The sequence below is a fragment of the Gymnogyps californianus genome, chromosome 2 (assembly GCF_018139145.2).
Source record: "Gymnogyps californianus isolate 813 chromosome 2, ASM1813914v2, whole genome shotgun sequence".
In the NCBI taxonomy this organism is placed as follows: Eukaryota; Metazoa; Chordata; class Aves; order Accipitriformes; family Cathartidae; genus Gymnogyps; species Gymnogyps californianus.
In genome coordinates this window covers 66,713,551-66,964,297 of record NC_059472.1, presented here as the reverse complement: position 1 = coordinate 66,964,297, position 250,747 = coordinate 66,713,551, and the positions used below count along the sequence as shown (strand labels likewise).

The following is a 250,747-nucleotide window of genomic DNA, read 5'->3' as shown; positions in this document are numbered from 1 at the left end:
GTCAGTAGTTGCCTTCTTTCAATTGTAGCTGATGGTGAAAACACCAGTCATTCTCCAGTTGGTGCAGTGGCAGGTATAGAGTTCTTCCAGAAATACACAAAACATTTTTTTCACCATTACTGGGGCAATTTCATGTGACATTAGATGGATGAACTGCTTGGCCAAAGTCTATGAGGGATAAGATACGATGCAATAAATACTGCTCCAGGTTAAGAAAGTTTGTTTATCGCACAGCCTGTGCTTAGGTAAAGCCTTCTTGCCACCTTCAAAGACCTTGTTAGGTTAGGCTAGTCTACAAGGTCATTTTTTGCAATAGTCTGCCAGTTTTTAAGATTTCATCTACCCTGGTGGGTTTTCTACTCCAGTGGGAAGCTGAAATGGTGTGAAGATGCCAAAAGAATTGCTGCAGTTTCTTGTGAGACCTTACATTAAAGGATATTTTCTTTATATTGTAATACTTTTGTGTTCTGAGTCCTTCCTGTCCATAATATGAATCTATGACTCATAGTTCATGTTTCAAAACAGTGTCACATGCTAGACTTCCCTTCTCTTGCCTTCATGAGCAAAATTACAAGGAGGAGAAAGACTTGGACAGCATAATTCAACTGAAAACTGCAAGTTAAGAGTTCATTCAATTTCCCAAAAGGACCACTTTGTTTTAAAACCCATTCTCGTTCAGTTGATGAATATGTGACAGCAAATAGGAATAAATTAAAAGAGCTCAGTATTCACACAACTGAAAACCAGGAAATAAATAGCAAGCAACATGAGCTAGAATTTACGAAGTGTAAAATGCTGGTTAAGAAAGATAAAGGCCCAAAGGAAAATTCACAAGTTGCAGCGCTAAAGAGAAAAGATAGTGCGCTTTTTAGAAGAATATTAGGAACAAAAGAAGTCTAAAAACTGTGTAGAGTGCTTATCAGATGAAGATGGCTATATGTGAGAACTGCATAAAAGGTAAGAGTGTTCAACAGATTTATTTCTAGTCTCTGAAAAGAAGGAGAATCATGCACTTGCATCAAATAAGAATAAACCATGCACTCTTCAGGCTTTCTACAGGAACTTTCTACAGAATTAGGACAAGGGGTTACCATAGCAACATCATATGAAGCACTGCCTCAGCAACTGAACACCAACGTCCTAGACATGCGTACAGCCAAGCGGTGCTTCTGCTACTACCACTAATGCCAATAGTGGCATGCAGGTAAAATGAGTTTGAGAATGAATGTACAGGAATAAAGACCAAGTCAGAAGGCTCATGGCTAATGGTCCTAAAAATATGGCTGAAAACAGCACTTGAAGTTGTTGAGCTGCACAGAACCATAGACCAAGAAAACATTTATTTTAAAAATTGGAGAAGAGCACATATTCATGGTCTTGCCTGGACTGTGCCCTCTTCTGATTGCCTGTGAGCTCTGCTGTCCACTGCTGGGACAGAACGGCCCGTCTCCACTGCTGCAGGAGGCTGGGGGCTTCTTCCCCTACCAGCCCACCAGCCTCATGGGTAAATGAGAAACGGGAAGAAGTTGGGGGGACGGCATTCAGCTGCTCAGAGTAATTGTGCTCTTTTCTTTCTCTTTCTCTCTGTAACACTTGAAAGTCCTCACATGCTCTCCCCCTGTTTGAGGGAGGATGAAGACAAACCCAAAGCAGCAACCTTCCACCCTTCCAGCAGCAGGAGAGGGGGCTTACAAGCTTGAGGAGCTTCAGGAGGAGGAGAGCTCTGGAACTGAAAGGAACAGAATTGCTGGGAAAGGGCAGATGTGGGCCATGATCATTGACTTTCTTATGTCAGATGCTTTTAATCACTGCTGACATTAAGTCGTAATGAATCTCTGAACACTGGGCAAATGCAAAGGACTGAAAGACAGCTGCTATATGACAATCTTCAGAGAAGACAAACATAATGATCCAGCTAACCACTGGATGGCGAGACTGACATCCATCCCAAGCAAAATACCAGAAGAGCTGATAAGAAAGACGAATGACATCACTTAGCAGAATTCTATGGAATATCATGCTTTTTGGAGTGAAAGTAGTGCACTGAAAAGTTATCACCTCTAGCTGATAAAGGAATTCACTTGTATTAGTAAATCATTTAACTTAGCAGCACAACATTCTGATTTTAAAAAGCCACAATGAAGTATTATAGTGCACAGTTTCCGTAAGTAAAGAATATGTCAACTGACGGATCCAAAAAAAAAAAAAAAGAGTAATCTTAGAGAAATCACTGCTAAATACAATGTTTTTTATAAAGATCTTACATGCATCAAGGTTCAATACAAAGCCATTGGTGATAATATTTGCAAAGTTATAAAAATTTAGAAGAGTGGTAAATAATGCTGAAGACATAGTGAAATAGAGCAATCTGGAGTGCCCAGTAGGCTGCTTCTGTTTATCCACAATGCATTTTAATACAGCCAAATGCAAACACTCGCATCTCAGAATAGGGAATGCAAGTCATTCATTGCTACCGAATGGGACTACATCTGAAATGCCAGTGATTCTTGAAAGGAATTAGGGATCAAAGTGAAAAATGAATACAATCTATACCCTGAGCTCCCAGGGAGAAGCTGCTGCAAAGGCAGCTAATGCAGTTGCTGACCTAAGTGAAGTGATTTTACCTCTGTTTACAGATATGATGAGGCTGATGCTGGAACAGTGTGTACAGTTCCCATGTAAGTGTTTTTCAAATAATGTTAGAAATTGGAAAGGGTGAGGAAAGAAGCGAAAAAAAATACTTGCAGGCTGAAGAAACTGCCTTGCATAGAAAAAAGAATTAGGTGACTTGAGTAAAGTGAGGTACTTTCATGGGGAAGATATGGGCGCTGAATTATTTTAATCTGAAACATAGCAAGCACTTAGAAAGTGAAGCTGAAGCCAGATACATCCAAATAAGAAATAAGGCATTAATCTGTAACATCGTGAGCATTTAAACACTGGGGCAAGCTACAAAGGATTTAATGGATCCTGTTGAAGTGACTGTTAGATGTCTTTCTGTAATGTATACTTTACCCTAACAGAAGTTATGGTTAAATTAAATACAAGCAGTTGGGCTGAATGCGGGCATATTCAGAAAAAAAAATGTGGTAGCTTTGGTAGCTATAGGAGGTCAAATTACATTATCCAATGATCTCTCCTTTCATTAAATTTTATGAATCATTTCCTGCCCGAATGTGATCACATACCATGCATTCGATGTCTGAACTACATAAAAGGGCTGTGCAGACCACAGCTTCGAAGCGGCGCAGGTTTCGAAGAGGCAGCCTGGGAATAAGGAAGTGGTGTTCTCATCCCTGCTGCACCGCAGAACAGCGGCGCAGCTTCACGGGCAAAGCAAGAAGGGGATGGTGCTGGAGTACAGCTTGGGGTTTCGCAGGATTACGTGTTGCTTCTACCTTGGGAGGCAGCGGCTCTGGAAAAAGACTTCCACTCGCAGTAGCTAACCAACAGAATAGAAATCTACCTGCCTGCTGTCGCTAAATTAATTGTGATTAGCACGTTCCTGCCAAATGCTTTGCTTCTGATGAACGGTCATGTTTTAGGAGAAAATATGACAACTGCTTTGGGCATACTCTCTTTGCAAATAGCATGCAATACTGTGTCCAGAAGCAGCCACACTTCACAAGAAACTGAAGCAAAGAGTCACAAAAGTTATTAAAGGCTGAGAAAATGAGCCCCGCAGTCAGAGTCCAGGAGCACAAACTGTTTGGGTTATCATGAAGAACGGCAACGGAGAACTTCCTCACAATAAGTAACTAAATTATGTAAGAAACAAACATTTCGTGACAGAGATCAAGCTAATTCTAGCGAGATCCAATTTGCAGAATTTGAGGCTAATTAAATTCAAACTACAAATAAATGAGGATAACTATTAAAATAATTTACCCAGGACTATAGAGGACTCTCCATCACTGAGCATTTTTTTAATCAAGATCTTTTTTCTTAAGAAAACTGTTAGACCTGTGTGGTGAAGAATCTGTTTAAGGATGTCTGATGGTCCATGTTATACATAAGATCGAAACAAGATCATGGTGGCTCTTTCTGGCCCTAAAATTTACTTTTCTGCCTCAGTCTTCTCTGCAGTGAAAAAGGAAGAAGGTTGTGCTGGTTTTGGCTGGGATAGAGTTAATTGTCTTCATAGTAGCTAGTATGAGGCTATGTTTTAGATTTGTGCTGAAAACAGTGTTGATAATACAGGGATGTTTTTCGTTACTGCTGAGCAGTGCTTACACAGAGTCAAGGCCTTTTCTGCTTCTCACACCACCCCACCAGCGAGCAGGCTGGGGGTGCACAAGAAGTTGGGAGGGGGCACAGCCGGGACAGCTGACCCCAACTGACCAAAGGGATATTCCATACCATAGGGAGTCAGGCTCAGCATATAAAGCTGGGGGAAGAAGAAGGAAGGGGGGGAAGTTCGGAAAGGTGGCGTTTTGTCTTCCCAAGTAACCATTACGCGTGATGGAGCCCTGCTTTCCTGGAGATGGCTGAGCACCGGCCTGCCAATGGGAAGTGGTGAATGAATTCCTTGTTTTGCTTTGCTTGCGTGTGCGGCTTTTGCTTTCCCTATTAAACTGTCTTTATCTCAACCCACAAGTTTTCTCACTTTTACCCTTCTGATTCTCTTCCCCATCCCACCAGAAGGGAGTAAGCAAGCAGCTATGAGGTGCTTAGTTGCCGGCTGGGGTTAAACCACAACAAAGGCATTCACAAACCTGAAGAGTTGTTAGAAATGTTAATTGACTAATGAAAAGGTATAGCTTGACTTACAAAGGGGTGTTCTGCAAGTACCAGTGATCATAGCTGGGCTTACAACACAGCTAAGGTTGTCCGACATGGCATATATAAAATCTCTCTTTAATTCCTTTAAAGAAAATATGTACAAATTTGGCTATGTTTGGAGCTTCTGAAAAAAAATCCAGTTCGCGTGTGCTCAGCAGACTTCTTGTAGTCTGACAGTTATCTATAGTTTCTGCCTGAGCTGAGCGCACGTCATCCCCTTCATTCCTCCTACAGGCATCTGCACTACACATATGCATCCCCATGCGCTTTACATGCCTCCCTTCGAAGCAGCAAAGGCAGAGCCAGACTTTCCCTCTTGCTGTTCCTCCCCGTGCTGGTGTGCTCTCCCTGCTCCAGCCGCTGCAGCCCAGAAACAAGGAACTCCAAATATAAGGCACGGGAATGAGGAGTCGGCCGTGGAAAGGACTGGGAGGCAGACTGAGACAAGGCAGGGAGGGGACAGAAGCAGACTGCTTGTAGTCTTGAGTCTCAGCATCCCTCTGTCACCAGGCAGCACCCCTAAGACCTGCAGACAGATGCTGTGCCTCATAACACTCCAGAAAGGGACCACTGGGGAGCACTACTTTTGAATTATCATTAGGACTTCAAAGTAACCATCCAAAATTTGAGATTTTTGCCAGACATTAGGTGGCCTGCACCTCCCTAATGAAGTCTCCCGCCCAGGTCTGCAGGCTCCTTTGCCATCGCTGCCTGCATTACGGGAAGAAGTCTGAGGAGGCAGAGCCAGACCCCTGCCCCGCTCAGAGAGCTTAGGGAAGGAATCAGGGCTGTGCAGGGGCTGTAGGAATGAGGGCTGCATGATGCGAGGCACGCAACTACAGCCAGTGACGTCAGAGGCATCAACCCTTTTTTTTCTGGGAGCCTTGGTCCGATTTCTAAAAGTGATGAGCATTCAGTGCCACAGCTGAAGGCACCCAGAACTGCGCTCTGAATGAACGTACACCAAAGGCTGCGTCTTCTGAAAAATCACCTCCTGAGTGCCTGGCATTGAGTAAATGAGAATACATCTTTCAGATTTCTCTACTAATAAGACCATATGTCTCAGCAGTATAATAAAGATTAATTCAGCAGTAGTTTTGATGTACTTAGATATTAGAGTCACAATTATCACAGAACAGTCTGTGACAAAATTAATAGCACTGTGTTTGCACGGGATTTGAACAGTGCGTAGTACGTAGCTGGGACCACAAGGTCAACAAGGATAATAAAAACAAAATATGCAATTTCTATTTTTAGTATGAGATTAAGTTCAATGCTTGTCCACATAGGTGAGGAATTCACATCTCATCTTTAACTCCCAGGTTTCCTAATTTGCAAGTGCTTGACTTCGAAATATGGCAGCCCTTTGCTACACAGGGTGGGTATGCAGCTACACTCTTCAGGAATCTTTAGCAGAACAATGATTTCAATCACTATTCTTCCCTCACAAACAAGTTCATTTGGGGACTAAATTATCTCATCAGCCCTCCTTTCTTTATTTGTTTATATAAGAAAGCCTGAAATTAAGTTCAAGGAGACTTTTTTTGAGCTTTGAGGATGTAAATAACTAACTTTTTAAAAAAGCTTAGATGCAGGGGGTTTTTTTAAGTGATGTTTTAAAAATTAAGCTGTTTTTAGAACTTCGAACGTGTACACTGTGTCACTTCAGGAAGGATACGGACCATAGCACATATAAAAACACACAAAAAAATCAGATTGGGCATATGTCTGGTACAACACTTTATAGTTAGTGGAGTGGCATCTCTTTCTACCAGGGTTGTCCTCCATTGTCTTTGCCACAGACCATCTGAGGAGAATATGGGGTTGCCACAGCAGCTGCACTACCCTTTCCATAGTGAGGTGTGAGCAGTGACGAAAAGTTTTGCTACAGCTGGAGCATTTAAGCTATTGTCTGAACCATATGGATTATTCGATGATTAACAAGACACTCAATCTCACATTGCAATCTTGCCCTCAGTAGGGATATTAGTGTAGCATGTTTCACCTTTAAACTCTCAGGAACATAATATCTTTGAGATCTCTGTCCCTCTGTTATGTTTGCTGGAACCTGACTAACAGGTCAAAAGAAGTAACTTCTGGAGACTGAAAAGCAGACACTGTGAAAGCATAAGCATCACTTCCATAGCAAATTTGCCTAAAACCAGTAAGATAGGTCAATGAAATATTTCTGCCATGAATGTGTAGCGTAGCAAGGCCTTAGTTCGGCTATCTTCAACCTATAGCTAGTTCAGGTTCTGGGAGCAGCTTTATGGTGGCAACACAGAGCTCAGTACAAGCTAACAACTCAAGTATATTTATCAAGTGTATATATAACTTTTCAGATAGGTTCTGCCCAGATTTAGCTGTGTGCTGTCATGATAAGGCTGCTAAAGCTAGTTAGTTCATCAGGTTTGTCTAGTTCATTAGCTTGTCTACACTACTCCGCAATTGTAAGTGAGGGATAAATGCCCTTAGATAAAAAGGAGAACAGTATCACTTTGAATGGGTTGTGTCCCTTTTTTCACAAGACACATGTGACCCTGCATTGGCTACATTTTGGGTTGTTTAATGCTCATGCCCTGCTCCCCTGTTCCACCATAAGGTGGTACATGTTCCAGCACCCATACACCACCATGATGGAGTGAACTAGACAAGTCACTTTGAGTCGCAGAACTAGCCACAGGTTGCAAACGCAACTATGAACTACAAAGCTATGCTGGTCCTCCAAACCCTCTTGTAAGTTCACCAGCATTCCTGGTGTTACTCTCCCAACCACCTATGTTTTAATACCCTGCTTGTCATTTCATCAGACTTTGACTGTCTGGGGTTTGGAGTTCTCTTTGAAATACTAGAAGAATGATCTTTGATAAGACTATTTATCATCCTGCATCCACCAGGCCAAACTAGAAGTGTGGTGCAATTTTGGAGCAAATGCTAACAGCATGATGAGAAACCCTGAGTTATACAAAGGGAGGTTACAGATAGATTAGAAGATTGAACAGATGAGACAGAAAGAGAGAAACACTAGGAGCCATTTTTAGGAGTTTTCTACTGTAAAGCCAAAATGGAACTAATTTAAATGGAATTTTTATCAGGAAAGGATTGCTTATCAAAATCAGGGAGACTCTCCACAGTAGCTAGTAAGCTGGTGATCCCCTCCTGCGAGTGGGCCAAGATCCAATTCCAAGTCTTTCGAAAAAGCCTGCCATACACCAGAACTGTACTCTCATTTCCCTGATTCCTCTCTTCTTTTCTACAAAAGGCTTCTTAAAAGGTTTTAGTTGCACTCCAGTGCAGAATAGGAGTCAAAATATGTGACAGGTCATATATTTTGTATATCTATTTTTTCATATATATATCATATATATTTCATATATATATAATATGTTTGTATATTTCTGTATCACTAGAGACAGTGTGGAAAGAGAAAGAAGTGGCTGTCTCTGGCTCAGAGACACAGCCTGTCCTCAGAGGAGCCTCTGTGACACCAGGAGAACGCAGCACAGCATTTTCCCCCAAGAAAGGAAGCAAAAGAGGGCTGGATCTAAGGTCAACAAAACGAGGACTGACATCTTTATTATTATAAAAGTTATTATGAAATGTGTGTGTGTAGGAGTAGGAGATCAGGGAGAAAAATTACTTATAAACCTAGATGTAACATCAGCTTGTTGGGGAGATGCAATCCCATTCTTCTCCTGGCTTTGCTCTTCTGTGTTGCTCCTCCTCAGTCATTCAGTGGAAGAAAAGGAGAAGCAGAGGATGAAATGCCAAGAGCCCTGTAACAGAGGTTCAGCAGAGCTTAGATAGCTGAATATCCACAGAAAAAAAAGCCAAAAACTTTCAGGGAAAAAAGAAGGTGTTTTTCTCAAAGCTTGAGATGGAAAATGGGAATGCAGAGAAAAATTGAAATGAAACATGAAATATTTTCTCCTCGAACTCAGGAAGTTACGTTAGCTTGATGATTAAATTGACATTGCTATTATTGTTATTGCTGCAATTCAGTCTTTTAAAAAGTTTTTGCTACTGCTGTAAGAAACACTGCAGCATTTGAAAGAAGCAGGCCACAGTTTAGAAACGCACATCGAGAGCCAGGCTGGCATGCAAGTTGTCAAGATTTTGCTCTGTTCTTGTAAGTCTTCAGTTTAATGAAGTACATGAAAATCAGAATGAAAACTCAAAAGTTCCTGTTCTTTCAGATACAGAATCTGAAGACAAAAGTAAAAATAAAACCTGATGTAGCTATTATTTTTGAGATTATAAAAGTAGCTAAACAAGTTATACTGGTTGAAAGGCTGGCTAGTTTTGTCTGCTATGCTGACAAGGCACTACTCCAGCACCTTGGTTTGGATATGTACTCAAATTTACTGCAGGTCCTTAAATATAGATGTATAAGTATACAATTTCCTCTCCAGGAACATGAATTTCTCCTTTGTAAGCAGTATAACATCTATTCCCATTCTGTTTCTGAGATCTATGGACATATCTACCTTTTTTCATTCGTTATTTGACAATTTTTGGCACTTCCTTTTGTAAATACTTTTACTGTTTTAGAGACACATTTCCAGAGGAAAAAATATGTTTAAACACATTTGCAAGTTGTCTGCAGTACAACTTTGTCTTCTAATACTATTTATATCTGTTACTAGCCTAAAGTAATCAATATATACAAATTTATTTTCATTAATAACCCCAGCAGTAGTATTTTCTATGTGCTTACTAAATTTTTCATCATATATTTTTAGATTTTTTAAAAAGAATTAAATTTAATTTTCATAAACAAGTAATGACTGCAAGTATTTCACTTTATATAATTAGAGCAAGAGGTGGGGGAAAATTTGACCTCCTGCCTTCAAAACTCCCAGAATTTTTTTTAGTCTCTAATATAAAAAAGCAAATGTTTTATTGATATATCCTACCACAATACAATTTGTCATAAAGCATTTGCCACCATCCAAAACCACCTGACACTAATAAAGGAGCTAGTTTAACATTTACTGATTCTTGTCCACTCCTGAAAAGCAATAAACAGGAATTTTTTATGGAGTGAAAATCTTAGGGAATCTCCCCAATTGCAGGGTAGGGGAGAGCTCTTTTATCTGCTTTTATAGCACGCCTTCCCTCCCCAGTCCCTGAACACCCATGTATCCCAAGACAGAAAGATTTTGTTAATCATTACATCTTTGCAAATGGGGCTGAAAGGACCCTCAAGAGATCATACAGAACATCCTTCCCTGCTTCATACAGAAGCAGCTGTACCAAAACCATTCAGAGGTTTCAGATCAGAGAAATGGCTTGTAAGCATGAAAGCCTTGTCTGTTTTTTCTAGCTAAATCAATTGATATAATAAAAAAGCGCCACATCTTTCTAGTCTTTTACATGCTTAGGCCATCGTAGCTGTAACAACACAGCTGTTAAACCACTCCCAAAAGCTGCTTATACTGAAGAAGTATAGTTTCTATGAGCACCCCAGAGATTTTATTCCAGCATTTAACTATCACTAAAATCACAAATTTTTTCCTAAGCATCTTAACCTAAATTTTCCTTACTGCAACGTAAGATTGTAATTTCTTGCCCTAGCTGACATGAGCTTAAACAACAGTTTAAGTTCAACTAACTTTGCAGCTAACCCTATATTTCTAAAGATTTTTAACTTTTTTCCCTTTACTCTTCCCATCTCTAGACTAAACAATTATTTTAATCTTTTCTTGTAAGTGATGTTTTCTAGGTATCTGATCATTCCTGTTGCTCTCCTCCGGACTCTTAATTTGGTCTGCATTTTTTCTCAAGTACCCTGCTCCCAAATAAGCACAATACTCCAGCTAAAGACCTATCTGGGATGAGTAGGACGAAAAGATTATTCCTATATCTTAGAAAAAACACTCCTATTTTTACACTCCCATTTTTACACACCATTTTCACAACAGTGCAATGCTACTGACTCATGTTTAGTTTGTGATCCGCCAAATTTCCACATCCTTTTCTCCTTAGCTCGTGTTGCCTAGCCAGCCATTCCCCGTGCTGTATTTGAGTACGTGATTTATTGCTGACTGAAGATAAACCTTTGCACAAAACCTTGCAGACTCGCATCCTGCTTGCTTTTCTGGAGGTTGTGACTGTCAAAAATCTCTCTGAATTTGACTCTCGTCTTCCAGAGTGCCTGAAACCTGTTTCAGCTTGCTGACATCTGCAGGCTGAATGCCCACATGCTTTGACCGGTCATTCGAGCCATTCATGAAACAGGGAACCGCTCTGACAGACCCCTTTGGGTCCCAACCTGAACGAAAGTCTTCTCAATATACCCCTCCAAAATCTCTAGTACCTGTATTCTTCGCCCACAGAACAACCTCAGCAAATTTTGCTTCTCTAGAAATGGCCTGAAACAAGAAGAAAACGCCGTGTTTGTGTAAGGAGTCCTCATTTGAGGACAAGGAGAGGAAGACTCGAACTGACAAGTACACTAGGAGTTCTCAGACATCAGAAAAACACATGTTGGAGAAGCAAATCCCTGTGAAAGACAATGAGGCCAAGAAGAGCCCGCCTTCCAGACAATGCTGCCGTGACTGCGAGGTGAGAGCATAATATTTGGAGTTTCAGCAAAGGAAAAAGTCCGAGAGGCTACTCAGCATCATGATTCCCAGGGATCAGTATACTACCAAATGTAGCAAATAGCTCCCGGGAAAGTGAGACAATGACCCCCAAACTGCCACGTATTCAACTTCACTCTGTCTCAGCTCCAGTGTTACAGAAGAGGGAGAAATCCACTAATGGTGGATTTTTACAGTCCCAACGAGTGACAAAATTTTATTTTATGTTAGCACATGTTTTCAGCAAGCTAAACCTACTGAAATGACCACCATTTAGCATCAATACAAATAAAGTTTAAGAGTAAGGAATAAATATTTAATATATTTAATGCATGCACGGATATTGCTGTGGAATACAGAGCAATAGCTCCGGTGCACCAGTCACAGGACAGGTCGAATACATGATTGCAAACAACATGTTTTGCAGCCCCAGCTTAATAGACAGCATCATGCAAATTATTTATTCGCTGTCTGCAGATGCAGCCTTGATTCAAAACCGTAGACAGTATGGTCCAACCCAAAGCAATCTCATCATGCAACAAGTACCTGAGTACAGACTAAATGTTTCGCTCATGGACGCTCATATTAAAGGTGTTCCACTGACAGGCTGCTAAGCACTGCTGTCTTGCACAATTTTATACCACCATCCTGCACTTGCCCTGCTGCTGCATACCAGAAGGCACCTATTAGAGGGAAAGGATAAGATCCAGAATAAGGTTTCAAAAACAAAGGTAAAAGAGATACACTGGGTTTCTTGCGATTGTAGCTGCACGCCTGCGTACCTGAGGATTGCACTTGAGTGAACAGATCCTACCTTGTCTACGCCGAAATGGTTGTATCACACACTGGCACTAGGGACCTCGGGGGTTCCTAAGTATTTGGGGTGCATTTAGTTGGCATTATGTTGGCTTCATTTTGTCCACCCCACCTGTGCAATCCTGTAAGTCCATCCATTCAAATTCTGCAGTCACCTATGTTATATTTGTTATGTTGACAACAGCACAACACAGCCACAACTGCTATAGAAACCTCAAAGATCACGACTCTGAAGGTAAGTTGAACTAAATCCAAAATTACTGTCAACAGCTCTGTGGGAGCTCTGGACCGACAGAGACATACTCCTAAAGCATTTCCATCTCAGGATGTTCAGCTGGTCCCTAACTCTGAGTCAAATTCCTTGCAAAGCACCTTGAAATTTTCATTCTTCATGCAGACCCAGGAGTCTGCATTAGGGTCACCTTCCTCTTAAAAAAAAGCATCCACTTGGTACACTTAAGGCTGCATATTTGCTCTTGTGTCCATCTTCTTTGCTTTCACCTCAAAATGTTTGTAGAGATCCTGGTCTGTGTTTCCTAGTAGCGATTTGCATAGAGGGCCAACAATGAAACTGTTTCTCCCAAAGCAGCAGCTCTTGCTTCTGCTAGCCAAGTACAGCCGGATTTATTTATATATCTATTAGCATATACCTCTGACATATAACTGACCTTCTCATACCAGCGGGTAGCTGACAGGAAATGAATTTCTGGGGCGAAGACAATTTTTGCTTTTCACATCTTGTTGCAGCGGTGCCCCATTCTGAGCATCGGTGAGTGCTGCCCTGCTGCAAAGTCCTCCTGTCCTGCTTGCCATGGCCGTGTGGTGACAGCGACCACCACCAGCAAGCTGCCACAAACACAGCAGTTAGGCAGTAATTGCGTGGGAACATTCACGTTGACAAACGTCCCATTGCTTACCTCATGGCTGAACCAATGACGTCTTCACTCTGCCTGCACCAGGGAAGCAGGCAGGCTCTGCCTCCTGTCCAGGTAACCCCGTTCAAGTGGGAGCAGCCAGACTTGAGCAAAATCGCACTTGTGCCGTTCAGGCAGATTGTGTTAGCAGTTGATGAATTGTGGTTATCTGAGCTATAGCTTACTCCTCATGGGTAAGCCAACTCAAATTGAAAACATCACCACTCTTCAGCAACGAGTTTGTGTGTGTGGACATGAGTCAAATTAGAAGCAATGTCTGAGTTAGCACTCCAGTTATTCCATAGTGAAGACAAGCCCATGTTATCCAAATTCACCCCCTTGCCGGGACTCAACTTTATTGGTTATTTAAATATTACCGTAAAAAAAACCCTGGCTGACACTTCCTACCCAAACTTGGCAATTCCTTAAATTTTCCTCCAAAATCTGCTTTGTCCTAGCTGTCTCTGGGCACAAAGAGACACTCCCACATCCTTTACATTCCAGTTGGGGCTAATTGAACTCACATGTCAGCATGAGTCAGCAGTAATTACCAGGAATATTAAGGAAAGATCTGGCACCAGACCTTGGTTATTCAACAGCAGAGCCCCCACATTTAGTGGGGTCTCGAGTTGAATCGAACCCCTTAAAAACATGACAGCAAAAGCTGTACCAAGTTCTCAGTCTAGTTCAACTACGTATAGGTAGTTCCTGATACTGAAAGTGTCTTTACTATCTTTTCAGCTACACCTACAGAAAGGCAAATCTAATGGAAAAATCATTTCTGACTACTAAGTCCTCCATGGTAGAGTTTAAATCTGTTTATACGCTGAAACCGATGAATCAATATTACACCGGCTGGCTGGTTTTCGTAAGCATCCGCACTGCAAACAGGGCCTAGCAATGCATTTCCTTCTTACGATTCCTGGGCAGAAATCTGAATCGATGGGAAGTTGAGGTAATAACATACCTCCCCTTCCCATGCCTCATTTGGAATAAAAATCCTGAAACCACAACAACCCAGCTTTTCCATATATGAGAGTTTGTTCCCTGCTAGTCTTTGCCGAAATGGTCCCCCTCAGTACACCTTCACCCTATGGACTGTGGAGCCTTGTGCTTCCAGAGCTGAAGACTGGAAGCGTTTACACGCTAGCCCAACACAGCCCCTAGAAACCCAGTCCTCTCCTCGAGACCGGGGAACACCTGAATACACTTTTATGGTCAACTACGGAAAAAAACAGGTTGTCACAAACATATATACCGACGCAGAGACATGGCGGATGCGGCAGTGAAAAGTGAGGACTGTCTCAGCCTGTGCTCAGGCAGAAGGTGCCAGCAGAGGCAATGGCGTTAAAGTTACTATCAAAACCTTAACTGGTAACTGTTTCTGGATCTTAATATCTACAGTATTAGGTACTTTGTTTTTCAAGGAAACAATTTCTTGCTCTTGGTTGCAAATTAACCGAATGTCTTGCCAGTGAATTTGATCTTGTCAGTCATTAAGTCTCTCGCTTAAATGCAATGATTTAGTCTTAGCCCTGGATAATAACACTCTCTACGGTTCATAAAGGAGAACTGTTTTATTTTATCTACTGCAAACATATGTGCATCAACATTCGTCTCAACAGACTACTTCTGAGCCCAACCAGATCATTCAGTTTTATTCAAATCCAGTCCCGGTTGTCTTTCTGAAACCTCCAACTACCAAACAACGTCAAGCTTATTCTTGGGTTTTTCTGGTGGTTTTTGTTTCTTTTTTTTTTTTTTCTTTTGGTCTTAATATCTCCTAGAAACTCACTAAATGACGCACAAACATTGTTTGTGCCCGTCTTCAGAAAAAAAAAAAGGTTTTTACGTGATATAACTTGGTTTTATGCTATTTGCATTATTCTTTGATAAAGACATAAAACTACAGCTTCACCCGAAGACGTACAAAATTCTTGTTTACTAAAGAAAGTAACTCAAAGTCAGAAAAAGCACCAGAGCCCGTACACACGCTTCGCCCTTCCCTCACTGATTTTTCCCCCTTTGGTATGTCAAACTGAAACACAACAAGAATTTTTAGCTCTGAAGTTATAAACCTCTGAAAACGAAGATTTTCAGGGGAGGTACTGACTGACCCCAAAGCATACCCACCCTGTTCGATGCCAAGCGAGCGCACTTGGGGCTCGCAAGAGGCGACGTGAAACTTTATTTCACTTGCTTTTCCCCTGAAAGGTCTCTCGAGGCATCAGTGGAAGGGGATGGGTGAGGCCAGATGTGGCCAAGGTGCCACGGCAGAGCCCTCCGCCGCCCCGGTTTCAGCCCTCGGGACAGCGGGGCAGCACCCCGGGCATCACCCGCCCGGGGGCCAGCGGGCACCCGGCACCTCCCGGGGCTTTCGCGTGGGAGCTGCGGACCATCGCCGGCGCCCGGGTGGAAGCAGCGGGGCGCGTCCTGCGCGGCTGCGGTCCCACCGCCGCCGAAACGGCCGGGGAAGCACCGACACCCGGGGGGGGGGGGGGGTGGTTTGAGGGGCGAGGTGGCCGGAGCCGACGGCCCCCCGGTCCCCCCGCAAAGCCCGGGCTGAAGCCTCGCCTGCCCACCGCGAGCTCTCGGGATGCAACGACTTACCCCACGGTCCCCGCCACGACCCGGGGGTGCAAAGTTTCTCCGGGCGAGCAGCAGCCCCCGGCCGCGGCGCAGAGCGGCGGTGCCGGGGCGGAGGTGCGGGAGCGGGCGGCGGGATCGGGACGGAGGGCGCCGGGGGTGGGGAGGATGCTCGGCCGCCGCTTCCCTCGTGATTCAGGTGGCGGGCTGGCGGCCGAGTGACAGGGCGAGCCGCCGGCTCCCCGCTCGCACGCGATCCCCGGCCCGCCGCCGCCGCCGCCGTCACCCCCCGCCGGCGGCAGAGGGCGCTGCGGCGGCGCGGCGGCACCGGCGGCCGGGGGCGGGCGGCGGCCGCCGCGGCGGGGACGGGGCCACCGGGAGCCGCCGGAGGGGGCCGCAGCGTTAAGCGCGCGTCCCAGCCGGTGCTGCCCGCCGATCCGCGGCGGGATGGGGGGGACCGAGACGTGTCGTCCCCCCCCCCCCCCCCCGGTGCGGTGCACCTGCCCGCGTCGCCGCCGAGCCGGGGTCTCCCGAAAAGTTGAGAAGGAAAAAGTACCGTGCGGGTCCTTCCCCGCCTCCGGGATGTCTGGAGCAGCCTCAACCCCCCCGGCATCGGTGCCTCCGGAGGGGGCTTCCCTCTGCCCTCCACCTGCCCCTCCGCCCGCCCCGGTCTCTGCCCGGTGCGGGTTTCCTTGCACTTGTCGCCTTGCGTGGTACATCTCCCTCTGTGTATCAGTACCTTCAGTTCAGCACCGTATTTACCAGCTTCACCAGGAAGCTGAGTAACAGCTGGGATTTTTTTTTAACTAGCAGGTTTTTTTTCCCTAGAACATTTTGCCGACAGATTTCTGGTTTGTACTGGAAGTGGCAGGGGATCCCAGTCAAGCAGCAAGGCCTTTTGCAAGTGGTGTTAGATGCTGGTGTTTGATAAGTACCTAAAGCGGCTCTTGCACTGGAGGCTTAAGGACAGGACAGACAAAACCAGAGCAGGCTGATGCGGAAAGTCCAAGGTAACAAGTGAAAAACAATCATCTCCCTGGTGGGATGGCAGTCCTTAGCGAGGAGATCCAAACGTCGAACACCCAGCAGACTCCTGGGACTGGTTGCTGTGAGGAGGAACTGTCTACTGCTGCTCAGCCCTGGACTGCCAAGTGTCCCCTGGGATGCAGATGCTGTGGCAGGTACCGCCCTTCAAACAGCAGCGCCCTGCACTGCCTGCCTTTGCCCCAGACACAGTGCTGCAGCTTCTCAGGCCCCAGCTGGCTGAGCTCTATATCCACGAGCAATCCTTCTGGGAAAGCCAAATTATCAAGATACAGGTGGCAGGAATAATGTATAGGAAAGCAAAGAACTCCACTTTTGCTAATCATAGTATCATAGAATCATAGAATCATAGAATAGTTTGGGTTGGAAGGGACCTTTAAAGGTCAGCTAGTCCAACCCCCCTGCAATGACCAGAGACATCTTCAACCAGATCAGGTTGCTCAGAGCCCCGTCCAACCTGACCTTGAATGTTTCCAGGCATGGGGCATCTACCACCTCTCTGGGCAACCTGTTCCAGTGTTTCACCACCCTCATCGTAAAAAATTTCTTCCTTATATCTAGTCAGAATGATCTAATAGATGTTTCATCCATACGAAGATTTACTCTCAGGCTGCTTGTGGTACAGACTGAATGAAAATGCACTGCCTGGCCATGAATTTACTGGGGAAGGAGTGGAGAGGAACAGGAGTGTTAGAGAGTACCTGAGCCTTCCCTTCTCCTCTCTCGCCATGGACAGCAGTGAGAAGGGTGGCACCAGCTCCATGGTAGGTCTCTGTGGTTGCACTTGTGTGGCTTCCCAGCTTCCCCAGCAGTTCAGAGCTGTATCTCTCTGCAGTGCCCCATCGCCTGACCTCACGATCACCGTTAAGTCTTTGGCTTGACTGCTCTTGTCTTGCTTTTAGCAGGGAGACCTCACTTTGACAAATGTACCCGCATAATAAGCTTCCATCCCTTTTTTGCCCATGTTCTTCAAGATGAGGGGAAGCCCGGACCCCAGCCCTCCTGTCCTGCGCATGAAGATGGAAGAGCCCAGCTCAGAGGAACACTATTGTTCCAGCAAAATAGAACCAGTCAGTGTTGTTGATTGCTTTGTTACATCTTCCCAGACAGAGCCTTGGCTATAAAAATAGATGCAATAATCCACATGGACAGTTGCAATTGTAAACGGCATTCAAAAAGCAAAAACGGAATTCATAGTTTGACACAGACGTATCACCAATCCGTCAGGATGTGACACATTGGCAACGTGTCTGTGCCAAACTATGAATGCCGTTATTTACTTTTCTTCTGAATGCTATTTATGATTGTAACCTTCACAGTAAATTAGTGTATCTATTTTATATCAGACATTTTCTGAGAGGCTTTGGTATTGTCTGCACTTATTATATTCACAGAATTGATGTAAGTTAGACCAATTTGGGCCACAATAAATCTTTGGAGACTACAGACTGTGCTTATGTTAGGAGGATTTGCCAGCATAACCCTACCAGCAAAATCCTATCTGGCAGAGGCAAGGCCTATGTTTGGAAAGAGAAATCAAAGGCCATCAACACTGAATAGCTCTCCACTAGATGGAACAATGCTGCTTCTGCTGCCAGGCCATTGACAGGGAGTGATTTACCCAGAAGAGAATTGGGGAGGGGAGAGGTGGAGTGCAGAAAGTGCTGGATAATGGTGAGACAGTCATGGGACAACTATTGTTCATCACTTCTCCTGGTGAACTCAATGCCACAGAGGAGAGCCGGGCAGCTAGGAGGTGTCTTGGTGTGTGAAGACACATCTGAGCTCATTGACCAGGCATGAACCGGCTCTCATTTAGAAGCGGTGTCACCACATGGTGTTCAGGTCACTCTACCAAATCTCTTAGCGAGTTCGTTTGACTGGGAACAGGGCCGAGCTAGCATATGTCCAGCTTGGAATTTGGACCCTTTTGCACCTGTCTGCATCGATACGTCTGAAGATGATGGTTCAGATGTTTTATGGGAGCTTATTCCATGTACAGCTGAATGACCAGCCTGAAGAGAGAATATTTGTGCCGTGTTCTCTTCACTCCCCGGCTTTTAAATTTTGTTAAAAGTAATTACATTTGCCAGGCAAGAATTGTTTTTCATAATCTCATGCTGCTGACTGTTTATACTTACACCAGCTATGTGCAGATCTCTTTTATATATGTTAGGCTTACTGAACAACTGCCAGATAGTTCTGCTTTCCTTCTTGAATTTTAATTGCTTACTTGCCCAGCATCTATTTTTAAAATGGAACTGTAAATAGAACAGTAAGTTCCATCACTCACCGTAGAGGCAGGAGGTCAGCGCCCTCCTTACTCCTCCTCCGCTCCCTCCTGCAGGGAATGTGGAGGAATCGGGACCTGAGCTGTCAAAGCATTTAACCATAGGCATAAGTACTTAAGTTCAGGAATGCATCTAGATGCTTTGCAGGACTGGAAGTAGAGCTCAGTATTTTGCAGGGCTGAGACCAAGGTTATCAGGACATACTGATTTTATATTAGCAGTGTGATCATCTATAGACTCACGTGCACAAATGCACACACGTACGTAGAGACACAGAAACAGCGGTAGTTGCAGTGCACGTAGAGTAAGAGGCTAGAGACCCACGCAGTCTCAACTGTGTTGTGTGACAAGGAAAGCAGGTTCTGGATAGTGCTACTAGGTGGCTTATAGACATTTCATCCACTTAGTAAATCTGTGCCTGCATGGGGTTTCAAAGCAGAAACTTTGAAATACCAGTCTACTTTCTCCTCAAACTCCCTCTACTTGGTGGAAAATGCGTGTTCATTCAAAGAGCTCGTTTGAACACTGAACCTAGACTGTCATCCACACCTTCATTTTCAAGACTACATGCCATCAATTTCTGACATAACCCCACTTCACTTCTGGAAAATAATTATAGACTTTAGTCTTCATCTGTCTTCTTATGGTCATCAGTATTTCAAGCACCTACACACTCAGAACATCCATTTTATCTCTAGTATTATAGCTTCTTGAACGTAACTGGCTTCTCAACTGTATCCTTTTGCTCATTTGCAACCATATCCTGGGCTGCATCAAAAGAAGTGTGACCAGCAGGTTGAGGGAGATGATTCTCCCCCTCTGCTCTCGTGAGACCCCACCTGGAGTACTGCGTTCAACTCTGGGGTCCCCAGCATAAGAAGGATATGGACCTCTTGGAGTGAGTCCAGAGGAGGGCCACAAAGATGATCAGAGGGCTGGAGCACCTCTCCTACGAACACAGGCTGAGAGAGTTGGGGTTGTTCAGCCTGGAGAAGAGAAGGCTCCGGGGAGACCTTATAGCAGCCTTCCAGTACCTAAAGGGGGCCTACAAGAAAGCTGGAGAGGGACTTTTGACAAGGGTATGTAGTGATAGGACAAGGGGTAATGGCTTTAAACTGAAAGAGGGTAGATTTAGATTAGATATAAGGAAGAAATTCTGGTGAGACACTGGAACAGGTTGCCCAGAGAAGTTGTGGATGCCCCCTCCCTGCAAGTGTTTAAGGCCAGGCTGGATGGGACTTTGAGCAACCTGGTCTAGTGGAAGGTGTCCCTGCCCATGGCAGGGGGTTTGGAACTAGATGATCTTTAGGGTCCCTTCCAACCCAAACCATTCTATGATTCTACGATTTTTTAATATTTCCCATTATTTTTAGACTACCAGGAAGGGAGGTGATCGTGTGCAGGAAACTAGCAGGGAGCTGGAAGCCAATATAATTTTCTTCTTGGTGCTTTAAATGACACATGCTACTTGAAAAAAGAGACAGACATTCTTAATATTCTCATAAACACAAGCATTTCCTCATGAAGCAACACTGGTTACTTCTTATTCCTTCCATACTGCTTTTATAAACTCTTAAAGTACAAAGTGATTGAAATATATTACGTCTCCAGAGTGCCAGAGCTAGCAATTTCAAATTACCTTCTTTTCTTTAAATAGAGTTTCTCAGAACTATCATATCCTGTTTAACGGAAAAAAAAAAAAAGAAGGTGTGTAAGACGTTTGGATAACATTCTTGTTAAACTGCAAGCTGTCCTCACTCTGGATTTAGCCCCTGATTTAATCAACTGTCCATAATAAATGCAGAAGTCAAATCACAGCTCAAAGAGCATCTTGATGACCACTTGTTTTTGGTTTGTTTTTTTTTTTTTAATTTTCCAAGATGTGCTTAACTCGTATTGGGTAGCTCTCTAAACGTGCATACTTCTAAGGGTTGTCTCTATTAACCTCATCTAACTGTGTTACACGGCAACAAAAATTGTCACCATCATCTGAGCTACTTCTGCTTCCATTTTCCTCTTCCTGCTCCTCAGAGGGCTGCAGGTTGGTAAGGCTGTGGTGCTGATGTTTCATTGAAGGCTTCTGAATGCTGCAGAGAGGGAAAGAGGAACTTCGGCTGCTGCGCTGCTGCTGCTGCCTGCATGCAGGGGCTGCTGCTTGCTTGCTTGCTCGCTCAGCAAGAAGCTGGTCTGGGAGCCATGGGGGAGAGAAGGCTGAAACTGCTCGCCGCTGCCTGGAGTAGCGGTAGGTCCAAGATCTCAGATAACAGCACCCTAAAAGTGACAGTGACGTCAGTATTGAAACTCGGTTACTTTTGTCTTCACTTCCCCGCCAAGGGGAAGGTTGACTTCAGCAGGGGTGGGACCTGGTGTCTAGCCCAGACACTGTAGGTGGGTGCCTGGGGAACAGAACCACCTTTACAAGCCACTGGAGAAAGGGAGATGAAAAAGAAAAATGAAGTGTTTTAAAATAAATGCAGAGAGCTCAAAAGAAGGATGAGTGCTTATAACAAGATACTTCTTGCATCCTTCTGTGGCACTTTTTGCATGCTTCTGTGTGCTCCAATTCTGTTTCTAGCAATTCCCCCGACCTTTCTTACCTAGAAGTCCATATGAACCTGTGAACTGCAGCAAAATGCAAGGAGAAATGTTTAGCGCACTCATATAGAGACTGTAGAAAGAAGAAAGGATGTTTAGAAATCTAAATTCTAACTGTATTTTCCCAATGGGAGTAAGCAGAAAGAAAATTATAAGAAAATATTTATAGCAGCACATTAAGAGATACCAAAATATTATTTGTCATATTATTCATTTATTGTGAGAAGGCATACAGACAGCTAAACGGACTTGATTTCCTTAAGTATTAAAAGAGGGTGCTAAAGCAACAGGGAAACGGCAGAACGGAGCCCCTACAGGTCATTATTGCCTATAAAAATCAATAAATAACTGCATCATGTCAGTGAATTTTTAAGTCAGTTCATTCCATATGGTCCATCTTTCCTCAGACAAGTCAGTTGCTAAAAACAAGCAATAAATCATCCCCATTCTTTTATTTTAATACTGTAAAGAATATTTGTTTTTCTAACCAAATTGATTTAAGACTTAGCATGGCCACAAAACATTCTAAACAGATGTCTAACTTGAAAGACACTAGTATACTTTCTTACCCTGTAGTTATGGAAATTTGGGGTGCATGCAACCTGAAACCTAGACTTTTAAGCCCGAAGGAAAATGCATTTAGATAACATATGTTATTATAAATATGTATTTGTAATAAGTGACTTCAGTGAATAGAAAACATGCTCGCTACACAGCTCTGTAACTGAATTAAAAGCTGTGCAAACAAAAGTTGTTATGATACTTAGGATTTATGTGCAGAGGAAATATCACTGTATTAATATGTGGATTTCTGTTTGCAGCTATAGATGGCTCAGAGAAGGGAAAGTTTTTATTGACACATATATGAAGAATCTGATGTGTAGCACAGCCCATGAGCTTTTATAATTGTTTGCACATAGCACTTTCTCTGGGAAGTATTACAAATGCTTCATCCTGAGAGATGCAGCAACAGAGGAGCACCAAACGCTTCTTTCTTCGACCTTGGGCTCAGAGTTATGACAGTATGGCAACCATATTCTTTTTCAGAAAATTGCCTGCTGCCTCCCTCTGACTGGTGCATTGACTGGTAAAGCAGGCATTGCACATTCATCAAACTATTCTGGAGCTTTTCCAGTAGAGGATTAGGACTGGTAAAGAGGCTAAGCTCAAATCAAAGGGGCAAAACCAACCACAGTGAAAAGGGGCATCGGCCCGGTCTTTTTCTAAGTCCTGTATAAGATAGAGGGTATTTCTTCTATCAGGAAAAAGCTCACGGATCTGATATGAAGCTACACCAGTCCATCTTGCCCCTGCACACAACTCACTTGGACAGTACAGGCATCAGGAGCATGTGTGGCCAGCTAGCACCGATCCCACAGTGCCCCATCACTGACTTTCTGCCTCTGCTCACCCTTCTCCCTCTCTACAGCCCCCAATTAGAGACTACGCAAGAAGGGCAAACGAGGCTGTTTCCTAAAGGAGCCTCCGGCATATGAAGCAGAGTGATATGGGAATGGGTGCCAGGCTGTGATATGGATGAGCAAAAAGGTGGTGCCGGGCAGGGACATCCTTAGCTCAGTTCCCAGTCTCGCTGTGGAGAGCTCCTTGAGATACTTGGAGCGGCCTTAAGCTGCCCCCTCCCAAAGAGCAGCAGCCCATAAGCTGAGCATAGGGCTCAGTGGACTTCTGCTGTGGAGGACAAAGATGTAGAGCAATTGTTTTTTCACACTCTAGACGTCCTTATGAGTTTTAAACTCGCAGACCAGCACTTGCCAATTGTGGATGCTTGTGTATGTGCATGTAGTGAGGAATGGGAGAGTAGATCTGGGCACATTTTTGTATTTTCATTGAATTTAAAATGTTGACTACTGTAAACTGTAATTTGATGTCCAGCTTGAGTACCTGGACCTACCAGGTTCCTTGTGGAGGGTTTTGAGGGAGAGAAGGATTGCATATGGTTAATGGTACAGAGAACGAGAGCTCTGCACAACTCAACAGCTTCTTGCCTGTCCCACCATAAAGTATTCATCTTGGTGAGGGGGGACAGTGCTGTCTCTTGTGTTCCCCCAGGAAATAGTTTGGCTGTAGGTATTTCATGGACATGACTTTGTACTTAAAGTACAAAGTATAAGTGTTACCAAGTGTGCAAATATTATGCACTGTGCTAACAGTAAAAGTTCAAATTAAGGAAAAGGGAGAATTTGAGATGATATCTTGACACAATGAAGTCAAAGTTACTGGAGTAGACTGCCTTCAGGGTTGTTGCAAGAAGACAGCAACCCAACTTTTAGATCTAAAAGCACTTTGCTCCCTCAGGAAGGGAAGAATTGAGACAGGTGAGTCTTGTCAGCACATTACCTGGTAGTGGTTTAATCACTTACGTGCTGATAGAAATCAGGTTTGGGAACCCTGTAGCTTAGAAGATAGGAAGCAGGCAGAAATTTTGACAGAGCCTGTCCTTATGGAGTTTGGTTGTTCACCTTTGCAAGGTGTCATGGCACCTCTGTATCAACGGGCATTTTTAACAGCTACATCCCATTCAGCCACCTCAAGTCCCTCTTCTGCTAGGTCATCTGGCAAGTTTAGTATTTTCACCTCCCTCTGCTGTCATCCTTGGCCTTTCATTCTCTGTCTCCTCCTTTGCCTTTTCCTTACCTTAGAGACACCTTTAAGAAATCCTGCAGTTTGCCCCAGAGGCCTCCCTTTCCCACAGACAAGCCAGAAGTTTGGTCTTCCTTTAACTCAGCAGGTCAGTACGTTTCAGGAACAGGCACAAAGTTGTGTCTGTCAGTACGAGGCTCCATGGAGAAGACACAGCTGAAGTGTTGCTTCATTGTGCCTTTGCCGTCTTCTTCACTGTGATTTATAGAAGATTTGAGATAGTGCTTGATAACTTTACTATCAAAAAATGCTCTGCCAAGATACATACTGAAAATTCACAATCTTTTTCTGAAGTTATTATTTCCTTTGTGATCAAAATCCAGTATGTACGCTGTAGGAGACAAATCCTCAGCTATGCAGTGCTCTCCTCTTGAATGTTTCTGTGATAGGGTTCATGGTGTGCTGGGATGGCCTATGAAACCCAGGTACGCAGCACCACCCAAGAAGCAATGGCCAGGTTAGAAAGCTAACACAGAGGAGATGCAGTGCTACAGGAATTCATTTGATTGACTCCAGGGAATGAAGGGGGAATAAGGTGGGTTTTTCCTTTAGATATTAAATACTTCCAGATTTTTGTGGATAACTATAAAACACATTTAATACATTTAATTAAAGAATTACCTTAATTCCTTCGTAGACACATTAGATATTCGAGCCAAATTTTGGCATCTTTTGTAAAGACAGGATAAGTAGCATTAGCAGGTCTCATGTTGAATATCCTGGAATTGTTGTATCAAAACCAATGAAGCTTTAGAGTTTTGATGTGACGGGTCAGCTGAACTGGATGGCACTAGACCTTTACACTTGTTTCTCCAGCTCTGGCCAACCTGGCCTTGTCCCTTACTTTCCCAGACACTCACAGCTTGAGCTGGGGTGGATTGCAATCCTTTCTCTAAGCTCACAAGAGCCAGAATTTTTACCCCCCAAAAATGAAGGAGACACAAACAAGAAGAAAACCAAACTAAGATGACGTATGTAGCAGGCTGGGCAAGGGCTCGCATTCAGTCATTTTCACCAGTGTGCTTGCTAATCCTGATATTCCAGTAAAAAAACAGAGTCCCTGGAGTGAAAGAAGGAACATCTAGTCTTTCCCTTAGGGAATCCTAAGGGAATTTTTCTGCCTCTTTGGAGCTTTGAAATCAGCATACCAACCTCAGGCACAGAGTGGTTTTTACCATCTTCTCTGAAGTGTTGCTGACAGAGCAAGTGTTCTCAGGGGAAGAAGGCTGGCTGGTAGTGGAGTGAGAGGATGGGGTGCCATCTCCATTTCTGCAAAGTCTTGTCAGGCTTCAGCTGTCTGGTGCACTCTTTCAGGAGAAGTCATCAATCTTGTTTCCTTGGCACTTGTCGTCTGTCATCAACCTCTCTTCTGTTGGCCATGCCTAAATGTGTGGGTCTGAATGAGTGTATCATGCCAACAATCCTGTCCAATTTCAGAGCTGGGAGACATGATGGGAGCTTTGCCAAGAGTGCTGTTTGCCTCAAGTGCTGTTGTTGGCCACTTTCAAATCCTTGATCTTTATTCCATGCTGTAATGTCACATCTGCAGCCCCACACAAGCATTACAGTGGCAATACCACCAAGGGTATCAGCTTCTGCCTCGATACAAGACTGTCTGCATCATCACTTTACCCCAGGGGCAGGCAGTCAGTTGGAGTATGATGACCAGGACTAGCTGAAAAACGTCAGATGTATTTGCCAGGGTGTGCCTGTTGAGTCCTAGACTGTGCAAGTGCAGCAAGACAAAAACTTGGCTGTATGAGAACATTAAGGTGGAACAGTAGCATCTGCTCACTTTGGCCCCAGGAGCAGTATCATCCTTCACATTTCTCCCCCCACCCCTCCCATTCTTCCCATGGAGCACAGCAGCAACAGGCACTGCCATGCCTGAAGCAAGAGGCATCTGAGGAACAGCAGACCTTTACAAACTGGCTAGCCAGAACTTGACTACACTACTGTGATTGCCCCTATGGATGGAGCAGGTTTGCATATTGCTCTGAGGCGAGAGATCACCTTGGGCAGCAGTTGAACTCCCGTCCTGGATACTTAGACAGGGGCACAATCAGACAAGAGGCTGTAGCTGGCTCCCTCTGTCTTTCATAGGAGTTGGAGAACTACATCAGAACTATTGCCAGAGTCACTGCGCTGTGCGAAGCTCATCTACCATTCACCAAGACTCTGCTAGTTAAAGTTTTCTTGCACTCTTTCCTCAGGAGTTCTCTTTAGATCTCCTCTATGCGTCACTTTTTGCAAATGGAGAGTCTTTGCTCACTTTTGAGTACCCAGATGTGCAGATAAATTTTCCTGGTTTGGGGGTGAGGAGATCAAGGCATCTTTCTTAAGCGTTTTGGCATGCATGCCTGGAAATTGAATCCAGTCCCTTTTACAGTCAATCATTGCCTGGCAAAAAGGTTTATATAAAGGGTTGGTTGGTGATGCAGAACTTAATACTGCGGTCACAGATTTATACCAATGGTGAGAAGTACGCAATAATGCTATTTTTGCAAACTAGATTGTTAGTTTTGAACTTTCAGAACTTTTGCTTACGTTGTTCTTTGCCTGCACTCTTGAGAGGCTCATCCTGTAGGTTTAAGGACAGAAAGCCACATGCAGACTCTGGTTTTGTTTTAGGCTTCTAGCGAAAGAAGCTAGTATTAGGAGAAGATCACGCTAAGTGGTTACAATATTGTCACAGTGACTTGTGCTTTTCACGTATTCTAAGCAACTGAACCAAGAGAAATAGATTTCTGACTAATAGGTAAAATGATACGGTGCATCCCATTTCCCTCTTCCTCTCCTACTCCAGCATGATCTGCTAATGTTATTCATATCCTTGTGACTTCTGAGGACAGATATAGTTAGTAAGGGACAGTGAACAATGTTGGCTTTAATCTTTGTTCTAGTCTTTGTCTTATAAGGCTATTCTGTGCAACTCTTGGGGGAAATATGCTCCCAGAAAATTCAGTATCAGTCATGTGAGCAATCTCATTTGAGATTCCTATTTTTTGACCGACACTCAGAATGACAAATGGATTTCCACAGTTCACCAATAAAGTGTGGTACCAGAGTGACCTTTCATCCCCAAAAGCTCAGAAGTGCTGATAACACAGAGGGAATATATATATAAATATTGGAGAGAACTCCAATCTGCTAAGCAACTTCTTACCTGCTATTGAAAGGAGAAAGTGGCACCTCTTGTACCCATCTACCAGTTGTTCCCTAACAGGTACTCCAGCTAGGAAAAGGAGATACGCCTCATCTCCTTTTCCTCCAGTATTAATTGACCAGGGGAAGGAAACCAGCCATGCCCTCCTTCCTTTGCAGTGCTTTTTCTGGGAAATCATGATCTGTGGTGGGGAGACGGATGTAGCAGGCACATAGCTATCAAAGCCTCAAAGACAGAAGTAGGAATAATCTACAGATCTGAAAAGAGCAATTCATGATTGTGTCATTTCATGTGTCGCGCTTCTTTTGTTCAGCTGTGAATGTCAGTGAAGAGACAGCTTCATTTCACTCTTGAACCTCCACTGCTGCAGATGGAAGTGTGCAACCGCATTCTAAAGTCCTGGTCCATAACATGCATCACTTGCTTCTGCCTGCAGATGGTTCGTACTGTCCTTACAATTCATCATCTTTCTTCTTTCCTGGGTGGTCAGGGAAGAGAAGGATTAAAGCAGTGAAAGCTTGGAGAAGAGTAAGGGAGAATGGGTTGGGAAGAAAGTGACCAAAGATGTTTAGAAGACAAGTGATCAGAGCCATTTTCTTTAAGGCCATCCTTTATCACTGTATCATCTGTGCATGAGCCCATCCACTCTATACAGGTGAGGTGCAGGGTCTAATGAGATTATCCCCTCTAGGTCAAATCCCTGCACTGAGACATTACCACTTGTATGTAGACCACAGGCAGATGACAGACTGATGTTGAACTGAAGAATAAAGAGTTCCCAGTGAGATTCCAGAAATTCCTTTGGTATCCTCTTCAAGTACTTCAATATCCTATTAAAAACTTTCCCATTATTATTTTCGGCAAAGCAAGTCCATTTATTCTTGTCCTTTTCCCAGCGGAGGCTAGTAATAAGTAATCACCATTCCATTCTAACATGTGGGATTTCATAAGTTTCTTCTAGAATAGAGAGGGAAACAGAAAAAAGCCAGTCTCCTCCTGTCTTTTGCCAGACATCATTAGTTCTAAAACTGATGACTCTTGTTGCCCTACTTGGGTTCAGTTTTGGGGGTCTTTTTTACTTGAAGTATTGTGTTTAAAACTAGGCACTGCTTCAGTTCGCTAGTAGCCTCTTATCCGAAACCAGCACTCTCACATGCAAGATGGGCTGGATGATGTTTGTCTAGCATGGCTCAGTTCTTCTGTGGAAAGGTAGATAAAACAGGAGCAACAAAGCAGTTTAATTATGTTTCCCTGGAGGAAATGTGGGCTGGGGAACATGAAGATTCCAAAAATCTAATCAATACAGAAATTAATTGCTCAGATTTATCTTTAATAAAGGGTTATAAAGTTATCCAGTGGATAGTTTGCAGACTTCCAAAACATCCGTTTCTGCTACACTCAAATCTTAGGAGAGAAGGCAAAGTACATGTTTGTCCCAAACCAGAACTCAACTCGGCATGTCATCTCTCTCCTTTCAAATGTTACAGGAGTTTTTCAGAATAACCTAACCATGATTTTTCAATGAAAAGACTCTTCAGGATAAGATATAGCACCCTCTTTTGAATTAGACAGCCCCAATCTGCTCACTGCTCTGTGTTAATTCTTGTTCATTCATTATATTAGGGGCTAGTACACCAAAGAGTGACAAGATTAATTAAAACAGCCTGGCAAAGCTGTCTAGGGTACGGGAGCTGCACTAGAATATCCTGAGCCATATTTCAATGAAGAGCTCTGCAGACTGTGTCAGTGGCAGCCGTCATGGTCAGGAAATTTTCTTGCCTTAGCAGTGCCAGCCTTGTGCAATAGCACTCCCCATAGCTTTAAGGATGACAAGTCTCAGTGGGAAGAAAAAATGAAGCAATGGTGATTTCTGGTGGTGTTCTGCAGCAATTTGGAAGCTTTCCACCTTCAAGACTTCATTTCCCAGTATGGAGGAAGACTGTGGCTGGAACTGGCGCTTCTCACTGCTGCCACTGGTAATCTTACCTTCACTAATGACATTTGAGAGGGGGGAAGCAGGAGAGAGATACAGTCACTGTGCATTGCAAAAGGTGGACCTGTAACACTTGTACTATTTTCTTATCCTCTGTTTTCAAAATGTAGCTACACCATGAGATCTGTCTCTTGAGCAGATTGCAGACACACTTTAATCGGCTATTGAAACCTGCAGACTTCTACCAGCATTTCTAAGTGTGTCTCGCTCCCCAGCTGACCTCTTAACTTCTTCAGGTGTTCTGGTGTTTTTCCTCTACAGCATCAGCCACCTTTCCTAACCTCTTCAGAAATGCTTGTGCCACGTAGAAACTGAAGTCTTGTGTAGCAAAGAGCTCTTTCCCCTTCCAGTAGCTGACTTCTTTCTTGTGATCACCTCTGGAGTAAGGACAGATGGCTCCGATCTTTGCCTAGGAAAAGGAGTGTACTGTTCCTCTGCCAGTCCCAGCGCAGGTCTCCTCCCACTGCAGTGAGACAAAAACATGAGGAATCATCTCAAGCAGTCCCTCTCGCATGCCAGCTGGAATGCTGTCGTTTCTCAGTAAAGGCTGGGGCTTTGAGTACTCTCTTCACATGCCTCTTATCCACTAGTCCTACCCTGACAGACAGTGTGGGAAGAATGTAAGTGGTGTCATTCCAGAAGTCATCCCCCACTGTCCTCATAGCCAAAGGAGAGGGTCTGAGGCACGACTGTGGTGTTGTTCATCTCTACTGGGTCTCCTTAGTCCCAGGCTTCAGGCTTGTCTCATGGGGGCAGAGAGTTTTCCTGCTATGCAGGAAGGACAAGGCATCTGCCACAAGCCATTTGCCAGTAGAACTTTTATGCACCAAAGATTCCCTCGTTTACAGGTTTTTTGGACAGCCCAAACGTAACCCATGTTTTCAGACTGTTAAAATATTCAGTGATAGTTATCAGCAGCACTGAAATTCCCAAGCATGTTTCTTTAGAAAAAATACAGGTGATAGCAAAGGTATTTTTCTGCTTGTTTTGTTCTTTCCACTACTTTCTTTTACTAGCAATTGCAGGGAGTTTATTTTGTCAAAATGATTATACCCTTAGAACAGCAAAACTTTTATCTGCTTTAAGAAGGTGAAAGCCCAAATAATTTGGACATTTTGTGTTTACAGATGTGACTTTCCAAGTGGAATAACTACACCTGGCACCTGATTTATTGATTACACATTGTGATTTGATGCATTAATTTCTTAATATGCTGACTTCGAGTGGCTTACAAGTTTCACTGTTGTGTTCATTTTCTGAATCAGTTCTTTATTCCTTTCCAGTATAGCATTTGAGTTAAAGACAAACATTTTTAAAGCACAAATGGATCACCATTGACATCACACCGTTCATTGATTTTGATCGTATCTAATGCCCATTCATATATGCTCTGTGGACTCAGTGCTGAAGTTAGCTTCTCTAGCTTTTCAATTCAGTGTTTCTTTGGTTATATTTAGATAATACAGGTATCTTATACGGCAAGAGAATGAAGACATGTATGAAAAAGGGGGAATCTTATCAATGTATATGAACACCTGAAAGGAGGGTGCAAAGAACAGTCAGGCTCTTTTCAGCGGTGTCCAGTAACAGGACAAATGGCAATGGGCACAACTTGAAACACAGGAGGTTCCCTCTGAACATCAGGAAACACTTTTTTACTGTAAGGGTGACTGAGCATTGGCACAGGTTTCCCAGAGAGGTTGTGGAGTCTCCATCCTTGGAGATATTCAGAAGCCGTCTGGAAATGGTCCTGGGCAACCAGGTCTAGGTGAGCCTGCTTAGAGCAGGGGGGTTGGCCCAGATGACATCCAGAGGTCATCTTCCCACCTCAACCCTTCTGTGATCTGTGGTGATCTATGATTCTGTGAAAAAGACACAATAAAATTTATTTAAAAATCAGAATATTCACTCTGTCTGTGTAAGTCAAATTTTCTGTCACCACAATAAATTATTTGCAGAATCATAGTTTAAAAGTGTCTTTTTATTTCAGTTAAGTATAGCTTGGTATCACCTTGTTTTGCTAAGGAACAATTAGGTACTAATTAACTTCCTGTCAAAATACAGAATTTCTACCCATTTTCTACCCATGCTGTCTGGATCTTCCTCAGTCACCCAGAACTGCACTGCACGAGAAGGGGCAAACCAATTCTTTGATGAGTCAGCCTGTTTATTTTTCTGTCCAAGTTCAAAGTCAATGAAGCCTGGCTTTCTTAGTACTCAGAAGGAATGGAGATGAAGAGACAGAGGTATGTAGGGTATTCCTGTGACAAGTGCGTCAGCCTTTCCCTTAGTACATTTCTCCTGTGTTTTTTGTGGTATCCAATATGATACACACCATTCTCATTGCAGAGTGCATTCATTTCATCTGATGCCTGATGTCTGTCTCGTTTATTAGTTGCACTGTTGACACGCTCCATAACCCTAAAAGCAAGGAATTTATCATGAAAACATAGGTATTATCAACAGCACAACAGTAATTCTGTGTACACTGGTCAAAGAGTTAAATATCCCCAGCGGTCTTCTTTGCAATAGCTTTGCTGATGTATCAAAAAGGGTGGAAAAGAGAGTGGAGGCTCGCAGTATTCCAGAGATGAGTCTTTCACAATCCTTCCTCCAGGAATCACCCCAAGTCCCCCATACAAAGGAGGAGCCCTTTAGCTATGGCCGTAGATTTGATATTTATGTGCATCTGACAAACCTCTCAGGTGCAGAAAGTGCTATCAGGCCTCTGGGACAGACATCTTCTGCAAAAACGGTGTCAAGGAAGAAAGTCTGGAGACGGTTATTTCAGAACTGTACATCGGGGATGCCAGCGGAGCAGTGAAGCTACAGTGATATCTGGTGGAAGGGAGGAGAACTGGGACAATCCTGTGAGGTGTATTGTTTATGTAGGGTTTGAACATCCTGACCCCAATTTTCTTGGTGGAATGGGAAGTGCCCTCATGCTTCCCGCTTAGACAACTGGTACGTTCTTTGGGTGAGGGTACCGATGCATGGCAAGAGAAGGAAGGCAGAGGAGAGCTGGTTTGGACCTGCCTCTAGTGGTCTTGGCTGTAACATTTCTAGGACAGAGCTGATCTATCATTAGCGTTGGTGCTTTAATAAAGCACGGAGCTCAGACTCACAGATCCTGCAGGACCTCTGACTGTTTGCATGGACTATGTTTCCCACAACTGTGGGTCTCAGGAAGGTTTGTCAGCTTGGGCACGATGTCAGACTCAAACCACCTCTGGGTACTTATGAGGGCCTGCACATTGACAAGTAAGCTTCCTGGACAGCGAGCGACTTGGGAGCAGGAGGGAGATACCTAAGCGTCCTGGTGTCAGCACGGGTCCAGTGGGACTGGCACTGATCCAGAGCTAATGGGCTCCGGCTGAATGGACCTGACTCTGCCACTGGGCATCTGCACCCTATATACTCGTCACTGTGTTTCAGCGGTAGAGCATTTTTCAGAAGCTACTAACGTGTGAGACAAAAGCTGACACAGGCTCTCTCGGCATCTCTTACCTTCCTTATCTCCTCTACCAATTACTGCATTGCCCATAGTTCCCTTATCCTGCTATCACAGTAACCCCAAAGCAGTTCACGTCCAGGAGCTTCTGCACGCTGTCTGCCTGGTTAAGCAGTGAGCTAATAAGCCTTCCTGGATTTCAGAGTGCTAGGTATTGGCATAAGATGCTCAGAGACCATTGGGACTTTGCCAAAGGTAACGAGCCCAGATAGACTCAAGCTTATAGATGCTCATCAGATTACTTAATGTAGCCCAGAAACAGCTTGGCTGTTCTGGTGACAAAGGTAGTGCAAAATTGGTGGAAAGCAGTAACTTTACTGGCTAGGAGGAGTGCTCCAGACTTACCCAGACAGGCAGTGGTCTTTAGTTACTTGTTTACATTCTGTTTCTTCAGTAATACAATAAATATCAAGTAACTCTTCTGGAACTTGAGATAGGGATCTGTCGCATTTTTCAGTCTTGGCACAAATACTCTTTATTAAAAACAAAAATTGGGGGAGGAAGGGGAGTTGAAACCAGAAAACTTATCATAGATGGTTCCTCTGTTAGAGTGAAGGAAACTGATAATATCTGTAGATTTGACTTCACTGTAGTTTGCGCAAGTGCCTGGATAGCAGTAGTCCACAGGTTCCTCTTTTCTGCCCATTGCAGTCTTCTGATTTTCCCCAAAGTGACTAGAAGCAGAGAACAGTTTATTATTCATTTAGTTTACCCTACTATACAATACATGGCTTATTATTTACTCTTTGAATAGTCTCACTCATGTTTAGAAAATTCCTTGGTATTTTCGTATATTACAAACATACTGGCAAATGCAAAAAAATATTTCTGTGTTCAGCTTATGTCCTCTGCGGGTTTGGCCATGCCATTTCTAATGAGATCCTGGTGGCTGGAAAGCGCAGAAGGGGCTCACTCGCGGCAGCCACCTGCGAGGAGGGGGGTGAGCCCCTCTCAGGCCTCCTCCCTCCAGCAGAAAGGCCGTGTGGGCAGCTGACCGGAGTGGGGTGCATCTCAGTTGATGCCTGTTTGCGGCTTTTGGATTACAGCTATCCCATTAAAATAAAGGTCTGGTGGCAGTGGGGCTATATTTGTATTTAGTGATAGAGGGCCAAGAGAAGTGTGCCTGCGAGGCTTTGATGCTTGAGATGAAGAAGCCCTGGGCAGGCAAGATGGGAGAGAGAGAGCAAAAAGTTAAAAGAAAATAGGGACGTCTTTCTTTTGCTTATAGGGACTAGATGTGGATCCTGTTCACCATTCATTTATCTCCTAAGAAAACAGACTCGTGGTACCCTTGGATCTGTAATGTCCCAAAAGAGTCGTAGAGGCTGGGGAGGCAGAAGGAGGAGTGGGCTGCCAGGACTGCAGTGGCTGGGGCAGGCAGCAGAGTGGTGACTTGCAGGCAGCTGGCGGTAGGCAGCAACGGTGGCTGCTCTACCGGCCAGTGCTGAGGCCGTTGGCTGGAGCGGGAACACTGCTGGAGCCTAAATACTAACCCCCAGCACACCAGGACACATCCAGGCCAGAATGATAAGCTGGGAGCGGGGTGCAGCTACTAGCTGGGGCAGTGTGGCTATCTTACCAACTGCGCGGTGCTGAGAGTCAGGATTGGGTCAGGATGATTGCCAGCAGTGGATGGCTATTTCTATTTTTAGTTAAGCAGGTTTTCCAAGTTTATATGTTGTTGTATTTTTTCTCTTCCCTGGCCTCTCTCCTTGGGTCAGAAAATGTGTATGTCTAGAGCCCTTTTGTTTAGCTCTCAGCTTGGGAGTGGGAAAAAGTTACTCATGGCTGAGCTCTTGGGGTATAATTTAATTTCCTGGGTCTCTGAACAGTGATTTAAACTGGTGCCATTTAGATTTGTAGCAAGAGCACCTAGAAGCTGAATTGGCAGAAACAATATGAGAAGGTACAGGTATGCTTTCTTTGAAAACCAGAAACAAATGTGAATGCTACGAAGAACAGGGAACTTCAGTTATTTTGTGTGTACTTTAGTGTTATCTGTGCTGATCAGCCTCCCCAGTCTTTGGTTGTCTTTGTTTTCATTTTCGCATGAACACAATGATGGTGCTTTTAGATTGAGGTATTTCAGGCACTATGTCTTACGCAACTTGCTCTTAAACAGCTGAGACATGGGTGCCTATCTGTCTATGACAAGGATTAGTTTATTGCTTATTTAATAGAGATCTTGAAAACTTGTTTATAACTGTTTACATACAATTTTTTCAACAATTCGGATTGCCTAAGGCTACGGCATGTTCCCCACGCTTATGTGCAGTGTGTAACCCCCCTGTGGCCTCAGGCAAATGGAGTGGTTAAAAGATTTATGCACTGTGTGGATAAACAAAATCTGGGAGAATTTCCCTGAGGCTTTGCCTGGATTGGCAAAATGGTGTGATTTTAAAACATGATAGTTAGTACCTGGCATTTCTCATATATGCTGGCTTGATGAGGAAAAACCTGTATGAGAGAACCAGGGTTTTTAAAGAAACGCCTCTTAGGTATAGCATATGTTCACAGCTTGCCCTGTCTAACTAACTTTTTGTAAGACAGCAACTACTATCACTGAAATACAATCCTTTTTCCTAGTGTAGACATAACCTGAGAAAACAAATACCTTGAAGACTTTCAAGAATTTCCCTGACTGGGCAATGCAATGAACACGCCAGACTGAGATGGAGATTTGGGGAATTTCTCTTTCTGGTGGAGGAAGCAAAGAGAAGGCTGCCAAAACCTCCTGCGGGTCCGGATCCTGCCCTGACCCTTCTGGAGGATTTCCTGGAGACCAGTATCAATGGGACAACTTCCACAGGCTGAAAAATGTGAGGATTTCACCCGCAATGTGCTTCTCTTGTTCTGGTTTTGTGTTAAACCCACAAAAGTCTAGAATTAAGGGTGGGGGGAGTAGCCAAAGGATTTGGGAAGCCTCTCTTGCTCTCACTTGGCTTTTAAGCAAAGTACAATGGGCTATATATAGGCTGTATGTAATGCTGATTTCTCTAGGAAAGTGATTGATTTTCTTTCAGTACAAACCAGTCCCTCACTGGCTTAGGCCGAAACGAAATAAAGATGTTGGCTTGGCTTCCAACACCGGCAAGGAAATTAATTTTAAAACAGCACCGTCCATTACACCAGGCCAGCATTCGTCTGGGCCTCAGCCCGCCACGGAAACTCACAGGCGCCGGCCATTTTCCTCACACCTCCGGCGCAGGCCCCCAGCCCCTGCAAGGGGAGGTGGGCATCGGGGTGTGGGCGGGAGGCACCGCCGACCCCAGCCCACCATCCCGCCCCTGCTTTGAAGCCGCCCTCCGGGGCGAGCTCGGTGAGCTCCGCCGGCTGCCGGGAGTGGGCCGGGGGGGGGCTTCCCCAGCTCCCGGCGGCAGATCTGGGAGGCGGGCGCAACAAGCCGCTCGCACGGAGCAGGTTTCCCGCTCGGGAGCTGCAGCCGCCCGGCGCTTCCCGAGAGACCGGCGGGCCCGGGGACCCTCCCGCTCCTCGGGGAGGAGCCGCCTTCCTCCTGGGAAAGCGGCTGCTGCCCGAGGAGTGTCCCGACGCCGGGCTGCCCCCGGCGGCCCCGGCCCGCGGCCCGCGGCTGCCGCCCGCTGGCGGGAGCGGGCACGGCCCGGGGCGGGGGGGCGGCCCGGGATGTCCAGCCGCCCTCCACGTCCCCCCGGGCCCGGGTTTCGCCCTCTGCCGCCCGCTGCCTCTGAATCAAGTCCGTCACTGAGTTATCGCACCCCCTAGAAAGGCACTTGGTCTCAGTGGGATGGCGTCGAAACGAGAAGCAGCCCTAGTTACCTGTGGTGGTTTTTCTCCCGGCGGTTGACCGCCCATCACTGTTCGTACTTCTAAGTCTCAGGCTTACTCTGCTAGAGCACTTTTTTCCTCGATTAAAAAGCCCTTCAGCAATCTTTTTTATTCCTAGGGGGAATTCTTATGTACTCAGGTCATGCTACTTTACCAAATTCTTATTTATAAAAAGACTGCTCCCATTAAGATGGCTGGTATAAGAAATCCTCTCTCACCCATCACTTTATGGCGCACATCAGCACCCTCACCTATCCAGTTTTAACATCAGTATAGCGTAGGCATGAGGTCCAACAATATTTTGTTGTTGCATTCCCCAGGGCTACGTGGGGAGGTATCACTTCCATCTCTTACCACCACCCCTCCTTTACATTTCCCTTTAATCCTCTTTGCGGGCACACGCCCTCAGGAGCCCAGGTCTGGTGCCTGCCCCAGTGATCCAGAAACATCACTCGCTCGAGGTGCCTGCTTTTCCCTTTAGGCCTCTGCGCGTCAGTTCCAAAGATGGAGTTTTGTGTTTGCATTGAGATGCTTTTGTGAACTGGACCATCTCACAGAATAAGCCAGGCTGTATCATATCTCTGCCTTGCCCTATCACCACTCTTTTGGCAAACTTGGTGCTAACTGTAAATACGAGCGGTGACTTGCACATTTCCTACAAGATTATTCCTGCTACCAATGCCTGTGGAACACCTCTAGAGAAAGCTTTGACCAACAACTGCTTTTCAAGTGTTTTTATGCCTGTCAGTTAAGCAGTTTTTAGGTCATTTAATTTGGACCGTTTCTTTTTCATAAATAATGTTAGACTGAAGCAAAGAGTTTATCAATGTCCACGTGTTTTTTATCAGTGCAGTTAACACTTGTATCACAATTCTGACTTTGTCTAAAAACACAACCAGGTTTATTTGATAAGGTGGGGTTTTTTTTCCTGTAGAAGGGATGCTAGTTACATTCAGATTTCCCTACATGACCCTTTCCTCAGCTAGCAACCATCAGTGCTCCTCCAGGTTTCTGAATTTTCCCAGTCTTCTGAGATAAGTATCAGTTGAGCAGTAATGGTCAGCCATCATTTCTGGGACTCTTGGTACAAGTTTCCTGTACATTTTAATGAAAACCCCAACCCTCCAAACCTGGACTTTCCCTCTAGCAGAAATCGGACATTCTCTTTCTGTAGAAAGAACTGTGAGGTTCTTTGTCATCCTCCTATGACAAATCAACCATCACCCATAAACCAATATCTCGCTGCTTTCTAAATACACAAGAGACTATTCATTTTAACATTTGCCTTTTCTGTATCGATAACAGTTTACCATTGATATATAGTAATGGGACTATATACTTTAAATTTTTAAGTGGTTTTGTTCCCTGTCTTGTACACCTCAAAAACTCTTTTCTTGTGTTTAGGTCTGCTGGTCAAGACTTCTTTTCCTACTGCGTTTAGCTTTTTTTATCACTATTGAACATCATTAGCTTCTTGTCTATATTTATTACTATCTATTTTCATTTCCTTCTGTTTGATCAATAATGTCCTTCCTGCCAACAGGTACCTTTATTTCCCCTTTGAAGCAGACTGCGCTTGTGTTGTTCTCTTCACTTCACCGCCAAGAGCATGAAGTGTGGACACCGTCCCAACCCAGCTGGTTTAGAAACTAAAAGGATATGGTGGCAGCATGGTGGTGACTGCCACTACGGGGAGCCAGTCAGGTTTATAATCATTTGTCATATGAGATCCTTCAATTCATGGCTTTACCTTTTTCAAGGAGCACTCAAATTAGCTGCGAAAAAAATCCAGATTATGGTATAACATGCTGAATCTTGCAGATTAAATTACAAGGAAAAACTGCTGAGTTTGATGGTGTAATCAGCCACAAACCTGGCTACTTCTGTTCAGGAATCAACAGTGGTAAGGTAAAAGTTGTAGACAGAAGCCTTCAGGTGCACAAACCTGTCTTCCGCTGTCCTGTGGTCACATTCTGGAAGTCTTCGGGAAGATGAAAAGATTTGAGGAGCATCCTGCTGGCCAAAAGCAATCATCTAGCACGAAGGCTTTTTTAACTCAGTGGAACTATTCTTTCCTATTGAAAATGAATTAGTGAAGAAAAGGAGCAACCTTATTTTTAAGTGAAGAGTGGCTGCTTGAAAAGCATAAAAGTGAACTTGCGTCCCTACTTTTATATGTAATTATACTACACTTTCTTTTTTCTTTTGGATTTCATGAAAATATTTGTTGTCTTCTGAGCACATGCACTGGAAGAGATTCGCTGATATTTTTCAGTATCAATTAAAAAACAGCCTTGTGTTGATGTAAAAGAAACCAACTGAATGAGCTATTCTAACCCTTATCTGATTTGAATCAGTCTTAAGACCTATGAGTTTCTAACTCAAGGTTCTACATAGAGAGATAGGGCAGCAAGTTAAAATAGCAGGAACTGGCTTCAGAGCAAATAAAGGAAGGTATTTCTTCACTCTGCATATATTTCAGCTGTGGAACACATGGTTACTGATAGCTTACATAGGTTCAGAAAGATCTTGGACAGACAAGAAAAATCCATTGAAGGTCATTATATGCAAAGATTCCACTACGGTCTCATGGAGTATCTGCCTTGTTGAGCAGTGCATGCTATGGAAGTATCGTACACTTGCTTTTATTTTTACTTTTTGCTGGGCAGATGCTATTAGCCTCCTTTGTAGGCAGGATACTGGATTAGATGGAGCTGTGGCCTGATGCAGAATGGTCTTATGTACATGGATCCAACTGCCCCTAAGGTCTTGTCCCAGTTCCTCTTGACATCGTAATACTCGCCACAAAGTTCTACGTGTGGCATAGACGAGACACCATTGGGAAATTGTCCCATACCAGCATGGCTTTCAATACATTTGGTCTGCGCAGAAAATCCTAGAGAAGCAGGGAGAAAGCTCAGGTTGTCCTTATCCACTCATTGCTCTCCCTCTCCTCTGCTTGCTTCTAAACACTCGGCCTTGTGGGTTTTCACACCCCACTGTGCATCTTGCTGCTTGTGAGTGGGACGGACTTTCACTTTCTTGAATGTGTCAACCCATGGTTTAGTTTCCTGGATTTCTTTGTAGGCTTTGAACCGATATCGTTAAGATGCTCTTAACAGGAACCCAATTATTTTTATTGCCCATCAGTGCCCAACAGAGGCTGCCCAGAAGCAAACTGCTAGTGCTTAACTGAGGTTCAAACCTGATCTACTCAATAGACCTACAGGATGAACATTTCAGAGGAACCTATGACTGTATCGGCATTTAATCAAACAAAATCTAAATTTCTGTGGAGAATATGTACAACGGGCCTCACAAATAGCACTTTCTCCCACAGAATTTGACAGTGCAACTGAGAAAGTTTCTCTGTTCCATGCAGTTGAATGGAGTTTAGTTTGAAAGACAGAAATAGCACAGTCGTGTGTAAATTAAATGACGTTATTTCAAAACAACTCTGAAAGAACGGAGACTAAAAATCTCGTCTAATTAATGCGTAACAATAGTTGATGATTTATTGACTCTTCTGTGAATATACAGTTTCTATTAACAATATTTAGATACATTTTCTCAGAAATTCGTAATTATTTATGTTTAGCAATTTATGATTAAACATTTTACAAGAAACAAGGCACTAAAATGTACAGTTAGTCATCCTTATTACATACGCTGTGAGTTTCAGACATACAGTAGATTCCCCCTCACTTAGACAATTATTGAATCTTTTTGTCCAATGGTACTTGTTGCATTTCATACATCCCCAGCCGTTAGAAAGTATACATTTTACGGCCTTACTTTTGTCTCCTTTTACTCACTGTTTCTCTAGGAAAAACAAAGAATTTTCTATGAAAATTAGCTACACAATAAAGATAATGAAAACCCCATTCCTCACATTTCTAAGGACTCGGACGTACTGTGAGCTCCTTAGAGACTCAAACTATAATGTGGGCATTATTTATCAATTAAAAACAAAAGTAACAAAAAAATTTTGTTTAAAGGTGCTATTCCAGAAGCTACTTCCATGCAGGACAGAACCAGCTTTGGTGGTGTCTGAGGCACTAAAATACTAAACCAACACTTTACAACAGGTGAGATGACTGAGGCTGACACCATGCTAGGAAAATCAGATTAGCCTAATGGCTACCATTTGGCTAAAAAGGGGATCTTAAATAATGTATAGTTTTTAGTGCAATTTAAAAAGCAAAACCCAGAAACTGTTGCTAATAAAAGGCAAAGACCACAAGAGATACCATCTAATACTCCATTAAAATATTTAGTATCAGAAGGAGTGTATACATTTTCAAGTATCTTATGACAAACAGCCCAGTACTTAAGTGCTAGTTCTGTTTTAGATGCTCATTGACTATAAGCACAAACACGGCACAACGTAATTTTATATATTGTTAAAATACAACAGAATCTAATGTCACATAATAAATACAACACGGTGTAAAGAAAGAGTGGTTTCCTAATTGTTTGACCACTTATACAAAAATGACAGAGAGGAGCGCCCAGACTCAACTTTCTCCTTGAGATTCTCAAGCTTTTGTGCTGGCAATATTTTAGAGGTCTGATTTTCAGTGCCTCTGCATTTAGACTGCAGTGGTCCTGAGCCCCCTGAACACACACGGAAAGATTACCACTTTCAGAGGTTTTCAGAGGATCCTTGCAGTCTCCTTGACCAAAGGAATTCAGGTGCAATTCCAGTGCTGGTGGAATATACATGCAAAATAGGGGAAGATTCTGCAGCATAAGAAAAAGTGATGGTGGAGAGAGAACCTCACAGAACAATCTCGAATAATATCCTGGGTCATTGCCAAATGAAAGTGAAAGTTAATTTTTCCCCTTGGAAAGAGAAGACTTCTAAAAACCTGGCCAATAAGACTTCTCAAAACATGGCCAACATGATGTACCATCACAAGATGGTAGTACTAGCAGAGATGGCAATAACACATTTGGAAACAAATTATCTCTTAAAGCGTTTTCGCTTCTTGGGTATTGTAAATATATTTCCATTAAACTGAATGAATTTTTGGAAAAGAGAGGGTCTTACTCACTTAGCAATATGAGTCACTCAAAAATCACAAGAAGAAGAAATGTTAAAGAAAACCATTATGTGATTGCTTTTGATAAGCAAAATCTATATTTTCTTTCCCTCATAGTCGCATAGGTTGGAAATTCCAGAAGATGCCCAGGGAAAGTGGGGCTGCAGTGCTCCCTGGAAATGGGTGGGATCTGAAAGTGTAACCCAACATGCTCTGTTGAAAATCCCATCCATGGTTTCTAGACCCCATTTTGCCCAGAAGTCCTGACTTGCCATGACCTCTGCTGAAGACAGTGGGTCAGCACCTCTGAAAAACAGGCCCTGTAACTACACCAGTGCTGCTGGATGCTAGTTGGTGGTAAAACAGCTTGTACATCGTGTGACTGGAAGTTCAGAAACACAACCACAAAAAGAAAGGTATGATTAGGGCTATGCCTTCTAGTTCTCTGGGAAGTAGAACAGAGTGGAATATCTGTGTATTTGTATTTACGGATTACCAGAACTTTTTTCTGGTACTGATCCAAACTGTCAGGACATCTCCATCTTGAGAAGCTGAAGATCAGATCTCTCATTATTTAACCTTAGACTCTTCAGAAAAAAAAAGGTGGAAAGTATAAATAAACACAAAAGCCCACATATAGCTGAAAATACAAAATATTAGAAAAAGATTTTATATATTGTTCATTTGGTTGAATTTATGCATATATCTAACTGGGGATGGATTAAAATAGTTGGCTTTACTTTTTAATTAAGAATGTGACCTAATTTGATGGAAGTAGCAAAGATTTTACAAGGAAGAAAGGTGAGAGCATGCCTGTGTGATATATTAACCATAGCAGTTAACCAAATCCTAACAGAAAACAATCTGTCGGACTGAAGCTGTGTTAATTTATTGTTCTTGGTAGTTAAACACTGACGGGACATAATTTTAGCCTGTCCCATGATTTGGAAGATGATAATATATAACAATTTAAAAAATCAATTGCTTACCACCCAAAGTCATTTTTACAGATCACCAGAGTAACCCACTGCTGTTACTATGTCGGTACTTGCGTTTTAAGTTGTGACAGCATGTGGGCTTGAGTTTGCTGTGCCGTGGGGCTTGAGCCACTCATGTCCATGCTGTGTGTAAGAGAAGGGCTTAAGTTTAAGCCAGTCTTTTCCCATGCCTGATTTTCCCAGCCTGGCTCCCCGACAGTGCACTCGTGCTGGATTTACAGAAGCAGCATTGGTAGCTGTGGCATTTGGACCAGAATGAGAGCAGAAATCTACACTTATCTATCAAGCCCGCAGCAACCTGTAGAGAAATGTATTGGCTTCAGCGGGACTGTGGAAGTATAAACTGGAAGCAAGCAATTAATTTATCAGTCTACAAGAGGAGTAAAAGCAAGATTTACCCCAGAATACAGTGTTGTAATTGGCTGAGACAAAGTACCATTGCGATCATTTATTGATCATACCTCTAAATTCGCCACCTTATCAGTGTGACAGGACACCTCGGTGACGCAGTTAGCAACGATGGTTGTTCCTGCTGGCCAAAGCCCCTCATTTTTTATTCAAATTCATCCACCATGCCTGATCTGGTAATTGGAAAAGATGCAGGGAGTCAGTGCCAGACAGCTTGAGAACGTGAGCCCCTCGCCATGGTCTGACTGGCACCACCGCATGGCTAAGTGCATCCAAGTAGGAGTATTGCATCCAAGAGGTACAGGACAAAATCAGTATGGGAAGTCTTCTTCAAATGCTATCAGCCACCAACGGAGTGCAACATAAAGCCCAGTCTAGCCTCAGAGCCCTCATGCGAGCCAGTAATTGAAAGCAAAACAAGTGCATTTTGGAAACTAATGTTGCTTTATTTGGCAAGGACTTCTCATTACACCTCATTTTAGACGAAAAGTTGGAGGTAAGGCAATATTTGGATTGGACATTATTGGTTCTTAAGCAGAGGTTGAATCTCTCTATTAGGTCAGCACTGATAACTCCCAGCCTGCCAAAATTTCTGCCCTGGTTTAAATACCAAATCCATCCAATCACCTCCCTAATCTGTACTTTTCACAGTCTCAGTATGTGAGAGCATTTACAAGATCTTTTTCAGATAAATGGAATTTATCATGTGTATGTCAGTTCGGACTTCGTACAGTTCATAGGCTTGGTATTCAAAAGTTATAAAGCCACGTGGCTCATTCGGTTGAAGGACGGTTCTGTGGGAACACATATGTGTCTAACAGAACAAAACAATTTTTAGCAAAGCTTCAGTGAGAGTAACAGGTCAAAATTTCAAAACTCCACAATCAAACAGAAGCAGGAGGTTTTTTCCCCGCATTATACTGTGATACAGAATGCATGGGAGGAATTTATATGGGTGATTCAGCTCGTACATTTGTGGCTTAATACATAATTTCAGGGCATAATTCTAAGAAAAGGGAAGGGATTTGTACATGACCAAATAATGGACAGAGCTTGAGCAGCTTATATGTCACCTTGTTAGTGCCATATAAATAATAAATTACTACTAAATTGGTGTATAATGCTGGTTTCAGATTCAGGGCTGTCCAAGAACAGCCGCTCATATCTGAGAAGAAATATCTGAAGACTTGTAGCATACAATCAATCTCAACTTGTGCTGAATACAAAACTACTTCTACTCTCTTGCCAAACAAATTTGATTAATGAGGTGCTCTAACATTTGGTCAGAAACTGAAGCACACAACTATTCTGCAGCTGGACTGAATAACAAAAGGAAAACAAACGATCTCAATCAACATTTAAAAAAAACCCACATAAATTAAATAAGGATGATCTAAAAGTCTATCTTGCTTTATTTCTGTTACATTAGAGAGTTATTTCCCTAAATATATATATGTAGTGTAGCTTTTTATCTAGCCAGCTCTTCATCAGGAAGGCAACAGATTGTTTCTAGCTATTTTGACTGCTTAATTCTTTTTTTTTCTTTTTTTTTTCCTTTTGTTTTTGCCCTGTGGCTGTTTTGACAGGAAATCTAGACTAGAATGAATTAGAAGATTTGGCAAAAATACTTCTTGATTCTTACTGTTAAAGAGGTTGACCATCCAGTGAGATGCATCCACATGCCCTCATGAATATAACAGTTTTATAACCCACAGCCACGCGGTGGACAACCTTTTCCTTTTCCTTGCTGTATAGCCTATGCCATTTGGCAGACTACGTGCTGGACAAATTTCACGTGCCTTTCCGCAGTGCATAGCATGCGTGTCTGGATAACGCAGTCTCAGAAAATTGTCCAACTTCCATTTAGTAAAGAGTGAGGTCTAATAACTCTGGCGGGATTCCTACTTGACGCGGTTACTTTTCTTATTGTCAGGCACTTGGAGCTGTGAACGGTATGCTAGAGGTGTCCAGAGTCTCAAAGGAAAGAGTAATCAGGGAAGGTGAAGACCATGTGGTGGAATTGTTCAACATACGTGACAGTGTTACCTCTTGGGAGAGCTAAGAGGTGTCTTCACTTCTGACTCGCTCTGAAAACCATACCAGCCCTTTTTTTTTTTTGCCTTTGCAAGTTCTGATTTGTTCAGTGTTATTAACATGACTGATGATGTTGTGGGATGCCTAATCCCTTCACCACCGGAATAGTAAAATGTTCAGAGTACTTTTCTATTTTATTGCTCTTGTTTTAGGCCCAGAAATCTGTCCACATTTCTATGTGCACCTTCTTTACATATAAGAGAATCAAGCTGTTTTATGTAATTCCATGACCAAAAAAAACCCAAAAGTTTTAAAAAAAATTAAAAGATATCTAAGAAGCAAAGTCCCTTGTAAATCAGCAGCACAGAAGTTAATCTGCGATACCAGAAACAGACATCACTGCTTGGTTTCACTGTAGAAATATATTACCCTATTCTTATAGATGGCAACAAATTGTTTTCTTTCTTTTTATCAAATGTACAGAGCTGTCCTCTGTAATGTTTTTAAAATTATATTAACAGTCGCTGCATATTACCCTATCATCTTGTTCCTTGGTTTATTTTATTAGCCTAAATATTAATTTTAGTACACATTGGTACTTAATCTGCACAGGAATGTTTTTGAATATCTAACTAGAGACAACATTCAGGAAGAATGATGATGTGTGAGTTTACAGTCAGCTGCTTTGAGAAGAAACAGAAAAATAATGCAAAGACAGGCAATTATCTTATGAAAACAACTAAGATACATCGGTCTTATAAAAATAGCTTTGAACAAGCTAGCTCAAAATATGAAATCACAGGACTACTTGTGAGGGACTTTACTTGCCTGGAAAAAAATACAATTAAATGTTATTTTAAGATTTACATGTAATTCCCCTACCCCCAAAGTAACAATATATAAATGTGTAGCAATTTATCATTTCAATGTCATCTTGAGAAAAATACCTGAAAATATGATACTGCACGGATGTGGGGTTGTACAGACTGTGACCATAGAGATTCAGAACGAAACTGGAAGCATTATAATGCAAGTGGAGAAGAAGGAAGAGGACACATTGTAAAAGCCACTGTAACTGTAACCAGGGAAAAAAAAAAGAAAATCTGCAAAAGATGGTTGAAAAACACCTATGTAATCATACAAATCCTTGGGAGACTGCTAAAATTTGGTATAGGAAACACACAAAGATAAATGATGATTAAACAAAATTCAGGACAACATCCTCAGCTGCACTAGATGTGGCATAACTCAGAAAAGGGTAGCCCTGAGCCACCCTTCCTTTCTCTGGTCACAGGGCTGCAACGGGACTATTTCAACCCTGCGGTGTGAGCGCTGAGCTCAGCCACACCAGCTGCACCTGCGCTGTAAGGACCGCTTCTCTGAGCAATGGCTGGCCAGGAGGGCTGTGTCTTTCAGCCCCGGCTAAACACATCTCTGCGGTGTAGGAAGGAGCATCACAGAGAGGATTTGTGGCAAGCAGCAAAGACCCCTTCCTCCTGTGATAGAGCAGCCTGGGCGTTGAAAGCAGTAGTATAACAGATTGCAGGATGGGTTATTTCTTTGTCAAGGTAAGAGCCTTGATTGGAGGAAGTATCTGTGAAAATCTTCCACTGAGACTCTTCCACTGCCTACAAAGAAGGAACTTTGTTATCAGGAAACCCCAAACCTAACCTCTGCAGAACCCCAAGGATTTATGAAGAATCAGTACCACTTCCACAGCTTCAGCGCCCTGCATTAGCTCTGGTCCTGATGAATGACTTTGTAGTCACAGACTGTCCTCCCAGAATTACATGGAGCTGGAATGGAGAAAGTGTTCTTCTCTATACAGACCTTTCTCTATACTAACCGCTCTTCCAAATCCTCTAACATGTTTCGCAGCCTGTGCACAGAATCCAGAAAGTATGGGCAGCTGTGTAGAAAAGGCTAACTAACCGTGCTTTCTGTGGAAGGGTAAGATGACGACTGAGGAGCATCCATTTCATGCTCAAATGTGGTGATATAGGCAATCTGGGCAAGAGAAAGGAAAGAGCAAAACACATAGCTTGTGTTGGGGAGCATAAAGGATTCACCACACCTTGCCTAGAAGGTCAGAGTTTCTCTTCATAAGGATATAGAGGCTGAGAACAATGGCCACTCCATGTCTGGTATACATTTTTTCTTACGGAGTTAAGCAGGGATCATTTTGCCTAGTGTATCTTTTAAGTTCATTCTTGCCAACAACTTGTGTAACAAATGCAGAGAAGAGCAACAGGCATATTCTTCTTCTTAAAATACTGCTGTATTTTATCTATGGAAAAACCTTGGGAAAATGCCTATATAGCTTGGCCAAATGGTTAACAGGAAAACAGAATTATGTGAAAGTATTTGAATGGTGTAAACTAGAAAAAAGGGAGAGGACCAAATGGACATGTTGTCTGAGATGGCTATATTACATATAAGAAAAGTCAAACAAAAGAAAGGATAAATCCTAATACCAGAGGAAGTAATTGCAAAAAAATCAAATGGTAAAAGCCACATTTCTCAAGTCATTTAAACTCCACCACATCAATCACTTTTTATAAAGCCTTTAGATGGAGAAGCCAAAGCCTGGCAAGAAGACACATTACTTCATCTTGTTGATCTTTTACATTTTTCTGTGTCTATCACCCAGCCTTACAGCAACCAACAGTCAACCACAGATGGGAAAGCAAAAGCTTGTGTCACCAGTAAGCCATCTATTACCTGTACCACAAAAGCATCTTGTATCGTTTGTGTTAGGTGTGACATTCCCATTCTTCCTCTACTCATGTACTGATCATTCTTTCTTTCATGTCTTCATCTTGGCTCTTTCTAATTTTTCTCCTGTGATCTTCTTTCTTTTAAAGAGAAGCTGTATTAAAAGGGTCTATTGTTCAGCCTAAGGACTGTAACTTTTGGTCTCAGAATAAGAATATATATCAAAATGCAAGGCATTGCCCACTTAGTACAGTCTGAAAACATGCATATTTTAAACAATTTTTTTAATATAAAAATAAAACAATCTTTCATGAGCAATGGTATAACTTTCAGGAGTCAAAACTACTCTTATCTCACATTTCATGAGATTCTCCCTGGACTATTTCATACTTTCTCACAGGGCTATCTAGACCTGGATTGTCTCTCTGTTCTTGCTCTCGTCACAGTGCTGAAATTGTCTCCATTTGTCACCTTTTGACACCTTAACATACATGGTTTCAATTTCATAGTTTCAAAGTACTTTCACTTAGAAGCAGTGTGGAAGGAATCCCATCATTGGTTAAGACAAATGTCTTTCCTATTCTTTTTTCTGGATGGCACCTGAACAATTGTCATAACCACTCAGATAACTGACTCATCTTCCAGACCACAGAATGCAACCTCAGAACAAAAACGTCCTCACTCCTGTTTACTTCTTTCTTTTGCCTCTACTGTTATTATACCTTCCAATAGTGTTTCCATTCAGCAGAAAAAAAAAAGTGTCCATAACGATACCCTTCTTTGGAAGACCTGTGCTTCCTTCATACAGCCAATTTATAAGAAAACTGAGTTTGCTGTCAGAAAGATCTGTCTTCAGATTTCAAAAATGGCCTATTTTTTTGATCTTGCAGCAGCTCTGCAAGTTTTTTTTTCTCTGTCATATAAAATAAGTTGTAATACGTCACTCCCATTGCGATTGCTGGTGTTAGCACGTTGAAGGGAGCAACGCATGTACCACAGCGTTAACCACAGTGAATACTGTGGTTGATAATGGCAGTGCTTGCAAAGATGAATCACCAGCAGGGAAAGCAGTTCAAGAAAAAGAAACACCCCCCCAACAAAACCAAAAGAAACTCACTCCACCAGAATGAACATCCAGGGAAGAGATGGGAGTGTAACTGGGAATGTATGTTTTGTAACATACTCTAATTCAAATATGTTGCTCACTGTATGGACTTGCCCTCATGAATCATGATCTGAAAATACTTTATTGAATAATAGGATACTCAGGTTTTTCAATGAAAATTTATGTTTTTGTTCCTTTTTCTCACTGCTTCAAAGGACGGTTGTACACCTTCCTGTAAAACAGCTTTTCACACATCAGAGGTTGTTATGAATCTTCGCAGAGTTCTGTATTTCACGTTCTCTTAACCCTTGCCCCACTAGACTAAATGATTGCTTGGGGAAGGATTATCTTTATTTGTGCTTTCCTACCATCTACTATTCTGGACCCCCAAACTCTGCGGGGACCTTCATGTGAATGCTTTCATACAAATCATGTCCATCACCCCTCACTGACAGCAAAAGCAAGAAACACACCACCGTAACACACAGGACAGAACACAACAGAACACTGCTCCAAGACAGGAATGATTCCCTTGAACTGCTTCCCACCGTCCGTGAAGGAAAATAGGGTGAGTCTTAGTCTTTTCTTCTAGCTAGGGAGAGGTTGAAATACTCAAGCTAGATGCTATGCCATCAAGTATTGCACAGGGAGATAGAGGGAGACTTTGCCAATGGACTGGCTGGCTCACTACATTTTAAGAGCTTTATGAATTGTTAAAAAGCTCTTCCCCTCAGAATGACTCCAGGCGAACAGCACACAGTGCTGGCAGCAGCATGCGACCCTCCTATTTTGGTATTCTACTTGAATACAAGATGAGCCTGAAAAGAAAGGACAAGCACAATGGCTTTTGAGGAAGAAGTCACCTTCTTTCCAACTTCTTAAGGGTCAAGGCTCAAATAACTGTAGGGCCAGTCCACAACCATTCTCTCAATGAGCCAGCCAGCTGGAAAATATTACTGTTCTTCATAAGCAAAGGGCTCAGTTACTACAGTGGTCCTTTTGCTACTTCCTTCATTTTCACATCTTCTATGAAGAATAACTTATGAACTACATTAACTAGAGACAAGTTTTTTTCCTAAGCCCCAGCATAACAATCCAACCAATACCTGTCAATCACCTTTTGTCTCAACAGCAGAGAGCAACTCCAACCCTTGCCTGCATTCGGGAAATGGTAGATAGGAGGAGATAGAAACCAAAATAAACACTATAACCTGATGTTTAAAGCTGTTAAGTTTTCTCAAGACCCAATGTACGAATACCCGGAGTACCTTAAATTTCAAAAGGATGTTAGGGTATTCTGAGAGGGGAAAATATGTTCACATTTTAGAACACTGTGCATGTCTGAGAGTTAAACAAATCAGAACTACCTACAAATGAACAATACAGTTTTCCCCTTTGTGGACTCTACCACTGTTTCCCTAAACATTAAGAGTCAAAGTGTGTTCACTATCAGCGAGGCACCTATCCTGTCACTGTATATTCACATTAAAAAACCCTCTTTCCAGTGCGCATTACTTATAAATGTGCTCAATCAGACTGACTCTCTGCCCCTCGTGTTCTAAGGTGAATTAGGAAAGGGTCTGTTAAAGGATGACACAGGCCATTCTTTTGTGATGGTCTGCAGTTTTCTCTCCCAATACATTTTCTTTTTATTTAGCACTTCCATTTTTATCCTGTGTTCTTCTTCAGCCATCTCACACTCTCTTTCTATTTGCTGTATTTTTGCCACATGAACTTCATTCATTTGGATTAACTGCAGTTGCAAAATTGACATTTGCTGATGATGTTCTTCCTCATGCATCTTTTTCAGAGCACTTTCCTGAGATGCTTTACTTCTGTAGTTCTTATCTGCTGCTATTCTGACATCAGAACACGAAGGCTCAGGTTGGGAGGTACCTTCACATACTGGGAAATGTACCAGCTCTTTCTCTTCATCACAAAGTTCTCTATTTGAGACAACAAATGACTCTGCAAAACATAAGAGGAAAAAGTATTATAGTATTCCCTTCTCCCTCAAGAAACATGAACTTGTGATAATGTAGTTATTGGTGTATGCATCTAAATCTGGTGCTTCTGTACCATAGTACAGGAGCCACTACATAATGCAGTTCTGTTACAGAATACTAAGGGCATAATGGTCTGAACTGAACCACTTTGGGCTCTGTTGATAGACCTCCATGGCTATAATGGGAGCTCAGAATACTGAAGTGAATGTAGACATTTATAAGTGGACACCTAAATTTAGGTGGCTGAGCCTGGAGCTGAACCTTAATGCAGCTGTTTAAGCCAAATCCATATGTGACTTGCAATATTTTTATGAAAGATCCGAGTGTCGGGTGAAGAGCTGTATCAACATGAATATCAAGAGACTGAGGGAATACTAGGAAGAATACTACTTATTCCTTCCTTATCACTACTGTACATGTCGTAAATGCAGTGGTGTATATTTTTCGGAAAAAATTACATTATTCTAACTTTGAGAAGGTTCTACCAATTCTTCTGAAATAAAAGAAACTAAGGGTCTCAAAATACATTCCTTTACAAATCCTGATGACTGATTATGGTAAATACAATTATGAAAGAGACATAGTAAGAATGTTATCTAACAATGTCGTTACTGTTGTCTTTTCAGCAAGGACAGTCTTCTGTGTGCGATCCTAACATAATAAAGTTTGCAAGAAACCACTGTAGCCACCCTCCCTTCTGGTTTTGGATTATTCCTTCCATGTATGCTTGCCAAACAAAGAAGAATGTAGTGCTGAACTTTTTCAGAAAGGCCATTGTCCAATGTGGACTGCAGTGTGAAATATGGCTCTATGTACTCTTTTTAGCTGTTGAAAACAGAGGAGGAAAGACCTACAGGGAACTCTTGCAGCAGACAATTGTGTATCAATTGCGGCTAGTGGCTTTTTTTTTTTTTTTTAATGCTCAGACAACCTTTTCCCAGTAAAACAATAATTTATAAAGGATCAAAATATCCTTGGGACTGTTCTCTGGAAAGCCAGCATGATAGCTACTGTGATGCCTGCCACAAAGCAGCAGATATGTCAAAAACTGATGAAAAAAAATTGAGTAAAACCTCAGTTTAACTCCTGGGGGCCTAGGGCAATACACAGAGTCTTGTAATATCACAGCTCTGAAATTACTTTTCTATAACCAGCAGTCACGGCTAAGTGGAGAGATTTAGACTGCTGAAAGAGAATCACTGGCAAAATCACATACAAAACAATACTACTTGCATCATTACAGTAACATTTATACCTTGACTAGAAGCATCAGGCTGATATTCAGAATCTTCTTCTGGTGGGCTCTGCAAAAAGTACATTTGCTCAGGCATTATGCTGGCAATCTTCTCTTTCCCTATGATGTGAGTATTTATAAGTGGACTAATACTTCTTTTTACCTTCTCCCGCCTTTCATGTGCCATTATCTTTTTTGTCCGTGCCTTGATATTTTCCCAGCATTTCTTTAACTGTTTGAAGTCTCGCAGTGATACACTGGGCTGTGAATTATACTCATGAGCTAGTGCTTGCCAGGTACGTTGTTTCAGAGCAATAGTTCTTGCATCACTTTTTTTACATTCAAGCACATATTTGTATTTTTCAACTAATGCAAGCAGCACACTCTTCTCCACTTCTGAGAAGTATTTAGCAGGCTTTATTATTTCGTTTTGCATTTTCTACTGTGTCTCCAAGAAGCCAAAAATCCTATGAAAACAATGTTGAAAGCAAAAAAACAAACACAAATTAGAACTGGTTACAGTATCAGGAAACTGTGTTTCAGCAAATAACTCCTAAGCATAGCTTCTGATTCTAACACACTTCATTTTCTAGAACAGTTTGTGAGTAATTCTAGAGTATATAATGAAACATTCAGGTAAGATATAGTATAATTATATGCTGTTTTCTATTGCCACTCTAGTGGCTACACAGTTACAGAAGTATACCATAACGAGGAGAAGCTTCTTGTCTTTGTTACAATTTGTTTTGATACAAAATACTCAGTATTCAATCTGGGTTTCCTTTAGTACACAAAAGACCTTGTTCTGCCCTTGCTGACTGTTCATAACTAATTTCTCCCCTCTCTCTACAATATTTCAAAGTTGTATGAGAAATGATAGTAAGAAGTTCTCTTTTTAAAGACTTCCGTCAGTTTGGTTCTCCCCCATGCTCAGCCCTCCTTGACTGACATCCAATAGGTGGCAGGATCCTGACCAGTATTACAATACGGAGAAGAGGCAAGGGTTGCAAGAAGACATGAATTAATTACGAAAACTAACCGCTCTGAAGGTACAGGTCCTTCGCCCTTTACTGCTGACTCTGCGTGTGTAGCACTCTTCCTTACACTTGCACTGCTGGTCACGCTCAAGAGCGAACGACCAGGCTAAAAAGAGTTTTGGCCTCACTTAATACGGCCACTGCCATATACTTATACCATGTTAACGACTGCCTCTCTTCTCAAGTATAGGACTTCTGTAGTCAATAGGAAAAAGGTAGCTGATACCAGCGAATTCTTAGCCATAAAAAAATGAATAAAGCAGTGTTTCCTTGAATTATTAACACACGACTGTGCTGCAAAATGTAGAGTTTTTTTTTATCTTTCCACACTTCTTTCCCCATTCCCTCCCACTACAACTGTGTAGCCCCAATTACTTTTACATTTTGGGCAGAAACTTCTGGATAATTAAGTAGAAAAAGGAGGAGGAATGCTGTCTTAGCTCATGTTTCTTCTGGTTTTAATCATAAAACTCAGAAATGGAACATATGTAATAAGATAATTGGTTCATATTCCTAACAGTCTAGGACTCTCCTAAAATGAATTTTCTAGTATTTTGCCCATTGTTTCCACTACTTCCCTCATAACATTACTTGAAGATGCAATAGATATCACCATCAGAGTTCCTATATTTTCAATATTTTTTTCCTTAACTCGACTGCACTAGCATTCTCTTCATACCATCCTTGTAATTCCTTTCCTCCAAATGTCTTAATACTTACAGTTATTCTTGCCTCTTTCAGTGAAGGTAACTACTTATATTTACAAAGAAAGCTAACAGCCAAGCTAATACCAAAATGAGAACACAACTCCGACATAAGAACAGGAGCTTTCTCACGTAGCCCATAAAATGTGACAAAACCCAGCAAAACAAAGAAGAGGAGTCAAAGAATAGAGGAGGCAGTGGAACAAAGCCTAGAATAGCAAAACTGAAACAAAGTGAATAGAAATAAGTAACAGTCTGAGTTTAAGTTAAGTATGTTAAGTCAGCAGCAGTAGCTAAGTTGTACCCCTACTGAAAAAGAGGCAACAAACACTCAGTTTGTACTTTCTGTCACTGCTCGACTGGGTAATCACCGGGCACGTACTGACTGGACAGCCAGCACCTATGTGGTTCCTGGCTAGTCACAGTTCTGCTGTCTCTTACCAAATGCTGGTGTCAGGAGGACGTGGGAGAGCTGGAGTTTTTGCAGCAGACAGGATTTAGGGAACAAAGGGAAAGATCCATAGGAAACCAGACTTTATTAGTTCGCAGAACAGCTTGTTTATTTTGCAAGAAAGAAAAAGGTGGAAGAAGGAGGAGAGCTGAGTGGCTGAGCTTAAGGAAGACAGTTCCCTGATCCAGCATTTCCTCCATCACACTATATCAAGTTATTTATTACTCTCTGTGAAAACTTAGTCACCCCACATGTTGGTGACAGGAATTCTTAAACACCTATAATCCCTAAGTGTATGTAAACAAACTTGAAAGTATCACATACCAATCATTACAATGTCTAGGTTTAATACACAGAAGAGAACATCTGCTTCAGAAGTTCCTTAAATAAAAAATAAATTTAAAAAAAGTGCAAAAAGTCATGTAATGGACATCCTAGCAAAGAGATACTGAAAACTGGCAACTTTGCTCCATGAAACAGCTCTCAAAACATGTAAAATTAAAGGCACCTATAAAGAAACGGACTCTATGTACTAATCTATTTTACTTACGTACTTATTGTACCATTCCAAACCATTGAGCTGCTTTGGACAGCTGCTGAAATGAAATTCTTGGGACTAAATATTGATGCTTCAACCTGTCTTAGCCTCAGTTTCCCCAAGGAACAGGATGAAAAGCCGTCCCACCAGCAAGTCATAAGGTCCAATAGCTTATGACCCTGAAAAACCAGGATCAGAGACTCCGTGTGATCAGAAATGGCTGATTCTGCCTTCTGCTGATGCATGTAAATCTTATTTCTAGCTTTGAAAAGGTGTGAGAATCTCAGACCAAAAATCATGACATGTTTGTGTGTAGAAAATCCCTTTAATTAGAAAAACAATGGATTTTCAAGAACTTTGGAGACTAAGTTCAAAAAGTTGAACAATGATACCAGGACTTCTGGATTCCATGTGCTAAATATTTAGCTACACAGACTGGCAGAGATCAACTGATATCAGTAAATATTTAAAACATTTCCAAATATGACTTCATATAGATTAACAACTTATGTACTAGGATAAGAGCTCATCTTTCATGGATGAAGCCACAGCAAACCCTTAAGTATCACTTTCATACCACACTATCATTTACTACTATTATTTTTACTGTGGTAGCATCTGAGATCCCCAGTCATAAGCTCAAATACTGTGTATTTAAGAACAGAAGAATACAATATATTTATTAGTCTTCCCTTCCCCTATACACATTCCTAACTACTTTTTCCTACACATACATACTGTACTTGTGTCCCTTCCGTGAAAAAGCCAGGATTATGATCTAGGATGCATAAAAGAACTCTACAACTGGTGAAAGCAGTTTAATGCACTTGCTACACAGAAGAAAAGAGTTCTTGAAGATTCTTTTCAAGCTCTTACATGTTTAGCCTGCTTGCTTCAGTATATTAAAGCTCATTTTCAATTAGGTGAACAGAAAGCACTCTGAGATGTCAGAGAACTTAGAATACTGAGAAGTTGCAGCAAAACACCACCATATATTTATATTCATCGCTTTTTCTTTATGCATATTAATCACCTTCTGGCAGTCCACTGGCTCGTCTGCGGAATATGAGAAAGGACTCTCACAGGCCCAAACAATTTCCATTTCGAGGCTAAAAGATCCTTCCAGGACATATGTCCAGGATATAATTTAGCATGTGGGAATCTGTGCTGAAATGGAAGTAGGTTACTGTGTATAACTCATACAAAAACAGGATTGATTTGGGAATGTGTAGGCACGAGGACAGTTACACAGTAAGTTCTAAGAAACAAAGAATGGAAGGTTTCTTCCACTCTTACAGGTACCCAGGCTCCAAGACATGCAGTAAGGAAATAATACTTTATCCTAAAGATGGGGAGGGAGCCTTTATCAGGGAGTGTAGTGATAGGACAAAGGATTTAAACTGAAAGAGGGTAGATTTAGATTGGATATTAGAAAGAAATTCTTTACTGTGAGGGTGGTGAGACACTGGAACAGGTTGCGCAGAGAAGCTGTGGATGCCCCATCCTTGGAAGTGTTCAAGGCCAGGTTGGATGGGGCTTTGAGCAACCTGGCCTAGTGGAAGGTGTGCCTGCCCATGGCAGGGGGGTTGGAACTAGGTGATCTTTAAGGTCCCTTCCAACCCAAACCATTCTACGATTCTAAATATCTTCTCCTGGCATGGCTCAATTCACAACTTGCCTTAAAACGAATCGATGTCCTAAGTACTTGTCCTCTCATACAAACCTTTATCACTTTAAAATAACAAAAATATCTCTCAGGTCCTCATTTTTACTTTGAAATGTTGTGTGGCATTCTTCTTTTAAAGACTATAAGGGATGTGCTGTGATCTTCTGGAAGAATATCTTAAAAAAAAATTACACAAGTGAAGAAGTGCACATATATTCATAAATATGTATTCTTTTGCTTGTACACACCTAAACATACACCCCAAACTCCAACCAGCTGCAAAGAAGCCCATTTAAAAAAAAAAAAAAAAAAAATCACTTCAGGTTGGCATGTGTGAGCATTTTCAGTCCCTGAAATATTTTTTTAGGCATAACAAAATACAAAGAGAAAGTTATGGTGGAAGACTTAACCCAAAAGTTAAGGTTACACTAACCAAATCCAAAGAAAATAATTTGCTAGGGAACTGTGGTCACTTATGGTGTGAAAATGGGATTCATTTACCAATGCCAACAGGATTACTACCAGAAATAGTTAAGGATTGAAAAAAAGAAAATTTATTTATCCAACTTAAATTGCAGATGAAGCTTTAAGCATAGTCAGTAATTAACAGCATTGGAAATCAATCATAATTCTGTCCTTTTCATCCAGTGTTTGAGGGTGAAAGAAAGGCATGGAAATGCAATGACCCAAACTAGTCACAACAACAGGTTTATATTTCATTTGAATGACAGAACCAGCAGTAAACAGTGTCCTTCTTCCTCAAATGTTAGGTTTTCCTCACTGAGCTTCCATCAGTGTTCCAGGCCTGACCCTGTCTGCCTTGAGACTTGAAATCACTAGGTAATTAGGTGCATATTACAAATATGAATGAGATCTATATGGAAATTGTGTTACATATAATCAGATAAAAAACCCCAATCCTCTTTGGGTGCTTCCTCCCCCCCCCCGCTTTAATACAAATTAATAGTTATCATGGATCATCCAGCAAATGAACAAAATAATCTATTAGTAAAAATTCACAGTACTTTGCCTAAATTTCTCCCGGCAAATTTTATATACGTATACACGCAAATGTATTTTTTAAAAATAGATATATAATATTACATTGTATATACACATACAGAGATATATTTTAAGCGGGTCATCCCGCTACCTATGGAGGACATCCAAAGCAGTTCGTGCAAAGAAAGGTAATGGACGCAGGTTGTTATTTCGAACGATCGTCTGAAATTCATCAAAAATAGGCATAAACAGGAATCCTACCAGACTCTCCTGCACCCGAACTTCTCAAACATTAACTCGAGCTTGTTTTTATTTCCTCGCTAGCTCCTCTTCTGCTTGAACGAGAAAGGAGAGCAGGTCCCGGCTCGACAAAGAAGACCGCTCCACCCAGGGCGGGCATGCAGGCTGCGGCTGAGGCGCGGATTCAGGGACATCTACCGCGGCAGGAAGAACGGCAAACGGTCACGCTGTCACTCAGCGCCCGCGGAGACCGCGCTCTGCGGTGCCGGCGGGGACAACCCCACCCTGCAGCCCCCTGGTTTCTCCCTTCACGTAACAAAGCGCCGCCGAGAGCCGCCGCCGCCGCTGCCGGCTCCCCTCCCCTCTCCTCCTCCCCTCCGCGCTGGGCGGCCGGGCCTGCCTCCCTCACCTCCTCGCCGGCAGGTCGCCGGCACTCCTTCAGCTCCCCGCAAACCCCGCGCTGGATTTCCGCCTCTCCAGAGGAAAGGCAGGGCGGCACCGGCCTCTGCCACGGGAGGGCCGGGCGGCGGAGCCCGCCGTGCCGCGGGGAGGAACGGTCCCGGGGGACCCTGAGCCTTCAGGTGCGGCGGCGCTGCGGGGGTGGGGTGGGGAGGGAGGTGTTCTGGGGAGCGACGTGCAAACACCCAACGGCCGCCAGGATGGGGGTGGGCAGCCTCGCCTGCACCTGACGCGGGCCCGCGGGCGGAGTTCCCGGGCCGCACGTCGCTAGCGCGGCACCCCGCGTCCCCCTCCCGCGCCCCCGGTGCGGAGCGGGGTGGGGATCCCTGGCCCCGCTACTCCGCCCGTCCCGGTGCAGCGGCGGAAGACGCCAGCTCGGGCTTTACCTCCGACAGCGCTCGGCGGTGCGACGCGCGTGTGCGCCAGCGCCCCTAGCGGCGGCGGGGGGGGGAGGGGAGTGCCGCGCCGTTCCCCCGCCACGAGCTGTCCCCTCCCGCCGGCGCGGAGCGCCTGGTCCTCCTTACCGTACCGTCCCCTGGGCCGGCGGGGCTCCCGTGCCCCTTCCCCGCCTAGCGTGACGCAGTTCCTGCCCGCCCGGTGCGCTCCGGGCCCCGCCGGCGGCGGCGGTTGGGAGCGTAACGGCGGGCGGGCGCGCGCGTTGGCTCTCCCTCAGCCCCCTCCTCTCCGCGGTTGCCTGAGGAGGAGCGGGGAGCCGCGGCGGTTCGTGCGGCGGAGAGTCACCCCGCAAGTGGGTCGGTGGGAAGGAGCCGGTGCGGCAGCGGGGAGCGTCGGTGGCCGCTGGTGCCGGCTCCTCCGGGTGCTGCCCGCTCCCAGGCTGGGGTAAGTTGGGTGCAGCGGCAGCCCGGCGGTTTCCCCGGCTCCTTGCGGGAGCAGGTGTCCGTCCCCTCCCCGGCGGAGCTGGAAGTGTTGGCAAGGCCACTTTCCCGCGGCGTGCTGGGTCAGCTCCGCGGGCGGCCCAGGGGCTGGCTCGCTTTCTCGGCGCCTCTGTTCGCATGGGGTTTGTAGCTTCGGGCCCCCTCTCCGCCGCCGCGGTCCGGAGTGGCAGCGTGCTTTGCTTCACAAAACCCCGTCGTGTTCTTGTTACAAAGGCATACTTTGGGCTCTGCATGCCTGGGTGTTGCCGCTGTGTGTCATCTGTCCCAGCCCATGCGCGCATTTCAGTCCCAGGAAAGAAGGGGGGAGCTTGAAATAGTTTGGATTAGTTTTGTTTCGGGGTGTGTGTAATCTTCTGGTGGCTTTGTGTTTCCTGAGGGGAAACTCTTGGAGAAGAATTGTTTCTTTCCACGCTGTACTTTTGCTCTCAAGTTAAAAATATGATCATTAGCCTGGAGATTTAAAGGTTGAATGTAACTGAAGGTGAGGCACAAATTAAAACTGGAATATGCATGATCCTTAAATAGGTGAAACAAGAATATGTATGATTTTGTGAAGCTAAAACAATAGTTTGCAATCTTTTTGCAATTTGCCTAGAGTTTCCTTATCATCTAAAGATCAAATATGGACCCTGAAGCTGAGATAAAGAAGCAAGTAAACCCTTTCTACTGCAATGTAAGTATTCCGTACTGAAAATTGTAACTAATACAAAATAATTTTGGTAGAACAAAGTTGGACTAAACCAAGTGTGAACTTTTTTTTCCCCCCCCTCTTGAGCAAAATTGATAAATAGCACTGGAGATTAACTTATTTTGCTGTCTTTGTCATGTTTGACTTGGATGTGTGTCAGGAACCAACTTATTAAAATGAATAATTTTAATAATATGTTTCCAAATAAAGGCATTCTTTTAAAGTGGAAGATTAAACTGCAGCTCCTCTTCAGAAAAAAAAAAAAATCCTAATTTATCTGGTTCTCAGGTTTATTGCTGTTGTTTTTAAGCATCTTAGTTTTTTTAGAGGAGGAGAAACTATTTGGACTGCCTTTGTTCACTTACATGAATTTAAACCTACTCTGGTCCTGTTCTGCACCCGCCCAGGCATAAACCAGCTGTGACTGGAAAACTTCATATGCATGTGAGTGAGGCAGGCCCCAAACTGATCAGAGCAAGCGTGTCAGTCTGGATGCAGCACTGAGGAGAACTGGCTCATCTTCGACAGCTGTACTGGCTTGTTACAATTATGCCCTGCCTCTGGTTCAGACTTGGTTAATAGTGTATGAGGAAGATCTTGGATCCGTCTTTACTTATCCGCACAAAAATATGCTATGAGATAGCTGCAGGGTTCTGGAGACATCTGAAATTTTTATGTGATGTGGAGATTCCTTTTCATTCCACTGTATTTTGGTGGTCTTGGAGCCTCATAAAGAAAAGTTCTAGAAGCTGCTTTAGTTTGTCTTTGGAGGAATAGTACTTTTGAGGAACTTACCTATACTGACATTTCGATAGCAGATTTGTTTTGTTTTGATATCAGTGCTGCTTTTCTCTGTTGGTTTGTGTGCAATGCTAGAAATACTTATTTTCTTTAACCTAGATTTGCAAAATCTGGTGTGCTTCTGCATTAAACTTGCAGACTCACTTCCTTGGATTCAAACACAAGACGGTAAGATCCGTTTTTGAATGCACCTTTTGTCAGATTTTACAGATTTATTTAGCAATAGAATATGGGTTTGAAATCTAATTTTTAATGTAGTGTTAAAATGTGCAATTTCAGATATTTGGCTAGTTTTGTTGCTTTACTATTTTGTTTACTGCAATAAAGTAGAACTTAGTTTTGTACATTAGTCCTATCAGAAAATGTTACAACTGTGTCTCATATTCTGGATTAGTAAAGAAAATACATGAGAATACGTGGCTGTTAATAAATGCAGAATGGAATTATTTAAATCATAGACAATCTAGAAAAAAGATGTCTTTCAAGTTTCATGTAATTATCTATTCACCTGAGATAATCTGTGGTGTTGGTGTTAATCTAACTTATTTTATAAATAATAAAATGTTTGCATTGTTATTTTTTGAATCTTAAGTGTCTGTCTTTCTTCCTTGTTGATCGATGACTTGGTAACTTAGGTTGAAGAAGCATTGAAAGCTCATGGCATTGGTAAGTGCAAGATTTTTTTACTTCCTACTCTGTTCTATACATGCACCTTTCTCCCCACCCCAACGTAGTTGTTTATGAAACAAGAAAAAGACTTTCTCAAGACTTGTGCTTTAAGACCTGTCTTGTATTCTTTAATGACATAACTATCTAATCCTACAGAAGTCAATAATATGAGCAAGAGGTATGCAAAGTTTATTAAAAAGCACTAGCTACAATACTACAAATCGCCTACATTAAAGTTTTGAGAAACCTTAAAGAATTCAAGACCTTAGAGACCTTCAGGATTTAAAATATATTTTAAAAAACTATGCTTCTTAAACCATGTAGAAATACTTTTTTCTGTATATACTTTATATTTGTTTTTTAAAAGAGCTTATTAAAAATATCTTAATTAGCTGAAGCAAAGTACTTTTAATAGGTTTAATATATCACTAAACCTTCCCCAGGTCTTTATGAACTGGTCTAGTTCCAGAAGGAATGAAGGTCTACCTATGTTCGTAATTGTTTTCCTACTTCCGTATCATGATGCACCAAAATGTATTTACAGGTTTCTACAGTGCACTACTAGAATTTGGTTTGAAATTTGTGGCCCAAGTTATACATAGTCATTGCACCTACCCAATCTGAGAATTTTTGTGTGGACTGTAAAGGAAATTTAAGCGATTAAATATTTAGCAGCTGGATGCTGCTGAAATGGATGCCCTGAAATGTATAGAGGTGAATCGGCAGACAGTCATCATGTCTTTTTATTTCTTTTTTTTTTTTTTTTTTTTTTTTAAGGATTGGTTCGCCACTAAAAAACTTGATGAGTTCTAGTGACCAGAATATGATTCGTGTTATTAGAATCTTTGTAGGTTTATCTTCATAACACTTTATTTCTTTTCTTTTACTCTTCTGGTCTTTTCATTGAGGTCATTTCAGAAGGTTGGTGGTAATGCAGCTGGTATTAAGCAACACCTAATTGGCAGGAATGAGCTGGCAGATTCATCAGTTGTCAACACAATCTAGTTTGTAACTTAAATACTCGAGAAGAGTTTTCATGAAGATTATCTCCGTAATCAAAGGATATCTGACTCTTTCTGATGCAGTAGTATAGGTTCAAGCCTTCTGACTTCCACCTTCTATTTAGGGTTTATTGTAAGCCTTATGCTCAACTTCTTAACAATATCTGATGTTTTAGTAAGAGATTACTTGCAACAGGAGAGTAACAGGGTTGAGGGGCATTTAAGACATGAAAAAATTCAAATTTTCCCTTAGCTGGTGCTGTTTCAGGTACTGCTAGTGATTTATTTATTTATTTATTTCCATGTAGTTGTCCTGGTTTCGTCTAGGACAGAGTTAATTTTCTTCTTAGTAGTTGGTATAGTGCTGTGTTTTGGATTTAGTAGGAAAATAATGTTGATAACACACTGATGTTTTTAGTGGTTGCTAAGTAGTGTTTATACTAAGTCAAGGATTTTTCAGCTTCTCATGGCCAGCCAGCAAGAAGGCTGGAGGGGCACAAGAAGCTGGGAGGGGACACAGCCAGGACAGCTGACCCAAGCTGGCCAAAGGAGTATTCCATACCACATGACATCATGCCCAGTATATAAATGGGGGAGCTGGCTGGGAGGGGTGGATCGCTGCTCAGGAACTAACTGGGCATTGGTCGGCGAGTGGTGAGCAATTGCATTGTGCATCACTTGCTTTGTATAGTCTAATTCTTTTAGTATTACTATTGTCATATTATTATTATCATTATTTTTCATTCCTTTCTGTCCTATTAAACTGCCTTTATCTCAACTCACGAGGTTTTTTCCCCGATTCTCCCCCCCCCCCCCCCACTGGGTGGGGAGGGAGTGAGCGAGTGGCTGTGTGGTGCTTAGTTGCCGGTTGGGGTTAAACCACAACAGTAGTAAAATGCTGAGCTTTCTGAATTTCTGAAATCCTATTCTTGTTTTCTTACAGTGAGCGCATTAAGCCCCTATTCAAGGAATAGCAACTTGCTTCCTTTTCGTGCTTGGCATTTCACTCCCAAACACACAGAATCTCATCTCATACAGATGTTTGTCTCTCTCCTGGTTCCTCAGTGGCAGATAAAGTTATGTGGTCATCTCTGTCTTACGTTTCCTAAGGTTCTGCAGCCCTAGCCGTATCACATGCCATATGTGGACAGAAAAAAATACTTGATTGGGGAGGAGTTAACTGCAGACCTTTTGAAAAAGACAGCAGGGTTATGGGCTGAGTCAAGTGCCCTGGCAGGCAGCATGTGGGCCGGCAGTTTAAGCACCTCAAGTTCAGTGGATTTAAACTGAATTGCTGTGATGTATTGGATTAAAGTAGCCCTGAAAATTATGAAATGAAGCTTTGTTCATTATAGAATAAAAGATATTTGCACCGTAGTGAATCAGTCAGTCTTTTTCCTTGCTGCAGGTTGTCTTCTATATAAACTAAATTACAGCCATAATTACTTACAATTTAAGCCACTGTTCAATAATTTATTATTATATATATAAATTTGTGATGTGTTTTTGAACCCATGTTGTGTGCTAACTAATGGCTTGATTGGTCTTCCTCTCTGCCTGCTTCGCTGAATTGCCTGACATTAAATGACTTTGTTATTGTTTAGTGTGTTTTTTGTCCGTTTTTTGCGAAAAAAATCTCACAGCACATTCAAAACTAAACATAACTTATTTTTCTCATGTCAACAAAAGCTCAAAGAGTTTTCTTTAAAAAAAATCCATTATCATACCAAATTGGTTTCCGTACTTACAATTTTATTTCCACTTCTGGTTTGTTTTTTATTTAGTTAAAACAGCAAGTGGCTCAGGGGAACAAGTGAAAACACCTGTAAAACTTCCTGATTATGGTAAGAATGTTTAATGCAAAAAAAAAAAAAAGTGGAAGAAATAAAATGTTTTGAGATACAGTGTTACAAGTGATGTCTAGACCTTAGCAGGTCATTGGGAATTCATTTCTGTTCATTGTATTTTCCATCTGCAGTAATATTTTGTAATAATACTTAAAACAATATTTGCAAACAAAATGCTATAAAAAGAGTGAAAATAGGATTGGGGGATGTTTCTCAATAACTGACTTAATTTGTGATGTGGGGCCATGTATAAGCAGGGATTCACTTGAATGTGAATTTCTCAGCATGTTTTCTCTAGGCCAAAGGTTAAACTCAGGAGTTCATTTCATTTTGGAGGGTTTTTATGATGTGACTTGAGACCACGAAGACTGATTGATAGATGGATGATGTGGGATTACATAAAATTGATTTAATCTTACAGTGCAAAATGAGCCAGAGAGGTTTCATGGACAGACCTTGGAAGAACAGCTTAATACGTGTAAAGATTCAGAACCTGCACTTGGTGAGAGCTTTTAATACTGTAATTGTTTGCTTGTGTGATGTTTACCTTTAAAGAGTATTGATTAATTTTTTAAAATGTAAAATTAGGTAATATGTAATAAAATCTTACTATGTTTACACTGAGTACCCAATAGTATGGTATGAAAGTGACTGATCTTAGTGACAAAATCATTGGATTTGGCCTGGAATATTTTTGATTAGGGTAGATACCACGTGTTGAGAACATTTTCTGGAAACAATCTAAGGAGATATGACAGAAATGAACTTTGACTTAAATGATCGTTACTATTCTTTGCTATTTAACTGCCCATCCTGTGGAGGGAAGGGAGAGTGGAGTGGACAGAAAAAATAGTTACAGGGGCATATATTACAATACATTCCCTTCTAAATAGTTACAAAAGAATCGTTGCTATTATTTTTTTAGATGATTTTTTTAAAAAAATTGTCAAGTCCTATGAGGTAAACATAAGGCATCTTAAAAATTCAGTTTTGTACCTTTGGTGTTGAGGAAGTCTAGACACCCAAAAGAAAAAATAACTGATGGTTTTAGAAGTCTTGATTCATGTTTGGCTTGCAGTAGTAATTGCTTCCTTTAATGCCTTTTTTGTAACTAGCACCGATTATTTGTTTGAGCAAACATCAAATTTCCTAACTTTTTTTTTATCAATACAGGACTTAATTATATAATTGAATATCGATCAAAAGACAATTTCCCTTTTCTCTATGAATGTCAACTGTGCCACTGTAAAACAGGACTGAGTAACATGTTCATGCATGTTTGTGGTTCCAAGCATAGACTGGCATACCTGGTAAGTTTTTAAGAGTAAAGGGTTTTGGTTTTTTGGGTTTTGTTTTTTTTTTTTTTAATGTAATGATTTAAGTAGAAAATTTGCTAGTTATATTATGATTAAAAAAAATAAAATAAAATTAAGGTGTTACATAAGCTTTTGTGAAAATGTGTGTGTTTGTATAGCAACCGTGCAACTGTGATAAATGGATTTAAAATTCTTCTCATCAATACAGTGTATGCCTGTCCACTGCTGACAGTGAGTTTTTAGTTTATTCTGTTTTGGTTGACCAGTAATGCCAATAATGAAATCTACAGCTAAAATTGACTAGAAGTAGGTTTTTGACTAAATTTTGTATTATCTTAAAGAACTGGATCAATGAAGAAATTGTTCCATCTTTCAGATGCTTTAGGTTAAAAGGAACATAATTATAAATGAACATGATATGTATCGGATAGAGGCTGTGACTTGGAATCAGGAACAAAAAAAAGTTTTATTCCCAGTTTTGTGGCTGGACAAGCCATGTAAGTTCTATGCTTGTTTTATGGAAATTTGCAAAGCTCTTAAGGTTCATGTCAGCCCACAAATGTTTAAATACATTATTTTTTTCAGTATGTTTAGAGAAATGAGGCTGTCCAGTCTTTGAATGTTTACTTGAATATATTTGTTTAGGATGGGCTTTAACAAAACTGAGAAAGCAATATTCTGAAAAGTATTTTGATAGTTTCCATAAAATATCTGCTCAAAGTTGGTACTATATCCCATGTATCTTAAAGTCATAGAATGTTGTTGCGTTCGTATAGTGTTTTGAGGCAGTTTTAGAGCTAATGTTGTTATCGGATGTACTGCGATGGATCTGCAGTGATGCCCTTTGTAAACATCATGCTGTTTCTGGTCATTAATTCAGATGTATATGCTGAGTTTTGATGTTCTCAGCTCTTGTATTTCTTGTTTACTTTGAACTGTTTCCTGCAATTCTGAATCTTATGCTTGTTAACTGCACCTCTGCTATATTCTTAAATACTATAAAATATAATAATTCAACAAGGATAACTTTTAAGTCATACACCTGGGTTGGATTAACCCTAGGCAGTGGGAAAGGCAGGAGACTAAATGGCTGGAATTTGCTCTGCTGAAAAGGAGCTGGGGGTCCTCATGGATAACAAGCTGAAGTAGTGTACCTTGGCATCAATCAAGGTGAACAGCAAGCTGAGCTATACTAACAAGGATATAGCCAGTAGATCAAAGGAAGTGATTATTCCTCTGTTCTTGATACTTGTTAGGCCATATCTAGAATATTGTGTCCAGTTTTGTGCTACTGCAGACAAGAAAACAATTGATGAAATTGAGCAAGTCCAGTGGAGAGCTGCCAAGATGGTCAGGGAGCTGAAGCACTTGCGCTGTGAGGAGAGGCTGAGGTAATTGGGCTTGTTCAGGCTGGAGAAGAGAAAGTGTCAGGGGGATCTAATAGCCCTCCAGTACCTCAGGGGAGGTTATTTAGAAGGCAGAATCAGGCCCTTCATGGAGGTGGTTGGCAGGAACATAAATTCAAACAGGGGAGTTTCCTACTTGACCTAAGGAAGAAGTTTTTCACTGTGAGGGCAGTCAAGCATTGGAGCAGGTTGCCCAGAGAAATGGGGGAATCTCTGTATTCAGAGGTTTTTAAGACCCAAGTGGACAGAGCTCTGTGTAACCAGTTCAGCATTCAGTGTCAACCCTGTTTTGAGCAGATTTGGCTTCAGTCCCCTAAATTATTCTGTGATTCTATACGTAATCATTTAAGTTCTGCTCTGTATATGTAAAAGTTGATTTATCTCCCATGATTATTATCTGTGCTAGATCTGGAAAGAGTTGTGTAGGATAAAGTGTGACTTCCAGATTTGCGTTTCCTTATTTTCTAGAAACAACATTATCCTGAGATAGCAGAATCTGATGAAGTTAAGGGTAAAGGCTCCGAACTGAACAGAAAAGTTAGGCAAGTTGCATTAACGATTGAGAAGAAAGAAGGAAGAAAACAAATAAAGGTACATTTCTTTAAGAATTCCAGAAGTTTTATATTTATTAAAAAAACAAAGAGAGTAATTTCTGTTATGGTGGGCAGATCTGCTTTGGCAAGATCTCTTGCTAATGCTGCTTAATGTGCATAGGCTATGTCTCATTTCAAAGTGGAGTTCACAATGTTACTGTGTTTAAGCTCGCTATGTCCTGCCCATCTGAAAAAAGATCCGTTTCTTTCTGTGTGATACTATCACAGCTAGGCTCAAGGATGGGAGCCTGTACTGATCCTACTCCTTTTTGATTAAAAAAAGGATGGGAATATTGGAAGATCAAGTCTTTCTTCTAGAACGAATGCTAGAGATTTCAGATCATCAAATTCAGTCTGTCTGCATATCCTTCATTTTTAACCTCTGCTTAAAAAGAAAAACAAAACTGACTATTGGCAGCAACTTTTTCTTTTGACTACTTAATTAAAATTTCTTCTTGACTCAAGACTGTATATTTTACTTCAGATTTATGTTCACAGATATAGCAATAATTAATTCCATCTATATTTTGTAGACTGTTTTGTTTTTCTAGGAAGTTTCACTACATCCATAGCAAATCCATCCTTGATTTAAGGAGCTTTTAATTAGAGCGTGCATAACCTGGTTTAATTTTACTGCTATATTTTCTGAAACCAGCTTTGTTTTTAGCTCTAACAAAAATTTAATTGTGGTAAATAAGTGTCCAGGTAACGGACTTACTGACTTTTTGAATATCCCTTCAGGGATTTACACGTATGTGTTTAACGCTACTCGTCATATATCCTTAAAAAAATAAATACTTAACTCTGATGAAATACCTATGGAATAATTTTATCCACAAAATAGCTAACATAAATGGGTTTTATTTTTAGGTTGTTACAGATGCTCCGATAATGAGGAGGAGATGGCAAGAATGTAAGCGTGCTCAGTGGGATATAAATTGTACATTTCTAATTTGGGTAAACTCCCTTTGATCTAAATCAGCTTGATTTATGGGCAAATTGAAAGATTTGGTCAGTAATTGTAGTGTGTGCTTATGTTCTAAGCTGAATTTTGTATGGGTTATATTGAAAATTTGATGGATGAACAAGTTCTTCCATGGGCAACATAACTGGAGAGATCTGGTTTTTATAGCTTTGTTCTCTCCCCCTCTTTCCATCCCAGTCCCCTTGGCTTCCCAGGATCCTTTACCTATGATTTCTTTTTATCTGGTAACTGCTTTAGTCTCTGCAGTGCCATCTACTCATGAGCGTTTTGGTGAACTGGGCAAAAGGAGCAGGTTGGAGCTCCATGCGTGTATTTAATTTGCAGTCCAGAAAGCCAGACGGAATTCTTGAAGCACAGCTATAGCTCTTCTCTGTGGAAGAAAACTTTGTTTTACTAGTCATTGATACTCACAAAATTGTAGGAATGTGGTATCTGTGAGACTTCTCCACTCAGTTTAATCTTTCAAAAATCATTGTAGTACAGTGTCATCCAGATGGGCAGACAGTACAATTGCATGCCACTTTAGGAAATGGCTAAAAATTGCTATGAGACTCTTATTCTCAGACCTGCATGAAAAATAAAGATTTGAATTAAAACTAATGTACTTAATTTTAATGTATATTAGTATGTAAATGGTGTCTTAAAATAGCTCAATAGAAGTAATGAGAAGATATTTCTATAATGATCTAGATTAGCAGTGTCATACTCTAAAGAGGAAAGATATCCATTTTGAATCTAGGAAGGTGTTTTGAAATAAGTTGAATCCTATTCAAATTACATTTCTTGACTGTAACCTATTGGTTAATGTGTCTAATTTTGCATATGACTGTGGCATTCTACTATCTTTTAATATTTACATCTTTTAAGAAATTTATGTATGTAATTATAACCAGGGTATAAAATACTTTAACCTTTGTTATTAATTTTTAGTTCATATTTAATGTGCTGTCACATAATAATGCTTATAAAATTATTCTTAATGTTTGTAGCTAATAGTGCACAGAAACAGAGCTAGTTGAAATTGAAGTGCAGTTTTAGAACCCTCCTCTATCAAGATAATGCCTGTTGTGCTACATTTCAAGCATGTTTGTTTAGATCCTAATGCAGATGACAGCCCTTCAAAAGCTAAAGTTCAGCATGTGGATATGTCACTTAGTAATGAAGAAAAAACAGATTGTAAAACTAAGGATGGAAGAATGCCAGACCCTATTCAAGGTAAGAGAAAAATTATGGGGTTTTTATTATTTTTTTTTTTAACTTTCACCAATGCATGAATTATTTACTCTGTATGTGCCTGTTTGTAGCTTCTCTAGTTATGTTCTGCTATAGAAGGTGAATTTGCGCAGTGTGTGGATGGGTTTGGGGTCTCTACCAGAGGAAAGAATAATCCCAGTGTTTGCGAAGAAAACCATCCAGTTTTACTTAACGTTGCTGGATACTTTAGAACAGAAACAAGATAAGATTCATAATTAGAAATTTTTACTATGTGTACTTTTGGGGGAAGGGGCACAGACTCTTTTTGGGCATATAAACTGTTCTTCGGTGTCAGGGAAAAAAAATAGGAACAGCTGCATGCCAGACTTTGTTCAGAGCACAAGAAGAATAAAAAGGAAATAGATTGGATAGATTTTTTTTTTTTAACGACATCTAAAATATTTGACTAATCCTTATTTTCTTGAAAACAAAACCAGAATTAAATATAAAAATCAGTGAACACCATGTAACTGAAGAAACATCAGAAGTTGTTGCTTGGTTGTAGACTTAATGTCAAAGGTGAGATTAGTGTTCTGTCTAAATGCATTATAATTATTCTCATTCAGAGTGTTTCTGATCAGAAATACAAACTTGTGCTTCATGGCTGAACCAAATTTTTGATTTTTATGTTCAGTTTTTATTTTATTTCTTCACAAGATACCTTACACCTTCAGGTTTTATTGATGTTATCCTTAAAAAAAATTCTAAGCAAAGAATACTTTTAAATTAAAATATTGGAAAACCATTACTAATATACTGGTTTTATTGTTTTAGATGAAAAGAATGTTCAAGAGGAGCAGGAAAAAAGTCAGAAAGAACAGGCAAAACCAGATGAGAAGGTTGAACCTAATAAGGCTATTGAAAGCAGCGAAGGCAACAAGACTGAAGAAGGCAGCAAAGGCAACAACTCAGAAAAGTAAAACAAACCAAAAAAATCCACCACCCCCAAACCCCTTTAAATTTACTCAAAGGAAAATGTTGTAGATGATATCTGTCTACATTGAATTTGCATAGAGTATGCTGTGAGGAAGAAAGGCATGCTGTAATAGTAAAATGCTTGTCTTCTGAAATTGTGCTCAGCTGTAAACTTCTCTCATCAACAGAAAACCTGTTGTATGTAATGTGACCTCAGATTTTGCTCTAGATGCAACTAGTTTTTATATTTAACTGTATTATCCTTAAGGCATAATCCCCATGTATTACAAGTTCAAAAAGAATGTTCCCTCATGGTTCAAAAAACCCTCTGTTATGGGTTCATGTCAGATAATTAGGGTGGTATATGAACTGATTTTAGAAGGAAAAGGTAATTAGTAAATAGCTGTAACAATTGGGGTTCATCTTTACAAAAGATTTCATGGAGGAACAATAAGAAGTATTGTGTGAGGTTCTAAAATGGTGAAACTGTGCTTGCTGTTTGTAAACATCTTTATTAATAACAGTATTGTGAGTTTAGTTGGAACTATCAGCCTTTGTGTGAGGGGGATATCTCCAACATCAATCATCTTTGTGCAACACCAGGAACTACAGGAAAGCATTTGATAAGGGATATACATGCATCAACCCAAACATAAGACTTTTGTTCCAACAATTAGTTCTTTGGTTTTGCTCTAATGACATTCTCTTGGAATGTTTCTTAACTTTAAACCAGTACTCTCTCTCCCAGACATGGAGGGCTAACACCTTTTGCCTGTTTACTGTTACCCAGTAAAAGGAGAAATTTTCTTGTTCCTGAAATGTCTTTTTGTAGGACTTTTGCTTCTCTATGGGGCAACCATTAAGGAAAAGGATTAATTGAAACCAAATTCAAGTCCAGGTTTATGAATGTTTGTGTTCATTTGCCTGGCTTTCAAATAACTGCAGCAGTTCTTAATCTGGAGAGTGAACTAGTTTGTGAAAACATCAAAAATAGGGAACTAATAAAAGCTCAGATATCCACATCTGGAAATGCTGCTGTCTATTTTTACCTGACACTGATCCTCATTGTGCAGTCCTGTACTTAAAATTTAAAGAACAGCATCCTTTGGAAAATCACTTAATGTTGTTCTTTTAATCCAGTTGTTCACATAGATCCTGGGTAACTATGAGCAGCCAGGTGTTTCAGCAAGAGACTGATTTAGAAGTCAGTTACTAAATTAGGACTTCAGCTTGTTCCTTTACTGTTTATTTTTGTGAGACTTCTGAGAGATGTGAACTCAATATACAGTTTCTTAAAAGGAATAAGATCAGATTCTCATTGACAGCAAGCAGTCAAATGATGTTTCCACTTAAAGATTCTGCAATATCAGTCTGAGAATTTCTATTACTCCTAATTTCGTTGTAGTGAAGTTCTGCACAGTCATCTGAAGATGTAAATTATTTTGAGTTCATTGAAGGTATCATCTGCTTTTACTACACTTTTGATTCCTAAGAAGGATTTCAAGAAAGAAGAGAGCTTAGGCTTGGCAGTCATATGGTTTTTGTTAATTTAAAAAAACCAGCCACTCTCAGCCCTGATTCCTGGGCTTGCAAAGGGATGGAATGCCTCTATAGTAGTTGTAGTTGCAGAACAGCGCAAATATGTGTTAGTAACTTTTAGCCATATGAATCTTTGTATGCACAGTGTCTCCGTGGCTACATTGTAAAATACCTTTTTTTTATAGCTGAATTTTTGTAAAGGCAAGTTTGTGAAGTGCTGATAAAAATCATACGGTAATTAGGGGCCTTGTCTTTCTGCAATGCATACAAAAAGCTTACAGCTTTTACTACCAACGTCAAACTTTTTTTTAATTCTGGGTTTTAATACTTATGTACTAGCTAATCACACTAAAAAACCCTCATAAATAATTTTTACGATGATATCTGGGACCACTGGGAATTCTGCAAGGAAATAATATGTGACCTTTCAGAGTGTGTCAGAACTACTGTAGTAGTAGTGTGTCAGGAATTTAAACTGATTATCAGTTATTGACTGGCTATGCATTTTTGATAGATAAACCAACTGTATACTGTTTTATTTATTTATTCTATCTTAAGGTGTAAGACCAATAAACAATCGCAGGAAGAAAACGAGGAAGTTGAGGTGAATATTTTTCTGTTAATGGGTTGCTCCAGTTTACAAATAGTTGGGGAAATAATTACTTTAATATATGATTGGCAATCGTGTTTGCTTTTGCTTATTCAAATTAATAATATTATTGACAATAAATTAGCTACAAGTTACTAAGCAAAACTATTAAGAACAAGGTTTTTTTCCTACTTTGTCATGAAAACACATGTACACGTTTCATACAAGCACACACAATTTAATTAGAGCAAGAATCTAGAATAACCATAATTACTGTTTAATTTTAGTTATAATTACTGCACATAATAGATCTCTGGACTGTTTTTTTTAATATTAAGCAGCAAGAATTTACAGCAAATCCTGAAGAATTCACTAGTCAAGAAGAACTGTTGGGTTATTTGGTGAGTGTTAAATCTTCCCTTGCAATATAATTTTTGGGGAAAAAAAAAAATCACAGCATTACTAAGTTTAAAATGTAGCAAGTAACATGAAAGCCAAAATATAGGCAGTCTGCTAATCTAACAACATATTTTGTCAGAAGGTAGGACTCAGAATAAAATTAATATCACTGAATTTATAATATATTTACTCATCCTAAAGTTTCTAGACAGGGTTTTTGCCAAAGTACTGGTTTACTGTCAGAGGAATGACTTGCATTGAAAATTAATGCATTTTTCTCAACTATAGCTCAACTCCACCCCTGAACTACATGCTTAAGTAAAATGACCTTTTAAAATTTATTTTTTCCTTTCTTTTATAATTGGACTATCGTTTTCAAATTAGGAATTTGGAAAGATGTAATTCAATAACGGAAGGAAGCAGAATGAAGAAAAATATCTGAGATACACACAAAGGAAAAAAGCAATTTTTAAGAAATAAAATACAAGTTGTATACTTAAACAAAAAAACCTCAAAAACATAAACTAAAAACCCTTACCTATTCGCTTTGTAAAGTAAGTGGCAGAACACTTGAGTTCTGTTCAGTTGTTGAAAATATGTATTATGTACACATTCACAGCAGAAATACAATCAATAAGAGTGGAAAACTAGCAGTTGCCAATTGTTAGATGTATTAACAACATTTGTGGTCTTGCATACAAAAATGGTGATTTTATTAAAAGCATCAGTGACAAACTGTACAAAAATCTTTACTGATAGTTGCTGTGACTCAGCTAGTGCATGGTAATTTAAGCACTATTGACTATCATAAAATCATTTTTCTTCTTTTTAATAGGGAATTATTAGGTGTAAAGATTGCACCTTGCTAATAAAACTTGAATTTGTTTTGAGGCATTCTCTTGCTTAGAATGATTGTCCTCCAAGAACAAAAGAGGACTGTTGGGAATGTGATTGGAACAACGTTCTGTTTTGGAAAGTTTGAAAATTGTTTAATATTAGCATCTACAGTAATTTTTTTTAAAAGCTGCATTATGTGTTTCTGTTGTTCTTGGATTCAAAAGGTTTCTTATGTACAGGAAAGTAATTTTACAAGTATCTTTTTTGGACTTGCTGTTCATATCATGGAATAATTTTAGTTGTTCAATAATTATTCATACTGTATACTTTTTTTTAATTGTGAAACTCAGTATGCTCAGCTTTGTCATTAAAATAATTGTATTTCTTTTATTACCTGATAGCAGAGATATCCTTGCCCAAGTTTAATCTTCTTTTTCCACCTAGTTTTTGGAAAGATCTTCTTTAAATATAACTTGTGCAAACCAGGAAAATTTTTATGTTGTGTTTTGTTTCTTTTTTTTTCCCTAGCAAAATTTTGAGATACTGAATGAAGATGATGCTTCATTTATCCTAAAAGTTACACAGACTCTTACAGATGCACTGGTGGAATATCGTCAGCAGGCTGCATCAAACAAAGTAATGTGGATTTTGTTTTGGTTTTGTTCAAATCTGTAGATTCTTGTGATTATGCATTTTTATTATTACAGATAGTTTAATTAAACAAAATCGCTATGGAGACTATTGTAAGTTTTGCTCATTAAATATATGAATTTATGTAGTGATGATAGGATAAACTTATAGCGTTTCTGTTGAGGACTCAATACTTTTTGTTCAAAGCTGCTTGGTTTTTTTAATAGAAGCTAAAAATCATCTTGTCTCTTATTTCCCATGCTTTTCCTTACATCTAAGTTTTTCTGCTATTTTTGCCCCTTTTCAATTCTAACTTAATCTTTTCTCATCTCCGCTGACCTCCCTGACACTCTTGTTCTGTATTCCATTTCCATTCCCAGCCTTCACTTCATTCACCATGTAATGAAGCATTATTGACATCAGTTTTCTTTCTTACACAACTTTTGGTCCTACTCTTTGGACTGTTCCCTTTGAGGTCTCTTTCTTCCTCCATTATTAGAAACCCAGCTTTTCCCCTCTGCGCTATTACTTTTGACTGACTTGTCTTTACACAGGCATAGTATGGAGGTGTTTTGAGTACTACTTTAAGGCTGCTGCGGTTGCCACTTGCGTTCCCTATACCTCCAGTTTATATTCCGTTATACCATAATCACAGTTTCCACGCTTGGAATGACTTTTTGTTCATTCCCCCATTGTCAACAGGGATGGTAGGAACTTTTCTCTTGTTGGTGATCCATTCAACATCTTTGCCATTGGAAACATTATTCCTTATCCCTCCCAGCATTTCTTGCGGAATTGTCAGTGTTGAACAGACTTCTCATTCACAACAGCTACTTCTACTACTACAGCTACTTAAGTACTTTTTTATTTGAAGGGTGAGCTTAAGTGGAAAGTGTCAAATGAAGGTAAGTACCAGCCAACAAGCTGGAGAGAATCACAGAGGTGACACTTCAAGAAAAAAAGTTTTGTTTTGTTTTTTCTTTTGTCTTCAAAAGCCTTTCTTAATTCAGGACTTTATAATAAAGTTTATCTTTGTTCCCCATGTTCCATCTTCCCTCTGTTGCTTGCTTTCTGGCCCAAAGGCAGTACTCCATTATAAATTCCATGCCTATAGTTCTCATTAATTATTTACTGCTTTTAACTTCCTCATTAAGCTTACTTTCACCTTATTCCTGCTGGTTTTTCCATATAGGATTTTGCTGTTTTATTCATATGGAAAGAGGGCAAAATCTGACATGTTACAAAACAATCAAGTTCTAACTGAAGCAACTTCTAACCTGCTAGTTGTAGAAAAATAAAATGTTTTCCCACATTAGGGTTTTTTAGTATTCTAAACTGATCTTTCAACTGGTAATTTTTTAACTAAATCTTTTATTCTGAGTGTAAAATGCTTCCTTTTTAGACCTGACAGGTTGAGAATTAGGCTCTGTAAGTATCACTTCTTGGCCTCATACAGTGCTTTTTCAGATGTAGAGGGATACTGTGAGCAGTGTATATATACATAGAAGTTCATTACCAGCTGCATGATTTTCAAAGAAATACTTGATTTTTCAGATTTGGTAGCAGAAATACTGGTCTTTTATTTGGTTTGTGATCATTAAAAATGTAGTAGTTCATCCTTTCAAGAGGTTGTCTTGATGAAATTCTGAACACAACTTTTTTCAAACTCATAGGACCTCTTAGATACTGAATATAATGGAGAAGCTGCATTGGAATATTCCACAGAACAGTCTGACCTGACTTCAGCAGATATTAGTGACTCTGATACTGGTAATGATAGCTTTGCAATCTTGAATGTGCTTTAATCTTAACACTGAACCTTGCATAAATTTTAGTAAGCCTTTTTTTCCTGCTTCTCTAAAAGCAGAGCTTAAGAGCAGAATAAAGTTAGGGTCAAGTAGCATAAATTAATAGTTTGGGTTTTTTTTTTCTATCCTCTACAAATGTTAGAAAGGGCAGACTATTCAAAAACATTTGTTCTACTTAACTGTAGGATTTGGGGAGAAATTGAATTAGTATCGACTCTGGCTTTCCTCTGTCCAAAGGCAACTGTTTCTAAGGAGGCTTTCAAAGTTTAACGCTGGCTTCCCCCCGCCCCCCCCCAATTTCTTTCCCTTCTTGGTGGAGAAGAGGCTTAGTGCAGGTCTAGTCCAATCAAGAAGTTAGTGGAAGCAAAATTATGTTGTATAAGATGGATAATTCTGTTTAATACCTGAATATTGCAGCTACTTGGCCTCAGTACTTCTGATAAATTTTTTCGAAGACTCTTGGATTTCTTTGAGGTCATTTCCTTCTTGATATAAACAAATGGTTATTTTTCTCAAGCATAGGAAGTACAATGATATGCTTGGAGAGGCAAAATACCCAGAATACTAGTGAAGCTATTTTGTATGATTTTTTTTTTTCTGTGCAGCGTCAATTTTCTTTTTTTCGTAGGGAGTTTAGCTTTTGAAAACCTCAACTAATACAATGCTAATAACAAAAATTGCAGTGACTTACAATATATGAGACTTGGAACTTCTGGTTCCTTTTTGTTAGCATAATGGAAATAGCTTTCACCCACCCCCCGACCCTTGTTTCTCCAGGATTTTCTGTAAATGGAAAGCATTCCTGACTCTCAGTTGTATGAAAATGTAGCAAAGTCAGATGTGAACCTTACCAGCAATGCTGCTGTGCCAGACGGCAAACGCTTGTTTTGAAAAGCCCTATTTAGAGAAATAAGTAATGAAGACTCTTCGGAATCTTCTCTTACTGAAAAACAGTATTTCTCTTCTTTAAGACTATTCAAGCAGCCGATCAGCTAAGCAGTCCTTATCAGTAAATGAAGATGATGAACCCCAAAACTTTTCAACTGGCTCTTCGGAAACAGCATATGAGAACAACATTGCTACTGAATTTTTGAACAGTGTAAGAAATATGAATATTGAGGAAGTTACTGCTACTCTACACAAAATAGCAGCAGCAAATCCAGCTTTCAGAGGTAATTCATATATATGTGCATACATACACACAAACACACATATATAAAAATACACATAATTTTGTTAGCTCTGTGAAATATTAAGGAGTATATGGGTCAAAGAACTTTGAGGTATTAAGGAGGGCTGGAGAAACTTTTTTTTTTCCCCCTTTAACTTTTGCAGGATCCAGTTTAGGAATGGTAATTCAAAATGGATGCCTTCCTCTGAAGGTGTTAATAGTTGCTGAATTTCTTTTTAAATTCTTTTCTCATTTGCACATAGTAACATTTACGTGGTGAGAGATAGTGAACTAAAATCAAGCATATTGTTATTAGGAAAAAGCAGAATCTTTTGTCTGTGATATAACTGGTAAAACACTGCTCTTGTGAATACCAACAGCAAAGAAATTTTTACTTATTGATTCCTGAAGGAACTGTACTTGCACAGTAACATGGAAATAATAATGAATCAGAGACAAGTAGTCTTTCTTTTGCTTACAAGTTTCTAATAAGTTTCGGCTACTAAACCTTCCCACATCTTCAGTTAACTGCTGCCCTTTCTTCAGAAGCTTCCTGTGTACATTTCTAAGCTCCTCAGAGTGTCTTTAGGATCATCAGGGTAAAAAAAAACACTGAAGATGAGTACATTGAAGAGAAGCTTAAGATATTCTTTGCTTGAGTGCTCACTGTGGAAGAAACTGGAGAGACTGCAATCTGTGCCATAACCTCTCCTTGGGTGGGTGTGTGTGCGTGCACAGCTGTGCTGGTTTTGGCTGGGATAGAGTTAATTTTCTTCATAGTAGCTGGTATGGTGCTATGTTTTGGATTTGTGCTGAAAACATCGTTGATAATGCAGAGATGTTTTAGTTACTGCTGAGGAGTGCTTACTGTTGGAGCAGCTAAACACCACACAGCTGCTCACTCACTCCCCCCTCCCCCACTGGGATGGAGGAGAGAGAATTGGGGAAAATAAAAAGTAAAATTCGTGGGTTGAGATAAAGACAGTTTAATAGGACAGAAAAGGAAGGGAAAATAATAATAATGATAAAAGAGTTAGAATATACAAAACAAGTGATGCACAATGCAATTGCTCACCACCTGCCGACCAATGCCCAGGCAGTTCCCAAGCAGCAGCCCCTGGCCAGCCTTCCCCCTAGTTTATATACTGGGCATGACGTTATGTGGTATGGAATATTCCTTTGGCCAGTTTGGACCAGCTGTCTTGGCTGTGTCTCCTCCCAGCTTCTTGTGCCCCCTAGCCTACTTGCTGGTGGTGTGGTGTGAGAAGCTGAAAAGTCCTTGACTTAGTGTAAACACTGCTTAGCAACAACTAAAACATTAGTGTGTTATCAACATTATTCTCACACTAAATCCAAAACACAGCACTGTACCAGCTACTAGGAAAGAAATTAACTCTATCCCAGCCGAAACCAGGACAACAACTCAGCAGAGTATCTGTTTGGAATGGAAGTTCTGTAACAAATTGACAACATAAAACTATGAAAGCAGCAAACTGTTATAACTCTTCCATGAATATCACCTGGTCCTAGGGACCTCCAGAGAAAAATGGTTAAGTTACTGATGGTAGTGATTTCTCCCATAAAGCTTCCTTTGGAACCTGAACATTTGTGGGTGGCAAATGTGGTTCTCTCTTATGTATATTTCTTTTTTTTTTTTTTTTAAGGTTTTGTTGTGTGTTGAACACAGCTGCTTGTTCACTGTCTGTCCCCCCCATCATGTCATGTCATCCCCGTGCCCCCCGCCTCCCTCTAGCTGGACAGGGAAAAGAATAGGAAGAACAAAAGAGAAAACTCGTGGGTCATGATAACGACAGTTTAATAAGGGAAGGGAAGGGACACACGGACACACACAAAAGTGATGCAAAGACAATCGCTTAGCACTTCCTACAAGCAGACTGATGCCCAGCCAGTCTCTGAGCAACAGCCACCTTGGAAGCCAACCCCAGCCCCTTGCCTCCCCAGTTTTTATTGCTGAGCATGATGTATGGAATATCTTTTTGGCCAGTTTGGGTCAGTTGTTGCCACTGTGTCCCCTACCAGTCTTTTTCTCATTCCCAGCCTGATCACTGTGGGGGTGCAGAGTAGGAAAGAGAGATGGGTGCAGAGTAGGAAAGATTGCTGTGCAAGCACCCTTTGGCAACAGCCAAAACACTGGTGTGTTATCCAAAACACAGCACCATACAGGCTGCTATGAATAAAGTTAACTCCATCCCAGCCAAAACCAGTACAGGGTTCCAGGTGATCTTTGAAACTGCCAGCTTCTATTGGACAGGTGAATAGCAACTGTTTAGAAAAAACAAGGTAGGAATTAGTGGACACCTGGAAAAATATGATCTGCTTAGAGTGGTTGGTGGGGAATGAATATGGCTTTTGTGATAAGAAAACCTTCCTTACAGACTTTCTGGAGTTGTTTGAAAGGAGTCAGATAAAGGTGATCCAGTTCATATAGTCTGTTTGGAATTCCAAGAAGCTTGTGATAGGTACTCTAATCAGAGGCTTTTAAGGGAACTAACTGGGTGTGGGAAAAGAGGGAAATCCTTGCATTGTTTAAATAATAAACAGATACCAAATGGGCAGTTACTTTTTACAATGAAAAGGGGTTCCAGTGGAGAACTGTGGGCCTGTGCTTAAGACCTGTGCTGTTTAGTATCTTCACAAATGACCTGGAAAAAGGGATGAGTGTCTGGATGACAAAATTTTGTCAAATTCAAAACAGTTAAAAGTGTTGGTTGACTGACGAATTTCAAAAGCTCCTCATCAGATCAGCGAAAATACCAACTTATCAGTCAGAAGAATATGTTGAATACAAGGAATTAAGGAAAGAATGGAAATAAAGATGGGAGTCATCATTTTGCTATTGCATAAACTCATGCTTTGCCTGTATCTGGCATAGGGCATATATTTCTGTTTCCCCTTATTTCAGATAAAGGACTTTATTGCTGTAAAAGGTTTAGAGAAGGCAACAAAATATGGGAATATCTTCCATATAAGAAGCAATAGAAAGCTAGGACTCTTTCTGGCCTGGAAAAGAGATGACTGAGATACTGTAACAGAGATTTGTAAAATCATGAGTGGATGGAGATGACAGACAGGATTCTATTATTTCCTATCTCTTTTGATCCGTAAACTTGGAGTAGTGTGGGAGTCCAACTTCAAAATGCACAAAAAGAGATAGTTCTTCATGTAGCAGTAGGTGGATGATGTATGGAACTCCTAGCAAAAGGATACCATGGATACAAAAATATTACATGTGTCCTTGTCTTCACTGTCTGGGCCAGACTGGGCAAGTGTTTGGAAGAGGACTACTGAAAAGTTTGCTGTATCAGCCTTGGAAAGTTTCCAGAGCTGAAGATGATCTGAGATGGGGAGAAGATAGTATTCCCACAGCCCACAAAGCATCAGGCACACTTGCCCTGCTCTTACTCTTCCCTTAGCATTTGGTTATGGCTGCTGAATGTTTATTATTACCACTTAAGCAGTCCCTGTGTTTCTTCTACTTCTCCTCTCCCCCTCCTAAAGTCATGGGCATTAGTTTCATCAAAGCAACACGGCCTTCTTGCTTGTGTTCAGAAGAGGACACTTTGACTTACTGCTACAGTGATAAAATCAAGCGCTTCTGGTCATGCTTTCCTGATTATCAGCTGCAGGTCTTTCAAAGTTGGACACAGAGTAGAGGGGCAAGACAGACCCTTTAACTGAGCCAGTACAGCTGTTCATAGCAATATACAGTTATAGTTTCCAGGCACATTCTGATTGTTAACAGTTACGGTATTTTTCATTTAATAAGAAAAGATCCAAACTCATGTCAGCATCTAAATGTTTCAGTATAACTTGTGCTTTTAAATGCGTTTTATCATAAAACCACTTATTTTCTGTTTTGTTTGTTTGTTTGCCTTTACCTAAGGAATTGATATTCCAAATGTTATACGGATCCTGACTGAAAGTGGAACTCTGAGAAGACCAAGCAACGGCAGTGCACAGTGACATGGTAGTCAATAGAGTTAATATAGCAATGTTTACTTTCTGTAAGTTTGTTGTTTTACTTAATACGAACTCAATGTAGCTGATTTTGCTATGTTCAGGTTTTGTACAGTGATATTTTAATTAAATTAATAACTTGGTTTTGAGATTCTTGTTATTTATTTCTCCGTATAGCTGAAATTTCTATATTGTGGAAAGGTTGTAAAGCTCATGTTCTTTCTTTCCATGTTAAAACATATTTTTAAAACAGGTAACTGTTGCTTTCCACAGTATCATTAAATACTATACATTGACAGTCTGATCTTTTTTTATTGTTGGTTCTTTTACAAAGAGTTATCAGCAGAATGAACTACTGCAGTCAGCAGTACAAATTCATCCTACCACAAATACTCGGAAGTTATTCCCTGTGGCTGCTGGGCCTGACTCAAAAGCTTTTGTAATCAAAAATCCTCTCCCATATAAGGATTATGAATAGGTCTCCACATATTTTTTTAAATAAAGATTAAAAATAATAATAAAGTCAGTGCTGTCAGTCTAGTTCTGAGTTGAGAAGTGCCTGGATTATAGCCAATTTAGGGAGCCTAGATAATTGGAAGCCTTAGCAAAGTCAACAGAGGTTGGCTATGCTTGCAAATTCAGGGATATGTCCCAAGAGATCTAACCAGACTACAGTTAAGAGGCACTGATGTGGTAGCAAAAGTATCTTTTGTCTTCTCTTATCCCACCAGTATGAGAATGAAATGAAAGCTGGCTTATACTGTCCTTCAGTTTAGGCTCTTCTAACGTGAACTTTTTTCCAACTAAAGCAGTAGTGTTTTTGACTGAATGTAAAGGTCTATATATTAATGGCTACTACTTTTGTAGGATGATGAAAAATGTTTTGGATGGTTACAAATTAGTGTGCTTGGGGAAAAAAAACTTTTTTTAAAATTAAATTGTGGAATTAAAATGTGCTTCCTGCTTGTGGTGTTGGGTAGCATTCAGTGGTTCTAATTAAAGCTCTTCAGCTTTGCAGCCAAATGCTGGTATAATATAGACATGCTGGAGCCAGATGGTAAATGAACCTTTTAATGTTAACTTACATTTTTTTTTGGAGATCTGGATGGAATTGAGAATCCTCATCCTGATGGTTTCACGTCTTCATATCATGGAATGCAAGATGTCATAAAAATAAGGTAACAAAGAAAGCAGCAACAGAATTGGTTAGTTTTGTTCTATGAACAGACACAGGAATGAAAACAGTTCACTGATAATTAAAGAAATTAAAACACAAAACCGCTGCTTTAAAGAAATTGTGAAGAGTTTCTAGAATGCCTCTAAATATGTTCTTGTCAGAAGCAGAGGTGGAACCAGAGCTCTTGCAGCTCATTTATGGTTCAATAGGGACAATGTTAATGCCTGCTTAATGAAGATGAACTTGATCAGTAAAAACATCTTTTAGTTGATACGAAATTCTGAATTCTGTTCCTGTAATACAGAAAATAAAAATAAACATCTTTTTTTGTTTGTTTTCAAAATGCAGAATATTCTATTAATTAATAAAATCAGAATGTTCAGCTGTTGTAAATGGCCATCTCTGGGACAGCTTCTTTTTCCTCTTACTGTGGAATCATTCCTAGTGGAAATAAAATTAAGTTGAAGTTACTTGGATTTGAGTATTTTTTTTCCCTTGGGTGCAGGAGGAGCATGCTGAAAACAGAAAGACCTCTGAATCTATAGCACGCGGATACAAAATGGTTTGAATGGTATGCTGCAGAGTGCTGCTGTACTTCTCAAAGACAGCTGAGAAAACTGAGCTGCGCAAAAATCATAAAGTGTATGCTTCTGGAAATGTTTTCTGAGAACATAGTCTAGCATAGTCTATTCAGTTGCACAATTATTTTCCCCTTACTTTTTTTTTCTGGTGCAAATAGAGGCTGCAAAAGAATTGTATTATTTTGTCCTGGTATCTGCCTGTGTTTTGTGATGGCTTGGTGTATTCTTACACTAATGGAAAACCGTAGGTTTGTTCCAAAACAGTTTTTAAAGCTAATGTTTTACTTGTGCCAGAATTGCAAAGTAAGGAAAAAAGGTGTGCTCTTTACTAATGATGCTTAAACGATATTGCTGACTGTATTTAATATTATACATTTTGTTTCTCACAGTAACAGCAAGGCAGACATCTGGGGTAACTGGAGAACTAACAGAATTAAAACTTAAGCAATAGCAAGAAAAATTAAACCAAGAGAAAATTAATTTTTCTTTTAGCTTTACCTTAGTTTTACACATTTTACTCAGAGACCAGAGAGATTCAGGGAAGTGATTTTTAACAGAAATGCAGAACTTCTACTCCTCTTAGAAGGCAGAAAGTGGAAAGGAGAAGGGTATTCACAGGTGAACTGATAGGAAATGAGAAGTCTTGCGTGTGCGACAGAAGAGTTACTGTCTGGTGTAAATTGTGATGATCTCCGTTCTAGGCAGGTATGGAAACATCCTCCGCTGGTGTTGCTTCCTGTGTCTTCTGGGATTGTGCTCTGTCCTCCTGACTTAGGAATTCATTACCCCTTTCGAAGCAGCAAGCTTGACCTAGGTATCGGCGCACAAAATTATATAGCGTGCCTGGTGGTTTAGGTACTGTATGCGAAACCTGCAACGCTAACGCTGACTCTGCACTGCCTTCACCGAAACTGTTCTCCCTTCTAAATGTTTTCCGACTCTGTAAACACAGACCCTGGTATTTGTTATTATCAGTGCATTCTTGTTACCTCCTGTAACCCATCACCAGAACAGCGCTCAAGAGTACACCGCTTCGGGGGAAAGAAGGCGGTCTCGGCGGTGCTCTCCCGCCGCTCGAGGACCACCAGCTTACACCCGCGGAGCTAACGGCCGAAGCGCGCAGGCCGCTCCCGCCTGGGCGGGCGGCGGAGCTCGCCGCCGCTGCAGGTGGCGCCAGCGCCCCGGCCCCGGCGGAGCGGGAAGGAAGCGCGCTCCTTCCCGCGGGGGCGCTCGCTGGTTGCAGCCGCTCACGTGGGCGGCCGTTTCCGGGCAGGTTCTCGGGGGCGGAAGGGGGCTCGCGCTGCCGCGTGGTTGGTGAGTGGCCGGCGCGGCGCGCGCGGGGCTCGGCGGCGCCGTTGCCGCGCGGGAGGAGGAGGAGGCGCCCGCCCCGGCCCGGCCCTGCCGGCGGGCGCGGCCGGGGGCCGCCGGGCTCGCCCTGCCCTGCGCTAAGGGCCGCCTTTTGTGTGACCCACCCCCTTCCCGTACGCTCCTGCGCAGGGCGGCGGGAAAGCGTGAGCACAGCCGCGGGCGTGCCGGTCCCGGGAAGCCGGCGGCCTCGGCTCCCCCGGCCGCGAGCGTCGGCCGCCGCCGCCGCCCCTGCCCCACCGCTCCCGGGGGTGCGTGCTGCCGCTCGCCCGGCGGCTTCCCCTCAGCCGCTGCTCCCGCCTCGCCTGCCGCTGGTGGAACCCAGCTCTTCCCCGGCGCGGCTGTGGGGGCTCCCGGGAGCCGAACTCGCGGCCTCCCCGCCGGGAGCCCCGGCACCGGGCGGGCACTAACGCGCTTTATTTAAACGCCTCGTAGAGCGACTGGAGCGGAGCGGAGGGAAGCGGCTCTTCGGGAACAAGCCGAAAGATGTCCCGGGACGGTGAGGAAGGTTGTTTAACGGCCTAGACCTGCGGGAGGAGCCGCCGCCTCTGCTTCGGCAGCGCTTTGGCTTTGGGGTATGGCGTTTGCGGCGTGGCGCGGTCTTTGGTTATTAGGTTTTGTGGTGACTGGGGATATGCAGTCCAGCGCGGGAACCTCAGAAAGTTGATTGCGAGTAAGTATTGCCCTTTGCTGGGAGAGAACTCGCCCAGGTGGAAATCTTTGTCAGGTGAGATGAGTTAGGGCATGTACCTTGCCTTCTGGTTTCTCAGGATTTTCCTGATTGCTGGAGCTTGTAAATAGGCTGGTGGCAAGATTCCCTGAGGATACTGCCTCAGAGCTGCAAGGGAGTAAATTACAGGTGAAACAGTTGCTCCGTTTGGTTCCCCTCTGTTCTGCTAAGCCTGAGGCAAGGATGGCCGAGTGACACCTGAAGTAGTTTCTGAAAAGTGCTGCGTACAGCTTTATATTAAAGGAAGCTAGTATTGATTTGAGGTTATTTTAATGATTGGGACTGTAAAACTATATTAGTGCATAAACTGTTAGGTGCACTTAGCTCAGTCCTGTTGGAGGAGGGCCAACTGAAAATACAGTTGAAGTCAAAAGGCAAACAGTTGTTTCAGCAAGAAGTTTCATTAAAATATTTACATAACTTCATAAGCTGTGTGCAGTTTTGCTTAATGTCTTATTACGTAGACACTGTGGTGTTTTCACGGCTTTGGTTTTGTAACCATTTTCTCTCTGATTTAGCGTGGTACCTATGAATTGGAAATGGATATGTTTAGATTTCCAGTAAATTTTTTCCGAAATATGCAGTGCAAAGTAAACTGTGCTTCTTTGTTTTAGTAGGAGAAAGTATATTTTATAAGCCTCCTCCTTCAAAAGAACTTAGTTGACTTTGTTCAGGTGTGCACGGACCTGTATTGTAAGGTTTTTAATGCTAATTGGAAGCCAAACATTTCATCTTGTAGAGTGAGGCTTCCTAAATATGTCCATTAAAGCAAGCTTTGTAAGTGGAAATAGCATTCATGTCAAAAGCTTCTAGCTATTTCTGTATGTTTTGTAATCAAGCAGTGAAAACCTTGTTGTAATTCTTTCCTAAAAGATGCATATGGTAAAAATCAAAAGCTTATGAAACCATAGTTGTTATAGTTGGACACTAAAGGACCTTTTTGTTTGGCACCAAACCCCAAGGTTTTTTTAAAGCCTTTTCAGTTGATAGGTTACTTATGCTAAATTTACACTTAAGTTAAAGTGGTCTTATATATAGCTGTTTTAAGCTAGCATGGGAAAAGCAGAAATTAAGTTGTAGTCAAATATTTGTATAATCAGTTGCTTAAATTGTTTTAAAAGAGTAGAAAATGACAATTGGATTTAAAACATTCTTTAATGATTATCCTGATGATGTGTGTATGAAGTACTGTAATACAGCACAAATTTACAGTTTGAAGTCCATTGGGAAAATCAGCTGTAGAATTCTATTTTCTAGAGTGAATGATGATCATATCCACCATAAAAGAATCATTGTTTGGATATTTTATTTAGAAATTTCTGGATTTAGTCAGCTGTATTGTTTTTTTCTTTTTTTTGGTTAGTTTGGTCTTTAAAATTTGAATGTTGTGTTTGCAGCTTTTTTGTATAGTTCAGATATTAAGAATGTGCAAATCCTAGTTACCTAAAGTAGTTTGAAAGAGAGAAGAAACAAAAAGTTTATGTACCTGACAGCGTGGACTTTATACTGTGTACAGCGAGGTCTGGAAGTATTCAGATTTCCAGCTCTGTAAATTCCCTGTTATCATGAGAAAGTTGTGAGGTATTAAACCTCAACATCATAATGACTTTGTGTTTGTCTCCCCCTTCCCCCTTTTAAATTGTAAGTAATCTCTACAACCACTTCTAGGAGTCATCAGACCATGGATTCACGGTCTTAATTAGCAGAAATCTAGGTGCAATTTGTATGTGATGTTGAGTGTTGTGACATCAACTTCCAGAGTTCTGTTATGAATGAATTTAGAAGTACGGAGATCAAGGGAAGGAAGATTAAATAAAGGAACGTGTGGTGTAGTGTTTGTTGGGGTTTTTTGGTGTTTGTGGGGTTTTTTTTAATCTGGTAGAATTAAGAGTACTTTTATCAGTACAGATATGTCAAAGCCAAAAGGTCATTCAGAAACTGAAGTGTGGATTTTAATTTGTTTTGGTTACTGTATATCTATTCTAGTATGTCTGTATGACTTCTAAGTATAGCTACTCATACTACCTTATTTCTTATGCCTTATTAAATATGACTTAGATTTTCAGTCTCTTTTTACTCTATCTGTGCCCATTTAACCTCTTTTTTTTCCCCCCCCATTCTTTCTAGTTATCGTTTGTAAACGCACAGACTGGACTTCTCAGTGTGTAGTGGAAGTTTTCTTAGATTCTTGTATACTGCTGTTATTGGTGAAGGTCTGGTTAAACCCGTGATTTTACTTGTGCAGACTATATGCTATTAATGATTGAGTTGGTAAACAATGTACAAATTAAATGAAACGGTTCAGTGAGTTCCTTTGGCTTGACAAGAGTCAGCTATGTAAAAAGTTGCTTTACTGGCCGGAACTTTTTAAAACAAAACCAACAACTTAATCTGATAAAGCAGTGGAAGATGCAGATACTTAAGTGATCTTTTTCAAGAAAGTAGTTCTCAGAGCAAAGACAACCAAAGGAGCAGCAGAATGTTTTCTGGACACGAGAAGAACAGCCATACTGAATCAGTCTGCATGTCTGTTTAGCCTAGCATCTTGTCTCAGGAGCGGGCACTGGTTTATACATGGGGAAAAGCATAAAAACAGTAGCCTTCATTAGGAAGTTGCTACTCTTTGGTGGAAAAAATATTTGTTTGTAGTGTATTTAATCAACTTAAAATTCTGAATATCTTTTTGCAGAGAATCAGAATGACTAAAAAAAGGAAACATCAAGAAGATTTCCAGAAAGTGAAATTAAAAGTTGGGAAAAAAAAGCCTAAACTAGAGAATGCAACTGATACTACCTTCAAAACAAAGGCCATACAAATTCCTGAGCAGCTTAAAGAAGATGGAGTGCTTCCTACGCAAAATAGAAAACTTAACATAAAGGTATACTGTGACATTACATTCTGAAATGACGGAAAATTACTTTTCATTTATCAAGGTTTACTACTAGAGTTTAGGAAAAAATATTTATTTAAGAAAAAATTTAAAAAACCCAGCAGAGTATCAGAATACAGCCTCTTTGTCCTTGACAATAAGCTGACCCATGAATTTAATGACTCAAACTGCTGGACCAGCGTATAACCCAAGGGAAAGGTTTTCAGCAGTGCAAAAACTAAAGTTGCACACTGATTTAAGTATTTAGGATTAACATTCGGTTTTTGAAAGTCTTGGATCATAACTTAAGGACAGGGTTTTAAAAAGTAGACTTCCTGAGATGATGTTTTTAAAAAAAATCTTGTATTTCTTTGGGTGGTGGTTCTGCTTTCCTTCCTTTGCGTCGTTTTCTCTCTTGCGTCTCTCTGCTTAAACCGAAGAAAGCTGTTGAGACTGAGATTTCATAGTTCTACTTTTGCGAACAAGTGTGAGAGGACTTATTTTTGGTCATCCCTCTGTTAAGTCAGTAGGGTTGTGCATAAACTTAAGAATGAGGAGTATTTAATTACCTGAAGGACAAGTCATGGTATCTTGTTTTTCCTGTTGTTGAATTTTGATGATTTGTTCATTGTTATGCTTTGAACTAATATTATACTTGTTCTGAACATATTATGCTGTTATGAACAGCAGTACATCATAAAAATAGATTCTGTATTTTTGAGTGTTTAAGAAAAATGTGCTGGAAATAGGTGGGGAAGTTTAAAGAGCTTAAAGTAATAATGATGGCAAGTATATATATTTCTTTCCTTTTAGGATCTGCTTTCACAGATGCATCACTATAGTCCTGGGGTTAAGCATAATGCACTTCTTGGGCTCAAAGATCTCCTGTCTCAGTATCCATTTGTAATTGATGCACACCTTTCAAATATAATAAGTGAGGTGGCAGCTGTGTTTACAGACAAAGATTCTGGTGTCAGAGGAGCAGCTGTTCACCTGCTGCAATTCTTGGCTTCAAAAATAAGAGCGGAACAGATTGCTCCATTTTTTCCTTTGGTAAGTGCCCATCTCTCCAGTGCCATGACTCATATCAGTGAGGGAATTCAGGAAGATTCATTGAAAGTCTTGGACGTTTTGTTGGAAGCATACCCAGCTCTTCTCACAGACCGCAGCAGTATATTGTTGAAGAATTTTGTAGAGCTTATTTCTCACCAGCAACTGTCAAAAAGACTGAAAAGCAGAGAAAAACTTTCCTGGATGCTCTCTGTTAACCCAAATCGCAGAGTAACTTCTCAGCAGTGGAGGTTGAATGTACTTACCAGGCTCAAGAAGTTTCTCCAAGCAGTGGTAGATGGATCCAGTGAAATAGAGGATGAAGGGCTTCAAGAACAAAAGGATAGCCCTCATTCTGTGAGGAACCCAATATGTATAAGTTGGAAGGTCCATGCAAATAGTCAGCAACATATACAACTGTTTGAAAATGGTGGCTTACGACCAAAGATCAACTCATCATTTAGACTGAGGTGAGAAAATGTTAACTAATTTGGGAATTAATGTCAGCTGTATGATCACGATGTTAAACTGTGGTTTGTTGCTGTTGAAGACAACAATTTCATTTTTATTGTAGGATAGTCCCTTAGCCATGTTTTAGGGCATTTAGTGTAATGCGCAGTCTTACTGCAGTGGCTTGAAAATACGGAAATACTCGCAGATAACCGTGCTATGCATATATCATGAACTTTCACATTATCAAATAAAAGCTTTATTTTATGCTATTTATAGTAACTTTGGAAGACCAACTGTAGCGGTTTTTTTTTTTTTGGAATGTGAACTGACGACTACAGGTTGTTGCAGGATATCAAGTAGACCTGGGGGCAAGCAGGCAAATTTCTTTACATTAAACATAAGCTTGTTTCTTACACTGTGATAATGAATTTTACTGAAAAGTTGTGCTTTTACGTTCAAGAGTCTGTCCTAAGTTTATGAGTCTATTTTCTTTGAATATAGCTCCTTTTAAAAAGGACAGCATGATAAGATGTGTCTGGCTGTATGAAGTTCTGCTGAGTTTCCGATTCTAGATATTTTTAGTCAATTCACCGGTTTATATGTTCACTATGGATAAAAGATGTCTCATCTGAGACATGTTGGTGAATATGGAAGAAAGCATAGTATGCTTAGTCACAGAAAGGTTTGTGTGTTTTTCAGTAGTACTCTAGATGTGAACTGAAGTTAAGGGAGAAATAACTAACCATCTTTATTTCTCTTCCTCCTTTCTGATTCACCCACTCCTCAAACTAGAGGGGAACCTCCCACCCCACTTTGTGGACCTTTTAAACATTGGCATTGTCATGTATATGTATTAGTATAGATGTTAAATACCTGCTGGTAGGAGACCTGGAATGACGACTTGAAAAACGGAAACTGTTTAGCCATTACACAGCAATTCTAATCCATAGATATCAAGGTGGTTTGAAGAGAAACCACAATCCTTGTTTTACTGCTGGGGGAGACTGAATAAGGGGTATAAAGCAGTTATACCAAATTCATCTAGGAGGTCAGTGGCAGAAAAAGGGTTTAAAACCCACCGCCTAATCCATTGCTATGTCCATCTCATATCTTTGAATGAATTAAGTACAGAAGAAGAGGTGTTCTCTCTTAATGCCACAGGTATTGGCCTGAATTAGCAGGTGTTTTCCATCTCTGTTGTGGAGACACACAAATGACCATTCCATTCCCACTCTCCTAGGCTTCCTCTTGGTAGATTGTGGTAGGTATAGGAAATTTATATTAAGCTAAGTAAAATGTGCAGGTTATTCTCATAAAAGTGATTGTTAACATAGCATAAGAGTTCAGTCATGACCAACAGTATCTGCTGCAGGTAGAACTTTAGTTGGAAACTAGACCAGTGAAGCTCGCTTGAGACAGGGGGAAGGGTTCAGTGCTGAGCACAAAACAGTCCTATGGACTTCATCTCTGCAGTCAGAAGCATACAATTGTGGACCACCGTATATCAGAGGATTCTTGTATTGTGCCCTGAATGATACGCAGTGTGTGATATACCATGCCCTGTAATAGCTGAAGATGCATTGTATCCAAGGTCTAGGAAAATAAACTTTACATCTGGTGTCACCTGAATTGGATTCCACTTTTCTGAGGAGCTAGATTTTGGTGAAGCATCGTGATCCACTTGTGGTTATAAATACTTTCAAAAAGATGTTTGCAAGCATGAGGAGGAGCCAAAAGAATAGAAGGAAACATTGCTAGAATCCAAGGCGAGATTGGCAAAGCAAGCTGATGGCAGCAGAACAGAAGAATGGGAAGAGAAGGGGCATCTGCAGAAGGTACTAAGATGTTCTCATTTTATTGCATTTGCACATATTTTTGGTATATTCATTTTGCACAAAGGGCGAGTACAGCTTGTTTTAGTGGATATCCTTGAAATTCTAAGAGTGGAAGTTACTGTGGTGGCTTTTGTATTTGCCACTGAAATCTTTTCTAGTAATCTGAAGATGTTTAATTCTGTCTCTTCCAATCCCAACTGTGGCCTTTTACAGGCATTTCCAGGCCTCTGCTGTGGCCATTACCGCAAGGACAGAAATTACTTCTAATAAGAGGTGCAAAACATCTGTAATGCTCCTTGAGTACTTCCAAAATCTCAAATGGTGTGTGTGTGTTTGTTTAAAGAAGTCAGTGCACAAATAGTCAAGTCCTAATTATAGATAATGAGTTGACCAAACTGTAAGTAGCTAATTGTGGTGTGTATGTATTGATGGCCTCGTCACTAATACTGCAAGAAAGTTTCAACTTTGTTCTTTAAAAAGTAGGCTTCCAAACACCACTAATAGTATGCTAAATTTTTAAAGTTCCTGTATCTTTTTAATCTTGCAAGTTCATTGGGTAGGGATGGCACCTCACTGATAACCTAGTGATTACGGAAAGGGATTTTCGGAATCAGTTTGCAGTGTTAATGTTGAGTAAAAAGTGTAGATTCTGAGCTTGGAATGCTGGATGGTTCAACAATGCAAACCTTAAGACTTTATTATTTTCTGTTGTGTGCTAGGTCTTCCTACTGTGTGTGAATTAAAGATTACAGTGAATTAGGAGATTATTAGAATATATCCTCTGCCTTACGTGCTGACTGTGCTGCTTTTTGCATCACTCATTTCAGGTGTGGAAAAATGGGAAGCCTTCACAACTTAAATGTGGTGATACCAAGGTGTGTGAACTTTTCTTGGACTGGAAGTGGTGCTGAAGAGAAATGGTAGAGCTTCTGTTTCTGCTGAGAAAGGACAAAATGAAGCTGCAGAGAAAAGCAAAGAGGACTTGAGACACCAAAATGGAAGACAAAGCATAGTGAATAAATATGTATATCGTGTGACCTGTGCATCAGATAGAAATGGAGAATACAGTTCACTTGGTGTACTGAGTGTTTCTTTGCTGCAATTGGCAGTGCAAACAAAAAAGGACAGTAACCTGGCTTGGACTCTAAGCCATAAAAACTTAGTGACTTCCAATGACTTTTCCTATTTTAAGCAGCAGAAAGTTGTTTCCTTATTTTCTGTTTCTTTTACGCTTCCTTGACTTCCCTTTGCTGACTTTCTGTTGTCCTCTTACTGTCAAATGGCAGATATGTTACAGTTTTCTTTTGTTTGGTCCTGCTTTATAAAAATATTGGCATTGTAAAGAAAAACGACAGCTTAAGGTGTACACAAATATCTTGCAGCTCCCCTCAACAGTATTTCATACCGATACGAAGGTAATATTCTTTGTAGTGTTTCTGAGAGCTGCCTTACCATTAAAGAATAGTGATAACAGGTATGTGACAAAAAGGTTAACACTTTAATTGACGTCAGACTCTCCCAGTTCCAGTGAACCTGTGTTGCTAAGGATATTGCACTAATCAAATGCATACTGGACAAATTACAGTAATAATTTGTCATCATCTGTTACTGGCAATCAGATTTTATTTACCCCTTCTGTTAACCTTCAATATTTGGAGGAGTCTTGAGAGATGGGGGCTTCTTTTGCAGGGCTACATGAAAGCTATGCTAAGTATTCTTGTCCAAATGCTTTCAGCAGCTTGGTGGAGTATCCCTTTTGGCACGGATTCTTCCTTCTTTTTCCATCCCTTGTTTCAGAAAAGTACTGAAATGGGGGGTGGTGTGGTGTGTGTTATACTTTTGTAGGAATCTTCATTTGTGTGTTGCCAACTTCTCAGGTTTCATGTACTGTTCACTACTTAAAGGGGAGATTTCTTTGTGTTCCAGAAATAGATTGCTCAAATTCCAGAGCTCTGCTGTAATATCAGGTATTGTTTTCAGAGAAGTGATTAAAGACTACTACTTCAGAACTATTTCAGCCAATTACTGACATTTCAGAATGTCAGCTGAGTGTGTAGTCCTGTTATGGCATAACATTTACAGGACAACCTAACTTCTTCAGTGAGGATATGGTCTTGGTATCAACTGGCTTGTCCAGTGACACTTTAGAATTCATTGTGGTTGTAACTGGAAGATGGGATTTGTCTACTCTGTCTTTAGATGACTGAGAGTTAAATGTCTAAGTTGGAACCATTCACCCTAAACTCTATAGTCTGAAAGAAACTGGTGTCTTTACTGCAGTGTCTGCAGCATAGAAGGGACATAGAGCGGAAAAAAAAAAAAGGGACAAATAAGCCAAATTACATGGACTGCATACATTGGTTGCTGCAGTTTATGCTAAGCTTTGTTAAATTTTAAGATGTCTGATATTTGTAGTAGGTACTAAAGATAAAACTTAACATTTTTTTTCTTATGACCAGTTATGTTTCCGCTTGTCTATTTTATTTTGTGCTGGAGATCTAAATTCTCTCTCCCATCTTGCCTTCATTGAAAAAGAGCCTGCATTTGTCTCACACTTTCTTTTTATTCCTTTGCAGATGTCTTCTCCCTGCTCCTTTTACAGTTTTTTAATAGCTGGGTTTGTTTTGGTTTAGTAATTTTCTTGAGATACCGATTTCAACCAGAGAGAAATGACAGAATAAAATTTTCTGTTATGTGCATATTATAGATGATTGCAACAGCATGAGAAATGTGGCTTCATAGAAGGATATAACTAATTGGATAATTTGGAAATGACAGGATGACCAAGAAAAACTGCTTTACCTCTTTAATCCAATATGAAATTAAAATATTAGTAAACAGAACTTCTCTGCCTGTCTGTGGAAAGAAAGCAAATAGTTTTTCAGATCCTATTTTGGGTGTGTATGTAAAGAAAAATCACTTGGAGAACATCACTGAAATAGAAAGGAGTTTAACAGGAGGTTCAGCGTACCAATGTTCTGTATGTTAGGAAGTTAGAATTATGATGGGAATTCCCTGCTGTGAGTTAGAAAACAAAATCATCATGGAAAGCAATGTCAGGAATGATCAGTTGAAATTATTGTTGCTTTTTTCTTTTTCTTTTTTTAAGAGCTCTTGTTATTGGGAAACCCCTTCAGAAGCTTTTGTATTGCTTAAAATTAGCAGGAGTTATTCAGAGGTTTCTTTCTTTTAAGAGCCTTCTTTTTAAAATGGATACAAATTGCCTGAATTTATCCAGGAGCAGGATTTGGTCATTTATGCTGATAATTCCTTTTGAAACACAAACGAAGTGTGTTATAAGGGAGGAAAAAAAAAGTCCTTGGTTTTCTTGCTTTCTGGGACATGTTCTTTTGATTTAAACTCTGTCTTCATTTTTTGTTAATTTTTGTTTAACTTCATTATCAGATCATTTTAATAATTTTCCAGCTAGTTGCTCTCCAGAGCATTATAGTTAAACATCAGGTGGGAACCAAAGTTACATTTTTGCAGAATGGTTTTTTTTTTCCCTATTAATATGAACAACCATTATGTTTATTATAGCTGGAGATGGTTATTAACTGTAATAAACCTCATGCATTTGACAATACTTTGTAGTCAGTTTCATTTTGTTTCAAGGAGCTTAAAACTTAAAGCTTTTTTATTTTGTTGTGCCGAGTACAGTGAATTCTTATCTGTTGGTTGAAGGTGATATGATAATGCAAATCGTATTTCTCCACTTTATAGACTTTACATATAACAAAGGGGAAAGAAATACTGAAATCTAAGAAGTTGTTACAGAAGCACGCAAACTTGCAGGCAGACTCGGGAGCAGGTTTGTTGTAGATGGTTTGAACTCCCTTTTTTTCCTTACTGAAATATCTGGCAGGAAAGCAAGCAAACATTTAATGTATTAAAAAAGTAATTTTTCCTGTTATTCAGAAAGCAGGAGAGTGGTATTGATCTAATCTGTTTTTAAAAGTGTGATCTTCATGTTTTTTCTTTTTTTTTTTTTTTTTTTTTTTTGCTTTTGTTGTTTAGGTCTCTGGCAGGTGTAATGGACAGTGCAGAAAAAGGCCTGTCCTCGGCTGAAAACTTAAAAGGTTTTATTGAGATAATAATTCCATTACTGATTGAATGCTGGATTGAAGCATCTCCTGCACAATCAGCTCCCATTCTTGGAAACCTTTTGGAATCAGAATCTCAGCATCTTATGCAGCAAGTGCTTAGTATAATACATTTATTGTGGAAACTCACAAAGCGACATGATGAAACATACAAAATGGTAAGGGAGAAGTGATCTGTGGCATAATAATGACAGTTCGTTTTGTTTTGATTGGAAACTAGTGATTTGGTGATTGGAAGTGGTGGAAATATTTTTATTAGAAAAAGCCTAGGTTTAGAGTAGAATTTGAGTTTGAATTTTGTCAAGTCTCTTACTCTAGAAGAGAATCTGTTGAACTGAGCATGAGTTCACCAATAGTCTCCAGGAATCCTTCTTGACAGACTGCAGCAGAAAAGCTTTTGAAACTGAAAGTGGTATTGGAGAAGAGCATTTTGTCTCCCAGATAACCTCTAGAGTATAAATTTGAACAAAGTGTAGAATGGAGTTGTTTGTTCCTTGTTTTTATATGTTGAAAAATTTTACGGGGGTGGGAGGGTGGAAATGAACAAACCCTAACCCATTGGAACGGTAGGGGATAACAGTGGTCTGAGATCCTGTAATTGCTCGGTGCAACCTACGTTGTGTAATGATTGGTAGTATCACAAGACATCGAATCAAAACCTCAATAAGAATTTTGGAAAATATCCTTGAAGTTTTTTTTACCGTAATTATTTTGTCTGTCTTACTTGATAAATGGATTGCTATTTTTTTGTAACTTTTGCTGCTCTTCCAAAGATTTTGTGAACTGGAAAAAGAACACTCTTTCCATTGTGGCTGTTGAGAGTAGTTGGAAGGAATGTCTTGACAGCTCTTTGTTTTACCTGTGTACAGGACTGTAGGTCCATTTGCTAAACAAAAATCTACGCATAGAATAATTATTGGAAAACATTTGTGGAATCATTCCATTAGACCAGAGTTACCCAGCATACACAGCCTGAGGGATAGATTCAGTGTGTCTGAACAAAACACGCTGTTCCCCTTTTTCCTCTTCGTCTTTTCTAGAGGGCCTTTTGGAAGCAGGCTGAAAGCAGGCAGTTGATCAGGTAAATACCTGTGGCAGCCTACTGCACCTAGCCTTTTCCTTTAGGGTACTGCAGGGCTGCTACCCTTAGCCATAGGGTGCCTGCATTTTGGTCACATGAAAGGAGTGCTCCCGTGTCAAGATGTGAGCTGTTTTAGGTACATGCAGTTGCATTATGACCTTAGGATGTTTTGGAAAAAAAATCTGGTGTCCATACAACTTTTTTTTTTTTTTTTTTTGAGCATATTGTGTTTTAGATAAGATAAACAGTTTATTTTGTCTTTTCCTTTATAGTCACCTTTATATATAAAACGCATTCAAATGGCTCAGTTTGAAAATGGAAGCTTTGCTTATTTAATAGCCCTTGGGCTTACGGGCTAAAGTGGTTATTACAGACGCTTTGGAAAACCACTCTGAATATGCTTAGTGGAAACCTATTAATCTTTGAAAGTTTAATGGTCATTCTCTGTTCTTAGTACTTCAATATGAAAAAGATTATTCTGCCTGACCAATTTGATAGCAACGCAGACTTTTTTTGTGATGAGTTCTGCTGGACACTTTGTGGAATGGTGACTGTGAGTGTCTGCTAACCCACAAAGTAAAATTATTTTTAAATATTGAAAAAAAATCCTTTTTTGGTAAGGATGGCCTTTCTACTGGAAAACATTTTATCAGTGGGTTTGAACTGCAAGTACACAAATGATGGGGAAAGATTAAGGCAGTGTCGGAATGTGTCTTAATGGAAAACTCAGGACAGTCACTGCAAGTAAATCAGAGTTCACTCTGATTTTAAGTACCCTGATAAATTGATATAAAAGCACTTTCAATTCACATCTGTAACTCACTGGGTTTAGTATTGCATATATCCACATTAATATGTGCTAAGAAAATATACTGGTCCAGTTTGGATTAAATGTTATTGCTCAAACTTGACATATAATAATTTTACTCGTTTTGTGGACCTTCAGGTTCATACACAGTACTTCACTTTTACATCTGAACATAAGTATATATGAAGACTTGCAAACAGAAGCTAAAGTTCTTGTTTTTCATTGATTCCAGTAATGGATTTTGGAAGATGATTGCATTGATGTATTTCAGTTACTACCATGTTTTCTGTCTATCATCTACTCTCCTTAACAGGAACTATGGCTTCGAATGAATTACCTTGTTGATTTCAAGCACCACTTCATGCGTCATTTTCCTTATTCTTTACAAGAAACAGTAAAGCACAAAAAGAAAGATTCGTGCAAAGGGTAAGAATAAAATCAATATCATGTTACAGTTTTTAATTTCATAAGTGAGACAATGTGAGTCATGCTTTATCCACTATTAAGTTTTTAATGTTGGAAAAGAAAATTTTTTATTGCATATTCCTTGAAGATCTGTAGAGAAGTTTTTGTAGGAAGATAGCATTGCTTTGAATTGAGAAGTTTTGGTTGTTCTTTTTAAAAGTATTGTATAGGAAGTCATCTCAGTAGCCTCCAGTAGAAATTAAAATGCTGTCTTAGAGAAATGAAAGTATTTTATTGAACACTGGATCTGGCATTTGCATATTGCTAAACGGTGATCTGTGTTAGTCTGACTAGTTTCATATTTCTGCATGTTTTCTTCAGTTGAGTGCTGAATTACATCAAAACATAGTTAAAAAATTTTTTTCACCCACATCTACTCTTCTGTAGATGTATTACAGGGCTGGATAAATCCAGCTAGGAGGGGAGATGGGACACATTGTGCCTATCCTGTGTGGCAAAGCAGTACTGGAGCAGGAGAAGCCAAACACACGTTTCTTCAATACTGAGCTGGCAGAGTGGGTGCACCAATTTTGTTCTGGTACAGGCCAGTAGCAGGTTGTCTCCCCTCTCAGCTTCCAGATGTGAGACGATATTCATGCAAAGTCTGTTCTGGAGTCACTCTGCGCCATCGCAGTCCATGTAGAACACTGGTGTATGTACAAGGGGCATCCGCTGGTGTGTATCTTTGTTTCAAATACTTGCAAACTGTGCCACTGCAGATTGAGCTGTAGTAGTAGAACAACCTCTTTTTATACTAAGGGTCTACCATGGTGCAGGTATACTTGAGGCTGAAATCCTGTTTGTTATTTTGACTTGCATTTTCTCTTCCTGGAAGGGCACATAGATCAGAAGTACAGCATTGCTCTTTGTTAAATGCTTTCATTTCAGCTAACTCTTACCCATTAAGTTCATAAAGCCAAAAGGTGTTCTGCTTTTCCAGGTTTTGACCTGAAACCCTTCCTTGAAACTGAAAATCTCAGAATTAGTAGTTAGGCAATGCAACCATCTTTCTTATCTTAGATTACATCCTGACTAACCATACTTCTGTTGATCCTTCTGCACTCTGCTGCTAAGTTTTGCCCCATTCTTGCACTTTAAAATAAATATTTTGTTGGATACATGCAGGAAAAATAATCTGTGAAAATCTTTTTTGTGTTTTTATTTTGACTGTTACTTCAAGACTTCTGGAAACTTAGCTTCATGCCATGAAGATAAAAATAGTTGCTTTTGTTTTCCTGGCTTACCAATATACTGGGTTAAAGGCCTGCATTTGGAAACCTTGCATGGCATTTTGAGGCTTCTTTCCTTCTCCAGTTTGCAAAATGTTGCAGAAATTGACCACAGTATTACCGATAGCACTTAATATCTACATATTCTGAACACGAAAATGTTATTAGCATTTATGCCATGTGTAAGTGATGTCCACAGGTTAAGATTTATTTCCTCATATTATAATGGTTGGCTCTGAAATGAAGGTTGACTACACTTACATTAGTGCAGGCCAAAGTGCTTTTTGTTATTTCGTTTTCACAGCTCTACTTTGTGTTCTTAATGTAGGCATTCATATTGTGCAGCTTTCTGTAGATAAATGCTGTGATTTTTTTTTTTTCTTGTATACTATGAGTGACCAATCCAGCAGGTAGAGAAGTTCTAGCATTGTATGTCAAGCTGCAATACCCTTGATTCCTTTCTTAATATCCCCTAATTTTGTCTTTCAAACTGCTGTAGGGCAACAGGGTGGTCCTGCAGAATATTGTGATGGTGAAAAATGTGTTTCTGATTCCACATGACTTTGGAAAAAAGTACATAAATGGATGCGTCTGTGCTGTTCTTGGTGCTTTTTATCATTGTGTAATAATGACAAAATCCATGTGATTCCTCACAGAAGAAGAAATACAGAAGAGACTGAAACTAAGGATTAATTTTTTTAGCCCTCCTTTACTGGTTTCAGTCACCTAAAAGTGCTGCTAGACCAGAGTAAAAATGTCAAACAGGAGAAACCAGTCATAGAGGTACAATTTAGAGCTTTGGTTGTTGCTGCCACTATAAATATGACAAACAGACATTTTGGTGGCAGAAAAAAAATTTCAAGTACCCAAATGTCAAATATGAAGACTTTTAAAATGCGTATTGGCTTTAAAACTTTAACGCCTAGAAATTTTTTTCTATATAGTATAATTTCTGCCAAAGTAATGTATATTAAAAGGCACAAAATATTTTTTAAAATCTCTCTCTTTTCTTTTCTTCCCCCTCCGCATCCCCCCAGCAACAAGTATTGTATGACGTCCTCAAACAGTGTAGACCATCTTCTACTGAACTTAACCTTGTGTGACATAATGGTTTCACTAGCAAGCACTTCAACACTTCAGGTGGATTCTGGTTGGCTGGACATGATAAGGAAATTTGTGACAGATACTCTTCAGGATGGCAGCAAGCTGAATAGCAAGCAGGTGAACAGATTGCTTGGTGTGACTTGGAGACTAATGCAAATACAGCAAAACAAAGGTAAGAAATTAGTAGTTTCTGAAAAGCAAAATCATGCACTGACAAAGAGCTTGAGTTATTTTAGCATTTTCAGGTCACTTCATCTTATCCTCAGTTGTTACATCATAATATATTTTGTCTGTAGATAAACTGAATTTCATGGTCATATCCCTGCATGTAGCATTGAAAACTGCCTTATTTTTAGGAATACTGTTAGATTCATACTGCTGATATGCAAAGTATTAATATATTTGTGTATCTGTTTTCTCTTTTTACTTAAGATATTCTTATAAATAGGAAGATGAGTTTTCTTCATTCAAAAAAATAATTACTGGGATGTAGGTGTGCATGATACTTTAATATTCCAATCCTTATTTAAAATCATTAACGTAGCTGGTAGACTCCCTTGAGTACTGTCAGATGACCATTCTAGTTCTGTGATGACATGAAAGGCCCAGATAATTCTGATGGAAGCTGCTGTAGAATATTTTCCAGGGTGTTTGATTTGAATCCTTTTCCAAGAGAAAATAACATTTCCAGTTGTGACTTGCAGGACCAGTACAGTATTTTGGCTTGGATTTATTTTTGCTTTTCAAGTACTACTTGGTTGTGTTCCAGATGAGACCTTGGTTGACATGTCTGTTAAGTGATCAACGTAGGACTTCTTTAAGAAAGGAATTTTTCAGTAAATCTAAAGGTGCAGGTGTCTGTTGTGTCTTACCAGTCTGGTAGAAGTGAATTCCACAGCCAAGTAGAGATTATAGAAAATGCTTTGCCCTTAGCAGCAGGTTTCATTGTTAGTGTTGTAAGATGAAAAGATGTCAAATGTCCCTCAAATATATTTTGGCAGTTAGTTTTACCTCCTTCCAAATCCATTTTAATTGGGAATCTGTCTATTCCTATGTCCCTGATGACAAAGATAATAACTAATCATTCCTATCTGCACTCCCAGTTTAGCTTCCTGTTGAAGGCAAATCATAGTCTAAAGTCAGAGATGTGCCTGTCTCACCAGCTGAGCTAAAGCAGAAGAATTGCTACTCAGGAAAGTAGTTTCCAAACTATTGTTAGACTGTTAAATCAGATATTTCACACTTTTCCTTGTAATGAAACATTGATTTTTCCTTTGTCTACCAAAGTTTTACCAGAGAGTGGATAATGGCTGGTGTTTTTCTAACCAAAGTGGCCATTTCAGTGCAATAATTTTCCTCAGGAACGCATAAAATAAGCTTAAAAAAAGTTTAAATGAAATTGCAGAAGATTAATATGTATGAATCTTGCCTGCTGATCCTGTAAAGGTTCAGGAATTTTACTGCAAGTAGGAAATGGTTTACCTCACAAATCTGTATCTGTTTGTATGGACAATTTGTCTCATCCCTTCAAGATAGTCCTTGGCAGTACTAAAAGCCTGAGTAGATGTCAGATCATAATTCATTTACTAGCTGTAGAGGAAACACAGCCTCGACATGCTGGAGAAGTGGGCTGATGGTTCAGCAAGGAGAAGTGCAAATTCCTGCACCTAGGGAGGAACAAGCCCATGCACCTGTACATACTGGGGGCTGACCAGCTGGAAAGCAGATCAGCAGGAAAGGACCTGGACGTCCTGGTGGACACCAAGTTGAACGTGAGCCAGCAGTGAGCCCTTGTGGCAAAGAAGGCCAATGGTGTCCTGGGCTGCATTAGGAGGAGTGTTGACAGCAGGCTGAAGCAGGTGATCCTTCCCCTCTATTCTGCACTGGTGGGGCCACGCCTGGAGTACTGTGTCCAGTTTTGGGCTCCCCAATACGAGAGGCATGGACATACTGGAGAGAGTCCAGTGAAGGGCCATGAAGATGATGAATGCACTGGAGCATCTCTCCTATGAAGAAAGGTTGAGAGAGCTGGGACTGTTCGGCCTGGAGAAGAGAAGGCTTGGGGCATCTCATCAATGTATGTAAATACCTGAAGGGAGGGTGCAAAGAAGAGGGAGCCAGGTTCTTGTCAGTGGTGCCCAGTGACAGGACAAGAGGCAATGGGCACAAACTGAAACACAGGAGATGCTGTCTGAACATTAGGAACACCATTTTCACAGTTAGGGTGACCAAGCACTGGCACAGGTTGCCCAGAGGGTGGTGGAGTCTCCATCCTTGGAGATACTCAGAAGCTGTCTGGACATGGTCCTGGACAGCCACATCTAGCTGATCCTGCTTGAGCAGGGGTGTTGGACTAGGTGACCTCCAGAGGTCCCTTCCCACCTCAACCATTGTGTGATTCTGTGGAAGAAGAAAAGCTTCCTTCCTTGATTTGGGTTTTTTTTTTGATGGTGCTCTAGAAATTCTGAACTGTATTGTGTCAGATGATACTGCAAAAGATGGTACATACCAAAAATATAACTGATTTGTTTAAAACATATCTGACATTGAGATTAAGGGCCTGGAAGGGTATGTCGTCTTTAGAAGACAATGCAAAAGAAAAAATGAACCATTACAATCAAAATTTTTTAGAACACAATGGAAATCAAGAAAGGGGAAATTTAGGTAGAAAAAACAAAGAGCTAATGAATGAGAGATTAAATAAAACCATAGTCGACCTCCTGCGCGTTATGCCACATAAGCATGGTGGCATCTTTGCAGTTGCATTTTTCAGAGTTGCCTCTTTTGAGTAGCTGTTTATGCTGGGGTGAAGTGCACATATCCACCTTTTTCTGTGGATGTCTAGAAGAGCTTCGAGCTGTGATGTCTGAACATTTCTCTCCGTTATTTAAGATCAAACTCTGGGTCTGCTCTCTGTAATTAGGAGGTCTGCTCCTTTCTTGCATATCTCAAGTATGACTTTAGCAGCAGCTTGCCTGCTAGTTGTATTTTTGATAAATTTTCTTTGAATAACGAAGAGAGCACATTCAGTCACTTCAGGAGGAGGCTTGCCGTGTGCCAGTTAAAACTGAAATATGTTAAAAATCATGAGGACTTTGGCTGCATTTTGGAAGTCTGTATAATGTGGACCTTTAAGTACTACTTTTTAAGAATACATTTTTAAATTGCTTCTGTTTTTAAACTTGTCCTGTTCATATGAAGCAATTCAAATAGTAGGACCTGCTTTACTAAACATGCCATAGAGAGTTATTGGAAGGTGGCTGAACGTTCTACACACTTAGAATATTTATTTCTTATTATATTTGTTCAGTTAACCGTTCATTAATTAGCTAAAAACTACATAAAGGTATAATTGTTATTCCATTAAGAATAAGCCAGTGTTGCTTTAAGAAACGCTGTCCAATATGAATCTTCACCTCAAGAGTATGTGAATTGAATAAGTTGATGCTCCTCATGCAATGAAAAGAACTTAATAATTTATCTTAATTAAAATCCATTCTAATATTTGATGTATTTTTCTGTTGACAAATATGTTAGATTTCAACTTCTAAATGGCTCCCTGCATTATGCTTGAGTATGACCATGCCATTTCAGGTGCTTTTTATAGCATGTCTTTTAGTGAGAATCTCTATATGATAACTTAAATACGTTCCCTGGTAAGAGTTTTGCTGATGAAGACCAGCCCCTGACTGGATCCGGAATCATTTTTAGCATGGAGCATTCTTGTCTCCGTGGACAGAAGTAGGTCTGTTCAGTGTGGCACACAAAATTGTATTTGTTTTTGAATACATAACTTACTAAGACTGCTCTGTACACCTGGATGGAAAGACAAAGGTTTCCCAGTCTTGGTTTATGAAGATAACGAAGTGATTGCTGCTACTTAAGTATGTCTTGACAGCAATGAATTGATTGGGATCCCAAGCTCTTCTGAGACAAATTGAGTCAGGTCTTACACCATTCATCTCTCTCTTAAGTTTTCAGATGCTTCCCCATTCTTTCCAGCCTTGTCTTCTCTGAATTCAGATATTTTTCCATGCTTTGTTAATTTTTACATCCAGTGGTTTAATCTGGTTTCCAAAGAAAATGTTTGGTCTGTTTCTCAGTCTACTTTAATAACTTCTGCCCGGCTGGCTTTAGCCAACTTTGTCATAAGGATAGAACTTTGATACATTGTTTTAAATCTGGTGATAATGCATAGCTGATGACAGCTTCAGAGAAGGAAAGGTTGCAGTGGAGTTTAGCAGTTCTCTTTGCAGTGGCTTGCCAGTGGCCTCTTGAGGTCTGTATTTTCTGGTTAATTAGCAAATGTGATTTGGAGCCAGCTGGTTCAAAGACATGGAGAGCTGATAAGGCTGGTGTGTGTGGCAGGCAGAAAGGGATGGTATAGAGAGAACCGAAGGCACTGTGACAGTGAGTTTTGGGGGAGCATAGGTGAGGAGTAAAGGAGAAGATTGGTGTGAGGTTACTGCACTAGGGGAAAAGGATGTGGAAGATAGTTCTGGAAAGCAGGAATTTACTGGTTCTCAGCTACCTCGCAACCTGTGTACTCCCTTGTCTTCAGGAAGTTCTGAATTTTTCACTTGCATGTTGTCTCTGTTCTTTTGTGTGGCTCTTTCACAAGCTACACAAGAAGATGTGTTTCCATGGTTTAGAAATCTATCCAGTAGTTGTTTTAAAACATTTTGGTACTTCCCTATGGAGTTAAACGTAGATAGTTGCAGATACAGATTATAGCTCTTCTATGTATGTGTGTATGTATAAGATCAGAAGATTAAGAAGCACTACTTAAGATTTTTGTATATTTTCTTTCTAGTGGCAACAGAACCCTTGATAAAAGCAGTATATACACTATACCAGCAAAGGAATCTCCTCTTTCCAGTTCGTACATTACTTTTGAAATTTTTCAGCAGAGTTTACCAAAAAGAAGATTTGAGGACTCAAAGAATCAGGTAAAAAACCGTTGCATATTCTTTTTCATTTCAACAAAGTATGTTTATTTCAGAAGTTAGAATACTGAATTTCTATGTAGATGTTATAAAACTTCATTCTGAATCTGTTTTGGCACTGTCACTGAAATTTGAAAGTTTAGCGTCTCTGTGAGATTGAGATGTGTATTAGCTTAGTTGTCTTTTTTTCTTAACGTAAGTTCTAGATAGATGTTAAGGATTTAAAATTTAACTTGAAGTACACTGCTGCAAGCTCATTGTTACTGGCTGTGTGGTAGTCAGTAGATGTGTCAAGATTGTGCAGCTGTAGCCATGGAGCATTTCCATTACTTCAGCTCGAGGTCATGGACTTGTGGCTTAGTGCCTTTGGAGGTTTTGGTAGTGCCTGTCTAGCCTTTTGTACTTATTTTCTTTAAGAAAAGTATTTTTCTGTTGTTTTGGGTGCATGGTTCTAAAGAGACTAGGTTTAAGAAAATGTTCTTGTCCTTTTGGGTTCCCAGTTTCATGCATCTATTAGCTATCTGACTTGCTTCAAGTAAGAGGAGATTATTCTCTATATTGCTGTTACTACACTTTTTCATCATACGATTTGTCCAAATTGTCTCCAAGTCTTAACTTTTCCAGAACATATTTTTCAGCCAAGTCATCTGGTTCCAGCTACGTAAAATCCTTTAACACAGATCAGGCTGCATCAGTCCTACCTCATTTGAGAACTGCAAAGGGACATAAGATCATACCTATGATACCTGTTTCTGCTACTAGGTAAAAATCAAACGTCAGGGCCCCTAGAAGTACTGACATCCACTAGCAGAGTCAAGCTTTGGGGAAATTGTTCTCTTCTGCAACTCCTTTGCTTTGTTAAATCTTACGTTGTGGTAATGCCTGAGTACATGTAATTAGATCTACAGCCAGAAATATCTAACACCACCCTATGAGCATTATAAAAAGTGTGGGGAATTTGACAGGCAGGAAGAAGGCTTGGGAATATCCCATTTTCCTCCTCTTTTCACCCAGAGTGGAAAAGGTCTTTTTCATACTGACTAATTTCCCCGAGGTTGCATAACCACTGTTTTCTGTACTTACCTGGAAGTCTTGAGCATCTCATCCAGTTTCATGTGATCATCTAACTATCTAGAAAGCTTTAACTTTCTATCTTTAGACATCACAAATAGCAGTAGTTTTCCTGCTGTTCCTCTTAGTCTTCTACATGGAATTGTGACACTTTTAGTAACAGAAGAATGAAATCTCAAAAATTCTTTGCAAAAAGGATAATTGCACTTATGTCTGACAAGACATTTTCAGACAACGTAATGTTTGTGTACTATACTGATCCATTTCTTTCCTTTAGAAACAAGTGGGTTTTTTTCTTCAGGATGTGGACTACGCAGTAGATCCTGGGTAACGTTCATGTTGTTCTATTCAGTTTGACGTCATAGCTCCTTCAGCCCTCCTGTGACTGCTCTCCGCATTTTTTTTTTTATTTTCTCAGAAGCTTGTCAGGAGCAGTCTAAGAAGAGCAGAATTCATGTTGGAACATTTTCCAAAGGCGTTTAAGTGAAGCTGTTTATTTTTCAGGTGTATCTGATTCAAAGGCTAGGTAGGAGCTTTTAGCCTATTGTTGCTCTGTGAAAGAAAACTTGATTGATTTATTACAAGATTCAGAATTAATATTTTGGTCTTGATGTTAGTTATCTTCACACCTAATCACTACACACATATATGTAGTCATTGTGTGTATATATGCATATACTGTGTGTGTATACACACGCACATATGCGCATATATACTGGCAGAGACTTAAAAGGCTATTTAGCCTCACAGCCTGCCTTCAACACTGACCTATGTGAGATGCTATAGGAAGAAGGCAAGAATTACTTTTCCATAGTACTCTCAGCTTCCAACCATTTGAAGCCTGTACTTCCTCACTGTGCAGAGCTTCTGTGTGTTTAGTATCGTTCAGTAGCTGTCTTTTCCATGAGCGTTTCTTGGACTGGTCTATATCAAGAGCAACTGCAGCATCCTCTGGCAAAGAGTAACAAAGCTCAGCTGTCTGAAGACCAACTTTCTTCTGTTTGTTTTGATCCTGGCTCCTTCTAGCTTCATTTGATACCAGCACCCACTTCTTCTGTGGGAAGAGAAAGCAAACGTTTTATTCCCATCCACCATTTGCACGTCAAGTGATTTGAGACCTCTGTTGAGCCTACCTCCAACTCACTTCAGTTGTCTCTTTTCCAGGCTTTTCCTACTGTTAAAACACAATCTCTCTATGCAAGGCCCTTCCCTCTTATGTCATGGATACTTAGTTTCCTTAAAAAGTTTTTGGTGAGGGATTTTGTCAGGTCTTTTGAAAATGAAATAATTTTTATCATCATTATGCTATTCCTGTTGACACCTTCAAAGACCTACTTTGAACTTCTTGATTTACACTCGGCAGCTTCTTTCATGTAATCATCACTATAGTAGTAAGCTGACGTAATGCTTTTGGTTTATAAATGATACTTGATTTGATAAACCAGGGTGTCATAGAAATTGTAGCCCATGAAAGACAGGATTGGTCTATAAGATTGTTTCAGTTTGAGCTAGAAAGGATAAATAAAACCAGATCTATAATGGAGGTTGTCAGGTTTTAAAGCTCAGCACCGAAGATGTTTAAAGGAAAGGAAAAAACTTAGTGAAGTTTTCTGAAGTATGAACAGGCCAATTGATTGGAATGGGGAAGGAGGTCTGGAGAATCAAGTCATAAATACAAATGAAAATTTGTCTTAGGCTAGGGAAGAGCTTGTCCAAGTTTTTTTTGCTGTTTCCTGACCAGCTTTTAGGGGATGTTTATGGTAAACAGCACTTACAGAGAATAGGAAAAAAGGAATTGATAAGCAAACTGGTTTCATTCCTATTTTTCTGACAAGCAGGTTAGAAATATCAATTCCTAAATGTCAAGCTGAATTATTTTTTTCATAGGATGTGAAAATAGCAACAGCTTCTTAACCATCACACTGTAGGGTAAGGAAAGAAATGGGTCTGAAATTAGGGTGAATTCAGGTTGTCCTTCCATATAAATAATACCTTGTCACATTTTTCACTAAAGATTATTATAATTCGTGTCAAACAAGGGATGGTCAGGATCCTCAGATATGGAAACAACAGCGCTGTAAACAAAAGTGAGTTTAATGCTGCCAAATGAATGCAAAAGAGGAGGATTAGGTAAATTTTATTCCAGACGCTTGAGAGAACTGGTGTGTGAAAATTCAGGTAGTAAGAACTTTGACTATTACCTTTTAAAGGCATGTAATGCAGTCTGGATTTGGTATAAAAGACGGCATCTCACTTAAAGAATAGCAGTGTGTACAGTGGGATACAGTACATAGGTGACAACAGTGGGAGTGGTAAAACTGGAGAGAGTGCTTATACAGTTCCTCAGAGCTCTTCTGAAGCTAAACTTCATGTTACTGTTAACGACTGGCACACAAAGCACGAGCGTGCCAATAGAAACTTTCTGGTGACATGTAGTTCAGAAGCATTACCTGAACAGAGGAAATGAGAAATAAACCAGAAGAATTGGATTACCTGAGGGAATGGTAGAAGAGGGAAGAGGTGTATTTGTACAAAACAAAAATTGGTGCACTTAGCAACTAACAGGATTTTTTTAATGTAAAATTCAACCAGGCAGTTGCAAACAATAATCCTGTGGTTGATCTTTCTCCTTCTATATGCTGCCTGTGTACTAAGATTGGGGGGTGGGGGGGAAGCAAGTGTAATTTTTAAAGATACTAAGCTGTAGCACAAGATACATGGAAGTATTGTAATCTTTGAACAAGATCATTTTGATACCTCATTCAGTTGACTTTATTTGTAGTTACTTATGCCCAAGAAAGCCCAAATTGTAAGAGCTGCAGGGGTCAACCTAAGCTGTGGATTCCTTCCTCACACGTTTGAATTGGCCAAAACATCTCAGTTGTTTTGAGCTTGAGGCTCTGGGTGTAGAGTCAATAGAAAGCTAGACATTCCAGCAGAACAAGTAAGATCTTAAGTAAAAAGCCTCTTTAAATTTAGCAAGGGAAGAGTCAGATCAGCTGAATGTAGTGAAACCCATGGGCCAGACAGATACGCAGGGATATTCCTGAGGTTGCTGAGAAAGTTGTCTGGCGAAAGTGAGGCCATTGTTTGTCATCCATGAAAAAGCATGGTGACTGCGGGAGGTTCTGTATGAGTGGAAGACTGCTATTAACCCATCTTGAAGAGAATCTGGGGAGTTTCAGGGTGATGAGCCTCGGCTCGGTCCCTGGAAAGATCATGCAGCCCTTTGCTTGGAATTAATGTGTGAACATGTAAAGGACAAGCAGGTAATCAGGAACAAGCTAGCACGTATATAAGAGCAAATCATGCTTTACCAACATGATAGCATTCTCTGACAAATGACGCATGGCTGCATGAACAAGGGGAGAGTGACACAACACGCTTTGTTAATAAGGTTGTTTGGTGCTGTGTTCCACCAGTTCTAGTTTTTCATTCTGCTTTAAGAGGTATCTGAATCGACAAGCAAGACATCAGCAAAGGTAGAATTGAATTTGAAAGTCTAGTGTGAAGAGTAGTAGCTCAGTTGGGGGGTTCAGTGGTATTGAGGGTGTAGTAGTCTCATGGCTTTTTAGCCTGACTCATAACTCATTAAACACAAACTGATAAAACTAACGATAAATGGAAATTTTGCTTTGCCAGCATACGGTCAGTTCATACAAATACTTTCTGAAAGAGTTGAAAATATGCAGTGCAAAACCTATGCATCGAATAAATACTTCTGATGTAACTGTAGCACACCAATGTGCTCAGGTCTTCTGGTGAAATGTTCTCGGCAAATCACAGTATTGCAGTTTATTGTAATGTAATTGTACCTGACATTAAAGCAACTTAGTCAAGACTGGAAGGAGTAAGTTTGTGTGGGTTTTGTGTGGGTCCCCCCCTCCCCCCAACTAATTTTCCTTCTTTCTTTAGAAGTCGAAGTAAAGTTTTATCTCGTTGGCTGGCTGGCTTACCTCAGCAACTTGCTCTGCTTGGCTTGAGAAACCCTGAGCTTTCAAATCAGCTGATTGATATCATTCATTCTGCTGCTTCTCGTTCGAACAAGGAATTATTACAAAGTTTACAAGCCACTGCTGCTCGAATATATGGTAAGACTTTTACAGTACAGCATAATGAATTTTGTCCGTCACTTGGCAGGAAAGTTGCAACGCACAGAAAATTTCCTAGGTGAACGTGAAGTCTATGTGTGTGGGGCAGGGGTGGAGATCAGTTCAGTCCCTTATAATAAAGGTTAAAATGAACTATGTGTGTCATACTAAAGGCTAGTAAAAAGATTAAAATCTTTAGTTCAAGTTAGCAGGACTTTAATCTGATAGAGTAGAAGCTTCAGTTTTTGTGAAATCTGCTGCTGGTAGTATTGCTTCTCCCCAGTTTTTGTTTTCTCCCTTCGGTGTTCGTTACATTGTCCTCCCTTCCGCAAGTGCTGTAGGCTCTTAACTAAATACGAGTAGTTAGGAAAGAGCGGGGTGCCTTGCAGGATTGTTGCAGCGTCTTGCATGAGATGCTTATGCTGTGGCATTGTTACGAAGTGCAACTGTGTGCGTGTGTGTGTGTGTGTGTGTATTTAAAAGTAATTGGACGCCCGCGTTTTGATTCCCTGTCTGTGTGCCGGTAGATCCGCTAGATGGCACCCTGGTCCTGCTGCCGGCGGAGGCCCAGCGGCGGCTGGTGCAGCTGGTGTACTTCCTGCCCTGCCTGCCCGCCAGCCTGCTCGCCTGCCTCAGCCGCTGCTGCATTATGGGCAGGATGTCCTCCGAGCTGGCGGCTACGCTCATCGGGATACTCCACATGAGGTACAACGGTGAAACGTGCATTTCAGTTTGCTGTAAACAAACAAAAAGCCACTAAAAAAAAAAAAACCAGACAAAAAAAACCCCAAAACCCACAAAAACCCCAGGTGTGAACATTTATTCATTAAGCATGAACTTTGTTACTGGTTTGCACCAAAAAAAAAAAAAAAACAATGTAGCGCACAAGAATTGGCATCATGGAGAAAGTTAATACTTCCCTCAAACTTTACTCCTAGCCTTTCACTTCGGCTCTGTCTTTAGACTGACTGATTTTCTCCAAAGCTTGATAACAAAATCATGTCAGTTACTGTAAGGCTACACGGTACTGAGCACCTTCTATCCAGAATGTCATCACCAGTGGTCTTTGTTCTGCCACTGATTGCAGCTTTTCCTTGTAAATACTCTGACCTGACACTGTTTGTAGTGAGAAATAACAAACCGGTGTGTATTCTCATGTTCTTCTTTCTTTCAGATTTTTAAAGCTCGCTTTTCCTATAATTACCACACTTAAATAGCCAAATCATAGTTGCTAGGGAAGTGTCTTGTTAGAAATTATTCACGCTCTTGTTATTTTTGTCCTGGCTTGAAAGAGGGTAAGTTTGTCTGTGAAGTCAGGGAGAGAGTCTACTGTTCCACTGAACTGAGTGGAAGGCTTGCTGGGATTTCACAAGGGTGTTTTCCTTTGCTGCTTCTGGAAAAAATATACTTGCTTTTCTCTATTGCTCAATATTGTTGAAGCTTGGATAAATAAGCAGGAATTAAGCTTATATGAATTATGCTTAATTTTTTTCTTAATACGTTTTGGAACTCCAACGTGTTTTTATTGAAATAGACACAACGCAATGTCCTGTCAAATACAGACCTGTTCATACTAGCTGTATAATATGTGAACAAGGTGACTAACGTATGAAGTGATGGCGATGAAATTTATAATATCCTATGTATAATGCATTACCACTATAAAAATGAAATTCTGTCTAGTTTTGGGAAGGCGGACCTCAAATTTTATTTTTAAAAAAGAAAAGTTCTCTGCCATATACTGGAAATTCAGTGGCAAACCATAACGGATTCAAAGACAGTCACTGTAAGAACTAAAGTCAGTAATAAGCACTCAGGTGCTTATTTTGTTGTTAGATCTTACCGGATTTTCCGTGTGGGAGATTTTTATAGTATTAGTATAACTGTTTTCTGAAGATTATCAGAAAGCTGCAGGTGGGCTGTGGGCATTTGATCCTTTTGGCAGAAGATGCAAGAGGCAGCCGGAGGGCGGTGTTCTTACCAAAAGTAGGTTACATCCTGACAACAGAGGAGGAGGAGCAACCTCTCATTTTTCAGAGGTGCAAAGAAAGTCTTTTGATTTTAATTTATGGCATTTGGAACATGTTTTAAACTAAGTTGGATTCAAAGATTGTGGATTATCTACCCAAGAAGTCAATCTGAAATAACTAGATGAGAAAAAAGCACTGATGTAGTTATATTAGTGCAGTTTCTTGTATTGATAAGCTTTAACAGTCCTTCTTTCTGGAAGATTGCAAGTTCTGATGAAACTTGGAAAAGAGAGATTACTCTTGATTGAGCGTTGTTTTTCTTTGATAAGGCTGTTCCACTTCATTGAGAGGAATCAGTGTTAAAAACAGAAACTTGATCAGTTTTCTTTAGAAACGCATCTGAAAATAACGGTAGTCCTTGGAAAGACTAAACCGAGTCTTTTTTTAGACCAAGTGAATGCAACAGCATTGAAAATACATTCTCATCTATATAGCCAACTTAAAAACTTGTACAAGTTTTAAAGAGCTTATTGCTGACACATTTTTTTAGCTGTGGCTCAGCTTCTTAATATATAGGTGAAATCTATTTTGTGAAAGACTACTTTTTTTTTTTTGCTTATCGTCGTAACTGTAGACGTTTTTATCCTAAAAACTTCATTCTAGGATGCCTTAAAGAATTAGAGAACAGAGATGATGTCAGAAATGTTAGTGGCTGCTGAGGGCAATGTCCAAAAAAAAAAAAGTTGCTTTGGCAACTGAAGCATGCAAAGATAGGGAGATAAGTAGCAATTAATACTAACTTCTCAAGAACGGAAGAGTTCTTTTTCCTTGGAAAAGAAGTTGTACAGTTAAGGAAACACTAGTAGGTTTTCTAGATATGAACCTTAGCTGGACTTTATGAGCTTCATAACCTGTTGTTGCACATAGGATACGTGAACTAATTTTCTACCTCTTATCAGAAAAGCCAAGCTGGATTACTGTGTCCAGTTTTGTGGCTTGCTTGTAGATAATGATGTAGACAAACTGGATTGAGTTTAAAGGAGAGCAGACAAAGAATGATAGTCTGTAAATTGTGATAATGGGGAATGACTGACAAATTGGCATTGTTAGGCAAATAAGGCTGGGAAGGAGTGGGAACCATGTGTGGGAAGGAGGGGGAACCAAGGCTGTTGAAAGGAATGGGAGAATACAGTTTTAGCAGGATTAGAAATACAGACCTTAAATGTCAGAAAAATGTTTTGTTTGAGCGCTAGCAAAATTTTCTAAAAGCAGAGATACATACTGGAATAGGCGGTGCAGGCAGAGGGTAAAATATACTTTACTGGAGATAGTTAAAATCAGCTTGGACAAAAGCATATCATGGATGGCAGAGATAAAGCCTTGAAGGAAGTAGAGGGACTAGGTAACTTCTGGTAATCATTTACAGCTGTTGGGATGCTCAGAGTTAAACCTGCAAGTTTTTGAAATGCATGGTACTATAACAAAAGGTATATAATTTCACAGTTTTCTGCCACAATCTGGTTCATGGGACACTTTCTGTAGTTTTAGATTATGATAGTTTTGCATAGAGAAACTGATACAAATCAGTCCATCGGGAGACGTCATTTATGACTAAAACTGATGTTGTCGGTAGATGGCACTGTTTTTCTTCCAGTACGTTCATGTTCTATTTCGTGAGGGGGGAGTTTTTATAAATTTCTTTTCTTCTATGCCACCTGCTTATCTGTCATGCTTTAAATAGATTGCATTCAGGAGCGTCAGAGGCTCATTGCTGTATTTGGTGATTGTTCTTAATTTCTTTAAAAGCCTTTATTTCCGCATTATTCTTGACTGGCAGAGCATGTATGTTTTTACATGCATCTGAGAATGCACATACATACCCATGTATATTTGCCAGGGAGAAGCTACGTTAAGGTGAATTTGATGAGAGTACATATGGATGACAGTAAGGCTGTTGCAGTTATTCGAGGAACAACCATTATAAACTCAAGGAACTCATAGCTTTTTTTTTGTGTGTGTGTAAACTATAGCAGTGGATAGTAAGTGTGTCCAGATGGCTTAAACCACAGCCCTGTGATGATGTCGGGCAGTAACATTAATTTATAATTATTGCATGTTAACTTTTAGAATTTTTTGTTGAATAGAAATTAATTTTGAAGACATTCAATAGTTTCCACTTCTTATTTTTGCAATGGTGAAATAAATAGCCAGGTGGTCTGCAGGAGCCCATTAAGTGAGCCACAGTGGGCTCTGTGTGCTGAGAATGAAGATGATGTTGACAGTATTTCCATATACAATGAGAAGGTTTCTGAGCCTGGGAGGGTGATTATCTGTACTGTTAAATTATTAGGATGGTTCCTGTCATGCTTTTCGTCTGTATTCACTAAAGCTTTACCAGTTAGCACAGGCCAAGGACTGTTCTGAAAAGAAAGCTGAAATGCAGCCACCCCGTTTTGATTGCTGGTATGAACATGGCCAGATTTACACTAATTGATCTCTGTGCCAATGAACAGATGTTGCTGCTGTTTGGGTCACTGGGACAGCTACAGCTGCTGAGTTTCAGGTGAAACTGAGGGACAGAAGGTGTTGTCTTGGCTTAATTTCCCTGCTGTTCTCCTCCAGTGCCTGCCTTGTGCCTACTGTGTGGGACCTGAGATGTTAAGTCACTTCAGTAAATCCAGGCAGGTAGGGTTCTGAGAGATGGAAGCATGCCAGGGTTTTGGGGTATAAATCTTTCTCCCCACTCCTATTCATACACAAACAGGCAAGGAAAGGTGTGGAGCAACGTGAGTGAACAATCTGTGACTTCAGACTGAGAGAAATGAGAGGTAGCAGCTTCTTGTAAGGAGATGAGTTCTCTTGAGTTGGCCTCTGATTTAAGCCTCTGATGAGCTTAAATTTACAGAGACAAATGGAAGGGTGTGGGAAGTATTTTAGAAAGTCTTTGCATCGAATCTACTGGATGGATTTTTCTGTGATCTTTAGGTGGTACTACTTAGTTTGATACATTGAGACGAACCATTCATCTTGATCCAGTGTGCCACATTTCTAAAAGAATTAACTTCAATATTTTTAATTCATGATTTATTGGAATAACTGGTAAATAATCGAATAGTAGTTCACTGCTAATTAAAGATGAATGGTGTAAGTGTTGGGTGGGAATATGTAATGTTTGGCATGAGTGGACCTTTGGTTTGAAATTCCAGTCTTAGCTTCATCTTGACGGTGGAGTTCTGGTGATTCCTTGTGGATGTGGACAGGTAGACAATTCTCTCCAGGAAGTGAAGAAATATATTAATTGTTGATGGTCTAGTAGGGACTAAGGTCATAAACTTTAGCAGTATTATAGGTAGAGCTGGAAAGAATTTTTGGTATAATCCCTCCACACCTACTTTCTACATTTGTAGGGCAGATGGGCTACTTCAGAATGGTTTTTAGAGGACTAGTGAGGCATATGCTTATTTTTTGAGTACTTTTTGGAAGACTGCCTTTGAGGCAAATCTTTTCGTCAAATATGGAAATGTATTAAGTGTTGTAAACCCGCCTTCTTGTATATGGTAGATTGTCTTGTTTGTATGACAAAAGGAAGGTCTGCTGTTTACATACCAAAATCTGTACTGTAACAGTTGCAGAGGAACACCCTTTGTCACCATTTGTTAGGCTCAATGTTTTTGGTTGCTGCTTCTTAGTGACTGTGGTGATTGAATGGCAGATATTCTTGCTAACGCATTTCTCTTTTTTTCCTTCCCTTTTGTATAAGGTAGGATACTTAAGATGATTAATATATAATCTGAGTACTTACTGTGATGTATTCTATTCTATGAAATATGGATTAAGAAATGCAGATTATGAGACTGTGATCAAATATATAAACTAGGAAGTTACAGTGCTGACTTTACGGGAAAAGTGCTCTGTCTCCTCTTAGCATGTCTTGAGGTACAAATAAGGAAAACCTATTCAGTGTAACTACGCTGAATAAAGGCACATAAATAAATATTTATGTGCCTTATGCATAATAGTTATTATTTTTTTTAGAAGTTTTTATCCATTGGAACAGTGTGTCTGGAAATTATTTCAATGTAGTAGAGAATTGGACAGATAATATTTCACTGCCTAGATAAAAAACAATGGGAGTTAATTTATGGCATTTCTCTCTTGAAGTAGAGTGTCCATAAATGAGATCTCCAATAGCTTCAAACAGCCATTTCTTATTCTTGTGGGGCTCTTTCCCTGCTGGGGTCTTGCAAAGAGTTGTTGTTTCTTTTGCTGTAGAAGAGGAGAAGGGCGAGGACCATATAAATAAAAGCTGAGTGCTCTCTCCCAGCGAGACATAAATTGTGTGGGAGTTCCTGGTCTTCACAGGTTTGAGATAACTCTGGGGTAACTTGCATTCTGCTTGTCATAGCTGTAAATGGACTCTTTCCTTAAGAGGTTGTGCCTTTAAAACATTCTGTTGCTTTCCAGATGATAATGAGGGAGCTCATCTGGCCTCTCATCAAGCAGCCAGGCATGCTTGTTGGTTCCTGCTATCCTTGGGAATCTGGTGTTTAGAAAGAACTGGGATGGACATTTTAACGTCTGTTTGGTATAAGGTGTAAAATTCTGTGTTTCCAGATATATTACCCAGAGATGTTTTAGGGTCATAATAGAGTTTAAAGTTTTCTATAGATATTTCCTTTGTAACTAAATACTACTTTTACTTTATGTAGTCATCCTAGTTATGTGATCTACAACCTTTGACAGTATAGCTTGAGGAGGCATAGTGAGAATGCAAAATGTAGGTAACAAAGAGCTTATATGCTACTTCATTAAAGACTTATTCAATGCATTATTGTAGACAAGGAAAAGAAAAACATTATATTCCCAAAAGTACTTGCAAGCTGGAGAGGATATTGTAACCCATTATTGTGAATAACAGCACTGACAGAGCAATTGAATACAGTAATTCTCATACAAATGAAGTGTAGAAAAGATTTCAGAACAGTATATTTTTTTAAAAAAAAGGAAGACATAAATAAAATTAAAATTTTACCAAAATAATCCAAGTTCTTATTTAAAAAAAAAAAAGAAAAAACACTTTCAAGTCATTACAAATGGTACAATGGAAAGTCAACTCAATACACCTTGGAGAATAAGTCGAAAAGCATACATGTATAGGAAGGTGTAGTAACTATGAATGGGTTGCTAAGAAAAATGTAAGAATAGTAAGGTCTGTGTTCACTGTGAAGTGCTTTTTCTGGCTATATTTTCACACCACTCAATTTAATACTTTCCTCTTTCATTTTTGTTTCTAAAAAGGTAACAAAAATGCTTAAGGCACTATTGAATATAAACTAAAAAGAAGAGTGTGCTTTCAGAATGCTGGCATTTCCCTGACTGGGTGCCACTGATGATGAAGGATAAAAGATTGATCTGTTTTTCTTGCTGCAAGATCAGAAAGGATCCATAGTTCTTGAGAATCAGATCCTGGGGTGGGTTACGGTGCATTCCTTCATCCACATCCAACAAATTTCCTTTTCCTTGCTCACTGTTATGTAAAGGTCTGGGACTTGAGCGAGGGAGAAGGCTAAGCTTGTGTTTAAGGACATGGCCCTCTAAATTTGTCCCTAGGTGGTTGTTTGTAGTTTGATATTCCTAACCAAGGGGAAAAGAATTATGTTGCTGCACTTAGAATTGCACCAGTCAGTAAATGCCGTTTGCTCATTAGCGAATGTTTCTTTTGATTTGTGCTCTCGTTTATAACGTGTAAGCAATTCTTTTCTTCAGACAGCCTTTGCAACCATGGAGCAAATGAGTAGCTGACAGGCTTACTTTTAACAATGCATAGCTCAAATTGTTGTTTTTTTAAAATAGGGTTCATATTTTTCCCCAAATCCCTGGTAATTCTTTGCAGATGTTTGTTGTATTTTGCAACATCTTCAAATGGAAACACTTGATCCTTCAAAAGAGATAATGAAAGTTAAAACAAAGAACTAACAAACCGTTGCCTACATATGGTAACCTGTTAGAGGAAAAGGAAGATAAAAACTCTTCACTTGCTCTCAGAGTTTATGTTCAGGACCTGTGCTACCTGGAGCTAAGTTGGTATGAATGATGAGATGGGTACAGGGTTGGAGAAGTATTCAAAGATTCAATTTTTAAAATTATTTATTTAAAAATTTTTTTTCAACATCAGTTTTGTGACAGTCTTGGTTTCCTGTCTCTTCAAGCACTGGTATGAAAACTGAGAGTGCTGATCCCCGTTAACAATGTAACACGAAACTGATTTGATTAACTTGACACAGGAACCTGAGTTTATACTTTATTGCAGTTGCATTTCAATTTGACAGAAATTATTTTTCATTAAAGCTAAACAGGAATAAAGTATGCCAAAGCTGAGAGAAATATTGGCACAGGGCTTTTCAGTGTTTTAAAAGAACGTATTTTACAGTAGTGCAAGTACATGCCTACACTGGGGGAAAATGTTTTATATTTTTCTTCCATAAAGGTACAACAGTCTTAGTGTGGTACTTGCATGTGGTTTTCCTCCTTCCAGTGTATGTTGTTTATACACACACAGTTCCTGAGAATGAGAGCATGAGCGTATTTGGGATGTATTGTAACATACTTGCCAAGCTCTCTAGAATAGCTAATTCCATAATTGTTCCATTACCTCATATGTGACAGGTGTTTTTACATGTAAGCACCATTTTAAACGGTTGTCAGACAGCGCTGCTACTAGTTACACAGCTAGGTGTCTATGTAAAACACGAGATGTTCATAACAATCCTGTGAGGAGGCTGGCTAGAAGATACATCTGTACAGTCTTGTCCTAGCATGGTTTTATTCAGCAGAGCAGTGTTTCTGGGCTCAGACAGTGACCCCTGAGCAGTGTGCTGAAGAATTTGAATGGAGTCCTCTTAGCTCTCTAGAGAAGGATGCTGCAGTATCTCTGTGGAACTCTCCTGCTCCTGATGAGTACTGATCAGTAGCTGAACAGTTTTGTCTTGATAGATAAACTCTCTGGCCTGATACTAGACTCGTTGTGTCGAGAGGTCATAGATGGCACAGGTCATAAAAATAGGAAGCCGAAAGAAAGAGGAAACCTTTTCTTTACCCCCTTTCTGTGGATCAGTAAAGACTTTTTCTCAACACAGTGGCTGGTTGATCACAGTGGAAGATTCACAAGTGATAAGGGGTATTGTCCTACACATCTGTGGTCCTGGGTTGTGTAGGAAAACTTAGTCCTGTTTCATGCAGTGGAAACAACTTCTTTATGATCCTCGGCTGTAGTGTGATTGTTCTGGCTATTGTGGAAGAACCGCTTTACTCTGCTTCTCATATTTCCAAGGCCTTAACTCCTGGCTAGGCAAAAACAGCTGTTCAGCTGTATCCTGATGAGCTGCAGAACAACAGAGTGTGCATCTGGAAGGTGGTGGTGTGTCTTCCACTGTATGAGCTGATCAGTTTGTTCTACCCACCACTTCCTGCCTTTCAACCAATCATCTCTTGATGTAAGGATCTTCGTTCCTGCACTGTGGCTGTTTAGTTTTCTGGAATTCTTTTTCCCAAGTATTACAGGGTCTTCCATATTCACATGTACCTACCCCTTAAGAAGATTTCTAAGAGATATGTAAGGCAAAAATTCTTTTTTCAGAAACCATTCTGTCTGTTCCCAAGCATGACATAGGTATTCATGTGTCAGCTAATTTTATCCATTGTTATAGTGTGTATAAATTTGCCCAGTGCAGGCATTAAAGACCTTAGTTATGTGGAACTTATTTTTAAAAACAAAATAAACCATGATCACATTTGCCACTCCACAGTCTGTAGGCGTCAAGGAAGTTCTCAGATGGCAGGTTGCTCACAGCTGCTAGTAGTTCAGTTCATCCTTGCTTTCCCTTGGAGCTCCTTTGCATGGTGAATGCCATCTCATCCTGGTAATTCCCTTTTGTTTTGTTGGGTTCCATAATATGTTGTGCAGCTGCTTGAAGTTACAACAGGTCTTTGTGAAGAGTCGTTCTGGGATGGGAACCAGCACAGTTTCTTCTCTGATGATCAGACACGGGCAGAATTCCTGTAGCTTCTGTCCTATAGCCTTCTCTTGCCTGAGTGCCGCTCTCATGCGCTGGTTGTCTGCTGGGTATACAGAATCTTGGGAAGTTTTCTGCTCCTGATGTGTTTGAAGGACAATTTATTATTAGTATCTCAGTGGTTAAAGCACTTGCTGAGGATGCAGAAAATCTAGGTTCACTGCCTTCATCTGAAGGGGAATTTGATTTCCTGTTTTCTAACACAGTGACTTAGTCATTGAACTATTTTGAGGAGGTGTACTTAATTTAATAAAATTAATATAATTCACTTATATATTAGTAAATTTTCACTGAGTTGAGGCCTGGAATGCGGTTAGGATTTTTCAGGAAATGAGTGAATCAGCCGGTGGCTGTGCCTATGAATATGTACATGTTCTGTGTGGAACAGAAGTATCAGTGGAAGAAATAGAGGGGAAACTCCTTTTAGAATGATTTTATAACCTAGAATTAAAGAAACAATTGTGGGAGGCCTTGGTTTAAATCTGTGATCAATGATTGATAAAATAAATTTAAAATGGGATCACTTACCACAGTCTAAGTTAGGTTTCTGAGACTATTCTCTTGCAAATGTTTAAATAATTCTGTAAAGCTTCAGGAACACCCTGCGCTAGAATATTCTCTGTTATGGCAGTGGAAGCACTTTCCTGGAAGGTGAAAGAATTGGATTTTAGTTTCCTTGAACAGAAAACCCAGACCCTTGATCTTACACTTCTTGAGTTCTGTAACCCTTGAGTTTATGAACAAAAGGGTGGTAGTATTAGTGCCTCAGAAGAACTGTGAATCTTGCGTTTGCTTTTTCTTGTTTTACTTTAAAATACTTGAAGATTGAACTCAGGGGGTTTTGAGATTCATTACACTTTTTTCAATTTTATTGCTGAACAACAACAACAAAAAATCAAAAACCCAACCCAAATTCTAAGCAAAACTTGCTGTACTTGATAGGTGCATTGCTGTCTGAGTTGAAGTTTGAGCAATGTGTTTTACAGGAGGACAAGTGGAAGGATAATTTCTAAAATGACTGCAGCAAGAGTCACTAGAGTTCTGCTACCAGAGACCTCTAAATTACCCAAAGACTCCTTTTGACTAAGTCAAAACCAACACCTTAAACCTGAACCAGAAATCAATTGGTAGCTAGTTTAGGTCAGGAAGCACAAAGATAATAGTCTGTAGTTGAGAAATAACCACTTGTGCACAAACTGCAGTTGTTTTATTTTGCAACTGTGTGATATAGCCCAACCTGAAAACAACAACAGTGTGAACAAAAGTAGTGAGGTCCGTCTGGAGTTAAAAGAAAAGTTAGAAGTGATAAAAGGAGTGCATTGCACAGTTGCTGTGACTGAGAAATATTTGCAGTGCTAATGGCAAGAGAAGCAGTGATTTTTAAGTTAATTAGATTCAGCTTTTCTTTTAATACCGTTTGGCGTACAGAACAGGTTACCTAAAGGTGCAATTCTAAACCTCAGTAGAGAGGTTCTCATGGAGAGCAGGTAACCTTATGGAAATTGCAACACATAATTCATCATAGTTAATGCGGGTTTGGACTAGCTGACTGGAGAGGTCTCACTCATATGCAATTTGATAACAGGTTCCTGTTGTCAGTAAAAATTTACTCAAAAAAGGGAGGTTATAATATGCTTATTACCTCTCTTCCACATATAAATCAGATTTTTTTTTTGTTAAACGTCTAACATGTAATTTACAAGCATCTTGAAAACATATTTTAAAAGTGCACATAGTTCTTAATTATCCATGGTAGTCTTAATATATTAAACTAAGATTTTTGAAATAATTTGTAATATATTTGTAGTACATCAACATCTGTTCTAGAATTAAATTTCTTTTGTTCTGTGTGTTCTATCTTATTTCTGGTTTCCTTTAATGTGAACCTCAAAATTGAGCAGCTTCAACTACATTATAGACGTTTGGGCTCTAAGGTAATTGAGGCACTGACAACTGGTTAGACTTGTATTTAAACAAACTTCTCCTGTGCTGTAATGCTGTTCTGTTTGTATTTGTAATATTAGAAAGACATTGGTCTTGATCTTAATTTATGTCTGTGAGATCCTTATCTAGTCTTTGATTACATGATCTCATGTTATTTTTCCATCCTACATTCTGTATTGAGTGCATCATGCTCACTGGAGGAGTGTTTACATAATGTTATGCTTTGTCCCTGTTGTTTCAGTAGAAGGCTCCTTGTTTTGTCTATTTTATTATGTGCCACTTGGAAAACAAAGTGGTTCCCCCTGCCCATGGAATTTTGTGTTGTGCTCCAGTATTTTCACAGCTGTAGGAGATAAGGAGGTGATATTTTTCCCAACTTACAGATGAGGAACTGAGGCAAGGAAAAGGTGTAGACGGAAGTACATAGAAGTACCTGCTAACTTTAGGAATTCGGCATGAAACATTTGGGCACTGATTTTTCAGAATATTTAGCATTTTCTATCTCGAAAGCAAAGGATTGACTTCAATTTCACTGTACGTGCAAGTGGAGCAGTAGAGATCAGAAGGATCTATATGCTGCTCTTTAAGATATATGAAACTGTATTGCCCCACAGCTGTTACCGCCCTTTTGGTGTTTTACTCACTGTTGAACTGTTGCAGGGCTAGTGATAACTAGCAGAAAGAAGGGATGAGAGAAGCTTCCACTATGAATAACGTGGGGTTTTTCCTGTTATAAAACTAAATTAATAGTTCATCGGATGATACCTGGAGAAATGTGTTACCGCTGACTTTCTGTCCTCCAATTTAAAAAAGTATTTATGTAGCATCTCCTAGAACCGCTGTGTTACAGATAGGAGGGTGATCCAGTATAATGCCTAAAACCTATTTGTTTACCTGATTTCGTGAGCTAATCCTTTCTTCTACTTTTTTTAACCATCTCATGCCTCATACGTTGTGAATGCTATAGATGATGCAATAAATAAGGCAGGAACAGGTCAGGCTGTGTTATCCTTCATTGCATAATCCTGATTGATCCATTCATCCATGATTTGAACGAGGCATAGTTGTTTTTTTTTTTTTTAGAGAAAATATAACACATAATATTATCATGCTCTAAGGCATATGCACAAAGAGGCCAAGCTGAAGATTATAGGCAACTTCCTCTGTCACTTTCTAAATTGAATGCTAGATTATTTTTAACCTTAATGCTTTTTTAAAATTGAGGCTTCTTTTATGTATGTAATAGCTTTCACTTTTTTAAAAAAAGTAAACTGCACCTGAATTTGGGGATCTTGGTTTTGTCTGTGCGTGTCTCACTGTAGCTCTGCTTGTAGATGAGTCTTAAAACCGTTTAATAGCTGTGTCAAGGGTTTGTGTCTTACCTTGCCTCCATGTTCCTGGGGCAGAACAGCAGTGATTCTCTCTGCTTTCTCTTATGTCTACATCAGTGGCACTTAGCTTGGCATGCTGTTAGGATGCTTAAAATGCTTGTCCTGTTCTGTGAGTGTGCAGATAGTCAAATGTGGGTAGAAAAAGAAAACTGCTGTGTTTGAAAAATTTCCAGACGTATATCAATAAGCTTCAGAATCATTTTTCATGTCCAGGGATCTCCTGAACCTATTGCAGTGCCTGCAGTGAATCTGAGTTTTTGTTCAGTCTCTTCTCGAGTTCATGTAAAATTCTTGCATCCACTGGTCCTAGTGTGAGGAATTCAACACATCTGCTAACTGTTGCATGGAAAAATATTTTTATATTTTATTATTTTAAACCAGATTCTGACTAGCTTTGTCATGCAAGTCCCTACTTCCTGAATTCAGGCTTATCACAAGTTCTTTCCATGTTTTCTATCTTCCTGCCCAAGATTTTTTTTATTTTCACATTTCCCCAATTCCCTTTGCAGCTTGTCATCTGATGTATCTCTTCCAACCTCTTGCATTCTCACCATTTTGCTCAGTGATTGCATCACAGTTTGAATTTCTGTGTCCAGTAAGTCCTAAATTCTCCTGAATCTCTCTTCATGCTCCCCAATGCTTATTTTGGTATGATGAGTGACCTCAAGTCTGACTCATGGTCCCTCTGCATTGGATTCAGGCAGCTTCTTCCCCTATGCTGAACAGGACACGGGCTTCATACTCTCTTCTGGTATATGGATCTAATTCTTGTGTGAATACTCACCTTATGTAGAATCTCTGGGGAAATAGGTTGCAAGACCTCTTGCTGATTTAGTTGAGTATGTGTGAAATCTCTTTGATGCTGTAATGAATCGGACTGGGACCTCCTTGGAAGGAGGGAGGAAATTCTCCCTTCTCCTGGGAGAAGACTACTGGCCATGGCCAAGGAGTTTGTCTCTGGAGAACTCAGTGTTGGCAGCCAAGCGGCAGCCTTATGAATGGAGAGAGATTGAGAGACTACGGGTTAAGAAAAGGAAGCAGCGAGCCAGGCTTCAGAGGAGGACCGAAGGCCTCATAGGAACTAGAAGGGACCATGCCTGCACTGCAGAGTTGCTAGGTCACCTGACATATGCCTGGAAATAAGGATTTGCCATTAAGGATACAATGTGAAGTGGGAGCTTTATTTAATAAAGCCTTTCTTTGTTCTCTCTCACCTAGCTGTGACTTTCTATTTTTTTTTTTTCCCCCTAGAATTAATTCTCCTATGTGGTAGTCTGATTAAATCCTGAATTTTTTCTTTAATTTAAAGAAATTCTGAAATTCCTTTCTTTTTTTTCTTTTTGAGTAGCTCCAGACGTGCATATTCTAGCTGTCATTTTTGTGGATGCTGAAATATTGTGGATGGGTTTTCATGGGGTGGCAAAATGTATATGCCTGGCACAAAGGTATTCCAAATTTGATATTTTTGCTCCCAAAACATGGAGCTGTAAAAAATTTCTGAAAAACAAGCTTTCCAGAATTTTGTTAGCCATGAGCTAAGCCATTTTGGCTGTTAGCGGAGAGAAATCAGGAAAAAAGTGATCTGAGGCAGATAGTTGGCTTGGAAAATTGCATTCGGAAGCTCTGAAATTTTGCAAGATTGTAAGAGCAGAAAGCAGCAATCTCTTACAGCAAAGATCCATAGTCCGCAGCACAAGTGCCAAGAGCAGCATACAAGTAAATTTGAATAATACGCATTTTGCATAATGTGATGTAGGTCTGAGCTGCAGCCTTTTGAGGAAAGCATGTGTGAGAGGTACTTGTTCCCAGCTCCTGGCTTTCTCCTGGTTCTGCACCAATACACGGGCAAGACGCTACCGTTAGGTGGTCAGTGGTGTCTGTTTGCTCCGAGTTTCCACAAGCACGTACTGCTTCTAATTTGAGAAACAGAAGTAGGCTGGTGCTCCACTTCTTACAGATTGCCCCTAAAAAGGGAAGTGTCAGGCAGCTTTGATAACGGGTTTGCTCCTGTCTTTGCATATTGCTCCTTTTTGTGTTCTAAATCTCAAAGCAAGTTTTTAATTTAGTTCTGTGTTTAATAGCTTTAGCTACTCTAAAATAGATGCTGGGGCTGCTTTTAAATGGGATCTATTGTTCATGTAAAGAGCTGATTTAAATGTAGTGGATATAATGAAAAATACAGCCCAGCTTTGTAACATGATGACTTTTACCAAATAAGGGAAATAAAACTAATTTAACTTACTGTGTGTTGGCTGTCGTCACTATATTAAAGGTTATACCGGTATTTATGAAAAGTTGCTATCTCAGTAATTTAATCAACTTAACAACCTAAGCCCATGTAGGGGTACAGAGTTCAACATGACTTGTCTCGAAAAGAGCAAGTTCTGTTTTTGAAGCTCTTTAAAATGCTATTCTAACAACAGCAGTTAGAAACAGGAATGCTAAAATTAACAATTTAGTCATGCTAATTGATTGTATTGTGCAGGTAGGTTGTGAATTCTTAATTATATGGTTTTTAATAAACTATCTGCTATTGGTTTTGTGTAGATCATCCTTTGCAGGCTGGAAGTGCCAAGTGCAGGATAATTCAGTGAATGATGTGGACTATTTCAGCTTCTTGTTTTCAACCCTTATAGGTAATCCATGTGAATGTCATAATTCAGAATTAACAAAATGAAATTTGTTTTGATAGTCAATTACTGGATTTAATTTAGAATAAATGGTGTAGTAAGTACTTCCTGAAAGTAATTCTGATCTTGATACGTATTTTTGGTATGAGAGACCCTTTTTTCTCTTGATCTGTTTTTTGACACCCTATTTTTACACTTTGCCATTTGGGCTGAATATTTGCATACTTTTTCTTCATTCTAGCAACTTTCTTTGGAAAGTATGAGGAAAACCTAAATTCAGCATATGACATGAACAAGAATTTTTTTTCTAGGTTTAAGTAAACGCCTTTATTGGCTCATAACAATATAAATGAGTGCCTCTGGGATTTCCTGTGGACATGCTTACGCTATTAAAAACATTCCATCGGAATAAAGTAATGAAAGTACGTTGAAGTGAGCTGCCCAAGGTCAGCATGTGAGCAGAATTACTTCTGCTACTATATTCTTACTCAGATATAAAAATAGTTGTGTTCTGTGGTGATGCAACTTTGGGAAATCACAGTGGTTAAAATGGCATAATATTACTGAGAAATATCTTCCAGTAACTTGTCCTGTGGTAAAAAGAAAGTGTCTTTTCTTCATCACCTCAGTCATTCATAATGTTCAACTACTTTGCTTTCAGAAATTACCTTTTTTCCTAGAATAGTGAAGAGAGCACTGTACTGATAACTGAGAAAATGAAAGCAAAACCAAAGTGACTGTTTTGGAGCAGTAGTCCTGTTTTACTAAAATATCTAATACCTGGCTAGAAATAATTAGCCAAATGATTTTTAATTTATTTTTTTTTTTAACCCTGAGGTTATGTTAGAAGGTTACTGTTTGAGTAAATAGAAGAGTTATTGTGAACACATGGTGAACTGTCTTGCATTATACCCGTTTTTTTTAATTATTTTTAAAGATACCTGTGTTCAAAATAGCAGCATAACATTGGCCTCTTACAGTTTTTTTTATCCCACATATAGTTTAAATGGGTATGCCATTGATTTTTCAAATATTTTTGTTTTCTTTCAGAAGTCAGAATTTGTATTTTGATAGACTTAATTTAAAATACCAAGCAAGAGCTTTTAACAAAAAAATGTTATGCAGACATAATTTAAAAGACAGTTTTTGTCAATGATGCTGTTGAAGTAGAACAGTGCTTGGCTTGTTTTGTGATACTGTTGTACTGCTTCTTTTTCTCTAGGGTTTTCAAGAGAGGAGTTGACTAGTCTCCAGGGCATTAGAGGAAAACCACACATTAGCCAGACACAGCTTTCACCTGTCCGTCTTTACCTAACTGATCTGGACCAGTTTTTACACCACTGGGCTGTGACAGAGGTAATACATCAACACTAATTCTAAATGACAGCATACAAACTCCGAGTGCTCTCCATCCCTTTTCCACAGATAAATCTTGTTGTGAGTTGAGTTGAAAAAAGAATGAAAAATATAATAGCTGTCAAACAGCCAACGTTTTTCTACAGCCATCAGATAATATTTTGAAGGAAGCTGCTTTAAAAGGTGAATGTTCAGACATGTAGTATGCAAAACAATACTCATGGAAAAAATGGGTAGAAGCCTCGGTGGAAAATTCTTAAACACTAATAAGATTAAAACCAGCAATATGTTTTGGCTTTCAAAAATAAATTAATTGTAAAAATACTAATTATAAAGAGTTTTCTTTGAGAGTGAATTCCATTGTTAATTAAAAAGCACTTGCATTAATATTACTGCCAAGTTAAAATCTCATTTAAGTTGGCATTGATGATTACGTAGAATAACTTCTGATGCTTATTTAATCAAAATTTATTTGGATTAGAAGCTTCACTGTGAATTCAGTTCCTGCTTGTAAGATTGTAAGAGCTGAAAGCTTAATTTTATTGTTGGTTCTAAAGGGATCTGAGCCACCAGATTTTGTTCAGAACAGGTGCATTAGTCTTCATTCTGGCTCAACTCTTTTTATTGCTTAGCTCACCAGAAACCACTTTAAGGTGTGAAATCATGTTTTAATGACATGCCAATTTGACAGTATTTATGAAATCTCTGTCACGAATACAGAAAGAAGAGTGTAACAGAAGTTTTTAGTTGTATGATTTATTCTGCGTTTTCGTGGCAGTCTTTTTGGTTCAAAAAAGCAGTATAGTAGATTTTTTTTCTCTTGTAATTCATAAAGTTTAAGTGATAATCTATTGAAACTAATGATAGTCCGAGGCATATATTGAATATGTGCTATTATATATTGAAAAGTATTTTAAGCAAAGTTGTTGTTTGGTACCACGACTGACACACATCTTCAGATGTCCTGCCTTCAGTCAGTTGGCCTGTGGAGCAGCTAAACTTTCTAATTTGTTTCGCTTTGTCTCTTCTGGGCAGTAATGAAGCATTTTCTCACCAAAACTCCTTTCTCCAGTGTTGAAAGACTAGAATGCTTTCTCTCCCTGTCCTGTACAGAAGTGTTCCTCTGGGAATGCACCGGAGGGATTACTTGTTTCTCAAAGAGTTAGCATAATCCCATACAGCATCTGAAGGATTTATATATACTTTACCTGTTTCTGAAAATGCCACCTCTTGTGTCTTCTCCTTCCTCTTTTCGCTTCTCTTCCACAAATCTATCAAAGCTGGTTGAGATACTACACAATAGGACTATTTTCACTTAAGGACAGTGAAGTAGTTTGATTGTAGATAGCTTGTTTGTACCTTTGGTTCCTGGCTGCAAGTTTGATTTACTTCTCCTACCACAATCTTTTCAGTGTTTTGGTGCCATCAAGGAGAGTCAGTATTTTCAGAAACTTGAGACTTGCTTTTGTTAAAGTGCCTTTTCTTGGGAAAGATACAAGGTGCTCTCTTGGGTTCTCAGAAGTGGATGGCATTCATTAAGCAAAGAGCTGGATATCCTTTGTTAGTAATGAAAGAGGATTTGGACATCCTATGGAACATTGCGCTACTTCTGCAGTTATGTCAGCCTGAAGTCTTTTCTGGAGAGTAAGTTATGAAAGAGAGAATAGGAACAAAAATCCCGTGCATCAAAAATCTGTGTGAAGAACGATGAGACCTTTTAGACCCACCTCATTTTGTTGACTCTTAACCAAAGGGAGTTCTGGCCTGCCGCTTACAACTCTGAGCTTGAGAAGGAGATTGGAGGCTTTTCCTCATAAGCATGTTCATGACTGTGGAGAGAAAGTTTCTAGTGAACTGAATTCTATCAGATACATCTAGGATGTGATTGGGAATAGTCAGCAAGGATTTATGAAGGGCAAATTGTGCTCAACCAACCTGTTAGCCTTCTGCAACAAGGTGACTAGCTTGGTGGGTGAGGGGAGAGCAGTTTATCTTGACTTGAGTAAGGTTTTTGATGCTGTATCCCATAATGTCCTTGTCAACATGCTGAAAAAGAATGGCTTAGGTAAATAGACAGAGAGATGGATTGAAAACTGCCTGAACGGCCAGGCCAGAGGGTTGTGATCAGTAATGCAAAGTCCAGTTGGAGGCAAGTCACTAGTAGTGTACCCCAGGGATCAGTACTGGGGCCAGTACTTTCTAGCCTTTGTTAATGACATGGACAGTAAGACCAAGTGCACCCTCAGCAAGTTTGAAGATAGTACAAAACTGGGAGGATTGGGTGATAGATCAGATGGTTGTGCTGCCATTCAGAGGGATATTGCTGGAGAACTGGGCAGAGAAGGAACCTCATGAAGTTCAGTAAAGGAAAATGCAGATTCCTGCACCTGGGGAGGAATAACCTCAGGCACCAGTAAATGCTGGAGGCTGACCAGCAGGAAGGCAGCTCTGCAGAGAAGAACCTTGAGGTTCTGGTGGATGACAAGCTGACCATGAGCGAGCAATGTACCCTCGTGGCAAAAAAGCCCAACGGCGTTCTGGGCTGCATGAGGAGGGTTGTTGCCAGCAGGTCGAGAGAGGTGGTCCTCCTTCACTGCTCAGCACTGGTGAGGTCACATCTGAAGTACTGTGTCCAGTTTTGGGCTCCCCAGTACAAGAGAGATGTGGATGTACTGGAGCATCTTTCATATGAGATGATGCTTAGAGCGCTGGAACTGTTCAGCCTGGACAAGAGAGAAGGCTCAGAGGGGATCTTACCAATGTGTGTAGATACCTGATGGGAGGGAACGAAGAGGTTGGAGCCAGACTCTTCTCAGTAGTGCTCAGTGACAGGATAAGAGGGCTCAAAGTAAAACACATGAAGCTCCATCTAAACAAAAGAACTTTTTCACAGTGAGGGTGGTCAAACACTGGAATAAGTAGCTTAGAGATGTTATGGTTCTCATCTATGAACAATACTCAAAACCAGGCTGGACACAGTGCTGGGTGACCTGCTCTAGCTGACCCTGCTTGAGCAGGAGTGTTGGACTAGAGGAGCTTGAGGGGGTCCCTTCCAACTTCAGTGATTCTGTGATTCTGTGAAAATTTCTCCTCTTGAAAAATCAGAACTTTTGTTTCACCATTGACAAATCTCTTCATTATTATTTTTTTTTAGAGCATAATGAGATTCCCAGTATAGGAAGATTTTATTTTTTATTTGGTAGGTTTATACACTTACGTGTGATCTGGAAGTCAAACTGTTCCCGTTAAATGCTTGCCAGAAGGACTGGTGGTATTGCAATGCTGTTCAGGGTGTTCCCCCCAGAACTGCTATTTTTTTTCCATGGAATTTGTGGACAGAAAAGTAGGGGCACCTCTTCAGTAGCTTTCTTTCCTACTACAGAAAAATTAAGATATTCTTTCCTCTTGCCTCTGATCTGGTAATAATGGTCTCTGCGATACACTGTTTGTGTTTCAAATATCTTTGTTTTTATGAAGAGAAGAGATCAGTATTAAGGCAACCGCTTCCTTTTATGAATCACAGGATTCCATTCATTTTTTACTTGGCTGGTTTTGATTTCAGATGCAATCATAGATATGGTAAGTGATATATAAACAAAGCTATGCTGAAGTTACCACTTAAAAAAAAAAATCAGATGTTAGGCTTTTAGATGACTCTCTTTCTCTGTGTTTAAATATCTAATACAGTGCTGTGTTCATTAAGTTTTTTTAGGGGGTTTCTCTTTTCCTTGTTGAGTACCATTCTCCAACCTCAAATGTGTTGACCCATATTCTATTCCATATTCAATTTGTAAAGAAAACATTCTGGGGACTGTAGTCCATAAAAACTCTGAGATTTGGAGGCTGGACCATTTTAAAAAAACGGGGCGCGGGGCAGTAGCGCAGGGAGAAAAATGCTGGCTTGGGGAAAAACCTTTCAGTTCAAGATTTGCCAAAGGTTGCACAGGAATACTTTTTGTAGAGCAAGTAGATTCCACCAGGTATTGAACAAGCTACTCTCCTCTCAAAAGAAAATAAACCAAATAGCAACAACCCCGCCCAAAATCCAGAGCTGCAGCCTCTGGGGAGAGGAAAACTGCCAGCAAATCATGATGCTGCTCTAGGATGTCTTGAAAGACAGTGTGATATGGTGGCTCTGTGTGCATTGAGTTTGAGGGAGGTAGGTTTGGAGATCACTTTCTTTTAAGTGGACGTAGCTCAAAGTGTGACACAAATTCAGAATCAAAATATTTTTAGCTGTGACAGAAATTATTTAAATAAATAAATGCAACAGGAAATATTAAAACCCAGCCTGAATTAGTCATGCTTTTGGTGGAACTGAGTAGAGGGGCACAGCTTCTGAATGCTGAGTCTTTTGTGCTTTCCCTTGCTGGATAAGGAAGTTTATGGTGATGCTGTAATGTTAAGCAAAGTATTTGTAGTAATTTAAAATACCTAGTAAGTGAGAACAGCCCTCCATTGGCTGCAGAGCAGGCAGCATTCAGGCCTCTACTTCATGTTCAGAGTTGTTCATTTAAAAGAGTTCTCAGTGTGTAGTTGTAATTTAGGGTTTCCTCATAACGGAAGAATACTTTGTTGTGGATGAAAATAAATAAGGAACTGATGGAATTAGGATTTGACAGCCTGGTTTCCTATGAATAAATGAGACTAGTGATCAGATTCTTATTATTAGTCCATCCATCTTCCTCTTTCTTCTTGTAGTGGGTTGACCCTGGCTAGATGCCAGGTGCCCACCAAAGCCGCTCTATCACTCCCCCTCCTCAACTGGACAGGGGAGAGAAAATAAAACAAGAGGCTCGTGGGTTGAGATAAGGACAGGGAGATCACTCACCAATTACCGTCATGGGCAAAACAGACTCAACTTGGGGAAAAATTAGTTTAATTTATTGCTAGTCAAATCAGAGCAGGATAATGAGAAATAAAACCAAATCTTAAAACACCTTCCCCCACCCCTCCCTTCTTCCCGGGCTTAACTTTACTTCTGATTTTCTCTACCTCCTCCCCCCGAGCGGCGCAGGGGGACGGGGAATGGGGGTGGTGGTCAGTTCATCACACGTTGTTTCTGCCGCTCCTTCCTCCTCAGGGGGAGGAGGACTCACACTCTTCCCCTGCTCCAGCGTGGGGCCCCTCCCACGGGAGACAGTCCTCCACGAACTTCTCCAACGTGAGTCCTTCCCACGGGCTACAGTTCTTCATGAACTGCTCCAGCGTGGGTCCCTTCCACGGGGTGCAGTCCTTCAGGAACAGACTGCTCCAGCGTGGGTCCCCCGCGGGGTCACAAGTCCTGCCAGCAAACCTGCTCCAGCATGGGCTCCTGTCTCCACGGGGCCACGGGTCCGCAGGTCCTGCCAGGAGCCTGCTCCAGCGCGGGCTTCCCACGGGGTCACAGCCTCCTTCAGGCATCCACCTGCTGTGGCGTGGGGTCCTCCACGGGCTGCAGGTGGATCTCTGCTCCACCATGGACCTCCATGGGCTGCAGGGGGACAGCCTGCCTCACCATGGTCTTCACCACGGGCTGCAGGGGAATCTCTGCTCCGGCGCCTGGAGCACCTCCTCCCCCTCCTTCTTCCCTGACCTTGGTGTCTGCCAAGTTGTTTCTCTCACATCTTCTCACTCCGCTCTCTCTGGCTGCAACTGCTACTCCCCTGTAACTTCTTTTCCCTTTCTTAAATATGTTATCACAGAGGCGCTACCACTGTTGCTGATGGGCTCGGCCTTGGCCAGCGGCGGGTCCGTCTTGGAACCCGCTGGCATTGACTTTATCGGACATGGGGGAAGCTTCTAGCAGCTTCTCACAGAAGCCACCCCTGTAGCCCCCCCTGCCACCAAAACCTTGCCACGCAAACCCAATACGCTTCTCTTCCACCACTAGTTTTGTCTAAACCATTGGCTAGTTTTTGGCTCTGTACTAAAAGAATAAAGTTGCAAATACTAGTTGCCCTTAAATTTTATGAAAATAAGCAGGTGGAAGAGAAAAAACTCCAGATTAGCACAAGGCAGTTTATAACTCGGTTTCTGCATCCTGCTTGGCAGCAGCCAGCTGGCCAGCCTGCGTGTACATCACTCTGGACCAGGCTCAGCAGGTGCTGTTGCTTGGCCCGCGGGGGTGTCGGGGGGGTTGTGAGGCAGGAGCAGCTGGGGTTATGGTGCTGAAGAAACGGAAGGGCAAGGGTTGAAGGGTCCCAGGCGTCAATCTGTAGGAGGCCACGGCTTGTTGGCTTTATTGCTCGCTGCTCGACTTTGTTTTCAAATTCTTTGGAAGGCAGTCCCAGCTTTCTGTCGCTAGCTAGCTGTAATGTGCAGTGAGTGGTGTGTATTTTTAATGGTAATGAACTGTAAGAGGGAATTTAATGTGTATAACGTATGCATGCCAGAGATGCGGAAGAAAAGGTGTGCTTCTGGAGAAGGAGCAAGCTGTATAAAGGAAAAGAATAATTTGAGGCATTTTCAAATTGCAGTTTTGACTTTTGGAGTGTTAATATAACGAGTGCACTTGGTAGCATGTGGCTAACCGTATGTGCTGGTTTTGGCTGGGATAGAGTTAATTGTCTTTATAGTAGCTAGTATGGGGCTGTGTTTTGGATTTGTGCTGGAAACAGTGTTGATAAATACAGGGATGTTTTCGTTACTGCTGAGCAGTGCTTACACAGAGTCAAGGCCTTTTCTGCTTCTCACACCACCCCACCAGCGAGCAGGCTGGGGGGGCACAAGAAGTTGGGAGGGGACGCAGCTGGGACAGCTGACCCCAACTGACCAAAGGGATATTCCATACCATAGGGAGTGAGGCTCAGCATATAAAGCTGGGGGAAGAAGAAGGAAGGGGGGGGACACTGGGAGTGATGGCGTTTGTCTTCCCGAGTACCCGTTAGGCGTGATGGAGCCCGGCTTTCCTGGAGATGGCTGAACACCTGCCTGCCGATGGGAAGTGGTGAATGAATTCCTTGTTTTGCTTTGCTTGCGTGCGCGGCTTTTGCTTTCCCTATTAAACTGTCTTTATCTCAACCCACGAGTTTTCTCACTTTTCCTCTTCTGATTCTGTCCCCCATCCCACTGGGGGGGAGTGAGCGAGCGGCTGTGTGGGGCTTAGTTGCTGGCTGGGGTTAAACCATGACCCTGGAATTGATGAAAAGGCCAAACAAATGCACTTCCGATAGGAATTAATGCTTTTAAGTGGTTTATAACAAAAACTGTTTTGAGATGGATACTGTTTGTAACTTTTTTTTGTCTGGAGAGTGGTAGTTGGTATAGTGGAAAACTGAAGCCATGTTATTTTTTTTTGTGGAAGCTTTTAGGTAATGGTGATTTTCACTTAAGGAGCAAAAGTGTCCCTTTAAATGCTATTTTGCATAGCTGCAAAGGTTAATCCTCATATTTTGTCTAAAAGATATGTTAAATGTGGAAACTTCGATTCCTTTTCTGGAGCAATTTCTACTTAAAATGACTTCTGCCTTATTAAAGCCAATTATTTAAAATTATACCCCTGTAGCTGAAATAGATGGGGCTCCAGAATAAATGGTTGCAGCCTTAGGGAAGAGGCTTCAGTCTTTGCTCATTTTAACTGTGCCTATAGTGTTTGTCGGTAATATTGTTCACTCCCCTGTAATGGAATTGCTCTGCCAGTATTGAATGCATTAGCGCCAACAGAAATGAACAGTTTAACAAGGTAACCATGTATACATGATAATTTCTGTTGTAATATTTGATGTTTGGGACACTTGAACATTTTGGAGGGGGAAAGCAAATGATAATTTGAAGGTTCTGCTCGAAGTCGAGATTCTAGAGCTATATTGAGCGCAGAGCTGACTTGAAGAAATAAAATACTCAACAAAATGTTTAAAACATTTAAGAGCAAATGCTAGGGAAGGTCAGCTGCTTTTAAAAGCAGTCTTGAATTCAAAAACCTTGGGATGCATGTAATATACTAATGTGTCAAAAATGGAGAAGTCTTATAAGTGAAATAGAGTTGAGAAGGCTATATCTGCACTGATATGCTATGAAAAATTACGACAGATCAATAAAGATAGCAAGTCAATGCATGTAAATTAAAAGTCCTACAAGGATGTTTGTCTTCAGAAGTAAAAAGTGGTGTTGCAGCGGTGTAGCTTAACTTCAGGTAGAGATTAACGCTTCAAAAAACCATTAAATTTTTAAAATGTAGATTTTGAGTTGAAGTTCCTGTAAGATTTAAATTTGTCGTCTTTATTGAGATTTCCAGGTTAGAGTTAAGTTGGGGAGAAAAAGCAGTGGAGGGTAAATAGTACCGCTTCTGAACTAGAAATATGCTGTAATTTTTACCCTCTTTAAGGAGGATAAAAAAATTCTGTAAAACTACATCATATCCAAGTCTAATGTTTAGAAATGAAAATAATGGGTTTTTTGAAAAGTAATGCAAATTCCAAAGAAACAAAAGAGAAATTATATAAATAAATGTAATGCCTCCTAAAATGAATAAAGCTCTTTTTCAAAGGTCTCTTCCATAATTTTCTTGAGACATAAAACTTAAAAAAAACCAAGCAAACAAAAAAAAACCCCAAAACCAACCCAAAAAAACCAATAAAACCCAAACACCAAAACACAAATTCCCAAAAAACCTAACTTCATCTTCAGGCCAGTGCTCCACTGTACCTGCATCATATCCTTCTAGCGTATCTTGCGACATCTTATAGCTGGGAGCTCACACGTTACTGCATGTAACTAATGTGAATTAACATCTCCACAGTTACTGTGCATTATGCTATATGTTCACATCCTGGCTTGTGATACCTAAATTTGCTCAAAAAGACAGGCTTTGTAGGACAAGAGCTAGCTTCGCAAGTGTACGGTTTTCTGTGTTTTCAAGTCCTTTTGTTTGGGGAAGGGGCAGGCAGGTGAATTTGGAGACTTGTACGTCAGATGTTCCTTTGACCGTCCTGCACGTGGTCTGACAAGGAGGCATCCATGAGGAGGAGGAATCGGCCATGGTGACATTTTATAGCTGTGAGGAAGCTGCAGAGCTGTGAAAGAAGGGCTTCTTATGGCTGCAAGAGGGTGAAAAAAAGCTCCTTGGGTAGCAGAGCTATTTTGTGGTGTCCTTTCTTTGAATTTTGTTAGTAAGATGGCTCTGAGAAGAGAACCAGACCTGTGCTGTTTTTCAGGTATGGCTTCATCTACTCCTGAGATAGCACATTAGCTGTTGAGTATAAAACCTGGTTTTGCTGACAAAAGAATAATATTTTCAGAAATGCCTGTCACTTAGTGAGACAGTAGGATTGTCTCTAGCCCATAGTTCTCTGCCTCCTGGCACCAAATCTTGCTGGTACCCAGATTTAAACACACGATCACATTGTTGCACAGGAGGTGAGCAGTGGTGACTGCCACTCATGTATTTGTGTGCAGTGGCAAATAAAGATAATTTCAGTTGGTTTAGTTGACTCTTAATATAGGTTTAACATCAGACTGTGTGCCGCAGCCAAGGAGCCTGCAGATAGGCAATCACCACAGTTCAGCAGATGCAAGATAAGTTTGTATGCTGCAGTTGTCCTGTTTCTGAGCCAGCAATTGGACATTAACTGTGTTTCATAATCGTTCGAAGTCTTTGGAAATATGTACTCTATCAAGATGCGGGACACAATATATATTCTTAAGCATTTGTAATTCTTAAACAAATTTCTGTATTCCTGTTTTGCTACCCTGAATGTAAAATTAGCCCCCATAGTGGTTTTTTTTCCCCCACTGCCAACCTATGTAATGTTCTCCTGAGGGCTCTGTTCCTTTTTTTTGGCTTTTTCTTTTTTTAACCTAGGCTTTGTTTTGTTTTATTGTGATTGTGTGGGGGTTTCATGTGGGGTGCTTTGTGTTGTTTTTTTTTTTTCTTTTTTTCTGGAGTCATTGAATCAGGAATACCTTTCACATCCGCCCCTGTGAGCTTAGCCAAGGCAGATGAACAAAGATCTCTTGTTGTACACAGCTTTCTCAACAACTCAGGGCACTGTTAATATTGCCCTGTCAAATCAATTTATTTCAGAAAGAGAAGCAGCACCTGTCAAGGGAGTACACTGTCTGATAAGCTAGGGTGCTTCGGGGGAAGCTGGCCAGGCTTCAGACGACAAGCTTCATTGCCTGCCCCATCACCTGAAAACTTCTCGTTTTCTACGCTCTGCAGTGACATGTTATACTGGATAGAGTCCTGCTCGAAACAGTCATTTCACAAGGGCTTCGGAATTGAGTGCAGAACAGCCTGTTACATTTTAGTTACCCATGTTTGAGGCGGATGTTGATGTGAATTGAAAAATATATTTTAAAGTTCACATTAGGATATAGTGTCTGGTGTGTGCCAACTTTCTTTTTTAATAAAATCACTTCTCTTGGAGTCTGAACTGTCTTTGGTCTGACTCCACAGAGTGGCTCACTAAAATACTCGATCCATTATCTTTCCTGCTTGCTTGGTTCCTCTCTGTGCTCATGCTTGTGTGTGTCTTCAGAGGAAGGTGAGCATTTTTCTTTGAAAAAGAGTGCTTTGCAGCATGATTAAGCTTGAAGTAATATGCAGATTTTCCCTGGAGATAAATCCTGATAAAATATTTCCCTTGAGGCTTTTTGAATCAGGATTCTATCACGTTATGGGAAGCATTGAGTGATTTAGGGAGTGGGAGCAGTTAAATAACGAACAAAACATTACTCTCTGTTCATCATTTGCGTGTGTTCCTGTTGTGATGAGGGCTCATATTGAGACTGGGCTTCCTCGGGTCATCCCAACTCTGCCTTTTGGAGTTGAGAGCATCTTACAGATAAGCAGTATTAAACTGATGGATTCTTCTGATTGTACATTAGAGCTATGAAAAGCCTGTGTCAGATGGGATTAAGAGTCATTTAGGTTGGCTGTCAGCAGCAAAAATGCTTTTAACTCATCCAGTTGAAGGCTAAAGTGCTCCATGGTGTCAGGATCTCCAGCAAGCCCAGGGAGTGCTTCTGGGCTGCCTTCCCAGCCTTCCCCGCTCCCCCCCCCATTTCAGCTGGCTCCTGTTGGAGTATGTCTTCAGTGTGGCAGGCAAGGAGGCCTGTGTAGTAACGATTTCCTGAAGCACTAGTAGGGAACCTGCTGTTGTAGTTGTGTGGCTCATGAGTATGGTGGGTAGTTGGGCTTGTCTGATCAGTAAGGATTGGTTTGAAAAACTGCCAGTGGATTACGGAGCCTGTAGTATTTGCTGCATAATGCCAACAGATAACCCCCCAAAGAGAATGCTTTGCTTTGGCTTAATTTATTCAAGTGGATGTTCAAACAAAATTAAAAAAAAAAAAAAAAAAAAAAACCCGAAACATCTAAACCAAACCTGTTATAAAATACTTGTCTCAAAAAGATATAACCACCCACCCCCCCATCAGAAATGCTCGTTCTCTGTCCATTCACTTCAGTAATACTCTGAAACAAAACTACTCTGGCTTCAGTCCAAAACCAATCTGTGAATGTGCCAAAAATGTGATAAATGCTAATCAAATGTAAAATAATGAATCAGCTGTGACATTTTATTATGGAAATTAAACATCATGCAAACCCTTGCCTAAGGAAAATAAATTGTCAGGAAAAATACTAATTTTCATGTGATAATTAAGTTTTCTTTGCTTTTCATTTCCATGTCTAATAACGTTTCAGTTTCACTTTTTATAACAGGCATTAGTTATGAAAGCCATTTCAAGCAGGATTTAATTTATGGAATTAAAAAGGATTGCCACTCCCACTTAATTGTAGGAAAATAGAACTGGATGTAGGGAATGGTTGTGCTATTTTGAGGGTCAGAAAGATCTAAAAGGTTGAAAAACTGACTTGCCAACGTACTTTACCACAACCCTTCTAAGCAAGTATGCTGCTCTTCAGTGGTATGATGCCCGTTTTCCTTGCCAATTCTGGAAGAGTGTGAGTGTCGGTGAATTGTACCTGTTATGAAATGCTCCTACAACTTCTCATCTCAGGGAGAACCTCAGTGGACTGGTAGGCCTATTCTAGGGACATAGTCCTAAGGGTGAAATATTAATAATGGTTTTATTAATAATGAAACCTTAGTTTGCTGGGTGGGCCTGGTGGATTTGCCTTCAAGGTCTTTAATTTGTTGAGCTCTTGTGGGTATGTATTGAATTAAAAGGGATCTCTCTAGCATACTGTGTCTAGCGTCATGTGCTCACAAGCATATGGCATACCCCATTCGTGAACTTCCTGAGCTCTGTCTTATGAGCAACAAATGCCTCCTGCATTTCCCCTTTCATAATGATCCTTCCTAATTTCCATCTCATCTGCATTCCCAGCCAGCTATGATCATCGTTATTTTTTGTTGCTGTTTGGTTATATTTGTTTTCCTGCAGCAGTTTTCACCTCTTTGTTTTATTTGTAAGTGACAATAATATCCATTCTCAGGTGTAGTTTTGCCAGCCTAGGTGGGTTAAGTTCTTTCCGCTGACACCTGTAAGACAGGATCTCTATTCTTTGTGCCATTTTTCTATGCCCGTTCAGTCTGAATTTACCTTTCTTGAAAATGAGTGAATCCTATTTTGCACAGTATGTCAGAAATAGTCTAAGTAGGGTCTGTGGAGTAGTATTGAACAGACGATGAGTACTCTCTCTGATCACTTCTATTGTGATTGTCTTTATTTTTCCATCCTAAAGTGACATTTGCCTGTTTCATGGTCGTATCACAACCACCTTGTGGTGAGTTGTTACGCACAGAATTTTCTCCTCATTTCCAACTGTTTAAAACTCCTAGCTGCATGCAGAAGTTTTTATTAGTCTCCAAGCGCACGACCCGCCACTTTTGTTTCACTGAATTTTTTTCTGTGTCTGTTATTCATCAAACCCATGCGATCTTTTCTGTAGGTTAGTCCAGTCCTCCTGTCTTGGCAGGGTTTCTCAACTGTGGGCTGTCAGCTGACAGATTTCATCAATGTAGCTTTACTTTTTGTGTAAGTGTTACTCGTTAAAATACTAGGTCAGATTGGCGTCAGAGTTTGTCCTTGATGTGACAATCCCCAGTAGTAACCTCTGTCTCAGCTTGACTTTATTCCTTAACACTGCTAATAGCAGATGTTTTGAGTGCGTTTCTTGGAAATATTCTGGAGTACTTAATATTTTATCACTTTCAAATTGCAGTGTACAGAAGCACTACCATATCTAGGATGGAGGACACGGTTTTAATAATATCATTTCATTATTAAATAAATATATAGTGTCAAAAATAAGGGTATTCAGTGCAAGAGTATCTATAAAATTGTCTTTTAAATAGCCCTACTAGTCAAACAAAATACTTACACAATTAGACCTGTAATACTGATTAACATGAGCAATGTCCTGACAGCCTGGCAGTATTATGTTCTGTCAAGCAGATGTGTTAAGGATCTCCTGAATTTGGCTAGCTTAAGCGGGGCTAAAAGCATGTGTGGCATGTAATTTTGAAAAAAGCTGAGCACGTTTTTATATCACCACAAATGATACTGCTTGGCCATTTCTGATTAAACCACCACTGGCATCCACATTACTTAGGATTGAGTTTTCCTACTACAGGACCTTGAGCTAACAGTTCTTTTCCTAACCTTTCCTTTCCTTGGAGTCTCTCTTCATGGAAATGTTGTGGACTACTATTTTTGACACAACATCACATGGGTGATGTTTTCTATCATCGAACCAGGACGCTATCACAGAATTTAATCCCTCAAGTCAGATCATTCTGTGAAAGTTTGCTTTAGCTCTTTCTTCAGTCAGCAAGGTATCTTAAAGGATATTTGTAAAACTCGGGGACATAAATTCTTCCCTCCCTCAAACATCTGATCTTGCTGTTCTCTTTCTGATTCCCTTAAGCACAAACAGAAGATTTCATTCCTCATGTATTGGTTCTTCCATCTTCCTTGTCTGTAGCAGGATGTCACAATTGCTAGCGGTCTAATAACGCACTCACGCTGCACTCGTTGTTTTCTGGAGGCTTCAGTTGACACTCTGGTAGGATAGGCAGCGAATGTAAGCAGCAGGAGGTCATCCAAGCTCTCGAGTTTGCAAAGTATATTGGAATACATGGGAAGGAAAAGAGGAACAGAGAAAGCCATCTGCCGAGGACTGTAGTATAGCTTACTAGCAGATCTGCTAGACCTCTGGTTTCTTTATCCTATCCAGGAGCCATATAGCATTTCATGGGGTCTTGGTCAACTCTTTTTTTTTTTTTTTTTTTTTTTTTTTTTTTTCTTCCCCCCACCAACCTGGCCAGTCTCACCCATAAGTTTTTAACTAAAAAATTAATATCTGAGTCTTCAGGTTTTTTGTTGTGTGGTTTTTTGTTTGTTTTTTTTTTTTTAAACCTCTTTCCATCATGCCTCTGGGCAGCTAACACAGTTTGCTAGTGCCTGATTATATAAGCACTAGAAAGTTTGGCAGCTCATAAAACAAGATTTCCCTTTGTAGTATTACATTTTGTATCGTCTTTGAACATGACATTTTTGGCAGTGTAGAGGAAAGTAAGTTGGAAATGGATCTTTGCTACTTTCTTCTTTGTTATATTATTTTTCTGTCCTGTTTCACTGTGATCCCTCTGTTTCATGCTTGATAAAGTTATTTGTGAGGTTTTTTTCTGAAATTCTTCAGCTCCGAGGAAAGGCATGTGGAGGCTTAGTGGGGCGCTGTAGCTGGATAGAGTATTTTTGGCTGCCTTCTTCCATCACATAGGTAAAATGAAGAAAGCCACTACCAAAAACACTAATGGTGTAGGCTGTCATCTCTTTAAACACTGAATAATTTATGTTGACAATGTTACTTTTATACACTGTAAAGAATCAGTACTTTGAGACAAACCTGCTATGTGTCCCCATAGGTACTTTGTATTTAGGTCTGTCAACAAAGTAGGACTACACAGTGAATGATTGCTGGTTGCATTTAGAGTACTTAAATATAACTTTGTTTTATTAAAACAGATGATCTGTCACAGCTTGTCCACTATACCTTCACAAAGTCAGTGTTTTGACATTCTCCAGACTGGCATCTGTAAATACCTGGTAAGTACCATTTTGTCTTCTAGGTTAACTTCCTTGTGATAAATTTTGTAACAGTCTCACTAAGCCTCAAATCCACTTATTCCATATATATCATGTATAATTTCAGCATTTGCAGAAGTTTTCAACAAGATTAGTGGAGTTTTAAAAAATATAACTGTTGGGATCCAAACTTCCATGGATTTTTTTTTTTTTTTTTGCTCCGATTTGTGAATAGTTCAGCAGTTCAGCCGTAAATGAAAGGCTTCTTGTTTTGGTTTGGTTTGTTTTTCAAAAGAGCGACTAGCAGCTTTAGATGAGTTTTACAGTCTGTCTTCTCCTTCTAATCCTGAACGCTCCCTGAGCTGAGGACGGGGATGGCAAAGCCAGAGCTAGGTAGCAGAACTGTAAGGCACAGAATTTGCAGTTACCTGTGGTGCTGCCTGCCGAGAGGGAGGGATCCGTCTGTCCTCCTGTCGAGATGGTTCTGCGATCTAACAAGTACCCGCGGTTCCCTGTATGGAGCCCTACTGAAAAATTACTAGACCAAAGCTTCCATAGGGCGTGGCTTACCTATAACTGTAGTCTGGATTTTTGGGGGTGGGTGTTGACTTAAATCGCAGCTTTTAAACCCGCTTATGCGTTCTACTACACTGTCCCTTTGAGAGCAAACAGTTAAGTGGATTTTTATAGTTGATTAGTCTGCTGCCCAAGATCTCTAACTGGATGATGACACCTAAAAAGGAAGGAAGGCACTGTGTAGGCAACATCCTATATGGGAGCTTATTTAAGCAGTCTCATCTACTGGATTTGTATAAATTGAAATGTCTGTGTTGACATCATTTTCCAGACTGGCTGACTGGCACGTTTCATCAGCGGTGTTGGCTAATTTGATCTTCAGGATGCTACTTTATATGCAGACATCCGTCTAGCTCACTATCATTATTTCCTATTTGTGGTTGGTCAGGAACATCGTTGTTAGCTTTTATTATTTAGTGCCTCCGATGTCCTGTAGTATTCAGCAGGGTCTTGGTGACAGTTGCAGTCCATCTTCTGTCACGCAGGAATGCCATCCTTCTACCTCTGCAACTGGCGGGTGCAGGGTCAGCTCGGGACAGTGATCTGCGCTCGTGGCCTTGAAATACACCTAGTGTCTTATTGGAAGTATTTAAAAGTTTGAACCCATCATTGTTCTTTATCTTTTACCTCTCGTGAGTAATCATACCAATGAAATACATTCCACATTTCTGTAGCTTGTACTCTATTGATCTTTTTCTAAACATTTCTAAAAGAGCTGACCTTGTTAAGTGAACCAACTGCCTCTGTCAGCTTAAAACAATGTACTTGCAGGTGAGCAAATTAGGCTACTCTAAAACTCCTTAAATTAGTTTTTAATAAGATAAATGGTGCCACATTAGCAATGCATGAATTTTTTTTACGTCTTTACAGGACAAAAATCTAGGATAGCTACTCAATAGCACTTCAAAATTTAAACTGCTTTCTAATTCACTGTCTCTACCCAAAAAAGAATTTTTTCTAAATTATTTATCATGCCTGTAAAATCCTTACTCAAGATGATGTTCTCATTTTAACAACAGAAGAGTATCACCCCAGCTGTGGGCCCACCATATGTTTCATTAGCTTTAATTTAACTCGGCTCATAATGCTCTCATTCCTGTCAAGCCTGTTGGATTTCTAAGGAGACTCACCCTGATGACGATCCAGTAGAAGCTTTTCTTTCTGGAGAGTAAATCTGAGTTTTCTTCTACCTCAGTGACTGCTCACTGCTGTTTCAAGACACAGAAGGGCTGCTCGGTCCCATGATGTATGCTTAAAAGGAAAGACCTGTTCTGTCCAAAACATTCTGTTTGTGCCTGTACCATCTTTCAGAGCAAGGCTCAAAGCAGTGTTTTTTTTTTTTTTTTTAAATACATTTGAGATGAGTGTTTATTTAGAGGAGATGGAATGAAGATGCTGGTTTAACCTTCTGTTGGTATGGGTGGCAATTTCTTAGGAAAATAGGGATTTGAAAAAATGCGGTAGTGTGTAGAACTTGAACAGAAACAAAGTAATATATGTCATGATATGAAAGAGATTCATTCAGCTCTAGACATGCTTGTATACCAGCAAAAAACCTTGTGTATAAAGTGATGAACTTGGGGTTTTTTTTTGTTTTAATACAGGTTGGATTGGTTGTAATACCCGATAGCACAGCTGGATCTGTTCTGTGTGCCATAAATAAGCTCTTGGATCAAGCTTGCATCCTAAGTGAAAACCTGCACAAGTTCTTAGCCTCTTGTTGTTACAGTCTTCTGTACTTTCTGCTCACTTTAGACAAAGAGGATGCAGAACACGTACAGAAAAGGTAATGCTGCTTTTCTTACCATGTTAATTGTCTCTGCATTTATACCCACAAGTATTTAGAGATGTAAAATGAAAGGATACCCCCTCCACATCCCCCCAATTTATTTTGCTGTCTGTCTTTTGCTTACTTCAAAACAGTACTTGGATTTAAGAAAAACAGCTGCCAAGTTAGCTGGAATTATTTAAAACAATAACTGAAGAAGGTTTCACCTCGCATTGTTCTAGTTAGATGTCAGAACCATCCTGACTTTAGAAAGGTGGATATTTATACCTTAATCTTTAGCTTTAGCCTTTAGTTTCATTAGATACATTGAAAAGCAACATGGAAAGGATTTGGCTTTATAAGCTTGTACTCTTAACTGACTTGATATTTCAGCTTTAACAAAACTTCCCAGGCATCATTTTATAGACTGAAAATCCATTTGATTTAAAAAAACAAAAGCTACAGATACCAGATTTACATAAGTTTATTTACCTGTATAACAGAAATGTCTTTAAACAGTTTAAACTTCAGATTTTTCCTCTAATTGTTGCATATACAGGAAAGTTGTTCAAAGCTTACTTAGAATTTAAGGCGTGTTTTTAAAGCCGGCGTCCTCCTTCACTTACTGTATTTAATGACTTGCATATGACAAAAAGCTGATTCCATTGTTTGACTTCTTATGAGTCTTAAATAAAGATTCAGGTGTACCTGAACAATGACTGAAAGAAAAATCTCTTCCCAGCTGCATCAAGCAGAAATTACACTGTGTAAGAGCTTCAGTAACATTTGTAGCTGCAGGGCAGGACCTTAAATTTTTTCCAGTGCTGTACATAATTTTAGAATATTTTCAAGCTTAGCATTTTCTGGTACAGATTTTCTGCTTCAGCACTAACTATAGCGAAGGCAGTTGGCATGACTGAATTCAGAGGCACGTTTCCTTGTACAACGCTGAGGCTAGTTCACAGAAGCGTACTTGAAATACGTGTCCTCGATCATTTCAGTTTTTGTTCTCTTTTCCTCTCAGGGATATGCTGTGGGGATCATGTATTTCTGCATTAGCACTCCTGCCGCGATTACTGAGACTGATGCTGCAAAGTCTGCAAGTGAGCAGGATCTGTCGGGAAGAACTGCCCGTTGTTGCTCAGTTGCTTCGCTTACTAATGCAACATGGTCAGCTCAGGAGCCATATGATCACAAATGAATTTCTGGTGCAACAGATTATCAAGGACATCATGGTATGAAACTCATTCTTGTCTCCCACAGATTACAAGGGTATACAAGGTTTAAAAATTATTGCAAACACGAAGAACAGATGTTTAGCAAAACACAAGTTACGATTGTCTTTTATTTGTCTTGGAAGCCCAGGCTGTGTGGAAGGCTGCTACTTGTCCAAGCTCCTGTGGTCATTGCACAGATGAGGCAGTTCTGAAGTTTAGCTTGCACCCAAGCCAGGGCCCTGGACAACAGTTGGCTTCCTAACAAAATGCACTGGAAGCGGATTACCTACACAGCCTGTCTGAGGGAGAGCTGTCCCAAAATAAGAAACTAGTCTTTTTCTGTTTATTGGAGCAGGGGTATATAGGTGTACGAAGACGTTATTAAATCAGACAAACTCTCTTAAATATGTACGGTGCAAAATATATTCTCTTTCAAATACCGCAAAACGCAGCGCTTCTATTCACGTGTCTACGTTCCAGTGCTTTTGAGATTATTACGGTTGCTCCTCTCTTCAGCAAAAAAAAAAAATCTGAAGACTGCCTTCACACAGAGCTCTTACTGGTTTTGAGTGCAGGAAGTTTGTACGGCACACGGGTTGCAATAAGTAAGCCACAGGTATCCATTAGTAGCTTTCTAAAGGTCTGTCACTAGAAACATAGCATGAGTGGTGGCAGAAGCAGCTGCAAGAGAGTATCGTGCAAGTTCTCTAACAGAGAATGAAGTGGTTGGTTTCCTTTGGTGTTGAAAACGCCTCAGCCTGTGTTTGTGATGTTCCACTGTGGGTGGGTTGTGTTTGTTGGTGGTGGTTTTTTTGTTTGTTTGTTTTAATCACTTATGAATGCTAAGGAGGGTGAATTACTGGCCTGTGGGCTACACTGGTCTATTGGTAGCAGTTGTCCTGTAGACTGGGGTATTGAGCTCTCCTGCTTTAGTAGAACCACGCTCATTTGCATTTTAATCGATTATAAAGTGCAGAATTGGAAAGTAAGCAAGCCGCTATAATGAAGAGTAAGGAAATCACATCTGGTGTAATTCACACACTTCATAACGTAACACCGACTTGGCGTACCAAGTAGTAATGCTTTATTATTTCAGCTTTAACGGACATACCATGCTGAAACGTATAAATGAGAAGAATAATGTCACTGTGTGCAGGTGAACAAGGCTGTCTTGTACCTTTAACAGCGCACCTGATTAACTGTGAAAACAAAGCGAAGCTTTGCAAGTGCTGTTGGTGAAATTGAGTTTTACCTTTTTTCCCCTTCTTTCTAGACACTGAAGAGTGGTGAAGTTCAAGAGCAGTGGCTAACAGACCTCCATTACTGTTTCAACATCTACCTTGCCTCTCATCCCCAGGGACCTGGCCCTATAAACACAGTATATTAAAGAGGTCGAACTGCATTTATTGTAAAGCATTTACTTCTATTTAGTTTTGAATGGAAGATGTTGGAACAAAGCTTGTCCATTTTTTTGTAAGTGAAACAGAATAAAAATTTTACAAAGAACTGCGTACCTCTGTTGCCTTTCTTTTCAAGCAAGTAGACATTACTGGAAGTTTAGTACATGTGGTGACCGCAGTGAGGGGTGTTAAAGGAAATCCAGTCTCCTTGAAGTTTAAGTGCTTGCACGGAAACAGACTTATATTGGCTCCAATCGTCTATTATTTCAAAGCTCATATTAATTAAAAAAATTAGAATTATGTAATACCAACTAGAAGAAAAAATAGAAAACAATATACTTCGAAACTAGAGTAACATTTTTTTATTTTTGCTGAGTTCCTATTTTTAAATACTTTGTGCAAGGTAAATACTGTATGCTGGCAGCTCCAAAGCTATTGTAAGAACAAGTTTTCTTCTAGAATAGAAGATGGGACCATCTTTTCTTGCTTTCTGTAGAAACACTTTTTATACATGTATAAAAATAGTTATTAATATGGAAAAAAATCGGTGATAAACTCAAAGGGTAGAAAACACACCCCTAACAATTTCCATAGGCTGTGGAAAGCAATTTATTTACTGAGTGCTTCTGTCAACATCTCTACTCCTCCTTCCAAATCCATAGCTAGCTAAGAAACAATTGTTTCTTTAGTACAGAAGGGGAGCATGAAGGCTGTTCTTCCGTCCCTGTTTAGATTTTGAAATACATTTAATAAATTTGAGGTGAAATTGAACAGCAGTCTTTCAGAACTGTTACATCTTTAGTACAGTTTTCCTCTCCTTTGAAACCGCATTTGAGGAACACATTCAAAATTCCTACTTTCGACAACGGAAAACTTTGGGAGCCCCTGCAACTCTATTGTAATGCTGGGCTTAGTGCTTCGTTTCTGTTTCCAAATGCAATTCAGATTTCATGCTGTCAGTAAATAAATTAACAGTTGCATTTAAAAACTAATTTGTACACAAAATAAGTCCAACTCCTAAGAAGTCTGCTTAGCATGTAATGCTGAGATAATACAAAATTGAAAATATGTTCAAGTTTAATATGTTGTAGAGGACTTGTACATTATGAAAGACAACAGTTGTACCGGAATGTGCTCTTTAAATTCCAAACATTCAGTTTTGCTTAGTGCTTGAGTCCTGTATTTTTTGATTTTGCAGCAGTGGTTGGTCTCATGTTGTATGAAAATTGCTTTGATTTTCCCATGTTCTCCAGCAAATTAACACACTGTAGGTTGTTTACTGCAAAAGAACAAAATGGTTTTGATGAGTAACTCTAGTGGTTAAAAAGAAGTTTGATCTACACTGGATTCTAGTTTTCATAAACAATGAATCTGCCAGGAAAAGAACATGCCTTTTTCCTGACAGCTCACTGTTAATTATCTGCAAATAGAGTTCGGTTTCTGTGGCACCCAGTACAACTTACATAGAATGCTACTGCGTATGTTTAACGCAGCCTATAGTAATGGAGCTTAACTTGAGATTTACCCTCATAAACGAATGAAGGTTTCCAGGCTGACGGTTCAGTCACTAAATCAATGTTCTTGGCTGAGTGTGCTGAAGAGCAGGAAGAGATTTTGTTGAGCGATATTTAGCAACATTAGGTACTGGGTCATTTCTAGAAGGTAGGGGAAACTAGTCCAGGGCTAAAGCGAGTACTCTCTGAATTATTAGCAAAAATGAACGTCCGCTGACCATTCTCTTAGTTTTGAGTCTGGCTGAATGTCTGGACTCATTCAATGTTTTTATTTACTGTAATGTGCTACAAACAATACGTGTGTTTTCCTTTCCCAGTTTTGTAGAGATTGGATGCGAACATTTCAGTGCTTTATCCCATTCTAGCCAGGGTCATCCCAGGTGCAAATCTGAACATTTCATTGAGGGGGAGAACCCAGCACATCTTAAGGACGTCTTTCTAATGCCAAGAATTGCAAAACCTCCTCCTTTACAACTCTATAAACACACTTCAGTGTCCACAGTGAAACAACAAAAGGAGCTTATCTGTCTGACCTGCTGCAGAGAGCCTCTTCAAATGCCATTTATTGAATTGACAAAAGCCATCTATTTAATAAAAAAAATACATGAAAAAGGAACAACTTCCATGTTCCAAATTGTTTTAATCATAACAATCATAAAGGCCCTATTTGCCAGAATATTTTGAAGCACCTACCCAGTGTCTGTGTGTCCCATTGCACGCTCCTTGTCTACCTGTCATCCTCTGCCTCCTGTTACTTGCTTGCGCATTTCCTTTCAATACCTTCTGTGTGTCCCCACTCCAAAGTGTTTGGTCTGCTTATGCCAGTAAGTTAACCGAGTTTGGTGTCAGTCCCTGTTACAGATTTGTCACTGCATGCTTTTTCCGCTACCTGTGTGGACGTTAAAACTAGGGCTGACAGTCAGTCTTCACCTTCCCAGATGTACCTTCTGCAAGAGAAGAATCAAACTGAACGGTCTATTCTGACCTACTCCAGGCACCTACGTCAGAAATAGAGTATCTGGCATTAGCCACTGACAGCTCTGAACTTTTCCAACAAGCGTAATGTTGTCATGCACAAAGGCAGTCAGATGAAAAACATGTTATTGTCTTTAAGTAAGGGCTAAAGTTCCCTGAGCTCCTATTAGGTGAATAAAAGTAGGTAGTGTTCTAAAGGAACTGGGCAGAGTTCCTATCGCTATCCTATTCGTCACCAAGTTATGAAAGCAAAGGACACTCAAACCTCAAAAGAAAGCCTTTTTATTTCAGAAGACAGGGAGATCTGTTGTCCTCAAAAGTTAAACGAAAAGAAGCATTATTTGCTAAAGCTCTTTTAAAATTTAGATTAATGTCTGCATGAAGAGGTGACAACCAAACACCTGTCTGCTCAGGCCTCTTTAAAACAGTTTTGAAACAGTGGAAGAAAAAAGCCTCTGTCCGTTAGTGAGGCAGAAACCCACCTACAGTGCTGACACACTGAGGGATAGGTCTACTGTCAGATTTCCTTTTGACTTCAGAGTTTTGTTAAACTAGTTGGAAAATGTATTTTACTTCCCTTTGCAAATTATCTGAACTCCTGTCTCCTTGAGGCATTTGCTTTGTTGCCATCTAGCTGTGGCCTGCCTCTGCGCTACATGTAGATACAACCATGAAGACCAAATGTCCAACGAGGCACTACCTCTTCACGCGGTGAAGGGCTAACATTACTGTAGCTCCCATCCCTGAGTAAGTGTGTAATACACTTGAGAAAGTCTTAAAAATGGCATTTAGTAAAGAAGTAGTAGGAGAGATGACCATGTACTCCAACTTCATTTTTAAGCTATCTGTCAATAATGCCACATGCATAACAGTTCCAGCCTTTAATGACTTGGATAATACTTTTACAATCTGTGTTCTTCGATGCTATTCTGTGTTACGCGGTGTAGCCCCATCTGCCTGCCTGCCTGCACGGCTTGACAGCCCTGATCGTGCCAACCCTACTGCCCCAGTACCAGTTCCATACATAACATTTCAGTTGCCAACAGAACTAAGGCTTTCCCAAGGAAGACCTGGTAACGACTACATGGCTTCTGAGTTAGCAGCAAATAAATGCATGATTTCGTTAGAGCCTTAAAACTTACTGCAGGTAAAATGCTATGGAATAATTGAGGCTCTGTGCACAGCGCAGGAACCCCATTATGCCATTTTAGAAGAAAGTGCAGAGATCAGATGAGTAACTTTGGATTTTCAAGTTTTCGTCTATGCCCTAAACCATGTATTTCTAACGAACAGGTGTGCAAATTCTTGGTACATGTCGAAATCTGCTCACTTTACTTCTATAGGACTAGTAAATATTTGTGCTGCTGAACCAAAGTATGAGCATCTGTAAGCAATTTTAACCACAGGTAAATGTTATCTGGCTTATCACCGCACAAGTCCATTATTTTAAGGTCTTTCCTAGTAACAGCCCAATGAAAATAGGTTTTCATATAAATGATTAAACATAAGGATAAAAGCACGGTGCTCAAATAAGTCCAAAAGTAGTGAAAGAAAAAGCGTGCAATCACAACAGGGTGGTAGTAGTTACGTGTTTTGATATGAGATCCTAGTTCTTCAGCAGATTTTTTTCTTTGCTAAGATGAAACCAATCTCATATGTATATGAACATTAAAGTATTCTTAACCTGTATGTGTCCTACCTGAGACCAGCTGCACATCAGAAAGTTTCAGCTTAGAAGGAGGTCTTGTTGGCTGATACACTTTGCCTTCCTGAGAACGTCCTTTAACAAACAATATGAACAGCTCTGTGTTTATTCACATAAAGGTGTGGTTATGTATAGCTATAAACTAAGTAGGCTACAGCATTATTTTATCTTAAAAATTATTCTCATTTATGATGAGGACACTCATGAGATGTTCTACATGACAGAAAAGTGTGACAACCACAACTGAACTTTAACCAAAGTTAAAATACATCTTGCAGTTGCTATAAAAAAGAAGGAAAATAAAATTATTAGCTTTATTTATTTTATTGTTGGCTATCTAAACTACAGAGCCATGATAGAAGTGAGCACCTGATAAAGTACATATAGTTAGCACATCCTTACTCCATCAGTGATCCACACTGTAAAGGAACTCAAGGTTTAAAAGCAATGCTTTTCCTCTACCCTTTCTTCAAGATGCATTCCTTTGCATCGTGCACATTCAGGCATGGTGCAAAGCAGTGCAGTGTTATCATAAAAGATGATCTTGCTCTTCCAATAAAGACCAGCTGTCTTCAAACAAGAAAGTTATTAACATGGAACAAGACCATATTCTTCAAATGGAAATATTTAAAAAACAACACAAAACCAAAAAAGTTTAAAACAATGCTTAAAAAAATTAAACCATAATCCAGATAGCCACAGTGCATCAATCCAGCCAGCTATCCCCAGTTTAACTGCTCTGTTCTCTTGCCACATTGATATATGTGAGCAGCTCTGGCAACAGAATTACTTGGTTGCTCAAGACCTGTGCTGGAATAATGCTATGTGGTGATTCAAACAGCTCTAGCAGCAGCCATTTTAAATTCCAGAGGTTTGGGGTTTTTTTCAACCTGAAACAGAAATACAATTACCCAGACCACCTGAGAGTCAGACTAATTTTTATAAATAGTTGAAATCCCTAACAATTAGGTAAGAAGTGCATAGAAGAATCCAAAATACAGGGAACACTCTGTTATAAAAATAAAAGCATAGCTATTTAAAATAAAGTATAGTGAAGACAAAATTACCATAGATCTGCTTAAGGATGGACTGCTTGCTGGTTTTTATGGCTGAGCTGGTTTTGTTCATAGATTTCAGATTTTTACATGAGGGAACTGATTTCAGAGGGCTATGGTTCAGCTGTTTCTTCCAAGCAACCTGAATGAAGAAGGCAGCTGTCTCTTGTCTCCATTTGTCTTCATCTTCTTTGCACTGCCGCTTAGCACTAAGAAGCTGAAACAACTCCTGTCTTAGCTGGTAACTAGAGAGCAGAAAAGAGAAGAGCACTTGTTTTAGGTGACCTGTTTTAACTTCGGTGCTTTCCATGCATCAGTTCACATGGTGGATTACATGAGTAACTGGGAAAACAGAACTCCCGCTGATGTGCTAAGTCATTTGGATGAGAAATGTTTGCTCAGAAGAAAAAGTAGGAGCTGGGTTCAATTCTGGATGCATCTATTATTTCACACAGCTAATAAAGACCTGGCATTACAGGTATCGAAAGTTACAGTACGGCAACATCAGCTTATCAACTGCTTTATAACATACAGAAAATCTGGAGAAGACAAAACCTATAAATATTTATGATGTAACAGTATAATCAATACTGTTTTCTCATTTTCAGTATATTCACAGCTTAGTAACACCAAATTCTCTCGTGTGCCTTACCAATTTGTATTCTCAGTCAATCAGTGCAGGAGACGAGCCACATCTACCGCTTAGGGGTTCAACTGCACAGTTCCTCTACAGAAACTGAGCTGCTTTCCGTCCCTCCTCTGAAGATGCTCCCCTCACCTTGTTTTCAGCAATCTGTTCTTGCTTTTTTTCCCTTCCCTTCAAAGGCTCTCTGTCTCCTGACCCAACCTTGCCACGGCTGCTTTGATCTTACACGCAGTCACAGCCCTGTTCCAAGTGGCAACGGCAGATTATCTGTCCTTCTTCCCACTTCGGTGGCTAATGGCACTAGCAACAAGGAGTTGTTTGGGGTTTTTTTCTTGAATCAGATACAAGTATTCAATCAGATATTGGCATTTCATGCTCACAAGTCAATTAACTGGCCGAGCAATTAACTCTGAATCTTCCAGTACAAACCTGTCACAAATGAACACTGAGTAACACTTGTAAAATATTAATTATCCGTGTTTGGTAATGGACCAAAACACATTGATCATCATCCCCTCCAGCATTCAAAAAGGCTTCTACTGGATGCCCTGGTAAAGGGAATGAGGAAGGAGGGAGAAAGAGGTGATTTTGTTCTGTTGCTCCATCTGCAACAAGTTGTAAACTAAAACAAAAGACAACACAACCAGATACAAATTGTTTAAATATGTTGTAAGCCAATGCATTATATAATTCAAACAAAACAGCAGCCGTATATAGAAAATGAATACATAAGAGCACAACAGAATGCCAAAGGGAGATGATATGCTCAGTTACAGGCTCAATAATTTTAAACTTTCAATAAGCTTAGTAAATTACCTCTGTGAAATTTGCTAGGTGAGACAAACTTATTTAATTTTAATTTAGTGGAGCTTCAGAATTCAGGCATGTACTGTTACACAGCTCATTAAAATACGTAACAAATGTGGGGAGCAACTGCATCTTACGAATAAATGTCTGTAGTGCCTACAAGTTGCAAAGCGCTGTATGAATTCAGAACAGGAGCATTATTAAGAGAAGAAAAAAATGATCCAGTTTTGTTAAATAACACGTCACTTTTACTTAGAGCTTTTCAACAGGGTAAGAGAGGAAGAGAAAGTGAAGGGGGGCACAATTACAGTGACTTGCTAACATAACTTGAGCTAAGGATGGGTTATGTGAATACTGCTGCAGGAAAAACAATTGGGGAACTGTTTCATACTTGAGCAGAAAAGAATACTAAGCTATTCTCTTGGAATCTGGTAATTACTGCCAGAAGCCTTTGCTGATACATGAAATGACCCATTCACAGGCATTCCACCTTTGCACCCAGCTGTGATTTCATGTTTGTAGAGAACTTCTGGTAGTTTTTAGCAACAAGAACAGAACTGTGAGGCTCTGACACTGAGAAGATGTAGGCAGTTATCTTTAGAGCGTGTGCACATTTTTTTAATTCAGCTCTCCCGTAACAGATCGTTCTGATCTTAGTGAGAAAAAAGAAGAATGGGACAGAGTTTGACGCTCTATGAATCTGATGTGGTGCCTTAACAAAATACCCAGTGCTTAGTCAACAAAGCTACTGCACATAAAAGAAACGTGGAATATACGTGTAGAATGACAAAACTGGCAAATGGTATTCAGATTCATTGTTACAGAAGCTATTATCTTAAAAACTACTGTTGGTCAAAGTATGCATATAGCAATAATATATAAAAAGTATAGCTTGACTCCAGCAGGAGAGCAACAGTGACAGCAACCAACTTATTTCCAGCTTCTGTCGACTCACTGTGGACCCTAGAGAATGGCACAGGCCTCAGTGTCCCCCACGAGAGAGCGAGCCAGACACAGGATCTGTAAGCCTCAATGAGCAGGATAAGCAATTAACCTTTGGCAAGCCACACACCTTAAAGAACACTTTTGAGGACTACATTTATAAAGTTTGTGGACCGTGGGAATTGAAACATTTTCCCAAGAAAGGCAAGTTTAATATACTTAAGTAGGCCAGTACCATTGTGTTGTAGCTCACAATAGCTCTCAATAAACTTTCAATAAGTAAATCATGACTGTAAAATTTGCAGAGTGAGACAAATGTACTTAATCTTAATTTAGAGAAATGCCAGAATGCAAGCGTGTACTTCTACATGTTTCTAATGTAGGATTATACATTAACGATGTATAATTCTATTGCTGTCTACAAGTACATGCTATTCACCAGTGCAAGCCTAGACCCAAAAGACAAACACAGGACTGAGTGGGATCCACAGCCACACAGTAGGTACCTGCTTAAGAACTGTAATTCGGTGTACAGTGGATGGGAAATTAGGTATTTCAGAGGGAGTGTCAGAATAACTGACATATTAGTAGTCAGCACATGCAGCTGCCTAGTGTGAGCTAGCTGGAAACGCTAACCATGACTTCTTGGCAGGCCGGTGCCACCATCTGACTTGGGATCCACATCCTAAAATACCCACACCACCTCTTTTTTTGAGATATATATGCACTCTGCTTCAAAGGAAGAGGCAGAACTCTCTTTTTAAAAATAAACATTATTGCTGTGGTAATAGCATGGAAATCGGGAGGAGGAAATGCGGTCCAATTTCACAGCTCTCATCATCCATGTGAGTTTCAAAACACTCAGACAATAAAGCTCAGGTTGAGCTTGAAGCGTAAGCAGAAAAGACAGCAGAACTGGTGGGTCTGGGAGAGAATGCAGGAGGGAAGCACGGCTCTTCATAACAGTGTAGTGCCCTCACCTCAGCGTCACTGCCCAACGAACTGTTCTGTGTTCTGCATCAAAACACTCACTGAAATAAATGCATTATGATATTGCTGCAAACTTTATGAACTCCATCAAAGCTCTAGCAACAGTAAACGGTCCGCAGACGTACGAAGTGACAGTGGAGGAACTGCCAAACTAATCTCTCCTGCAGTCTTGCAGAATTTATGATCCTCATTAGTGTTCTATAAAATATGAGTTTTGCAAACAGAACAAATATATTTATTTTTCTTTATTAATTCTTTAAATAACAAATGTCATTTAAACAATCTTTAATCCCCACAATTTCCAAAGTGCTGTAAGTAAGTGCATGCACTTATCAGTGAGATAACACACCATCGCTGTTTCAGCAGGTGAATAGTTTAGAAAGATCTATCCAAAATCTTTAGATAGTCAAAACTGTAAATGGAATGCAAAGATTTCTACACAGGTAAGCCAGTTCAATACAAGGCTTTAGATCCCAGTTCTTGTGAGGAAATTTACACAAGCACTCACTACGCATCTTTACGCTTTGACTGAAAGCTATGGCATGCACCTACTTCTCTGTAAGGATTTTAATTTAGTGTTAAGTGACAACAACATAGCCTTCAGAAGCAACAGTATCACTTACTTTAGCTTTTGGTATCTAAAAGGATCTGAACACATAAGACAAGAATTCGGGATCTACATTAGAAAAGAAGGCCAAGGAGGACATTGCCAGCACTGAGCTGCTTACATAGCGCTTGGAAGCAGCAGCGAGAGCTGATGGCAGAAGTGGTGGATCACTGGGAGAACAAGTGCCTGCTTTGCTTTGCAGTTCAGTGTCAGTATGAGGAATATGGCATGGAATCACAGAACCATAGAATGGTTTGGGTTGGAAGGGACCTTTAAAGACCATCTAGTCCAACCCCCCTGCACTGGGCAGGGACATCTTCAACCAGATCAGGTTGCTCAAAGCCCCGTCCAACCTGACCTTGAACACTTCCAACAATGGAGCACCCACAACCTCTCTGGGCAACCTGTCCCAGTGTCTCACCACCCTCATCATAAAAAACTTCCTCCTTACGTCCGATCTGACTCTACCCTCTGTCAGTTTAAAACTGTTCCCCTTTGTCCTGTCACTACAGGCCTTGGTAAAAAGCCTTTCTCCATCTTTCTTATAAGCCTGCTTTAAGTATTCAAAGACTGCAATCAGGTCTCCCTGGAGCCTTCTCTTCTCCAGGCTGAACAACCCCACCTCTCTCAGCCTTTCCTCACAGGAGAAGTGTTCCAGTCCTCTGACCATTTTCATGGCCCTACTCTGGACCTGCTCCAACAGGTCCATGTCTTTCTGGTACTGGAGACCCCAGAGCTGGATGCACAAATAGCAAAGAGAGAGCAAAGACGATAGAAGTACAGAAATAGGTGATACTGTACAAAAAAGTCAGAATTTTCACCAAAAAAAGAGGCTCAAAAATGAATTAAAAATACTATGTTCCAAAATTTTAACTTTTCACTGGAATTGGAATGTACTCACAAAAGCCAGTGTAACTTTTATATTCCAACAACAGTGAAGAGAGAACCTGGAATATTACTGGACTGTAAATCCAACCTCATGCTTGGAAATATTTAGACTGATCAGTAAAAGAGCTGGAGCAAACGGAAGTATTTGCTGAGCGAACACAAATGTTTAAAGGGCCACATTTCAGTTTAGGAACATATGGACTGCCGGCTCAGACCATGGGGTGTCTGGTCTGGTGTCCCTTCCCTAGTAATGGGCAGCGTCAGCTCTTTCTGAGAAAGACAAGACTTCTTTGGACTTCATAAGTTAACTGTAAAAAGCAATGGGAGAAATACCGGTTCTCAGAACTCCACAGACAAGCAGCTAGTAATACTTGTCTCTCTGCTCCCTCGTGTTTCGTACAATAGGGAACACAGGTAACACTCCACCTTGCAAAATAAGAAACGGGATTTTTTAAGCCTGGAAGCACCACCGCAAGAAGGCAGCACAACCTCACGCCTCTTTTTTAGCTTTTCAGAGCTACGTGGTACTTGGTGAAAAGATCTTTTCTTGTCAAAACAGCAGGCTTGTACAATAAGTATTCAGAACTGTTCTCTCTTAACTTTTGGTCCTGGCCTTGCTTGATGTGGCCCAGAGGACATTACTGGAGTGGCTGAACAGCCCAGGCTAGCTGCCTCCTGCAGCTGGATGCGGTGACAAAAAGAGAGCAGATCCCGATGCTCCGGCTGCTGCGTGCTCCCCTCTGCGCCACGCGGATGCAGAGCAGGTTGGACGCAGATGCTACTCTGCACTGGGAAGACAGTTAGCGCTTTGCTCCTGGCACAGCAGGGGGAAGAAACAGCCCCTCTGAATTTCTCTGCGAGGGAACCAAAGCTTCCAGCACGACCCAGAGGAAGGGAGGTCTACCAGTGACTCGGCATTTATTCTGCAGGCAGTTGGGCATTGAGACCTGATTCTGCTGTTGCAGGAAACTTGCAGGTTTCCCAGGGACTGGTATAAAGGCCATTACCACCCTCTGTATGCTCCCAGGCATCCACCAGCTGCTCCCTTTGGTACAGTTTGGTTGGGGGAACAATTTTTGCATCACTACTGAACTATGCCATAGGGTGTGAGAGTTGAGCTCTCAAAGGAACTTCCTTGTTATTTTTTCTTTAATTGAATACTAAGAAATATTAAAACATATATGAAACTCTTAAACTAGTGAGAGACCTGGAAAGTTCAGTTATTAGTAAAAATCAGCAATGTATAGTTTTCTGCATCCACATAAAAACTGAAGATTTCAATAAAAATAGGAAATAAGAATTATGTACATATCATATGTTTCACCTACAGCTGCCATACTCTTCCTGTCAATTTTAATATGAAATTAAATATTAAGGAGCATGTACATCAAGAACGACTGTATTTCTGAGGTTGAAACTCATGCATTCATGAAAGTAGGACAATGCTGTGGAAAGCAAACACCGGGACATCTCACTCTTTCCTGTCAGCCTCTTCTGTACAGCCGTTGTTCCCGCTCAATCAAGTTATTCAAGTTAGCTTCAAGTTTTGGCAATGAACTTCCAAAGCTTCCAAACCTCTTGTGGTTTGGCTATCCAGCTAAAAGTCAGGTCAGAATACAATTTCAAGCGTGTCAGTAAATGGTGGTGAAGGATCTGGTTACAAAAACCTTTTCAGGAAAAACCCTGTATCCCTACATGTGTAAGTCTGCTAATGAACACGACAGCAATGAACTCCAGGCTTAGGCAAATCTTGATCCGCACTCTCTAAAGAAGTATCAGTGCTTGAAATAGAAGTTTAATAACTTCTCCAATTATTAAAAGTCATCACTTACCTTGCACTTTTTATGATCTTACTAACATGATTCTAGGCGACTGGAACCCACTTCCACTTGTTTGGTGAAAGATTATTAAATTCCTGATTTAGCACTGGTAATGTTGTAAGCAAAAGGACCAAATAAAGCACATTGCCAACAAGCCTAATTTAATTTACATCTACTTGTATCTCACTCTTCTCTAGCTACTGAAACAGTAGTCTTACCTTCTCCATGTCCTCTGTATGACTGTAGCAGCATAGTTCTTCTTCCGAAACAGCTCTTTTCTTTTTCTTTCTTTTTCTATTATCTGCATTCGAATCTCTAAAGGGATTAGTTCAATATTTGTACTTTGCCATGTGACAGAACATAATTGATCATCTGCGTTCCTGGAGCCAATTACGCCTGTTTTTTCCAAGTTCAAACTGTCATCAGGAGCAGAACACGCTGCTAGGTTTCTTGGCACAGTTCTGGTAGGTTCTGCCTCACCAGACAATAAAGGGGAGGCCTTTTTTGCTAATTCATTATTTCCCACTTTGTTGGTTTGTTCTACAGCACGCACACTGTCATTTCCGGTGTTTACAAATACCGTTTTGGCACTTCCGGGTCTACTAGAGCCAGCTGGTGAACATCGCTCATCATTTACCTCTTTATTTCTGGATTTCTGCTGATGCCTTTTGCCTTTGGAAGCAGCTTCACACTGCTTTGAGTTTCTCACAATTCCACCAGTACAACTGACGTTGCAGAAGAACACAGCCGTTCCTTCACAGTGGTCCCTGTTGCCAGATGAAGACTGGCTTTGATCTCTTAATTTTTCACCAACACTAGCAGTCCTACAAGCAGAAGAAGAACGCCTTCTGTTCCTCTGAGCACAAGCACCCGTTGCCTCGACAGTGTGCTCCTTGTGCTTTTCTCCACCCAGTTCTGTAGCAGCTGCAACCTGATGTTTCACGTCAACTTTTGTTCCCTCTTTTGCTTTGCCACAATGGAAATGGACACAACTTGACTTGCTTTTGATGCGTTTCCTCAATGAATCTTTAGACAGAGAAATGGAAACCAACATTCAGTCTCTGATCCAGCAAAACATAGTTTATGTCTCTAATTTTTTTGCTGTTACCTTTGAGGCACACTAGGATTTACTTAAATGAAAAAAATGTATAAGCAGGAAGAATCAGAAGAGGACATGATTGTCTGTAACAGTACAGTCCCAAACGTCTTCACTTGCTTACTGTTCTACAAGTATTTTTCTTTCTCACATTTGAGTTAGATGCCTAAAAAAAGTTCACAGGGAGAAACTATTTCTTCACCTACCTGAATATACTGCTGTTCTCCAAAGAAACCAGCTCATCACGTGGCGCAGGAATGCGGCCCCATGAACACACCTGCTCATTCCAGTGACGACGCCGTAACAGACCGTCACAGTTTCAAGCTTATTCGCTAAACTTCTGCTCTAGCCACCCTGTATCCTGGGACATGGTGACAGACAGGGTAACCCACTGACCCAGGAAACCCAGAGCACTTGGCTTCTCAGTACTTTCCTTGACATCCTAAATGAAACTATGAAGTCCTTCCCATTTCTCCCTTGCAGCTGCGTGATAACTGCTTCTAAACACTCTTGGGAGGATGACTCGGAAGCCAGACTGGAGTGCAAAACTGAAAATTTCCCATCTACCATCCACCTTCCATTTTGTTTGGAAACTATCAGGAGAATGAGAAAATAGACCAGACAGGATGAAATGTAACAAACAGAGAGGGTGTTAAAGGGTAGGTAAGAGGGGAAAAGAAAAGAAAAACATCTTTGATATACTGGAATCACAGAAAATCTTCTGGATCATCCAAAACCTGGTGAAAACACGCTATATTTATCCTCACTGCGATGCCTTTACAGGATACTCTTTTGACTGGATAACAGAATATGGCACATTAACAGATCATACAGAAGAAACTAATGATTATCATCACTGATGTCTCCAACAGAGAAGATTTATCATAGTGACAGGTCGGTATGGGCTGAGAGGCTACACTAACTTATACATGACTGTCATATGGGTAGGTAGCCCTGTATGTTCTGGGACAGGGAAAAAAATTTTCTATTATTTTAATCTATTTTAATCTGTTATTAATTTAATTAATGATTTCTTATCTGTTTGGATCTATTATTTTAATCTCCCAGAATGGAGAAGGAAATTCCCTCTCTCTTGCATTACACCAGGGGAACAGACAATTTAAAAAATGTGCCTGCTACAATTTAAAAAACGTGCCTTCTGATGCCAAGATTTCTATGGGCATAATCCCACTCCCAACAAAGCCAAGTAAAAAATTGCCAGTGCCATCAATAAAAACGGTATAGGGCTGATAGTCAGTTCAAACGTATGAAATATCCAGCGCTGTCACAACACTATTTTGATCTCTCAGCAAGGAAAAAGAACACAGCTTTTTAAAAAAGGCTTTGTCATACTGAACTCCCCAAAACCTGCTACCTGGTTTGCATGTACAGCACGTAGAACGCTTTTTTCACTTCAACCGTACGACATTTAAGTAGTATGTGCAAAACTTCCCAATCTGAACAACTGGGTAACTGGATAATGGAAAAAACATAATGTAAGTATTCTAGCTCATCTTTAGAGGTTGAAATAAACTTTGTTAGATAGGAAGACCAAGCACTAACAAGTACAGAGCACAAAAAAGAACTTATCTGTTTGTATTACAGTTAAGGCAAATGAGATAACATACATAGGAAAGAGGATTTCTCCATGGAGAACAGATCAGAAAAGACCCACCAACTAAATCACAGTTTTCACAACCCACAGGATCTAAATTTATATTTAATGCCCATAAAACGTCCAATGAAGTCCATTAAAGTTTTGGTCACAAGAGGATTGATTAAAATACCTAATAAGAACTGATTAAAGAAAGATCTTCATGATTTGATCCTTGCTGCATCAACTTTTCTGGCATCATGTCGATAACAAAAAGAGAATGCATACCTAAAAATGGCATAGCATTTTATTTCAAACACAGTTTTTTTGGACTGGGCAAGAGGGGACTTTCTTTACAGTCTCTGAAGGTAAACTGGTCTCGCTGTAGAAGAAGTAGACATGTTACATACTTTCAGAAGAACCTTGAGTAAAGAGTTGTGTTCTCTTCATGTTCAGCACTCATAGTGAAGAAAGATAACAAACAATAGCAAAGAATTTTTTATTTAAAATTAAAATTCTATCTTTTGCAGAAATTATATTCTGCTTTTAAAGATCTATTGAAAAGCAAAAACTCTCCAGGCAATAGTCTATATGATTTTAAAATTTTACTTGTAGAACCAACAACATGGAAAAATTATTCTGGCATAGCTACATCAGGAAATCTCCAACTTCAGGGAAGCCTTCAATTAAAAGTCCAAGCTACATGCTGCTGGCATTTTTTGCTGGTTTGAATTCCCTAGGTTACTGTGAAGGGTAGTGTAGGCAACTGAACATAAGTGTGGTTTTTCAAATACAAGTATCAATATTAGAATCCTCTGCAGAAAATTTGGCAAATTCAGTCCTGATCTCTGTAGTCAGTTTGACTCTATAGCCCGTGTTTCCCATGGACTACCTACTACCTACTTCCTTAGGTCATTCTCAGTGCAAAACCATTATATTTGTTCCAGGAAACAGTGGGAGTCTGACTGATGCAATGCAGTTTCCATTGTCATAACCAATGGAAGATTTTGGCTAAGAATGGATACTGGAGTCAGTAAAAGAAAAGGCTGTTTGTTCCTCTTTTATAGTTTCTTTGTCCTTCTCCTCTTCTCCCCCCTTCACTGTTGTAATCCTCCCCACATCTTTCTTTCTCCTTTCCCTTTTTTCCATACTTATCAGTTTCTCCTCATTATGTTCATTACAACTATCCATTTTTCATTTGGCAACCACTGTTTCTGATTATTCTTATGTGTTTTACTTTGCTATCTGAATATTTTAATTAATGTAAAGTTAATACACATGCAGGTAAAGCTTGCTAGAAGTTTTAACACGTCTGTTTATCATTACTTAGCTATCATAGTATATGTTAGGCTAAGATATACATGTCTGCTTTTACTATGACAATATAGTCAAGTATTCTGTTTACCAAGACATTTCCATGTAAAAGCTAAAGAAATCTAGGTAAAATGATTCAGCAGGAACAGCTCTTTGACTTTCTTTTCTTTTGGATTATTATAATAGTATGATTAGCAGAACTTTGAGAGGAATTAGCAGTAATTTTACATCTGAGGAGTTCTTGCAACTTGCCTTAAATAAACTACTTGACCAATTTTTGCTTCTAATGATAACAAAGATGCTTTAACATGACCAGTTTTGAAAGATTTGAGCCATGGGTTCCTATAACTGGCTGAAGTCAGAACTGATTGAAATGTTATTAAAATGTGTATCTCATAAAACTAATATAGGAGTGGTCAAGAAAGGATGATAAACTGATGATGCATTTACAGATAGAATAAAACAGTGCAGCAGGGCAAGAAAAGTAACAGAAAGAGCTTTGATACACTGTTTCATAGTACAATTTCTAAAAACAGTCTCACTTCTGAAAAAATATCCTAGAGTGTTCTCAACAAGAGGACTTCAGAGACAAATCTCAGGAGAACCCTGTCATGGAGACTGAAGCTGACTGAACAGCTCCCTCTGTATCCTAGAGATGTCACTTAGAACAATTTTATCCTCATTTTAACCTCATTTAAAAACAAGAGTTACCATTTCTCCATTAACATTCTTTAAGTATCCCACAGATATGCCAAATATCTTTAATCTCATTTTCTCCAAACAGTGCAAGGAATAGAACAACTACCAGCAACCTGTTCTCACATATTTTAGGTATTTTTACAGACACTGTATATACTGGTATTTTTGACTTAAGTTGACAGAACACACGCAGTAAAAGAATCTGTGTCTAACTCTATCCTACATGAATTGCTTAAATAATGAAAGAATAAGAAATGATAGAAAGATAAAACAGGTTCTATATATGAAGCACCTCCAGACATGGACAAAAAGGATAATCAGGATAATTAAAAAAGATTACAAACCTTGCCTGATTTTATGACCTTCACTCTGAGGCTCTGCTGACAGGCAACTCTCCTTTGGTGTCCCTTTGTTGTAACAAGCTTTAGGTGAACCTCTACTGTTTCTCCCTGGTTGAATTTGTGAAGCATTGAGGGACAGAGGTCTCTTATTCTGTATATCAATTGGTTTATTAGGTAACTGCGAGATGCTGGTAGCCTTCTCCCGATTTGCAGGATTCTGTTGTACTTGAAATCTATTTTGTTCCACGTTCTGCATCCCTTTCTGTAGCTTGGCTTCTTTTCTCTTACTTTCCTCTTCACGTTTCCTGTAATTATAGTCAATACCGTAAGAATTCCAAAGACAAAATCTTGGGAGCATGTATCTAACTTGAACACATTCCTCTCTAGAAATCTAACACTGCCACAATAAAACCTTGACTATAACATCTTTTTTTGTGAGAAAGGGACACCTATTGCATTGAAGTGTCTTAGCTTGATCCAAAATAACAACTGACTCGCAGCTGCAGCCTAATGAAGGTTAAGTCCTTATCAGCCAGTTGCCCATTCAGTTTGTGGCGGTTTTAACTGATTTTAAAACAGTGCTTTATTAAAAACAATGAAATTCATTTTTTTTATAAATATACAAAAATTAAAAGCAAGATTTTTAAGAGGTGTCAGAAGACAAGAAATATGATACTAATAACTATGTTTTTAATTAGTAATGAACAATGCTTTAATATAAGTAGTAATGCAATGCACTGTATTTGAAAATCAGAACACTTTAATAAAAGATGTCATCTCTTTGGAAATTATTTTTCATACTTACCTGCATCATAATTAATACAGACAATTATACACCAAACTAGCTACTGGTACTAACTTGCTGCTATATATTTATCACTGGTAGATAATTAATTTATTTTACATAAACAGATTATACATTATACAAATGATAAATACTGAAAATATGAGATGTGAATTGAAAACTTGTGTGCACACAGTATGCCATTACAATTATGACATTTAGTTTTCAAAAATGAAAGAAGTCATGCATCTCTTAAATAGTGTAGATATAAAAGAGAATTTTGGACAAGGTTAGGAAAGGCGCATCTGTTGAATAAAGTTTTGCAGCCTATTTTGAAATACAGTGAGATATCATTGCACTTTAGCTTTTAAATTATTTTTCCTACAAAGCAGAATAAACCCAATAGCGCATAGCAAACATTACATACCTACCTACCATTGAATTTGTTTTTATAAATTAACCACTGGTTGTAAGACGAAGTGACACTTTTCCTGTTGGAATGGACAGGTGGTAAATGTCATATCATGTAGCTGCCTGGTATTTTAACTTGCTTCCAATGCTACAACATAGTTTGCAGACTGTTGACACATTAGCTCACAGCACAGCATATGACAGGTTAGTTATGCAGCATGCCATCCTCAGTTCCTGTGAGTCGTATCAATGCCAGTATATGTCATTTCAGTGTGAGCTGCCAGGGAGAAGCCTTAACTTTATCTGTCAGTACTATCTTATCAAGTACGCTCTGCAGAAGCAGCTGATTGAACTTTGTACCTGAAAAGCTGCTAATTGATCTAAAAAATACACTCCTGGCAGCCTGAGCTTCAGTATTCCCTCTGGCACAGAAAAAAGTGGCTAGTTTCAAATAATATCGGCATTCCACAACCAGACTATGTGGTCATGTCTGTCTCGTGTACAGTATGGATCTCACTGCCATTACTCTGCCATTTGAGCTGATAAATCAGATCTTACTATTCACAGAATAGTCATTTTCTTTTCTTCACAAGAATCAAGCAGCCTATTACCAGTATCCTCCATTCAGGGTATTAAAAAAAGAAAGTGTGAGACGTGTTGTGTGATACACAGTCAAGCCACAGTGGCCTGCACTCTTTGGATGAGCAGATTAACTCAAAACATTAATTTCAGCAACATACCAATTGTAAAGTTATTGAAATGACACAGGACCAGAAACTGAGAAGAAGCAAAAGGGGATTTTTTTAAAAAGGTCTTGTTTGTGTGCTAATTTTTCAGATTAAACTGAAGAAATAATAAATGGAAGGGATTTCAAAGCTCCCTATTCATAGACCATCATCCTGATTGCCACAGTAGAGCTTAGCTGATTACCAGACTCCTGAATACTTATGAACCTCCCCTTGTGTTTTGCTTTATTTAGTCAGAAATTCAGTTTGTATTACAATGAAGGATACCTTTGAAATTAAAATTTCCAAGTTTTACTGTTGGCTAAGTTGAGAGACTAGGTTTCATGAACAAGTAAAGTAGACAAGTTCCTAACTTAAGGGCTCTCAGTCATTCTCAGGAGGTTCTGATGACTCAACAGGATCCAAATTTGGGCTCTAAAGTTAGACAACTACAGCTTGATAGTGATAACAGAGCTTGCAGGCCAACATTTTGCACTATAATTGCAAGAGAATTTTGTCCTGAATGGTCATAAATTTGTATTTTGTTACAAAAGTGAGAGAATGGAAACTGAGCCTTTAGCAGATGGAAAGGAACAGTTTCAGCCTTACGCATCTGTGAGGACACAGAGATGCTTTGAATTTTTGATCCTGCTAAAATGAATCCAACCTTTTCTATTCTGTTAAGAACACTCCACTTTTTGTATCTACTCTGTGGAGGATGTTTTAAATTTAGAACATGTCCATGTGCCCGGAGAGCATTTTTAAAGTTATCCTTGCAAAAAAAAGTTACTTAAAAAATCATAACTGAAAATAGATCTCCAGGTATGATCCTACTACTGCTGAAGCTTTATCTGGACCAAAAGGAGTTATATTTCATGTTGTATAAACAGCCGCCTCCTGCTATACAATCTAGCATGATGCTTGTTTTTAAAAGCATGACACTGTGGAATCACGACATGTTCAGCTTCTGATCTACTACAACCTTTTAACAGATAGTCCTTAATAAGAATGCTAAAAAGCCAGTTAATTTCTGTCCAGTATTCCTATGTTGATGGGTCTTCCCAAATGTGTAGAGCAGTCCATTTGTCCTTACCTACCTACCGATTCTTTCCTCAATCATTTCTCATATGTATTTTAACACCATTCTGATTTCTGATTTCGTCTTCAATGCACTTACACTCTTCTGCATCTTGGTGTTATTTGCAAATTTAACATTTTACTTTTTAAATGAAAATACTGCATAGTATCAAATTCAGGATGGATTTATGTGAAATTCTCATCAACATACACTTCCAGTTTAAAGTTGAACCATTAAGAACTACTCTTTGCATATGTTCTTCCAAGCAGTTTTAACGCATCTAATAGCAGTTTAATTCATGCTACATTGCCCTACTTTGCTAATGAGAATGGCACATGAGAAAGTATGAAAACTTCAGGCAAGTCTGAATGACAGCTACTGTTTCTCCATGGCCACAAAACTTGTTATTCTGCCACAAAAGAAAATTAAGTTGGTTTGATATAATTTGTTCTTAGCAAATTCAGACCAGCCATCACTTCTTGCTTTGTTATGTTCCAGATACATAGAAGTTTGATTACTCATTCCAGGATAAGAAAGGTATGGAGTTACTGTAATGAGTCCAGTGAAAGGCCATGGAGAATCTTAAGGGACTGGAGCATCTTTCATATGAGAAGAGGCTGAGAGAGCTGGGACTATTCAGCCCGGACAAGAGAAGGCTCAGGGGGGGAATCTCATCTATGTCTATAAATACTTGATGGGAGGGAATGAAGAAGATGGAGCCAGACTGTTCTCAGTAGCATGCATTGACAGGACAGCAGGCAATAAGCATAAATTAAAACTCATGAAATTCTATCTGAACACAAGAAAACACTTTTTTTACTGTGAGGGTGGTCAAACACTGAACAGGTTGCCTAGAGAGGTTGTGGAGTCTCCATTTGCAGAGATATTCAAAACCTGACTGGACATGGTCCTGGGCAAGCTGCTCTACCTGACCCTGTTTAAGCAGGGCCAGGGATGGACTAGATGATCTCAAGAGGTCCTTTCCAACCTCAGCAATTCTGTGGTTCTTGGGACTGAAGTTTATAGGTCTACAGACTCCTCTTCTTCCCCTTTGAGAATGCGGACACTGTGCTCATTTTGTGAATTCTCCAGTCCCACCGGTCCTCCTAAAGTTTTTAAGGGTAACCATTTTAAGATTATATCACTCAGTTTTCTAAACACCTCAGGATGAATTTTATCAGGCTAAGCTGATCTGAAAGCATCTCACTTATCTGATTAGTCTCTAAACTGTTGTTTCAGTATTTTAGCCTGCATTGCTGCCCTTCTGTCCTGGTTTCGGCTGGGACAGAGCTAACTCTCTTCTTAGTAGTAGCTGGTACAGTGCTGGGTTTTGGATTTAGTGTGAGAATACTGTTGATAACACACTGATGTTTTAGTTGTTGCTAAGTAGCGCTTATCTTAAGCCAAGGACTTTTCAGTCTCCCATGCTCTGCCAGCAAGCAGGTGTGCAAGAAGCTGGGAGGGAGCAGAGCCGGGGCAGCTGACCTGAACTAGCCAAAGGGGTATTCCATACCATGGAACGTCATGCCCAGTATATAAACAGGGGGGAGTTGGCCGGGAGGCGCGGATCGCGGCTCTGGCATCGGTCAGCGGGTGGATGTCTTTTTTTTGTTGTTGTTGTATTCTTTTTCATTACAATTATTATTATTCTTAGTGTATTTTTATTTTTACTTTAGTTATTAAATTGTTCTTATATCAACCCACGAGTTTTACTTTTTTTTCTTTCCTCCTCCCCACCCCACTGGGAGGGGGGAGTGAGCAAGCGGCTGTGTGGTGCTTAGTTGCTGGCCAGGGTTAAACCATGACACCTTTGTTACTAGTGTGAATTCCATTTGCTAATGGACATCATTTGACATTTAAGGAAGACTGAAGCAAAAAAAGATGTAGAACACTTCAGCCTTCTTAGCATCACTTGTGGACCAACTCTTTCTTTGCTCGTCCTTTTACAATGTGTATGTTTATAATGATTTATTGTGATACCTCACATCCCTTGCTAGTTCTTATTTTGCACCTCAGCTTGTTTCATTTTATCACTGTATGTTATTATTACCCTCAATTTTAGTAATTGCACCAAATTTTCACTATGTGCTTTCGCTTTTCAGGTTGCTGAAGAGCTCATTATTTTCTCTCTTGCTGCACTTCCTATCTTTTCTCAGCATGCAGGCCTTACTACCAGTTTTAAGACTTAGTAAAAACAGAAGTATGGATTCAGGAACTTATTCGGAGAAATTCAAAAAGAAGGTGAACAAGTGATGAATGAGTTCTGCAGCCCTTTCAAAACCCAATATACTGGACATCAGTTTTCTTTGAATATGCTTTAAACCCTTAAATATTATTTTCCTAAAGACCTGGTTTTGTAAAAAGTAAAACAAAAGCCTCTTTGTAAAAAAGTTTTAAAAGTCCATCATTTTACCTATATGTAGTCTGACTGTTTTATAAATGCCTCCTTCCCAGCTTGCCTCTGTGCTACTCTCCTAAAGCACTGCTTCCCTCCTGCCAAGTTCTCCATCCCACCTATTAATAACCAGTTACTTTCACTCCCACTGAAGAAGAGCACCTATTATATTGACACATTTATGGCTGTTAAAATGTTTAATGCTCATACACCTCATCAATATTGCCCTCTTCCAAAAGATCATAGGATCATAAGGTAACACATATTGGAAGGGATCTCAGGAAGTCATCAAGGCCAACGTTCTGCTCAAAAAAGGGTCAACTATGAGGTCAGACTGGGTTGCTCAGGGTTTTATCCAGTTGGGTCTTGAAAACCTTTAAGGATGGAGACCATACAACCTCTTTGGGCAACCCGTTCCACTGCTCGATTATCCCAAGGGTGAAAAAAATTTCTCCTTATTTCCAGTCAAAATCTCTCTTGTTTCAACTTATGTGTGTTGTAAGTTTCCCAGGGACCAAAGTGAGGCCAACCAGTCTGCAGTTCCCCAGATTCTTCTTTTGGCCCTTTTTGAAGTCGGTTGCAACATTTGCTTTCCTACAATCATTGGGGACCTTCCCTGGCCTCTGTGACCTTTCAAAGATGTTGGAAAATGACCATTTAAAGACATCAGTTAGTTCTCTCAGCACCCTTGGATGCAACCATCTGGTCTCATGGACTTGTCTGGGCTGAGTTCTCTCAAGCGATCCCTGACTTAATCCTCATTCACAGCTGGCAGTTCTCCTCCTCCTTGAACCAGTTCTCTAAGCACAGAGGCCCGGGAGACCTTGGTGAAGACTGAGGAAAAGAAGGCATTGAGTACTTCTGCCACACCTGTGTCTGTTGTCACTAAATCACTTGCACCGTTCAGCAACAGGCCCATGTTTTCCTTGCTCAGCCTTTTACTATTAATGTAGAGGCAGAAGCTCACCTTGTTACCTGTGACATCCCTTGAAAGCCTCAACTCCATTTGAGTTTTGGCTTTTCTGACACCATCCCTACATGCCCAAGCAATGTTTTTACACTCTTCCTTTGCAGCGTGTCCCTGCTTCCACCTCCTGCAGAGTGCTTTTTTGCACTTGAGCTCTGTCATGGCTTCCGTGCTTACCCAAATTGGTCTACTGATATGTCTCTTTGCTCAATGACATAATAGTGTGCATGTTGCTTTGGCCTGCATCAATCTTCATTTTATAAATTACCATTTCTTTGATATAGGTTTGTTCAACATGGGAGAATATGTTTGTATAGAAATATTTCACAGACATTGAATACAGTGAATGTAACTTTACCAGAAAATAATACAGGTATGAGATGTTGGTTGACTTTTTGTTAAGGGAAAAAAAGAAAAAGAAAAAGAAAAAGAACAGACTAATTAAAAGCATGCAGACTTAGGAATGATTTATAATAGTGAGATTCTCTAAAAGAACATATTACAAAGCAAGTTTTAAATACATACACTGAAATAGCTGGGGGAGGGGGTGTTCAATCTAGGAGTTCACCATCATTCTGGATTCCCACATAATGTCTAGTTTATCTGGAGACCAGATTTTTAAACATCAGTAGGGATATTAGTTTTTTGTATGTAGCAACACCCTGGCCAATTTTAGCTGTGGAATGCACAGATGGGTACCCAGAATGATGACAACATAATGTCCCCTCCAGTTTATTACAGATCATAAAATTGCAATTAAATAAAATTTGTTATGTGACAACTTGATTTGCTTGTACACTCCAATTGTATTTTAATTCTGTTTTTATGGTATTTGGTACACAGACTTTGTTTCTATTGTTTTCAAACAAATCAACAACAGCTTAGTAAGTTTCAGAAAGTACACCAGAAACTCACAAAGGAAAAGAATTATAAAAACACCCCCAAATTTCCATAAGGCAATCCTTTTTCATTTAATCTTCTAGATGGGGTATCACAGATTCTTCTAAAAATGACTGTCATCACAAAGAATATAATTACCTCATTTGATAAAGTCAGTTGTGACCACACAGCAAGAAGCAGAGTTCTCCAAATTAAAAAGAGATACATAAGATATTAGCTATATTTTCAAAGGCAGCTTCTCCATGCATGGGTTTGACTTCTACTGACTTCAGCAGAAAAGGCAAATAGTAGGAGGGCTGCAAGTTACAACTTTAGGATCTAAAGATGTGAGGAAGAGATTAGTTATCTGATATTTCTAGCTTTGGTTCTTACTGGGCATTAACAATTATTAACCAGTATAGTAGTAGCATTCCATTACCTTAGAGTGATAAATGTTTTCCAAGCTTTTTTATCATCATACAGAATATCAGGTAAAGATTCATGGATGCTAACATGCTAGTTTCTCAGCTTTTGGTATTTTGCCTTGTTCTTGTATATTATATAAAGCTTGTTATTTAATTTGGGATTATCTGGAAAGGAATTTCCATCTATAGGTATATGGAAAAAAATCCATTATATGCTTCCTACAGTTTCATGAATTTTACTAAGAGGAACAATAAATGATGATGAGTAACAGATAAAATCATACACTGATATATACAAACTTATGACAAATGTCTATTTGCTGGAGTAGATTTCAAGTCTCAGACTTACTTGGCAGCAGCATCTTTTCTCAGCTGTTCATGTTTCATTAAAAGATTCTTCCTCTCTTGAAAAGCCTTTCTAACTTTGTATCCTTTGTAGACGGCCTGAATTTTGAAAGCAGCAATGTCCTGTATGGCAGCTATAGACAGAGCCCCATGTTCTAACATGAACTGAATCACTTCATGGTGTTCACCAAGCAAGGCATAATCAAGTGGAGTATATCTAAAAAAAAAAAAAACCAAAACAAACCCACAACAATTATAATTGAACTAGAATTCTAACCATAATGTGCATTTACTTCATCGTCATTTCATAATAAGGCAACTTCTAGTATGAAGACAGATTAAACACTGTTTTCAGTAGGCTGTTTTACTAATTCTTTTAATATTATTTTTCTGTCTTACTCATTCTACACACCGTGACTATGTTTAAGGCTTATTTTAGTCTCCTAATTGGGGGGACGGGACGGGACGGGGACACACAGACTATATGAAGTGTTGGATCAAAATCCTCCAAAGCCCTAGCCATAGAATTAACTGCTTTAGGCAAGCAATCTTAAAAAGGTGTTATTGAGGTTCTCATATAGAAATATAATCTAAATAAAAAGCAAGTTAAAACATTTTTTCTGTTATTTCCATATGAATTTAAGTTCTAGAGATTCACTGTCAAATCTGGCTTAGCTTCTATAACAATGACTGAGGACAGTATGACTGACCAAGCAGCAGGATTACACCTGCATCAAGGGATAATATTTTTTTTTAAAGCACTAGGAAGATTTAAGTCTGTTTTCAAATGGACACAGGTGCTAAAAATATTAAATGGCTTTGGTTTTTAATGGTGTCAAAGATGCCTAAGCCCTTTTAAACATAATTCCCAAATTTCCCATTGTCAACACAGGAGCAAAATTTACATACTTTCCTCACCAACACTGAAACTTTAGGCAAAGACATTTAGTGACTGAAAATTATCAGTCACAAACCATAATCAAGACCATATAATACAGGACTATCACATAGCAAGTGTCAATGCATGCAATTGTGAAAATTAGGGCTCTTCTTGATGGTAACTTGCTAGGACGCAATGCTGGTAAGCAAAGAAAAACAGACAGAAAGCACAATTGGACTTGCCACGCAGCAATGATTTGATGGAACGATTAACAGTATCTGAACTCAAGTGTCTGCAGGAATAAAGACAATGACATAACATGAAAATTTGTATGTCAAGGTGTGTTGCTGATAGCATTTAAAGAGATACAGATTTTTGATAACCCAGGAATGGGAACTTCAGAAGGGACCCCATTTCAGAAAAACACATTTTTAAAATATACCTAGTTTTGAATATTTTAATTAACAGGTACAAAAGATACTAAAGTAAACTTCATGCTACTAGCATGTATGTACCAAGACAACGTCTTATATTATGGATCCCAGTCATGAAGACCTATATTTTTAAACGTGGATTCTCTAACTCCATTAGAGCTACCTTTGAAAGTAAAAAATCACTCAAATCAAATCTGAATAGGGGTTTGTACGACTGGACACTACCCATTCAAGGCTGCTCACATACACTCCTCACAACCAGCCATTACTCTGTTGTGTCAGTTCAAAGCTTGTTATAAATTGTCTTTTCCACTGGTTATTTCTGAAGCAGATAGCTTTTAAATCAAGCTGACTTCACAGGAAAACACGCAAAGAAGACATCAGACATCAGCTGTTATACGTAATTTAGCATGAAGTTGGTCAAGCAGCAGCTAGCCTGGCATCACGTGATGCACCCAGGACATCAAGTTGGATTAAAAAATAAATTTGCAAAGAACAACAAACCTACCACCCTCCAGACCAGCACTTGATCACATATCTGCAAGCAAGTGGGCAGCTTAAAATCCTAGATGCAATCTCAGCTCCATCTTCTCACAAACCTATTTAGTTTTAACCACTATGTTTGAATTTTGAACTGGTATCTCATATTGCACTCTAAGAAAGCGAAGAAGGGAAGCTTCTTTCTATAGGTATATTGGAAAAAAAATTACTATTTGGTGAAATTGTTACTGATTAAAAAACAATTTCATCCAATTACGGATGAACCATATCCATGAGGTTATTTTTACTCTCTCTTACAACACTCGACTTGATTTTTCCACTTTCCAAACTTCTGATCTCTTAACAATAAAACAAGGTTTTGTAGATGTTTATTAAGAGGCAATTGTACAATTTTTATATACAATATATATTTTTAGGAGAATTATATTTAAAGACTGATTCATCTAGAAATATTGGGGATCTGTTTTGTTCTGCACACAGACTAGTGCTTAAGGGCTGACATTTGGAATACTGCTAGTTATATTTTGAGTAATTTAGGTTTATACATAACAACATATATTAATGCCAGAAGGGAAACAAAAATAGATACTAACTGAATGACTATAGTAAAACCACAGTTAAGGTCTTTTCCTGACATTTGAGCATCATTAGTACCTTTCTACAAAATAAGGAATATAGCAGCCTCCTTTCTGGCAGAATAGTGGGTTTTAATCTTACTTATTAAGAGTAATTTAATTACAACTGTTTATTTAATTTTCTATCAAAAATTACTAAAGAGAGCATTGGCAGTACTTAATTAGGAACTACTTATATTTTCATTTGTGTTTCTCAATAAAAAATAAGAACAGATAAGGAAGACAGATCTGAGTTGTTTAGAGAACAAAAGAGAAATGATGGGGGAAGAAAGCAATTAAAAACTGGGATAAGTACGGAAGTCTCAAATTTAGCACTAAAATATGGGGTTTCAAAGTCCTTAAGTTATTTAAAATGTTGAAATATTCAAATTTATATGGCATACTGATCATAATTTTATTTATAATTATGAGGAGGTCATCTACTCTAAAAAAGGCATTATAAATTTCTGCTAATAGTAATTATCTTCACGGTCAGGTGACTAATTCGAACTCCACAACCCAAATCACTTTTAAAAAACTATTAATTATATGTCAATGAAAGACAAAGAAAAGAGATGCAAATGTACTGTCTCTTTATGATTATAGGAGGATTTTTTTTTAAAACTAGGCCTCTAGAATACATTTAACCACCAGGTAATTTGTCATCACTATTTTAAAACATAACATTACATTTCTCCCATTTTCTTTCTTCCTACCAAATAGAAAAGAAAAATTCCAGTCTACTCCAACAGCACCAGAAATGCCTTTTCATCCTTTGTCTGTACATATCCAGTCAACTTCATATAAATGAAAAAGATCTTTAATATTTCAAACAAGACTAGAATGAGTGAATACTTGCAGAAATCTCTGTAAGTTCAAGGTTCAAAAGTATAAACAGTGGAAGTTGCAATGTCTTACTTAAAGAAGAGATTTTTCACATTAGAAAAGCTGCTTACACTGAAGCCCAAGATTACAGCACTCCTTTTAGATACAAGAACACAATTCTCTGGCAATATCTGAACATTTAACATTTAAATCAGTAGGTAACACTTTTGCTAAATTACAAAATAATGCATTCAGACAAGCAATACCTCTCCTCGCTGTTCTCCATATGATTAGGGAAAGCATCAAAACCAAGCAGCAACTTTATAGCATCAAGGTAGCCATTGTTACAGAGCCAGTGCAAAGCAGTTCTTCCCTGTAAACAATAGAACAGAACAAAAATAAATATTATCTCCAAACTCTATCATGCCACAATAAAAGTCGTAAATCATACTGTAATTCAATGCTTTTCTGGACATGAAGGACAAGCTAATTCTTCTAAATAAACTTCCTTGTTAAAATAAAAGAATACAGCACTTAAAAATGAAGTAACTTTTTTTTTTTTTTTAAACAAGATTACACCACTAGTGCTTTGGCACCTAAAGCTGCTGAAAAACAGCATTAGGAGACTAGCTCTAGAGTTGCTTTCTTTGCAGCTACGCTGCTGAGGTCTGAAGCAGCCCTCATAAACCTTTGTAGTTCAGACTGTTTTCTAGGCTGCTCCAAAACATTGTGACAAGACTGAAAGAATTACTACAGAATCAGATGAAGTTTGAGGAAAGCTTATCAGCCCAGGAAAACAAAGAAAGACTCCAGCTGTGCTTTCAAAACGAGCTTGATTTCAGAAGTCTAGTTTCTCGCACACGAAGCAGAAGTCTAACTCTCAAGCTGCGCTCTACACAGCCAGCTCATACATGGCCACTCTTGGAACCGGGATCACAGAACCACAATATGAATACCTCAAGCTCGGTTAATATCAACAAAACATAGACGTTTCACTTCACTTCCAGGCCATGCCTCCTGTCTGCATCTTGCTTTTCTGAACTCCAAGTGTAGGAAATATCTAGAAGGCTGGGTACCACAGAAAAACATGAAGACGTTCTGAGTTCAGTGCTAGCAAGCTGCCCCCTGAACCCCAAGGGCTGAAGAGCATGCTGCAGTGTCTCTGTGTGAAATAGGTGGAGCTGATGTGTTCAGCTGTACTCAAGCTGATGCCATACAGAGCTGGTAGCAGGTTGGAAAATCTCCCCAGCATGCTCTGTAGAACTCATAAGAAAAACCACTTTTCCATTACCTGGAACTATCCATGCCCTACAATGAATAGCTACAGAAAAGTTTAACAAATTGGGTGAAATTCTTTTGACTGATGAAATTCTACCGACTTCTGAGAAATTATGTCATATAACAAAGAAATCTGTTATATGTTGTACAATTATTCAGGCTCCTAATTTCACTTACTGCTTGAATAATGGCACAAAAGAACATATAAACTAATCAGTGTTCTTTTTTTTTCACCTGGAAGAGTGATACATATGTGGATACTTATGTGGATAAGTAATTGAAGCAGTTCTTGTGCAATCTCACTTGCAATATCTTACTTGCTCTATCTCTATGCTGAAGAAACACATTACAGACTATAAAATCACATTCCCATGTCAGCTGTTAATAAGGAATGATAGAAGTTAAGAAATCAGATGATTAATATGACTCTTCATAAGATCACACTTTGATAAGGAAAAGTCAAAAGTGATATGGAAAAATATGAATCTTCAATTCATGCTGCATATTGAAATAGAACTTTTCATTCAAGATTTTAGAAGTGAAGCCATAGGGAAAATTATGTCAGGATGCAACTCCTTCCGTGATAAACAGCAGCTAAGATGCTTCTATGTCCCAGAAAAGAGAATGACCCTGAAGAAAAGGAAAATGTTTTGATTTATGGTTATTCTAAAGTTAATTAAATAGCCTGGTGAAGAACATACCTCTTTATCCTGAATATTTGGATCTGCGTTGTTTTCCAGTAACACTACCATGCAGTTAATGTAACCTCCATAAGCAGCACACTGCAGAGGTGTTCTACCTGCATAATCCTGCACATTAGGGTTGATTTTATTTTCTATCAAGATTTGGCACACGTCAGCATTTCCTCCCAGGGCCGCCCAGTGAAGGGGTGAATGGCCATCTTGGTCAACCAAATCTACTCTTGCTCCTCCTGTAACAACAAATACATTTTTGAACATAAAAAGAAAATACTTTTGAATGCAAAGAAAAGAAAAGAATAAGATTATGTTCAGCTAGAACTTATTTGGTAAACTGACAATTCAGAGAAATATTTCTGAAAGTAACTTCAACTTCATTACTCAAATCCTAAAACTTAAATCAAAATTAATTGGGAATGAAAAAGTTTCAGTGCGTGTCAGGCATCTAACTTTTTTACAAGCTTCTGAGTATCATCTCAGATGCTTTAGAATCTCCGGATTTGTCAAATGCCCTTGAAAAACCTAGCTTTAATTTGTTTCAGGCCTATTAATTTTCAGTGAAACTTTTATTTCTTAATAACAAAATCACTTTTGAAAATCAGACTTCAGATGAAATCTTTTTTTAAATCTCTAAAGCAGACAAGATAAAATATTCACAGTGTAAGAATGACTTTTGAAAAGAGCTTTTTTTTTAATTCAAGCATGCTAAGACTCTTTTATGCAGATAATTAATTCCTCTATGTGTTCTTGTAAGACGTAAAAACTCCGTACAAAAATAAAACTCCACAAATATAAAAACTTTAACCAACCCACAACAATGACTGTCTATATCATAAAATACTTAATTAAACATAACTCAGATTCTGATAACCAAGCTTCTTGCACCTACGAAAGCCAAATGGCATAGGGGTGGGAGGAAGAGCTTAACAGGAGGTTAAAATACGCCCAGCAGATCACAGAAGGAAGCACGCTTTTCAGTAAGAAAGGTTGGTTGACGGAAAACGTGCAACTTGTTAGCCTGGATACTTCAACTGTCCATAAATGGGATAATATTTCAAGTAGGAGGGAGACTGCTTCCAGCTACTTGGAATGTTTCTGTGAAGCTACAATGATAGAATTTTGCATCTAAGATACCACTGTTCTTTCACCATACTTCTTACGCTTCAGCAGAGTTTTTACAATTATCTAAAACTGTGTACATTGTTAAATCTTACTTCTGTCTACAAATAAAATAGTGCTTATAAAAACCAACCAGAGGAAAATATTAATGATTTAGGATTTTTGATAGCTACCTTCATTAAAAAATAAAGATTAATTTAAATAGTCAAAAAGTCTTCAAAGAAGCCTAAAAATGCTTTCTCACAAAAGAGAATAAAGCTTAATTTGGTTTTATTTACTGTAGAAAAAAAAAGAAAGAAAAACAATGATTTGCTGGGGGAAGAGGCAGTTTGAGAGACTAGAACATACTTGAAAAGGCTTGAGCAGAAAAGAGCTGTGAAAAGAACTATCCCATATTTGAAAGTTTTATATTTAACACTTCTAGCCATTTTGCACAACACTCTGATAATCTTTTACATTTGCTAGCGCTGTTCCACAAAGGGTACTTAGAGACAAAACCTGTTTTAGGGAAGTAATTTTCTACCCCACCTCTTGCTTAGCTATGCTGTTTATTTCCCAGTCCCGCAGAAAGCAGCACCAGAACTCTGAACAGGTTTGTAAATTTGTAACAGCTAACCTTTAATGAGTGTTTGTATCACTTCTTTGTGTCCCATCTCACAGGCTCGGAAAAGCGGGGTATGTTTCATGACATCCAAAGCATCTACCTGTGCATTATGTTCCAACAGCAATTTCACTGTGCTGACATGGCCAGAAAGGGCAGCAGCATGTAACGCTAAAAGAATAAAGTAGTAGGAAAAAGAAATCACAATATCATGAGCTTTGGAGGTTCACAATTAGAACAGTCAAAATAAAAATTAATTTTGACCACTTTGGCAGAAAAGGTGCTTTTCAACCACAAGAAACTGAAGAATCATAACAAGTGATCACTAACCACATTTTCTTGCCATACAAGCAATAAGCAGGAAAACTGTTAGCCCTGAAACATGTTTCTAACTTGTACAAATAGGAATTTTAACCTTAACACCACCAAGATTGGCTTATACTAAGGATTTGTGGAAGGTTAGCAGCTTCTGATTAATAGAACATAACATGATCTACTTCTGCCTCTGTTTTGTGGCATTTCTTACATCACCCCAATGGAGATGAAACTGCGCATTGCCAGTGAAAGAAAGCTTTCATTAGTTCTTCAATGTTTTCCTGAAAATACCTTTATTTCTTTCAAATAAGCAAAGCTGTCTCAATTAAAACTAACTCCCGATAACTACCCAGCTGTTCCCGCCCCCCTTTTTTTTTTCCAGAATTACTTGGAGAAAATTTTACACAAAATTATGTAGCAAGGCCATCACATCTCACACAGTATCTGCAGCCCCGTTTTCTTCAGGAAAAAGAAAAAGATGATGGAAAGACCAGATACTGCATTTTGTCTCATCCCTACAATTTACGAAGTTCAGTTGTACGAAAACTATGCAAGTTGATTCTGCAGACTCCTACTCTTCCACAGTTTCCTTTGCCTTCTCATATTTGAATGTATGCAGACTTCACTGAGTCCAAACCAACAAATAACACAGAGCTACTTTAGATAATTTAGACCTCAGAGGTCAAGACGTGGCATCCTATAACTGAAGTTGCTATCCCCTAACACAGCATCCTGTGGGCACTGTCAGCTGGAGTTGAGGAAAATGTTGAAATATCAAGTCTGATCAGTTCACGGTTCTTTTTGAAGGAAAGGAGAACTACACACAGCAATGAGATTTCAAATGAATGGAGGACACATACTGGTGATTTCACTTACAATTTGATTTCAAAATGCTTTGGATTATTTCCTATAGTCAGCAATCAAATCACATAATCTACATTCTCATACTGCCTTATATGTAGAATATTTCACAGATGACAAAATCAAAGTAATTTAGAATGACAATACAAAACAGTGCAATTAGTACGTGCATTTAGTAAAGTGAATTCATATCTCCCCATGAAATTTCACAAATATTCATCCATGGTGAGAATTCAGTCTGCTCAGGCAAGCGAAACGTGGGGCTGAAACAGTACCTACATGTCTCTACTTGTTTAATATTAAAACAGGCAGGGTCAGGATCCAGCAGAGGCATTAGACAGAAAGGCACACCACAAAGGCCAACGTTAGAAGGAATTGCTTCTTGAACCATAGCCAGCATATCAAAACAGTCAGGCTTTTTCTATTTGCCTGCTACTGTTTACCACTGGTACCAGGTTCACACAGCTTATGAAATGGTAACCCAGCATAACCTGTTACACAGGCACTACTAAAATGCACAGGTTGTTCATACTGTCCATGCATCAAATCCAGCTGAAGTGTGCTGCCTTAAAACACACATTCTCAAAATTAGTGATAGTAACTGGAATTGTGATACAGACAAATGAGGCACTTCCTACAAGAACTGAGGTCACAGCCAGAGACAGTATGAGAAGTGCTGCCTTAGTAATTGAAATCATGCCTTTAAGACGACACTGATGTTTAACTGTGGCAGCTAAAAAGCATAGAGGCACTCATCACACACGTGAAAAATGTAAGCAGTAAGATCTGCAGTAGCTATGCGAGTGGGTGGCTATCAGTAGAAATTTGACAAGAATGAGATCCCTGCCGCTTCGTACATTTGAATGGGCCCCTGGTTTTCATGGTCTGACCTCACAGTAAACTCTAGGTTCTGGTTTTTGTACTGCATTTCTTATGAAACCAAAGGCAGTAAACCACTCCATCAGATGACACATGGGGTGTGTATAACAATACAATAGAAAAAGAGCTGCTGTGTCAGCTTGGCCAGTTCTTCGCCCCTATCACTCATTCTGACGCAGGCATCTTGTTTCGCACTTTGTGCTCAATATTTTCTTGTAAGCCAAATTTTCTGTGATGGAGTCACGGTGACTGAAGAGATTCCTCGGCCAGCTGGTCACAATAGGCCCTTTGTTCAGCCGACAGACAGAGCCCTCTCCATTGTACGCAGTGACGGCAGAGCTATAAAGCTGCCCCTGTAATGCTCCTGCAGCGCTGATCTCTGAGAAGAGGGAAATTCCTTTCCCTTGGTGTCATTCTCCTACACAATACGGAGAAGTCTCGATGTTCTAGCAAAGCTGAATGGAGAGCCTGCTCTTTTTAAGTAAATGCAAAAGGCTGTGTTAATGCAACATTATAACTGAGCTTAACTGAGTCGGCACACAAAAGTCAGAAAAACACAACCTTGTACGCTCCTCAGCAACTGTATCCCAGGCATGGTGGCATGTACGCTATTTTCTATTAGTGCATAGTTTCCCGTCAGAATACGACACTACTTTTCCCTCACCAAAACTTGGGAACGATTAAGAACCTTCGATAAAAAACCCAGGTCTGAAATCAGAGAGTGATTTACTGGTGGGCTTCCTTTTAAGTTTACAGCTCACTATAATAAAGCCCATGCTACTGCACATGCTTGCACAATGGTAAAGTTCAGACTGCTCGACAGCAAGTGACCAACAGCATAGTTCCCCACTTCAAGACTATTAGTGTGTTCTACACAATGGCAGTTTCAAGTAAATGGAAAATCCATTCATTTCCTTGCATTAAAAGCCCTACAACAAAATCAAGATTAAAAGGTGATTACACATCACTGCTATGAAAGGCTTAAGACTGAAGGATAATAAACCCAACCACCTGAATTATTCAAGCATGAAATCCACACCTGAGTAATTTCAGAAACACAGTATGTGATTACTGTCTGCAAAGAAGAAAACCCTTTGTAAGGAGGTTTGCACAGTGACTACAACATTACTGCACCTTAAGATCTGAAACAAATACTGTGAGGTATTTAAAAGGGAACTGTCAGGAAGGAGCAAATATAGGTGAGACTGATAAAACATAAAACAAAACTAAAATTGTAGAGTATGTAGTTTGTAAAGTCATCAAACATGAAGACTGAGATTTTATTTGTTGCACTATTTCTTAAACTCAAAAACTATGAACTATCGTAACTTGGAAAGACTGATTTTTTGGTGTGCTAATTTGTAAGGAAGCAAGAATTTAGATATCTAAATAGAATTTTATGGTAACTGTATTTGGCTTTTTGTGTAAAGACCCACTATACCACCAAAGGACATAAAAAAAATCATTTTTTTATATGAAAGTAATATTCATACATACTATCTTTCAAATCCTGAACTACGCAACACTGATATTGCATTTATTTACCATTTTTATGTTATTCCAAGTGTGATCTGAAAAGAGAAAAGCTGTTAAACTCATATCTTTGTTTCTTGGTTGGGATAGATCTACACGGCAAGTTCCCTAAATCTAAGCATGCAGCTTAGGCTAGTTTGTGTGTGTGTGCAGCCAAAAGATAATGCTTGAGTACACTTTAAAACAAATATATTAAAATTTATATAAACAAACATTGCAATATACATTCTTGTTTGTTTAAAATAACATGGTTTTCAGGAGAAATGCCCTCTACTGTATTATTCACGAGTGTGTGCTCTGTCAGCTTGGCTATTATTTGCACTTAACTTCTAAATTTGTGACCTGGCTGTGACTGGCACAGGGTAGTTCATGACCTCCTCCCACACAGCTTACCCCTGCAGGCCCCTGCTACCAAACCTCTCCAATTTGTGCCCAGTATATCCACATTCTCCTCTTTTTTTATTCAGATGTCAACTGTTATTCTATTTTTGTTGAAAGTACGACATAGGTACAATATTTCTACCACAACTTCTTATAATTTTTCATTAAAGGAGATAAATTCATAGTTGTTATAGGAAATTTTGAATTTCATGACTTGCATACTTGAATTCTGAAACACTGTGTTGCATACCTATCTTTTGCTTCGGGCAAATAACGGGATGATAAACTTGGGGGATATCAAGTTTAACCTCTTGTTTGGACAACCAAAGTGCAATAGCTTTAATCTTTATTACACTATCTTTACAAATAACTATGGTACTTATGATTGTCATTATGATAATTTAGCCACTTCACTGGTTAGTTTGCTTTATATTGTTTCAAAGTATTTATTTACTGACAAATTTTTTTAACACGCATTTCCAGGGAGAGCTTTTTATGCAATTATATTTCATTTTATTCTTTAAAACACAGAACAGCTCTTCCTTTCCCAGGATTACAGATCTAACTAAATAGCAGCATAGCAGTACATTTCTTCTTGCTATGTTTCAAATGAACTGGTCCAATCTGCACAGAAAAGATTTGTTTCTTTCCCACAATAAGGCAAAGAACATGACTCACACACATAATTAAGCTAATGCAGAAATATTTTCAGGATTAAGGTACACATCCAGGAAAAGATTAATATAGCTTCTAACAATGTTTTTTATTTGGTGGAAATCACACTAACTGGAAACATCCAGTGGCTCTTTACTGTAAAGCATCTTACCTGTGCCAGCGTATTTGTCTGTCATATTGATATCAATATCCAATTTTAAAGTAAGCATAGTCCTAATGACATCATCACTGCCTTTGCCAGCTGCCCACATGAAGGATGTTCTTCCTTCAAGATCCGAGTCATCTTTTACAGAAGGATGTTTCAAAAATACTTCAACTGTTTCCTGAAAAGACATACTATTGAAATTAACATTAAAAGGAATCTGTAACAACAAGAAACCATTGTGTCTCATTTAGCTGTTTATGAAGCAAATCAAAGCTTCATTTTTCCTTTTTATGTTTATATAGAGTAATAGCTCAACAGGAGCACTGTATTTTCTGCTATGCCCCTTTCCTCGACAATGTTCATAGTGCATCCTTAACTACGAGTTTAACACTGTCATTTATTTCATACTTTTTTCCTTTTAGTGTCAAACATCATGTGTTCATCATAAGGAAGTAAAAGACACTGCAGTCACTGTGAAGAAAGCAATGGGAAAAATATTATCGGCTTATCAAAACATTACTGTAATACTATGATGCTAAAATAATATTCCTTCAAAATATTCTCCTGACATATTTCTTTGCTCCAATTCTAAATATGACTGCACATGCAAATATTTTAGTTTGCCAAACTCTAATAATTTGACTATTCAAAAAAAAAAAAGGACTTCTGGGGCAACATAGACATATTTCCTAATATTTAATAATAGCAGCAGGTTACTAATTACTGAAATATTATAAATCGAAAAAGATTAAGAAAATCTTTACACCTGAGTCCAGGCTTTCCACTGTAACTGTTACACTAAAATCTCTATTTAAATCAAAGCAAAAAGAATTATGTCTTCAAATGCTGTGTTTCTGTTAAGCTCTCAGCAAACAAGTCCACTTGTTTAACCTGCTGCTAAATTCTTAATAAGCCACACAGGAAAGGAAGGGAGAGGAAATCACGACTGCTAGAAAAAGAATTAGGGGAAGATTTTCCCTTTTCTAGCTAATGCCTTACAAAGGCTGTGTATTTAACAGCTGGTAAACATCTCTTAAGAGTCACTGATAGGCTAGCCAATAAAACCTGAAAAAAATGGGTTACATTATTTTATTTTATTTTTATATTTTAGTATTAACACTATTTTCTCCTTTCCCCCGTGTGACACCAAAATAACTCTATCACTGCTCTGGGTAGGATGAGAATTCCTTGGCTATAAGGAATCAAAAGCTTATAATCACAAAGGTGTTTAAATGCCTAAGTCCTATTGATTAGCTTAGATTTTTTTTAACTACTACTTTTTATTTCATCCCTCTAAAGAAATAGGAAATCTCTCATTTATCTTATGTTAATGTGATCTAAGATCCTAACAGCTTTGTGAATCTGGGTCCATATCTGAACTATCAGTTTATTGTAAAAAAGTCCAGCCAGAAATAATGAGGAATGGAAGCATTAAGCCTTCCACACAAACCAGCATGTGCTTATAGCTTTGTGTACTCACACTGACCACCACTACACCTCAGACACAAACGGCCACTCATTAGGCCAGCAACTCAGCACCCTACCAGTACTCTGCACTGCTTGAAATCCTGCAAAGTGAAAAGCAGTATGAAGGCTGGTCCTTTTCAATACTAAAGGCAGACATCCTAGAAACATAAATAAGTAATTTTATTTTTCCATTAAGTTTTAGCCAAGCAATGTTTCTTTCAACCACTCTTTTTTTATAGAGTTTTTAATGGGAAAAAGTGGAAGAAAATCCCACAGTGCTCTAAGAGTTATTTTCCAAAATGAAGTTATCACAACTTGAAAACAAAATGAAATTAAATTAGAACAGGATGGTTAAGAAATTGGAAAACAGAAGCATCAATCAGTTTAATTCTACATGTATTTTGTCATGAAAAATCACATGTATTTTATCTCTATTAAAAAAAGTGGAGAAAACGAAATAAAAAACAACAATGCTGAAAAACAACAGTAAAGGAGAGAACTAAACCTGGATCATTTCATTCTGTGCTATCAAGAAACTCTGAAAAATACTAAATATTATTTTTGAATATTCAAAAATAAGACTGGGGTATCCACATTCCATTTACTAGATCAATCTATACAAGTATGTGAAAGGGAAGTACATTGTCTTGGGACATCTCTGGAAAAATTCAGAGAAAAATAATATATATTTAGTCCTGCATTCTGGATACTAAAATCAATACTAGTAGAGCATCTGCCTTCACACATGAAGTTCAAAAATTTAAAAAGGATGTTTATTTGGACCTTCTGTGGGATACATAAGCCATCTAAATTTCAGGCAACCTATTTGGATGGTTATATTAGGTAACTTCTCTTCTTTTAGAACTTTTCCTTCTATAATAAATGGGGATAAGTTAGTCTTAGAGAACAAATTCTTCACGTAAATTAAGTGCCAGCTAAGTCTCTTCAGTCTTTAAAAAAACAAAAATGTCATATTAGAGTAAGTAACCCACAGAAAAACAGAGCAAAGAACAAGATGTCGAGTTAAGTAAAACTGAAAGCAACGCAAATATTTATAATAAACACAAAAGAACAAACTTTCTTCTTCTTGTTAGGGACTAACAAACATTGCATTTTAACTGAGAAACATACCACGCCGATCCAAACTTGGGCAGACTGAAGAGAACAATAACGTGGCTCTCAAACCATAAATATATAGATGCTATTGCCAAAACAAACATGGATGTGTCTCCACTCAGTTGTTTGACTATGTATATGGAATGCAGTGGTGGGAATTACTCAAGGATTTGTATGTAATAGAGAAAAAAAAACGAAGAGTGGTGCTCAGAAACAACCAGAGTGGTAAAAAAGAGAGAAGCTCCAGACATAACTTAGGCATGCATAAACAGGGGCTCTTAGATACATCACCAGCTAAGAGGCTTGCAGATCTGAATGAGACTCTCCTGTTTGATTCTTCATGTAAGACGGGAAACAGTACATTCATTGTAAGTACACAAGATTACAAAGGAATGTCTGATTCCATCACCTACTCTATTTCCCCATAAAAACCTAAATGATATCATAGTTTGGCTGGCTAGTGGGATCAAAAGGCAGCAACATAATGAAGATGTTTCATACAACTGAATCAAGCCCCGAGAAAGAAAGCCAGTATGAAAAATCATTTTTTAGGAATGTATCAATATAGAAAAGAAAAAAAAGATAAAAGCATGTGGAGATAATCAGCAGAATGTAAATAAAAACATTCTGTCTTTCCTATGAGTCTGACTCAAACTAGAAAGAAAGGCTTTTACAACATAAATATTTTAGGCGTGTGAGTCAGACCCAAATTGTACATACCATGTAATGGACAATAATCAGCATGAATAAAAAATCCTCTAAAAAGGTGTAAATTATACACAGAGATATGCTCCAATGAAAGTCTGAATTTAAAAAACATCTGTATGGTCTTACTAAGACCACCTCCAAAAAACCCCACCAAAACCCCACAACTCACTCTCACAAGGAAACAGAAGGTGACAGCTGTGGTATTAATATACATTGGTCAGTTCCCTCTTTCAATAGTACTTCTGGATTTGTTAACTTGAATGGTTCTCAAGGGCATTAAAATTTTACTTGTTTTATGAAAATTAACATGTGGGTAGGCAAGAAAGACCCAAATTAGTATCCCTGTTAAGAAAATGCTGTAATATGTGCTAGATAACTACATTAATTAGGCACTAAATAACCCTTTTTGTAAAGGGAAGTTACGAATAATACAACTGAAGAAAACTTAGATGGGAGCTCTCAGCTTACTATGCATGGCATAATTCAACTATAAGAGACAGAGCAGCATGAAAAAAGCCTTCTTAAGTTCCAGTGCTTAAGCACTACTTCTATAATAACATCTATGACCAGCAATCATTAAACTGCTGAGTTTTATACTTAGCTCTACCATATCTGATCTTGCTCTGGAAAAAAATTACTTATTCTACCAAAATATAAGAACTAGGCTGTCTGAGAAACCAATGTTCTTTGTTGTCTGAATTTAAAAAATATTTTTAAAATATGAAAAACTTTAAAAAACTTTTAAAAATATAGCGTTCATGGAGAATTGTGACAAAAGGTACTCGCTCTTTAGCCATGCTTTATGAGACAACAGCTCATTCATAATAGCAAACATTCATAAGTTAATCACCTTCTTGAAGGCAAAGACTGGTTTCACTGGTACTGAAGCAGCTGTGCAAAAACTCATACAGGTGATCTTACTCTAAATACCTTATAACTGCTTAGATTTTGCTATAATGAGCCTTAAAAAGTGAAAGCACTGTAAAATAGTAGGTGCCATTCTGCTTTCTATTGAAGTACCTAAATGACTATTGTGTGTTCTGGTGCAAACACATAGATCAAAGGGCCTTTCTTCGTACAGCAACTTAGTTTTTAAAAATCTATTTAAAAACAACTCAAACAGTTTGTTACATTATAAATATTTCAGCAATATATATTTACTTCACATTTAGGATATGTGCTACTTACAGCAAAGTTGCTCTGTGCTGCATAATGTAGGGGTGTTGCACCTTGACTATCAGATGGGATAGTTCCAAACTTATTTCTTTCTAATAAGAGATGGACAATCTGTGCGTGACCTGAGAAAAATAATATAATAAAACCAGATATGTATTGAATCCTAAAGTTAAACACTCCCCTATTAAAAAGAAAAAAAACAAAACAGAAGAAAATGAACAGACTTCAATAAATAATAATATGTTTGTGTTGTAGCCATTACAGTCTAAACATAAGAGAGAACATAAGACTTGATATTTGAACTATTAAGCCTGGCATGCACCTTCTTCCCAATAGTGTTGCAGTTCCACACTCTGTATCCTCATTTTTGAGGGGCATCTGTAAATCAGAATGACCTATGAATAGGAACATGTGGAAAGATTTTCTATTTCTTTTAAAAGAAATCACTAGAGCATTTCCTTAAACAAAGAAACCAGCAGTAGCTGGTCAGACAACGGTGATATTAACATTGCAATGAATGAGCTGAATATTTCCAGAAAAAGCTTCTGATAATTCAGCTGAGATGCTGCATTTGAGTGAGAGGTCAGTCAGAAGCAGTAAAGTGAGCATAGACTGATGATGATGAGCATTTGTCCATCTACATTAAAAGGCAGGCTAAACCAGCATTGACAATTTCATCCTACATCACATTGTTTTACAGAAATTAAGTGTAAATTCTTAGGTTTTATTTGATCAAAATTTCAACTGAGGATGTATAGCAGAATCTGGAGGCTTGTCTACTACCAGCTGCCATATCTGCAATAAACAACAAACTGACACACAGAACTCCTTCCATCAAAACAGATTAGAATGCTTTTAGATTAAAATCACAACGGGGGGTGGTGGGGGGTGGTGGGTAAACTTTATATCCACTTCACAGACAGGAAAACAAAGACACAATATAGCATATTGCCACTAAAGTCAACTGATCCTTTCATATGCTTTCTTTTGTAGGCATATGCGGCTCACAGAATATCTTAATGATTTGGTATTTTAAGAGATACTATAACGCATAAATCACATAAACCCACTCTGATTTTACAGGAGAAATCTCCCAGTATCTTGCATGTGGGGAAAACAATCAATTTTGCAGCTTGTTACTTTTGCGCAGTTGACTTGAATTACTTTAGAATAAATGAAAAAAAGTAGGTAAACCTTTCTACTAGCAGTAGACTTTTTTTAATGAAAACACCGACAATTACAGAATGAAACTGTGTAACAGTTGTGGTCTGTAGCTTTTAGAAACCTAAAAGATGGAGGACTAGGCAAGCCTTCTTTTGTGGAATGGCACTTTCAGACTTTGTATGTATGGAAGTACCAGAAACGAGAGAAAATGGTCAACTTGGGTCAAAAAGGGTGAACGGCTATGTGGGGATTGTTTTTTTCTAGGGGTTTTAGGATGTACAGGAAGGCTCCTCTTTCCTTTCAGCCATTAAGACAAGCCTGGACCCAGAAGATCACAACATTCTGTCACAACATTCTGTCCCTTCCTACCAGAAAAACACTAAAAAGAAGAGATGTAATGTTCTTATGCTCTTCCCATCTCAAGACTGTAAGAAGTGAATTGAAGTGCACTGGAAGAAGTTGTTTCTGAGTGCAATCCTAGCAGGAAAAACATAGGAGTACTGAGCCTCGAGAAAAAGTTGCCTGAACTTTCACGACACAGCACTAGAAAAAGGGTAACAGAACTCTGTAATCAGGACAGGAGGTCTACCTAAATTATGTATGAGAAAGAAGGCTTGAGGGAGTTGAAAAAAAATTTTGTATTGGGTACAACATTAAATAAATTGGTGCAAAGATGGATCTCACTTGGACATTAATGTAAACACTAAAACTCAATTCTTGAGGTCAAGAACTTTCATTTCTGTAGCACTTTTATTTGGAAGAGATGTAACTTGGCTGAAACTTTTATCTACGCAAAAGAAAAGGTAACAGGAGCAACAACACCCTAAGATGCAGTCACATGCAACCCATCACCTTTAACAGAATATTTGTGGCTGTATCCATGCACTACTTAAAACCTCCTACTGTTAACCCATTTAGTAACATTTTAGACTCTTTGAGATCTATATACATCATCCAGTATCTAACTTAAAAACACAACCCTAAAAATTAATCATGATTTACCAATCAGAAGTTCCGCATAGGCATATGCCACCTAGAGACTTTATCAAGTTCACAAAGGACTCTGGAGGTCTTGGCACATCTTCCCCCTTTATTCCACATTGATTAGACAATCCATTTTTCCAACAGACAAAACTTCTCTCTTAAATACAGTCAATTTCAAAACACGATAAATTTTGCTTCTTGGACAGAATCAAGTGATAATGACTATTTCTTTGGGAGACCAATCCTATGACACTTAAAATGTTTCACAATTTGTCTGTAAAAATTCAATATCCCTACTTGAATGCAAGTGCAAATCTGAGAACACTCTTTATTCTTTTTTTTTTTTAAATAAACTTAATCAAACTACATGTACATTGTCACTGGAGTTGCAGTAACTCGCTCCAGTGAGCAATCTGATTCTTTTATTGGCATTCTTTGTTTGCAGTGTCCCAAAGGGTCATGGGGATGAAGACTGTTAAAAAGGGAGAGAGAATGTTTGAAGAGTCTTTCTTTTTATCTGGTACATGGTGTTTATTTTTTCCCCTGCACACAGGAGAATGGAAAATAGGAGGTCAATTTTCTAAATCATATTATTTTTGTGCCTGTCATTTTATGAGTTGTGTTTCCCTGTATTTAGACTATTTATATTTAATCAGGTTTTTACCTTTTTTGCAAAGATCCAGTTTTGTAACCTGTAAAACCAAACTGCAGAATTCACATATGCAAGGTTATAATTTACAGAGCATCTGAGTCTCAGGGTAGGAATCTGAACAGAAAAAAAACTTTATCTGAATAAAACTTCTTGTCAGGTCTGATTAGATTGTCATAATGTGTCTGATGAAGAGCTTGTACTAGGAGTAGGAGACGTGTCAGCTCTGCCATTTTCTTGTTGTTCACTTGTGCTGGCATTATCAGATTACCTGCGGTTTCTTTGTGGGAATCTTTTTAGGTCACTTGTCTATTTTGTGAGGGGTAGTTTAGTAAAAACTAGATAATATAATCCATAAATCCACTTAACTGGGCACATGTAAACTGCAATGCATCACAATAAGCTGAAAGTGAACAAATGAGTGATGATGCCACTGTCAACCCCTCCGCATTGTGGAGCACTCACTTTCCTCAGGCGCCTCGCAAACCCTATGTGACCATCTTACATATGGACCAAGTGAGGGTGCTAGCATCAATCTGTGTATTAAATATTAGTAAAGTTTTCTTATTTTTTCAGATAAAAAATAAACAGAAGTTCTGATATTTTCTTCATGCACCCCAATGGATTGTCTTGCATACACACTGGGGTGTGCACACCCCACTTCAGACACCGCGGCTCTAGAGTACCGTTTTTTTTTTCCACCTGTGAACAAAGCTACATATGCAAGAACATCTCAATATGGTCTAATTATTCTTAAATCATGAGCGTATATAGCCTGCTGAAGTAACACATTTTACAATGCTTTGGAGAATCTGAAGCTAAAAAAAAAAGTCTACACACAACTTCTAATCCTGGTCTAGCAGAAACTATTATTGTTCTAAGAGATTAGTTAGCATAATGCCAGGCTGGAATTAAATAAAAAACAGAGACAAAGATTAAGCACCACAGTCAATTAATTATTAAATGACTTCAGCATTGTCCAGTTTACCAAGTAAGGCTGCCCAGTGAAGGGGAGTTCGAAACAAGTTGTCATAAGATGTCACATTGCAGCCTTCGTAGGAGGTCAGGACATCAACAACTGCTACGTTCCCATCAGCAACAGCAAAATGAAGGGGAGTTCGTCCTTCATAGTCTTGCCAGTTAAGCAGAGATTCTGTAGGTGCAGCTTCCTTTAAAAAAAATAAATACAAAATTAAAAAAATATTGAAGAGAAAAACGATATACTCTTTACAGAGGGGTTTTTTTTTTTGTCTTATAATAAGGAGATAAACTGTCCTTGTTCAGTAGAATATAGCTCTACAATCAAATACTTTTGTTACAGTATAGGCTATTTTCAAGTATTTCTTATGGATTTTTTTTTTATACTTACTTACTTACTGTACAAGACCTGATTTTTGGTACATAGCTTGTAGTTTTACCAATCTGTTGTGCAAGTGGCTCCTTACACAGATCTTTTAAAAGACTAACTTAGGCTCTTGTGAAAATAACTAGATCTTCTCACTTGATTTTCTAAGTTGAACACAACATATGTATCTTCATATTTTTCTCCTAGGACACTCTCCTTTTTGCACAAGTTAATCTTATGGCTTTCATTATAATACTTTTCTAGCATTTTAAAACCACATGACTATCAGAGTATTTCTAAAGGACATGTCAAGGTCTCTAGCTGACAGGATAGAAGTAAGTTAGAGAGTACTTCTAATGAATGCATATACTTGTAATGGGCTTAATTTTGAATAAAAAAATCTTTTAAAGTATCGTGATTAGTCATTTGATCACATAACATAGGCATTAATAGATACAACATGACTTTTCATCACATTTTCTTAAAAAACATGCTAAATTACTTTCACATAGGGCCCCTAGCTATATAGTTTCTTACTATGATAATTTCCTTGCTCATCAACTTATTTCTCTTCATGACTTTCTTTCTCAGGCAAAAGAACAGAACAGTACAAATGAACATCATCGTAGCATTGTAGAGATCTCCAAATGGCAAATATCATAACGGCCCATGAAAGACAAACTTTAAACTTCATTTTCCTGAAAAAAGAGGTATCTCTAAAGAAAACGGTAAACAATAAAACAATAGAAACTCAGGATGAAGGATACCATACAGCTAGAGCAGAAGCAGAATGTGAAAACGAGAGCTTAAATAAACTACAGGGAGTAAGTGTGCTGTTCTACCTCCAACGATTCAGAACAATTCACTGAAGTCATGGGAATCCTGTGCAAAATAAAAAAGAAATGTAGTCCTGAGATTTTTAACTTCCAACATGAGAGTGGACTTTAGCCTATGATAACTGAGAAAAACAATCCTCCTGAAAATATAGACCCACACTGTATCTTAAAATATACTTATGAAAGAGAAGGGAGAGATTGTGATCAGTGCAGCTTGTTAACAGTTAAAGCAAGTTCCTGATCCCTTTCTCACTAAACTAATTGCAATTTTTCCTATTGACTTCACTAGGTACACAAATAGGCCATAAAATCACTTGTATTTGCATTATTTGAAATGCAGTAACTACTACATAGAAAATGAACATCTAACATTGAGAATGATAAATCAAGAAGCAGAAAGTCAGGAAATTCCAGAGTTATGGTTTCTATCCAAATATTAAGTGACCAACGTTGTACATTCTATATGTTCTACTTAATAGATAAAAAAATAAATACGTGTAGCGTTATATTTAGCCATATTTCCTAAGTGCAATCTGGCTAAATTAATACTGCAGTAGTAACCTCAACTCTGCAATGCCCTGATTCTTTGTTTCTTACTGTCTTTCTAACTGTGTCAAGTTAAACCTCCTAATATTTGAGTAATATAAGTTTTCTAAAGTTAAACATTTACATACTTCACATACTGTATGTAAACACTAATTAAGTTGCCTGACATGTAAAAAAATTGCATCAGTTTTAGATGTCAGTAGTGCTAGCCATGTTTTGCTACAGAAAAAAATTAACAAACTCGAAACATACTCTAGTTCATTACTGTATCTAGCCACTGGTACAATAACAGATAATCTATTAAAAACATAAAAAATTGATAAATGTGAATCTCTTAACTAAAAATACAAAGTTAACATTGTTACATGCACAAACCACAATAATCAAAGCATGAATAACACTTCTTTTAATAAGCATTAAAAAGCATTTATCAGAGCCATTACAGTGAAAAGTGAAGTTTTATGTTCTTCCCTAGCTTTAATAATTCTCAAGAGAAAGCTCACTGATAATATGCTTACTTTCTGTCTATTCAAAGAGCTCAGCAGGGGGAGTATAGAGCCCACTGCAAAAATTCACAAGTGATCTTTATGAGAATCACTTTTAAGAATGACTAAAAATGAATGATGATATGCACAGAAGTCATTACTGAAATTCTAACTCCACCAGAGGAAAACCTGTTCGAACAAAATGGACAAACAAGAAAACAAATGCTTCTTCACTTTACGTATAATTTATTGACGTAATCTGGAAAGCTAATTTTCAAGCCTTCTAAAAGCACAACAACATACTAAATAAATGACTCCTAAAACTCCTGGCTCAAAGTCACTGATATTCCCCATAATCAAAAGTGTTACTTTTGCAAATGGTCAAGAATCTTTTAATGACAAAGCCACTATTTATATTCTAGTCTAAAAGTACTCGTGTTTTGAAATTTTTGGCCACTTAAACTAAAATTTTCTAGGCCTCTTTCTGCCTACATTCAAGAGTATAATTTCTTTGGATTTTAAGTGGTTTTGGTGTAAAACTAGCTATAATTAAACTGTCATACTATATTAATATTTTAAGCACAATACACAGAAGAAACAGGAGCTACGCATTTTTCTGCAGCAATTTGAACAATGGAATTGTAGGCAATAATGGAAAGTGTTGTATATATAAAAGTCATGTCTCTTACCATGAAGAATAAATAAAGAGAAGAGATACAAAATAGACAGAAAGTACTAAGCAGTTGCTTCCATCATATTAATGGAACCTTATTCTGTTCTTTTCTCCTTAAATCTTCCCAATGTTTTTCATGTAACCAAGCACTGCTGAATCTGGAAAGGTGGAAAAGGAAGTTGACCATGAGAGGATCTCCAGATTAGAGTTTCTCTCTACTTCACACGTTTACTTTCTAAATATGTCATGAGTTCCATTTTCACCGTATTTTATGGATTTCAATATCAGATATAACCAATTTGTGCATAACTGTCACCCCTGCAAACCCAAACTACTTCTTCAGCATTCAGCTGAGCTCTTTTCATTATTGTTTATTTTAACAATCCCAATGGGCTAAGTACTACACAAACATCAAACAGAAAGATGACCCTTAATTTTATGAATTTATAAACAGGAGACAACAAATGGACACATCCAGATGGCAGAGCACAGAAAAACTAGACAGTATTTTTCAGTATCATAGACTGTGGTCTCAATAAAACCAGCAGCTTAACTTTTGTCAAGTTTTTGTAAAGTAGCACTGGAGAATTCCGAGTAGGATACTAGAGAAAAATAATTTTCTGGGGAATTCTTCCAGAGTGTTAAAGATAACATGAAAGAAACAAAAGCAGTGTTGTTTTTCATAACTTAGCAGGCAACAAAGGCTGCCAATGCAGACTGACCAGCAGTAGATATCAATATCTGACTTCTATCTGAGCAACAGCACATAGCTTACAGCTTATAGCACTCTATCATGAAAGCAGAGACAAATGGTTTATGCTGCATGTGATTAAAAAAATGGAGAGGCAACCGTGACACAGTCATAGGCTTTTTGCACCACTATCACTACAAGACAATATTCTCATGAACTTAGAAATGCAATTATGTAAATTAAGACACAAGATGACAGATTTTAACTGTATGGGTACGCACGTTAGAAATATCATGCAGAAAGAATGTGAAAAACTATAAAGTTAACCTGGAAGTGAAGATCTAAAAAGGAATGAGAATCAAAGGTGATGCTTGGGCAATAGATCTGGAACTAGGTAATATGGCAAAAAGTAGCTAAGAAAGGAGGGGAAGATTATGAGCTCTGCAGGTAGATATCTATCAAGACCAGTAAGAAAAACACTTCCATTTGGAGAGAAGACAAGATCATACTAAAGGATTAAAACTCAGAGGCACCGCCAACAACAAAAAAAAGGTATTTATACTCAACAACAGATTCAATCAACAGATTAATTACCTAGTAACAACGTTTCTGTATCATCAACTTTTACAGCACATTCTGTAAGCTAAATTACTTTTTCATTTAAACTTGGTATTATCTTACTCCATCAATAAGCATATATAGGTATAGCTATTTGGAATATAAACAATTTAGTTGATGCATGAAAAAGCCTACATGGAATCAAGAACACAGTCTTTTAACTGTCAGAGTGAAAAAAAGAACCAAAAAACCTGGACATGATCATGATTCTGTATTACCTAAAGAGAATCTTTGAGAACACCTTCAGTAAGGAGACAGGTATTTTTGACCTTTTGTAATGCACCTGGCTGGGATGGAGTTAATTTTCCTCACAGAAGCAGGTATGGTGCTGGGCTTTGTATTTGTGATTAAAACTGTTGATAATACACCCATGTTTTGCTGTTACTGAATAGTGCTTGCACAGCATGAAGGATTTATCTTTTTCATGTCCTGCCCTGTCCTGCTCCCCTGCTCCCTGCAGTCAGTGGGCTGGGGGTGGGCAAGAGATTGGTAGGGGACACAGCTGGGACAGCTGACCCAAATCGACCCAAGCAATATTCCACACCATATGACATCATGCTCAGCAAAAAAAGCTCAGGGAAAGGAGGGGGCAGGGGGGATGCTCATGGCTACACCGTTTGTCTTCCCAAGCAACAATTAAGTGTGCTGAAGCTCTTTTTCCACTTTCCTGGGAGTGACTAACATCTGCCTGCTGATGGGAAGTAGCGAATAAATTCCCTTTTTTTGCACGCAGCTTTTGCTTTCCATACTAAACTGTCATTATCTTCATCCACGAGTCTTCTTGCCTTCCTTCTATTTTCTCCCAGTCTCGCAAGAGGGGAGTGAGCGAGTGGCTGTGTGGGTGTTAGGCTGTTGGCTGGGGCCAACCCACCACAACTTTTAAAAACATTTACCTTGACTATCTAATGTTTGAAAAAGTCTGTATTTGAAGACAGCAATCCTTACCTACTTTTCAGCAAATTTATTTCTCTAGTGTGGCAGAAAAGTAGATGGTATATACAAACCAAAACTTTGTGACAAAATTCTGTTTGTGACAAATTATTTCACAACTGAGTGCAAGTTACAAATATCTTGAATAAATAGAAGTAATACAGAAATAAAATCACATTAATTTAACACTGGAAACTTCTCAAAAACTATTTTTATAGTAAAAAAAAGTATCAGTAACTGTAAGATTATCAATGTGATTTGGAGAAAAGCAAAGCAAATTTTTATATGCCACACATAAGTTCTCAACTTGCAAGATAATCAGGCAAACAGACATATAAGTCACTGTAGTTAGCTTACAATCAATGTGTCTAGTTCTGAAAGACCTTTGAAAGACAAAGATATAGAGAGATTGTTGCAATATGAGAGAAAAATTCAGTTGAGACTTCTGTATCTTTCCATGTTAGTGAAGTTCAGAGATTTCCACAGAATAAAAATCAAGGTAAAAATCAAGCTGAGCACATGATTTCATTGTACTCATTATAACTGTCAGTGTAGAAAATGAAACTGAAATACTGCAGAAAGAGAAAATATGCCATCAAGGAAAAATTACTAAATCCGTACACAAAAATATTTGGAAAGTCTCTCAATAAACTGATCGTGGGCTGACTGATAATTGATCAAATATTTCCCAGAATTCTGATTTGAAAGACCAAATTAAATTAGACTTTTCAGTACAATTAACTAGAAATAAACTTTCAAATAATGAAGAAAAGACATACAACAAAGAAATCAGTGTGCAAGATGCAACTGAGATGAGTAATATGACTGGCCATTTTAACTAGGAGAACTTGCAACCCCTTCCTCCCTCCCTTACCCCTGAAATGAACAGTTACACATATCAAACTAATTAAGAGAATATATATAGTCCATGAGTTAGAGCAAAGACATTTACCCATAGAACTCAGAAGAAACCCCTTTCAAGAGAGCAAAAATATTTAAGATGATTTCTTATCTGGATATAAGTAAAAGCAAATGATTTCATTCTCAAAGACTCAGTGGACTAAAATGAAAAATTTCAAGAGAATAAAAAATATTTCTATCAGAGTAAAGTAATAAATACAGAAAGTGTTATATATATAATAGACTTTCTTACCAGAATACATTTCACTGTGTGAATTGCACTAGGGTCCTTGTTGTTAGCTGCCCAGTGAAGTGGGATTTTTCCTTCAATATCAGGGATTCCAATATTTGAATCATGTTTTATGAGAAGTTTCACATGCTCTGGGTTATTGTAGTAGGCACTCCAATGTAATGCAGTTTGCTGGAACACAATATTCACAAGTTTTACAAACACGTTGAAAAATGAATACAAGATGAAGATTAAAGTTGGTTAGAACCTGAAATATGATTTAATTATATTTTCATGGAATGAAAGAGATCACGTAGTCCAACTCCTCTGCTGAAAGCAGGGTCAACTAGAACAGGTTGATCAGGACACTGTCCAGTCAGATTTTTAGTTACCTCCACAGATGAGGACTCCACAATCTCTCTGGACAACCTGTTCCAGTGTTTGACCTCCCTCACAGTAAAAAAACCCATTTTCTCAGGTTTAAACAGAATTTATTATATTTCAATTTGTGCTCATTGCCTCTTGTCTGTTCACTGGAGACCGTTCAGAAGAGTCTAGTTCCATCTTCTTTACTCCCTCCCATCAGGTATTTATATCATATTAATATGATAACACAACTTTTTTGTCTACGTGGTAGTTCACTGAAAAAGGGCTCATTCTAAGACATAACTGGAAGGGCTGCAAGGAAAGGTCTGATAACTGACACCACATACAACAACACACAACCTAGCACCATAAAGCATGTTCAGACCATCACAGCCTGTCGGGATTTGAATTGAAAAAACTTCTAGCAGTAGAAATTTGTAATAAGTTAACAAATGTTATTTCTTAAGTGGAGTTGACCACTATCCCTAGAAACAGACAGCTGCAATGAAAGCAAAAACTTTTGATTACCAGGAGGCCAATGTAGCCTTGGTTTACTGGCTTCTCTCACCTACAACCTGCTTTTCAGTCAGTTGCCTACATGGAAGTAGATGTAGAAGACAGTTGTTCTCTCTCACGTTCAGGAACTATATTTGACAATCTTGATGTGCACAGTTGCAGTAATGGAAACGAATAAGCTATGTGCCCAACAGGGTCAAATATGTTGGACTCTGTCCCTGAGACCGCCTTTCATCAACCTGAATTCCATCTTTGCTACTGTGACTACTCATGACACGGACTGGAATAAAAGTTCTCTACATTTTGTGGGAAATCTGGCAATGCTTTAATACTGCCTTGGAAATCTGCTAAACAACAGGCAGGGTTCCTAAAAGGTTTTGGCTGGTTTCCGTATACCTTTGTTAATTAATTAACATGGTCAGGAAGTCAGCATGACCTCTCCAGAATGACTGCTGTAATTATAGCCAGGGTTTCCATGATACATGTTAGAATATCCTGGAAGGCAAACAACTGATTGCTAGGGCACAGGCTGGTTCAACTCCATTGTCCACAGGGGACAGAAGATTCATTTGTCAGAAACTGGGCTTGCAGCTGTCTTATCCTGCTTCCTAGATGATAAAATCAGATAAGGATTTCAGAGTTTAAGTAGTTACGTCACCAGTCCAGTCCCCTTCTCTTACTATGTCCTCTTATGGTAGAATGAAAACCCACTACATGAGATATGGAATGATGATTTCCACTAAGACCAGCCTTGCCAAGCTGGTACATTCCTTATCAGCTGATCCAAATACACTCGATCAGGGCACTCACATTTGAATCAGTGGTAGGTTAGTGCCTGGTGGGGAGAGTTTTTGCACCAGTTCCAAGATCACTTACAAATGGTAAGAAAGAGACCTTCCGGGTCAATGCTTAAAAAGCCTCCATCATCAGTAACAGTTCCAGTTGTATTCAATACCATGCCTACCTTGCCAATGGTAGTTACATAACTGCATTTTGGTCTTCCTTTTGCTATCTACACTCACAGTGTCTCACTTTTTGTTACTATATCCTTGCAGAAAAAATTGGGCCTAGGAAACATTCATATCTCTGCGTTCTTTGAAAGAAGTCTCTTTCAGATTTCAGGATACTCAAACTGCTCAAGCTCATGAAATTTAAACCAGATATTCCCAGATTAACAGGTCCACAATAATTACTGGAAATCTGTCTACTAAAGGCAATGTGATCATCTCCCAAACAGAACACGTCAAGCATGCCAACAAGAGGAATGAATTTGTTTCGTTCAAAACCTATGTGGAAACACAAGAAATCCTTTACCTAGAATGTCTGTCAGGACTGTGTGAAAGTCCTATGCCTCCTCATACCCTACTATTAATGCTAATGGAGGCAACTGTTTCACATCAGTTTTAAATCAAGCATTGCTAAACACTCCAACTTAAGAGCCACACTAATCTTAGTACCACAAAAAAATACAGTTACTATATGCTACATAACTATTCCTTCTTTTAAAATGGGTTAGTGTGCTATTACTGTGGACTGGCAGTACCTCTCTGTATGAAGAGTAATAGTAAATCAGTTGTTTTAAGAACTGTACCACTTTCCTTCTAAGATCCATCATCTCTTCTGGCTGGTCATTTTAATGATAGTCCTTTTTAACAAACATCAGTAGATTATTTCCTGAGGCTCTTGGAAGTCAGTGTGCTTCTGAAGCAGGCTGGTAATTTTATTGATGTGGTAGAGCATGACTTGACTTTGCAAAGGGACATGAGGCAACTCATGACGATATATGTGCTATATGATATACCTGGAAAGTCACCTGGAGATTTCCTGGCCTTTCAAACAACTGTGTCACTAAAGATGCAGAAAATTAGTCCGAAGGACTTTATTCTAAGAAGGTAGTAATGTTTAAGCTCTGAAGATGTTAAGATTACATTTTCTCCTGAGGTAGTCTGCAGTTTCACAAAACAAATGTCAAAGTGACTAACTGGTGCTCTGCTTCAAATGAAAGTCTCATGCCAGAATGTCAATCAACTTCATCATTACACCCCTCTCACTAAATGATGCACTCATGGAAGCAACAGCGCCTGTATATTGATAGCAGACCTTCTGCTGTCAATTGGTCCATTTTATGATAATAATAATAATAACAACAACAATAACAACAACAACACCTTGATACTTTTTATTCTCCCTGTTAGAAAATCTTCTTGACAAATGGCATCACATCCCAGGCCAAAAAGTCATGTATGACTAGGAGACTCTAAAAATTGTCCATTTTTACTTACAGAGATACAGAAAAAAGGACAGTTGACCAGACAGATTTAGTCTATGGATATTTTTACCCTTGGACCATCCTCGTGGATGGAAGTGAAGGAGCGGAAGTGAAGGAGTAAAGTTGAGCCAAGAAAAAAGGGGTGGGGGTGGTTTGAAGGTGTTGTTCTAATTTTTGTCTCTGTTTCTCACTATACAAAACTATTTTAATTGGCAAAAAATGAAACTCATTTTCTTTAAGTCAAGTCTGTTTTGCCCGTGACAGTAACTGGTGATCAATCTTCCTGTCTTCATCTAAACCCATAAGCTTTTTCAACCTATTTTCTCCATCTGTCCCATTAAGGAGGGGGAGGGAGAGAGCGGCTGGGTGGGCATTTGGCTACTTGCTAAAGCTAACCCATCACACATTTCTAAAAGGTAGCACCTATGGACAGCCGTGTCAATATCATCACCATTTTAGTGGCCCCAGTGGAGGGCGAAATTGATCACCCAGTGTTAGGAAGGATGTCTGCCAACAGCAAACCTGCATTAAGCTCAGCACCAAAGGAATTTCCTTTTTTTTTATTTTAAACTCACCTTTGGTATTGACAAATACTTTGAAGGCCTTTTTCCACCAAGTTTTCCAGTGACTCTTATCATTAAATGATTCTAAATGTAGGGTTTTTCCAAGGAAGAAAAGCAAGAGAAGCACATGCTATCCAGATTCTAACAAATATCACGTTACAGAAGGAGTTAGACCTTAAAAGAAGTGGTTTTTGAATCCTCTATTATTCTATGTACTCTCATCAAGAATGTCAATGAACTCAGTGCAATGAACTTTTACATCATTATCATCAGGAAAACATTAATATTTCTAAAGGTGATCATTATAATGCCAGCATTAGCCACTATTTTGAAGACTCAGAAAAAGTTTGTTATGACCAAAATAATTTTTCACACACAACTGTTTGATATAATACCAATTTCTAAAGCTGCTACAAGTGTTGTCTTAAAATAAGCAGTATCTTTACCTTGTTTCTGTCCTGGGTATCCACTTCTCCAGGTGCCATATGTTTTAGCAACAAAGCTAAACATTTTGGGCTTTTGTGACGTGTAGTTAAATGTAATGGCGTCATATCCTCTAAGTCCTTCTGCATCCAGTTCCCTCTACGAGCCAGTAAAAGTTTCATGAAGCGGTAATTTCCCTGGGTAAAGAAGAATATCAGAAATTTATTCCAGTTTATCAAACCAAATGGTGATACTGTTTAGGTATATTTACTGTTGTATTACAGTGCCTAAAAAAAAAGCACCAAAACAGCTTTAAGCTTTGGAAACATCTAATGAAGATTTTTTTGTTAAAAAACATTAACTCTTGATTTTTAAGTCTGTTTTGCTACTTGGTATTAGATACATATCTTCCTTTAGCAGAGTGTGTAAGACAGGGTTCAGTAATACTGAAAATTCTGCAGTATTGTCAGAGTTTCTTGACAGTTTATTCTCAAAAAACATCATGTAAAAACTGAAATAAGACCATTACATGCTGGTTTCAGCAAGGTAAATAGTTATCAGATGAGGAATAAAACTAAACATGAAGAAAGGCTACAATTTTCAAAATGAAACTAAGAAAAACAATAGGGAATGATTCAGAGAGATAAAATGTACTCATCTGAGTAACAAATATACAGAAAAGTGATTGTTTCTTACATTTTTAAATTGGGAACTGTATATAAATTTTGATCTACTGTATGCATGATAAATGGATGTGACAGCTGGCTTTGCAACACCTTTAAAATACTGAACACTCTGGACTTACTGGGTTTTCAAAAGAAATAATGTAGAAATGCTCCTGTGACTAATAACTGAGGGTGGATCCCAAAAAAACCAATCCGGTTTTATTTCTCAGATCATTGAAGAAGCCAAGTCAAAAATTAAAGATATAACCATGCAATCATGAAGAAGCTGTAGTTATTTAAGGTATAGCCAGCCTTGACTTGCTAATGCCCCTTGCTTGGAGGTTATTTTCCGTATAACAGAGATGCTACATATGACATTTTGATGCTTCCACTTCAATACTAAGTCTATTGGGTTTTTCAAACCACCTTCAGCAGTTAAGTTTCAGTCAAGGACCAGTAACAGCTGGAGCAATAACTCATGAAAGCAAAACATCTGGATCTAGCTTGTGTGATCATGTTTTAAACATCCCTATTCTTTCCCCACTCTAACTTTTAACCTTTCCTAAAGTGAAAGGAGTGTGCTGACTCCCAGTTTTGCTCACTGTCTCCCAATGTTTCCCAAAATATTAGTTTTTGCCAATTTCACATATTGATAGTTTAAGTAAAAGTATCAACTACCCATAAATATAATGAAAATAGAAAGCTCAGAAGAGAAAAGAAATTTAACTAATGCCCCCCACTCAGGGAGAAGCTGCAGCATTTGATGAAGGTTTATTAGACAATGTACACAGGAAAGATGACACTGAAATCTACAGAAGTCATGTCTTTGGATTCTTCTGTTTATGGAACTACCTGCAAATTAACATATTTCAGTCTGCTACAATTCTTTTATAAATCCTGTACGTTAACTTAGTCCCTTTAGGCTGTCTTTAGAAAAATGATGAAAAAAAGGTAACCGTGTAGACAAGTGTAAGCAGTGCTAATGAATGGGGGCACTTGTGTATATCATAAGACTCAGAATTGTGAATCACTTTGTCAGCAGAATGGTAGGGTGGAGATGGGCCAAAGGATTCCAGAGGCCCCCATGGTATCCAGTGCCAGGGCATAAAAATATTCTAGTTTCCTTTTTCATAGCAGCCATAAACATTGGAAGGGCAGATTTTACACATATTACTGTCCTGCTCTTTGTCTAATAAAAATGGAAGAGTTGAGCTTTACATGGGCAGAATGGATTTCACCAAGTACGCCTAAAATAAATGAATGTGATTTTTTTTTTCCCCTGCTACACTATTTTATTTTAAAATACAAAACAGGGAAAGCAAATCATGAATGAGCTCAGACAAAATAACCTCTTCCTGCTTCTACATTTTATTGTCTTCAGTCCTTGCTCTTCAGTGAAAGCCTACAAGAAAAGTCTGCCAAAAACCTTACCACAAACCTGCCTGAAAATGCAAACTTCTCTTGCCAGAGACAGCATGGCTACTGTACTCTTCAACAGCATTCACAGCAAGTAGTGACTAATTCTCTTTCTTCTGCTGGGTGTCAGGGAAAGCATAACCTTAGGATTTTGTCCCTTTAATACACAGACACGCATCAAGGCATACACTGAAGTACAGGTGCAGAACAGCATAATGTCTGCACAGCTACTAATCCACGCAGCACACACTCAAAATGAATTAATGATAAATTTGGGAATGAGTTAGGGATGAGAAAAATCCTCATTATTGCCATTATATTTTACAGATAAATATAAGAAGAATTTGCAAAACCCATTAAAAAAGAAAAAAAACTAGCAAAAAATTGCAATGTATCATGATGTGGCTGGGAATTAGACTGGGGGAAGACAACATTAAATAACTTGAGAGAATATTAGTCTTGGAAGAAATATAGCTGCTTTTCTCCACCACAGAGGATAATGCATTTGGTTTTTTTTCAGTATTTCCTGCTCAATGTGCATGCATACACATGGAAGAAAAAAAATTTATTTTCTCTTGTTGATGGATACTTATTGGAAGATTTACAAGTATATTGTGCTTTTTGAAAGAATTCAGCTGAAGAGCCAAAGTTAAAATAATACATAAAACCAAGGAAACATGCATTTTTATTATTAGAGTTTCTTTCCCTATACAGTATTTTATTTTTGCTGTTACACATTTTTCCACTAGTTACTACTATATTATTCTGTTGCATGCTTAGCCACCAACAAATCGCTCTCCTTAGGAAATGAATCTGTAATAAATCCCCTCATTCCGAAACACAAAAGATTCTGTTTCTTCCAAATTATTTACGATTTTTTTTTAAAGCACCACCACAGAAAACACCTGTACTTTATACATTACTTATTTGTAATGATCTCATTCATGCGCTTACTTCTGATTGCTGTTCTTTTCTTTAGTAATACCATGAATGTTGCTGTGTTCCTTTCACTTGTTAGAAAATAATACCATCCCTATTAATGACAAAGGAAAGATTCCCCACCTTCAATTGATTACTGCTTAAGTTTGTAAATATGCAATGTATCTATATGTCTTGAAGGCAGATTTAATTTAGGTCTTACTAGGTGGAGAGGGAAAAAACTATGCTTAATCTGAAAAGCAGTTACTAGCTGAGATCCTTCATTTTTATAAAATTCTTGTGTATAACAAGTCTTTAAGCTTGCTAGTTTTTACTCATAGAAAATGCACTTGATTGGCCTAAAGATTCCTGGGCAGCATGAAGCGCTTTGGGTCAGTCCCTGGTCTCTTAACATTGATAGTGTCTCTAAAATGATTCTGTTATACTGTGAAAACATTATGAGCAAACAGGATTAAATACCAGTACACAAAACTCAGTTCCTGGTAGCCAAAATTTACTATTCCAATGCTGATTCTTAAAATTCCTTTACATTCTATTAAAATTATTTTTAGCCAAAAGACCTCAAGTCTGTATGCAAACTACAGCACAGTTTCAGACAACAGCTGACAACTAGCTTCAGCATAATCAGAAGAAATCTTCTGCTATTTCAAAATTTCAGCCACATATACTAACTGCAATAGAGTATAACACATTTTTTGGTAGCCAGATAGTTCAATAAGCAATCATTGCTCTGCCATCAAGTAATGACTTTGAAGAAAGTTCTGGACCCCAAGCTTAACTGCTAAGCAGTCAGAAAAACTTTCCCGAATGTTTCAAAAGAGAAAAGAGCAATGGGAGAAACATCTTAGTCAGAATCAGTGAATTTGCCAGAATACAGATTATCCCTGAAATTCAAAAAGTTATCCCCAAAATTGCAAATTCACTCAGAAAAAACCGTCTTGTATTTTCAGTAGGACTCTATTGCCAGGAACAGGTTCCAGTGGAAAATTGCCAGTAAACTCTTTTCTACGTACTTTTCTGGGCCTACAAGATAATGTGCTTATTTCTTCATCCATCTAAAGCAGCTTTTTCAACCTATTTCCTGTTCCTGGCCTGTTGAGGAGGGGGAGTGAGAGAGCAGCTGGGTGGGCATCTTGCAACCAGCCAAGGCCAATCCACCCCATATGGTCACCTAAGTGAAAGACTAAAGAAAAAACAAGCTCTGTACTGATAACAGTGTTGTTATGATTCTAATCGTAGGTTGATACTGAAATTACTGATGGTTGTATTACTAATGCACTAAAAACACTGGTCTCACACTTCACATCATGCCACTCTATACAGCCCGGCACAGTCCTGCTTTAAGTCGCCCAGTCGCCCTGTGCCTCTGTTTCAAACACTTCCTCAGAACTTGGCACGTGGTACCTTCACTCAGCAGTGGGAAGATTAGGGAAAGAACATTTCTTTTTCCTTTCTTTGGATCAGTGGCAGTCCTCTTCTTCCCTAGCAAACTAACGGAGAACAGGAAATCTAGTATGTGACTGAACCTAACGTGGGCATATGGGTATAGGGAAAGGGAGGGATTCCAGCATCACTGCGAAGCCACTCTAACATCTAAAGCCCTTCTGGGCCAGGTTTCAGCCTTGCCCCAAACAAATAGGCAGACATAGGTTCCTACTGGTCCATTGTCCAAAACACTTCAATTGTACTGTAACATTTAGAGCAATCATATTTTCCTATTACTGTTGGGAAGGTTCAAATAATGTTACCCACCTCTACTAGCTGGCTCTCTGGTAATAGGTAGCACAATAGACCAACAAACCTAACATAGAAAACACTATCATAAAAATACAGCTGTGCAAATATTCCAGCAACCAAAATGAAAAAGAGGTTTTGGTAGACATTTTTGTTCCCCACATGATATCTAGCGGGATAAGAAAGATTCAGAGTTGTTAATGGATTTTTTAAATTTATCTTTTCAATACATGTAGATAACTTAATACTTTCCAAGACACATTGTTAAAGCCTGAATCTTAGACTACCACAGAGCTAACAACAAATTGCTGTAGTTAATCCTGTTTCTTGTGAAAGGTTTTATTCTTCATGTAAGCAAAATTCTTCCAGAAATATCTTAGCATACATGAGTATTAACCTCCTTAATAGGTGACAGGATATTCTCTCCTCAACTGTGAGATATCATGCATGTTCCCTCTGAGACCCAGACAGCTTAACTTGCCAGCAGAGAGGTCATGTACAGTGCTCTGCTACCTTTGGTAGAAGCCTGGCAATGCCAGCAATGGCAGTTGGGATCACTGCTCAGCTATCAGGAGATAAAAGAAGAACAACAACTGCAATTAATACTTACTAGGAACATTTTACTTCCTCTCCTCAGCTGGCTAAAATCTGATGTTTTCTGATTCAGAATTGGAAATAAACTGAGTACAGTTCCTGTAAAATGTATAAAATTTTCTTTCTGTGAACTGAAAGTTAAAGTCTGTAATAGCAATAGGGACATTTAAAGTAACATAATGTAAAATACATAAATGTAAAAACCTGGATTACTGACTGTTGTTATGTAAAATAAAACATCATCTGAAATGGAGGAGTCATTATCATCTTAATATCAAGTGTGCATATATTGAAACTAAGTTTCATCACAGATGTTTCCTGGATAGTCATTAAGTAGATAAGGGTCCAAACACTTTTCCAAACTACAGGTAACACCAAAAGACAGTAGACAAGTACACTTATTAATAGAACAGGAACCAACCCTCTTAATCTGTTAATATTCTTTCTCCTTATACTACTTCCATTTTATATGGCTAAAGCCTCAGTAAATTGATATCCCTCTCCTGTACCAGATGTGGTTCTAGAAGAAATGGGAAGGACAAAGGGAAGGGCGAAATAGAACTATTTCATCTAAATCCTAAATGAATGACAGCATATCAGTTTCACTGCAGTCCAGATTGCCATTTATTATGCACCAATCAGGAAGATTTTGCAGAATCCCAAATAAAATTCTCCTGGGCACATAATGATGAATGAGACTTAAGTATTTTGCATAGCAAACTTTTAGGTATTTCAGAGACATATAAGCTTCCTTTAAAGAGTTCACCTGGGTTCCAGAAACATTCTGCTGATGTGCAACAGAGCTCTGTGAAAATTTATTTCCCTTCTCATCCCACTATTTCTTGGTGAGTCAACTTGGTCATTACATAACTATGTGCTTCTACATTCTGACTAACCACTTCTCCTACCCTGTAGTGTGGATGTACCTCTGAGGTTGCACTGTTCATCTTTGGATTTTAAAAACATGCTACATAGGTAGATAAATATAACACCATTTTATAAAGGGAGAACTGTACAAGATAAGGCTAAGAGTCAGAGGAATATGTGCACCTCTCCAAGCATCAAAAGCACATGCATAGATAGGCTACCATCACCTTGTCATCAGTGGGTTAAAAGGGGCCAATACATATAGAAAAATTGCTTATTTCCCTATTCATTGCTGAGACCACATTTTCAAAAAGCATAACAATTCTAATCCATGTGAAATATTTAACATCACTTGAAAGACTGATTTGTAATAATTTATAATGTAGCGCACATGAGCTGACTACTGACTGTTACAGCACAGCTACACTTGGTTTTCAGAATACCTACAATAGGCTTGTGAAGATTTATTTGACTCTAAGTGTTGCTAGACAACTAGGAAAAAGGCAGCCCAGCATCTCTATATAACCTCCTGGTAAACATGGCAGGGGTCATTAAAAAGAATGCCAAGCTGTTAAACCGTGAAGATGCTACTTTGGCTCCAATTCAAAATTACATACCTGCTTTCCCAGTACTGGGAACAGACAGACCAAAAGAACATAAAACAATTTAAAAGTGATCCTTACAAAGGAGGTGGTTTTTAAGGGCTCGTCATTGCTGACAGTCATAAGCACTGAAGATGCAGTCAGGGCATATACTTCCAGCAAAATAGAAAGCCTTAGAAACATTTACAGATAAACCACAAATTAGAACTGAAGATTAAAACTGACTCTCTAGGTTACTAAACCCAATCCTCTAGCACCATAGGGAGTAAGGACAGCTAATCCTTTTCAAAAAATTCCTAGAGATTTCTTTTAAGTGGAATTATGGTGTTTCAGATTTTTTTCCCCATTTCTCTCAGTTTTGGGCTGGGGTTTTTAGGTTTTGTTTTTTTTTTTTTAAGACATCACCCCCCCCCCCCCCCTTTCTACCCATGAAAATACAGTGCAGGTTTTAAAACCTAAACAAGCATTGGCCTTTTTGTCTCAATAATAAAGGATAAATCCTACATTCCCTGCAAAATATCATCAGCTCTCTGCACTCATTCTAGTTTGAACTCATTTGTTTTGAACACAAGCAAGCAGAGATTACAGAGCATACCAGAAGAGGTCCCACTAAGTAGCCTGCTGAATGGCAATGATACTTGTCTATTGCTAGTGCAAATATCTTGTCAGATATACCAAAAAGTGCATTCCTCTCATCAATTAAGTATATTCTCCAATCAATTAGCACATTGACATCCTTCTCAGTCATTTTCAAACAATAAATTCATAATACATAGAATAAATTGTTCTGCCCCCCCCACCCTCACACACAGACTTGCATTTTGGACTATCATATTTCCAACCATTTCAATTACTTTCAGTATTCTTGTACTTCTGGTATCCCAGACACTCCAATCCTGTCTTTGACTGACAATAACGCCTAATCTTGTATCACTCTGAAGTATGCTTAGAAAAAGAACTACTTGTGATGCTAAGTTTGTTAATGAAAAATATTGACTAATACTAGATTCAAGTGCAACTGTTGAGGAATTCTAATATACTCCTTCTGATCTTACAGTTCATATTTCACCTGTATTTGTTTTCAGTTCATTATCAAATTCTGTACCATACCCTTACATTTTGTGTCTAATTTCCCATTTAAGTTGTAATTTTCCATCTAGCACTACAGTAAATATTTTTGTACAGGCCTAAAAAGGCAATCTACTGAATTTATTTCTAGAAAATCAGCTAGCAAAATATCCAGTTAGTCTTGAAGAACCTACTGCTGACAGTGTGGTGCACATTTACCCAATTTTCTCTTTATGTTTACACATTTATCCCTTAGAAACTAATTTTAAATTCTTGTATGCTACTGAGGTCAAATAGGCTACTTCTCTCAGCTACTTTTCTTCCTATTTAAAACATTATTTACCAGTATTCAAAAATGTTATTGAATACCCCAAATTCTGCAATGTTATGATTCCCAAAGTTTTCATTGATTAAAACTCTTTTGTGCCTTGTCCCTTGCTGTTTCTGTACTGTTAAGATGAGATTTATCAAAATCAGGCATTAACCATTGACCACAGCCCCTGACAGAGAGAACTGCAGTAACTAAGCCTGGTCAGCAAGTGCAGAGAAGACTGCAGGCAAGTGATAAAATAAAAGTCCCCACAAAAGCAGAAATGTGAAGGTCAACCTGTTTAACGGGGTGCGTTCGAAGACAAGAGAAGGAGTAATGGTGCAGCAAGTCCACCATCCATGACAGTAGGGATTTTGGAGATCTGATAATTATACATCCCACCATAGTTTAATAATTTATTAGCTTATTAAATTTTGATTTTTGAAATATATTCATTATTAATTAAGCAGCACTTATGTAAGACGTTTTAGGACAATTTTCTCAGTATTCTTTTGTGAGAGACTATTTAACAATCAATAACTCCTCTTCAGAGGAATATAATATATAATTCACTTACTTTTACTGTTTTACTCTTTCACAAATAGAACACCACAAAATTATTACAGTTGAATTAACTGCAAAGATAAAACAGGTTTGCTTTTCTAATACTACACCAATCATAGTATGGGCGGTGATTATACTTTTACTGTCTTTAAATATTATTCATGTTTTCGTTTTCCTTTTTAAACTCATAGATCATATTTAAGAAAGTATAGCTGGATGCATAACAACAGCTTGAGAGCAGGAAAACAAATTGTATCATAGGTTATTACCTACACATTCACTCATGTACACTGTTTCTTTGGTTTAGACACAGTTTGGGGCAGAAGGAGAACCAGAAAGGTGCATGGCAATTCAGCATACCAGGCCACTGATCTCCTTTTCCAGAGAAGCACATTCTGCCTCAAATATACTAGTTCTTATTCTAAGACAACAACAAAAAAAAGAAATAGATTGCTATGATTTTTTAACAGTCATATTAGATATTAAACCTTTTAAACCCAGGACTCCTTAAAAGTTGGAGTTAAGATTTAATTGTTGCTCATGTCTGAAACACAAAATTGTCTATACTTTTTAATAGTGACACAAGTTTCTAAAGTCAGTATAAATCTATACATTGACAAATAATAAATGGTATTGTGCACTCAGACACTCATTTGGGTAAAATATGAACAACATGAAAGTCATTTAGATTTTAGCTTAAAACCCAAGCAGAATATAGCAGCCACTTTGCACTACATTAGCACACTTTGCCAACAGATCAGCACAGATGCTACAGCCCAAGTTGAGAACAGCTCTTTGCTGTCAGATGCTTTCAAGAAGCAGTGAAAGTCAAAAAAATTGAACTCCTTAATTGCTAGCTAACCCTTTAAAAGATAAACATGTCCATGAGCTTTCCCTTTAAAACAAAAATGGTAACTGAATTTAACCTGCTTTTGTTCACAGAGTAGAAACTGCTGTCTTTGACCTACTCAATATTACAGAAGATAATCTTACTATATACACAAACATACATACTCTCTTTCCATTGAGTAGGTGCTGAAGAGAGGATGCTTCACCTCACACATCAACTTGGTCACAAATTTTCAAAACCTGAGAATTTTGATAGCTTTGGAAAGAAAAGGGGCTGTGCATGTGGTTTCTTTAGAGGTTATTTCATCTATTAGTATCCCTTTGAGAAGCACCACATTCTCAGAACATCAGAAACAACTTAGAATGACATGGGGCATATGAAGGACTTTCTGTCACCAACACCTGCCAGTTTTAGTAGCTTTTCAGGGAACAACCTAAGCACTTACAAAAACAGAAGCTGTGACTATCATACTTCTAATTTGATCTATATAGGAACAGAATACTGTTCCAAAAGCAAATGCAATCCATACATCAAAAGGAGCATTTTGATATGCTTATATTATCAGCTAACTGCCAGAAATCTGACAAGGATTCTTCAGAAGAAAAGTTATCAAAATAGAGACTAGCAAGTAGATATATTAATTAAATTGCAAATAAGAATTATTTAGATTTATAAATTAACAACACTTGTGTTTTGAAAAATTATCTATGCATGAAATAGTGAAACTTCTTGATTTCTAATACACTGAAACTGAATTAATATTGCCTGGTTACAACAGCTATAAGCCCTGTAAGAGCTACCCTTTAAACGTATATGACTGCACTGTTCTTACACTCCTTGAATATCAGTAATTTTTTTTTTAACTGTTCCTGAAAAAAATCAAATCAAATCAAATCAATATAGCTACTTAGAACGCCAATTTCTAGTTAAAATGAGTAAAGTCGCCATCAAAATAGCAGGCTGTCTCTCTGGTTATCACGTGCTATATTGCCATACAAGTTCAACACACAGAATATTCTTATTTGAGCAAATAATCTCATGACAAAGTTATATAAAATTTTGAATATGTTTAAATGTTAATACATTTGAATACATTTTAAATTTCAAATGCTATATCAAGAATACACAAAATTAGAATAACAGACAAGCTCCCAACAACTTTTTCCCCATCTCTGCCATAATAAATATGATTTTGATATGTAAACCATGAATAGGGAAGGAATATTATATTTTATCCATAAATCTTAACAGTTGGATTAATCATTCTTCATTAAAACATAGCAGATGCAAAAATATTGTCACTGTTGAATGAAACCACACTAAAAGAGAAGGTGAACAAATCAAATTATTTCACAAATTTAAAGTAAGGTGATCGTATTCATCAATCTGATTGCGAAGTCCTACAGAACAAATACACTGAAGTGTTTCTATTAAACATAACAGTTATAAGGACATTCTCAATCCTTTCAAATATTCCCCTCAACCTTTGGGACATACGCTTGGTACACTGGGCAAGAATTAGACACTGAAGATAATAATTCTTAGCTCATTTTTGCTGCACACTGTCTACTTACCGTGGTAGTCTATACTAACTGCATTATAAACAAAGTCACCAGAGGTAGTAGAGAAACTAATCCTTCCTGTTCTCTGCACTCCCTAATCAGCTGGCAGACGATAGTCAGAAGGCTTGATTTCCACATGTATCTTCAGCAAAGCTGTTGCAGAGTGAATGGAAACAATCCATCTCTGAACAGGTGTATATATATGATATACAGATATATAAAAATATAATTATTATTTAAAATAATATAAAAAATATAATAATGTAAATTTTATTCATTATAGGGAGTTACACCAGTATTTCTTCCAGCTCTGGAACAACTTCAGTCACAGCTGGACCAGTTTAATTCAAGAAAACTTGAAATCAAGTGTTTAGGTAGTTTTAATTTGAACAAAACGAAGCAGTTAACTCCTTGATTAAAAATGTAACTGAAAAATAAAAGTAAGTAAAAGAAAATCTTTAGGATTATTGTTTTAGACATAACCCTTAACAGTCATCCATTGAAGTACAGCTTTGAAAAAAAATTTGTTAAGCTATTTATTACCTCTGTGTGGACAAGGATGATGCCATGTCTTCTATCTAACAACCCACTGGCGTATTTAAATATGTGATGTTTTGCTAATCCTTTCAAGTCAACCATGGCAAAAACATCACCGATTTTGACATCGGGTTAATCTCACAAAGTACCCTTTTAGCAACTTTGTTAGCAGCATCCTAGACTCAAAAGTAAAACACTGAACTGGAGAGAACCTCTCAGACAGTTGAATAGAAACCTTATTTACCAGTTTCCAAGCTGAACGTGTTCATCTGTCTGGCAAAGCATCTTAGGCAATACATCAGCCAAGAACATCAGTACAACTTGAGGCCAGTTCTGACTATCAGACATTTTGACTGAAAGCAAGGCGGTGTCTGAACTTAGAGCACTTCTCCCTAAAGCCTCTTGCAAGATTGGCTTCAGTATCTTGGTTTCCATAGGAATAGACAGAACTATCAACTGGCACACAGTCAAAGAATACAATAGAGAAGACAACTGACCAGTGTTGTAAAAGCCAAGGTAAAACTGTTTCCCAGCATAAGCTGAAGGAAAATAGGTGTTTGTATCTTACAGCCTTTGACCTCATTTATCCATGGTCTGTACATGCTGTTTCTGTGTATTGTTCCCGGCTCTTCAGCCCTAAATTTTATGGTCTACCTATAGAAATTAGTGGCTTTCATGTAAAAAACACTTCAAGGATGAAAATGCAATTTCCTTTCTCATTTCCAGTTTATCTCTTCTACTGTTACTGAACTTGTTTTCCTGTAGTGTTCTTTTGAAGTTATTCAGGCAGAAGTACCCACAACACACAATCTCTGGGGATTTACGAGAAAACCTGAGACACATCATCCCTATTTACAGGATCACTGCCTACCTCTTCATAAAGAATCAAAGACTAAGTTTTCAAAAAATGTTGTATTTCAAAAAATACAGTTATTTGAAAGATTTGGCAGCAAGTACTGACCTCCTCCTCCCCAAAAATACAAGTACTAGAAAATATTTACTACATTCCCTTTCTTCATCTTAATGGCTTTAAGTTGAACAGTCTTGAGCTAAGAGTAGTGTTAAAAAACTAAGAAAATATATCCCTGAAATATATGTCTTTCATTTTAAAAATGGCATTTTCATATATTCACATTCTTCTCAAATCCTAGTAAAGTTTTGATTTATGTTCATATTTATAATGTTCTTTCCCTTTTTAGCAATTATCTGTATACCTCACATAACTGATGTTTTGCAGATGTCCAAGTCGCTTATTGCTTAGTTATAAATACATTACCTAATGCCTCTTAAACTTCCCACCTCTATTCCAGAAACATAAGACAAGTTAGGATGGTGGCTCAAAAACATTTTAGCAAGACAAAAAAAATCCTCCGTAATCTGCTTATACACAGAAATCTTTAAATTGTATAAGCTCATACCTTAAGAGGACAAACCTACATTTAGACAGACTTCATATGATTTTCCATTCTTCTAGATATGTTTCTATGCTATGTCCAGATTTCTATTTAAAATCTAATAAAAATGTTATAAAGAACAGTATTATCCATGACAGAATTCTACCTGAAAAACCAGTCTGAATGACAACCATCAGTCCAGTCAAAGTCCTGACTTTTTATCCTAACTTTGTGCAGTACTGTTTCATTCTGGAAGCAAACTAATTGCCACTGCTACTCAGCATCGCTCTGACCAGTACTGTGTCACTACTGCCTTGTACTACTTAATTGCACCCCTCTAAGGGCTTGTGCCTGTGATGTCCCTACAGACTGCTGGAAGCAGCAACGCTTGCAAAATGAAAACTTTGCATATATACTCATTTTTGAGCATATCTTCCCAGAATTTTTTTTTATGATTTTAGCTGCTGTTTTATCTGAAAATAAATCCATGTTTTTAATTGATTTAAATATATTTCAAACATCTTAAATCCTATAACAAACCACTGTGTGAAATAATTACAAAACTACATACCAAATTCTATTTTATGAGAAAAGTTCTGCAGCCACAGTGAAGCTTCCAGAACTATTACAGAAGTAGACAGACAACCCATAATAAAAATAACCTGTAATAAAGGTAGGTTTACCCTTACTTTAAATAATTATTGAGACACTTGAGGCTACTTTTATATACTGCAATATTTCAGAGCTTCTATAGACACTACAGTGACGTTTGAGATTTAAAATGAAGTCATAATCTACTTACAGTACTGGTAAATAAATCAAAGCCTTAGTAAGCTACTCAATCTACATCCTAGCAGTAATAAAAATACTAGATTTACTTCTCTTTGTTCAGACTATTGGCAGTTAAAATAACAATTCAAGCTTGGTGTTTCTTAAAGTCTTCCCAAATCTATACCATGCTAACAGAACATTGAAAAAACATGTCCTATGTATATATATATTTATTTTTAAATGTTCCCATCAGAAGGCTGAACATATACAGATGATATTAATAACACAAATCACTTAATATGTCAGTAGAAATCAGTCCTCATTAATAAAAATTGGTAGCATTCTTCATTAATAAAAAAATGTGTAACAAAAAAGGGTTCCAAACTGCTCTACAAAGAGAGCAAAAAATGATAATTTTAATAGTTAAGTTAAATTAGTTTTCTATTTTATGAAATGCTGACATTAGCTGTTGCTTTCCAGGAAACAACAGAATTTGCTTATGTAGTTTATACATATCCATTTTGACTTGAGTGTGATTCACCTAATTCTCTTTAATCAACAATTTAACTAACTGTTTACAGACAAAGAGAGAGACAAATGAAAGATTAGTGCTCCTGGAGTTTGTGGCTGGCCATAAGATCTGAATTAATTTTTCAAATACCTTCTATAGCAATAGCCTTGCATGCTCAAGACATCCTATCTAGTATACTATTGATTCAAATGACAAGCCTGAGCATCAGATTAAGGACGTGTCAGACACCTGATAGAAGATTCCTGGAGAATTCAGCAGAAAGGTGTCCTGTTTCAAAATGATCTATCGCTGGTACTACATTTATTGAAGTGTATGTGAAACATTTAACACAAACTAATTCACTTAAAATTAGAATAACATTTATAATCAGTGAAAACAAATACCTTCACTTTTTACTACAGAATACCTGGAAAAAGTCACCTCATTCAAACAGAAATCACCAAACAGCTCACAAAACCAAACTAAACCAAACTGATGAGCTAATACTAGTGATAGTCCTGTTTTAATTTGTCAGTGCCAAATCTGGACACAAACAGGTACACGGTTTCTCAGTCCCAACAACAATATTTCTTCTGGTAACCATTAAAGATCAGTCATGAGGTCAGCTGCAGAGGGGCAATTAATGCAAGAACAATGTTTTAGAAAGGACACTCAAACAGGGAGATGTCTTTGCCTGTAAAGGTATTTGTCCTGGTTTCGGCTGGGACAGAGTTAACTTTCTTTTTAGTAGCTGGTACAGTGCTGTGTTTTGGATTTAGTGTGAGAATGATGTTGATAACACTCTGATGTTTTAGCTGTTGCTAAGTAGCGCTTATCTTAAGCCAAGGACTTTTCAGTTTTTCATGCTCTGCCAGCAAGCAGGTGGGCAAGGAGCTGGGAGGGAGCAGAGCCGGGGCAGCTGACCTGAACTAGCCAAAGAGGTATTCCATACCATGGAACGTCATGCCCAGTATATAAACAGGGGGGAGCTGGCCGGGAGGCGCGGATCGCGGTTCGGGAACTAACTGAGCATCGGTCAGCGGGTGGTGAGCAATTGCATTGTGCATCACTGGTTTTTTTTCTTCCCTCCCCCTTCTTTTGTTGCATTCCTTTTCATTACTATTATTATTATATTTCATTATTACTATTGTTAGTATTATATTTTACTTTAGTTATTAAACTGTTCTTATCTCAACCCACGAGTTTTACTTTTTTTTTCCTTTGCTTTCCTCCTCCTCACCCCACTGGGAGGGGGAGGGGGAAGCGGCTGCGTGGTGCTTAGTTGCTGACTGGGGTTAAACCACGACAGCCTTTTTGGCGCCCAACGTGGGGCTGTGTTTCCACCCCTGGGGCAGTCGATTCCAGGTGTACTGGACGCCCCTCCAAGTGAAAGCAAACTGTGGCCGGCACTCTGCTGCCAAAGGGATTGAGAAAAATGCATTGGCAATATCAATTGTGGCGTACCACTTGGCTGCTTTTGACTCCAGTTCATATTGAAGTTCTAGCATGTCTGGCACAGCAGCACTTAGCGGTGGTGTGACTTCATTCAGGCCACGATAGTCCACTGTTAGTCTCCATTCTCCATTAGACTTTCGCACTGGCCAAATGGGGCTGTTAAAGGGTGAGCGAGTCCTGCTGATTACTCCTTGGCTCTCCAGTTGACGAATCAGCAGGACTCGCTCACCCTTTAACAGCCCCATTTGGCCAGTACCAGCTACTAAAAAGAAAGTTAACTCTGTCCCAGCCGAAACCAGGACAGTATTTTTTAAGGTATAGACTTGGCAGCAGACATCAATGTCCTGGGAGAAGAGCTGGGCAAGTCTCTTGTGCACCAAGGGATGCCACAATGCTAAACATGCTAAAGGAACAGCAGTAAGTGAAACGAAATGAAATCTATTCAGATCTGAACCATAACACTCCACCATGTTTAAAAAGAATCCCATTTTTAAGATGTAACCATTATTTTCAAGTTCAAATGCTAGAGAAATTTTCACCTATCCTTTGAATAAAGCAAAATGAGAGAGAGGGGACAGCCGCTTGATAACAGTATGTACAAGAGAGCTAGCAGTTGAAAACCAGGATAATTAAGTCAACTTAAAACAGCCAAACATCAAGCAACATGGAATAACATTCTGTAGAAAAAGCACTGCTCATGCCTGCACAAAGTACTTGCCTTTGCTGGGCAAAATTTTGCCTAACTGTCCTAAAGCATGTCTGCATCCTGCTCAGTTCTAGTCTGTCTTCCCAACAAAATCTCTGAGTTGAAGTTACGCATCAATATTTTTTTTAGCCTTAAGTCCTCACTTAAGATGTTTTTTTTAGGACAGGATCACTTTACCTTCTCATTCTTGGTAACTGATATTCTTCATAAACTAATACGAATTATTTTATTCATTGATAGCAGCCTGAAAAATTCTTGCAATGGAAGAGGACTTAGAAAAGATCAGAAAAAGTAACAATGGGTAAGTCATCAGCCCAGAAGCTCTTCCACATTTTACTCACAAAAGTACGACCGTGAATTTGACAGATGAAAATAAAGTAATTCTACCAGCTGGCTGTACAGATATTTAAGATATCATTCCATATGCTATGCAGAATTAGTTCCTTTTCACTGAGAAACACAACACAAGCAGAGCTTCTCTATGTTCTGCCACCATGGCTTGCACTTGATTCATATTTTCAGAATCTTTTAGAAAGTTACTGCAGTTGGAGAAATTTCTTTTCTTATTATTTTTAATAAAATTTCAAATGCTTGAGATCAAGACTGCTCAACAGAGGCACTAGTATGATAATACAATATATGTTTTGGGCCTGACAATATCTGCTTTGGCAGTTTGGATCATGAAAGCTTATTTCAAGCACAGGAAACATGGTAAAAGAAGATACAAAGCCAAACGGAGCAAAGGAGGAGAGTTAGCAGAGCAAGAAGCAGAGCAGAGATGCAGAGAAGTGAAATTACATTGTGCTTGAAAATGAGAGAGAATAGTTTGTACAATGAAAATAAGTCAATTAGGTTAATGAAAATATCTGTGACATTGCTGGAGGAAAAGAGAAAGAAAACATCACCAATAGTGATGTTCGAGCTAGAATAAGAAGGGGAGAAAATGGGGAAACCACAGATCATTGCCACAGCAAGGAAATTGTCTGGAAAAAAAATAGGCCAAGGATTTTGGTAGCAACGGTTAGGTAAAGCTCTAGAAATTAAGATACTGAATTATGACACACTTCTTATCACAATGAATAAAAATAAAGCAGGAACTTGACAAAAAAATCATTTTTCAGAAGAATGGATAGATTTTCAATAAGCTAAAAACATAATTGAAAAATCTTCTAGTAATAAATGGGCCTGGGCTTATTTTATTACCAGGAAAAAGTTCATTTTATCACAGTGCTTCTATAGCGCAGACTACAACACAGTGTAGAAACACTGGGTCATCTTCATGGATACTATGGCCAACCTGGCCGCAGCAGCATAATAATTCTCTTGTAGCTCAGCAATCTCAGCTATCTTCAACACACTTAAAGCTGCAAAGGCAGGCCATGATCTCAGTTCTTCACCTGTCCTACTGTCGTCGCTTAACCCCAGCTGGCAACTAAGCACCACACAGCCTCTTGCTCACTCCCCCCACCCAGTGGGATGGGGGAGAGAATTGAAAAAAAGTAAAACCTCGTGGGTTGAGAAAAAGACAGTTTAATAGGACAGAAAGGAAGAAAATAACAATAATGATGATGATAATGATAATAATAATAATAATAAAATGACAATAATAATAATAAAAATTAGAATATACAAAACAAGTGATGCACAACGCAATTGCTCATCACTTGCCAACCGATGCCCAGTTAGTTCCCGAGCAGCGATCCGACTCTCCCAGCTAACTCCCCCCAGTTTATATACTGGGCATGATGTCATGTGGTATGGAATATTCCTTTGGCCAGTTTGGGTCAGCTGTCCTGGCTGTGTCCCCTCCCAACTTCTTGTGCCGCTCCACCCTTCTTGCTGGCTGGGTATGAGAAGCTGAAAAATCCTTGACTTAGTATAAACACTACTTGGCAACAACTAAAAACATCAGTGTGTTATCAACATTATTCTCCTACTAAATCCAAAACATAACACTATACCAGCTACTAGGAAGAAAATTAACTCTGTCCCAGCCGAAACCAGGACACCTTCCTGTAGCTCACACCAGAAGGTTAAATGTGATTAAATCAGATTATACAGACTCAAAAATAAATGTCAAGATCATAAAGTCAGAGTTGGGGAAGCAATGAAACAAAACAGAGAGAGAAAGATGAGGCAGGAGAACTGGATTATGAGAAAAGGTTGAAGTTTAGTTCTGATAAAGCCTAGACTAGAAATGACAGAGGTACAGTACCTGTCAGATAACTAACTGCAAAAGCAAAAATTATTCCAGACCCATGAATCCAGACTCTCACACAAAGATGGGTCTTTGAGAGCATGGCAGTCAATCTCAAAGGGGAAAAAAGCCATGATTTCTGACACTTTAGCCATTGAAACATGATAACAGACAATCCATTCAAGATTTCTGCTTCTGAAATACTCATACCATTGTAGTAACCTACAAAGATAAACCTGAGATTAAGGATGAGTTTGCCAGTATTTACAGCAGACCACCAGTAAATATGATGTCATGAGTCCAAACGGCCATCAACAAGTGGTGCAGAAGAGAGGGGAGCAGCAGGGGAATCAATCTGAACTGAAACACCAATAGTAAAACCACTAGTTTAGAATAAATGATCAAACCTAGGAAAAAACATCTATGAGATTTAAAAAATCCATGAGCCTATAAAAAAGAAGAAAAATATAGAATTGTCTTTTGTTTAATTAGCCGATTAAAAAAAAGGGCTTTCTTCCCCCTCTCTAAAAACTTTGCAATTTCAAGGTCATCAGCAGTTAAGGATGCTAGCTCCTTGTAAGAGGTGGCCAGTTATATTGGTAACTTTGGCCAAGTACTATAGATCTCAGGGAAAATGTGTTACTTAGAGAAAGGAAATACTGGTATGGTTACAGTTAAGACTTGCTTTGAAAAGAGTGACAAAATAAGATGACAAATAAAGAAACCACTATTTTAGTAATTTTATAAACAAAAAAATCCTTTAAAATCTAGTCCTATTATTTATTCTGGTAAGGTAAATATTAGTACTGTAAACCTTCTGAGACATTAATCTGAAAAAATTATTTATTCTACTAGCATAATGGCTTTCATTGGATTTATCTTCTTTAGAACAACACAAATCTTTCTCCAAGAAACAGGCAGAGAGCAAGGGATCAAAAGCTACAGTAAGAAAATACAGACAAAATTCAGCTGACAATTTTACAGTCCAATGCAGGTCTGGATCATAGTACTTATTCTACTTACAGCAACATTGAAACAACTGCTTATATCTCAAAAAATGTATTGGTACTATTGGACTGCCAAATCTTTACAACAAAATATTAAAATAAAATATTCAGTTTCTTCATAGCTTCTGCTAAGTGATTCCCTCCACTGGTGGATATTTTCCTCTCCTATGTCATAATCTTTTGCATTTATACTCCCCATCTGAGTAGTTAACTGGCTTTTTCTCAAAACATAGAACCAGTCTGATCTGGTATCATGCTGCCAAATCTATTTCACACAAATTCTGTCTGTCTGTGTGTGCGTGTGTGTGTGTGTGTGAGAGCGAGTGAGATACAGAGAGAGCGCACACCACGCATCCTCATTAACTGGAGAGATATATAATTAAACAAGAAGGGGTTAAAGCGTATGTTAGCCTATTCTACTTTTCTATCTATTACTTTTTAAAAAGCTTTCATATGTCTTCTTCCTTGTTTCTGAAAGCTAACCATCCCTTCTTCCTTTCAGGAAGGCTGACATTTGACAGCTTAACATAGCTGACAGGGTTACCCAACAGCCCACCCTCCCTATTCTCAATCCAATTAGACCTCTAATCCTCCAGATGAAAGGCCCAACTACTCACGTTCCTCATGACAACGACAGCTATTGATTATTTGTCACTACAGCTAACACCTTCTCTGTCGAGGCCACTCTGACAGAAGCAAACCTACCAAATTAGACAGCACTTTATCTGCCCTGGAGGCCAAATGGCACAACAAGTAAAGGCTAATAAATGGTATAAAAATGAACAAATCATAACATTATGACAGGTTGATCGTTGCCAGCAGCTTCACAGCTCAAGCTTGATGCTCTGTTAGACCTGTTCCTTCTCTTTTCTCTTCCACTCGTGCTCCAACTTTGACTGAATTAAAGGCCAGAACAATTAAGGCATTTGACCAGCAAAGATAAGCTAGGATAGAAGTATCATCAAGGGACACAAATGTCAATAGCAGACTACCGTTTGTCAATAAAAACATTCCAGAGATGCAAATGCTCATGACTCTGCTCTCCACTAGGCTGTACTGACTCCCTTTGTACAGAGCTCTTCTCAAGCCCAGGCAGAAACTCCGGGAAAATTAACCCCAGAAAACCAAGCTTGAGCTGGGAAGTGTTCTTATCAGGCAAGGATTTGCATCACTAAAAAAGGAATCCCAATACTGAGCTACATGACAGAGAGATGTTACAGTTGTTATTCCATTTAATATCTATGAAATTTTCCTTTCTTTTTAGTGGAGCGATATAAACCAGGAATACATCATGTGAATTTATCATTATAAATTTTCTTCAATTGTTTCTCAAGAAAAGAAAAAGTCTGTTTCTAGGACAATATGCAGTATCTAGTAACATAGGACCTTACAAGTCACATCACTCTAAGGCAAATGGAAAAGCAGCAACAACATTTATTATTTTTACAGTGGTACTATCCAAAAACATTAACAGCGAGATCACAGGCACAGTCCCTGAACTGAGGCTGTTTAATGCAACAAACAGCAGGAAGAGAAGATTTAAAAAAAAAAACAAAATAAACCACCACAACCACGGGAACATTGTTAAGATCATGCCATCACAAGAATAATGTCAGTAAAAATATACAAGTTCCTGAAACAGTCAAAAAGCAATTAGTACTGCCCTGCCATAATTAATTAGTTGATTTCTCAACTATGCCAAAAAGAATCTATTTTCCAGCAAGGGATTCTATGCTTCTGAAATTACTTACTAACAATAAAATAATATTAAATCAAATTACATTAAAACTTAAATAAAATAAAACCTTCTTTAAAGAAGACATAAGACATGAATATCTGCTATTCTACTTCAGAAAAATCTACAGTTTAACTGAGGAAAATGTTCCTGTGTAACATCTATGTCATACAGATATAGGAAACTACATGCACGTGCAACATAATACTATTTAAAAAAATCTAAACACAGTAAAAAGATTTATTCAGTTAAAAAAAAAAAAAGCAAATTGCGTAGTATTTGTCCTCAGACTGTTTTAACTTCTTAGGTTTACAAAATACTCTTTGGGATGAACACATATTTATTAATCGTTTCAATCAGACACAGCTGATTAAACTCTTTAAAAGGTGGGCATTTCAGTACGGTATTATCACAAAATATAGATATTTAAATGAATAGTTTGGAAAACAGATCCATTAAGATTACTATTGCCTGAAGAAAAACTGAACCTACAGGACATTTAGGTAAGTTGGGTCTCGCAAAACTCAAGCAAACCAGTAAAAAACTGAAAAATTGAAATTGTATATAGTATTTCTAGGAATACTTCTAAATTATCACTATACTGCTCTAAAATGTACCCCAAATGTAACAAACCACTGCAAAGAGGAGACAAATATTTTAATTTTCAAATACTGTAGGGTATCATTCAGCAGATAGATTTTTATTTACAGTGATAAAACCCCATTTTTAATACCATTCTGTCCTTCCCAAAACGAGACTAGTTCAGAATTCCTAACGCTGAGTCCCCACAGAAGCACCCCTGCCGAAGGAGACCGCTCTCTAGTGGCCCATCCGGCCCAACTCTCCACACGGGGAAGAACGGAGCAGACTCATTCCAGACTCTTACTCACATGAAGACGTTTATGCCTACGCTGGCGACAGTGAGTCCACAGTGTTCTCGGGAGCTGTTCAGGTTTTCCAGCATCAAAAATTCCCTTACTGTTTACATTATAAACCTCCTACTTCTCCTAGGTGATATTCACTACTATGGTCTGTTCTTGTTCAGCAGATTCTCATTCTTTTTAACACATACCTTGTTTACAGAGGAAAGGCATACATATCATTCTCCCAATTTGGTTTTACCTAGTTCATTAAAAGTATTCTCATTTGGGCTTTTTTTTCCCCTTTTATTATTTTAAGAGCTTTTCCTTTTTTTTTAATTCTTTAACTATGATGGCTAAAAAACCAATGTTATACCAGAGGACTAGCTGGTGCCAAGCAGTGAAGAAAAATTACTATTCTTCTTCATTTCTAATCATATCAGCAAAATCTGTAAATGTCTTTGTATAAGTATTAGACTTATTAACCCATTGAGTTGTCTCCCCCATTATTATTCCTGAGTTTTCTTCTGCAATACTTATTTATAATATTTGGTTTATGATCACTATTCTCGATAAGTATGAATCTTTTCCATCATTACAGGTCAGAATCAGAAATCATACACCACTATGTTTTTCAAGTTGTGTTCCAGGAGATGTGCCTCCCTGAGAATCATATCTCAACATCCTTTACACATAGGAAGAGTTAATCCATTCATCTTCACAAAAACCTCACATGTATTTATTCTTCGTTCTACTTTTAAATTAGGTTTGTAACCCTCACAATTAAAATGAAATCCTTCAAAATATGGATGTGACAATGATGGCTGCCAGTCATCAACCGCCCCAGGCAAGTGGAGATCACCACTTCATTTGCATGTGAAAGAGAAGGCACTACACCTGGTCCATCCCTTTCCATGCAAATATACTCTACTATGTAGTATTTGTCTAAATACCTCACAAGTGCTCCTGCTGCAAACCCTCTCTTTAAACCTCCCCCATCCACCTTCAGCTTTTGCTTCTACTATTCTAAATGGGGGGAAAATAGTATTTTGCTGTTACAAGTGGAAGTAGATAGAAGCATTCTGTTTACAGCAGGCTATAGAGCAAAGCAGTCAGATATTTATAGTATAATGCATTTTAGTGCCTCAGCCAGCTTTATTTGTTCTCTTTCACAATCCAATCCTACCCAAAGACAGTAACAGATACTATGCTTTTTGTTTAGCCATACTATAATTCCTTTGATGCTCAAAATGACTGCTAGAAAGTAGGTATATTCAAGGAGGTAGTCACAAATTGCAAGCAATATTTTCAAACATGTTTTATTAGAGTAAGTAAGTTTAGTAACCAACAGTTCATAAATAATTTAAAAGTCAATTTTACATGTGCCATAGCCTATAGACATTCATACCATATTTATCAGTGCAGTCTGTATAGAGACAGAGTCTGATCTTTAGCTACTCTGAAATTCTGATCTTGAACTTGAAGTCAAAAGAACTACTTTGGCATGTAAATTTTTGCATAACCTTGCCTTAAAATGTGATTTCATACTAAGATAAAACCAGTGAGAAATCAGATTCAGATGCCTTAGTATCTGCTGTGCAACTGAAACCTGACTTGTAGAACAGTATTTCCACAGTTTTATCTTCTGCAGAGAAAAGAACCGGCTGGATTTTAACCCACAGTTTGACAGTAGAGACAGATGATTGCTGGATACCAAATGACTATTGTGACTTCACATTTCATGAGCAACCAACAACATGCATGTTCTTGCCTTGTTACGAGGCATGACAAAGTGTGTAAGCTGAAAATGTATTGCCTGAAAATATGAGAATCACATATTGGTCTTGCAAAGCAGTGCCCAAATCAAGCTCTCCATACCAACAAAACTGTTGTCAAGCTTTCTGTTTCAATGATGCTGCTCTATAATGTTTACTATAACTGACTCGGAAAGCCTTCCCTCTCTTTCACATCTGTGATGCACTAATGAATCAAGATACAGAATTTCTGAAGTTGAAAAACATACAAGACAGTGTTCTGACCATTCTCGTAATATCTAGTGTTGCTTGATTTCCCAGAACCTTTGCAGACCAATCATTTCTCTCTCCAGCTACATGCAAAAAAACTTACCTAACACTGGTCTCCACAAGATGCTTCTATCTTGTAGTATTTTTTGTGTACAATCATGTTCCAAGCCACCCTGCACATTTCAGTGGAGAAATAGTGAGGTTTAAGATGCTCCGGAGCTACATTGGAATGCTGAGTTTCATAAGAGGAGACCAATAGTTTGATTTCAAGATCACCTTTTCATACTTTAATATTTTGCTCACTGATCACTAAATCAAGACAGGTTAATGCAGAGGCAAATGGAAGTATTAATGAAATCTAAAGAACAGTCTGAAGCAGAATTAGAGACACATACAAGATCCTGAAAGAAAGCCACAGCTGCTATTTATCACACAAAACCTTCAAAAGGGTTCCCTTGTCCTCCATCAACTCAAATGGAACGCTGCTAAATTCTTACCTAAGGTTTTAAGAATATTTTTCATGATGTCAGAGTTCATTTAGGAAGTACCAGCCCTGCAAGGTCTGGCTACTTTATTATTCTTCCTCAGCGGTGACAGCACAACTTTCTGGGGACTATACTGTAAGTCAGATCTCTGTAACAATGTGAGTTTTTCTTCCTAAACTTTTCCTGTAGTTATTTTTAACCATTTCAATAGGGCTTACAGCACAGATCAACAGTAGTATCAGCACAACCAACAGTGAAAAGCATTTGGGAGCATGAGGACTTGTGTTAAACAGGCAGAAAATGAGTCGTTATTTTGTGGAGTTCATTTTCTGTCGACTCACTAAACAGTGAGCAGTTCTGCAGTTGTAAAAAGGGGTCAGGAGAAGGCCATGGGCAGGACCAGCCCTTTGGTAGCTAGATCAGCTTATCTGTAATACAACACATACAAATCACATACGAGGAACTGTGCCTTCTGCCCTTGAGCATCTTCAGGCTGCGTTCACTAGAGAGAACCCTTTGTTCGGGAAAGTCAAGAAAACATTTATTTCATGGTTATTGTCTGTGGCTTAATTAAACACAGAGGAAACTATAGTCCTACATGCAAAAAAATCACCTCTTCTGGCTGGTTGGCCAGCATTCCTGTTTCACACCTTGGTTGGTTTGTTCAGATTTTTCATATTTAGTCAAATTGTATGTTCACATGAAAGTATGACAGAATGAATGTAAAGCTCATTCACACTTCATGAACTTATATGCACAGAATTAATATTACTCATTATGAGCTCTCACTTAAGGGGGAACATCACAAAAGGTTACCAGCCTAGGGAAAAAAGAATATGAACTGACCACCATCGTCTCTGAAAGGCAACATGATTATTTATTTTCATGATATAGATTGGGAAAGAAAGTTAGAAGCACATGTGCTCTTTTATGCAGTTCAAATAATGCCTTATGAATGATTTGAGAGACTACAGCTCCAACAAATAAGTCTTGGAAAAGGCAGTGAGGGAAAAATGTATAAGCTTGCTCCCAGGCAAGTTTTATTCAGGAGCTTTTAATACAAACATCTTTTACTTGGACAAGAAAGGGGAAATAACATTCTGGTTTGGGGGCTCCTGGACTACCTTGACTGTACTCATTAGATAAGACTTGGGAATAAGCTTTCATAAAATAAGTGAACTAAAGACTACCTTCTGTTTCTAATTTTCTGCCATGTCTTATGCTTGCCACAGGCTGTCTTTTCTTACTTCCTTCTTTACCTGTATGGTTACTGATGAGTATACAGGAACAACCATTTTTTCGAGTTTAAGACAAATGACAATTAAAGATCATTAAAATACACCCTCCTACTTTACACAGAATTCCTAACTGCATCCTGGATGTACTGTTCTTTACCAATAACTGTGTCAGCAAAGAATTAATGTAAGTTACAGAATATTTAATGCTTCTAGACAATGTAAGCCACATTTTCCCACTGGGGTGGTATTAATCTTCCTGAAGTCAAAATTAATATCCTCCTGACAGTTAAGCATCCTGATAGATTATTTTAAGTGCATATTATTAGCATCCAACAACAAAACTATTGAATTTTTTCTTCTGTCCCTGTTAACACAGAAGGCTGTGCTCGGGGTATTCATAGAGATTGTTACTTCCCCAGCGTAAACAGATTGCTAATAAGTGAGCATCCTCTGTGAGAAATTCTGAAAGAAGCAGGCCTGTTTTTTATCCTTATATTAAACTGGAATTACTTAATGAAAGATAAATGAAGAAATCATATACACGTAATTTGTGTATGTAGAAACATTTCCATTCAGAAGTATCACATGTGGGTGTTTAAGCAAGTTGCAATTTAAGACTAGAAGCAAATTGCTACCAGAATGCTTACAAGTGAAAATGAATGTCTGTAGTTAAACTGCAATCCCAGTACTCATATCTGTCTCCACAGCATGTTTATTTCACAATAATCTAAGTTCTACCAGCTTAAACGATCTGTACCCACATAGTAATACAATTCCTCAGTGTGAAATCACTGGCAAATTATGTTAATGATTTTACTTCTGTTGCAATCAGTCACTGTTTCAGCTCCCAGTAAATTACATCCATGTTCATGAAGTCACAACTGTCCTCTGAAACTCCTATGGCAATCTTCACAGGTGCACTCCTGCAATATTTTGTATCATCTTCTGGTGGGTTTGGGGTTTTGGGGTCTTTTCTGTTCAATTGTTTTTTAATTTAAATTTTCTGAAGTTAATGACTTGACCTCTCCTTTTTTTCTTTTTTTCTTCTTTTTAAGGGTGTGCACCCTTTCAAAATTGCTTGGGAGACCTGTCCATTTAACGAGAGAGACCAAAACATTCTACCTTTACAGTGGAACAGAAGAAAACCCAAGAAGAAAAACTAAGTAACTTCATTTACATGGCCTTCTGCCTACAAAGACTGAAACACCTCCATCATAAGGCTGATGAAGAAAAGACAGATACTACAAAAGATCATGTCCATGAAGATTCGAAAAAGATGACTTGCTAAAAAATGTATGCCTTGGGTGAGATTCATTTGTCACAATTTAGACATCAACAACATCAAAACCTACATCAGTCAGTTAACTAAAAGAATGACTGAGCTAGTCAGTGTCTCCTAAGGTACTCATCTATACCTTAGGGTGAAAGAACTGCACCCTAAAGTGCATTAACTTTAAAAGTGATCTACATGCCTAGCTCAGATGTAGATGTCTGCAATGTAAATTTCTACAGTTAGATGAGATTATTCTCACCTCATCGTCTCACATTGCATTCTAATATATTTTGAATATTTTCCATCAAGAGAAAAGATGTATTTGTTACATTTAAGCAAAGAGTTTAACTTTCTAGCTCCTTATTCCTGCTAAAATCTTTTTTAGACCAACAGATGTGTGAAGCTTAAAAGCTGTAATACAAAGGATGTCTATCACCAAATGAAAGACTTACCATTAAGAACATAATTATTATCATTAAGCAACCACTCATCAAAGGTTAGCATATCAATGTATAACCACAGTTGTTTTCAAAAAGCATTGCTATTTCAGGCAATATTAACAGCAGAAATTTCTGACCCTACCTTATTAACTTCAGGAGCTTTCTGCAAAGAAAGGTGTGAGAACACTTACGCTTAATCTGCTATCAAAGAAAGGTGGCTAGGTGGACCAATAAGTAAGGGAATATCCTGACTCTTACTTCTTGCAAATAGTCCAGAATGTCGTTAATGAAGTCTGAGACAGAGAGACTACAAGAACCCTTTGTTCAGAACCTGATACATCTTTCCAGGTAACTATTGCCTTGTAGACATGCTCCAGTGACAAAAGCCATTTGGATGAAGCATGGCAAGACAAGGATGACATAGCAACTTTGAGTTCTGAGACCTCAGTTTCCTCATTAACCGGTAAAGATGATCTAGATATTAAAACTGCATTAGACAGGGTTACTGAAATCATCAGATCACCTTCACTTTTTACCTGTGTTGAAACTATTGGAACTGAAAGAACATGGAATAGCACGGGTCACTCTGCCTAGCTATGCTATCAGAAATATTTTTGCTAGAGACTATGAACAGCATTTGTATCAAGTGCAGAAATTCTGATACTGTTTATTGCTATCCAAAGCAAAATAGAGCTATTTTTACAACTGACAGTTCTGAAAGATGGCTTCCAGGACACTTGTGGGACAACAAGCAAAAGCACTTGAGTGCACCAGAATACCTGGGAGGAGATCAATTACACAACTGCAAGTAACAAAGTAGCTACTTAAAAAGGAGTTAGAGGTGCCATTAGGAAAAGATGAAGGATTAAGAAACTACTGTGAGACTCTCTATCACATCAGATAATGTTTTGTATGACCATATGGGTAATGCTGTAATCTTTACCTGTAATTTAGGAAGACCTCTGTATTATCAACAAATGAGAATTTGAATTTTGAACACTGGATGTGATTGTTCGCATTTTGAAGGACTGGAAGAAATGCTTTTATGAAATAAAATCCTTATGCAACCGTAATAATATAATCTTATGCAATAATCCTTATGCAACAGTAATAACAAACATGACGGGAGCAAAAGTTGTCTCTTATTCTGCAGACAATAGCTGGAAGTATAAAACTTGCAGAGAGGTGGAAGTTAAAAACAAAAATAAAATATAATAGAGAGCTGGTATGTACATATGTGTATGTACATACACATATATACATACACATATGTACACACACTCACCAAGTATAGCCAGGTTGATAAATCACACAGGTGTAGTCAGAAGCTAGTTATGCAAATGTTAATGGAATGATGTTACAGCTGTTCATTTAAGTCCTATCCAACCAGAAATCCATCCTAGAGAAGAAAGGCAGTTGGAGTCCTAATTCATTTTACTTAATACCAATGATTTATGACTGAATTCAGGGCTATGCCACATTTCTGAATGTTTGTTCTATAACAGGGATTAAAAAAACCCATACAAGTTATTTTACTAGGACTGAAAGACATGAACTGGCAGTCCTTTTATCAGTGAAGTCTCCAGACAGAAAAACAGGAATAGTTTCATCTCAAGTGAGCAGGCACTTCTACCAATACCTTAGCACAGTTGTTTGATGCTGGAGAGAAAACAAAGGAAGGAACCTTACATTGGCTGCAGTTTTAGCTGATACTGAGGGAAAGAAGTATTGCAAGATTCTCTGCATCCTGCAGAGAATGAAACCAATTTTTCTTTTGATAACCAGGATTACTAATGGGAGAGTCATCATCTTGAATCTAAACACACGAATGATGACATTCAGCTTCCTTCTGTCCAAGATGGCTAAATCATTCTTTCTGTTTGGCCTTAGAAGAGTATCTCCTCACAAACTGTTTGCCTCCGAGACAGTTCTGTGGCTCCCAAATACAGCAGAGACCATTTTTTGTCAAATCAACTGCAAGACTGTTTCAGAGGAACACCTGCAAAGGGACATGTAAAGGAAGCCTGTAGAATGATAACCGAAAGAGACTCAAATATTCTGGCAATAAACTCTAGCCCTCAGGATGTCTGCTGCAATCTGATGAGTAAGGTGTTCCAAAGGCACTCCCAAGAGACAGCAAAAAATGGCAAAAGTAATTCTAGTACCTAGAGAGGAAGTTTCCGACTCAGGAAACCTTACTGCATTTTACATCCATCTGCTTTAGTTGAGAACGTGTGTGTGGAAAAGTGTCTTCTCTCTCCAAAGAAAATGAAAGTTAGGATGCAACTCAAGTGCAATTTAGGAATCTGAATCTTCAAGCACTGTCATTCTAAACAACTTATACCTGTGACTACAAATGAATGGAGATTTAGAAAGTCATGTAAACCTGTTTTTGATGAACCACGGGACAGTGACTGACTTGCAAGCTTGAACACAACAAAACCTGTACAGTGGCCCTGGTAAATATGTAGATTCATGATTAATCAACATTGACAATAAAACTTCAGAAATGAGTGACCTCACAGCATTTTTTTTTTCCTATCTGAAAGTCAATTTCCACTATTGGTTACTGAGGAAATTTTTTTTTTTTTTTTTACTTTGGGGAAAAAAAAATTTGAATATAAACCAAAAGTATCAGAGAGGAATAAGAAGAATGCAAAACATTATTTAAACAGCCAAAACTGCATGGAATATGAAGTTGTTTTGCATTTTAATTTTATATTTTTTGCAGAAGGCATTCATGACAAATGCAGATCTTAAAATGTTAATAAGGAAAGACTGAAGACAAAATTTTACATACATGAAATGTTAATTTCGTAAGCTGACATCAATAGTGAGCAACTGCTCAGAAGAAACAGAATGCAGTTTTACAGGACAGCTAAGTCAGCCAAATGGAAAGCAGCTGCAAGGGCTGTCTCCTGACCACTTTTTGCCACCCCAGTACTATGATGGCACAAGCACTTATGTGGCTATGGGGTGAATCACATCTATCGAGTACATTACACAAAAAGTGGGTGACTGCATAAAATCTTCTGCTAAAACAGCATGAGGTAAAGACAGTATCTTTTTTTTCAGCTGCACTGTCAACTGAAAACACATCTAAGATGGTCCAAGTATCATATAGTACGAACTGCCCTTTCATGATTGCAGCAAGACATAAAGGAAATGGAGAGCACATACAACTAATGGATATTATGCCAAGGCAAAATATCTTTTGCCTTGAATAGCTGCAATACAAATATCCACAATATGAACACACAGACAAAGACCTAAACAAGACTTTGTATTGTTTTAATATGCTAAAATGTATTTTAAAAACCTGGGGAAAATGCAATTTTTAAAACTAAGTTTTTAATATGATTAAAATGTTCATGTGCCTATCAGGTCATAAAATCTAAAGCCTGTATGAACACCAGGCAAGTATAGTATCTTACAGCAATTTTTTAAGTCTCTGACATTGTTATGTTTATGAAATACCTATCTTTGAAACAACAACATTCACAGTAAGCTGGTCACTTAGAAATATGAAGTTAACCCTGGTACACTGGAGACAAGGTTATGATGATGACTGAAATACTTCATCAGGGTGTTGTGGTATGTAACCAAATAGATGAATTAGCCTATTTCAACTCAACTATAACCTGCTGTAACTAATTATGATAGTAGTCAAGTAATGTAATGCATTACTGTACACATTTCAAGAATGAATACTATAGCTACCTTTACATAAACCTAACTAAAAAAACCCAAAAAAATTGCAGAGTATATTAAAAAGTATATAAAACATCTGAACAATGTGAATGATTATGAACAAGTGACAAGATATTATAAATAGAAATGGTTTGCTGCGAAAATTACAGGAGGCACTCTAACTTGTACCAAAAGACACAGCTTACATAGCCAAATAAACTTTAACTTTTGAGCAGTTACAGTTTTAAACATACTATAAAAACTAAAATAGCAAATAAAAAGCTGTTCCTTTCAGTTTGAGTTTTTAATCTTCTCTGTGGAGCCTTTTTCATAGTTTATGAACTCAAACATCTTGGTTAGCTAGCCAACACCCCCTTTTTTTTCTCCTCCCGTCAGCAGTTTGCTCATTCTCCTGTAACTGTGGACACTTCCCCCAGCCCTAAACACACTCAAAATTTATTGCAGCTCTGAAGTTACACTTTAAATTACCTTTTATTTTATTGTTGAACACTTCCTTTAGCACTTCTTCAGTGGGACAATGTAACTGGACAATATTATAGACTGAAATTGTAGAAGGAAAAACAGACAGTAATGCATTTCCCTCCTGGTCCTGGAAATGATTTGGTATTCCATATCCTTGAAATTCTCAGACACAGCATTAATAATTAAGAGTGTATGGCCTTATATCCACTGAAATTAATGGTAACGTCCTAAGGAGTATCAGAGTGTACAAAATTTAGTCTCTACTTAAAACTGGCTATCCCAAAATAGTCAAGGACTATTTTTCCTAGAAAGTACAAGTTCTTAAAACAGCAATGAATTATACTGTCTCTGCAGACAGCTACAAACACAGTCAGTAAAAACACTACAAAATAAAAAATAACCCTCCAAAGATTTACTTTGGGATGGGCCAATTTTTTAAAAAACTCATAGCATTATTTGCCTCTAAAATAATGAAAGCCTCTAAAGATACAACATGCTTACTCAATACAAGAAAATCTCCTTTATACCTTTTTTGAATGCCGCAAGTTTATACAATGGTTGAGCACTTGTAATGTAATTACCTTTTGTGCAGCAAGATGGAGAGCAGTTCTTCGGCTACGATCAGCTCTATTAACATCAGCTCCAGCCTTCAGCAATGCCTCTGCACAGTCCAGCCTGTCAGCCAGTACGCAGTACATAAGTGGAGTTCTTCCAAACTGGTCCTCTTTATCTTTCAGCTCAGAGTTTCCTAAAAAAAAAAACCAAACAAAACACCAAAAAAAACCCCTCACATAAAACAGTTAAGTCTATGAGTATCTAACTAAAAGTAGTATTTTTTAATTAAAAGGGTATCTTATTATAAATGAACAGGGTGATCAAATGGAGTATAAGATAAACTCAAAGTTACTACTTTTTACCCTATTTTTACTGACATCTATAGGACATTTCAAAATATATTTACAGAAAAAAGTACATTCCGAAAACATTAGTTCCACAAATACGCCTACCACCAGTAACATTCTGCAGTGGCATATTTATAAATCATTTTAAAATAGTTATACAGATCTTGGCTGCAAAGATTACTTTAAAAAATATCAACAGCACATAAACCCAATAGTCCTTCTGAAACCTGTAAACACTGTAACTAAAACAAGCTTTGAAACCTACTCACAGCAATGTTTATTTAAAAAGCATAAACATGTCAATATTACATCAATACCATTATTTACCTCATAGTGCCTTACAATATGGAAATTACTAAAATACTTCTTGAGCTTTCTTCAATTGATAAGGTTAGTAAGGCAGCAGTTAAGCTAAATAAGAAGTCTGAGATCCTATTAAAAAAAATCAAAACATTGTATTTCTATTCACAGTCAAAAAAACCCCCAAACAAACCAGTATGCACACCCTTCACTATAAAGTTTCGTATTTCTATTATGACACCACACAGAAACTAGCACCTATAAATTCATGGGTATCAACTATCCTACACATCCCAACTCTAAATATATCTCCCATGTAGCAACATTGTCTACAGTTGCTCAAGGAACATTCAATTTTAACAGGTAAGTTAATTTTTCTTTTTAAATATTCCCTTGCTTGCATGATTGTTGATGCTTCAAAAGAACCCCAGCAGAGGCACGCTTCTCTTTTACAAACACAATCTTCACTTACCCCAGCGTATTATACTTATCTACATATAACTGTATTCTTAATTATAATTTCTATTGATTCACCCAGCAGAAGAGTCAAGCAGATTAAATGTAAATCAAAGGGAATATCAAGAATTAAAATTCGTTTCCTAACAACCAAGCCTCTCACAAAAAAGACTGTTAAGCAGGATATTGCCAGTTAGAGCAGTCATTTGCTCGCTCGCTCCATTTCCAAGTTCCTTTAAAACTGTTGAGTGAATACCATGTCGTTCTCATGATTCATTCTGTAACACCTTCTCTTCCTTAGAAATTGTGATTTGCATTGAGAAAACTCTTTCTGCTCTGTAAAAAACAGTTTAGGAACCTTTCTGAACTCTTCTGTGAATGCAGATACAGAAAAATTCTTTTTGTTCTTCACCCATGGCCTTGTGTCCTAGTTTCGGCTGAGATAGAGTTATTTGTCTTCTCAGTAGCTGGTACAGTGTATTTTGGATCTAGTGTGAGAATAATGTTGATAACACGCTGATGTTTTATTGTTGCTAAATAGCGCTTATCCTAAGTTAAGGATTTTTCAGTTTCCCATGCTCTGCCAGCAAGCAGGTGTGCAAGAAGCTGGGAGGGAGCACAGCCAGGACAGCTGACCTGAACTAGCCAAAGGGATATTCCATACCATAGAACATCATGCCCAGTATATAAATGGGGGGGAGTTGGCTGGGAGGGGCAGATCATTGCTTGGGCATTGGTCAGCAGGTGGTGAGCAATTGCATTGTGCATCACTTGTCTTTTCTTGGGTTTTATTTCTCTTTTTGTTATATTCCTTTCATTACAATTATTATATTAATATTCTTCTTAGTAGTGTGTTTTATTTTGCTTCAGTTATTAAACGGTTCTTATCTCAACTCATGAGTTTGGTTTTTTTTTCCCCAATCCTCCTCCCCATCCCACTGGGAGGGGGGAGCAGCTGCGTGGTGCTTAGTTGCTGGCTGGGGTTAAACCACGACACCTTGTCTTCTCTGACTGCCCCTTCACCTTCACCTTGACAATCCACTAGTTTTATAACTAATTTTTATGCCTCTAGCAAATTATTCCCAAAAAAAAAAGTCTTTTACTGACCAGCATCTACCTTCCTCAGACACAGGTTATGTTTTCTAAAGAACACCTTCTTGCTTTTTAATATCCACCCTCACACTGCTGTTTAGCCATGCTCGCTTTGGCCTTCCTAAACTTTTGTTAAGTATTTTGCATTCACTTCACACTGCAAGCAAGGAGTTTACTCTTTAGACTCATCTTTAGATTCTTCACAGCAAGTGTTTTCATTTTAATGTCCTTCACCATTTTTAGAGTACACAACTATAGCTGGCTGCTGTTGTTTATCCGTGTATACTCTGGTCAAGTTACAAAATCTCGCTTAGTAACACTGATTCAGGTCCTACACAGCAGTCAGGAGCAACTCAGGAGTTGGTTCTGTTCTGGGTTCACTGAAATTTCTGTTGCCAGCCCATTAACAATTTCTAACAATTTAGTTTTAGGATCATATCCTCAACAGTCATTTACCCAAAACATATGAAAGTAACCTTCATTACTATTTTGTTTCCTGTCAATCCGGACTCTCTGATCTCCCTTAGCACGTCACACATATCACCATCTGGTCAGATGGACAGTAATAAAATGTTAGTACCATAGTTTCTTACTTAGACCTGTAAATGCAATCATTAAGGGTTTTTTTGGTGTTTAAGCTTGATTTATATGGTCATTTGTTAATCTCATTCAAATCCAAGACTTGTTTTCTGCTTTGGTTTTTAAATGTGTATCACCATTCCTCCACCTACGTGGCTTCCACGGATATATCAGAATACAAAGTACACAGAAAAAACATTGTCCACATTGATGCCTTCCCTTTCACGAATTTTACATTCTTACCATATGATCAATGGCCTCATTTAAAACATGACATCCTAGTTTTTCTATCTAATTTTTTTAGACTTTCATGTATGTAGAAAAATGCGTATGTTTGTTTTGGATTTCTATGCAACTTCAACCAGTTTGAATAGGATGCTATCTTTTCCTACTGTACGACTGCATAACTGAAGATACAGAATAGCTACGATTCCACCTTCTGTAGATAAGCCACTGGGAACTGCACGTACCCTTGTCAGCTTTTCCTCATTTTTTCCTTTAGAAACCTTCTCATAATGAGCATAACAGCTGAGTCCTGGATTTTTTCAATAAATAAATGACCAAAGTACATTTTTATACAGAAGAAAAATCAAATAATAAACCAAATAATAGAAAATTACATTTGTAAATTTACACAGGTGATTTTTTTCCTGTGTGGCTTTGCATAAAAGCTGCATAAGAATCTGGTCTGAACTTTGCTTAGAATGGGAGAAGGGAAAGTATTGGATATATCTTATTCATTATTCTTCACATCAAAACAACAGATATCAAAAAAGCTTAACTTTATGGTAGCATTTTAAAAAGTAATTTTTAAGACTTTAAAAAAATAATTTGCAATGTTTCTAAAGGGGAGTTAAAAGCTGTGTAAGTTGAAACATCTGTGGATTATTATTTACGTTCTGTTATACGTAACTACATTTTGATGTGAAAAAATAAGTAATGTAATTTTTACTAACACTACGTATTTGATACTGTTTTAAAATTCTAATTTTTATCAACAGTTTTTGAGAAAAAAGCTCGTGTCATCTTTAAATATTAAGTGTCATCTTATTTTCATTATTGAAGACTACAATTCTTTATTTCTGCTCAAAATGACAAGTTGTAATATTTACTAAGTGCATTAAAAGGTAGTATATATAAAAAAAAATACGCCACTTGTTTAATTAATTCTATGGCCATTAGGAAATAGTTCAAAATGTAACATATGAGTTAAACAGGGGAATCCAAAATTTTTTATTTTCCCTAACTTGTAAAAACATTTGCTAGACTTTCATTTCACAGTATTAAAATTTCATTGCAAACTGGATGCAGTTTCAAGATAATTCTTTCCTCTACTATTAGAAAAAAGTATTTATAAACTTATGCGTACATATTGTGAAGTTGTCAGTGCCTTACATCTCAATATTTTAGCTAACAATACATGCTTTTTCCATTCAACAGAGCATAGTACAGAAATATCAAAGCCAGTTATGAACAACCATGCAGCCCTGTGCAGCAACATACAGATACTGTGGTCCAAAGTATAATTTAACATGTCACTGCTCCCAGCCAACAAGCCAGTTTCTCTAATTAGGTAACTGCAGTCAGGTGCTCTTCCAGTATGAGTTCAGCCTGGTAATTTAGACATCACTAAACCATATTTCACTGTTCAGTGTTAACATAGCCTCAAATTTGTTGAAGCTGATGGGACTGGCACAATCACACGTATTTTTAAAAAGAAATACATAAACATGCATTTCTTCCGATAAGACACATGCACATGGCTTATGCTCATATAACACTCGTTCTTAAATCAGCAGTGTGCAAAACTAGTCCCTCTCCCTCAAATTCCAAGTTCCCTTTCTGTTCTATAATGTTAGAGGATATACAGAATGTAGAGACTAAAAGAAAGAAATGGGTAAGGTCAAGACGAGCAAAAATGGCCTAAAGCTCAAGTACAACTCAACTAAGTAGAGCAACAGACTTCTATTTTCATTTACAGCTCCCAAAGAGTGATGTAGCTAACGACAAAGAGTTTCCATCGCTGCATACAGTCTGAGTGAAAAATGAGCAAGATCTTCAAAACTTGATGCCAGTAATTTGCCTGAAGCTGCTGCACTGGTTTTTAAGGTAGAGAAACTATCTTCAGCTACCAGTAAGTTTCTTGTTGTTATTATTTTGTTTGCTTTGTAAGACCCTTAGAATCGTTAAAATCCTGCAGGCATTTCCCTAAAAGGGTGTCTCTGTGCTCAGGCTAAGAGACAGGACAAGGACTAGGAGCTACTATATCACCATCAGGTGCTAAGGGGGACTAAGCTGATGAAATTCACTAACCACAACACCTTGTGGCCTTCACAGTCACAGTAAATGATTATTTTCTGCAATCAAGAAAGCACAGGTAGCCTTCGAAACATTCACATATCGGTGTATCTAAAATGTGCCATGGCAAAATTAAATTCTCTTCCACACACCTGCCTAAGAAAGAAGTTTGTTTGATCCCTCTCCTTTCAGGATCAACATCCTCACCCTACCAGATTAGGCATTCCATAAGCTTGTTGCCAATGGAGGTCACAAACACCATGGAATCAAGTGGCCCAATTCCAAAATTGAACTCTCATATTCATACCTCACCAATTCCTCACAGTCTATGCAAGCAGTCACATCAGACTCTAACATTCCTATGCATTTTTCAAACCAGAAGAGGAAAAAGGGCAGTGAAGAGGAAAAAGGGAGGACGTGAATTCTGCGTAATTATTAAAAGACAGACCATCTCTTGTTACTTGCAAGAATCTTGCCTTTTGTAATATCTGATTTGAGTTTCATTTAACCTCCCACACTGCAGAACATGGAAGAGAGAAGCAGAGAGGAGAATCAAACAAAAACATGCAATTGCATATTTGCAACCCAGAATTTATAGTTAACATTTACAGTGAAACATCGTATCAGAGATTTAGAAGCATTTGTATGCAAGCAATACATGATAAGGGTTTTAGAATGAGGAGTTGGACTGAACAGACACTTCAGTATAATGACTATTATACACATTATTGTGTTCTTATAAACAATTAAAACAATTAGATGCATCTTCCCAAAACTCTACATAAAAGTGCTAAATGCAAAATGATCCTCCAAATACAAAATTAACTTTTGCTCCCTTTTTCCCTAGGATTAAAATCATACAGATGGGTTTTAACACTGAAGAACTGTTAATTAAAGACATGTTCAGTGTTGTATAAAACACAGAAAAGAAAATACTGTGAGTATTCCCCAAAGCCTGAGATCATACAATTCTAAAACAATGTGATACAATACTAGGCAACTCATGCAATGCAAACAATTAGCACACTTTTGTTAGAGCATTGGTTATACAATAAACACTTGGCATGTACTGCACTTTATGGCATTTAACTCATAGGCTGTTTATTAAGCATCAGCAGTGGTTAACATAAAGGGACACCTTGCTCCAAAACCTGCTTTCTCCGTATAAATGTGCCACTTACCTTTGATTCTATTTATGCCTCTTACTGGCACACGATGACAAAAGGAACGTAGTATCCAGAACACACTGTATTATTTCAAACACCTGTTCCTTTAAAATCACAGGCTATTGGGTGGCAGATTACATGTGTTCATACTCCTGAATTATTTGCAAATACAATGTATATGTTTGTATATAGTCACACACACTCCATCAAGCTACAGATGGGAAAAGGAATAATCACCAAACAGGTTAGAGGGGCTGCTCTAAGAGACTGTTTAACCAGCCTCTATGCACCTCCTACATTAATAAGTGAATAGGGAAAACTCAAAGAGGAAAGTAATAATGAATTTAGGGGTAAAAAGCCCTCCCTAAAGGAAGGAGAAAGTCAGACTTTATGTTACTGCATATACCACTAGCTACATAATCAAGAGGCAAAGCTTGGCTGTGTTTGGAGAACGCTGTTAAGCAATCCAGCATACGCACACATAACGCTGAAGTACTGTCCTGAATTAGATGTTGCTGCTAAGTACAGTCATGAAGTTCAGTGAATAACACCAATTGCTCAATTTACTTCTGGCATCAAGTTATACTTTCAACAGTGCCTGGTAAACAGCTAAAAATATTACTCTGATGCATTCTTCTTCTGCTAGGCAATACTTTTTTTTTTTGGTCCTGTCCTGGCAAAAGTAACGTCTGTGTCATATCCTGTCAAAATACGACAAAGCAGAAAAGCCAAATTTTGCTATTACAGCAAAGGCTGCAAGGATTATGCAGTTTTCTCTCCCACGTAAAAATAACATGCAGCATTTTTATTTGTTGCTGCATGACCACCATTAAAAGAATAGTGATTTCCTTATCTGGTTCTAATGGCTGTATATTTGACAAGGTGTACCAGCAACACAGAAGTACTTGTTCCTTTGTGTTTTCAACATACATCTTTTGGCTGTGAGATTAACAAAAACACACTGAAGTTAGCAAAAACTCTTTGTTGTTACTTCTGATTGTTAGCCAGGATTTGAAAGCTCAGACTTTTTTTCCCCCTCCACATGCAGGCAGAAGGCTTTTTTAAAAACCCAGATATTTAAAGCTACTTTGTAGTTGCATCCCACAGATTTCTGGAAGCATCTCTGTACCAACTGCTCATCCGTTGTTTATAAAGTGTTCTACAAAAGAGTGAACAGATAGCGTTAAATGCAAACAGTATATGTTTGAGCCATCATAAGACAAAATAACTTTGAAGGCCCAACAAAAAAATATTTGTTTCAACCAGTGGAGCTTCTATAAAGTCAGTTCCCTCAAATTTTTTCACCTGCTTGATTCAAATCACTTCTAATTGTCTTTTGAGAGAATTAGATATACCTTGCAAAGAAGAACCATTTACTGCTTTCTATACAGCTTAGACAATAGATCCACATAGCTTACTATCTTGACTTCAACACAGGTCAGCAGAAGATACATAAAGAAACTTGACTGTTGGTTTAATGTGATTACCACTAAATCCTTTGCATCCATTAAAACTGACAGTTAACAGCATAAATGCAGACTAAGTTTCTTATTATTTCACAGTCCTTCACCCTTACCAAACTCCAGGAATGGGATTTTCAAAAAAGGCTGAGCAAATAAAAATTCTACAGTATCAGCTGGAACTGCATTTAATCAGAAACTCTGAAAATCAAAATCTTCACCTATCATATGACAGCCTTCCGAATGTATGTAAGATTGATTTTGGAACACAGAATATATACTGCTTTTGAAAACTACTAACCTGGAATGCCATACAGTTCTTGGACAGAGAGGGAAGGCAAAATCTTGGGCTTTTTAATGGATGGGAATTTTTTTTTTTTTACTTCAGCTTCAATAGGACCAGACTCTCTCCTTACCTTTAATTTGTCTTGAGAAACATTGTTACTGTATCAGAATCAAAGTAACAAATAGGGCTGGCTCATTTTGTCCCCAAATACTACACAGTGACAAGACTTCATTAACTGTAATAAATGATTCGTAAAAGGAAGTTTATCAAATTTCCCACAAAAGCAATTCCAAAAATTAGGATTTCCAGCAAAAATATTTCAGCCCAAAGCACTTCTCCAGAATTTCAAATTCCCTGAAACAGGAGTCCTGAATAACTCTTCTGGTTGTATCACTTACCAACTTTCTATTTTACTTCACACAGAAGTACCAATCAAAGGCAAAAGGTAATAAAAAGTAAGAAAAATCAGTCATATTTTCAGGACCATATTTATTCTAAAAATACATATAATCAAGAAATGAAAACATATCTTAAGGATCAGAGCAGTAAGTCAAAACGAAAAAAGCTTCAGTTCCGAAGGAATCCAAATGCATCTACAATAAAAACATTTACCTGCTATTAGTTTTTGGAGGGTACTCTTATCTCCATTAACAGCAGCAGCATGCACTTCAGATGCTAACGAGGAACCACTGAAGAGGCAGTTTGCTGAAATATTCATACTCTTTCAAGGTATTACAATCAGTCAGATCTGCACCACCAACATTTTTTGTAGGAATTCAGTTCTGGAAAAAAACCAATAAAATAGAATGAATTTTATAATGAGTCATTTTAATGACTGAAACAATGCTAAAGAGAATAAACTGTTCTGTTAAAAAAAGAAAAGAACAATTTCTTATTTTGTGGATTAAATCTACCTCTAGCCAAAATTCAACCAGCAAAAGCCTACATTAAGGAGATATATACATATATATATTATAGTTTCGTTGCCTTCAACATAAATTTCAGTCAATAAGCTTTGCAAAAGGCTGCAAATAGGACAGTGTTTATCTACAAATCCAATAGACTGTTCTTGAGAGTGTTGCCATGCATGCTTCAATTCAGCAACCAATCAAGTTTGTTATCAAGTATCAACTTGATATATTCCTCCAGTACTTGATATCCGGTGGTATTTTACCATGATGGTCTATGGACATATGCAGGACAAGATTTATAAGTTGAAGTAGTATCTTTTATTTGACCAGCTGGCATAACTGAAATAATCAGATCAGCTTTCTAGATCGTAAGTGTTCTTCAAACCTGAACAGAAGTGGGAAAATGCCTGTATAAGAAAAGCCACAATGAATTAGACCAGAAGTCTGGCTCTAAATCCTGTCTCAAACTGGCCAATGGTAGATGCCAAAGAACAGAGCCAATATATAAATATATAAAATAATAATTATATATATAAATATGATTTTGTCCTCCTCTTTCAAATACTCTCCTAACCTACAATTATTTCTAGTTCAATCATTTCCTGAAGTGGACTCTGTTTCTGTGTATTTAGTACTCTGCAAATTCTGCTAACTTTTTTCAATTAATTTCTCTACTATAAACGTGTCCAGTCTCCTCTTAAGATTATGCAAATTTATAGCATCCACAACATCCACTGGCAAGGAGTTCCGCGCCACAACTAGACACTGTATGGACAAACTGCTTGCTTTCATCTGTCTTGTCCTGGCTCTTGCCATCTGAGCGCCCTTAATCCTTGTACTAGAAGGGATAGTAAATAAACAATTCTTATCCATCAGTAATTATTCTACAGATTCTTAACATATCCTCCCCAATCATATCTTCCTCTAGCTGAAAGAGTCATAGCTTACTTATCTGTTACCCAGGCAGCAGCTTTTCTGTATGCATGACCATCTTAATTGCCCTTTTTTGGACCTTGTCACAGTTCTGTTCTAACCCTTTTGAGATGGAAAGAAAACTCCGCTAGTTATTCAAGATGTGGGCAAACATGGATTTATGCAGTGGTACAATTCCATTCTCTTCTTTCTTCTCTATTTCTTCCTAAATCACGTCTACCACTACAGTTGCCTTCCTAGCCTCTTCTGACACAGAACTGCTACCTTCGCTGAACTACCACTGCCTGACTATCTTCATAATGATCAGCTCAGGTCCACACACTATTTTGGAAATGAAGAAGGGCCTGCACACTTGAAAACTTGTTGATTTTCTCCAAAAGTATCAAACACTTGAACTTCTACTTTCAAGTCTTACCACACTTCACATTTGGAATGGAAAACAAACTGAAGTAAGCAAACAATAATTGTACACACCAGAAAAAAAAGAGGAGGTATCGCTGAGGCTGTCTACTGAATTGTGGGAATTTTTCACCTCATCTTCTGTTCCATGTTAATTTAAATATACTCCTTTTGTCATGTCCCACATTTACATCATAGTACACTTGGAAAACAGCAAGAGGAAGCTATTTTGCTTCAATTGTGACTTTCAACCATCTTTGGTTTATCTGTTCTATAAATTTTACATATTTCTACACAGCATCTGTTGTTATTACAATAATTGCACATGCATACATATAAATGTTGGGGGAAATGTTATTAAAATACCAGAAAAACATTCACTTTTATGTAAAATGAAGTGAAAATTTCTACAGCAGATATTAAGCATGAAGTAATAAAGGTAAAGGCCTTTACCTGCAAACAAAAAAACCCCATAATCAAATACACTTAATACTCTAATATAATTGTAGACTCTTCTTCACAAGCTCCAAAGTTCCTTGGAGAGCTGATAAGAAAACTAATACAGGAAGCTTCATAGCAAATCTAATCAGTTACTCAAAGAACATCTGCACAATCACGGTATCAGTTCATACCACATCCCTGGAATAAGCACAAATACGGAACCATGTGGTTGTGCAAACCTGCTCAACAACACATCAATATACTGCATCCACTCTACAGGAAAACACTCAGGTATAACTCAGTGTCTAAAGCATACCACACAATAACTGCAGACAAAGCTTTTAACACACTAGCGTCTAACTTGCTGCTTCTCCATCTTGTCCTCAGACAGCCAAGTGCATGCTATGCTGCTTCTTCCAATGGCTAACCGTATCACTGAACACTCCTTTCCTGAAGCCTGTCTGGTTGAGTCTTCATGAGCCATGAAAGTGGGTTCACCATGTCCTAAGAAATATAACACCTCACCTTCCATCCTCTTTCCCCTACAAAAATTAGTAATGGTGTGACTAGAAAGGCATGAGATGCTAGTTTCCTTGAGTAAATATACTAGAACTCCTCACTACTGGAACGCTTCCTTGCTTGTGTTCATGGATCTCCCTCTGCCGTCTGTCAGTCACTTCAGAACCAGGAGTAAGTACGGTATTGCCTAACTTTATTACTCCTTAGAGAACGTGTGTTATGGAAACACGCAATGGCTCACTACACTTTAATAAAGCAAGCAATTTCCCCAAACCCAACTTTTGTTTCAGGGACCCCTATAAAATTATTTCAGAAATCACCCTAGTCACCCAACAACCAACTTGCCAACACCAAGCATGTATGGCATTTGTACCTGTCTGAAGTGACCAGTTATTAGAGTGCAATAGTTACTTGCTTCTACACCAGCACTGGTGCACTCCAATGAGAATGCTGGTGCAGAAGTGTGAGGACGAGCTCCTCACATAACTTTATGAAAGTATTTTTTCTCATAATAGTTCTGGAGCCGTTTCCGGTCATCTGAAACCTATGGAACAATGTGATCCTATCAGAGCGCCCTCCTCTTCTTCTGTGAACTCAGAATAACATGACAATGATGATGTTCAATATGTCTTGGAATGCATGAATGCTTCCATCCTTAATGAGTTTGGTGAACCTCTCTACGCTTCAAAAAAGACATCGAACATTTTTTTGACACACTTGTTTTACCACATAAGTAGGTGATCCTTCCCATGATCAGAAGTGTGTCATTAATGGATTCATGGCCTTGCTGACTTCTAGGAGCAGAGAACAGAAAGGAGTTCAGAGAGTCTAATGTGACAGGAGGTTAACAACATTCCCACTTTTAGAGCCATGTAAGACAGGCTAACAGTGCCATAATACACCACAACAAATTACAGAAAGGCTCAACTTGACTCGGTGCTTAAGAAAGTCAAAGAAAGTGCAGATGCATACATGACAATGCAGGGTGGACAGAGCTTACGCAAGCTCAAACAAGCCCAAAAACACTTTAAGACATAAACCGCAATTGCTTTAATTTTAGTGTAACGGCCCTTCAAACATTCCCACTGCTAGCGACAATCGTTTTCTTTTAAGGAAGATAAAGAATATCCACATTGTTCAAAATACTTGCACCATTCTCTGCTTCCCAAGTATCCTCTGCTCCTCCAACAAAACTGCTTTTTTGACTTTTTAGGACACGTAGTTGATGTTTCATTCAAAGCTAAACTTGTCCTTCCAACCTAGCAGTATGGTTTATGCTTTCTATTATCTTCTCTACATTGTACTAGATAAAAGCAGATGAGGCATTTCTGATTCAGGCAAATCTGAAGAAACCAAAAGGGACAACGTGAAACTGAGTGTCAGTTACAAGCAGTTGCAGTGCCTCCCCCTACCTAACCATTACTTTTTTTCTCCTCGGTTATTTCTACAACTATACAAATTTCCCTGCTATATGAAGGAAACCACAATACTCAACTGCAATCTGAACAAGAGGAAAGAAAGAGAAGGGAAAAGGCTGCAGAGATGGATCATGTGCTACATAGTTTAACGTGCACTTGGCATACAAGACTACAGCTTGTCTTTAACTTGCCGCCACCTTCTCCTCAAAAGCTTCCTCTGGATACAGAGAATACATCAGGACTCTCTACTTTATTAAGTGGACCTAGATGCACCATTGGAATTTCACACTTGTTGGAATTTTGGGATACTAGTTTTATTCCCCAAAGTTATCACTGACGTCTTTTCCTCCATTTTCTTTACATTTTACCCTTCCACAAACAATAAACTATACTATAAAACATCCAGAGGCAGCAGTATAAAATTCAGCAAATACTGAAGAACTTAGCAAAGCACCAGAAGCATCCCAATTACATTGACAATTATATAAAACTGACTGCATACAGAAGAGAATTAATAATGAAAAATGTTCATAATTTCCAGATGAAAACAAGAGCCACATCTGCATAAAGTGTCAGGAATCATACAGGTGAGAGAAGCAACCAATTATCTCTACAGCAATTCTCAGTACAGTATCATAACTCCATTGAAAGAGCTAATTCTGCATCAGAGAAATTCTGAAATATTAAGAGGAACTACAAAAGAAAATATGTAACTTCCCTCAGATATTTGTCTCGTGTATATGACAAACAGATGAACTGGTATCTGGAAGATTTGTTTGATAAAGATCCTCATCAACAAAAAATGAGGCATTTCTTCATAAGGGATGAAAAACAACAATAAAAATCAAGAAATAACTACAAGATCTGCTTATAAAAAGTTACATAATTGACATCTGGAATATGCATTGTATTACTGGAATCAAGTAAATAATTCACTTCTGTACTACTGGAATCAAGTAAATAATTCACTTTTTCTTCATTAAGCTAATACGTAGAAAAAGATTAGCCTTGTCGAGTCACCTGACATGAAAGGACAGTCATATGGACACCAAGAGCTCTTCAAGGTATGTGAAATTTCATACCAAACTATGATAAGTCTACTTTGCATTACACAGATAATCAGAATTACATCATTTTTCTATTCAGCAAAACATGAGGTTGTTAAAATTTAAACAAGATCACTCTGTCAAATTTTACTGATACAGTTTCCAAGTGAAGAATGAGCTGCTATGAAAAAATATCAAAGTATTTTTCAACTGTGAATTAATTCAGAAGACATTCATTCTACAGATTGAGGAGCACAAGTTCTTAAGGTAGACATAGCAGAACTGATAAAAGTTAAGTTCCAATTTCAGACTATAAAAAAAGACATGATTTGTATATACATATTGGTGTTTTCAGCTCATGAAACTGACAGGCCAAATGATTTTTGCAGGGTCACATGAAGTCTGAGCCTGTCAGGCTTTCTTTGAAGCCAAATTGGGCTTGACTTGCAAACAGCTGATGTAAAGGATTTTCTTTTAAATGGCGTTATGCCCTGTTTCACTCCTTACACTTGTGTACATACTGGAAATGTGAAGAACGCAAAGTGCAGCTTTCCATCATCTTTTTGAGACAGCTCTGCAAGGTCTCAAAGCATATAGATACTGTAAGGTCCAAAGTTTTACTGGAAGAGGATGAAGCACCGCATTTTAGGTGTTCTTCCTTTTCAGTATTTAGAACTCAGGAAGTGACAAAAAGCACAGATCTGTTGAAGCGTCAAGGAATAAAAATGAATGATGACGTTCCACTTCAACGCTACTATCAAGCTAAAATTTCCCAACCCTTCCACCAGCCGCTCTGCCCCCTCACACAGGGCTGCGTTCCCCTGCGCTGCAACAGAAAGTTGCTTCCCCGGCTCCGAGGAAACGAAGACCCCAACGCGCGCAGCGCCTAAATACCCCTCAACTTCCCTACAGCCAAAGCCGTTTCCCCAGTCCCGGCGGCTGAAGGGCCGAGGCGGGACCCAGCGACGCCAAACGAAACGTGGACAACTTTCCGCGGGCGCCCCGGGGCTGCCCAACCCGCCCGGGCCCCGCGGAGCCGGCTCGCCAAGGCGCCTCACAGCAACGGAGCTGCCGCGCGCTTCCCGCCACCGCTGAGGGCTGGCAGGGACCGCCCTCCCCCGCCCGGAGAGAGGGGCCGCGGGCCCCCGGAAACCCATAACGAGCCCCACCGCCCGATCAAGAGCGGAAGCGGCTGCG

General features: G+C 39.0%; 4 protein-coding genes across 7 annotated transcripts; 2 read left to right on the top strand and 2 right to left on the bottom strand.

The window, feature by feature from the left end:
• Positions 1-49,153: 49,153 nt before the first annotated feature.
• Positions 49,154-58,379, bottom strand: MSANTD3 (Myb/SANT DNA binding domain containing 3). The gene is made up of 4 exons (XM_050891946.1): positions 58,340-58,379; positions 57,952-58,124; positions 52,314-52,759; positions 49,154-51,020 (listed from the first exon to the last, which is right to left on the bottom strand). Exons 3-4 carry the CDS (start codon positions 52,726-52,728, stop codon positions 50,611-50,613), a joined length of 825 nt encoding a protein of 274 aa, XP_050747903.1. The 5' UTR covers positions 52,729-52,759; positions 57,952-58,124; positions 58,340-58,379; the 3' UTR covers positions 49,154-50,610.
• A 724-nt stretch (positions 58,380-59,103) lies between these two features.
• Positions 59,104-83,352, top strand: LOC127013759 (uncharacterized). Of its 4 annotated transcripts, XM_050892765.1 has the most exons (18): positions 59,104-59,229; positions 59,881-59,958; positions 60,874-60,942; positions 61,410-61,440; positions 64,229-64,288; positions 64,713-64,793; positions 65,465-65,601; positions 67,482-67,604; positions 68,477-68,519; positions 69,687-69,806; positions 70,620-70,761; positions 72,858-72,903; positions 73,227-73,289; positions 74,653-74,760; positions 76,428-76,524; positions 77,534-77,734; positions 81,638-81,758; positions 82,811-83,352. In XM_050892765.1, exons 2-17 carry the CDS (start codon positions 59,908-59,910, stop codon positions 81,715-81,717), a joined length of 1,452 nt encoding a protein of 483 aa, XP_050748722.1. In that variant the 5' UTR covers positions 59,104-59,229; positions 59,881-59,907; the 3' UTR covers positions 81,718-81,758; positions 82,811-83,352. The 4 variants fall into 4 exon arrangements, with proteins under 4 accessions (XP_050748722.1, XP_050748725.1, XP_050748721.1 ...); XM_050892768.1 differs by lacking the exon at positions 82,811-83,352 and having other exon boundaries at positions 73,230-73,289; positions 81,638-81,860; XM_050892764.1 differs by lacking the exon at positions 82,811-83,352 and having other exon boundaries at positions 81,638-81,860.
• Positions 83,353-85,097: 1,745 nt separating this feature from the next.
• Positions 85,098-148,069, top strand: TEX10 (testis expressed 10). The gene is made up of 15 exons (XM_050891735.1): positions 85,098-85,409; positions 88,254-88,442; positions 89,247-89,953; positions 95,789-96,032; positions 98,077-98,189; positions 100,495-100,733; positions 105,375-105,510; positions 110,494-110,669; positions 111,197-111,374; positions 126,594-126,682; positions 127,899-128,032; positions 142,952-143,032; positions 145,192-145,373; positions 146,380-146,590; positions 147,846-148,069. Exons 2-15 carry the CDS (start codon positions 88,263-88,265, stop codon positions 147,957-147,959), a joined length of 2,784 nt encoding a protein of 927 aa, XP_050747692.1. The 5' UTR covers positions 85,098-85,409; positions 88,254-88,262; the 3' UTR covers positions 147,960-148,069.
• A 269-nt stretch (positions 148,070-148,338) lies between these two features.
• Positions 148,339-244,648, bottom strand: INVS (inversin). Its single transcript, XM_050891188.1, has 16 exons — positions 244,496-244,648; positions 235,926-236,092; positions 203,391-203,564; positions 199,255-199,422; positions 192,966-193,146; positions 189,193-189,302; positions 184,720-184,891; positions 179,940-180,095; positions 178,208-178,437; positions 176,495-176,601; positions 172,979-173,191; positions 164,969-165,270; positions 160,140-160,947; positions 153,234-153,466; positions 152,161-152,241; positions 148,339-149,251 (listed from the first exon to the last, which is right to left on the bottom strand). Exons 1-16 carry the CDS (start codon positions 244,599-244,601, stop codon positions 149,136-149,138), a joined length of 3,324 nt encoding a protein of 1,107 aa, XP_050747145.1. The 5' UTR covers positions 244,602-244,648; the 3' UTR covers positions 148,339-149,135.
• Positions 244,649-250,747: the final 6,099 nt, after the last annotated feature.

Excerpts from the sequence above, each read along its gene's own strand:
- MSANTD3 (XM_050891946.1), bottom strand. The coding sequence starts at position 52,728 with ATGCAAAACGAAATAATAAAGCCTGCTAAATACTTCTCAGAAGTGGAG. Across the intron at positions 51,021-52,313 it reads GCCTGATGCTTCTAGTCAAG|AGTCATTTGTTGTCTCAAAT; the intron begins GTATAAATGTTA and ends TATGTTTTGCAG.
- LOC127013759 (XM_050892765.1), top strand. The coding sequence starts at position 59,908 with ATGGACCCTGAAGCTGAGATAAAGAAGCAAGTAAACCCTTTCTACTGC. Across the intron at positions 67,605-68,476 it reads AAGGAAGAAAACAAATAAAG|GTTGTTACAGATGCTCCGAT; the intron begins GTACATTTCTTT and ends TTTTATTTTTAG. Across the intron at positions 70,762-72,857 it reads AAAGGCAACAACTCAGAAAA|GTGTAAGACCAATAAACAAT; the intron begins GTAAAACAAACC and ends TTCTATCTTAAG.
- TEX10 (XM_050891735.1), top strand. The coding sequence starts at position 88,263 with ATGACTAAAAAAAGGAAACATCAAGAAGATTTCCAGAAAGTGAAATTA. Across the intron at positions 98,190-100,494 it reads AAGAAAGATTCGTGCAAAGG|CAACAAGTATTGTATGACGT; the intron begins GTAAGAATAAAA and ends GCATCCCCCCAG. Across the intron at positions 111,375-126,593 it reads ATCGGGATACTCCACATGAG|ATCATCCTTTGCAGGCTGGA; the intron begins GTACAACGGTGA and ends GGTTTTGTGTAG.
- INVS (XM_050891188.1), bottom strand. The coding sequence starts at position 244,601 with ATGAATATTTCAGCAAACTGCCTCTTCAGTGGTTCCTCGTTAGCATCT. Across the intron at positions 178,438-179,939 it reads GATACAAACACTCATTAAAG|GAGGAGCAAGAGTAGATTTG; the intron begins GTTAGCTGTTAC and ends TTGTTGTTACAG. Across the intron at positions 152,242-153,233 it reads CATCCTTAAGCAGATCTATG|GACGTTCTCAGGAAGGCAAA; the intron begins GTAATTTTGTCT and ends TGTTTGTTAAAG.